This window comes from Phyllostomus hastatus, unplaced genomic scaffold (assembly GCF_019186645.2).
Source record: "Phyllostomus hastatus isolate PE091 unplaced genomic scaffold, TTU_PhHast_1.1 phas_scaffold_93, whole genome shotgun sequence".
In the NCBI taxonomy this organism is placed as follows: Eukaryota; Metazoa; Chordata; class Mammalia; order Chiroptera; family Phyllostomidae; genus Phyllostomus; species Phyllostomus hastatus.
In genome coordinates this window covers 43,263,593-43,532,737 of record NW_025334042.1, presented here as the reverse complement: position 1 = coordinate 43,532,737, position 269,145 = coordinate 43,263,593, and the positions used below count along the sequence as shown (strand labels likewise).

Here is a 269,145-nt window from a genome sequence, read left to right as displayed (position 1 = left end):
AGATTAGGAAGAGAAATTAACCAAATGTAACACATGTGTATGTTTGGGAACCCTGCATACATGACAGAGTCAGAGACTCTCCAAAAAAAATAGAAAAGGGAATTGAGGCATACAAGACATCCTGGGCCAGGGATGAGGTAACACACCCTTGGGGGTTTCAGAAGGTGATTGCAGGATGGTAAGAAGAACAGACATTTAACAAACACAAGCTTGCCCAGCCTTACAGATAGGTCAAAAGAAGTTATCTCTGATAATCACTTGCTATGGGCCAAGCCCCTGATTCAAGTTCTTCCAGAAGTTAAAGGAAGGGATGGGAGTTTCTCCTGAGCCTGAAGCTAAAATTGCTTTAAGTTCAAAGTAGCCTGCATACACAGAGGCTCATGTTGGGGCGGCTCATCCAAAACTGCATCAGCTTCTGTAACTACCATCTGTAATGTCCAGCGTTAGTTGAGTTGAGCTGCTATAAAAGACTGGTAACTTAAATGACAGAAATTTATTTCTCACAGTCTAGAAACGTGGAATTCCGAGATGAAATTCTAGCAAAGTAGGTTTCATCCTGATGCTGCCCCTCTTGGCTGGTCAGGGCCTGCCACTCTGCTGGGTGCTCACGCGCCCACGTGTTCGCACATTTGTAGAGATGAAGCAAACTTTCCTGGGTCTCTTCTGATGAAGACACTGATCCTATCACAGCAGGGCGCGCTCTTATAACCTCATTCACCCTTAACTACTTCTATAATGTTTTTATCTCCTTATGTAATCACATGAGAGGTCAGGTCTTCATCGTATAAATTTTGGAAGGACACAAACATTCAGTCCATAACACATACAAGAAAAATCACTAGGTAAGCAAGAAGCATGAAAAAGAATTACCAATAATAGTTGTTAGTGAACAAAAGTGGGCTTCGGCTCCTCACTGCCGCCAAAAGGCAAACACCAGGCAGATGCTGGTGAGAAAAGTAAAAAGGTTTTATTTGAATCTGAACAAACTGGGAGAAGATGAGAAGGTGGGGGAGGGGGTCCCTGTCTCAAAGGTTCACAAGACCCAGACAAAACACAGCCATTCTCAGCAAGACCAAAACAAAAAGCAGTGCCCAGAATTCCAGTTCCATTTTGAAGCACCATCCTTTGGAGCCAGATGTGGCTACAAAGTGGTCATGTGGGTGGCTTGGTTTGTTCCCACCTGCTCTCCAGCTTCCCGCCCCCTCCTGGAAGCTGCATGTGAAGCTGGTGCCACCATTGGCCATGTGGCTTCTAAGACCACAAAGTCCCATATTCCTGGGCCGGAGAACACACAAATGCATTGACAAATGCTCCACCAGGTTGACAAGAGATACAGAGACTGCCTCCTACAGACACGGGTCATGTGACCTTAGTGGTCACGTGGTCCATGGAGAGGACAGGCCAGAGCACCATCTGAGTGCAGGTCCTGAGCAGTGAATGATGAGCAACAGACAGATTTCTTTGTTCCCCTGGGTTTATATTAGTCTCAGATGTGGTACAGACCAGGTGCTTTCTCAGAATGACCAATCAATCTTCCTAAACTTTTGTGTGCCTTGGGTGGGTCCACCTCCCGCCCAATCCCTTCTTTCCCTTGGCTAGAATGACAGGCCTTTTTGGTCCAGCACCTCCCCCGCCATCGTTTTAGCTTCTACAGTGGGAGGGCCTTCCTCCCCATGCTCCCACCTCCAATCTGGTACTAGACATGGGTAGGAGGGCTTTTCTGCTATTATCCAATTATCTTGCTAGTGCTGCTTGTGCTCAGTGTAAGAACTTTTTCATGTGGTCATCTTGCTGGGGGCAGGGGGGCAGAGACGCGGGAAGCAAGTGCTGGGTTTCCTGGGCAAGAGGGCCTGCCCATGGAATTTGGCGCTGCTGCACTGTGGCCTGGCTGTTCGGCTGCTCGTGTCACCTGTCCCTTGCGTTCGCCACCCTCAGTCCACTCTCCATGGTCTGGAGAGGCTTTCTCTTGCTATCATAATGGAATAAAAGTTAATAGAAGTAAACCAACGGACACTGTAGACATTGAGGAAAGTAGACGAGGACTTAAGCATTGCTAGGACTGTGGTGCTAAAGCCAACAGAGTAAATTATAGACAAAAGTAGATAAAACTATAAAGTATTTATGTATTTTCATCTTTTTGAGTATTTCAACAGGTAAATAGAACCCATGAAAATGATTTTGTTTTTTAAAAATCAGAGCTATAGAATGTATTTCCTGAAATGAAGAGCATTTTCTGGGGTTCACAGAAGATGGGAAGACCAGCAGACAGGACAGGAAATTCAAAGATAGGCCATTACAGAATAGCCAACATGAACTGCAGAGAGAAAAAAATGAGAAGACCGAAAGAGCATGAGAAATACAGAACATGGTCAAAATAAAAAATATATTGTTCTTTTAAAAATAATTTAAAGTTAATACATACATCCTGGAGACAGTTGGGAAAGCTCGTTGAGAAAAATTGGTCCATCTCCAGCAGCAGCATCAATGAGAAAATGAATAAACGTTTTGGATTCTGCAGAGTTTTATCTCCCAGCTTAATGCTGCCAAGATGACTTGTACACTCTTCTCTGGTGGTTGTGAATAATATTTTAGCCAGCTTGCTCATGAAGGGTGCTGATGGGAAGGCAGGAAAGTACATTGCAAGCAGCTGTCATTCACATCAGACGCTGGGACCCACGGTGAGCCCTGCTGCGATCAGGCCTGCTGCTCCCCGCACATCAGTGCCACCCCAGGGCAGCCGGCACAAAGGGCTCGATTTTATAAGAGCTCAGTTCCAGTGCCTCACCTTTAGCTGCCTTGCAGGCAGTACCTTTTTCTGCATTTCACAGGTGCTTTGCCTTTATGCCTTTTTCCCCTTTAGCTTGATGGTACTGGCAAGAGACAATACTGCTGGAGCTTATTGAAAAGCAAGCACCAAAATTTACAATTTACTTTTTAATATGCACATTGCTCACAATGTCAGAGGTGGGAAAACAAATACATAAGCTATTCCTAGGTGTTTACCAAATACCTTGGAAGAAAGCAATTTCCGTTTACCTTTTACTACTTTTAATGTTTGTAAGTAAAGTGATCTTTTAACTAATGCAAGAACTGAGAAATCTTCAATTCTGACACAAAGAAGTGGTTGCCGCAGCCGGGGATGGCACGAGAATAACCTAATACCAGCAGAAGAATCTGGATTATGTAATGAATCTGGAACCAGGGAGCAAAGAGCTCCTTCTCCTAGCCAAGCTGCCACTGAGACGTTTACTCATTCTCCAACAGGAATAAATTGCAAAATAATGTCAAAAGATCTTGTGCAATATATGCAAATGTGTCATCATTCCTGAGTTCACAACATAAAAGTCGCTCTCAGATGACCTATTTTTGTCATAAAGTCTCAACTGAAAGAACCTCCTCAGAAGATGTAGACGAGGTAGAACCCACCAGTCATTTTGTTAAGATCTAAAAATCAAAGAAGCAGACCTCCTAGGTAAACTATTTTTTTAATTTGTTAAAAAAACATTTAAGAAAAACTGCCCATGTTGTTTGTGCAACATAGAGTCTGACGAGTGCACAGCAAGAGAGGACCGACCAGCTGGCTATTGGAGGCTTAAAGTGGCTGATCCTGGCTGGTGGAAGGGAAGGGGGATGAATACCTGACGAGCCCTTGCATTACAGCATGTGTTTCTTCTTACAGCATTGTGCAAAACCTGGGGACACAGTTGCCTAATATTAACTGCTTTTCCCCTCTGACCAGTGAACCTTTGTAAGGATTGGTGTTACAAGACAATGTGAAAACACGCAGACATTGAAGCCTGGGCAGGGAGAAGGGCTGGTTTCAAAAGAGAGAGGGACAGAGATGGTTTTCTTAAAGTTAAAATACAGAAGCAAGAATCCAGGACCCAGGGACAGCCTAAAGCAAAAGCTGCTAGAGCTGAGTACATCCTTTGGACAGTTGTTCATTTTAGGAATTCCACCCTCTTTTCCACGTCCTCCCAGATGCCGAAGGCCCCCATGCTGTCAGCTACAGTATATCTGAGTCTGTGTTTTCGGAGCAGAATGCTTGCGTGGTCCATCTCCATTTGTCTTCCGTCCCTCACTTATACCTCCATTAAATGTACCTGCCAGGTGTCTCAATTTCTTAGCTCCTGGCTCAGTGACACAACATTTTGATAAATTAATCCCCGCCAGTTGTTAATTGGGACAATGGTATCATGGATTAAATGAAAAGCAGCATTAGCTGACATCCAGGCTTGGCCACTGAATAGCTGTGTGTCTGGGCTATGGGCTGTAATGTCTGCAACATGAGGACCAAAATGCTTGTTTTATAAAATTCTTGTGAGATTGCAATAGATAAGGTATGATATAGATTTGTGAATGGTGATCAAAGTTTAATTATTTTGGGATGGGTTAGAGAAGCTGGAGCTAACATTTAAAATGGCCAGTAGTTTTCTATTTCTTGAAACATCCATGGGCAGATTCCTTCTGTTCTAGGAAGAAGGACTAGGGAGGCCCTTTGCATTATAAGAAACTAAGACACGATTTTAGGAAAAGAATAAAAAGAGAGGTGTTGTGTTTTGTTTTATTTTTTCCTGTCAAGGGTCCAAGGTTTAGTTACTGTCCTTAAGGAATATACAGGTTGTCTCCCTATAGCCCTCTTTGCTTCCATGAATTCAAAATAGAAGTAAACGGAGCCTGCAGGGGAACATGGCATTATCAACTAGACCACATTCCTTTCGAAGGGGGAAGTTATTGAACCTGACTGATAAATTTCGATGGCCTCATAGAGGCCATAAGCTACAAAAGCAATTAAGTATCATCAGAGTTTTGAGAGGAAATACCATAAGGGATGAGAAAGTCTGACCTGACTGCCTGGCCTCAAAACCAGCACCTCAGTTATGAGACAGGGGGGCTTCAGGCACACCATGTGCTACATTTCAATAGACTAGAAACAGAGCAAGAATTGAGATATCTCAAATGGTGAGGTCCGTGTTTCTAACCTTGGGGAGCTGGCCATAGGCTGTCAAAGCAGTGGCTGTAGGCAGGGTTCGTAAGAGCTGGCTTTACATGATCCAAAGTTCCATGTGCAGATTTTCAATGTAAACCAGAAGCCACTTTTTACCATGTAGCTCTTACAGACCATGGAGAAGTTGGTAATATTTCTCTATTTGGGTTCCTCTAGAAAGAGACTAGAGCAGCAGTCTTAGTTCAGTTAGGCGAATTCTCCATGCCCCGGATCATTTGCGTCAGGTAGCTGGTGCATGTAGTAGAAGCTGAATACCACTCACATGTTTGTACAGGTAAAAAAAAAACACTGGAGGGCGATGAGATTGCGGTGTTATCAGAAGAACTCTAGTTACCAGCTTAGGAAAAGCCCCCAAAGGGCAGCATTATCTTTAGACTGTATAGTGAACCATGGTCTGATTCTCGGGCCTCAGTTCTCGGAACTGACTGTGCTCAGTTGACTCACATTACTCAAACCCATAAGATGGTTGAAGTGCATGCATCAGGCTCTTAAATTTAAATGGTGCGCATCAATTTCTTGTGAACAGAAAGTGTGAGTGTCCCATTCAGGTCACTCTCTTTCTTGTATATCTGGTGAGCAAAATAGCATTCACCAGAATTCTAAATGATATAACATTGGCAGAGATATTTCACCTGGAGTAGACCATGGAAAAATTTTCATCTTTAGTTATGTTTTTATATTATTTTTCTTATTAAATTAAGAAGTGTGGACCAGTTGTGCATATGCAATGGGAGGGGTTTCTTTGTATATTTAACATGCGCCATGTACCCAGCTTCTCTGTCCTCCCCTTTACTCTCCTCTGTTCTCTTTCCCTAGGGAGGATACAATAAATTTGATCAGGCAGCTTGATATTACTACAATACAATTCTATACCCAGCTTGGAGCTAAAATACTTTTCAAACTCCTATCAACATCCAGTTACAGACAATGTATTATTGATTTCTTATCATGTCCATTATTTGTTATTGCAGATATTACTGGTTTAGCTTGCAGACGATGAATTTATTTCCCTTATGCCCAAGCTTTCCATGGGACACCTCAGTGCTGCTTGCCTGCCTAGGAGCCTTGCTAAGGTCACTGTACGACATAAAGGTTGGGATACCAGTTTTAGCATTGTTCCCTTTTTGTGGTATATTTATCAACTAAATATACTTTTATTAGGCAGAGACACTACTGACATAGATTGACTTATTTAAGAAAATACCTGCACACATTAAATAATCATTAAATCTATAGAATCGTGTTAGAGTTGTTCTGCAGATCAACTGCAGATCGACTGTTTAGAGTGCCCACACTCTCCCCGTGGTGGAGTCAGGGACACCCTGTCCAGAGCCTCAGCCTGGCTCGTTTCCTGCAGTCCATGGATCACTATGTGCCTGATCTCTCGTGTCGGAAAAGGAACAACAGGCCCCACATCACCAAACCAAGACTTAATACTTAACTTGACAACAGTTTCAGCCTCCCGAAGGAATGAAATCTTAAAGCAGCCCATCCAAACTTACCTGGACAGCACTAGTGAAGTAATCTGTGGGACAGACCCCTGCTCTCCTAGCAGGACGGTCCAGGGTCTCTGGGCCACATTGGAAAAAGAGTTGTCTTGGGCTACACATTAAATATGTCACAACATATAATCACACAAAAACATTTCATAATGTTTTAAGTAAAGTTACAATTTTGTGTTGGGCTGCACTCACAGCCATCCTGAGCTGCATGTGGTCCGCAGGCCGCAGGTTGGACACCCCTGCAAGGAAGGTGGCTTCGACACAACCAGGCTGCTAGTGTAGCTTCCTCATCCTGCTCCCTTCTGCCTATAAAAGTCTTCTACTTTGTACAGCTCCTTGGAGCCCCTTTCTGTTTGCTGAATGGCATGCTGTCCTAATCATGAGTCAGTGGATAAAGCAAATAAGATCTTTAAAATTTACTCAGTTGAACTTTTTAACACAAACTTTTAAGAAGCACTTTTGAAATTTGACTTTCATCATCATCCATTACTTTGAAACATTCTGTAGGAAATGACCTTTAGTCTAAGGAGATTAAGGTGTTTCTTTTCCATGAAGCTTTCACAGTGATGAGGAGGGAGGTTTCCCACCATCCCTTTCACAGCTGTGGTGTGGAAAGCTATTCAAGGTGGAAAATTCTCTAGCAATTTTGCTGGAATAAAAAGAGTTTGGGGTTTGGGTGCTCCCTGGAAGACATTGCCCTTTACTAATCTAAACCTTCACTTTATAGTGAAGTGACCTTATTAAGTTACTTATTAAGTTACGGAAGTATCCTCAGGCTTAGCCTATGTGGATAAAAACCATAACAAAATTTTACTATTAATATGTGGTGGCAATATACTTATGTTACTTTAGTTCAGGTTATGCCTTATCTGTGACTTTAATAATAAGGATTTATTAACAGCAAGAATAGAAAACAACTATTTAATTTTGAGTTTTCATTTCTGCATTAGATAAACTTCATAAAGTTTTTAACAGTTGTTTCTGCATTTTGATATAAAACAGCAGACTTCAAATATAAACTACAGATAAAATCAAATTAAAAATAATTTCCTATTTCTTTTAACTGTGGAGACTTTCTTGCTCCACAGAGAAGAAAAATCTCAGGATTGATGAACTGATACCCATGCTTGAATTAATATATACAGCCTAATTGGGAGGTGGTTGTGCATTGTTCTCATTACAAAGGTAAGGAATAAAAGTAAGTGATTCGCCTCGTGTACCTAGCACATCCGAGTGACAAAGCAGGGAAATGAGTTCTTATGAAGTTGTCACTGAGATATGTTACTTTTATTGTAGTGCAATAAGCTTCCAGGTGATTGATAACCTTAGACTAACAACCAAATTATCAACTTCAATTTGTCATTATGAGGAAAAGCAATAATCTCTAAGAGTCAGACAACACTTTAATGATACTGTAATTTCTTCCACTCTACAATTAGCTTCATTACAGAGGTAAAGAAGCAGAGGCCCAAGGAGTATCTTGTCTAAACATGCAAAGTTAATAATGTTAAAAGAGAGGGAGGAAAGAAACAATAGGCCAAAATGAAGTCACTTTTCCTAAGTCACATTACCAAACCAAAACTGAATAATTAGTGTAACTGCAGCCTTAGCCTCTCCCAGGGGTGGACTTTGAAACCTATCAGTGTGGAACCTGATCAGTACTAGTGAGGCAGATCTGCATGAAAAAAACATAAAACGAAAACAACAACAAAAGCAGCAAAAGCCCACCTGGCATTCTCTTCCCCCTAAAGATGACCTGACCTAAAAATAATCCTTTATTTTGTTGGCTGACAACCCCTGCCACACCCTTCAGCTTCTAAAACCCTTCCATTTTATACAACCCACTGGAGATTTTCCCTAGTTTTCAGACGGGAAGCTGCTGGGCTCCTGAATTGCTTAGTAAAGCTAATGAGACCTTCAAGTTCACTCAGCTGAATTTTGTTTAGTTGCATACCGCTTACTTATATTTTCTTAAATATGAAAAATGGATTTTGTTTTGTAAAATATGTATTTGACTATTCAATCTTTTAGTTCTAGGTTATCTTTATTATTTATTTACTTAACAAACTTTGTTGAGACCCTAATATACTCAGTGTTGTGCTAGATTCTGAGGCTCCTTCCGGGAGTAATTCAGACACAGGTCATTTCTCATGGATTTTATAGTATATCAGGGACAGACAGTTACTGAGCATGTTTTGATTGTTATAAAACACTAGTAACTGTGCAGAAACTTTCTTTAATATGCTCTTTTCTCCTTTCTTCCCTCTTGATTCAAACTGGCCTCTTCCAGTCTAACAGTATTATGACTCACCTGCCTCCCTCTTTCCTTACCGGTCAATTCCCTTAATCATGAAGCCCTTAGGACGTCAGATTCTGGCCACCATCACACAGTCTTAAGAACAAAGCCTCGAGTCTGTTGACCACAGAAACAGGGTTTTGGTCAAACTCAAGGTAACATCTAGGCTTCAATAGCGTTTCAGCTCCAGACCCGGAGAAGTGGAGCAAGACCACAGCCTTGCGCAGCCAAACAGAAACCCAGTCCAACCTCCCTTAGTCACCATGAGTAAGGAAGACTTTTCCCCTATGTAACCCATCCCCGAAAAGCCCTCAGGGAGCCAGGCCTTAGCACACAACTCGCCTGTGTCTCTGGACTTGGCACCATTTCCTTAAATAGGCCTTTACTTTCTTTGCTGCGAACCACTCTTCATGTGTGATTGGGATTCGATGCATGCAGGCAAATGAAGCCCTTTAGTTTGGTAACAACTTGGCACCCGTCATAGGGCCCTTTGCCTGTGGGTTCAGTGATCCCTGGACTGTGCCCTGCCACACAGAAGCAGAGGCTGATTAGCAGTCCATGACTGGTTGCGCCCCAGCCAATAGCATTTTTGGTTTTTTGCAGCATGAGATGTGAGGGGTTTTGGAAACGGTCTGGATTTGGAATCTTCTGGTTTGGAAGACTGAAGAGATCTTCTGGTGAGGTTTCATGGTGACAGCCCCCCGGAAATGAACCATTTCTGGCCTGGGGGAAACTCAGTGGGGATGAAAAGGGTGACCACTCCTTAGAAATCTTACTAAGTTTTAAGTTGATTTTGCTAGTCTCTCTGAAGTTGAAGAAACTCAGCAGGAAATAAGAGGTGGATGATTCCTTAATAACCTTGCTCGTTTGTTTGTCTCATAATTGAACACAGGTCCAGCTGCCTGCCACTACAAAAGCCAGCCTGGAGAGGCAGGTGCTGACGTAAAGAAAAGTGGTTTATTTTCAGGTGCCGACAACCTGAAAGATGGGGGACTCATGTCTCAAAGCCCATCGCCACATCTCAGTGGAGGCAGAGGTTTTTATAAGGAGGGAGAGGGGAGCAGAACAAAGAGATCAAGGGAGGGGGCTGAAAAGTTCTCTGCGTGCAGACCAGCACAGTCCATTCCAACAAGGCAAGTGATGGTCTGGTGTGCATCATCCTGGTTTAGTCATCCTGACTGTAGATCATCCTCACTCCACAGTCCAAGGTCAGCAAATCTTCCACAGCTGGAGTGCTTAAAAGCTGGTGTCTGTATCTTTTGAAGTTAGTTTCTAGGATTCTTATACAAACATACTGTTCATTGACAGGTTACATATTAGCCAGAGTCAGCACTTACAGAAACAACACCGAAATTGTGGGGTTGGTTACAACTTGCCACCATTACAATTTTCCACTGTTACGTCATGACTAGGGGACACTCAGAGAGAAAGCTTGTTTGCTAGTTTGTTTAAAACTCTATTTGTTATTTGTTGAGTCTGTGTCTCATTTTGTGGGGAGAGGGCTAATCCCGACTGCATTTTAGCATGCCTCGAAGGAGTGGGCAGCAGAAGCTCAACTGGCCTGACTCAAGGCCGCTGTTTGTCTCATCTCACCCGTCCTGAGCAGACCTTGTGTTCTCCCCTCTGCTGGCGTAATACTCAGGGTCTGAGGCAGAAGGGAAGATTTCGGCCACTCACGCCTCCCACCGCTTTGTCTGCTGTGTCTGACTTCTTGTCTGCCAAACTTTAGAAACATGTAACAGTTGCTGAACTGTTAAGTCTGGTAACTGTTTGCTATTTTTTTTGCTATTGTCTTTATTAAAAACTGTCTAATCCTAGGACTTATTTAACACTGCTCCAGCCAAAATAAGTAATGAATTTGATTGGTTTAGGCCTTAACCTAAATTGCATGGGTAATTGCACCTTCATAGCTCAATGTGGCCCTTTGGGCCATATTTTATAGACTTGGGGAACATTTACCTATAAATCCATGAAAAGAAAAGGAATGATTTTCCTGTGCAGAGTGGTGTGGCCACAGTATGCCTTGGATTCAGGAAAATAGTGGCCAGAGGATGGGTCTCTATACTACACTCCCATCTCACAGACGGAATTATTTTGTAGAAGAGAAGAGAAATGGGATGAGGTCCCCTATGTCCAGGTGTCTATTTACTACATCAGAAAAGACCTCTTCAAAGACAATATAAAATTCTGGTACAAAAGATGGGAAAACTGACTAAGCCTATTTACTCAGAAATCCCCTTAGCTGAAGAGGGTGATGCAAGGAAATTTAGCAAAGGTTCCCCTGCTCCTGGTGCCTGTCGCCCCACCCTCCCACAGGAATAACTAGATTCGTTGCAGCGCAGGTGTCGGGCCCTCCAGGAGGGGGCCCCAAGACCAGTGGTACAGGACTGGCCTCCCCTTCTCATATCTGAAGGAGCACCCAACTAGGTCAGGGAACTGCTCCAATCCAGACAGACAGTACCCTTTAAGACAGATGCCAGTGTGAGGGCTGGGTGCAAATGGCTAACCACCAGGAATGGTGCAGATATACACTCCTTTTTCCACTTCAGACCTCTGACCTGCAGAAGTGTCATATGGGCATATAGAGAGAACAGAAAGGACAGAAAGTCTCTTTGTTTCTATCTTCACCTCCCATAACTCAGCTGGGATAGATCCTCAGCAAATGCTGAATACTCTTCTGCTTGCCAAAGAATGGAGGATCATTTTAGAAAGAGCTAGAAAAGAGGCTAATGACCTACACAATGAGAACCATCAAAACCCCCAAAAGCTGAAGATTCCATGGCCATCCCCACAACTGACCCCAGCTGGAATGTTAAAGACTAGGATTTACTGAAACTTGAACATTATCAAGAGTGTATCCTTGCTGGGATAAGGAAGGGAGTACCTAAGCAAAAGAATTTCCATAAAGTTCAAATGCTCCAACAATGAACCAAGGAAAATCCATCCGAACTCTTGGGGAGGATTTTCGAGGGCTGCTATCAGTGCACTGACCTAGATCCCGACGCTTCCAAAAACTTGAAGGTCAGTAACATGACCTTTGTAACTCAGAGTACTTCAGATATTCGGAGGGAACGCCACATGGTTGACGGGGCTTATAGAATGCCCACATCGCAGCTCACAACTAGTAGAGATTGCTTTCATGGTCTTTAATAACCAGGCTTCCAAGAAGGAAAAGAGAAAATAGATAAAACTACACACCCAAATGCTGGCTATCACTCGGAAGCCAGGGGGACATGAAAAGACAACAGACAAGGCAAAGCACCACACCTCCCAACCCAAATGGTCCACCTTCAGAGGATAACTCAAATTAGGCCCCAATCAACATGCCTATTGCAAACAAAGGCATCATAAAATGAATCTCCTGCTCCTAAGTCAGGATCCGGGATACTCAAGATCTAGCCAGAATGCACTACCAATGCCCCAGATTACAGAGCGTAATCAAGAATGACGGTACCTGGGGGCTCCATTACAATCTAATGGCCCCTTCAACATCACACACACGGATCTCCATGCTAGCAGTAGGAAACAGATCAATTGACTTCTTAATCAACACAGCAGCCACTTACTCTGTGTTAAGTACCAGACTGACAAAACTGCGTCATGGAAAGATGTTAATAATGTGAATTTCAGGAAAACCTCAACAAAGCCATTCCTCCAAACTTTGGACTGTAAAATGGGAAAAACTTACCCGAGACACAGCTTTCTATGTGTCCGAATTCCCTATCTGCTCCTGGAACAAGACTTACTGGCCAAAATGAACACAAAAATAATCTCTGCCTCTGGCCAAATGGACATTAAAGTTCTTCTGGAAGAAGCCTGCACCCTACAGGTGACCCTATTCAACTCTGGCAACAAAACATCTCTACTGAAGTCCTAGATACAATCTTGAGGGCATTAACTTGTGAGGTATGGGCCCAAAGCAGGCCAGGACAGGCCAACACAGCTGCCCAGTGCAAATCCAGCTACAAGAGAAAAACATTAGTCCTCATTTGAAATCATGTTCTCTGAAAGAACAAGCAAAAAAAAAAAAAAAGGAATTCAGCCCTTGATAATTTCTGGAGATACCAGCTTATTCATCCCTGCCACTCTCTGCACAACACTCCCATTCTCCTGGTACAGCAGCCAGGTACTCCCCCTGGTTAGTCACAGATACAGTGTCTATCTTTCCACCCAGCTCTTGTGCCCGACAGTGTACTGAGAGACCCAGATACATTGAACATGAGGAAGGTGGTGGCTTCTGAAAAAACCAACTTATCAACTACAGGAGAATGCTGGTGATGCTCAGAGGACAGGGATTGAAATTGAGTATTTAGAAGTTCAGGAGAATGGGTAGACTCTGAAGCTGAAATCCAATGCAGAGGCCAAGAGGTACACCTGAGCCAGAATGCACATCAGAGTTGTCCAAGGCAGGAAAGGAAGGAGGAGCATGTTGTTGGGACCAAATTCTGCATAGGCAGGGTCAGAGTCCATAAACTACATTCAGTAGAAAAGGGTGAACGGTACCCAAAAGAGGGTCATTCACACAGGCTACGGTGACTCTCAAAAGGATAGTCGTGGCACAGAAGGTGACTGACTGACAGATGCTGCCTTAATGGGGTAATTCGAATCTTCCCCTGAGAGCCTTGTTGGGGCTGCCCATTGCAGTCTGAAAGAGGAGAGCATTTTCAATCTTTTCAGTCTCCTGACTGCAGCTAGTCAAATGAGAAACCTCTTGATAATTTCAGTGAAATAGAAAGGGGGAGAAATGGATCTTCATTTTTTTTTAGCAGAAAATCCTTCTAGGTAAAGACTTGCTTTTGTTGGGTGAATATTTTAATAATATGATTAGAAACACTCTCAAAAGGCAAGCTGAGTAACAATAGATTGTTGATAGACTGTTCTTTAGGAGAGTGGGTCTAGTTACCCTGAGCAGTTCTTTAAGCAAGGTAGAAACTGGATTTTTGGAGACACTAGTGAATAATATACAGACTTACAGAAAAAAAAATCTAGAAAGCAAGACTATTGGCTGGTATACCTATTGGTGGAAGAATCACTCCTGGAGAAAAAAGTCTAAAGGAGGTTATTATTAAGTTGTTTGCTATGAGGTAGGTGTGCAATGTAAGTTCACTCCTTTATTTTATCAGTTAAAATCTGCATTGCTTGTTAATGCTTCTGTGAAATGCCTTTGACTGTGGAGCATATGACCAAGACTGAGTCGTAATTAAAGTTGGTACAGGAAAAACTATAGGTTATCATATGGAAAGCCACATATGTGTTTCAATATTAAAAGTAGATGCCACTCATCACTACTATAACTTAATGTTTTCTTCATGTTGTCTTACTGAATTTAATCTTTACCCCAATGATACGTTTAGTACATAGTTATAGTTTTAATGCCTTGGCCTTGAATTGACATATATTATTATTTCTTCTCATCTTCCATTGGCAAAACTTTGTCCATGGTAAAACTAGAAATAAAAGGATCTGGGAAATGTAGTCTCTGGCTGGACAGCCTCTTCCCAGAACTACCTCTGTATCTTGAAAGACAGAACACACATACAAGAGCCAGCCAGCCATACTAGCCATATACATGTAAACCAGATAGATAGTATCCCCATTATACAGATGAAAAAAAATGCAGTTTATAGAAATTGGATAACTTCCTCAGTATCACACAACTAGAAGCAGCAGAAGCTGGTCCATGCTTAATGCATGTGATTTAATTTAAATATAAGGCAAAGATTATTTAAGTGAAATGAGTTAGATAAAATCAAGTTAAGCTGCAGCCCCAAGTAACAGAATTAAAAGACAGAAGTCCTTAAAGGGAATAAATAACCTTATTATATACTGATGAGAAATAAACTCCAAGCGCTGAAAGAAGAGAAAGAACAAACTAATACGATAAAATTTGTACATTTTAATATCTTTATGCACACACATACTCATGCATGCAGAGACTCTCTCTGGAAGGAGGATATGTAAGCTGCTGGTACCACCGTTTCTTCTGGGGAAGGGAACTGAAGGCTTTGAGAGGTACTTACCTCTCATCACCTACCCATTTATACCTTTAGCATATTTTATTTTGCACCTATTAAAATTTTTAAATTTAAGTAAAGCTACAAAAGGTGATCAGAAGCAACCTATTGAGAATTGGTGGTCTTTCTCCCAGTCGGAGAGAACTCCTTAGTGCTGACCTCCTGCCCACACTCTTGGCTGTTGTGTAGCTGCAAGTATGCTGTTCCTGACTCCCTTTGACTTGAGCTGCAGTGACTCCTGGCAGCCTGAGCAGACACTGACCCTGGTCCCATTGCCAATAAACAACTCTTTGGCATGGTTCTGCTTTTCTGGTTCCTGGCAATTGAACTGTCTAGGGGGACTAAGCACCAACCAAAACTCCTCAGACATACAGCTTGTGCCCAGATCCACCCTCTTGAGATTCAAAGTCTCGCCAGGATTTCTGGGTGACTGGCCGCGGTGCAGCGCACATGCAGAAAATCTGCAGAAGGGAACTGAGATGAATGACTGGCAAATTAGTAACTTGAGAACAAAGGATAATGATGTTGCAAATGTGAATTCCTACTATTAAGAATTTCAAAGAAAACAGGAATCGCTTTTTTCTGTTTATGTTTATCAGAGCAAATCATTAATGATTTTTATACCAGTTATCTAGTTAGGTCCGGCTTTACTATAGCCAGAACTGATTTTCACAAACATGAAAGCAGGTGCAAACAACTTAAAAATAGTCCTGAGTAGAAACAATTACTACTTTATGTGATCAAGAAGGCATATCTTTGTGCCAAAAAGCCCCTTTCCTACTTGGCAAAGCTCTTATTACCACTGCTCAGAAAGACAGTTGATACATTAGTTGAAATTTCTGGATTCCAATGTTTGAAATTGTTCACTAGAGTTTATAAAATGCTAAAAACTGTATTTTAGTTCAAAACTGCTTCACAGACAATAATTTTCATTCAAGAGATACATAACATTTTGTTCAAGTTCCTCTGTCTTTTGAGTTTTTCATTTTTTTTTTTTAGGGAGAGTCTGCAACTAAACAAATCTAATCCTAACCACTAAATCTCCCTTTAAAATTATATACACAATTGTTGTCCCCACCAGAAGTTAAAATAATTTGAACTACAAAGCAAAAACAAAATTTATAATTAAAAGCTTTTCAGAGCAAAGAGTATATTAGGATAAGTTGTAGTATATTTCTTAACTAGAATGTGATGCCCTGTTTGGAATGCAGATGGAGAAATATTAATTTGTCTTTTGATATATTTTCAAATTCTTCATGTTGTTTAGGGTATGGTACTGTGGGCAAACAAAAAAGGGGGTGCTATAATAAATCTAACTGAAAGTAACCTCACAGGGTGATCGGATCATACCTGGGCAGGTCATGCAGGGTAGTCATGCATCAGGGGTATAACTTCTTTAGTAAAAGGTTTATCTTTGCCTTAAAGAAACTTTGTTCATTGTTTCTGTGCATCTAGGTTAACACACCCTTGAAATTTCTCCTTTTCATACTTTGAAGCAGTAACCACTCTTGAGAAAGAACGTAATCTTGTTAACTATCTTATAGCCAATTCCCAGCTTGCGTTCTCCCACTCTCATGTAATCTTCCTTCTGTTCCTTCCTTAATTCCCAATGCATGATAGAAACTGCAAACTGTTATTCTGGGAAGAATTTTTCTCCTCCTGTTGTGATCTTGCTTCCAGGTTTATCCTATCTTTGGTTCAAATGAACTCTTACAAAAAGTTTCTGGCCAAGATGGAGGTATAGGTAGACATGCTTCACCTCCTTGCACGACCCTAAGAAGGATCATAACTAACCTCAAAACAAAAACAACCGGAACTGCCAGAAAATTGAATTGTATTGAAGCCTGATGACCAAGGATATAAAGAAGAAATATTCATCCAGTCAGATAGGAGGGGTGGAGCCAGGGAGCCAGGGTATATGCATAAGGGAAGAAATGAAGAGTGAAATGGAGATAGCCAACCTATCAGATGCAGAGTTCAAAACACTGGTGATAAGGATGCTCAGAGAACTCACTGAGTATGGAAAATGCACAAGGGAAGAAATGAAGGCTGCACTAAGTGAAATAAAGAAAAATCCACAGGGAACCAACAGTGAAGGGAAGGAAGCTAGAGTTCAAGTCAATAATTTGGAACATAAGGAAGAAATAGACAGTCAATCAGTACAGAATGAAGAAACAAGAATAAAAAAAAACGAGGAGAGAATAAGATTTTAGGACATCTCCAAACCTGCCAACATCTAAATCATAAGGATGCCAGAAGGAGAACAGGAAGAGCAAGTAATTGAAAACTTATTTGAAAAAAATAATGAAAGAAAATTTCCCTAATTTAGCAAAGGAAATAGACACAAGTCCAGGAGGCACAGAGAATCCCAAACATCTTGGACCAAAAAAGGACCACACCAAGGCGCATCATAATTAAAATGCTGAAGTTTAAAGATAAAAGAGAGAATTTTAAAAGCAGCAAGAGAGAAGGAGAGTTACCTACAAAGGAGTTCCCGTAAGACTATCAACTGATTTCTCAAAAGAAACTTTGCAGGCAAGAAGGGACTTTAAGAAGTATTCAAAGTGATGAAAAGCAAGGACCTACAACCCAAATTACTCTAACCAGCAAAGCTATCATTTAGAATGGAAGGGCAGATAAAATGCTTCCTAGACAAGGTAAAGCTAAAGGAGTTCATCATCACCAAGCCCAAATTATATGTAATGGGACTTACCTAAGAAAAAGAAGAAGATAAAAAATATGAACAATAAAGTGGCAACAAACTCACAACTAGCCACAACTGAATCTAAAAAAAAACAAAAACAAAAACTAAGCAAACAACTAGAACAGGAACAGAATCACTGAAATGGAGATCACATGGAGGGTAATTAGTGGGGATGGGGAGAATAGGGAAAAAGGTACAGGAATCAAGAAGCATAAATGGTAGCTACAAAATAAACAAGGGGAGGTTAAGAACTTACATGCACAACCCAAGGACATGGGGATTGCTGGAGGGAAGGGGGCTACCAGGTGGAGGGGTGCAAAGGAGAAAAATTGGGATAACTTTAAGAGCATAATCAATAAAATATACTTTAAAAAAGCTTCTGCAAGTTTGGATATTCTTATATCAACAGTACATATTACATATGTTCTTTCACTCATTTGTATTCACTCATGCCAGACAAACATTTTAAAGATCTTCCCTTTTATATGTATTTGAACAGTAGAAAATGTATACAATATGCTTATTCTACTTCTGCCTAGAAATGGATGTCTCAACTCAAATGTCAACTTTTTAAAACCAAATAAAAGAGTCAGCTATTATGTATGTTCAGTGTTTAGATATGAGAGTGAAAATGAATACTGGCTGCTTTCCTGATGGTTTTTTGTTTGTTTGGTTGATTTTTTTTTGTTTATTTGTTTTTATTTTCTTTTCATTTTTGCTTTTCTATTTAAAGTCTTCTTGCCCTACAAAACTTTAAAACTAAAACATGCTCCCTGGTGCTTTCCATTGGTTAGACTTTGTTACTGATCAAAGTAACAAAGCAACCTTGAATTTTAGTTTTAAAAGCAACCTACTTCTATTTAAAAGGTTGTTTCACGATATTTGCTTTTACCAATACTTTTAGTCTCACTATAAATTACAGTACACCCTGACATTGACTAATGTATTTATGTCTGTTGAGAAACAACATAAACGTTCGCAAAAGCAAACTTCGTCTCAGGTAGAGAAGGACCTCGAGGGCAACGCTGCCTTTTGCTCTTCAAAGGGATGAAATGCCGTTTTTTTGTATCATCTCTCTCTTCCATCCCTCCTACACTCAGCAGATTCCTCCTCCACCTTATCTCTGAGTATTGGCACTGCTTGGAGATGGGCCTCTCTTTTTTCTCTCTCTCTTCTGAAATGTTCTCAGGCAGTCCTACAACTTAAAGGCTATGTCAGTGCAGATGCTGCCTACATCTACACAACACTATGAGGACTGTGAAGTTGCCAGGCCCCAGAGGCTGAGAACAACACAATACTTTGCGAGGAGCTCCACACGGTAAAGGCTGAACTACCTGGGCAGTCGTGCTGGGGGACTGTAACACCAGGCATTAGCCCATCACCTGCCTTCAGAAGCTATAAAGGAAGGCGGCAGGTCTATGGGAGTTTGCAGCAGCCAAAATTACAGGTTTCTTTGGAGGAAACTGTCAGGGTGCAATAGATTTCTCTCTTGTTTTCCACTCAGCCATTAGGGTCTGGGACATTGCCCTGTCATTTTAAATCATTTGAGTGAGGATCTGTGACAACCATTTAGTGTTTAGCTAGAGAGCTTTTGAAACAAACAAGGACTAGTATAAGACCCCCCTGAAAGGCACATAAAGAACTCCAGAGATGGTGAGAAAAAGAGGGTGTGGTAGGGTGAGTTGCAAGTTGTTTTGTAGAATCAGGAGACTGACTACATTTAGAACTAACATGAGGGAAAGACTATAGGCTCCAAGAAGTCTGCAGTAACAGGAGAAGACTCCTTAGATGTCATGGCAAGATGAATGTGAGAGAAGATAGTTTATGAAAGCCACATTTGACTCCTAGAAAATGCACATTGGACTAAAGATGTATGCTTTCTAGGTGTCAAGTGGGGACTCACGGGCTGTCTTGAAACAGGTCCTCAGGAAGACTTTCTGCCACACGTGGGCTGACCTCTGTAGGAACTGACTCAGAGTACACCAGCTGTTCACTTTTGCCCCACCCAGAGAGCACTGAAGCCTCATTTCAATAATACCAGTTATGTCTCCTCTGTTCCCTGAGACCTTGGAATCCTTCAGAGGCCCAGAACAATCTATAAGTTACTGGAAGTGTTGAGGGCAGCCCCACTATGGGGCTCGGAGTCCAAATGTGGGACAGTTTGGGGAGAGCAGAGATATTAAATTGGACGAGTTATCTAGAACTTTAATAGTTTGAAAACTATAATGACTTTTTATGTTGCCTGACACTGGTCTGAAAAAAAAACTTGGTATTTTCCCATTCAGGTGGAGGGAAAGAACAATTCAACAGAAAGGAGTTAAGAAACACAGGCTGAAGAAAGTATAAAGCTGCTTTCTACTTTTATCCAGGTGGGTGCAGATCCTTCCAAATAATGGTTGCAGGTTTATGATATGCCCAGAGGCGAAAATGCCTGAGCTCTAGAATTCAATATGTAACTGAACACTCGATCCCTGCATTCAGAGGCTTGTGGGCCTCTCTCTCAGCAGGTCTGAAAACTGACTGTTGCGCCTCAGCACTGATCAGAGTCTCCCTCCAGCCTTCCCAGCCTCTTTACAAGGCTGTATCGCCCTCCTGCCCCTCACACCAGAACACCAAGAAGGATTCCCCTACTTCTGTCATGTCCATCTTATACATTAGCAAGTCTTGCTGATTCTGTCTGCAAAATACACAACAAATTCATTCGCATATGCCCATAACTATTGTTATAACTCTTGTCCGGGACATAATCAGATTTCACCCAGAACACATGAAAATATGGCCCTGCAGGGCCTCTCCACATCTTTGAGGGTCTTTTCTCAATCTTGAAACATAGCAGCCATGGTGATTGGTTATGTAACCATTGTATTAAGGTGTCTCAACTCCTATGGTCTAAACATAAAGCAGGTTTTGCTTCTCCCAATAGTTGCTGAGCCACTATTTCCTGCTAGGTAGCATCTTGTCGGGCACTATCTCAGCCTGATTCCCTATGTTTTCAGTCAGTTTTTAATCACGTCATCCCACTCAGCTTCTAAGACTCAGTCCTGTTCACTTGAATACTTTTACTGGGTTAGGCTGTTCTCCCCACCCCATGAGCCCTCTGAATGGAGGGCCTCCTGCTTTTCTTGACTCTTTCCTCTCTGGATCTGCACTAAGGAAAAGACAAGGGTGACAGAGTGCTTACCTCTATGACTACCTCTGCAGGGCCACAGCCATCTCCTTGTTTGCTCGGTACCTGATGTCCTAGCTCATGGTCCATGACCTGCAGGGGACAGGTGGTAGCCCTCTCCCAGACACTGGTGGCTCCTTGTCACATTCAGCCATGCCTGCAGGCTGACACCCTGCTGCAGCAGCCCCACACTGTACTGGTATGACAAACACAACTCTTGTTCCACACCCAGCCCCTGACAAACCTGCAATTTATCTTTTCTCCAAACCTCTAGGACCTCTACAGGAGGCTGTGAGGTCCAAAGTCCTCACGTCTCAGAAACTGGAAATGGTAGGGGGTGCAGAGGCTCTTGCATGCCCTTTTCTCTGATTTATTATACCCTTATTTCATAGCACAGGGCCAAACACTGGTGAAGCTCTCATTTAACCGCATCTGAATTGCCAGGCTCTCCTTGCACCTGTTTCCCCACGCCTACTATATCCTGATGCTAGTATAGGAAGGATGAAGACAGGAATACGGAGGTTGTGCAACATCCACATTATCAGGTTCCAAGAATCTCTGGAATCAGTTCTAATATGTTTTTCTAGGATTTATGTAAATTAATACCTTTTCAACTGAAGCCAGTTTAGTTATGTCCCTTAGAAACCAGAAAATAGTGACCTACTACATTTAATGTGCAGGGATCTAAATAAATGTAAACAGATGCCAGGATCAAGTATAAGAGCAAATGCAACAGGAGCGCTTCCTATTCTAATTTGTGGCTTTGTGGGTGCTGCACTCATTGTGTTTTTGCCTGCTTTGTTCTGTTTGTTTTGATAAATGTTTGAATAGTACAGTGCTACTAAGAGCAGGGTCCATGACAGGAAAAGTACCAACTTGGTGGTAAGTGTTTAGAACTGAGAGCAATTTGACAAGTAATCAGTGAACTCACCTTGCTTAAAAAGAAAGAGGCTTGCTTTGGTGTTTTCTTTATATTTCATTTTTATGGTAATTCTTTCTTCTTGTTTTTCCCCCCAAAAGTAGCAGTCTGTGGTGGTGAGGGAAAGAGGGGGGAGGGAGAGAGCTGAGGAGAGGAGCAGAGGGGAGGATGGGAGCAGGGAGGGAGGAAAAAGGAGAGGAAGAGAGGAAGGAAGAGAAACTTGTCTTCTTACAGAAATAGTTCAAGAATTATATATATGTATATATTATATATTCTCTGTAAACTGCCTGAAATTTATTATATAAAGTGGTGGATGGTAAAATAAGCACATAAATACTCAACTCTATAACTTTGATTCTTTTAGCTGATAATTTGTTCTCCCTCCCACTGATGTTCTCTTTCCCACACCATTCAACTCTGTGCACCTGCTCCTCTCCCCTCCCACCTGGCCAATTTACTCATCACCACACCACCAGCCACCACTGCTTTCTTCAGTTGTGCTGCTTGGAATGCAATTTAGACTTAAATGAACATATCTTATGGTTCCTAGGCTATGCTCTTGTGTCCCCAAATAGATTGTGATCCTCAATAAAATTTTCATGCACTATTGTTTGTGCCTAAATTTCTTTACAGTTTATAATAAAATTACATTCCCACTTTTTTACTTTGAGCACTTTACAGCTTATATAAGACTTCTTTCTTTTAAAAAATTGTTCTGAAAAATTAGCGAATCAGTTTGCATTAGAAAAAGCAAGCACTAAAAGAAACAAGGAATAAAATGTTTATATAATGGTGTTACACATTTTTCTAAGTGCAGTCTGTTGGAAACTCTCCTTCCAATTAAAAAATAAAGAGAAGTAAATTAAAATCAGTTGGGTTTATCTCAGTTTGATAGTAGTGGTCAATACGTACCAACAAGAAAATGCTTTGTTAAGGATGAACTAAAGGATTGCCTTTCCCTCAACCGCATTTGGCTTTGGGTAAATGTGTTTAGAGTTTTCTCATCCCCATGGAGAAAGTATGCTAATTTACCTGTCTACAAGATAATAAAACAAGACCCAGAAACATTTGGGTTCTTATATTTGGATTTCTCATCCACTTGGTTAAAGGTTTGGTTGAAATTACAGCATAGAAAATAGAGAATATATTTGAAGTTCTCTAAGTTCAGAACTTATTTTGTATTCTATTATTCAGTTAAGTGTTCAGAGATATGTTACAGTAAAACTGTAAATACTTAATACAGTTGAAAGATTCTAGAAATCAGGGAAGACAGAGACAGTAGTGCAAAAGGGAGGACAGGGGAAAGATAGACTGTGTGTGTGTGTGTGTGTGTGTGTGTGTGTGTGTGTGTGTGTCAGAAGAAGGAGGAAGAGGGAGAGGAATGGGAGTAGGAAAAGGAAGGCTACAGAGAGAGCTCACAATAATTTTTTTCAAAAGATTTTAAAAGGTTGAGACATTCTTTCTCTCTTCATCCTCTGATTTTATAATGTTTTTCATTTTCTCCCTTCCCCTTTCCCCCTTATCATTTATCACCTGAAAAAGCATTGCTGAAAGAAGAAACATGAGCAAGCTTTCCAACCTCATTGCTGCAGCCACAACACCCTAGGATTTCAGTAGCAAGTGACTGGACGCAGAAACTCCCTGTGATCTCCCATTCCCTCTCCTATGCTCACACTTTATCTCCTTGGAATCCTTCCTTTTCTTTTCCCTGTGCCCCACAACCTCTAAAAAAGGAGAAGAAAAAGAAAGAGGAAGAGGGGAAGAGGAGAGGAAGAAGAAAAGACACGTAAAAAGAAACTATAGTAAAGGTTATCATGAGGGGATTAACAAAATCAACGGCCTCTGAGTCAAATACTAGTGCCACAGAGAGCCCAGAACTGGCTGATGGGATATCCCTCTCATCTCCAGATCTCACCAAGCATTTCTAGATCACCTAATATAACAGACTCACAATGTTCTTTCCCTCTCTACCTTGTTGCATTTGATCTTCCATGGCCTCCACTCTGGGAGTTTGTAATTGAACTGGCAGGTGGTGGAAAGGGTGTAAGGACAATCAATCTTGTGCTTTATAGAAGCCTAGGCTTGTTAAAAATATTATTATGTGTTTCCAACTGTGTAGGAAAGAAGAAGTTTCTTTGTAAGAAGAAAGCAAGGATGAGAAGAAAGAGTCCAGTGTCTCCCCAGGGTGGAAAGAGGAACCTTTTCAAGCAAATGTATCTCCCCTTGAATTGTCATGAACATCACTCATGGTTAGGGATTCTTCCTGAACTTGTGTGCCAGATTTCTAACACCCACTCGTCTAGCCCTCCAGCTATTTAGAAGCTAAGGAAAGCTCTTTGATTTCAACTGTCTGATACCATTCCTAGTACAATTCCATTGAAATATTTCTACCTTGGTTCTCTGGGTACACTACAAAACTCAATGTGAAGTTGTGAGAGCAACCTCACATCTTAGCACCTGTGAACATATAGGTTCATGGCAGGCCCTTAGCATGTATTTCTCTCTAATTCTTTATTCTCCCTATTTAGTAGTGTGGGTGTGCATGCGTGTGTGTGTGTATGTGTGTGTGTATGTCTGATTGGGGGACAATTCCATTCATTTTTCTATAGCATTATCATTAACATTTTAAAACATTGTTCCTGTGTTACTGACCCCATTGTTCCAGGACTTTATTGCTTCCTCTGTCCCTGCTGGAGTAGAGCAACACAAAAACCTGGTCAGCAATTTCACTTGGTGGTCTGATAGACTCTCGGAAGTGCCTCGTCTGCAGCATAAGAACATAAATGCATGTTTACACCTATCTCTGGCACACATCCCTTCCATATCTGGTGGCCATTAATTTGGATTTAACTAGTTTCCTGTAAAAATAAATTGCATGGGGCCAAGGAAGAATATTATGTATTTGAATAACTTCCTCTGCCTGCCATAAACATTAAATTAATTTATATTCTAGTTATGGCCATAATAGCCCTTTGGATGATTCCACACACAAGCATCAACTGAAATTAGGTCCCCAGTTGTCACTGAGAAAATCAAAAGGATCTTAGTTTGAGGAGTAAACATGTGATTATAATGATTATGTGTGAACTGTGATTATATTCTTCAATAAATAAACCATGCTGGGATGTATCACTCTCTTCTGAGACTCAATCAATGAATTAATGTATATTGAACACCCACAAGTTTCCTGGAGCTGAACAAACAAGTTACTTCATCAGTCTGCAAAACATCTGATAGTGGACTGAGCTGCACAATGAACCCAGCTGAACACGGCCCCAGGCAGATCCATCAAGTAGGCAGAATTTATTTTCCCTGAGGATAGACTCTGCAGTGTGCATTCTAAGACAGTCTGCACTGGGAGTCTAAGATGGACTTTGTCCCCAGCTCTTGTCACCTGCTGGCTGCATAGTAATATCTGAGACACTTCACCTTCCTGAGGGTTAATTTTTTAATTATGCAGTGGAAAATCTTATGCACAGTTTCAAAGGGGAAAAAAGAAGTGAGAAATTACTTTGAAGATTGTTAAATACTCTACCCATAAAATACTTCTGTGCTTCATTTTTTTCTCAAGACTTCCCAAGGCATTCTTTTTTCTCTTGGAATCTATTTCCTCTCTTTCTTCTAAATCCTCTCGCCACAACCTCCATATTGCTAAATCAAAACAGTGGCCAGTTCTCAGCATCCTTAGCCGACCAGAAGCAACTGACACTACTCAGACTGCTCTATCGTCCTTGAAACACTTTCTTCTTTTGGCCTGCAGAACACACATTCTTGTTTCTCTCCCTAAATCACTGGGCGTATTTTCTCTGGCAGATTTTCTCCCTCGTTTTTATCCTTAGAGTGACCAAGGGCTTGAGTTCTAGGACCTTTTCCTATCTCAGTTAACAGCAACTCAGTATGTCCACTTGCACTAGATAAAATTCTAGTCGTCCTTGACTCCTCTGTCTTAGGCCCCATTGCCAGCTCTTCTGTCCCACACCCCACAGCCAACCCTGTAGGTACTGCCTTCAGAACCTGTCTACTGATAACCACGTCTGTTGTCATCACTCTGGGATAAGCCACCATCATCTCTTTCCTGAAGGTATTTCCCTAGCCTTCTAGCCTTTGACTCTGCACAGCTTCTCAGTAAGGCAGTCATTGCAATGCCCTTAAAACACACCTCAGATCATACCACTCCTCTGTCAAAGCTCTCCAGTGGCTCTTCTTCTAAGTAGGGTAAAATCTAAAACCCTCACAGTAAACTACAACATTTTATAGGGTCTGTTACACACACACACACACACACACACACACTTACTTTTGGGATACAGCAATACCAAAACATACAAGCATGTATGTCTTCAAGGAACAAACACTCTATTTTTAAAAAGTAATCACCAAACATATTAAGTGATAGGTGACATTTAAAAAAAATGAAACATGGAAGAGGAAGAGAGAATCAGAAGCAAGGTAGCGTGCATGTAGAAAGATTTAGGGAAAGTCTCACTGGGAAAGTGAAATTTGAGTAAGTACTTGAAATAGCTGAAGTGAGTCACGTCTATATTGGGAAATAGTATCCAAAGCAATGAGAACAATGCCTGGCAGAAAATAGGCAGACCATGAATTTCTAAATGAATGAACAGATAAATAAGTTTTGTTATTACTAAACCTACATATAAAATTAGCCCTTGGAAGGAGACAACTTGAGATGGTGAACACACAATACAATATACAGATGATGAATTATAGAATTATATACCTGAAACCTATATAATTTTATTAACCGATGTCACCCCAATATATTCAACAAAATAGAAAAGATAAGCCTAATAATTTCCAATTCTAGGGGAGAAAGTGCATTTCAAGAAAAGTGACTCCTATCAGAAACGATTCTACAGACTGGAAAGTCGATTTTGATCATTGGTGCCTATACTTATTCATTAAGCTGAACTCAGCTAGCATATCAGTTTGAAGTAGCTGGAGGACTCAGACAAAGGGAAAATTAATACATGTTTGTGAGTTCTTTTCCATGGCTCTCTGCTGGCAGCTCATGGAGAAGATTAAAGAGAAAAAATTGGAGCAAACTCTCCTGCTCAGTGGTGCAGGCATTCAGCAGGTGACTGGTTGCTTTGGGAATTAGGCACAAATCATCTGACACTTCTCTGGAATCTTCTCTCTGATGAGGCAAAACATCTAAGCCTCTGGGACTGATAGAAAACCCTTTCATTCCTGGCACAGGAAGAGATCCTTGCATTCTTAAGTAAATGTTTTAATATTATAATGCTTAAATAATGCAAAAGCTGTTTCTAGGAATCTTCAATGCCATTTTTATGTAAATTATTTTGATCTTTGGAGCTTCGTGGATAATTTCTTAATTTTGGCTTTAAACTTCCTCTTAAAGTAGCAAGAAATCAGACAAAGATTTGACAGAACCACCATAGAGGAGAGAGAATTGGGTCAGATTGTCCCTCACAGGAGTCCTCAGACAGAGCCACCCTCACTGATCCTTGACCTGACTTCCAGCCTCCAGCACCATGAGATGGCCAATTCCTCTTTAAGTTGTCCAGTGGGTGGAACTTTGTTACAACAGCCCTAGCAAACTGATATGTGGTCAGTAAACCTAGGAAAATGTGATCGAACAAGTACTTAGGAAAAGTAAAATAATAATGACCTATTTCTACACACCAGCTAGATCAGCAATAACACAATACCACCAATTAATGATGAGAATCAGAGCAATAGAACTGTCATCGATACTGCTGACAACCACTTTCAAACAGTACGGAAGTTGGTATCATCTAATTAAGGATCCAGCAATTGCACATTAAAGATTAATCCTTAATCCAACAATTCCACTCTTGGGTATATAACACAGGAATTAATCAGTACACATGATTTCTATGCAGCAAGATGTAAGCATAGGGATATGTAATAAGAAGCAAAATGAGAGCCCTGGCTGGTGTGGCTCAGTGGACTGAGTGCTGGCCTGCTAACCAAAGGGTCACTGGTTCGGTTCCCAGTCTAGGGCCCATGCCTGGGTTGTAGGCCTTGTCTCCAGTAGGGGGCATACAAGAGGCAACCATACATTGATGTTTCTCTCCTTCCCTCTCCTCTCTAAAAATAAATAAATAAACACATAAGCAAATAAAATTAAAAAGAAAAGAAACAAAATAAGAAACAAGAAGACATTGACAAAGTAAGCAAATAAATTGGGGTATATTCATACAATGGAACATCTTGCAACTATGGAAAAATATAAATTAAAGCTACATAAAAGAATATGGACTTCAAACACAATTTTGAAAATTGACTGGAACAGTTACCCAGGTGCTTGCTTCATAATTATTGATTAACTGGGTTTACAAATTATGTGTTTTTTTATTCAATTACATTTCACAATTAAAAAATCTTTTTTTTCATTTCAGGGGTTTCATTCAATAATTCACTCTTTGGTCAAAAATGAGTCACTTGCCCACCCCAAATTGAGTCTGAGAGGGTAAAACTACGATGACAACGGTGACAATGAGGGTCAGTTTGAGGAGAAGGAAGAAAACAGGTAGGGAGTGAGCAGTGTCTGGGGCTCACGTGCTAGTCAGCACTGCAAACACTGGAGTGCACTTACAGTTTTACAGGTGTGTGTAGCTTCCATACAAAAGTGTGAGTAGATGAAACACAACTATTTTATCTGGTGGTCAACAAAAACTGAAGGTTTCTCCCAAAACTTGAAGTAGAAATTTACTACACGGAGCTTACTGAGAATTAAAATGTCAGTGGTGGACTTGATTCATTTCTGAAGGATTTTCAGGACAACGTGTGCCTACCTTACAATGGACCCCTGGACACAGACAGAGACTGTCCCACTTTGTAGATGTAGCTTTCTCGCCACCTTGGCACGGCACTCCGGAGGATGGCTGCCCCTGAAGTGTTTTCTGGCTCTGGAATCTGGAGGATATAATGGGCTTATACTTTCCAGGATTTGTTATTGAGTTTTTATCCCTTTCCCACTCTTTTTCTAAGCCACAAAGATTTTTGGTAACTCACCTTCAGTGGGTTGTCAAGGCCAGCACTTACCCACAATCCTCTTCTCCCTGGTAGCATTCTGTCTAATGGTGGCGGCGGCATGAGAGTAGAGAGAGAAAGAAGGGAAGTCTATTAGATGGAGCTCCTTGGAAAACTTTGTTTTCTTGATACAAAGGGACCTTCTCTTTCTTTCATTTTTTACAAAATAAGTCCCTACATTCTACAACTACATAAGTCAAGGTTGCTGCTGTCATGAACTCACATCACTACAGTAGAGCTCCAGGGAGAGAGAATGATCCCTGGGTTATAGTTTCAGTTCTGCCCTTGGCCACCTATTTGACCTTGGGCAAGTCAATGTAGGAACTGCAAAATTTCTTCTGTGCAAACTAAGGCATTGGCTGATTGTGACCTCTGACAGTGTCTGATTCTTCCAGTCATGTTGGGCAAACAGACAACATGAAAATAAAAGCAGAAATGAGTTGAAAGTTAGAGGAATTCATTCGGCTGTCACCATATTCCACAAACAACTGCTAAGATGATGTCTGACGCAATTCTGATCAAAGGTTCCAACCTGCAGATCTTGATTCCAGTGTCTCATGTCGGGAACTTGATTTCAGACAGAGTTAGTTTTCTTGCCTTAGGATAAAGAGGAAGTTCCAGGTTGGTGTCAATGAAATGATGATAAAGGAGGGGTGACTGAGACACAAAAATTATGAAAAAGAAAAGTGACATAACCTCAGCACAAGAAAGAGGTTCTGAATTGCATCAGCATACCCTGGCCTCATATGTGATATGAGGGTATCATATAATAATTACAGAAAAGGAATTATGAACCTGAGGACTTAAATTCCCCTTGGAATTTAGGGGATTCATTACCTCGGTGGTGGGGAGACACTGGAGTGCAATCACATAAATTTAAATAGCTAGTCAATTTCAGAGGAAAAGATGAAGGTTTAGAAAGTTTGTATTTGCATGACAGTCAAAAGTGTGATCCTACAAAGGGCCCTCAGCAGCATCGAGGCTTAGTCCAGTGAACAGGGAGTCATTACAATGCCGTGTGTGTGGTCTGGGTCTCAAACTATTTGAAATACTTAAAAAAATTGAACTACTATATTTGTAAGTTTGATTTATTTTATTTTATAAGTTAATAAATGTTGTTAGATCTTGTTTGGGTATTTCAAATAAAAAATCTGTATACTTAAGCAATTAAACATTTGAGATAATCCAGCTGCATTAAAATTGTCATTGTAGTTTAGCATGTCCAAGGCAATCTGATTAAATATTTAATTATGTTAGATGTTTGAATAAGAATTTGAGCTGAAAGCACTCCCCCCCCAATTACTACATATTAAAAGCACAATAAGATCTATATGGCAAACAAAGTCTTCAGAAAATATCATGCTAAGTTTAATCAAAGAAATATTGAATAAACCCCAAGTATTAGATAGAATTTCTGTTCTTGCACAAAATCCCCTTCTGTATTACTCTAGTATATTTCTTCCTCTAGCTCAGGCTAACTCAGGCCAAAAGTGAATCCTGTACTAAGTAGATAGGCACAAATCTTCTAAACAAAGTCATTGCCGATGCCTGTATTTGTAGTGCCACCTAGTGTTAAAGAAGGATAATAACATTTTCATAAGTCAAGGGTGAGACAGGAAACCCATTTCAATGACGCTGTTATCAAATCTCTAAGTGCCTACTAAGTCTTGAAACTTTTGGAAATCATAAGGCTCTCCCCTGATGTTTCATGCAATTTTGTCTTTCCTATTTATATATTCTCATAGCACATTCATTCATATTGCTGAACGTAAATCTGTCTTTGGGCAGTTAGGAAAGTTTCTGTCTTCAAAAAGCTGGTGTTCTAATGGAATTCTTATTTCTGTCATTGTATGTATCACAGCTGGTTCATAATGGAATTGTTTATATATTTCTCTTCTACTCCCTGTGAGCTTTGATTCCTCCAAAGCACTAAATTACTAAAAGGTTTTAGAGTCCGTGTTCAAAATGCACATGGAATTAAATAGATGTGCAAAAAAGAATGTTAAGTGTAATTTATGAATCAATTAATGTGATAGTTTTAATGAGCTGCTTTTCTCTCAGGATTTTTGATCAACAATTATTCTGTTTGTCTATTCTATGCTGGAAATTACCCTGATGTACACTTTCTGACTAAATGAAAATATAAAGAATTTTTCTTTTGTACGAGAGTGATAGCATGCTTATAAAAGGGAATTTTAAAAATTATTTGTTATTAAGTCAACTTTTCCACTGTATGTTATGCCTTAACTTATCAAATGTAATATGTCATATGAGAAAAAGTGTTCAGATACTATGTTTATCAAACATCATCTCCTACCAACATTGTGTTCTACTTTTCAGAATGTGATTTGTGAATCTTGAACACATGTACAACTAATTAAAATAAGTTATAATGTTTTTTAAGGGCAATTAACACTGGATCACCTGGAGTAGAAATAGACAACAAAATCTTTTATTTGATCCTGGGAATACTGATATCATATCCTCCATTTGAAGGAATCTCACTTACCAGTCCTAAAAATATGAAAGATATCAACTAGATTGATAACAAAGGAGCTGGCCTATATAATTTTCATGTATTTGAAGCTCATGCAAGTATAAAATGTAAAAATACTTTATGGTGTTTTGGCTTCCAAACGATGTCTGCATCCTAAGCCCTGGAGTCTGAATGTGTTGTATTACACAGCAAAAGGGAATTAAGAGTATTTATCAACCAACCTTAATATAGGAAGAGTCTTCTGGATTAGCCAGGTGGGGCCAATGTAATCAAAGGTCCTCAGTAGTGAAAGAGAACCAGAGTTGTGGCAGCATGAGAAAGACTCAGAGTGACTTTGCTGGCTTTGAAGATGAAGGAAGAGGACTAAGAGCCCAGGAGTGAGGACAGCCTCAAAAAGCAAGAAAACACAAGGAAAACAAATTTTGTTAAGAGGCTTCAGAAAGGAATGCAGCCTTGCTGACACCTTGGTGTCTGTATTATTTTATGCCACTAGGTCTGTGGTAATTTGTTATATCAGTAGTGTGAAACTAGCACATACCTAGACCATCTCACCAAAGAATGATGTACACTTTCTTATATGCTGATGTTAGAATTTGACTGTGGAACCTTGGCCAAGATGGAGGTGTAGGTAGACACACTGTGCCTCCTAACACAACCAAAAGAAGGATAACAACACATTTAAAAACAAAAACCAACCAGAACTGACAGAAAATTGAACTGTATGGAAGTCTTGACAACCAAGGAGTTAAAGAAGAAACATTCATCCAGACTGGTAGCAAGGGCAGAGAGGACTCATGGAAACATGGCATCTGGAGGACCCGGACAGTCAAGGTGGCAGCTGGAGGAGTGGGTGGTCCTACATTTGCATGCAGATAAACCAGGAGGAGAAACTGGGGAGTGAGACAGACCAAGCAACCTCAGGTTCCAGTGCGGGAAAATAAAGCCTCAAAACCTCTGTCTGAAAATACCTGTGGGGGTTAAGGTGGCAGGAGAAACTCCCAGCCTCACAGGAGAGTTCGTTGGAGAGACCCATAGGGTCCTAGAATATATACAAACCCACCCTCCTGAGAATCAGCACCAGAAGGGCCCAAATGCTTGTGGATAGTGGAGGAAGTGACTGAAAGCTGGCAGAGAGCTGAGCAAGTGGTATTGTTCCCTCTTGGACTCCTCCCCAACATAGAGCCACAACACGGCAACATGGGTTGCCCCACCCTGGCAAATACCTAAGGCTCCACCCCTTGCTATGTAACAGGCATGCTGAGACAAAAAAAAAAAAAAGGTCCAAATGAAAGAACAGATCAAAGCTCCAGAAAAAAAATACAAGTAAGCAATGAAAACATAGCCAACCTATTCAATGTACCAGAAATGGTTGGGTATAGTTGCAAAATAGAGGAAAAAGTGAAGGCTATGAAGAGTGAAATAAAGGAAAATGCACAGGGACCCAACAGTGACAGGAAGGAAACTGGGACTCAAATCCATGATTTGGACCAGAAGGAAGAAATAAACATTCAACCAGAACAGAATGAAGAAACAAGAATTCAAAAAAATGAGGAGAGGCTTAGGAACCTCCAGGACAACTTCAAATGTTTCAACATCTGAATCATAGGGGTACCAGAAGGAGAAGAGGAAGAGCTATAAATTGAAAACTTATTTGAAAAAGCAGTGGAGAACTTCCCCAATCTGGCAAAGGGAATAGACTTCCAGGAAGTCCAGAGAGTCCCAAAGAAGTTGGACCCAAGTAGGAACACACCAAGACCCATCATAATTACATTAGCCAAGATTAAAGATAAGGAGAGAACCTTAAAAGCAGCAAGAGAAAAGGAGATAGCTACCTACAAAGGCGTTCCCATAAGAGTATCAGCTGATTTCTCAAAAGAAATCTTGCAGGCAAGAAGGGGCTGGAAAGAAGTATTCCAAGTTATGAAAGGCCAGGACCTACATGGAAGATTACTCTATTCAGTAAAGCTATCATTTAGAATGGAAGGGCAGATAAAGTGCTTCCCAGATAATGTCAAGTTAAAGGGGTTCATCATCACTCAGCTCTTATTATATGAAATGTTAAAGGGAATTATTTAAGAAAAAGAGGCAAAATTACAAACAGTTAAATGACAAGAAACTCAGAACTATCAATAACTGAACCTAAGAAAAACCAAAAAATTTAACTAAGCAAACAACTAGAACAGGAAGAGAATCACAGAAATGGAGATCACATGAAGGGTTATCAGTGAAGAAGAGGAGAAAGGAATAGGGGAAAAGGTACAGGGAATAAGAAGCCCAAATGGTAGGTAGAAAATAGACAAGAGAAGGTTAAGAATGGTATAGGAAATGGAGAAGCCAAAGAACTTATATGTATGACACATGGACATGAACCAACTGGGGGGAATATGAGTAGGAGGGTGTGTGCAGGGCAGAGAGGAATAAAGGGGGAATGGGACAACTGTAATAGCATAATCAATAAAATATATTTAAAAAAAGAATTAGACTGCAATAGTCGAGTAAGGAATCTAGGTATGGCTATCTAATTCAGACAACTGATAGCAATACCTGGAAGAGTTCCTTAATGGGAGATTCGGTGACATAAAAAGAATGATGTATTAAGAAAGATCAAACCCCCACTAAGAAAAAAAGAAAATTATATTTTTATATATGCATATATACACATGTATCTTAAGTCTCTTACTGCTACAAGCTTTGTTTCCTTTAAAGTGCTTCATTACTAAAAGGCTTTGCATAGAGTCAGTGTTCAAAAATGCATATGCAATTAAATAGGTGTGCAGAAAAGAATGTTGAGCATTATATATATATAGAGAGAGAGAGAGACAGAGAGAGACAGAGACAGAGACAGAAAGAAAGAGAGGTTTTGAAATAATGACATATATTATGAAATAAATTGTCCACTCCTGTTATCAAAAATGAATAAATATATTATGCAGCAGAGAAAAGGTCTCGGTTAGTTGTTTACCAATCTGTATTTGCCTTTTTCTTTGCTTTCTAAGTAATACTGAATCTCCTCCAGGTTTCCAGTGGTCCTCATCTGGTCTGTGTTGCAATGCCATTTTCATGTACCAGAAACTTCATCGCAATTCATGACAGATTCTCAGTATGTAAAATTTTAATTGCTCCCAGACCTTATCATCAGTAGCTTTATAGGGCTCTGCTTCCTCCAACAGGCTCCAGAGAATGTGAATCCCATGCGGTGCCTATGATCTCAGAATGACTTTGCTTTCATCTCTCTCGGTGAGTCACCTCTGTGCCGAGTCCTGCTCTTTGTGCTGAGTCCTGTTCCCATGCGCACCCATGACCATGCTGGGAGAGCCAAGTTAAATCCTTCGAGGTAATGTCAGGTCATGAGCAGAAGCTTCACTTCTGTTTTCACATAGTGGGGAGCTTTTTGATGTTCTCCCCCATGTGTGCAGGGTCTTGAGCTGCCCCTGTACATGCAAAGCCTCTTCCTGTGCTTCACCATGTGAAACACTTCCTTAGGCTATGGTCAACACATGAGACTAGATTATGATTAGATTAGATTAGATTAGATTAGATTAGATTAGATTAGATTAAGATGAGATGTGTGCAGTATTAATATGTGTGCTGTGGGTGGTGAAAGAAAGGCTTTCAGACTGGTCAGTGATCCTATGCATTCAGAGAAGTTGGACACTGAGTCCCTCGGTGCTGTTCGCCAACTCGTGAGCGGGAGCAGGTGTGGAGATTTAGTGACCTGTGCGGAGCTCTGACTTCCCCGGCAGGGGAAGAGTGATGATGGTCACACAGTCCATGTCCTTCTAAAAGAGTCCTGTGTGTTTGCCCTCACTGAGCTGAACACAGGTTACTCCTTCTCCTCTGCCTCCTTACCATCTTTTGTGCAATCAGTTTCTTTACTCTGGAGAAGTGACTCTCCATGTAATAATTTTGAAAGAGTAGGGCCTTGGATCCAAGATGGTGGAGTAGGTGGAAATTGCATCACTTTCTCCAAGGACCAAACCAGAATTACAACAAAATTACAGAGCCATTGACCTTAATAAACAACTGGAGACTAGCTAAACAGTGCTATTATCCAGGAGTAGCCACATGGAGACTGTTGAGATGGGCAGAGAAAAAGGGGCAGGCCTCACACTCATGTGCAGCAATTCAGAATCCAGAGGGGCATCTCAGCTGCACAGGTTCCTCCCTGAGGAGTGGGAAATCTCAGACGCATGCTGGGCACCCAGCCAGCAGCACCAGAGCCAGGGAGAGGAGGCCGCCTAATATATCTGGCTGTGAAAATCAGTGGGGATTCCCTTTGCCAGGGAGAGACAGGAGTATGCTGGAAACCTAGTGTCCTCTTAAAAGGCCAACACACCAGATCTCATTCATGGCCACTCACTGTGGTCTTTGGTAGAGGGAAAGGCAACTCAGAGCAGACTGAAGTCATATAGGAAGAGACTGGTTAGTGTGGCTTCTGGCAGAGGGCTGAAGAGGCAGCCACCATGCTCCCTGTGCTGTCTGTCTTCCACACCACCCAGAGGTGCCATCTTTCCTGGATGGAGCACTCCCCTGCATACACATCAGCTGGAGGGAAACACTAGCCCCACCCACCTGACTGCTTGTGGCCCTGCCCTGCTGAGCTCACGCCCTGCAGAGGAGTCAGCTGTCTGTGGCCAGCCTGGGCCCACAGAGCACACTTTCTTGGAGGGCTCTTGGGGAGGTCCAAGCAGACTCAGGGGGTGGCGGAGACACACAGGGACAGACTGAGTTGTGTGACTGTACAGCAAGGGCCATTTGCTACATACCTGATTGGTGGCACTTCCCCTACAGGAGATCCACTAGCTCCACCTTACTGACTTCCTATGACCCCCACCCCCAGACAAGCTCGCACCACTGGAGGAGTTGGCTGACTGTGGCCAGACTGGGCTTTGGTTCAGACTTTCTTGGAGGGCTCTTGAGGAGATCCAGGAAGACTCACAGGATAGCAGAGATGCACAGAAGGAGACTAAATTATGTGGCTCTAAAGGGAGGACCATTTTTCATTTGCACACCTGACCAGCATCACCATTCCTGTGCATAGCCCTCCGTTCACATGGCCAAATCCTGGCCTGTTTTAGCCTGATGAACTCTGCTGACCTTACCCCAATGACTCCTTGAGACCCCGTCCCACCACAAAGGTCCACAAGGCTCAGATGGGAAGTACTGGCCTTGGTATACACCAAGGCATTATCCGAATGGCCTCAGACCCAGAACTGGTGCTAAATTTGAATCTGTGTCGACCTGGTGAACAATACTCATCCTTACCTGGTTACTCGCTAAGAACCTGCCTCACACAACTCATATACTGCCAGAGAGCTTTAGCATCCTTCAGTGACTGAGACTTACAGGGAACTGGCAGGCAGAGCAGGGTCTTGAGATGCCTCAGGGCTGGGTGCTGGTGGAAGCCGATCTTGGTATGCAGCTTGGCCTCTCCCATGTGCCTCCAGACCCAGCAGAGACAGCCATGAATTGGGATCGCTTTGTAGCTCTAAACAGGCAGCACAGGGCTGGTGACAGGCACAGGCAGTGTCTGACATAGACCTGCACCAGAGCTCCTTCAAAGAGGTTACAGAACCAACACACCCAGCAGCAGCCTTTAGACCATATGAGAGCATGACCCAAACACGTCCATGAGCAGCTCACCCAACAGGAGACCTCGGCAGGCACCGGGCCCTGCTGGGACAAATTCTGCTTTGCGGGGTCAGTCCCTGCACAGCAGCCATGCACTGTGGTCGGGGTCAGTCCTCATAGTCAGCCCACACAAGGCACATTCCTAGAGAGGCAAGCTCAAGTTACCAGGGAGACTGTGCCTTTGAGTCTTATAGGCAACCTACTACATAAGGCCACCATCCCAAGACTGGGAGACATAACAGATCTACCTAATATCCATAAACAAATATAGGGAGGCAGCCACAGTGGAGAGACAAAGAAACATGTTCTCCCAAAAAGAACAGGAGAAATTTTCTCAAAAAAGCTAAATGGAATGGAGGCAAGCAATCCACCACATGCAGAGTTCAGAACAGGGGTTATCAGAATGCTCAAAAAACTTAGTGGAAGAATGGAGGAACTCAGCGAGAACCTCAATAGAGAGGTGGCGAGCATTAAAAAGGACATAGAGGAACCATACAAAAGGATCATTCAGAAATGAAGAACATAATATCAGAAATGAAAAATATAGTAGAAGGAAGAACAGCAGATTATATAAAACAGAGGACTGAATCAGTGATTTGGAAGATAAAGTGGCAGAAAATATTCAATCGGAACAGCAAAAAGAAAAAAAGAATTTGAGAAAATAAGGGTAGTTTAAGGTCCCTTGAACTGGACAAAATTAGCATAACAACATTTGCAGCATAGTGGTACCAGAAGGAAAAGAGAGAGAGCAAGGGGTTGAAAAACTGTTTGAAGAAATAATGACCAAGAACTTTCCTAACCTGCTGAACAAAAAGACACACAAGTCCAGGAAGCTCAGACACATCATAATTAAAGTGGCAAAGGTTAACTACAAAGAGAGAATCTTAAAAGCAGCCAGAGAAAGACTTAGTTATCTACAACAGACATCCTGTAAGACTGCCAGCTTAAGTGCTCAAAAATATTTTAGGCCAGAAAGGATTGTCATGAAATATTCAAAGTGATCAAAAGCAAGGACCTATAACCAGGACTACTCTATCCAGCAAAGCTATCATTTAAAATTAAAGGAGAAATAAAAAGCTTCCCACACAAGAAAAAGTTAAAGGAGTTCATCATCACTGTACCAGTATTACAAGAAACTGAAGGTCTGTGATGGTGAGTGATTTGTCCAAGGCCATAGCAATAGTAAATGGCAGAAAGAGGATTCAAATTTAGTTCATTTTGACTAAGAGGTCTTTTGATTTCTAATATTTCCTCCTGTGAAAATCAAACCAGCTGTAAGAGCGGCCCCTTCTCAGTCTGCACGAACATTTAGTCCTTAGGCTGGAACGCATGTGTTGGTTCTTCAAATCTTAGCCAGCCTGAAATTATGACACAATCTTGGTCTGGGTCAGCGTGAACTGAACTTGAAAGGGGTGTTGTGCAGTCTGGTTTCTAATCCAAACAGCTGAGAAGCAGGGACTGTACTTGCTTACTCAACCGTAAATCTGTGAACTCCACAACAGTCACCCTTCCATGTGGGAGCAGCAGATTTCTCCCCTATTTGTGGGGAAACCCAATCTGATGCAGTCAATGTATTTAATGTAGTCAAATTCCATCCTCGTTTCAGGGGAGTGTGTCTTGTCACCTGCAAATGCGTTTCCCTTTTGATCCTTTGGAACAGTTTTGCTTTGGGTTTTTTTTTTTTTTTTGGTATTTAAAAAATGACTCTCCAACATCTTCTCTATTTCCTTCCTGAAAGTCACATGATATTTTCTAGGACAGAGAAGTTGTATTTCTTCAGAGAAAGTTTTTTATCTTTCTAGTTTAAGCATTCTGCCTAACTTCCTCTATCAATTGGGCACTAGACAATATTTCTCAATTTCTAAAGTATAATATTTTTTTTCTGGTTTCTACTTCAATAGCTTAGTTCTCCACTAATTTATGTCAATTGTTTAGGCCATATTTAGTCACAGTTACTGAACATTAGAGACAAAGAGGAGCTTAGAAATCTTCTAGACGATCTCATTTAGTAGATGAGGAAGTATACTGGAAGGTTAACTGCCATGGCCCATATTAGAGAGTGAATAAGCGATATGAGTTGGAATACTGTGTTAAGAATGATTCCGGAGTCATGGTAGACATTGCTGAAGAGAGTGCCATGACTTAATAGAGTATCTTCCATGAACGTGATGCAGGGTGAGAGAAATACTTGCTGCATCCTCACTGCATCATGCTGTCTCCTACAGCAGTGCTTTCCAACCTTTTATGTGCTTGCAGATGACAAAATTTATGGTCTGATTCATTAGGCCTGGGGTGGGGCTTATGAGCCTGCCTTAATCTAGAGACCAGTGGGCAGCAAACTCCAGCCTGTTATTGTAAGTAATGTTTGGTTGAAACATAGTCTAGACCCATTTGTTTACGTATGATTGACAGCTGCTTTCAAGCTACAAGAGCACAGTGGAGTATCTGTGGCCAAGACCATATGGCCTGCATAGCCTTAAATATTTACTCTCTGGTCTTGAATAGAAAAGATTGCCAGTCTCTACTCTGCAGCATCGGCTGCCAGCCTCGGCTGCATGTTACCATCACCTAGGGAGCTTTTAAAAACTTGAATGCCCAAGCCACACTCCAGGCCAATTCATTCGGATTTCATAGGTAGTACCAGGCATCATTTAATGCCGGGGTCCAGCCTCGGCGGGTCTCCGGGTCCCCGAAGGTAGAATGGCTCAGGCAAAATGAGACACCAGGTGAGGTGCCAGAGGACAGCTAGGCTCTCTAGACCTGACTGATTCTCCGAGAAAAATCAATCTATTTTTATAGGGGAGGTTATACAACATTCAATGCATAATGTGATCAATCATTAAAACAGAAACGGTTACCACAGAAATAATTTCTAAAAATACAAAAAATTTTACAGATTAATTATGTTAAACAAAGAAATAACCAAAAAGTACAGGAAGTCCCACAGATCAACCATATTAAACAAAGAGTATTTTGACCAAGAGGGTCATTAATCAGTTAGCCAATGAAGCTATACAGGCACAAACTTTCAGGTGCCAATTAGTAACCAGGTATCTATTAAAATTCTAAAAATTGGTCTAAATTAAAAGGGTGCAAGGGGTGATTTGTAGATATATAAAAATCAACTATTATCCATTAAAATTAAATCTATCTCGATTAAATAACCTAATTTTTGCCTAGATTTTTTGATTTATACATCTTGGGGGGGGCATGTTTTGTGTTCATTTCTATGTATTGAGATTATTATTCTCAACTAAAACTCCTTGTTTCTATACACTCCTGTCCAGGGTATGGGGGGGGGGGTAGTGGCTCTAATAAATCTTAAGCTTTTGAGTGGTGACTCCCTAGACATTCCTAGCAATGGCCTCCTTCAGAGTTCTGGCAGTTGGTCTGCCCATAGTTTAATTTTGTCCTTAACTTCCCAGGTGAGGGAAACAGGCAGCATTAGTGTTGCTAGGGGTCTCTAGTTAGTGGTCAGCAAGTCATTTCACACAGAATCAGAGGCATCATGCAGATTTTTTTGTTATAAAGCACAGGTGTCCAAAAATCTCACCACCTGATGCTAATAGGGACAGGCATACGGGAAGAGATAGACAGGAGACCTGGCCACAGCCACCTCTGCTGTGCAGATGTGTCTCATCTGTCCAGACTGTGTCAAGGGTCGGTTGTTGGACGGCCTCCAACAATTAAAAAAAAATTATCTCTGAAAAATCTCTACAAAGTTAAAAAATATTGTTCCAGAACAAGGGTTCTCAAATATTGGTGAGCACAAGAATCACTCGACATGACTTAAAAATGCAGAGTCCAGGGCAACATGCTCAGAGAGTCGGGTCCAATAGGCCTGGCCTGGGGCCTAGGAATCTATATAAACACACCAGTGCTCCTGACACGGGGGCCCCAGCACCTCACTTCAGATATAACAAAGTGTACCTTGTAAATGTCATAAAACTTTCTTTCTCAAAAGTTCTGCATCAACTCAGGCACTTGAAGAATTATGAGTCACAAGAGTGAGTCATTATTACAAAGTACAACCAGTACCAACTGGACTTCATACCAGGAAAAATGACCTGGCACACACACACTAGCAGCCTGATTTTGCCTAACATTGGAATGTCGTTACTGTTATAAACTGTGGAAGAAAATGTCAACAAGTTTCCCCAGAACAATCCCCAATCTCTACAATTGCATTCAAGAGTTGGCTTTTCTATGTGTGGAAAAGAGACGTGAACAATTTGTAGTAAATAATTTGAATCACCTAGAAGGATTTTCATTCCTCTGACCGGGTTTTGGGTTGTTTTAACAATTAGCAGGATAAATAGCACATTTTCACTCAATCATAACATTTAAATATTAATAACAACCCAGTTTCTAGAATATCAACAGAATGAACAAATCCCTAATCAAATTACAACAAATATGTACCTGACCCACTGGATGTTCAGGGAACCTTGTCACTGCGCACTCTGCTTACTGACAGACACATCACATCAATTGTCCCTGTGCCCCCTTCCTTCCCTACATCAGCAGGGGAGCATGTGGCAGTGGCTTCCAGTGAAAGGTTCCTCCTGATTTTTGCACATTACTAGGACAATCCAGGAAATTAAAACAGCAGGGAGATTCCCATAAGCTTGGCTTTCGCATCTGCTGTGAGCCAAGACTGTATTCTAATCTATAGTAGGTTTTTCACAGTTTCACTGAAGAATCAAGATCTCATCGCTTATTTATCTTGTGTTTATCTCAAGTCTATTACAGGTTTGTTAGGATCCTGGTTAATATTTTGTTTTGAAATGTTTCCATTGAAAGTGCAACCAGACAAAGGGAAAAAATAGTGAAGAAACACACAGGCAAGAAACTGACTCTCTCCTTTTGTTTCCTAAGATTCAAAGAAAAGAATATACCTCACATGTTTCTGGGGGCTGGGGGGAGCCTTCTGGCAGCAAAATTTATTTGAGTATGTGGGTTGAGGACATAGTCTTGCACAGGTCAAACATATTTTTGGAAGGAGTAAAATCGTTTTTTTTTTTTTCAGGAGAGTTGCTGAGCCTTGAGGGGTGGATCTGGAAGGAAGTAGGCTAGTTTACCCTGCATTGCGGTGAAGAAAGATTCAAAAGCAAAAGCAGGCAATGCTTTTGCTGATGATCACTTGCTGTCCCCGACTCCCAGTTTTAGAATTCAGAAAATTAACAAATGTCATGTCTCGGTTGGCCACCAGGTGGCAGGATTTCAACACGTTCCTTCAGACTGAGGGCATCCTCTCCCCATCAGGGTTAATGCATGGTAGTAATTTCGGCCTGATTCTCGAGATTTCACACTCTCATAAATGAAATGCAAATATGGTGCAAGGACTTATATTTTGCAGTTTTAAAATATCAAGAGGCAACCATGCACATAATATAGTTGACATCCGCAAATGTAAAACTATGGAAAAGACTCCAGTTTTATTTGTTGTGTCTCTCTATTCTCTCTCTGGGGATGAGGTCTGGGGAAATACCTGGATGCTGCTCTCCTGTGCTAAGGCTTTCTTGGAAGGGACAAGTAATGTTTCTGTTATGGACACACCAATTTTGCAGCTTCACAGAAAAATGGGGCAGAAGGGGAAGCAGGCAAACTCTGATGGTAGCTCTAAAGGAGAGGGTTATGGGAGAGGGTAGAGTGTTTGCACTTGGGGAGAATGGCAGGTGGACAAAGAAGTGGGTGCAGCTTGAACAATGACACAGCTCTACCACATTCAGTCACTCAGCCATCTCATATTTACTACAAACTCTCTTCACTAGGCAGTGTGATGTTCCCTAGGAATGGCGAGCTCAACAAGACCCGGTTCTGCCCTTAAAGAGCTGGTCCACTAGACTGTGTGTAGCAAAGAAAAAGAAAATCTCCACATGACAACTAGAATAAAATAAGACAAAAGAAACTACAAAACAATCAGGAAAGAAACTGGCCAAATTGCAAGCAGGGGAAAATTAGAGAGGGCAGCAGGCATGCGTTAAGAACACGGAAGAAGCCCTGACTGGTGAAGCTCAGTGGATTGAGCACCAGCCTGCAAACCAAAGGGTCACTGGTTCGATTCCCAGTCAGGGCACATGCCTGGGTTGTGGGCCAGGTCCCTGGTGGGTGCGCATGAGAGGCAACCACACATTGGTGTTTCTCTCCGTCTCTTTCTCCTTTCCTTCCCCTCTGTCTAAAAATAAATAAATACAAGGTTTAAAAAACAAGGAAGAAAAGGAAACTATGAGATAAAATGAAGGGCTGGAAAATGGATTCACCCTGGGGAGGTGGGAGTTTAACATCTGCGAGCCAACTGGGAGACAGGGTGAGGAGACAGACATGGACACTGGACTGAAAAACAAAAACAAATCAGCGTAACCCCCACAACCACACCGCTGGGTTTTCAGTGACTCCAGGGCTGAGACCCTGATCAATCAGTTAAATCTTTGAAGCCCCAGTGCTCTCATCTGCGCAATGGAGCTGACAGTGAGGAACTTGGGAAGTAAGAATACAAAAGGTGGATACAAATGAGTGTGCCTGGCATACAGTTGCTCATTGTGGAACATCAGGTGCTTCACTACTCTGTCAAGTGCTTCAGAAAAACTAGCAGAAGATATAAAGAAAGTGAGAAACCTCCATGCTGGGCACCCAGAGCAGACATGTGTTCACCCCAGGCCCCCAGCGCTTCCTCAGGACTGGAGTAAGGGTGACAGCGATGACCCGGACTCAGCAACCCTGAGACAGGCAGGTGCATTTCATGGGAACAAGCTGTTCGTTTGCAACAGAATGTAAATACACGCTCTTTGGAGTATACAGGTAGATACAAAGGAATGCCGAGACAGAGAGCTCAAAATGTGAGCTCCCCTTATTCCATCACCTCGTCCTGTTCCAACAGCAAGCACGTGCTAGTCTGGGGTGTGGGTTCTCTGTGTGAGTTCTTGTACATGTATCTCCCCAAACATATGTACATGTAATTTACATACTGCTGTCTCCAAGGAAAGAATCTGTGTCTTTATCTTTCTAACCTGAAGCTAAGTACAGAGTTTTTAAACCATCTGCACATAGGAAATTCTACTATGTAATCTACTGTGAAGTAATCTACTACGAAGTCGGTTATTCCCATTTTATAGGTGATCACTCCAAAACACAGAAAAGTCAGTAAACTGCTCAAGGTGACACGGCCAATAAGTGTCATTGCCAAAATACAATGAGTCTGGCTCTAGAGTCAGTGCCATTAGTCACTAAACCATATAACATATGCAGACTTGGTTGTCGGGGACTCAAACTGGCTGTCACTGACAAAGGTACTAAACATCCTCACTCCCAGGAGAGCCCCTGCGGGTCCTGGCGAGGAGCTCTCTGTGCTGCTCTAATGAGCCAGCCGGGCCAAAAGGAGATCCATGGTGTCCATGAAGAACAGAGGGAGGCTAAATGGAGTATGTCAGACTGAGAAAGACAAGTACCACACGATTCCACCTATACATGGAATCTAAAAACCAAAATAAATGAACAAACAAAACAAAAAACCTGATAATTGCAGAGAACAAATTGATGGTTGCCAGATGAAAGGGCGGTTAGGGGGTGGGTGAGAAAGGTGAAGGGACTAGAAATAGAAATTGGTTGTTACAGAACAGTCACGGGGATGTAAAGTACAGCACAGGGAATATAGTCAATAACATTGTAATATACATGTATGGAGTCAGGTGGGTACCAGACTTATTGGGGGAAAACTTTGTAAGTTATATGTATGTCTAATCACTATGTTGCACACCTGAAATAAATATAATATTGTAGGTCAACTGTGATTTAATTTTTTTTAATTATAAAAGAAAACAAGATGGAGCAAAGCCTACTGAGGGAGGCATGGCATGGAGGGAAAAGTGAAAAAAAAAAAAGACGAAGAAGCAGCTAAAAGGAGAATGAATGAACGTGAGGATTGCTGCCCAGCGCCCGGCCCGGCTGAGAGAGCCTCCAAGGGGACCGTGCCAAACCCCAGCAGCTCCGAGACTGACGCCCAGAATAGCTGCAAGGAGGCACGCTGCCAACGAGTTACTTATTACGGCCAGAGCTGGGAACGCCTCATCAGAGGCATCCGGTTTGCGTTCATGAGATATGAGGTGGAAACATGCGGTCAACTGCAATGAATTGGCGTGCCCTGAAGTGGGCCAGCCATTGCCGGAAGTCAGGTCTCTTGCAGGCTGAAACCTAATCTTTCTCTGCCCAGAGGGCCTGCCACACATCTAATTGGTTCTGCACACTTTATCCCTCTATAGGAGACTCTCTGGTGTAGAAGGTATACTCCTTTCTGGGAATGGCTGAACAGAAATTCAGAGTGTAAGCTGGCAGGACCACATCTATGGAGCATGGAGGCTGGGTACCCATCGGACTAGGCCAGCGCCCTCCTCAGGGCGTGTTACAACACGGCTGATGCCATCTGAGGCCGTCAGGGAGGCTGGCACAGAAAACACGGTGCCAGGATGAAGAGGATCAGGATGACCCTGAGAATTCACGAGCTTTCTTTTCTGCCAGGAATTCCCGCAAATGATGTGTCGTCCTGTTACCAGCTGGCTTCAGGGGCTGTCGGGACTGTCACCTAGGGGTTATGTTGATGAGCTGTGGTTGTTTACTGTTGTCTTGAGTATTTTTCTCTCCTGGGTGAGATTGTGTGGTAGAGATTCTTGGTGTCCCTTCCAGAAACCCTTTACCAGGCCCAGGCGCCTATCTCCCAGTTTCTGTGACTGTTGATTTCTTGCCCAGAAGATTGCTCCCTCACCAGGAGATGCCGGGGACATTACACTGCTCCCCAAGGGACCTGTGACAGACTGCAGCGAGGTGACAACAGCGCAGTCTCCTTGCCTCTGGGCAGGGCCACTTTTAGGTTGTATCTACACACCAATATCCACGGCAAGATCAGTCTGGAGCTAAGATTCTCCTGAAACCGTGGTTCCCCCGCCCTATCTTGTTTCCCTCCCCACCTACAGGTTTTTCCTGAAAGCACCATCTGTAAGTCAGTAAGTCACCTGTACAACAATCCTTGCCTCAGGTTCTGCTTCTTGGGAACCCAGCCTAAAACAGCATGTAAGATCTTTGTCCACAAAGACCACACACTGTAAACATGACACTATAAATGATGTGCAATCCTTCTCACACCTTAGCTGGTCACAGGCCACCTGCATTTGTTTGCTATTTTCCTTTATTTGCACATTACTTATGCAACTATTCACCTAACAGCTGTTTTTAAATAGTTTTTAAACTAAATCTTGTGGTTAAAACACTAACCTTGCCCTTAGAAAATATTTCTGAAACCATGAGTTGAAGTGCTGGTTAAAATTGTAATACACAGGAAAATATGTAGTCATCTGAATATCATCCCATCAACCACCCTGTGTCGTACGCACACAGACTGCATCTTTAAAAACATGACAAAATGAACAGTGTGTTTCTGTCTGATTGGAAAGAAATAAATTCTGTTTTTGTTTCTTTATCATACTACTGCAGAGCTCTGCCCACATTGGATATGGAATAAATTCCTACTGATTTCTTTTTTTTAATTTTTATTTTTTATTGCTTATTCTATTGCATTTGTCTCGATTTCTTTTTTTTCCCCTTTTGCCCCCCCCACCCAGCCCACCCGTCTCACCCCCAGTCAATCCCCTCACCTTTTCCACTAAATAAATTTTCTCATTCTTAGCCTCTGATCTTGCCAATAGTCCTAAGGCAGATTTACATGATATGGAGTAGAAAGACGAAAAAATATCAATTTTTTTAAAAAGCAGAAATAATTTAAAAATCCTCTGCTGCTTACGTTCTATCTTTAATGTTTGGATTTTTCTGGGTTCCTCTGACAGCATGCTCCTGTCACACAGAGCCGTCTCCCATGGTGATGACAAAATCGTAGTTTGCATACACAGAGAGGAGAGCTTCCAGAAACTGGAAGCTCTCATTGCTAGGATGATTATCTGACCTCACGGAACTCAGATGCTTTTCTCAGGGGAGGACAGCACATCAGTGCCATCTGCTCAAGTGTCTGAGCAGCACCGTGCAAGCTTCTGAGAGCCCACAGCCTTTTCCTTGGAGCCGTGACAAGGCGGGTAGAAGGTGTGGCAGTGTCACGGTCCTCACAGAGGGCAGCCAATGTCAAGAACACCACCATCAAAGAGAGTCCTGAACCATGAAGGCATGTTTTTAATGCCTCTTTTGAGACACACAGAGCATTTTAATGTGGAAGGTGATGAGCCAATGGTTAACAAGACAGTTTGGGGTCAGAATTGTGCACCTCATCTCCAGCATAATGGTCCTTCTCTACCATTCAACCTTCACACATTCCTTCTGAAACAATCTAGCACCAAAGAGATGGAAGCCTGAGATCCATTATACCTTGAAAAGCTAGCTTTGTGCACTTGCAAAGATTGCCAAAATCATGCATGTTAAGCCTGATGGCACAAGTTTAAAATTAGAGAAGGAAGAAAAAGTAGCACCTATAGGTTCAAGGAAAGGGTGAAAAATAGGTAAAAGTGTTGCTGTCTATTTGAATCTTCAAATTCTTTCCAAAATAAAAACCCACTTAAAAATATCCTACTTGATGCTATTATCCATGAGTGCATGCTTCACTGAAAGACAAAGTCTGCTTGCAGCCAAACCTGAGCACCATCAATGTATCAATTTTATTATCTTTGGCTGTGGGTTTTCCTGGTGCAGGAAGGACATCATCTGGGTCATATCCTCATTCTTCATTTTGAAGTGGCGAGGAGTATTCTTTTATAAGGGTTTTATTTGTATTTTCCAGTAGTTACATAAGCTTCAAATGTTCAGTACGATCCCTGTATCTGTCCATTTCCAGATATGTCTTCAGTATTAAAGTTTCAATTCTAGGTAGAATTTTTCTCTTTCTTGCAGGCTCTTAATTGCTGCATTATTGGCTTGAGTGGCCTGTGTTGGCTGCCATCACTCAATAGCTATGGCCTTGGAATCTAATTCTCTCCTTTCTTGTAGCCCTCACATTAATCAGATAAGTGCCACACTCTCAAGCCAACCCAGCCTTCTCTGGGTTGTGGGATGTGGATTAAAATACCAAAGATTTCAATGATATATTTTAAGTTTTAATAAGAGGAAATGAAGCTTTACTAACAAGTCCTAAATGGGTAGATTCAGGTGTCGTGATTTACTCTGTATGTGAGACAGCATGTGCTGTGTGTGGTGACAGAGGCGTCCTGGTGAAGGGCAGAAGTTCTAAGTGCAGCGGAGGGGACAGTGATGACTTCATGCCATCCTGTAAAGAAGAATTTGACCTAGACATAATACCAATAATTCACAAGTAAATATAAAAAACTGGAAGACACTTCTGTTCCTAGTTTGAGCTCTTTTTCAAGCACATGAAGAGGTAGAAACCACCCTGGCTCGGTGGCTCAGTTGGTTGGAGCATTGTCTCATACACCAAAAGGTTGTGGGTAGGATCTCCATTCAGGGCACATACCATTCAGGGCACATACCTTTGCAGGTTCAATTCCCTGCATTGGGCACACGTGGGAAGCACCTAATCTAGGTGCCTGTCTCTCCCTCTCTCTCCCCTCCTCCTTCCCCTCTCTCTGAAATCAATAAACATGTCCTCAGGTGAGGATTTAAAAAAAACGAAGTAGAAACAAGGAGGGTGTAATCGGATATGACATGAGGGAATACAAAATAATTCAAAATTATTCAGGCTATTTGAGTCTCACATTAAGTGTGTTTTCTGCCTTGAAGTGTTAGCTAATGATAATGTGGAACCATCACAATTAGTAAGACATTTAGAATTTAAGCATCCAGAAAATGCAGGCAAACCTTTACCATTTTTTCCACTGATGTTTCAAGCCCCATGAAATCCAATTTGCTGACCTTTTCAGTGAGAACCTGTGACCCTGAGTAATATTCTATTCGTAAGAAACATTTCCCAAAATACACAGATTTAATCTGTTCCTTCAAGGTAGAAGTGAGATTGTGCATGAGTGAGAACCACCCTGCTTTGAACAAGAACCCCTCATCATGCAGGGCACTTTGGTGACTGCTATCAGCTCGTGTTCACATCACTCTGTGATTTTGTTGCCAGAAACGATCTATATGTGTCATCTCTGAAAACTTTCATGTCTGCACACTTAAATATGTGACCACAGATTTATATAAGCTGTTTCGAACACTTTCAAATAAATAGTTTTGATGGATTTTGAACCAATTTTTAAAATAGAAAAATGCAAAATATCTTCATTTATTTTTAAGAACAATGATTGGCATTGGGAAGATAGAAATATAGTAGCTGTATTTCAACAAAATGTTTTGTGTTGTTGATGGATGGAATGGGAAAGTCAGTGTGTCCTAATATAGTGAACCTGGAAAGCTATGTACTTCATATATGTATTTGAAGGCATCTTTTCCAAGATGCAACAGCCATTCAAATCTATTTTCAAAATCAAGTGAATTTAGGAACTTTTGCTTCTGCCCAAGATTAAATAATAGTAACCAAATTTACCCTCCATCCTGAACTTATTTTTTTAAAAATAGGTACAATAAATCAAACAATGGGCATAGCCTCAAGGGATCAGCAGAATGTCATCAACACATTCTTGTGAAGAAAATACCAATTCAGGGGGAAAAGATCCACATGAAATGACTAGAAAGAGCAGTGGTCTATGTTCACATTGGGTTGGAGTTAGCCCACAAAGTTCCCCAAAGCCCTCATAAGTTCCTAACTGGTAAGAACACTGGAACCATTTTTTGTTCTAATAGCCCTTCTGAAGTGGGGGGTAATTGAGACCATTTAACTCCCCTATGTGGCTGGTGCAGAAGATGGGTTCTGGGGGAACAACAGCAACAGCGAGGTATTGCAACCTGAATCAGGAAGTGATGCAAATCAGAGCTGTGCTTGGAGCACTGTGTCTTTATTAGGGAAATGGAGCAATCTTTGGCTCCCAGAATGCAGGTATTCTGAATAATGGAAATGCTTTTTCCATGCAGGGTTTTTACCCAATAACCATTTGTAGACTTGCAAAAAACCTTATTCATTGCTCTGATATTCTATCCAAAATCACATCCAACTGGGATATCTTTATGGTCTGGGAAATGCAGTAATGGACTCTTTCTGCAATCCACTGATGTTTCATGTATCCCTTCACCCAGAAACACCAAACAGTGGAATGGCCTGTCGAGTGCTCATTATGGCACCAGCCAGCCTCCTGCTCCATAGATCTTGTCATGCTGTCTAGTGGAATATGGTGCATGTCTTCAACCAACCCATAAATAATATATGGAACTGTTTTCACAAGTCCATCAGAGACAGAGGTTATGCGTAGTCTCAATAAGCAAGCTGTGCCTTCACCAAGATTAGCTGCTGGCCACTGCCCCACTGCTGAGTGCCCAGCTTGCGAAGCATGTGAGGTCAGAGTTGAACCCCTCCGTGGCGCTGTCATCCACACATGGCTATGCTATGTGGTGGCCGGCTTGATTACACTGGAACCCTTCCAACCCAGGGGTCAGGGTCAGTACTTTGTATTCTAGCACTGGTTTCTTTTTCTCTGATGCAAATATTCTCCATCATTTTTAACTATTATTTTCTCTTTGTATCATGTCCAGTATATTTTCTACTCTCTGAAGATGAGCATTTTTTACAATGCTGAGGTGATGCCGGAAGGGATGTGTTCGACTCCCTTTGGTGGAAAGGGTTGTCTTCTCACTAGAGACCAAGCTGGAAATTGAACCATTTCAGCTGTATGTTGTGTATTCTTCATGTCATGTCCTGTGCATTCTCATTCTCTAGCTCCCTAGCAGCAGAAGTTCAGGAATTATTTTATCCCATGTCTGTTATACAGTAGCTATAAAGGTAACTTGAAAAGAGCAGCAGGCAAAAATATTTTAAGAAAAAAACTAATGGATAAAGCTCTAAAATTAAGACCATTCTTAGCATTAATTAAAGTGGCAGTGATTGCACATTAATTTAATTATGAAATTCCCTCACTAAGGTTCAGTGTCACTTGGCCATCTCTTGTAACAAACAACCATTTACCGTGTCTGCATAGAATAGTTCGAGTGAATGTACACCAGATGCTAGCACACACAGTAGGAGATGCTTCACTGCAATATTGAAGGTAGTGTATTCTGTATTGTCCTGATGAATACCTTCTGCATTTTTAAATGGTAGTTGGGCATAGTCATGTGTGGGGTGAGTCACCTGTGATCACTTACTCTGCTTATAACTGCTACTAACTCTACTAATATGTTTTAGAACAATGAAGCAGGGAGGGACCACAACTGAAGAATACAGAGGGAGCTAGAGGCAGGCTTTACAGCAGGCTGCCAGCCTTGTTCCCATTCCCAGGGAGGAAAGAGAAGGATTTTGTACCGACAGCATGCATATGAGTGGCTGGTAGAGGTTCTGAAGTTAATGAAGCTTTAGCTCCAAGGCCCCTTCCGAAACTCTGGGGTAGATGCTATTAACATGTTGTCATAGTCATATAATCTTATAAAATTTGCAAAACTAAGATTTTCAGAGCAAATTAGTTACAACACCTATCTCTTTCTACTCTGACTTCCCCTCCTTCACAGTGCGCTCACCTTAGATGGCTTGGGGATAACCGCAGGCATTTTTGAGGTCTGCTAAGGGAATGTTGAGCTGCAGAGGCCTTTAGTTTAAGTTCAGGAGCATCTTTATGTAGGCCACAGTCACTTTTGTGAAATATAAAGTTATGGTCCGTGTAGGAATTTCTTCTAGGAATGCCCATGATGCCCACAGTCCTGATAATCCAGCAGCGTGACACAAATATGCAACACCAGAAAGAAATATTATAGACAATGTTCAGCACTAGAAGTCTGAGTCCATGTGGAATGTGAAAAATTCTTCCAATCATCAGACATTAAAATTGTAAGGAGAGAAATTTATCTTTAGTAATTTGTTAAAATGAACATTCTCTTGCCCTGGCTGGTGTAGCTCAGTGGATTGAGCTCGGGCTGCGAACCAAAGTGTTGCAGGTTCGATTCCCAATCAGGGTACATGCCTGGGTTGCAGGCCACGGTCCCCAGCAACCGCACATTGATGTTTCTCTCTCTCTCTCTCTATTTCTCCCTCCCTTCCCTCTCTAAAAATAAATAAATAAATACATAAAATCTTTAAAAAAATAAAAATAAAATGAACATTCTCTCCTATCAAAAATATTCTGCCCTGGCCAGTGTGGCTCAGTTGATTGGGTGTCATCCTGCAAACAGAAAGGCCGCCAGTTCAACTCTCAGTCAAGGCACATACCTGGGTGCAGGTTGTCCTTAGGTCAGTCCCTGGACGGAAATTTATACAATTATAAACAAATAATACTGCTCAATTTTTGTATTTTTAGGGCCCAAACAAAACCACACTCATAAATTGAATAGGTATGGGAAGTAAATGTTTTATGCATGCCAAAGATTAATAATAAAGATACATTTTGATTAGCTATGCTAAATTGTATTTCTATTCTTCAGCTGAAAATAATATTGTAATACAGTTTCAAACAAAGAAACACCAATGTTGTAGTAAAATTATAATAAAGATAATGATAGATTAAAGTATAGATTATTCTTCTGGATTTTTATGATGCATGTGGCAATTATTAACTTCAAATTTTGTAATTTATTGGGATGTTTTTTCTCATTCTAAATACATATTTACTTTCACACATAATTTTGTGTTTTCAGTTTTTTATTCTTTTTCTTTAGAAAGGTCCCTGACATCATATAAAGTTCGAGTACCTGGATCTACCCCTGAGCTCTGATGTTGTGTAGTGCCGGTTGACAGGGTCATTTCTTCCGCCAGTGACACACACTGCCAGGCCGTCACTTCATTAAGGGTCTCAGATGGTCACTCTGCTTACCACAGTTCTATTGTTAAGGTGACTTGGGAATTTGGTTTGAGTCACTTCTGGAGCATCAGAAATAGAATTGTTCAGATTCGAGCCTCCAGGACCCACAGTACTACTCAGCACCAGGATATGATACATCACCCAAAAATAAAATCGAGTTTATTTCAGCATCTTGACGGCAACAATAAAGACAGATTTTTAAATTTTCATTTATTTTTAAAGAGCACTTGGCTGGCTCACCCTGGTCTTTAAACTGCACATGCGCTTTCCGTCCTCAGCACTAATTTTCTGAAATCTTTTGTTAATTATTTAGTAACATTTCATATAAAATATGGAGATGCCAAAGTACTTTAAATTCTCTCTGATATGATTTGAGGGTAGATATAAATGAAGAACTCTTTCCCTTTGTGATGGAATAAATTATCATGCTCCGAGATTTAGAATATCAGAAAGGACAAGTGCCAATAAAAAATGCCCTAGAGTAAAAATGCGTGCTTGCTTGAATCAGAAATATAAGAGATGTTTTATTCCTATATGTTTTGTATGGATTTGGATGTGTGTTTGTGAAAGGAAGCCACCCGGAAATGTTTCTTGTTTTCTTACCATCCTTTTTCCTTTTGACCATGAGAGCTTTAATGAAGACAACTTCCTGGCTCTGTTATTTCGATACAGATGTCTCTAAATTCTCTCAGACAAATTTTTAATTGCTGTTAGTTTCTATTGAAATTCATAATCCTGAGGGAAAGCTAAACTCATTGAAGGATCTTTTTGGCTTATTGCAGAATACTAAGCAGCACAAATGTGTGATACTGACATGATTTATTAATATTGCATAGAAAGAAATTTATAATAAAGGACTGACAAATAATTAAATGTATTAGATATTATGCAGAAGAACATACATTTTCTAAGCTATTGCCACTCTAATATAATACTCTGAAACAATATTTTTTTTCAAAACATGGACGGAGGTAGCTTATTCACCTCTCAAAACTTCATAGTCACTGTTATACTTGTATTTTATCGTAACTGCTGAAGTGCAATTGGCCAGCTGAGATGAGGGCATTGTTCTTAGTAATGTGGAACTGGTTTGAGGGACTTTTTTCTATAAATGTTATTCTTATAAAATAATATACAGTCACACTTCAGCACTCGCTGGCTTCAGAACTCATCAAACCCTGTCCTCATCTCATTTTAGAGAAAAAATGTTTCAGCACCCGGCACTTGCTTGGGACTCGTTGCACTTGCTGGAACTTCTATGAGTCACGCACACCTTGTAAGGGAGCATATTTCATCATTTGGAACTGTTCGGTTTCAGTGCTCCTCACGGGTTCTGGAATAAACTAATGACAAATACCGAGGTACCACAGTATAACTAAGCTTTCAATATCTCTTTCAAAAATGTGTTGTGTTCCCACTTATATCTCTAATATTTCCATGAATTTAATAATTCATCCATTCATTTTAAAATGAATCTGTACTCTTACAAATATTATAAATTGGTGACCTTTATGTGTATTATTATTTTGTGTCAATTTTCTATATGCTATAAAACTCATGGATTCATTAAACATATTCTCCATGTAAATTCCTTTTCTGCAATATAGCAGCACAGAAGAATAAATGTGAATACTTCCTTGTGTATCCACTCTGTGTGTTACACTGCCCTCTTCAGAAATCTGTACTCCTGGCAGTTTTTCCTGTCCACTATACATATGCATATTTTTGTATGAGTGGAATTACATCATATTGCAGTCTGTCCATAAATCATCCAGCCATGTAACATGAAAAAGAGAGACATTTATTGGAGAAGTTACAAGTTTCAAGAACATTGTGCATAGGTCAATGACACCTCAGTCCCCTTCAAAGTAGGCACCTTGGGACCTCACACAGTTCTCCTAGTCGCCATCAGCGGCCCTGTCATATTTCCTGAATCTTATCAATGGTCTGAAATCTCTTCCCTTTCAAAGGTGATTTTAGTTTTGGGAAAAGCCAGAAGTTGCAGGTCACCAAATGGTTTGTAGGAGGGCTGAGTCACCTGGAAGATTTGATGTTTTGCAAAAAAACTCTGCACAAGATGTGATGTGTGAACAGATGCATTGTCATGATGAAGCCTCCAATCACCAGTTGCCCATTGCTGTGGCTTTCTGAATTATCTGAATAGTTTCTGTGGAGGAATGTTCAAGCTTAACACAAAATGTGATGCAGATTTACTGCTCTACTCGCTCAGTCATTTTGAATGCAATAGCCACGCAGTACACATGCTTGCTCAAAGGCCTTTACCACCCCCACTGACCAGTACAGTCATTGGCTAGTCAATGACTAGTACATCATTGTTCAGGCATGCACACTGCAGTTCACTCTTGCTGGTGCCAGATTACACTGATACCTCGCAAATAGTTAACACTGGCTGGACTTTTTTTGGACACACCTCAGATATTGTTCTGCAATTTGCTCTTCTCCTTAATGATATCCTGGAAATCTTTACATTTCAACATTTAAGAGTATGTTGTTCTTTTCAACAAATTTTGGTGGCAATATGAAAAATTCTACCAAGTATTTGCTCACTTCCCTGCATTAGAATGTAGCTTGCTTTCCCTATGGGTTGTTTTGTGGGGGGTCAAAACATATTTTTTTTCATCTTTCTAAATTTTTCTGTCTGGGCCAAAACTCAAGTTAACATGAGACCTATTAACAGGAGAAAGTGTCCAAAATTTATGATGGATGTGCCTGCGGGAGTGTCATAAGAATGTAAGACCCAAGGATGCACTCTGGGCAGTTGAGGCGTACATGTAATTTTTGAGCTAAGGAGAAAGATGAGGTTGTGGTTTGGGATTTCAAAGGGCAGAAAGATGATTCACATGCCAATGGAAAAGCAAACATTTGACAAGTGTTTGTTGGGCCATCTTTAATAATGGGACACAGAGAGGTCTTGAATGACTGGACTGGCTAGGATCTTCTCCATCAGGTACCAGTTTATATTATAACAATGGTTTCATTGTTGTCTGTGGTGATATCTTCCTTCCTGGCACAGGTCCTCCATCTAAATACCTTTTAGGCAGGTAAAGGGGGAGGGTCAAAAGTTCTTTCTGAGTCTTTAAAAATTACCAGGTTAAAATAGCCAATATACCCAAGAGGCATATATTCAGTGGGCAATACTGCTCACCTTCTCTTTCTATAGTCTACTCTTACAAGCAACACTGCTGAAACTGTTTCCATCCATCATCTAGAGATTCCTAGGATAGATTCATAGATGTAAATTGGCTGAGGCAAAGAGTATAAATAGTTGATATTTTGATTAATTCTTCCAAGTGATCCCCCAAATTTATACTACATCCAATAGTTTATGAGTGTTTTACACTTTTAGAAACACTGAATAATATTTAAATTAATGATATATATAATATATGTCCAATATATACATTGTAATTATCATTTCCTTGATTACCAAAGATGTTGACGATGTCATCATGCTTTGTTTCTTTTGTTTATGTGAGTTTTATCTTAGTATTTAGCAAATTAGAATTTAGAGGGAATTTTAAAATGTTGATTTGTGAATTCATTTAAATATAGTAAATTTATTACAAGTTAATGTAAATAACATGTTGAGACAAATGTAACAATTTTTTTTAAAATAGTGAAAAGTGTGGCATTGTTTTATATTTTTGCATATAATTTTTGTTTGGTTTAATATAAATTGCCTGAATTATTATTACTGCTTTTCATTTGATCTATTGAAATAACTTATTTTGGTTGAAATATATGAAGAAAATTCAGCCCCATACAGATAGGTACTTAGATAAGGAGGGATATTTCCTACCTTTTTTAGATAATCATAACATTTTTCTTTGATACTATACCAAAGCTTGACAAGCTAAGGTGTTTTAAAAGTGAGTTACAGTGTAGAAGCTGAAACCATATAACTGTACTTTCACATTCTATTACATTAACTATACTGACCTACCATGTATTTTTATTAATTTTTATCTGTGCATGATTTTGCAGTATTTTCCATTGGTTATTTAGAACATAGTGGTTCATTGTCATGTGGATCTTCCAAATAGGGAACATACCTTTATGTAATACCAAAAAGTCAGTATCTTATAATATTAACACTAATCTCACTAGAAGATCTTTAAATACTGAAAAGCTGTCCAGCTCACAGCTGTAAATACAAATTTCCACTATTTTGGGTGGTGTAGAACCTGAAAAACTTATTCTAGTCTTTCCTTATGTATGTTTTTATGGCAATAAAATTCATAGTGATATTCTTGTCTTATAACTAATATTGATGATTTTTGCCTCTTCAAGTATCTATTTTTATGAAAACCTAATTCTCTCTATTTTATTATACTAGTCTGTATTTGTCTATAGCTATTTTGATAGCATACTTTCTTAACTCTTATAGCCTCATAAATATTTTATAATATCTGATGAGAATTTTCCTCTTCTTTTTCTTCCTTCTACTTTTTCTTCTTTTTCTCCTTTTCCTTTTTTCTTCTTATTCTCCTTTCTCTTCTTTTCTTCAAGTAGTTTGCTAATATTTGGTTATATATCTCTCGATAAAAATTTAGATATAACTTTCAAGTTCCACAACAAAAACAATCCAAAAGAAGACAAAAGTAGAGAGATGACTAAGAAAAATTAATACATATGTCTCCAGACACTTGCCAATAAATTTCAAAGTATCTGCATTTATAAATCGTCAAACACTGAAATAACCAAAATGTCCATCAGCAACAGAGTAAATATACATATCAAAGTATATTCACAAAATGGAATTTACTAATAAACACTACAAAAGAATGAACTACTGTTACACACAACACAATAGGTGAAACTCAAATACAGTATTTGGAAAAAAAAGAACTGTTACTGATACAACAAAAACCAGATACAAAAAAACAGATACAAAAAAAACATGTACCTTATAATCTACTTACAGGATGACAGAAATCAAAATAGTGGTTGCTACTAAGAAGGCAGATGAGGTATTCAACTGCAAAGTAGCAAAGGGGAATTGACTAGGGTGTTAAAAATATTTATAATGATTAGAATGGTGGTTACATTAGTGTCAAATCCCATTAAATTATATCCTTAACATGTGAGCATTTTGTTGTTTGTACATTACTCATTAATAAAAAATGAATCCACTCTATATAAATTAATGAGTTCAGAAATATAATGAAAATTACAAATTATTTTGAACTTGGTAATATTACAATTTGTGAAGCACAACTAAATTAGAGGAAAATTTATAATGTAGAAAAAACACACTAGAAAATTAAAAGGCAGAAAATTAAATATTGCATCTAAGTTTTCAAACAAGTTAGTTGTTTTTTAAAACAAAATTTCAGCATCAAGAACTACACCTCATTTTTATTTTCAGTGTTTTTGTCTTTATTTAATCTCGGTCCATCACAAAGATTTGTTCTTTTATTAATATTTCAGAAAACCAACTTGCATCTTCAGTCACACTATTACTGTCTGACTTTTATGTATAACTTTAGGAACTTTTTGGTTTATGTTTGTTTTCTTATCTGTTGCTGCCTTCTTTCAACTTTCCTTGGTTTTAATTTTATTTTATGTTTGATAACCTTTAAAGTTACTCATTTATTTTTTAAGTGTGTGTATCACCCAAATTCAGACCAGCAAATTTCATGACATCAGTTATTTTCCACATTTGAGAGGGTAGATGGAACTTTCATGAATAATTCATGACAGTTTGACATGTAGTTATTGATCTCTCAGCATTCCTAAATATGTCTTTCTTATTGAGTGCAAGTGATGACATTAAAAACTTTTGTTTATGGGTTGGTCTGCAGTCTCTGTAGCAGAAATTCCCTGTATTAATAATTCCTAAACTCCACTGCAAGAAGCATGAGGCCTCTAACTACCTCTTAGCAGCTTTGAAGCTTTTTCAGAGCTTGGCATATGCTTGAGCTTTTCTGTAAGTAGACAAATGTTCTTTGCGTTGACGGGGATGTTTATGTTTATTTTCTGCTCCAGTTCCCTTTTGTGACTCATTAAACAGAAGGTAATTTCACTCTTTATGAAAATTGTGAATGGTTTTTGGATATTTTGTTCTTAAGAAATAAAAACGCAGATTGTTGAGTTGCTGCTGTTAATTGATATTATGTCACATGGTAATTTAGTGTCAACCTAATTTTTCTGTCATGCTAGAGTTCAAAGGGTACAAGGAAGATTAAGAAGGGACATACATTACCAAACCAAATGAATCGCTCTCACTGAATCGTTGTCAACATGCTCACTTAATTTGTGAAACCCTGGGAGTCTAGAAATTGTCTAGAAATAAATCTTCTGCAGCTCTTTTCTTAATGTTTACCTCACCTTGCTGTTATCATCTGAAAAATGACCATAAGTAACACTGAGGATTTATATTTAAGTAAATGAAAACAATAAGGACTCTTAATATCAAGGATGGGCCAGTGTATTTAGTTTAGAATTGAGAGGCCAATAGTAGTTGATATGAATCAGTGGAGACCTGCAAGAATTAGTATCTTCAAGAGTAAAGTGGTGAGATTCCCAGGGCATCCTTCAGATATTCAAGGTCATTGCCAAAGGACCCCATGGCTCCAATATTTAATTGGCTTCTTAAACTCAAAGTAACTCATTTAACTTTATAAAATCTTTGCATGTAGTAGTAGTGAGATTTTTTTAAAATCATTTTTTTCTAACAAAGTTGCTGAACATGAAATTTTACTAACATCACTATGGTTATAAAACAGAGTAGAGGCATGTGTATTTGATTTTTGCATATCTATTTCCAACCCTCTAAAAATACTTTTCACACTTGCTTACTGCTAAAAAGTCCAAGTGAGAGTTTTTGAAAACATGCAGAGTAGAAAAAGAGTAAAATTGACAATGTATATAGCCACAGGACCCTGCCAGGAATACTGGATACCTAGTGGACACCTGATAAATACTTTTTGAATAGAAGAACAAAGGACTGCATGAGAGATGTTGTCCACTGAAGGATTAGCTAATGATAAAATAAATGCTAAGTCAAAAAAGACTGAGAACACTATTGACAAAATGTTGAATAAAGCATCTATACATGTAGAAAGTTTTATTTAGATACCTATTATATGTACATATTGGACTGCTCCATTAAGTTAGATTATGACATTTACTTTATAAATTGATTATACTATCACATGCCTATCAAAGAGAAGCTTTCTATAGACTTATGTACAGGTGGTCAATTTGTCTTCATCCTGATGGAGGGGTGAAAGGAGGATTTTCTCTTTATCTGATTCTAGAGAGCCTATTGCTGTTTTCTGTGAAGCCAGAAGATGGAAATCAGACTAATTCTCAGTCCTTAGATTTTTTTCTCCTCTGTACATATATTCTTTCTTAGTGATTTCAGACAATTTTAATTTTAAATATTATTTTATGCACTGAAGATGCCTCATTGTATCACTCCAGTCCTTCCTGGAGTAATTTCATTTCCAGAGCAATTTGTTTAATTCCTAGTCAACAGCTCTACTTAAGTGTCCAATAAAATTTCAAAATGAATGTCTAAAACTGAGCTCTGATTTGCCCCTCAAAACCTGCACCACCTTAGTCCTCCTCTTTCCAAACCATGGCAAGGCCATCCTTTCTGTTCAGGCTAAAAGCCTGGGTGTCAGCTTGATTCCTCTCTGTTATTCATACTATCAAACTCCTATCAAGTTCATGAGCTAATCTTTTTTTCTCTCCTACAAAAGTCTGCTTAGATTCTCAGATTCCGGAACATTTCCACTTCACATTATTTCTCACCTGTTTTATTCAATAGCCTTCCAATAGTCTTCCAATCTTACTTCCAAGAGTATTTCCCAACATAGAAGTCAAGTGAATATCCAGGTTCTATAGCATCACTCCTCTGCTCAAGACTCTAAACTAGTTTCCTATCTCTTGAGTCAGAAGCCAAAGTCTTTACAATGATCTCTGTGTTCTTACATAATCTCCCAATATCCCCCACTCTCATCTCCACAAATGTCCCTTATATGTTCCATTCCAAACACACTGTCCTCCTTAATGTTCCTTAAATGTGTCGGGGATATCACTGCTTTTTAGGTTCTGTTAAATGTTCGTCTGGATTCTGAGCACTAGAACACAGTATGACACGTAATAAAGGCACAACAGAGATCTGTCAAAGAATTGAATCAATTGTAAATTAAGATCAACGTTAACTGAATTTGTTCTATCGAAAGGACTGATTTTTAAATTGTTCATATAGTACCAGAAAGTAAGAACATGTTCAAAGATCAATGAGGTGCTATAAAAATGACTCAAAAACAATATTGAAAAGGCTTATATAAACTAAATGGAAATAATTAAAACATCAAAAGGGATAATTGGTGCTATTAAGTGGATAAAATCTAGAAGACTTTTTGGTGTGAAGTTTTTAGATATAACACCAAAAGCACAATCCATGAAAGAAAACATTTGTAAGTTGAACTTTATAAAAATTAAAATATTCTACTTTGTAAAATGCACTGTGAAGGGAATGAAGAGACAAGCCACAGACCAGGGAAAAATAGTTGCAAAACATGTATCTTATAAAGGACTTGTTTCTAAAATATACAAAGAATTCTTAAAACTCAACAATAAGAAAGCAAATGACCCAATTTTAAAAGGGGCCAAAGATTTTAACAGACAGCTCACCGAAGAAGATACACAGAAAGCAATTAAGCATATGAAAATATGCTCAACATCTTATGTCACTAGAGAAGTGCAAATTAAAACATCACTAAGATGCCTCTACATACCGAGTAGAACGGCCAAAACACTAACACCACCAAACTCTGGCAAAGGGGTGGAGCAACGGGAGCTCTTATTCATTGCAGGTGGGAATGCATAATGTACCACCTCTTTGGAAGACAATTTGGCAGTTTCTCACAAAGTTAAAATACCTTCTAATCCAACATATCCCAATTGAACAAATACCTGTGGGTTTTCAACAAATACTGGGTTGAAAACTTACGTTCGCACGAAAACCCTCACATGAATTTTTAGAGCAGCTTCATTCCTCTGAGTGACTCTTAGACAAGGGCTGGGCTGGGTTCTGGGAGCTGAGGGGTGGGATTAGACTATGTCGGAATGGCAAGAAACTCAGGGAGACATGAGCTAAAATGTGTAGAAGTGAAGCAGCAATGGAGGAAAACCAAACAGACAAAAAAACTAGTGACAGTGTGAAGGGGATAAGCAAGTATAAGACAACTTGAAACCTCAACAGAACAAGTCGGTTCTAGGGGTGTGCAGTGCAGCTTGGAGAGTTTCTCTTGGTGCCAACATGTGGCTGCAGTGCTGTCTAGAGCAGGTTCTTGGGTGATAGGAAAATGTCAAGGATTCAGGCAAGGTCTGAAGATGTTCCTGTTTTCATGGATCTTGATTTTTTTCTGTATTCACTTGCTTCCTTTCCCAAGCAGGCTATCATTTTAATTCCACGTTGACTAGAACTTTTAATCCCTGAAACTCTTTTTTTTAATCCACCTTACTAAAAAATGTCCTGAGACCAGTTTTTCTACAGGATCCAATTCTGATCATGTCACTCCTCTGTTCAAAAGTTTACTAGCCCCAGTACCCTGACCTTGGCCTTGGATGATGAACTCCTGGTCTAAATATGCCTTTCCAATTTTCAGATCATGGTCCAAAGTGGATTGGCTGGTGTTCCCTTTTCCTTGCAAATGTCCAGGAATTGAGGCTCCTTCCATCTTATGTTTCTTCAGTTCTCTGGGTCCTTAGAGTCCTCCCTATTCAGGATGAGAAAAAGAGAGTGAGGATTACGTATGGAGGTTTTTATGGACCAAGCCTGGAAGTATCCATCACTTCTGCCACATTCCGTGGACTATGACTCAGACTTACCACAACACTTAACTGCCAGAGAAACTGGGAATTGGATTATAGTTAGTGTGCTGCCTGGAAGAAGAGACAGACATGGCTATGGTTGTGCTAAGGACTTTCTGCACATCCATCTCACTACCCTCCTTTAACTGTACTCTTATTTTAGGGCATCCCCTGGGCTTGCCAGCTTCCAGGATTTTTACATATGTAAATTCTCTCTTCCTTCCCTGAATGCTTTTAGCATGTTTCTCTCTTTGCTTCTACTTGCTATATTTTATCTTGTTTGTAGTTCTTTTAGTAAACCATCTTTCCTACTAGGTTGCAAGCTCCCAGAGGTAATGGTTGTATTTTATCTTAGCTGTGCTCAGCATGGCAAGAGTTGAAAAATATATGCTTGGTGAGTGACTTAATGAATAATCCATGTAAATCACTCAGCTAGAAGGAGACAAAAAGGAAGAGAGTTAAGGAATTTTATAAGCTTAATTTGGAGATTTATATCATAAGATAATATCATATCTTATACTGGGAGGGCCAGTTACTTAACTAGAAAGCAAAATTTGTCCTAAAATACTGTTATTGTTAAACACTCTTATGTTTCTATGTATATAAACATAAAGCAATATTGTCTTTTTAAAAATAAATTTCTCACAGGACTAAATGTTTTTGACCATACTTAATTCTCACCTGGATATCTTTGCTTTTTTTATTAAAAATACAGTAAAATTAGTCCTTTTTAGGGTAAAATTTGATGAGATTTGATAAGTCCGTAAATCACATGATGAACAATCAAATTCAGATTTAGAACATTTCCATCACTCTCATTATGGTCAAGCCTTCCCTCCCTTTCAGCCCTTGACAACCATGAATCTGCTTTTTTCTGTATAGTCGTGCCATTTCTGAAACAACACATAAATAGCATTGGATAGTGGGCTGCTTTTTGAGTCCGACTTCTCTTCACTTAGCATAATGTATTTGAGATTCATTCAAGTTGTTGCATGTATCAGTAGGTCATTTATTTTCATTCCTGAGTAACATTTTATTGGATGTACATACCGTGGCTTGTTTCTCCATTCAAAAAGTGAAGGATTACTAGTCCTACTTAAAAGTTTACTAATTTTAAGTAAAATTATCATCCTAATAAAAATTATTTCCTCTTTTGTGTTTCTCTCCTGGTCATTCATGAGTCTTAGATACTACACAAGGCGTCCCAGGATAATTTATGTGCAGATATTGGTACCTTCATTGCCCTTTAGTCCTTGTCTTCTAAAGAAAGTGGAAGTATGCTTGGGATAGAGTTTGATTTCCCACCTTGAACAATCAAACCAAAACACTGACATAAATATTTTTATTTTAATATTTGATAGTATAATTATCATTGACAATTATACTGGTTTTTTTCCTTGAACCAATACTTTCTGAGTACCTACTTCATCCCTGGAACTAACTGAAGTGCTCTGGAGAAAATGGCAAGCAAATACTTGACTTAATTCCTATGCTTGCAGAGTCTGAAATCTAATGAGTGAGACATTAATGAAATAAACAGTGATAAAAGTAAAATATCAATAATAAAAATACTAGATGGGTTTTGAAAACCTTAAACTATGGATTAGGGAGAGGGAGTAAAGTTGATCAGAGATTAGATTAAGAAGAGGAGAGGAGCGTTCTGGGCAGAGAGAATAGCACACATCTCAGAGTCAGGAGGAAACGTGGTATGCATGAGCTTTAGAAGCTTGGAGACCAAAAGAGATGGGAGATGCAGAAAAGGGAGAGATGACCTCATATGTACCATGCTGAGGATTTCATCACCATCCTAGAAGTGTTTGGAAGCTGTTGGGTGCATTTATGTAAGAGCCTGAGTGAATAGATTTGAGTTTCAATAACTAGTTCCAACTGGCTGCTGATGGAAATAGTTTTCTGTCATGCTTCAGGGTGAGGTAGAGGGAGCACAGAGGCTATAGGTGGACTTGCAATTAAGAAGGGATTGCAAATAGTTTAACAAAAAGTAATGGTAATTTTGAACTAGGATAAAGGTGGTAGGGATAGAGAGATGTGGACTGACATAAGAAATATTTCAGAGGCAAAATAATAGGAATTTGAAACAAATTGGATATGGTACCACTGGGGCAGGGAGGGGGAGGCATCAAGGATGACTCCTTGGTGTCTGGATTGTGCAGGTGATTTGGTGTCAGTATAATTTATGAAGCAAGAAATAACAGCAAAATTATCATGAGTTCAGGTTTAGACCTTTAAAGTTGGATCCATTTGAAACATTCAAATGCAGAGTCAAGTGTGCCACTCATTATGTGGATCTGCATGGGTTGAAAGAATGAGCAGTGAAGACTGTTGATATGAGCCCATGGATCATCTACAGGGGTGGAGATCAAAGGTATGACCATAGGCTACCTTGGCTAGGGCAGGATACAGAGGAAAACAGGAGTGTTTAGGATCAAGCCCTGCCAAGTGCAACATTCAATGACCAGGAAGGAGAAAGTGACCCAGCAAGGCAGATTTCAAAAGAATAGCCAGAGATTTTGAAGAAAACCCAGAGATGTGCAGAAAAGTCAGAGATGAGAGTCAGGAAGAAGGGAGCAGCCAACATAGCATATGCTCCCAAGAGATTCCTAGCGACCCTAGTGAGAGCAGTGCTGGTGAGACTATGTGGGTAGAAGCCAATCCAGAGGTCCGCAGAGGATGTCTGCAGTGAGGGGGAAGTGGAGACGGAGAATATGCACTACACTTTGGAAAACATCCCTGTGAAAGGACAGTGGTGTGGGTGAAAGGTGGGAGAAAGAAAAGGTAGCTGCTGAGGGCATGAATTATTTAGTAAAGATTTTATTTCCCTTAATTGTAAAGATATGGACCTTGTTAAAAAGCCAAGAAATGATGTGCATTAAAAGAGAGCAGTTAAAAATAAGAAGGCAGACAGAGCTGGAAGGAACAGGCTCTAGAAAGTAGGTAGCAGAATTAGCTTTAGATAGTTATTGGGGGGGGTGGTAAGGAGGGAGAGATCCTTGTTTTTATCAAGAAAAATAGGAACAGATTTGGGTGAGATTATGTTCACTGTCGGGGAAGATGAAAAAGTTGCTACTTGATGACCTCTATTTCCATGGTAAGGTGAAGCAAAGCACTGCAGGGGTGTGCAGTTCTGAGCTGAGTAGAAAAGGTTGGAAATGACCATTGTAGCATAAAACAGTTGGTTAACAGAGAATGGTTTTAGGCTTGACATACATTGATCCCTAAGTGGATTTCATTCAGATCATCCTATATACACACAAGTATGTTAAATGCTCACCCTTATAATTTCTCTGCATTGTAACCATACCAGACAAAACAGGTGAAATCTGTACATTCAATTCCCTCTTCCACATTGCTCCCCTTAGTGATATCTATGCTGTATAAGTGTATGTAGAAGTGCACAGCTTCCCAAGTATGCATTTTCTTTGTGTCCCTTCATCAGGAAGATGTTCTTCCCTAGAACACTGAAATTTCTCCTAGAACATTCATGTTTTCTTAAAAAATTTTCATCTGGGTTTTTCTGCTTAGACAGAAAATGACACCAATCTATCATTGGCACCCCTTACCCCTCCCCAAACTATAGACATCTTCACCTTTTCTCCCACAGAGCTGAGACTTTTGCCTTTGTAATTTTTAGCATGAACATTGATTTAGTGTGATTGATTTGAAGTAAAATTGTCGATGCAAAGTAATTGTGCCCATTCTTAAAATCCTAAGTTGTTAAAGCAGTGCATTTTCAAAGTATGTGATGAATATTCTCATAGTTTCTACAGTACCACCTAAAATCAACATGACTAATTTTTCCATAATTGTGTATTTGTAACCACTTTTTAAGTGACACACGTGTAGACTGTGTGTGTAAAAAATAATCGATAGTAAATGTTGCATTACATCTTTAGTATGAAAGGAAGTAGGAGGTAAGGGAGGGGAGGATCAGCAGGCACCATTTCCACTGAGTGAACAATATGCCTTCCTTTATGGACAAATTATGTACAGGTCCTAGTTATGTTTTTTTCTATGCTAAGGTGACTTCTCTCATGCAGGATATTAATGCTTCAAATTACAGTTAGTCAAGAAACCCAGATATGAACAAAAGCTGGGTGAGTAGATGATAACAACTAATTGTAAAGGCTCAGAAAAAATTATGATAAAAGTCCATTAGCCAATGCACCACCTATAAACAAAGTATGAAATAAAACTCTGTAACTTAAAGTTGTTTTAATGCCCTTAATTTTTAATTTTTAGGAAAATTAAAGGAAATCTTAACAACACACAGGAATCCTAGCATGTAACAGACTGAAAGAGGGAATGGTATCTAAAAATGACACTTGGCCTTCCTAATTTAGGATCGTTCATTCATTTCATGGCCTGTAGTTTGTATCCAATGAAAAATATCTGCTCAGGTTTTCTTATTCCTTTGAACAAATGATTTTGTCATAAAACTTATGCCCTGTCATATGCTGTTCTTATTTGATTTTCTTTAAATCTATGAAAGAGTCAAGTTTAAAAAATAGATCCCTCGATAGGCATTATTTAGGAAGAAAAAAGAGGCAATGGGTTGAATCTATGTAAAAGCAAAAATGACCTTCTGCAGTAAATTTCACTGTTTTTCAAGTGTGGCAAAAATAATATGTCTTGGCACTTGAAACATTCTATTTACCTGGGACCTGTCAGTCATTCTGATTTTGAAAGACACAGAATTTGTAGATTGTCAACACATCCTTTAGGCAAGAGCCCAATGTTCATCAACAGCAAAACTAAAGCAAATGCTCAAATAAATTGAAAGTCAAAAAGCTGCTTGGGCAACTCATTTTAAGAACATCTTACACATAATCTACAGTTCATATGTGATCATAATTGTACTCTGTGACATATAGATGACAAACTCCATGGCTATTACTGTGCTTTTCAAGTGGAATACAGTCTGGAGATCAATGGCTTGGGTTTTTCCTGCACTCCACATAAAGCAAACGATTTGTCACTGGGCAACCCCCATAAATACAACTCTCTAATAGCGAAACTGCTGACAGGCTTGTAGGCGATTTCAGCAGTGAGGCCGGGACTAAACATTCTGAGCTACATTAGAGGCAGTCCCCGGAGGACAGACTTCAGCCTCATTGGCAAGGGCACTGTAAGAGTTCCATTTGACTCCTCATTAAAACTCTTGTAGGGATTAAAGCTCCTGCTCTGTGGCTGCTATGGGTTCTCTTTCAATAGAAGAGGTAGTGTGAACCACATATGCGTAGATACATTTTAGATATTAGGAAAAGATTGTTATCCCTAGCAAAAATAAAGCCTCCTACAGATTAAAAAAATCTTCCAATCTCTGGATCATTAAAAATCTTATTATTTCCAATGGAAGTAGCTTTATTTCAATTTGTGAGAATTCATTTTTAATGCCCATATTAAGGCATGTAAAAGACACTACTTTTCTGCATTTATCTTTTCTCCAAAAGAGGCAGTATTACAAGGAAAATAGTTGGTGGTAACAAACTCAGCCTTTACCTAATAGTATTGTTGGGATAATGGAATCAGAACAAATATTTTGAAGCAATTGGTGAAGCATCCATTACTATTGCACTATATGCTGCCATTGGCCATGCTTGTTGACTCAGAGTCTTGAAAATAGCATAAGATTTACCATATTATGAAACTATTGCTTTGGAAAACCATCAGTAGTTCAAATAAACACACAGCACGCTCTGTGAACCCACATTGTTGATGATACATAATTCACATTCTTGTGGGAGTCTCTCCTAGGGAGATTCACAAGACTGTTGCTGTTTTAAGTGCAATAAAAGCAATCAAAACTATTTTACCCAGCAACAACTATTTACAATACTTTATTCTGGAGAGAAAATTTTCTGTGATAATGAAATAATCTACAGATTTGGCCATCTAATCACAGTGTTACTTGATGAAGCATTGATAATGCTAATTACTGAAGAATGCTTTACTGCTCACTGTTCACTGCTAATGTTTCCCCAAAGTGGTCTGTGTGTACACATGTACAAAGGTATCAAAAGGCTAAGCAAATCTTGATGGAAATGTTGAAGAAAAAAACAGAAAGAAAAATAGCAAAATGCCTATAAAATATGAATCACTGTGAAAGGTTTTTTTTTGCATTTACAAGATGAGTGGTAGCAAAGGACAGTCCTTGGAATTTACAAGAACTCCTGATTTCAAATGGCTCGTATATAATTGCGCTATATCCTCCTCAGTAATGTGGGATGGAGAGCATGCGAGTGTTTAAATGGGATAGGGAGAATGAAAGAGGGAAGGGTTATCCTCTCTACACACACACACACACACACACACACACCATGCACTGCATCACTACAGTCACAACCACCACGCCTGTCCAAGTGTTACTGGCCCTTTATGACCACTACTGAAAGCAGATGTAGGGTAGTTGAGAGGGGGCTGGAATCCGGTCCCTGACTTGCTCAAGAGGAGTCAGGGAAACCCCTGCAGAACTCCTGAGTCCGAGATTGTGGAAAGGGTTGGGGCGGAGCCTGGAAAGGGGCAGGCCGGCGATAAGGGGCAACGGGCGGACCCTGGTGGGAGGGCTGGGAGGCTGCTGTCACTTTATGAATCCGCAGCCCAAAGAACATTTCTGCTGCCTGAGAGTCTGGGCGGGCTGGGGCAGGGTCCCCGCCTCTCGCTCACCACGCGGACCCGCTTCTCTTCTGGCAGCAGTGGTGGCGGAGGCAGCAGAGCCTCGCCCACTCCAATCCCCACCCTCTCCATCCTTAGCTGTTAAAGAACAGCAGTGCCTGGCACATTCCTGGAGGACCCCGGTGCAAAACGGGAAAGGAATCAGCAGCAGGGGGATTGAAAAGGCAGCATGCGCCCTCCGGGACCAGCCTCTACGCCCTAGGTCTGAGGCTGCAGTCCCAGTTCGCCATTGTGAACCGCCCCCAAAGGAACTCGCCGGCGCCACCGTCCCTCCGGTCCCCATCTGTGCCGTGATGGGGCACCTGCCCACGAGGACGCCCAGCTGCGGCCGCCTACTGCCTCTGCTCTGGCTCTTTGTGCTGCTCAAGGTAAGGAGCTCTCCATCCCCACCCCGGCGGTCCTGCCTGCGCCCGCGCTCCAGCGCCCTCGCTCTGCCGACGGGGACCAGCGCGCCCCGGGACCAGAGGGCCCGGCCGCTGGAAGCTCTGGCGGCGCAGCCTAGTGCACGCTTTGTTGTGCTAGCGTGTGCGTGGTCCCAGCGGTCTTAAGGGGAAGTGATGGAAGAATAGCGAAGTTTGCTCCCTCCAGCTTTCACCCTTTGTGCTCTTTTACCGCCGCTGGTGTCCGTATCAGAAGTGGGCTTGTTGGATAATGCTTCCTCCGGAAAAATGAGGTCACTTTTCCTTCTGGTCGCTATGTACTGCACCCCAACACTGTTTAACCTTTCCGCTCTCCCTCAACCGAGTGTAAGCCTGCTTTGTGTTAATTTACCTTCTGCTGGAATTGTACACCGAGGGCTGAGCTCCCTGCTGCCAGGGGATTGCTCGGGGTGGGTCGTGAGCATCGTTTTCTTTGAGGAATGAGTGTCAGCTTGAGCTTGGAGAGGATTCCTCTCTCCCCAGGTCTTCGATCTCCAGCCGGAGAATACCCTTTACAAAGTCTCAGGACTTTTCCCCACGATATTTATGGGGGATGATACCTCTAAATTTCAATGGCAGAAAAAGCTGTATAATTTACTTTTTCGTCTCTTCTTTGGAATATCCTACTTCAGGGTTTTACTTTGAGGAAAAGGAAAGGGGCTTCTTTTTAAAAAATCCTAGTTTGACAACTATACTGTACATGAAAAATTTTAAAGAAATTTTAGCTAGATGTTTTCTTGGAAAGTGGTGTGAAGTTAAGGGGTAATTGCCTACCACTTGTGTCCTCAGTGGGTCTACTTTAGTTTTGTCGTGAGTCCTTCCTGTTGGTTCTCGGCAAAACAAACTCTGTGTCTACTGGTTACGGGGAGCTATTCTTTCAGCACCACAGACACAGCTTCCTTAGAAATGGATGAAACATTAATGGATGCAAATGTTTTCTTATCAAAGAGTCACTTCTTGCTCACATGCACCATTAATTATGAACGCTTGACAAGGAGATTGTGGAGCAGGACCAATGGATTGAGAACAGCATCAATTTTAAATAGTCCATATTTTCACTTATCTTAATGAAAAATAGGAAAATAGTTTCAGAGAGAAAGAACAACAGTGAATAAATAAAATTCCAAATTATATTTAATATGTTTATTCATGAATCCTAAGTTTAAATAATAATTTTATTCCAAATCTGGTTAATAGTAAGCTTGGTTACGTGCTTTCACTCTAGGAGGCTGCAGCTCCGTGCCACAATGTGTTCGACTTAAGTTTTGTATAAATTTTTCTATTTGTCAAATTCTATCATGACCTCTTGTATATGCAACACTTGTCATGTATCCAAAGTGACAAATGGAATCGCCACACATTTACCTAAGTAACAGCTAAGGTTTACATGTATGACATCTGATCCAAAGCCAACCTTTGGCACAACTGCAAGTTTTTATTTGAATTCTTTACAATGGCTGAGAATTCCAGAAAAGGTTTGGGAGTGGACATAGAATGCTGCAACTAAAATGTAAGAAAAAATGTGGCAAAAGTTCTAATTAAAACTTGATATTAGAATGAGAAAATAGTCAATGATGGCATAATGGTATTCTCAGTGACTGTAATAGAAGTTTACCTGGTCCCATATAATAGATGTGCTTCTGCACATTTGCAGATTGCTGTCAGTTCCAGTAAACTTCATCACATTGGAAACACATTGATGAAGCTTGTCATTGAAGTAAATATTGTAATGGGACAAATAATTTTGTAAAGCTTTACTCTTCATTTTATAAAAATGCAGTATTTTATGTCATCCAAAAGTAAATTATACCAGAGGAAGGATAACCCCTCTGCCAATCAGTCTTATATATACTGAAGACACACTGTGTGCCAGTCTTCCAAGTATTTCACATTTGCTATTTCATTTAACCGTATTTTGTTACAGTTGACAAGAGATGTTCCAAGTGGCAAACTGGGTGCGTAGGGTAAAGCATTTACATTTGGGGAAGAGTGCATCTTACCTGGTAAATTTGGTACACAGTATAATCTCTTTATAATTTGCAGAAACCTTTGCATTTAAGGTCATGAATGTGTTCAGTAAAATAGACCTAAGATGCAGTTAGTGACACGAACATGAAAAAAAAAAAACCATTATTAAATACCAAGTTGTCAATTGAATCTCAATGATAAGTCTAAAAAGGTCTGTGTGTGCTGAGTAAGAAACAAATCATTCCCCCCAAATCTCTGTGGTTCTCATATGTCAATAAATCTTTCACTACTCCATTTGAAACATCCTTCATATAAAAATGAAAATCTCTAAAAACCCTAGAGAAACTCAAGCATGAGGCTTGATTTATAGTTTTAGCTTTTTCACAAATTGAAAGCAAGCAGCTTGGTATATATGGTGGGGAAGCCTGGGATTTGAATCTGTGTGATTGGCTAGACCCAGTCTCACTGAGGTGTTCCAAACACACCTGGCCATGGATATCTCTATGAATCATTCTCTATCCATGGCTCAGTGATGGGCCCATTTAATCAGGCATCTCAGATTGTCTAAATAGTTCACTATACATTATGAGATGAATAGTTGCATGATTGGTGTTGCATAAGCACAATATTGGTCATAAATTTTTTAAATTTATTATTAATATTAAGGGTGTATATATATATATAAATAGTAAGCAAAAGTAGAACTCTGTTATCAAATATACTGGGAGCCTACCAATTTCAAAATCTTCTACCCACATATGAATGTAAATGGAGTATTTGTTTGGTGAGTCTCCCTCTTGTGCATCTTCCCATAATTCCCCTGGAAAACAATGTAGCTTCTGTCACTTATCTTATCTTTACTAAACCTCTCCCTGAAAATTGCTTCCTGTATCAGTTCACTGTATATCAGGATTTTGTCAACTAAAATGAAAACTGTAGACTATGACATTATAGGAATGTAAATTCTGCCTTCCCTGAAGTGATGCTCGTTAGTAGTCAATGGGAATGTTTCCCTAAACTTATAGGCTTGGCATGAATCCTTCTTCCTTTCTTAACCTCCTCTCTATATTTCCTTCCATTTCTGCTCTTATCTGACATAATCAAAGAACATCACATTTGAAAAGAAGGCCTTAATTATATTCTCTGAAAGAGGTTTATCTTTAATTCTATAAAACTCATGTGTTATGATGCTGGCCATAGTACTCTTATTCAGGAGAAATAGACACTTTCCAAGGTCAGTCTGCCTTTCTCCACTTCCTTATGTCCTCCTCTCTCCTTTTCTTTTTCTCCCTTACCCCTTCTCTCTCTCTCTCACACACACACACACATGCACACACATACCATGAACTTTCATGTTCCTCATTGAGGGCTCATCTTCTTTCTGGGGCAGCCTAGGCCATCCTCCTAGCCACAGAGTTTGCTCCTCTGTCACTGACCCCTTTGGTAACTGTTCTTGCCAACCTTTTAGAGAAACCCTTTCACATGTGACATCCCCAGTGAATTGGAAAATGTTCATTGGGATAGGTTTCTATAGGGGATTGGTGATAATACTTTCCTCTGTGCAAATGTTTGCTTTTGTTCTTTGTTATGCAAACGATTATTGTTTTATGAAAGAATGGAAAATTCACACTATACTTCTATTTCTTTGGGGCCCATAAAATATACATCTACATACATAGGTAATTACAAGCAATATATGAGTTGCACTTTATTTTAAGTGTAACATTATTTCTAGCACCTAATATCCAACTAAAGGTATTTAAACTTATAAGCATGTTGACTCCTGAGTCTTATAAATATAACTGAAATTTGAGTCTTGAGGGTGTGCAAAGGACCTTTGGTGTTAGGTACAGTTGGTGAACCCCATGTAAAACATTGTGATTGACAGCAGTATGGCAAAATAGAAGGCTTAGCAGAAACTAAACAGCAGTGACCACAGACATTTATTTTTATTTTCTTCCTAAGTTAATTTCTTTAGGTATGTACTTCCAAAAGGTATGTTGCCTTTTCAGAAGCATAGCTGCAATGCAATGATGAGCTTTACTGGAAAGCACTTAGTGTGTTTATTTAATTACTCCAAATATATTGTAAATATTTTTGAAATAAAGGAATGTTTATTGTAAATTTTGGTCTCCCACTGTGCTCAGTATATGTTTTGGGGATATAATAGAAGCTTAATGAACAAGATCCACATTTTTGGCATTATATAAGTAGTTTCTGACTACTATGTGTTAAATACCATAATAATGACTTGTGAACACATCTTTAAGAAAAACAAGAAAATTGTTGTTACAATGCAATTATTACACTAAAATATTAGCATCCCCTTCTATCAATAACTTATTAGCATCATAGATCAAAATGCTGATGTTATTTTTCTTCCAGAAAAGTAATACTCCTGATTTTTCATTTATTCATCAGGAGAGAGGAGGACAAGAGCCTTGTGTTCTGCCTCCAGCTTCATCCCACACCATGCACCCCCCTACTCATTTCTACCTGTACTATAGTACTTTCCATAGGCATTCTGGTCACCTAGTCATCTGAATGTATTGCTACCACCAACCAGAGGGTATTTGAAACAAGGTTGTAGAGATCTCTTGATTAAAATATTTTTCTTTTGCTCTTTGTTAAAACATTTATGTGAAATAGAGAAAAATGATATACACTTGGAAAAGTATTTCAGAAACAGAGAATCAGAATTGGAACTAGGACTCTGACTTTGAGAGTTGCATTACAAATTACAAACACACAGTAATTTCTGTAAAAAATAAATATAGTGAAAATTAGGGAACTGAATGAAAAACATTTGGTGAAAACAAATGTGTTGCTATTCTATTTATATGAAAATACATCAATTTCCCTATCAATACTCTTCATTTACTTGTTTTTTTTAACTCTTCCTAAATAGAAATGTTGTACAGTTCATTTTCCTAACAAAAACGTTCCTATGGTGAAGTAAGTTAAAATGAAATAAACCTGGTGATTTTGTAATTGTACCAGCAAATAAAAAGAATAAATGCAATGTACAACTTAGTGGTCCAGAATCAGAATGATTCTTTTAAAGTATTAACTCATTTAACCATTTTTTGTATAAGTGAGACTTTTCTTATTTTTCTCTTTCTGCCCTCCTACTTTTAAAAATATGTGTGAGAAAATATCATGAGTCTACCTTAATCCTGTTCCAACATTCTGATCCCCTTATTGACCTAATCAAGTGCAGTGGAATTTCTGTCCTTCACTGCCTTTGTCTTTAACCCATATCAGAGACCAACTCTGAGCCTGTGTCCTGGGCCAAATCATGATTCCCTCTTGGTTGCACCCATAGGAGCTTGTGACTGGCATATACAACACCAGCTGTTAGAGCATTGCAGAGAACCTTCAGTGCCCTTTGTACGTTTGGTCTTATCTGAGGTCTGGCTCCTAACTCTCTGTACCTTACTTTCTGAATCAGGATTCTACTTTAACTCTAACACCCCAGCTTTTGATCCCAGCTTTAATGTCTAATTAATCTCTCTCTGTTTTTTTAGTTTTCTTGAGCATCCTATAAACTTTCTTGGCTGATCCATCTTTCCCAAAGTCAGAATGGCCATATTGGGAAGCAACTTTTTTCTTAAATACTGTTTATCTTTTGGATCCAAGGAAATAATTTACTACAAATACCATTCAGTTAATCAAACATTTATTGTGCTTCTGTTGTGTCCCAGGAATTATATTAGATATAGGTATAAGAATGGAATAAGTTGAATCCCTAGAAATGGCATAGTGAGAAAATAAACAGAAAAACAAAATGGCATTAAAATGTGGTCATATTTATTGTGTTGTGTTAATTGAAGAAAATATGGGGTGCTAGAAGAAAGACACAACTATATTTCATGACTGAGGAAATGATTTCCAATAAGATGATGCTTGAGCTGAGTCTTGGAGAACATATGTGATGTGGGTTAGGTTAGAAAACTGCATGGGCAAGATTCAGTGCTGTGAAAACACGACAGTGTTTAGGAAAATACAAATGTATACAAACGGAAATAAAGCCACAGAAGCCAGCTCAGGGAGATTTCTACATGCTGTGCCAGAAAGTAGGGTCTTTATTCTTTAGGTGAAGAGGATTATTAAAGAACTTAATTAAGGCTTAATGGGTAAGATTTGCATTTTAGATGGATCCTTCGGCTGTAAGAAAGGCTGTCCCAAAGGTGGGAGCAGGCCTGGAAGCAGTTAAACAGCGAGGAGGTTATTGTAACGGTCCAATTAAGAGATGACAAATGTTGACAGCAGAGTGATGGGAAAAGGAAGTGAAGGAAGAGAGACAATGTTAAAAATAGGTTAATTGACAAGACTGATTAGATTGTCCAGGTGAGGAACACCTTTGCCTGGGATGTTTCAGTTTTCAACAGCACGTGTGCTAAATAGTGTCCATTTCCTTCCAGATAAGCTTTCCCCCTTCCCCACCCTGCTCAACACCAGGAAGCTTCCCTGTGGAGGCTGCTTCTTCAGCCTCTCTGGATCTTTGGTCTGTACTGTGTTTGACTAATAAGAGGCACAAACTGAAGATTACCAGTGGGAGAAAGAAAGTGGAACACTTACCCAGTACCCACCCTGGCTGGCCCCTATTAAGCAGTGGCTTCATTTCCTCTTCCAGTCTTGTTGTTCTGCTGCTCTTACAAGGAAAAGTTCTAGTCAAGTTCCAGGAACAACATCCTCCTCTTGTCCTTTTAGGGCAATACCATCTCACTGCTCTTTGCCCCTGGATTCTTTTCCATTCCTGCTCAGTATCATTATTCCTTCTCCACACTTTATTAGTAGTCTCTTGATTAAACTCTCTAGAATTCCCACTGAGTGCTGGGATCCCAAATGACAGTGGACATAATGAGTTTAGTGGTAGGCATCTTGAATTTGAAGTGTCTAACGGGTACTTGGATATGGTCAGACATCTAGGGGGGAGAATGGGCCTAGAGAAGTGAATGTCCCAGAAGAAGGCAAAGGAGAAAAGGGCAGTGAGCCAGGATGGGGCCTTGAGGAACAGCAACATTTAATATAGAACTGAAAAAGATGAAGAAGGTCAGCCAGAGAGGTCCAAGAGGAGAGCAGAACCAAAGAAACCCAGAGCCTAGGAAATTTCAAGTAGGAGGGATTGGCCAACAACATCGAATACAACAGAGAGGTCCTAAAAACTAAGGGCTGGAAGATATTGCTGGTTGGGAACTAAGCTGTAGGCTTTTGGTCTCTGTAGACCTTGAGAAGGGTGGCATGCTTCTGGGATTGAAAAGTAAGCTGGTTGCTTATTTAGTAAGAACATAGATGTCAGGTTGGAGAGATCTGATTTTAATCTCTGCTCTCAGCTACGCCATTTTCTCCGCATGTAGGGAGAGTTGTTTCTTCTGTCTTGGGGAACTTTGCTAGTTTGTTATGCATGTATCTCAGAGGATTCTTGTCAGGAATCCTCTGAGATAATAACCATAAAGCATTTTAAACAGTGCCCAGAATACATTAAACACTCAATAAATGTTACATACAAAATGGAGAAGAAATAGGACAGTAAAAATCACCAAAACAAAATCAATAAGTAAAATGATGAAAACGTATATAGACCAGAATCTTCCAAAATGTGCCCTATGGAACATTAGATACTTGCCATATTAGCAGGTGTTATTGGAAATAAACACTTTCTGTAATGACATTAATTGGGACAATAATCTGTTTAATTTTGTTTAAACTAGTGTCAATTCATTTATCATTATATTTGTACCAGGATTTCTCAGGTACAAGGATTTCTAAGGTACAAGGATCCTGGAGCAGGATTTAGTATGTTAATATGCATTATGTCTTCCAAAAGGGAACTACAGTATATGTATAACATTTACCAAGTTTGACTGCAGAATCTTTTTTAAAAGGATATTCATGGAAATAGTGAATATACTCTAATAAACAATATCTGTGCTTGTACACTAGATATTTTTTCTTTACCTCTCTTTTTAAAAATGAGAAATATAATCTTAATGATAAGGAAAACATAAAAGAGAAGTCAATTTTAACTTAAATTTCAGAATCAGAAGAATTTGCATGGAGGAGAGCAACCATTCCCAACTCTCTTATCAAGAAACTTTCTTGGAAGAAAAAAATATACATATTCTCCTTATTTTATAGATTGTGCTAACTCTGGATTTGATAATTGTACATCAAATTTTTTTTACTTTTTATTATTAAAGGGATGGACAATTTATTTTAACACTATTTTTTAATGTTATCTTAAATGTGACAGGAGTTCAATATATTTTGTTTGGTATATTCCATTGAATCATAAGACTATACTTTTGAAAAATCTAGTTGAAAACTTAAGCTGGTAGTTAGATTTTGTAATATTACTGCCAATTGGTTTTAAATGGTGATGTTACTAACAGCTGAGAGGTGGCTGGTCCACACTTGGACAACTGTTTGGTTGTTTGGTTCAGTTTTGAGGTGAATCATTTTCTGGTTGCAGCTCTCACACAGTACTTGTATCTCCATTTCATTTTAGGGGACGCTACATTGTGATGGTTCCTGCTTTCTTACATGTTAAGAACAATTACTTTGACAACAGACTTGACAGATTATAAAGATCAAATATGAAAAGGTTGATGTCTCTCTGTCTTGTCCACAATTTCCCATCATGCCACTTTAAGCTGTTTACACAAGCCCACGTTTTCTGCCTATTACCCTTTCTTCTCTTTCTTGGCCACAATGGACAGTTGGGTAGAAGGCGATCTCATTCTGCCTATTGGAGGTCCAATGATGAACCATGGTAAGGGGTTGAGAGCACAAGTGTGAGAAAAATGCATGGTCCATAGTAAGCATTCTGTTAATTGCAGATTTTACTCTAATCTCTGCTCAAAGGGCATTTCCTCAACATATCTTTATTGAACAGTTGATCTAAAATCATCCTTTTCACTCTAAAATCTTACTACTTTGTCCCAGGTGTATTTGCTTTAGGGAATGTACCACTCACTATGTGACATTATATTAGGTCTTCATTATTACTTAGCTTTTCCATTGGAATGCTTGTAGGTTCCATGAGAGCAAGGACTTGACCTGTTTTGTTCACTGCTCTATCTCCACTGCTGGAAGCCTGCCTGGCTCGTGCTAGATGCTCAGTTTGTTGAATATTTGTTGAATGAATAAATGGGGTGAGAGAGGTCAAACAGAAGGTATGGGACAAACCCAAGATAGAGGAAAGGCAGGATGTAAGCTTAAGAAATGGAGCTGATGCACACAGAGAGGACCCAGGAGGGAGAGTCTGTCGGGGAGACAATGCTGAGTAGGGCTTGGAGAGGGTGTACCATCAGAACGGGGAGATGAGCTGGCAATGCTATTTGGTTGATCGTATGGAAGGAGCAGAGGTTTTATTACAAGTGAAGATGAACTCTTAGACATCAAGATAAGGTTCCTCACACATTTTTCTTCTTGCTATTAATTAGGTCAGAGTAAACCACTGAGGGAAAATGTGAGCCCAAGTAATTTTTCTTGGCTTTACAATTTGAAAATATCAAAATGAAAAGAATTTTTAAATCAGTGAAAGACAAGTACCATATGACCTCACTTATAAGAGGAATCTAATGAACAAAATAAACTAACAAGAAAAACAGAACCAGAAGCATGGAAACAGGGAACAGACTGACAGTTGCCAGAGGAAAAGGGGAAGGGGGAAATGATGAAAAGAAGGGAAAGGGATTAGTCAAAGAACATGTATGAATGACCCACAGACATGGACAACAGTGTGGGGATGGACTGTGGGAGTGGGGGGTGGGTTGGGAGGAGGAGGGCAAAAGGGAAAATAATTGGGACAACTGTAATAGAATAAACAAGAATAAAAAAAGAAAATTTGAAATAAAACATAGAATTTTTAAAATAATTTTCTCTTCACTTTTCTCTCACTATGCATGTTGATAGACCCAGGTTGGCTCTATATTTCTAAAGATGTTTCTGGGAACTCACACAAATAATTGAAGCTAAGATGATCAATGATTATTTTTCTTCAATACTTAAACTTATGCTCTTTTTATTTCTGAAAATGATAATTTTAATTATTTTTAAAAAGCACATGGGTACTGCATAGAAGTTTTTAAAATGAATTTTAGAAAATGAATGTAGTTTTCTGTATAAAGTTCCAACAGTCGATTTTACATGAAAAATGGTAATTTAAATACTGTATAATAAATATTTTGTTTAAACATGGACAGTTAGTTAAATGGACTGATTCAATTAGTGTGGAATATAATTAAATGTTTGTAATATACACCAAAAAGCTGGATTGTCAAGATTTTCAAATGAATCAACAAAACAAACAAGCAAACAACATATAACCAAAGACATTGAAATTGGGAACAGGCTGAGAGCAAGCAGAAGGGAGAGGAGAGGGGATAATGGGGAAAAAGGGGAAGGGATTACAGGAACAAGTACAAAGGACACATGGACAATAACAAGTGGGTGGAAACAGGGGAGGGAGGTGGGGAGGGCTTGAGTGGGAGACAGGGGTGAGGGGAAAAGGCATAAAACTGTACTTGAACAACAATAAAAATCAAATGTATTTAGAAATAATAATAATAAATATATATTTTAATAAGCTTCATAAAAAAAGAGATTTTTAAATGGCTAAAAGAATATATGCTTAAAACAAATGCTATTACTTATAAAATTCAGTATTTCACTAGAGAATTGAAAGATATTATATTATTTTATGTTAATCTATATCCATAGTCTGATACTGTATTGGAAAAATGAGGAAGTTTGGTTCATTTTATTATGACATTAATTTTGTGTTTGTTGATAAATCAATATATATTCTAGAGCCAAAAATGGGGGGAAATTTTGATCAGATTATTTATACACTTACATATCTGGCTAAATAGAAGTTCTTTCTTCCATGAGTTTATGATGTGGAGAAGTGTATCTGGAAAGTGTAACAATAACATTAATAATCTATGATTAATGAATAATTTTTTCTTAAGTTTAATAATTTTTTAATATCAAATCAAAATTTCTGGAAATTTTTAAGAGCATATTTATATGTTTCTCTCTGAGTTGTTGCATAAGAATTAAATTAACTGTCATGCATAGTCTCTTAGATAAACCAGCAATTCCTATGTAAGTCAAGTTGGTGATTCATAAAATATACATTTTCATAATATTGCTGAGGGATTTCTACTTCACTTTGATCATGTGCTGAAAACTAAAGTGTAATAACAATGGGAGTGTTCTTGCCAAATACTGTAAAGTGTAAGCATATTTAAAATAAGTGCCAACACTGTTACCATAAGAAACACCTCATTACTTGGATGTACTTGCAATTCCTAGATTTTATCTAGAAAGAAAAATTGGTTTCTAAACTTTCTTAATGCTAAGCTGATTAATAAGGTGAGTAATAAAATGCCAAGGGAATTATATATTGTCTGTAATGTTTTATTCAACAGTGTGTCATTTGGTCCCCCTAATGCATTATAGAAGAAACCACGTTATTATGAAATGCACTGATATGACAGAGATATTCATATATAAATATAGCGATGCAATTTATTTTGCATCATCGTGGGGAATTTCCTTTATAATTTCCCCAAACTAAATTATACTTTTTCAATTAGTCTCTCAGAGATGACTATTGGCCTTACTCAAAATAGTTAGATACTTGGGATTTGTAATATGGAAATTTTGGTATTGTCAAAACAGTGCTAAAACGATGGCAAGGACTTAGAATTAAGTTCCATGGAGTTCAGCCTAATAGCTTAGCTAGTAAGCTGTTTCTTTTCAATTAGCTGAAATTGTTGAATCTGCTAAAAATCAGCCACTGTTTAGAAATGTTCCAGGTTGCTTCCTTTAATTTACTTTTTGTAAACAGTTGATCCTTGAACAACACAGGGACTGAAGCATTTACCCCCCACACAGTAAAAAATCCAAGTGTAATTTTTGACTCCCCAAGAACTTAACTACTAATATCCATCTGTTAAGCAGGAGCTTTACTGATAACATACATAATCAATTAACGCAGTTTGTATGTTATATGTACTGTATACTGGATTCTTATAATAAAGTAAAATAAACAAAAGAAAATGCTAAGAAACTATAAAGAAATTATATACAACTTATAGTATTTATTTTAAAAATAGGCTTATGAGTGGATCCACTCAGTTCAAACCCATGTTGTTGAAAGGTCAACTGTATTTGCAAGTAACACAGCTGTACCTTTAAAGTATCTTTTTCATCTGATTGCTGCAACATCTTTTAATTTTATTTTTTGAAGAGTAATTTGGAACCTAATGAGAATCTTTTTATTAAAATTCTTGTTGCTACACTGAGGTCTTCAATCAGCGTTTTTACCATGTGGCTTCTTGTGGTTCTGAAGTAGGGAGTTCTTAATTTGAAAATTTTAAGTCTGAATCAGACATGGATCATACAGAGGAATTTTGTGAAAATATGTTTAGAATTAGAAAACTTAATACATATTCACTATGGAAAATGTATAAAATACAACAGACAGATGAAGAAGAAAGTAGTACTTCCTATACACTCCATTCCAAAATAACTACCATCTGGGGATTCATCATTCCAAATTTTTTCCTATGTCTGTGTATCTGAGTGTGTATGTAAAAAGGAAAAGAAAGAATATCAAACTGTCTTACTATTTTAAGATGCTCTTTTACTCTATATTATGATAATTAAAAAGTATTTTATTTATTTATTTTTAGACAGAGGGGTAGTGGGGAGAGAAAGAGAGGGAGAGAAACATCAATGTGTGGTTGTCTCTCGGGTGTCCCCTACTGGGGACCTGGCCCACAGCCCAGACATGTGTCCTGATTGGGAATTGAACCTGTGACCCTTTGGTTTGCAGGCCCATGCTCAATCCATTGAGCCACACCAGCCAGAGCTATTATGATAATTTTTCAAGATGTGAACATTTTCAGTCTTCTGCAATGTAGGACATTAAGCCATAGGTCTGTGGGTAAATTGTGTCCAGTTTCCAATTGTATTTGCATCAGGAAGACATGGATGATCATAGATATTGATCATAATTGTGAAGTGTTGGGGATCATCATCTATATGAGCAACTTTCATTAATGTGACTATTAATTACATAGAACAACTTCAGATGCTATATTGACAGGTATTTATTTCCTATTTCTCTACAGTTAAACTTGATGCAAAAAGAAAAAATCCCTTAAGAAGTATTTCCAAGGCAAAAAAAATACAGGATTGAATTCTGGCTATACTCTTTGCTAGCTGTGTGACATTTGGCAGTGAACCGAAGGCACAAATTACAAATACAGTGGCCGTCCAGATCACCATTTCTCCAATGGTCAAGTCTACTGTCTTCTCCACCAACTGCTACCCTTTGAGAAAATCTTTTTTTTTCCATATAGTCTGTAAAGGGGATATCGTCCTCCTACTTGATCTCAATGCACTTAACAGAGTGGTCAGTCAAAGGATGTACTGTGACCCAAACTAAACCCCTATTGGGTCTGCGTCTCACTGACCACTGTCTTTCAGATTGGCATGGAGCTAAGCCAGACCTAGAGGAATCTGTCCTTGCAATTGTTTTCAAACTGGCAGCAGTGGGGAAAAGTCCTCTCCTCTCCAGTTGTGGCCCATGAGCTTGGAAGTTGTCCCCAACCATAAAGATGACTCACAAGAAAAAGCTTTTTTTCTAGCAGAAAAAGAAAAGGTAGTAACTGTAGAGACTTTTACATTGTGTAAAGGCTGTCCCATTTCTTAGACTGCAAAGAGTCACTTCACAGTTATCCAGAAAGACTACAAAACAGCAACCAATCAAATTCATCTTAATTCATCACATAGCTGAGCAGGCATATTAGTGATCCTTGGGACTTTTTAAGTAATCTGAATCAAGTTGATTACATGATTTATCAAACCAGCCAGGGCACTTCCAAGAGTGAAGAGGTCATTATGCCAGACAGTTATGGAGATGGAGAACAAGGTTCTCCATGGTTGCCAAGGACTCTAAGTGAGGAGGTATACATGGTTATAAACAGGTAGCATGAGGGAGCTTTGTGACAATGGGACAATTGTGTATCTTGATCTTGATGGTAGTTACATAAAGTGATACATGTGATATATATACACATATATACACACATATATATGGTATGTGTGTATACACACACACACAAATGAGCACATATATGACTAGTGAAATCTGAAGAAGTTCTAGGGACTGCACCAATGTCAATTTCATATTTTGGATATTTCCTGATTTTGCATATTTTCTTCTTTTGATATGCAGCATGTCAACATTAGGGGAGACAGGATGAAGAGCTCATGGGACCTCCCTACACCTCTCTTGGAAAGTTCCTATAAATTTATAACTACCTCAAAAATGTTTTAAAAAATTGTTTTTGAGGGCCTGAAACTCTGCTAAGTATTCTAAACTACTCATTGACAAGTAGAGCTTCTTTCTTGAGGACTGTCTCTAAAAGACAATAATTACTTTTGCAGAAAAAGTAAAGATATCTAAACAAATGTGGAAAATTTCAGGAAAGTACACAAGGACTTCAAAAAAGCACCATTAGCTGCAAACTCAAATGCATTATGAGAAAGGTTATATATTGAACAATAGTCTTATTAGATTTATCTACTGAGTTCTGGAAATGACTGAATGTTAAGGCATTATCATTTATAATTCCCATAACACCAATGGTAAAGACAACATTTTAATGACTCTTCAGAGAATCGGTTAAAAATGAAGTCATGGAAATTACCATTGTGGGAGGTAAGGACAAAATACTTTATTGATTGATTGATGAAATAATGTTATTATTTTAGCAATTATTAAGCAACATCTTGGAATAATATAAGTAAATTAGAGTAAAATATAAAGTTTAAAACAAGCTTAAGAGATGAGTAAAACAGGAAATACAAATGGAAAATATATGAAGGTGAATAGATGTTTAAATATTTCAACCAGTCAATCATCAAATATATATTAAACTGGACATGTAAGGAAGGCACTTTGAAAAACATCATAAACATGTAGCAAGTTAAAGGGCAATATATAACTTAATAATGTAATAAAAAGACTAAAGTAGTCATATATTAATGTGCAAATGAATGGAACAGACAACTATATTCAGCTAAGTGCTCTTGCATTCAGATAAGGGAAAGCACTTAGGCTGGAAAGATCACTGTTTTCACAAAGGAAGACAAATTTCAATCTGAATCTTGTCTGATAGAGTTCATATAGATAGACTAGGTTAAGAAAAACATGGCAGATTAGAGAAACTGAAGTTCTAAACTAAGAGCATGAGAACATGTCAGTCATATTCAGGGGGTTTGGGTAAAAAAGAGGATGGATTTGGGCCATGAGGAGGATGAGTGGTTGGATATGAGAGGGAAACAATTGTTTTGCCCAGCCAGGAGCTTCTGTTCAGAACCTTCTGTTCAACAGTGCTACAAAGGCAAACATTAAAATGAGTGTTAGCTTAGCTGTGGTGTGCAGGAAAAAATTATCATACCTCATTTTCTCTTTAATTGCTTTTATGATTCTGAATTTTCTGTTAAATGCAAATGCTTAATTCTAAGTATGTGTGCTCTGTCTTAATTAGATAAAATAATCCTCTGTTGCTTGGGTAGTTCAGTAAATTAGTCCCTAGATCTCAACTCCCCTGGATCATGTTGTTTATGCATGAATCTGTATGCACTCTTACAGATAAATGAAAAGTAAATGGATTTTTTTTCAGAGACAAGTTGTACCTGTCAGTAGATTTTCAAATTTGTATTCACTCCATGTGACCAAAAATTGCCATGTCTAATACAGTAATTATAATTCACATACATATGTCCCTATCCTTGTAAAATGTGTACTACAGATTTACACTTTATTTAGAACTACAAGTGAAAATTACATTTTGTTAGCCAAAAACTAAATGGAAGATCTAAACCTGTCTGTTATGTACATGAGCATCCTATGAACTCAGTAACTGAGGTCCTACAATAGTGCCCTATTTGTATATAAGGTATGTCCCGAAGGAAACAACCGACACTGTTATCTTAGGCATGAATTAGAATGTAATTCTTCCAAACTTCACTGCCTTACTGGAGATGACAGTGATGATACTGACGATCACTACCACTTAGTGAGTGGCTGCTGTTTATCAGGGGCTGTCCCAGGACTTTACATACAAGATCTTATTTTGTCCTTACACACTCCTGTATATTGTTATCACCATTTCAGTACGAGGGAAACACCCGAAGGAGTTCAGCATGAAACTTTGGTCTGTTTGAACATAGAACGTGTGCACACTATATGGTTCTGTTTCACGTGAAAATTCTGACATAGTTTTTATTTCTGCATTCCCTAACTCACAATATCGGCCCCTTCCTCTTCATCTGGAAATATCCTGAGACACAGGGCTGAGTCAGTTTCTAGTCCTTGGCAGGGGCTGCCATTTGGACAGAAATGGGCTGCAGGTTACTCCTGGGGTCAGTTGGCTCCTGCTCGTCCAAAACCTTTCTTGCAGTTTCTCCTTTCTGTCAATCAGTCTGTCAGTCACACAGTCCCAGACCAAAGCCTGCTGACTGTCAGAGGATTCCTATAAATTCACAAGTGTCAGGCTTATCCCTTTGTTTATCACCTTCTTCAGTTTAATGGATCTGGCACTTGGTTAGATAAATGCACAGAACTGAATGGAATGGAATGTGCTGACATGGAGAAGCTGTCAATTTTTGTATGTCCAGAGCTTTTTTAGTCAATGACAGGAGAATTTTTTGCCCTGGCTTTAGAAGCCTGCATGAGACTTCATGGCTTGCTCGCTTCATGTGACTTTTACACCTCAGGCATTCCTTTCCCTCCATGAAAGGTAGCACCTGGACAAAAAATAATTTTAACACTAATGTCTTCCTTTTGATTGCATTACATTTGCAAATTAAACAGATTAATGGTAGTGTTCTGTGTTACTGTCAGATCTTCAGTTTAATACTCTTATCTGACAAAATATAAATAGAAGACATAATTAATTACTCGTGACTTACATGTCAAGTTACATAAAAAATTACATCCCCAAGAGGCCCATTATTACACATCTGACTATTCTGTGAAATTAGTTTTGCTAAGAAAAAGCATACCTGAAGATAAGAGTTTTATTTATTTTCCTTTTTTAACTTAATTTATTGGAGTATTTGCAAAGGGATGTGAAAGAACATTAACTGTTTACACAATTTTAAAGAGCTTATTTAATTTGCCTGAGGGAATATTATTTTTCCTTTGTAAAAATTCTTCTGTTTGTTCATGAAATGCTAAACTAATGATGCTTCTGTAGAAAGAAGACCCCAGAATGTGACTGTTACCTCTTTAGAATGTGTCCTGCTGAGAAAGTTATTAGCCAACCACACTATACCATAACATCCCCTCCATAAATTGTCTCAACCTTGAGCTGGGAAGTATACTACCATGACTGAAAAAAAATGGAATAATTGTTCAGCCATGCCTTCTGTCTGATCTGTCTGGAGTTGACTGGAATGAAATGAGATCTCTTCTTTAACTGGAGAGCTCAGCATTTCACATTTAGCTATCAGTCTGTTTCATGATAATTTTTGAAGGAACAGACAGCTCATGAGTAAATGTGCTCTCCTATTATTAAAGGTGTACCACTTTTACAGATTTCTATCACTTTGAAGCAGAATGACAGCTGGGAAGAATTCCTGAATGAGTATATTTTCTAGGTTTTAAATGGATATTTTATAAAATGTAGTATATGCCTCAGGTTAAAGAAAACCACATACCTCATTTAAAAAAAAAAGATGTTAGAGTTATCAATGAAACAAGACAGCCTCAAGGAAGAAAAGACTACCTGTCCACAACCGCTTCATCACTTCGCCTCTTCGTGAAAATGAGAATCACAATCACTTCTACCTCATGGGCTTACTCTGCAGTGTGTGAGGCAACCTGTGAAAGTCTTCTGTAAGCTGTAAAGCACGATTTAAGTGCATGACATTATCTTATTAAAATGATTGCCTCCCCTGGTTTCATTTGCCTTGTAAACAAGTGGGTCCGTTCTCCACTCTTATGTGGACCTGTCCATGTGTTTAGTGTGTCACAAAGGATTGTAATGAACACTGCAGCCCCTTCACTACATTTCAGAAAAGTAGAGTTTGTCTTGCCCAAGTTAACTTTGGGTCACCTATAATCAGGGCTTGCTTATATGACTAGAATAGTTTAATATCTAATATTTATAAAATGTTTATATTTAATGGCAAAATATTTTCAGCTCAGCTTCACCTCTTATCTACCAATCAGAAAATTCCTAGAAAAATGATTTTCACCCAACTTCATAAATACACTGTCAAGCATTTTGTTTGTACAGTATTTATGTCTATGATCACTAATCATCTTTCATAAATCATGCCCAGCCATCATTCATTTTTTAATGAACATTTATTGAATAATTGTATGACAAATTCTGTGCTAATCATTCAGTTGTGTTGAGTTTCACTCATCTGTGGGTACAAATGTGTTCATATTTACAGTAATAACTAATATTAGAGCACTTGACCTCATCAGTACACATGAGGTGTTAGCCTTGTTCCCACACAGTGCCTGCTCAGGTATTTCTCAGACTGTCCAGTGGGACATTTGCTACAGAATCCCAGTTCTTCTGAGTGCCATGACCTCTGCCCCTCCAGGTCCTATATTCTCCTATTAGACACCCCCTCTCTGCACTAGGTGCTATGGCTGCCAACCCCAGTGGCTTCCCTGATGCCCTCAACATTTTCCTTTGACTTAATGTTTAAGACTTTCTTAATGGGGTCAAGACTGCATTTTGCTTTTTTGTCTTTCCCCTCAGAGCTTGTCAGCTCTGAGCCAATGGATTTCACTAATGCTTCAAGCATGTCTGAATTCCATTCAGACAGAAGCTGTGATCTCCCTCTTCCTCCCCCCATCCCATTAACAGTAGCACAAATTACTAAAATAGGAAGTAAATATGAAACCCAGGTTTTATGTATTGATAAAAGCAGGAAATAATAAGAAATATGTACTGTTTCAAAATTTATACTTTTGAACATTGTTAACACTAATCCCAGAGTTATGGGAACATGGGAAATAGGGCATACTGTGAATATAATGCTTGCTGACTGCATTATTTTCAGAATCATTGGTGAACATAATCCAAATGGTTCTAAAATGCAGTTCTTTGGAAATTTAAATTCAAAGAGCAGATTATCTTCAAGTAATAAAATGTATTTTTCAAACATGGCACCGACTAGAGCATGATTTGCCAAAGAAACATTTCTAAGTAGCCCAATTCTACTGGACCTCCTTCCACAGAAGTGTCATGAAACTTGGATATATGCACATAAATCTATGAAAATAATATCAATTTCTTCCTCCCAACTCAGTAACTTAAGATAAGTAAAATGCCTGTTAAAAGAGGCGAAAGCAAACATGGTATATATTATTGAAATGATTCCATATTATAAATTAAAACTTTTATATGTGGTCTTTCACATATCCTTAACCAAGTTTTCAAAATACTATATAAATAATGGGTTTTAAGTTCATAATTTCATGGCTCTTTTTATATGCTGATCTCAGCTCAGTATCAAGTCTCTCTTTTTCATGAACCATCTGGGAGATTTACAAGTTGCATCTCACCAGATGGCCTCACATACCAACCTCTCACCTCGCATGGTGCCGTACCTCCATGCTAAATCCTGGAATGCCTCGATACGATGTTCCTAGTTAGGAAGAATTCCACAGTGCCTGACAGGAATGACCAGTTAATCATTTCCCACTTTGTTTCCCAAAGCTGAAATTGGAATATATTTCTACTAGGTGCTAAACTGTTTTAGAGCATAAAGGAATTAGTCCATTCTAGCTGTGCACACCCACCGGCCTCCTATCATCCTATCTTTCTACAGTTTCTCTTCTTACTCCATCTTTTCTCTCTGCTAACTGGTCTATAATTTCATTATGTACACTTTATATAGAGAGAGTACTTTCTTCTTTCTCTCTTTTTTCTCATATAATCATTGGAATATATACATTTACACATCAGAAAATAACTATAAAAGAGCTACGCCTACCTCTATCTCATTGTCTTCAGGAAAGGACTCTTCTTTTCTTTAGGAATTTTACAAGTGTCAGGGATTACACTGTGGCAATAAAACGGGTGGATAAATAGCAGTCATACATTTTATCCACTGGTCAATGAGAAACTTTTACTTAAGAAAAAAAAAGAAAAGAAAATGACTACACAGGTTTGAGTTCAGTGTGGGAGATAATATCTTCCTGAATCTAATTATATCTTGATTATATCTTGATTATATCTTGTAATAAGAAATTTAATTGCCTGTATTAATTGTTTTATAGAATAACTACATATTTAAAAATGATTGGCTGTGAAGAGGCTCTTAAGTCCCTTCTGCCTTCCTTTCTCTTTACAAATGTTAAGGAGGCACAGAGAAGTCATGAAAGACAGCAATGTGGAAAGGGATCTTTTTACTTTTTTCAGCTTAGAGATCAAATCTGACCTGAATGCCTTCTCCTGTCCCTTTTACCTTCTTCCCCGCTCTGAATCCCTCTCTTAAGTTTTACAGTTTCTTCCAGCCACTTAGTGTGTAAGAACAAAGCATGAATCAGAAACTTTCACAAATATGATAGGCCTCCTTTCTCTGGCTTTGAGCATCCTTCTTTTAACATATTGGATTTTAGCTTCTGAATTTTTGCTTTCTTCTGTCCTTCTTGACTTTCAGGCTTTAGTGCCTCTGTAACCTCTGAGAAACACATGAACTGCCCATATCCCCAAACCACTGTTTTGAATACCAAGCCTAAGTACCTGCTACATATTTCTCCTCATTTAGCAGTAATTGACTAAATACTAATTACTAATTAGTAATTAGTATTACTAATTACTAATACTAATTACTAATTAGTGAGCACAGTCATAAATGTGCTACCACTATAAGAGCAAGATGTGTCACATTGAACTTTGCCTCCATGACCTTTAGTTCAAATCTCTTTACTTAAGTTTCCAAAATGCTATTTTATGTGCTCTTTTATTTCTCCCATTGCCTCCCCAACATGGATATGATAACAGTATACCTGCATCATTTTTCTGTGTGGAGGCTTACTTCTCAGTCTCTCAGATGTGAAGCCATAGGAAGTTGTCCACAGGTTGTCGGAGGCAGAAGGAGTTTGAGGGAATAACCTTCGCTAAACCCAATCCGATACTGATCACAGACAAGTTCAATGCTTCCCTGAGGTGTGGGTTTGTGGGCTAGAAGAACATCAGCCATCTTTCCCAAGAATTCTGCATGTTCTATTCTTTGCATTAAAAAAAGAAGTAAGACGATCAATGAAGGAGCAATCTCTTGATACAGAAAGAATAGATTAGTTCCATCATGGGGGTCGGGGAAGAGCCAGCTAATTTGGTTAGTCAAAGGATAGAGGAACTGAGCAAGATAAAACTCTGTCATCTCATTTTCTTGTTTAAAATACATATATGGCTTTCCATGGTTCTTTGGATAAAATCCATCCCAATTCATGGGCTTAAAGTTCTTCCCTGATACGGTTTTTAACTATTTCTCTAGTATCATTTTCTCTCCATTCTTCACATTTTGTGCTGTGGTTATTCTGAATGCTTCTCAGTTCCTCAAACTTGATACTCATTCTTACCACCCTGCAGTCATTTGTATGTGCTGGTCTCTGTGCCTGAAAAATTCCTTTCTCCCCTACACTCCCCATTTAATTTAATAATCATGTACTCATCCTCCAGGTCTCAGCTAAGATGACCCTTTATCCACAGATGCATTCCTGACCATCCTTCCTCCCAACCAGGAAGAAATGTGTAAGTTTTCTCCTTCTCCCTAGAACTCCTCCCCACTCTATCTTCATATGTCCATCTGGAAAATTCCTGTTTATTCCTCAAGACACAACTCAAAATTTTCTCTTCTTTGAAACATCCTAGCCTCACTCCGAGTATGGTAGACTCCCTCCTCCTTAGTGCATCACTGCAACTTAAAGATGTGTCTATTATTGGTTTAATTACACTGCAGTGGCAATGTTTATCCATATATTTGTATTCCAGACCAGTCCGTAATATTAGCCCTTTGAGAAAAGAGATTGTTTTAGAGTAAAATATGTCTTTATTATCTTTATATTCTAAAAGCTGTTCTTTCCTTATCTGTTCATCCTACAGACAATTACATTTTTAAATATTTTTAAAGATTTTATTTGTCTATTTTTAGACAAAGAGAAGGAGGAGAAGAACAAAGAAACATCAATGTGTGGTTGCCTCTCATGCACCCCCTACTGGGCACCTGGCCTACAACCCAGGCATGTGCCCTGACTTAGAATTGAACTGGCAACCCTTTGGTTCCCAGGCTGGCACTCAGTCCATTGTGCCACACCAGCCAGGGCAGATAATTGATTTTTAATTATCTGTCTCCTAGTCACTTTGTAAGCCATGCAAGGAAAGGAGCATGCTTTATCACCACTCTTTACCTACTACCTTTCACAAAATTTGGCACGTGTAGACATTCACATACTTTTAGAATAAATACATGAGTCCATGCTAACTTCACATAAATTATAAATCTTTTTGTAAGTAGTCATAAAAAAGACAGAGCAAGGGGCTCTTGATGGCTTTACATAATGTTTAGTACTAATAATGTTTATAATTTATGATGAGTCAGAGATTATAGATACTTTTTATCTATTTGGTTAAAATTTGTTTGCATGGTCACATGAAGAGCAAAGATCTAGAAAACATAATAATTAGGATTGTTATAAAAAGTTATAACAAGTAAATCAGATAAGAATATCAAAACATGCAATTGATCTATGGCCCTATAAATCACCTAATATACTCAAAAGACCTAAATACCTCAATGTTATCTGCATATATTTATTTTGTCATTCAGTAAGCACTATTTTTTTATTGTTGTTCAAGTACAGTTCTCTGCCTTTCCCCCCACCCCTCCCAACCACCCCAGCCCTCCCTTTATAATTGTTCCTATAAACCCTTCATCCTTTCCCGCCATTATCCCCTCCCCTCTCCCCTCTGGTAACTGTCAGCTTGTTCTCAATTTCAATGTCTTTGGTTATATTTTGCTTGCTTGTTCATTTTGTTGATTAGGTTCCAGTTAAAGGTGAGATCATAATGGTATTTGTCTTTCACCAGGTGGCTTGTTTCACTTAGCATAATGCTCCACAGTTCCATCCATGCTGTTGCAAAGGGTAGGAGCTCCTTCTTTCTTTCTGTTGCATAGAATTCCATTGTGTAAATGTACCATAGTTTTTTATCCATTCATTTTATCCATTCATTTACTAGGGGGCAGCAGCATAAAATGGAGCAAAAAATAGCCTCTTCAACAAGTGGTGTTGGGAGAGCTGGACAGCTACATGCAAAAAAAAAAAAAAAACCAACAAAACAAAACAAAAACAAGCGCTATTTATTAATTACCTAAAATATTCTAGGCACTTTTCATAAGCCAAATAATGGCCCCCCAAAGATGTCTACACTCTAACCTAAGAACCCATAAATATGTTATCTTACATGACAAAGGAGACTGTGCGGATGTTTTTAAGATTGAAGAGCTTACAATAGCAAGATTAACTCTGAATTTCCAGTTGGGTTCAATCTAATCATATGAGCCCATAAAACTGGAATAAGAAGGTAGAAGAGTACTAGCTCAGGATGCAGTGAGAGAGACTCTGCCATTGCTGGTTTTAGATGAAGAAAGAAGGCACAAGCCAAGGTATTCAGGCAGACTCTAGAATCTGAGAAAAGTCCTCAGCTGACAGCCAGAAAAAGATGCAAACTTTAACCCTACAGCTACAAAGAACTGAGTTCTGTGAACAACTTGAATAAGCAAAGAGATTTTCTCCTAAAGCCTCCAGAGAGGAAACACCACCAATTCCTTGATTTTAGCACAATGACATACATACCAGATTTCTGACCTAGAGAATTGCAAGGTAATAAATGTGTGTTATTTTAATTATTTTATGGCAGCAATGGAAAATTAATACAACACTTGGAATTAACTCTTGGGAAAGAACAATAATTAAGACATTAAGTCTTAATTACAGTCTGTTGTTCAAACATTTTTGAAGACCACAGAATAGTCTGGTCAGAAGAACAGATTTATGGATAAATAATACCAATATAGTGCAATTAAACCTATAATAGAAATATACACATTTTATACTTTAAAATTAAGGAAGGCGTCAACTCTATTTGGAGTGTGATTGGAGAAAGTTTTGGAGAAGAGATAATACTCAGATGGTAAGTGCTAGCGTTCCAATTGTATGTATGGATAAATGGAGAGTGCACCAGCAGATAAAATGTTGGGCTAAGAAGAAGTGCTGTTTCAGATGAGGTTAATAGATGGGTAAGTATACAATGACTTATTTATCATACAAAACATTTTTGGATGAATAATGTGGAAGGCTTTGCATTTTAGAAAGTTTATTCCAGTTAGCATATGTAGCATAGAGAATAGAGAAGAGGCAAGACTGTACATGGGGAGACTGCTACGCTATTGTTAGCAACAAAGGATGAGGTCTCTGCTTCATAATATCTACCATTTCCTAGACTTTGTTATAGTGTCAGCAATGATGTTAGCACTTTACGTATCTAACCTAATCTCATTCCTGTTCATCAGCTCTGTGAAGTAGATGTCATCTCTATTTCACAGATTAAGAAACCAAAGTTTAGACAGATGTGCCCTCCAAAAAGATGTGCTCACTCCCCAAGCAGGTAACAAAAATGGGACTTAAGCCCAGGTGTTAGTGGGATTAAAATCTGTACTCAAATCCATCTGCATGGGCAGAGCAGGGGACTAAAATAAGAGGGTAGAATGGAGAAAATTGAATAGGTAAAACCAATTGGGCTTCGACTGATTAGATGGGTAACAAGGAAAAGAGGGAAGTGAGGGCATTACAAGTTTTCTGACTTGAATCATTAGATTAAAGATGTCACTGTTAGGTAGAGAAGGAAGCCACAGTGGAAATTTTCTGGTTCAGGGCAGGGTGAGAGAAAAGCTACGTTTTGGACAAATTCAAAGTATGAATGGGACACCCAAGTAGAGATGCCCAGAAGCCAGTTAGGTGTGAAGCTGAAGTTTAGAACTAGGATATGGATTGAAGATGAGGATTTGGAGATCATCTACCTATAGGCAAATTTCCTTGACTAGGATATTTTATATAAAAATCTAGGAGAAATCTCCTCTTTCTAAGAAGTAATATACAAGTTTATTTTTAACTCTGATCTGAAAGAAATTCTCATCAGAGGTTAGAAGATACCTCAGCTTAAATCAGTGTGCTGAATTCCAGACTGGGGCTGCTGGCAGAATGGCAGATGACCAAAGGGCCCCAGATCCGCCCCAGGTGTCCTGCCAATGGGACCAGAGCCCTGTTCCCATGGAAGATGCTCTGCCATGAAGCTTTGTTGCATTGGAGCTATAACTCTGTAAGCCCTCAGTGAACATACTGACTTCCCACCTACCCCCAGTTACTGCATATCAGTCAGTTAGCAGATTGACAACTCAGCCAAGGGAACAGTGATGGCTGGTTTTGCAAAGAATTGTCCACTAGCTTGAGTTTGCTAGTGGAAAATGAGAGAAATTTGGGGCAAATACTGCTCCATGCTTCCTGATCAAAATATTTTAAAATGGAATAATTGCCATAAAAATTCTGGCTAAGAATTTCTTGCAATCGCCTGGTGACTTTATTAGAGGGAGAGGCAGCCACTAACTGCAAAAGACTACCTCTGTTATAGCAGACACACAAGAAGAGATTTTCACCATTGCAGAGCTATTTATACACAGCCAACTTCTGTCCTCAGTTCACATACACACACAACTCCCATTGATACCAATGGGAGCTCCAGGCATGTGGCTGCAAAGAGAACTTGGCCTGCTAAGCCACGAGGCTTGGCATTCTTTTGCTCACTCTGACAATTTCAGAACTAGATCCCTTAGCATAGAAGCTTGTAGAGAAGGATTCTTGATTCCCTTTCTCTTTTCTTCCTCCTTATTTTGGCTAGGAAATATGAAATAGAAACTTAAAAAAGGGTTCTTTGCATAGCATGAACTTTGTGAGGGGCTCGAAGAAACTGAGACCTTCCAAGTTTCTGGATTCAGAAACTTGGCAAAATAGTTTCATGTAAATGCTGTAGTGCCCAGGGGACGTGCTAACAATTTGACTTCACAACTACCCTGGAAATACAAACCAATTACTTTGAACCCATAAAATTCTCAGATTCAATGTTCAATTTGCTAATGACATATTTCAGTAAATATTTGACACCACCCATGGACATGTACCTTACACTCTTTCTCTTAGGAATTGTTCCTTCTCTAGTCTGGGCGATTCTCGTGCTGCTGCCAGCATGACTCCTGCCTCTGTTATGTGGTTCCATGTCAGGCTGCGCAGGTGGGGTGTCCAGCCCTTAGATACAAAAGGCGGTCCACAGGTGGCACCCAGACCAAGGAGAGAGAATCAGTGCATGCGATTTCAGAGATTGGAGGGCCTGGGGGAAATAGAGACGTCTTGAGATCAAGCAATGAAAATATACAAAACTTTTATCTCTTTAGGGACAGGTTTCTACCACTTAGAGAAAACTTGACAGCAAATCCTGAAGCCATAAGAAAGGAAAATAAAGATATTAAAGAAAAATATTGTTTGATGATATGATATTGTTTGATGATATGATTTAGGTAACTGGATCCACTCATGCCTTCCTGGGTTTCCCAAATGTGAAAGAAAAGAAATCCTTTTTATTCTTAAGCTGGCTTGAATTGAGTCACTATAACTGGCCACCTATAGAGATTTTTAAAAATCTATTTTTCCATCCCATGCAAATACACATATTCTACCAGTGCTATACATACTAAAACTTTTCTAATAAATAACTTCAGGGGAAACATGCCACCTACAAATTACCATGGATGATCTGTGTATTCTCTGAAAGAGAATACAAAGCATGCAGTGTCTCCACCTCTATTCTATAGGGAAAAGGAAGCCAGAAGGGGCCCCTCTTTGTGGATGTGCTTTGAGGAAGCATCGCATTGTCTTGCCTCTTGGCTCTCGCCCAGTGAGCACCCCGATGGGGTCTGAGCACAGCATGTAGCCCTGGCAATGGAGCTGGTAACAAGGAGAGTGTGTTACAGAGCTCATTCCATTGACCAGCTACCATCACCACATCAGTCCTCCCCGAATTATCTGAGTGCCCTTTTTAGAGAAAGGAACTATGCATGGTTGGTAGTCACTATTTTCTGAGATGAGAACACAACAGATGGAGGGCAGGGGATGGGAATTTCAGAATTGTGAAAACTCAGAAGGAATGGGAGTGTCTCCTGCCATTGTGAAGTTGTACTGCTCAGTCCGTCCAAAAGAGAGAGCGAGTGTGATTCAGCCTTCACACTCATGAAGTGGAAAAGGAGCTCACATAAACAGGTTTAGTTACTTCCGCCGAGCAAGCAATAAATCCACATTAATAGTTTCTCTCGGAGATAAATTTCATCAGCCACTCAGGAAATATATTGTTAGAAATAAATATCTATTATGTACTTCCTGAGGAATTTGATTGTTGAAGAAATTGTTTGTTTTCAGCATGGTCTGACTTCTGGCATCATTATCGGTATTTATATTTTCACATAAATAACTCATTTTACAGATAGTCACCTTAATGCCATCGAGTTGATTCTGACTCCTGGTGACTGTATGAACAATGCTCACAATGTCCCATCCTCCACAGCCCTGCTCAGCTCCTGTGGACGCATGCCTAAGGCTTATTTTACAGAGTCAGTCCATCTCATATTTGTCTTCCTCTTTTCCTTCTGCCTTGTTTTTCCCAGAATTATTGTCTTTTCCAAAGGACCCTGCCTTTCATGATGTGCCTAAAAATAGGACAGCTTCAATTCTGTGCTTCTATTCATATGCAGATTACAATACCCATTAGACCTAGAAGTTTCCCTTCCCACACACACACACACACACACACACACACACACACACAATCAATCTAAAAACTATTTTACTCATCTAAGAGAATCTCGGGCATTTGTTTGACTGTAGTAGAAACCAGAAAGCTCATTTTTCTTCCATGGACAAAGAGGGGCAGGATGGAGGGTGGCAGGTGGGGGTGGTGGGAGGGGAAAACTGGTGGCAGGAAAATGGAGACAAGTGTACTTGAACAACAGTAAAAAAGTGTGTATTTATTTATTATTGAGTAAGAAAAATAAGGGGACCATTTAAAGAGGACTTGTTATAATAAGCACTTTACATACATAGTCTTACTGACTATTCACAACAGTCCCACTTGGGGTCCTAAAACTGACACCCGTTTTGCAAACAATAAAAACAAGCCTCAGAGATAGGAAGTAACTGGGCAAAGGAGATGGACTCCAAAGCCCATTCTCATAACCACTGAGTACATTTCAGTATATTGTTGTCTGTTTTCATGGAAATTTGTAAAAGGATCACTAAGGACTAAAATTCTCTCAGCACAGCCATTTCACCTCTCTGCATATTTTCCCCAATACATTTTCCTTTAGTCTAAGTTAATCTTCTCAATTTAATTATTTTTAAAATTATCAGTAGTAAAGAAAAATTTAGGAGAGGGAGGGTGAAGGGAGAGAGAAAGGAAGAAAGAAGCACACAGATTAAAATGAATTTAGAAATGAAGGCATCTCTGACTCATGTTGGTGACATTTCTCTCTGGCCCCTTCCTTCACTGTCACCAGAGAGGGGACTTTATTAGGTTGGGTTGAGTATCTGTTTTCACTGCTTTACTCCCCACTCCCTCTTCCTGCAATGAGCTGAAGATAGTGACCAAAAAAGGACCTTTCTCACCATTAGTCACGGGTCCTTTTGTGTCTCATGTAATAAACTTTAACTATCCTCTTCCTCTTCCACTGATTTCAGGCAGATGACCCAGCTGCCAATCTCCCTTCTTTGCCCAGGAAGAGCCTGGTTCTTGCTGGACCATTTTAGTTCCCACTATCAAGAAAACACTTTCAGGGAAGGGTGGTTAGGAAGGTGTGTAAAAAAAAGTAAAAGAATTGAAAAATACAAATTGGTTGTTAGAGAACAGTCACAGAGATGTTAAGTACAGCATAGGGAATGCAGTTAATAATGCTGCAATCACTATGTGTGGTGCCAGATGGGTACTGGATTTACTCGTGATCCTTTGTAAGTTGTATAAATATCTAATACAGGTTTGTATGCCTGATTCTATTATAATATCATATGTTAACTGTCAATTTAAAAATTAAAGTATGGAATAAAAAGTAAATTAAAAGAATACAGAAAGCGCTTCCAGTGTGGGCATCTATTGCCCCGTGGGACTCTTCCTGAGAAGCAGCATGGCCTCAGGCACAGGACCAGGGACGGAGGAATGCATTTGTTATCTCCAACCTATTACAAACATAAAGCCAAATCATATTCTCATCTTTCTCCTCATCTGAAGTTTTTAAAAAAATGCTTGAAATCTTGTCCCAGGAGAGAGCCTTTTGGTCAGATCTTTTAAAGCTGATAATCATGTATCTCCGCTAAAAGTTACCAGATAGTTTACTGTATTTTAGACTGAAGCATTGGAATTAAAACTCTTTGTAAGAATAAACTGAGAATTGTCATGGCTATTTATAATAGGTAGAAGAAAAATAAGCAAAAAAGTATTTTTATTCATTTGAGGAGGTAGCTGGTATTTGCTAGCAAAGGAGAACTGCCGTGTAATTAACTGTGTCAAAATGTTTTCTTTGTTCACAGTTAATCTAACTGCAGCTGCTGGGAGGCAGAATGCATAAATATGACTGTGTACTTTTAATTACAGAAAATGACAGGCGTAAGTTGTGACTGGAGTCTTGCCTGACATTGTTATAGGCGAAAATGCAGCTCAGAGACTCTGAATTAATAAGTAGCCTTTTGGTTTTTGGTGTCAACATTTTATTGATGTTACTAACAACTGAAAATTAAAATTCAGAATTTTGAACAGCCAAAGAAAATGTAAATAAAATCAATGTAACATTTTTAGAGAAATCGTAATAATAACCACATAATAACCACATCGCACATAATAACCATCCTATACTGAACTTGACACGAAACGATATCTCATTCGTGTGTCTTTGCCTTAGAGAAAGAAATGCTGCACGTATGTGAATTTTCTAAAGACAGCTTGAAGAATTAAATTATTTCCCCTGACTTTCTTCTCCTTTCCATGCAAAGAAGTCACTCCTAATTTGAATTTTTATCCTAAGTGCTCTATTAATAATGAAGAAAAAATATTGCATATTTTTTATTTTTCTGTGTGATACTGCCCATAAATGGAAAGGTGAGTATCCTGGGCCCTGGATTTTGTTCCGATCTAAATGTTTATGCTGAGGAGGCAGGATTCACTAGAAATGAAGCAGTGCCTCATTCTTGAGACATTGTCTTCATCTTCTTCCCATTTCTTCAGCCCTTAATGATGTAGCAGAATTTCCCTAGGTTTTACATCAAACAAAATGTTTCATTTTCTTTGTAACCTGAGCATGGTACTTCAACCTCTCTGAAAATCAATTCATTCTTCTATAAGGATGAACTAGGATAATCCATGCTTAAAACGTAAATGTTGCGACTTCTTCAAAATGATATTTTTAATGTCTTTCCTCTGTAACTGTTTTAAAATCACCTTTTCTTTTATTCTTATATATCTTTTCTGTGCAGTGTTAGACCGGTAGGGGGTATGGTTTCAGTTAGAGAGGTTTCAGGAGTCACAGTCAAGGCTGTGGATAAGAGCTGTTTCCAGCTTTCTTGTTGCCTTCATTCCGCTGTTTATCCCCCTATACAGTCAGTGTGGGGGTGGCCGTCACCTTGGTGACAGCAGTTTTGTGCCATGCATGTGGTGTGAACACTGGCCTAGTGCAGAGCATAAACAGGTCGTGCTGTCTCGACAATTCACTATAAACAGACAGGCTATTGCCTTTGTTCTCTTAGCAGCTCTGCTGCTGAAGTACACTAATGATAGAACATGTTAGTGGAAGTTGTGCCTTTCCATCTCTAATTACTGAATGCCAATGCATTCTTAAAGCTATTGTCAATAGCTGATGGCTCTGGGTGAATGTTTCAGATTGTGCTCAAGGGAATTCTACTCATCCTGCCTTCACCCCTCTGAATGATATGTGCAGTAACTTGAGTGATTCATTTCAATACGCTGAATAGTTTAAACAAAATGGAAATGAACATTAAGAAAATATTTTCAAATCAGCAGGTGTTCATTGGGGACTGACACTGTATAAAGAGAAATGGAACCATTCTAGAAATTGTTTAGTTAAGACGATCTATCCATTCTCAAGTCTGATTTACCTGTTCTTAGGGAAGACAATTATTAAGCTTCATCCCTACCCTTACCTACTCCCCCATATCTGCAAACTTTCAGACAGGACTTCAGCCATGACCTGGCTTCCTTCCTGCTGTAGACTGTCAACTGGGCTCAGTCAGGTTGGGGGTTTAGAGAATCTCTAATTCAGTTTGCAAGTTGCATGAATGAAAGAAACTCAACACTAACCTCATTATTCAAGTTCTCACAGTAGTTGAAGCAAGGACAGAACCCATATCCAGGGTTCCCATCTGTTGCTCTAATATGCTTTCTGCATCGCTTTGTGGTCTGTATCTTTTACCTGTTAGTTCAGAATGTAGATGGAAATGGCTGGTGGCAGGTAGAAATACTAGGCCAACATGACAGTTTGTCACTTCCAGAACTTCTGCTTGGTTTTAATTACATCTGTTAAGGACTTATGTTCAGTTTACACGAATCTCCCAAAAGACCCCTGGCATTTTTATGTCACTTTCATTCATTTACTCCCTCCTGAGAGATATTGTGGAGTGAGATCAGAATGATCACGTGCAGTTTGCAGATTTGTGCACTCAAAGTTGAATGTGAGGTGCACCCAGAATTTGTTCTAATTCTGTAATATGAAACCTCAGATGAAACTGGGCTCTACTCCAAGGTAAGTTCGATACAAGTGAGATACAAAAACAGCATGTATTTTCCAGAATATCCAACCTGCTATTTCTGAAAGAAAGAGTGCATTACCTCAGAGACCACCAGAGGCCAACTGTATTTTAACAGATAGATTTGGTTGGGAGATAATTAACATTTATAGTAATATTGATTCTCATCCACATGTAAACATAGATCTTTCCATTTACTCAGGCATTCTTTCAGGCCCTTCATTATCATTTTATTAATTTTCAATGCCTTTGTTGAAAATTTATTTAGATTAATTCTCACACATCAATTTTGTTGACTTACCGGCACAGGGCTGATTTTATATGTTGACCCTGTGTCCTGCATCACTGCGAAACTCTCTTATTAGCACGAAGAGTTTGTCTTTCTACTTTGTAACCTCATCTTGTATAGCCTGCGGCACCACGGGCTATGCCCAGGTTTGCTTCCACACCCGCACTTTAAACGGTTTCTAGAATTCCCCAAGCATTTTTCTTACAGAGCCTTTGCTTTTCTTGTTTCTTGTGCTTCAAATGATTCATTCTTTTTTTGTTGATCTTTCTCCATTTAAAAATCAACATATTCAAAGGGGTTGCTCCTGACCAGACTATCTAAAGTGGGCCTTCTGTCTACATCACTTTTCTAAAATCACCAGCATCACGTGTATGTCCTTCATAAAATGTCTCACAGGCTGGGAGTATTTTTTTTATTTAGGTATTTACACTAAAATGTGAGTTTCGTCAGGGAAGGAACTTACTAGTGTAGCTCACTGTTGTCTCCTCTGCTCCTGAAATAGTGTCTGACAAATAGCAGGTGCTCAGAAGAGAGAAGACAGGAGGAGTGATCTGAGGCTAATGATGGAAGATCTGTGGTTATCACATAGAAGACACATTTTCACACCATATCGTAATGTGCTTTTATATCCCATTGTCCAAAGACACAGTAACATATAATAGATCATATATAACAATAATGAATCTCCATGACAAAGAAAAATTGCAAAACTTTCTGTTCTGTCTCAAAGTAGTATGCAGAAACAACCAAAAAGCAATGTTATTAGCCTACAGAATTTAAACAATTCATAATCTAATTACTCATATACATACATTTTAACTTACAACATATAGTTATAAGTTAAAAACATCTACTGGCACAAGAGAATATGTTATAAATATTTAGCAAATAGATCAGAAATCAGTTGCTTCAGGAACTCACAACAGTAAAAAAAGTGGGCCCTATTTGATCAAGGTGCATTTACAAAGTGTTCTGTTAGCGAACCTTGTATCTGCCATAGAAAAAGAAGTTACTCTAATCTGTCAAGTAGATGAACCAAATATCCAGCTGTGTATCTGGGTTTGTTGAAGAGTGCACATGACTGAATGAATGAGTTTTTAAAATTTGTTTTGTGGGTGTTTGGAAAATGTTTAAAAAATCCTTTACATTTACTCACCATGTAGATGCTAAGTTATGTTATACTATACAGCCATTAGTGTTCAACAGTAAATCAAACTTCTGTGTGGAAAATAACTCCTCCTTCATTATCCCCATACTTACATCACACTCTTCTGGAACAGCATAACCTATCAGCACAAACTATTCCATGGACCCATTTTGGGGGACATTTTTGTGTGTTACTCTTACTGGAACACACTGCTATTCCATCCTGTTCTCCAAGATTCTGATGCATCCCTGATTATCACTGAGGACTCCAGATTCACCAGAAACTGTGAAAGCCACCAGCATCTACTGAGTGAACAATAAAAAGTGAAATGTAGCCCTGATTGAACAGTAAATAAGGAACTGGGTGTTGAGTCCTTGTGCATCACTCCTGGCCCCCTGTATCAGAGCCAGATGCCAGGGTGTGTACAACAGTGTCATACTTATTTTACAAATGCAATATAACTTCAATATTAAATGTTCATCAACTCTTAAATGTTTCTAAATATATTTTCTAAATACTACATTTATTCTGAACATGGTAGACCTTTAGAGAGCAAAGAGTAAATGGGAAATATCTGCTATTTAAAGAGCATTTTCTCAAGTTAATGTATCATATTAACACATGCCTTTCTCCTATGATGCACTTTATAAAGCCTTATAGTTCACTAGAAAATGAATTGGAAACTAGGAATTATGTCTAGCAAAATGGGAAACAATACACCAAAAGGAATGACCTCCTAATGTAGAAGTGGCTTAAACTTTAATATAAATTCTAGTTCCAAAAATGAATTATGTTTAAACATGTTAATACCAGCTAAATATTATGTATTAATAAATTATATGAAACTTTAAAAAATGTTAATCTGAGGTATTTTGATCATAGACTAAAAATACAAAACTTTCTAATTCCAAATTAGAAAAGCTAAACTTATTTAACCAATTGTTTTCAGTTGAAACATTTTAAAACATTATATACTTTTATTATTGCTTCAGCATTTTAAAGTTAAGTATTCAAACTAAGCTTGGAATACCTTTCAACATGTGACTGGAATGTAACTCATGAGAAGGAAAAGCCTACAAATTCAGGATAGCAGGAATTTAATTTCTGTGCTTGAGTCTGTCTAGGGCGGAAAGCTGGCACTCTTAGTAAAATAAACTTCATTTCTTTATGGAATGAAGTTTGAAATTAGTATGGAATGAAAGTAAATATTTACAAGATTAATTCCTTGAGCTTCTTCAATATCTTACTTCTGTGACACTTTGAAACTATCTTCTCCAGGGACAAAAGAAAGTACAGTAATTACCTCTCCTCCACATGGTGTTTAATTATGGTCTATTTTTCGAAGAACAGCTGGGCGACACTGGCCGGGCTACAAGTTAAACACACCTCCTTCAACTTGCCTGGATTTCAAAGATAATGAGTACGTTGGGTGACAGAATCTGAATTCGAAAAGATTTTAATAGGCTGGCACTCTAGGCTGAAAATGAGATGAAAGGGATCCAGGGTAAATGCGAAAGCTTAGACTTGGGCCCAAGGAACCAACTGAGAAAATTCAGGGTAGAGAAGATACGACTTAATAGCAACAGAATAGCAGTGAATTTTTAAAAAACCCACAAAATTTAGAATATTTATTTGATAAGCAGTTAAATATGAGTCAGTGGTTTGATCTCATTAGCAAAAGACAAGAATGTGACTCATACCACATAAGCAAAAGCAATCATATTCAAGACCTAACTTAGGTTGAAACACAAAAAATAATTGCAAAGAACTTAAGGCTCTTTGCAAACAAATGTCATTACTCTTAATTTAAAATTTCTTCAAACAGAGATCAAGGAATCTGACTTACATAATGTTCATTTTACTAATTTGATTATAATTCCAAGAATCCTTCTTATGATAGAATTGGTAAACTCATAGATAGTTGGTAGTATCAGAATAGTTTGCATATTAAAATATTATTAGCATATGCATCATCCATACACAATTAAAATAAGGTTTAGCTAAAATGAGCTTATGTTGGAGAACTATCCATGCAACTTATGCCACACTTGTTAAATCTACATTACTTTTATAATTCTGGCAAACAATGAAAACTGATCATTGTACAATAGAGAGGGAAAAAGATAATCTAGCAAAAATCACAACGGAATCTGGGAATATGACCTATAAGACATTTTTCAGGCTTCACTCCAGAGCACAAGATCAAACATGATGATGCATGTGCCATGAGATGGAATAAACCTCTAGGCTTATACACCTTGGTGAATACTCGTTATTATAGAATTGGTACATTTCCCAGGTGGAAAAAGTGTTTTCTTGGCTTCCCTCTCTACAAATAAATCACTATTGTAAAAACTCCCAAAGGAATGTCAGGTGGGTTTTCTGGAAATATTTACCATAATTGATTTCTGTGGGTTCCTAAATGCTTTAGTCCAAAACCTCATTTATCATCTTTCTGTCTATTTCATTGTAATTGCGGAGTTTTCTATTACTATATCGTGACAGGTCAAAGCAGTGCTGTCACCCACAAGCTGTGTGAGGAGCAGAGAAGTGCATCCACATGCTGCCCTGCAAGCCAGGCTCCTGGCTGTAATTATGCTCACTGGGGAGTCATCCTTGTGTGACAAGGAAGGAGGTAGATATTTTCCAGGGCTTGTTAGGTTTTAACAATAATGCTGGATACCTGCCCCCAGACTTTCTCTGAATTTTTGCAGTGTCTGTACACATTTGGCTAAATAAAGAAAAGATTGAATGATTTTGTTCTGCAACAGAGTGGTACACATTGATGATGCTGAGCCCTAGGACCTTAGAACACACTCGAACCCTAGAATCATTGGTCCCACTAATTGGACAATATGAACATACTCTTTGGACAAAGTGATATACCAAATGTTGCTATTCTAATACCAATTCATTGCAGTTAGAGACTTCTGGCCTGGGAGCCGCCCCCCGCCCCCCCAAAAAACATTTTTAATGGGTTGATTGTTAAATCTCTTTACTTTTGCCTTTTCACTTATTCTTTATCCTATCTCCTTCTGAACTTGACTGTTTCTGAGTTGGGCCATTTGTTTCTATCTTTGCCAAGAATTCTCAATCTAATTTTGACAATATTACTTTTTTATAATGGACACATCCCCTTACCATTCAATGGTTTAAGGAACCCTCAATTCTGGATGCCCTGGTGTCTCTCCTTCTCCCAACCCCCATCCCCTCCAGCCAAACCTGGCCAATCCATATGATCATTCAACTTATGTAAGTGAGCTTCAAACAAAAGTATAGAAGAATTTGTTTTCAAAAGTAAGAAAAATTCAGACTTTTGAATCCCACTGTTTGAAATGTGTTTAGGTCCTTGGAATTCAAAAACATACTTACTGTCACATGGTTTTTCTTTTGCTTAAAGGGTGATATGGTTTTAAATTAACTGGAAAAGCAAGGTTTTCTCTTAGGTGAGTGGGAGTGCATGTAAGCTGTGTCCTATCTAAATAATACATTTACATGAAAGGGAAAGACAGTGGAAGGACAATTCATTGTGCTTAACTAGACACAACCCAAAATAGCTCCAAGTAGCTGAGCACATCTGTAGACGGTGAGATTCCCTTCACCCTCACCATCATCCTTATGAACCAAGCAAGTTCCAGTAGACGGGAGGCAACCACACCAGCTCTGCTTACTGCCTGGTACTCCCCATTCTCTCAAGCTTCCGTGGCTGCTACAATGGTGAGAAGCCCTGCCTATGGGAAATGGCAAGCACTGACCTTCTTACCAAAACCTGCTTTTGGCCACTGGGTGTGTCATATTGTGACTCCTGATTTGTGTCCTTTTGGCAAAGCAAAGGGAAAGCTGTCAGTACAGAGTGTGAGTTTGAGACAAAATTGAGAGAAGGGCAAGAAAAGAAACAGAGTTCCTAGGGTAAGAGTTAAGAGGAATGCTTTTGCTTTTAAATTTGTTACTAATTAAAATCATCTTTTAAAGGAGTTTGACTTTAAGAAATTCTTTAAATTATAAGCTATGGTAAAAGACATTTTGCTCACCAATTTCTCCTCAAAAATTTTTCTGTGTCAGGTAGTGCTGGTCTGTTAATGTTGGTGTATGTTCCTAATGAATCACTCATTCCCATGTGCTGAGAACGTTGTCTGCCTTTTTAGCATGTTGGGAAGCGATTGAGAACTTGAGATAGTTGATTAATATACACATGGGGCTTAAGGAGAATAATCTAGGAAGCTCTTCACCTTCTGCTGTATATAGCAGAAGACACTTGTAGAAGAGTATAACTTTCTCATTCCATGATTCCATTACTCATAAAAACTCTAAAGTCAGTCATGGAACCAATTAGGAAATTCTCACAGGTTATACAATCCAGCTCCTCCGGTGTGACCACAGCCACAATATGGCAGTGGCAACACAATTTGATAGTGTCTTGTTTATCTTAAGAGGTGAAGTAAAGAATAACTTCTCTAGAGAGAGAAAACTTAAGTCTGTTTAGGTTAGATAGCTTGCCCAAGATGACAGATGTATACATAGGGGCAAGATATGGTTAGCAAGAAAGAGGCAGGCAACGGAAAAAGAAAACCTCTCTAATTAAAACCAAAATGATTTGGTGGAATTCTATTTTTCTTTAGGAGGAAGAACAGTGCAATTATACAGATTTGAATGTAGCCAAAATCATAAAGCCAACTACTTGAAAGTATAATACCATGCATGAACTTGGCCTGCATTTATTAATAAACCGCTGGGGGAGGGGGGACATGAGAAGGGTCCACAGGACTCTCCCTTCTGGCTTGTGAACTGAACTCACCATTAAAGGTAAGCCAGATATTGATTTTGAGATATAATGATTTTGAGATATATATACTTAGTTTCCCTTTATAATTTAGCCTGAAAATGAATTGATTATCTTACCAGTACCAAGAATTTTCACAGGCAGTGCTGCGGAGGATTATTTTGTGCTGCCTTCAGAGGGAAACTTGTGCAGGTGGACCATCTATATTTGTCAGTTGATTAATTAGAGTTGGTTCTGAGCCAGTTAATGACATGACTGTCACAAGGGCAAATTGGAGTGTAAGTTTATAGGACAGGCAGTAATTAGTGTCTCCAGATGTTTTACATGGAATCTTGTTAAAACACATGGAAAAATTAAAGTAGAAGTTATTGCAGTACCTCTGAGAAGCTGTTGCCCCATTCTGCTCCATATTTAAAATGCTAAGTGAAGTGGGCTAAAGGGGCTTGACGGAAACAAGCATAAATGTGGAGTCGCATAGTTGAACATAGGCTTTGCTGCCTTGGACCACTACTGCTACTGTGGTCATGGCAACTTGTCCCATGAGAGACACAGGAGGAGAAAGTAATTGGGGTGGCTGAGATTGGCGTCCCAACTGAGGCTCCTGAGAACAAATCTTCTTCAGTGGTTCTATATTGTTTCATACTGAAGGATCCTTTGGAAAGGCAGATCTTAGAAATGATAGAAACTGAGAGAGTTCTAAAACTTCTCAATGTCTACTTTAAATCTATTCTCAATCTCAACAGTAATTTTCATATTTTTCCTCCCACAACTTTGCTGTTCCTCGAGTGTAACATATTATCAAACTATGTAGCTTTTCACTGAGGATAATTTTTATCTGTCAAACAAGGAAACAGGGAGGTGGAAATGATATAGGTAAAGTAGCATTTATTTAAAATATAATTATTAAGCACCTATTATGTACAAATCATTTTCTATAACATAGTGACTGACATTTAATCAGCACTCAAATAAATGTTGATTTTATTCTTTTTTTTACTACCAAGGACAAGTTTTCTCAGAGACAAAGATGGCAGAAAACAGAAAAAAATGATTATAAACAAATGTAGTATAAAGTTCTAAGAGAGAAATTCTTAGTCTGTGTTCCAGAGTAATCTTAAAGATTCAGACTCATGATCACATTTTTAAAAGTGTGTATTTTGGGGCTCTGACTGGTGTGGCTCAGTGAGTTCAGTGTCATCCCACAAACCAAAAGTTTGCTGGTTTGATTCCTATCAGAGCACATGCCTGGGTTGCGGGCCAGGCCCCCTGTTAGGGGTTTGTGGGAGGCAACTAATAGGTGTTTCTCTTACACATTGATGTTTCTCTTTATCTCTCTCTCTCCTTTACCCTCTCTATAAAAAAAATAAGTAAAATCCTTAAAAATGTGTATTTTTGTATTGAATAGAATATACTTAGGGGTGAGAGTCCACACTATTCACATTTTTTTCAAAGATTCTACCATTCCCCAAATGCAAAGAACAATTGATTGAAGAAAAGAAATGAGGATTACAAATAAGTTAGAAAAAATGCTGATTAGTATAGACATGTGTTAATAATTGCTTTGAAGATATTTAAGCTCATACATTTATTGCTTAGTTCTGAAATGGCACAGAAAATTTCTAAAGCAAGTGTAATATCCTCAGGGAGGACATTTTCCTCCTAAATAGAAATTGGGTCATTAAAATATTGGGAAGGGAGTCAGGTAAAAATAAGAGTCATTGAAGTAACTGGGACCTCCTGGGATGTCAGAGTGAGAACTTCTATAAATCTACTCCTCCACAGAGCAATGAAAACACAGAAATACTTATCTAAATAAACTTTTCCAGATATCTAGGAATTAACACAGGCTTGCAGTATTCTGAAGAATGTTTATTCAGGAAATACTACTAAACCTCAATAAGAACAGGATTTATTGTTTTTAAACTTAACGTACACCTATCCCCTACTCCTGGTTTCTCAAGGAGCCTTGAAAAACAACAGCCTTCAAGCCAGGGAGGAGGAGGCCAGGTTTAGACCTCCTCAAATAGTCTCATCCTGAGATCATTATCATTTAATTTGTCTCAAAGCTTCTTGGAGATGTCTTCTTCACAAGGCATTGATTGTCACTATTTGACTTGACCTTGAGTTCAAAAGCCCTGTTTCTGGGGCATTTGTTGAAAACAACTAGCAGAAATTGTCTAATATCACAGATGCTTGCATTACTATTTGGGTCAAGCAAGAGTTTGGACAACAATATAAAAGGGAGGTCTTTGAAAAGCTTTGATGTATTTCTGGGAATTCAGAAGGCTGCACATATGAGTGGGGCTGAGAGCGAGTTGAGGAAAGACCGAAGGGTATCCAATCTCTCATCTCCGGCTGAGGTCCTTTATAAACTGAAAGTGATGGAAAAGGCAGAATTACAAATCACCTAAGTGTTGCTTGAGTTTCCCAACACATAACTTTCCTTGGCAAAGAGTGGAAGACTTACTGGTTCAAGGCATTTAAGACAATCTCTGACCAATTATTTGCTGAGCACTTAGCTAAGAGACTGCATTGGTTGCCCACTATAGAGAATATAGTCTTGGCAGAATTCATCCCAGAAATTCACTAAACAACAACAATAAAAAGACAGAATACATGTACAACTTAATATATGCAACTTGATCCGTGTGTATGGATATATGTGTGCAAGTATTCTTTTGAACCCTATAAAGTTGCTAATTTACGTATCAAAAAGAGTCTCGTAGTCAATTTCATACGGTTAGTCCTATATCTTTATATTGGATTGAAGATATATTATATAATATAGGTCTTTATATAAAGGCAAAAAAAATCCTTTCACTTTAAGGATTCTTAGAGTTCTGTCTCATAGCAGTAGCCTAAATATCAATAGTAGTAACACTTTTTTTCAAGATGTGAAACCCACACTCAGGGTTGTGTAGCTTAGCTCTGCTCATGATAATGATGCTCAGTACTCACCTGGTTTTGACGTACACTTACTTTCCTATATCTCCCCATCTTCCTCCCTAATAGACAAGTCTCTAGACCTAAGGCTCTTAGTTCTCCAGAAATTGCTTGTATGAATAGCTATGACTTCCTTGCCATTTATTTTACACTGCCAGCTATTAGTAATATCTGTTATTAGATTCTGCTAAGGTGAGGATAGAAGACTGGCTTGAAATATCCATTAAAAAGCTTTTCTATTTCCAAATTTCATGGCCCATGAAAACTTATATAAGCCAAATCTTCTCAGAACTAAAATAACATGAGCAACATAAAGAAAAATCATTTCATGTGTACACACATATCAATAAAAACATCACTTTCATCATGCCACCCCACTGCTCAAGCACTTAGAAAAATCTTTATTGTTTACATGGTACAATCTCAATTCCTTTATCCAGTGTTCACATTCTTCTGAAACCTGCCTCCCGTCCTCACTTCTAATCTTACACCCGTCATTTAAACATTTAGCACATGGCCATCAGTTATGACCTCTAAAATTAATTTGATCCTTAGCCTCCTGCAGTAAAAGTTACTGCCCCCAGGGAAAAGTTCAAACTCCTTATGATGTATTGAAAACAGTGGGAGAGGTGCTATCCTTACGCCACAGAATTTCCAAATTCCCACACACGCACACTTGTTCCAGAACCCCATGCCTCTCCTCCTGCTGTTCCTGCCTCTGTAAGCTGTTCTCACCCACCTGGTGGCACCTGCCCCTCCTCTTCAAATGTCACTTCTTCATTGAAGACCTCCCTGTATCCTCAGCATAGGTTATGCCTTTTCCTATATGCTCCCTTCATACTTCATCTGTATCTCTGCCTTCTGCTCCCACTTGACCATAAGTTCACTCTTGGCAGGGGTCACGGGATCTGAGCATACTGGTCTCTGGAACATAACCTGGTACTGTATATCTGTGCTGAATGAATGAATGAGCTAACAAACACAGGAATAAAAGGCCAATAATGCAAAGTATTTAAATAAGGAAAATAGTGCTCGAACAGTAACATTTCACTGCATAAAAATAGAAAAAAATTAAACATTAATTTTCAAATTCCATAGCATGTCTCCCTGATGACACCAGTCTTATTTGAATGCTTCCTGTGTTATTATTATTTATTCCAGAATACAAGGGTTTTTCTGATTCTTCCAGGGTCTATAGCTGTACATCTATATTCTCCTATTCTCACAGTTCTATTTATGTGAGTTATGATACAGTAAGAAAAGCAGAAGAGATCCACTTACCTGAAAACAGTGCTCATTATAGAACAACCTCCAGCCAGGCCAATGCAGAGGGCCTCAGGGAATGCTAAAACAGAGAGTGATTTTTTTTTTCCTTGCAAGCACAGACTATTTTTTAACTGTAAAAAGCTATCAGCAGGTTTGTGCTTTTAGTGAAAATATGATTGTTTTTCATCACATGAGAAACAATATATGGATTACCCAAGAAATTTTCATTTTTTAAACAAATTCAAGGAAAAATTATGTGAATGCAAGAATAAACACTACACATAAGTATTATACACTTCTTTTGGTTAATATAGAAGAGATAACCATCCAACCACCCCCACTTATACTGTAAAATTCTGTGTTTTAATTAAGACATTGAGACTTTTCTTCCCACACTTTAAACTGCACAGAAATAAGATTTGAAAGACCTCTGGTAATATCCAGAGTTCTGCCATTAGCAAATGCAATAATAATAATAATAATAATAATAATAATAATCATGAAAAATCATGTAAAATGATAAAATACTAGTTTCTGGGCTGAATAGCTCTTTAACTGGAAAAATTAATGTTTAGTATTCAACATTAAGCAATTATTAATAAATACGTACTTTTAAGTAGGATAGGTAACAATGTGAATTTAATGTAAATTAAATGTAAATTTAGTGGGAATTTTACTATGTTATCTAAAATGCTCTATCTCATTACTTTCAGAAAGTTTAAAAAGAGCTATTATCAGTGAGCATATCCATAAAGTGTTAACAGCAAAGGCTCCCACTTTGGCTGCTACAATGCCAAGAGCAGCCCAAGTGACCCAGTAGTAATTGTCATTTTAAGTTAAAGTAAAACACAAGTAGTTCCACTCTGTCCTCTGGTAAGAAGTGTTTTTCTGAAACCAAGGCCTACTAATCCTGAAGAAGCTATGTCTGTGGAGATGCGAGCATAAATTCCACAAATGACTACCTAAGAAGGATGGTGAGATAAACCAATAGTACTGCCATCCCTTGGGTCTGAACCCCACCTATCCTAGCTACTGAAGACAGCACCACCTATTAGGCATCGATTTAGTGCATCTGCCACAGCCTAGAGGATGAAGAGTTTACATCTAAATTTGTGTCTTCACAAGGCTTCTAACTGACCATTCCATTATTCTGCTCCTGGGTGATGAGAAACATGGTAAGACAAGTAGGTTGTGTGTTTATGTGCCCATTCTTCATTTTCCTGTATCATAAAACTGGGATTACTTAGTGTGAGGAACCATGAAAATATGTATCAGATAATGTGCAAGACCCTAGGATGATGACGTTAGTAGTGGCCCTAGAGGCAGAGGAAGAAAATCCATAGGCAGAGAAGGTGTCAACTCATGAAAGGATAAATTTCTGCTCCCTCTAAGGAAACTGAGTCTGATAAAATCTATCTATCACCAAGTGGCTGACTGGTCTCCATGAAGGATAGTGTCACAATGTGGATTCAATATTATTCCCTCTTCTTGATAAGTTGGAAGTAGCTAGATAAACTTTAGAGAAAGGGAGTCCTGCAATTGAACTTGCATAGCTATATCTCTGCCACTGTGGCCACTTCATTGGTCCCATTCTACTAGCTCTGGGGTTGCCAAAGAAGAGGCTAGCTGACATCCACAGGACAAGCCTCCCTTTTTCTTAGCTCTTGGGTTGCTTCTTCTGAAGTAAATGCTCCCTGTGGGCATTAGCATGAGACACAGCAAATGCCCACATTGTGTCCACTTCCACAGAGTCAATCACATGCATCTTCCTAAGATTTCATTGTCTCTTCTCTTCTAATTGTTTTTCTTCTGAGTCCTGACCAACTAGCTAAACCATTCATTCTGCCCAGAAGCCCATAACTCAGACCACTTATACTTCCATAGAAACTGAACTTTTAAATATTATCTTTGAAGATTTCCTACCATCATCATGTCCTTTTGAGTTACCTCTAAGTGAGCCTAGAGTGTAACAATTATTCAGTAAAGCTAACATGAACAAATGACACCAACTTATCTAGAGCAGGCCTCAGGGGTGATTTTCTGTGATTCTCCTTTGCCATTTAGTTATAGGGACCCCATGATGCCATAGCTATGAGTTGCAGGAGCAGGATTTAGGTGTTATGAATTTATGCAATTTACTTGTATCATTGGGATCTTCTCAGGCCCAATCTCGAATGATACATTTATAATAAATCACTTCTCTTTTTGCCCAAGTTTATGACTTGGTGAATTAGATAATGTACAGCTCTATTCCAATAGTAAACTGGTGCTCCAAGATTGGGTATTAAGCTTCCACTAGGATCCAGTATCATACAGGAATTATGTTTTCCAAATGTTGGTACCAAAAGAATGGCCTTGCTCTAGTACTATAGGGGGTTTGTTGTGAGTTTTCTACTGAGGTCTGCCCTTTATTGGGATGCCTAGAATACTGGCCACTTCCTGCTAATAATGTCAAGTTACCATTTATGTCACCAATATTGTGAACCAACATGCTGTGTTGCAGAATATAAAAAACAACCAAGGTCTCTGCAGACTGTATGGTGACAGAGAGTGGATATTTAATGCAGCTCTGAGGCAAGACAATGCATGTATATTGTCTTTCCCCTGTAAGACTGATCTTGTTTTGATTTCTCTTACCCATGGAGACTGAGGAAAACATGTTCACCAGATCAATCACATATCATGCACAAGATGCTGATTTAATCTGTTGCCAAAAAGATACCACCTCCAACATGTGATAATTAGGTTTACCACTTGGTTAAGTTTTGAGAGTTCACTGTCATACACCATGATCCATCTGGTTTATTCAAGGACCAGAAATATTAATTAATTGGCATTATAAGGGGAATCTCCACTTTTGCAGTTTTAATGGTTGTGTTAATGTCTGAAATTCATTTTTGCATAAAGTTGAATGCCTAATTGCTATCTTTGCTGGAGATGATGAGGGTCTCTGCGGTTCCAAGGGCTTTTACATAGCCTCTTACCACACTGGCTGGTGCTCCCTAATCAGGTGGCCAATTTGAGGGCTCTTCCAACTACAGAGTGTAGCCACCCTAATTATACATTCAGGAGCCTGCAGAAGTAACTACAGGGTTTGCTGATGTCCATTTGAGATGGACTTGAACCCAACTCTACTTATCACCTGAAAAAACACCAAAGGAGTGGAACAAATCACATATAATAGAACAGATGAGAACTCTGGTAATACTAATATTTAAGAGGGAGACAGGGGGAAAACATGCAATAATAGAGACATGGAAAGACAGATTAAAAAGGAGAATAAAGTGAGAGCAAATTTCAAGAATCTAGGGAAGAAAATATTTTAAGGAGAGATAAGTGGTCGGCAATGTGAAATATCACTGAGTATAACAATGGAATGAAGAATGAAATGAGGTCAATAGATATAAAAACTAAGAAGACTATTTTACTTTGCTTGATCAATTGAAGCAGAAGAGGAGGGGCAGATGTCAGGTTGCAGGGGGTTGGGAAATATAAGGAAACTTAGGCAATGGGTTTAAACTATTTTAATAAGTTGGCTCTTGAAAAGACAAAGAGTAAAGGGATGATGGCTTGAAGGGGAGGAAGAAGCAGACCAAGGTGGTGACTGTTGTTTAGGATTGCGACAGCACAAATGAATTTTAGTCAGATGACATGGAGAAATTGAAGATGTAAGAGAATAAAAAAAGATTTGTCTTTCCCCTAAAAACCTTCATTCTTCCAATTCTAATATGCAATTCTAATAAAAATGTTTCCATAACCCCCTTTTAGAATTGAATTTTTAGTCTTTAATATTGGCTAATTTTATGACCAATATTTTAATTTTATTTTCTTTTTGCCTGTAGCTTTAGTGCAGTAAGATTTGCCAAACTATTAAATGTTAGACTGCAGCATGAGAGAAGAAAGGGAAATTTCTGCAATTATCTTGCCTAAATAGAAGCTTGTCCAAATTTGAATTACCAGTCCTTTTTTAGAGATAACAACCTATTTCATTTTATTGTCTCTCAATGTGTGACAGCACTGCAGAATTAAGGATCAAACACTTATGATGAAAGCTGTTGTATTGGAAAATGGGACATTCTGATGTGCCTGAAAAGATTGATTAAACAATGAACCAAAGCAAGTGTATGGTTGTTTCAAAGTAATCAGGCCTTTGGGACTACTTAAGGTTATAAACAGAAGTAGGTGTCTAATTCCTCATGAGTCCTTTCACCATTAAGAACACAGAACACCAATGTGTATGTAGGGCAGGTATACCATTTCTAGAAGGTCCCATATCCTATAGCAGTCCTTTATTTCTTTTTACAGGTAGGGTGCTTCTTCAGATGTGTTCTCATAGTAATGCATCTGAATATGTAGTGTGGGATGTACAAATGTGTATATGAATTTGTACAGAAGTATACAGGTTTTTATAAGTAAATGCACATATTTGGGTACATGCATTTGTATGTTTGCTGTGCAAATTAAAGTTTAAATATAGGTGCTGGACTTATTTTGAATCACACTTGTGTCTTCAACTGTGATTTTAAAAATTTCCTAAAAATATGGGAAAATAATTCACTTAGGCATATATGATTAATTTTGAGAAAAATACAGATATCCTTAGTAATAGCATAGCCTTAACTATCACTAAATAATTATATTTTTAATTGGAATTACTGGAAGGAAACTGCTTTGAGTCAGCATTCTTTATATAGCTAAGAACTAACTGTAAACATTTAGGTCCAAAATATGATGCTTAACATGATACGATAATAAGATGTTATTAGGAAAAAAATAAAAAGGAAACTCTTCATTGAATGAAGAATCCAGAAACAGAAATTTTTAGTGCCAGATCAGATATCTAGAGCCTCATTTCTATTGTTTTTATCTGACATGGGCTCACTCTTCAACATTGTGTGGACTTATATGATTCTGTGGAGGAAGAAAATAAAATGGAAATCAAGGAAGCATTTTTATTAGGTCATTTACTCCTTTTATCATAGCCCTTTCCTTTGAGCATTTACCATAAAACAGACTTAATCTTTTGCCTGCCCGTGAGAAGTCTAAAAAAGAAAATGGAGTTATAGGAGGACCACACACAATGTAGATACGACTCCACCAGGAAGTGGCTGAGTTTTATGACAGATATAATTAAGGCAACCTTGGAGAATTTCACCATTTTTGGATATCCAGGAGCTTGAAAAGCATAAGGTCTTGGATATTTTTTTCTTGGTTTATAAAGCATCACTGAGACCAAACCACATTTGTTCCCAATAGAAAGGTGCTATGACACACTGGAATAATATAATGTTTTAGTGATTGGCACATTACCAACATTTCTAACTCAAAGACTGCATTTCTTTTCATTAGATTTGCTCTTCTTAGCCACCAAGATTGAAGCAACTGATAATATTTATATCTCTAAGAACTGTATTTTATTTGTACAAAGGAACAGAAATAGGCTTTCATTAAGCAACAACTATATGCCAATAACTATGAAATATGTTTTCACATGTGTAGTTTACTCCCTGGAACAACACTAAGAGATTGTATCATTATCCCCATGCTATAGTAATACAACGAAGAAGTTAGGTTCTAAGCCAGATCTTTCTGATTTAAAGCCCATCTTGAGCTGACAGAGAGAATGAAGACTTACTTCAGTGAGATCGTTTTGAATTGGCCTTGGTTATCCAGTGTCCTCCAAAAGAGGCACACTTCAATGAACTTGGATTTCAGAAGCTCACTTCACCTCTAAATGAGAACATGAATATGTATAACTTTCAGTGCAGTCCATTGAGAAGGCCTAATGGCCCACAGGGGATAGGGTTTGTGGCTTTGGTCTTAGTTGATTTATCCATCAACCAACCTTTATTGAGCATCAATGTGCTATCTATTATTTTACAAGCTAGGAACAAAATAGAAAAAGTTCAAGCCCTCAAGGATCTTACATCCTATTGGTTTCTATGGGAGAAAAAAGGGGAGATGCAGGTGACATACAAGAAATGTCTGAATACTAATTGACTAATATAACCAAACACTTAGCTATTTGAGAACTTAAATTTGAGGTAGGTCTTGTGGAGGCTGAGAATAGGCATTGTAATAGCAATGAACTACCTCCCTTGACTCCAAACCCTACTTTTAGTTACCCTGAAGAATTAAGTAAAAGGAATAAACCCCAAATCAAAACCAATACCCACAAAACAGGTAGCATGGGAGCAAGGCAAGAATTAACTCCCAGTACAGCTCTGCTCCCATCTTTAATGTGAAGATAAATAAGAGAGGTAAGGAGAAATCTTAACTGACCACAATGGGACCAGTATACATGGATGGTGAGCACTTGAAGTACTAACCATATCATTAGTAGCACATTAAATAGACTGCTTATTGTATTGGTGAAATCAGTCATTCATGGAAGCACAGCATTGTTCAGATGTTCAGAAATAGTCTTTTAACAACCCCCTTTTTGGCATACTCTTGTAAAATCATCGTTCTAGGGCAGCCTGAAACTAAGTCTTCTTTCCATATGTAGTTTTACTTTCTCTTATTATTCTATCCTTTGATCCTCTGGGTACAGTGAGAAAAAAAAAAACTGACAAAGATGTGTTTCAATTCCAGGTCTGCTATTTATATACTAGCTACAGCTATATTTCTTCAGAAAAATAACTTTCTGAATCTTAGTTTCTTAGTTACTTCATCTGCTCTCTAAGAACAACATTATCTACCATAGAGAGTTGTGAGAATTAAATTAAATTTAAATTGCCTGTCACATAAGTAGGCATTTAGTAAATTTATTTAAATCCTTGTAATATCTGCTCTGCTTCAACACCACATGACTGTAATCCTTTATACAAACTTTATTTTAACCATATTTCCGATTGACAGTGGGTCTTCAATAAATATCTGTGGGTTGAATGTTCATATTTTATATTTCTAATATTTTCAATCTAATACGTTTAATGAAAGTAACTATGTACAACATTGTAGTTACTATGTTTTAGGCATATTAGGGTTTTCTTTTTTTCTTTAGAGTTTGGCTCAAACCAAGAAAAGCTTTCTAACCATTACAGGTGCCCCACAATGGAATAGTCTGGCTGGTTCAGAGGTAAGAACTGCATTTCCACAAATGCTAACAAAGAAGCATCCATCAGGAAAGTCACAGGGATTTCTAAATTAGTTGAAAATTGTCTCTTCTCACTCAATGATCTCATAATTCTAAATAGCACACAGTGCTTTATTTAGAAGCAAGTAAGAAAAAGGAAACTTTGCTTTCCCTTGCATGTTTTGCAGAGGCACTAAGCATTAGACAAATTATATAAATTCCTTTTATAGGTAATAATAATATTTAACAGTAATATAACCCTGCCAGGCACTATTCTGAGTTCTTTACATGCATTAACTCATTTAATCCTTACAAAAATTTTGTGAGTAGGTACTGTTTGCATTTCTGTTTCACACATGAGGAAACTGAGGCATAGAAAACTTAAGTAACTTGCTTAAGATCAAGTAAGTGACAGAGTTGGGACTCAAACCCAGGCAGTCCAGCTTGACATCCCACTAGTACACAGTACAAGGGCCTCACACAATGCAGTCCTGTTTCTCATAGATTCAGGGTTTGCCCCCTAAACTAGAAGTGCCACAAAGGCAGAGACCATGTCTGTTTGTATGCACCATTGAACCTAGGGTACCCGATAAGATGTCACCTCTACTCCCCTTAGGTAAACTGGGCACCTTGTATCATTACAGGCTTCTGTCATACTTTGTACATTAGTTGCTAATCAATGAATCATTTGAGTATTAATCTGGTCCCTATTTTTTATGTCTTTTAAAAGGTATATCATAGAAAAGTGTGCTGCTTAGCTTTTATACCAAGATTATTATTTGCTTGATTGGGGGTAAGGAGTGATTCAGAAGTGTTTGTTTATACTATACTTAGTACCAAAAGACCTTGAAGATGACATAACATGGCTGTATATAAAACATGGTAGGAGGATCTAATTTAGAAAGAAGTAATAACAAGAAACAAAACCAAGGGCAGAAACATACTATTCAAACAGGTTAATATAAATTCACATGCTGGTCTACACAGGCACTTCAAATGGGTCACACATTTGTCATAAGCTTTTTCATTGTCACAGGGAGAGGAAAATTGATCTGTTTCCATTTTTACCTGTCCTTAAAATTCAAAAAGAATATTTTTAAGGAGAAACAAACTTATTCATAGTATCAAACTAGGGAAAAAGATCTCTTCCCAAGATCTTCAGGAGAGAACCTGTTAAGGGAATGAACAATGTTTTCCACATTCTGTGTGTGCTCTCTCAGCATATTACACAGCCTGATAATATGAGGCTGAGGTACCAAAGCAGGTCTCGCTGGAGTGCAGGGAGCTGAGCAGCCTGCCGGTTCTCTCCCTGGACCCAGCCAGTCAGTGCTCATAGTCAGAAAGTTGAGGTAAACTGCTAAGCTCCAAGCCATTGTTTAATTCTGAGTTAGACTTATCAATAAGTTGAACCTCCCCAGAATGTTTTCTTCACAGCAGCATGGGTGTAATTGAATCCCTTCAAACCCCTTGTTTTCCTAGACAGGAGCCCACCATCCTTAGTAAAACCCACAAGGCCCTGCGTGATCCACCCCCCAGTGGTGTCACCCACCATATCTTGTAACGCCGTGCCTATTGCTCTAACCCCAGGGCTGAATCACAGTCACTTCCCCTTCCTGGAAGTGCCATTTCTATGTCAGTGGTTCTGCATGTGCCATCACATTTGCCTGGGACATGCTCTCCTTTCCCACTCTGCCACCCCTTACCTGGTTCATTCTGCTTATCAAAAGCCACACTCTCTCTCAGATGTTGCCTCTACTCTCCTTAGGTGAATCGGACACCTTGCAACATTACAGGCTGCTGTCATACTTTGTACATTTCTGATATGGAAGCTGTCAATATTTTAATTAGCTCACTCAATTTCTCCTTCATTTTTTCAACAGATATTTATAGGTCAGCATCAAGTGTGCCCTGGGTAGTTTTTTAGCTCTAAGAGAGAGCTATGAAGAAAGTGTTCAGAGATACCTACCCTCAGGTAATTCCCACTCTAGCAGTTGAAAGCTAAGAGCCTTCACTAAAATCAAGCACTATGTGGTTGGTGACTGTTTCTGTCTTGTTCACAGATGCATCCCTTGAACACAGTAAAATGTGCTGCACGTAGTTTGTATCAATTAGGAGAGCCTGGGTAATGACATGGAAACAAATGACCCTGAAATTTAGTGGCTCAAAGCAATACAGGTTTATTTTTGGATCATCCCGTGTGACTGAATCTCTTCCCATCTTCCAATCGCAGTCATTCAGGGACAGAACTCAGTAGAACAGCCATCATCTCAAATATTGCCAGGCATTATGCCAGAAAGAAAGAAAGAAAAAATGCTCTGGAGTTTTAACCATGAATTAAATGAATCCCCAGAGTCTTAACCAGGAGTTAAATATTCCAACTCAGAAGTATACAAAACACTTCCACTTACAACTTACTGGTCAAAATTAGTCACCTGGCTGTATCTACCTACCAGGAGCCAAAAAGAGGAACCATAATTTTTTGACACCTGTTACTACTGACAATGACAGTGACAACTTAATATTTGAGGAAATGATGATTGAATCACAATGAAGAGTAACTGTGACATGGATAATAGCTGTGTCTCTTCACCTGTGTGAATTTCTCTGTGAAGTATGTAGGGTGGGGCAGAAGTAAGTTTACAGTTGTCAGTATGCAAAACACATAGTTCATTCTTATATTAGTATTTATTAATTACTGTATTTCTTCTATATGAACAACTGTAAACCTACTTTGCTCCATCCTGCATGTGTTGGTGTGATGTGTGTAGTGGGTACAGTGTAGGCTAACAACAAAATGAGTTTTCATGGCTTTGGCTCACATCATCTACTCATGGCTTGATTAAATTCAACCAAGGATGACAGACTTGCTATGCACAAAAATAAAGTAGATATCCTGCAGGCAAATAACAGAATTCACTATATTAGAAGTTGATTCTTCAAATGAAGTATAGAATATTTCAAAGGTCAGATTCTATTAGGCTGGTTCAGTGTCTGCTCTTTCTGCATTATTTTGCAAATCAGACTTAGACGCATTCTGCGGTGGTGATTGAAAGGCAAGATCTATGGCATAGTTGTTCTTGCCAACAGTAGTTTTGTGTTTTTCCTGAACATTCAGTTTTCTATATTTAATTAAAAACAAATTAAAATGTGTTCGAGTATAAATTGTATCTTATTATTTCATTGGATCCTAACTTATGGATCATGCTCCTTAAACACAAGAATGGCCTAGCATTTTATTTCAACATGAAGTAGATGCAATTGTCAGGATTATTTTGGTCCAGACGAGGATTTGGTATTTGTTTGACTAAAGCCTGTCTTTCATTTAGGGCATGAAAGTAGCTTTGGGAACTTAAATTAAAAGGTTTAGCCAGAGTAATAAGAAAACTCAGTAGGAATTCCTTCTCAAGGGATGAGACTGTTGTGAAATGTGTTTGCCTCCACTTAGTGGGATTTCACCTACAGACTTGTGAGAAACCTGAGCCCCTTTCCGACGGAACTGTCCACAATACCACCGTGCCTCAGAGCAGTGCCACTTACCTGGGGTCTCTGAACATACTCTTGGGGCACTGGGAATTTTCTATGTAAATTTAGCAATTTACATAGAAATTTAAATGTCAAGTTCCTATTTGATAACAATTCAAATGCATGCAAATAAACACATACATTATATATAAATACTGACACTTCCTCTATGTCCAAATTTTTAAAAACGCTATTGTGGTAAGAACACAAAATGAGATCTCTCTTCTTCTAATACATTATTACTGACTATAGGTACAATGTTCTATAGCAGGTTTCTAGAGCTTATTCATCCCACTTAACTGAATCTTTATACCTATCGATGAATAATGTGCCATTTCACCCTCCTCACATCTCCTGGTGAACTATCATTTCCATCTTTGGTTTTATGAATCTCTTTTACATGTTTCATATAAGTGGAGCCACGTAGTACTTGTCTTTCTCTGTCTGGCTTATTTCACTTAGCATAATGTGCTCAACGTGTTTTTGCATATTGCAGCATTTCCTTCTTGTGGCTGAATAGTATTTCACATGAGTAATGGCACATTTTCTCTGTTTCTCTGTTCTCTGTTCATCTGTTGATAGACATTTCCTCTCTTGGCAAATGTGAATAGTGCTACAATGAACATGGGAGTGCTAATGTCTCTTAGAGATCTTAATGTCACTGTCGCCAAGCAAATAGTCAGTTACTCTAACTATTGATATACATGATGAAGGAAAATAGTTATGGGACAAGAAAATAGTGAATTCAAACCAACAAAACATAAATGATGAGCTAAGGATAGTTTCAAAATCACTAATAGATGATTACGTACTAAATACATACATCAAATGCAATGTAGTGTCAGCAAAGATTATTTGTCACATTGAATTAATGTTGACAATTCATATCACCAGCTTTCTAGTTTTATTTTTATCTGGACTGCTAAATTTTATACTGTAGTATATATGCACAATAAATGTTTGATTTCTTATTCAACTGAGAGTTTATATCTGTTTGACTTTACACTAAGAATAACATTCAGACAGACCCCTTACCATGATCTTTTAAGGCCCTGAATGACCTGTCCTCTTTCCATTGGCCCCCTCTCATCTTGTCACATTCCCATTGGCCCACTAGGCTGCAACTCCATGGGTATTTCTGACAGTTGTTAAAGCACACTTAGCCCTCTCTTAACTCAATGCTTTTGCACATCTGCCTAGAGACTTTTTCAGGCTTCAAACAAAGGCAGTTACTCTCATCTATCCAATTTTAGCCTACTATACTCTTTCTGATGGGCCCTCCCTCAACCCCCTATTTCCTCTACCATTATTTTCTATCAAAGTCTCCTATTCATTTCCTTCATGGTACTTCGCTAATTTACAACTATTTTATTTACCTAATTATTGCTTGATTACCTTAACCACCAAACACACACACAAACACCAAACACTTACACACACCAAACACTCACACACACACATATACTTCAGAATGTTAGGTCTCTGAGTACAGTAATCCCATATTGCTCTTCATTTTATCCCCATTTCTTAAAAGGGTACCTGGCACATACAATAAATTTTATTTGACTGAATAACGAAATGCATCTCTTACTAGTCTCTGGTACTATCTTTCTAAAAAAATGTGGCTTTAAATATTTTGTGATTTTTTTTGTTCCAAATACTTTGTCTTTATGACCTGAAAGTTGCCCATGTTTTTCAGGTGGATGATATTAATCATATTCCATAGGTAAATAATCTGAGACTGCCCTGGCTGGCGTAGCTCAGTGGATTGAGCACGAGCTGCGAACCAAAGTGTCGCAGGTTCGATTCCCAGCCAGGGTACATGCCTGGGTTGCAGGCCATAACCCCCAGCAACCACACATTGATGTTTCTCTCTCTCTCTCTCTCCTTCCCTTCCCTCTCTAAAAATAAATAAATAAATAAAATCTTTTAAAAAAATAAAATAATCTGAGACTAAGAGAAAAAATATACATGATTCAAATGTAAGATCTATCTAATTCAAAATCCTTATTCTTTGCATTCTACATGTCAGCTAACTTCTGTACATTTAGAGACGCAGTATGTCCCAATGTTTTGCAGCAGATGGTTGACTAAACATACATTTCTGTACATATATTTGAGGAAATAAATGTCTTATTGCTTTGTTGCCACATTCACATGAATGTATTATGAACGGCACTTCATAAAAGATGTAGGATCAACAACTCTAAATCTTAGAAAGGCTCTTTTGAAGTTTCTAATGCAAATTGTTGCTTTGCCTGCATCAAGACTGTGTGGCCCAACTGAAACACAGTTCTGAGCTTTCGGCCAACTTGTTACCCACCTCAGTGTGGGAAAAGTTGTATCTCATGCTAATCAGAAGCTCCAATTGATAATCCTATTTATCTTTGGTAAACTCAAATGAAAAAATGCATTATTTCCCTATTACCATAGATAGACAAAAATGTCTAATAAAACAGAATCCATGAGAAAACAAAAAAATGAATGGCATTATTTTGGGTGAAAAAAATTGGTAAACTATTATCCAATATTATCTTTATTCAAATTTGATTATACAACACTTAAAAAAAGGATTCTAAAAGGTGACTGTTTCTCAATTTTAGTTTATTGAAAGTCAATTCATTATCACCATTCTAAATAATATATTCCCAACCACAAGCTTTTTTTGTACTAGAAGATGAGTTAATAATGAACTGCTCTGTTGCATCAAGATTGATGGAGCTTTACAGTCCTGCCAGTGGAGCTGAACCGAAGAAGCAAGGCATGAGTGGCAGTGAAAAACATGGGGAAAGGATGTGACTAGGAGACTGACAATTGTAGGATCAAGTCAAGTTCCACATATTTCTGTGCAGTTGCTAAAGGAAACTTCATTTCAGACTAAGATGTTAAAGTCAATTAACTTAATTTTTATTGTATAATTTAATTATTTTATTTTCAACTCTTGTACAGTTGAGTTGTCCCTTGCCTACCATACCATAACAAATTAGCAATGGTGTTGGGACCAGAATTCAGGGGTCCATTACACTATGCTTGTAACCATACCTCACTATTCATAACTCAGAGGATGGTTTGATTTGCAATTATCACAATTACATACACAATTAATCTTCTGGCCACTGGGTATGCAGTCATTGCACATGAATGTTGTTAAAATAAATTGCACAACACACATCAAGGCTACATGCAGAGAAATGGTTTGTATAAGCCCAGAAGAGATACAGAGAGCTAGGAAACTTCAAATAAACTTTGTGTTTCTGAAATAGCCAAATCAACCTTGAACACAGAAACTTCATGATAAGAGCACGCTTTGATCACATCATTTTTTTATAGTTTTACATCTAATGTCCACCTTGAAATGCTGTCATTTAAAAAAGCAATTTAGATGCTTGTTTTTAAACTTTCTTTGGAAGTATAGCCCCTTTGGTAACTTTCTGATTAGGCTGTTTTATATGCACTTTTTCTTTACTGAACCTCCTTGGTTAAAACAAAGGTAATAATGACATGGCCTTGGATCAAGTTTACTTATGACTCTCTCCTCAAGGGTTTGAAAGCAGGTCACAGTGACAAATAAATACTATCAATTTGAAGTGTACTAATGTAATCATGCTTGTAGTAGAGAGTGCACAAAATGCCACATAAATGATGAGGCTGAGAAAGGATCATTATAATAGTTTGTTCACTTTCTGACTCTCAGTTTGCAAGAATAATAACTTTAAAAAGCATATTATGAGAACAATTTTGCATCAACATGAAGTGAAATAGTACAATATTTTGCTTTCTGTTTTTTTCTAGTCACTAAAGTGGTATGCATTTAGAGATTATGAGTATATAATACTATCCTGCTTGAAATAGAAGCTAAAACATGATGTGAAAAGTCAGTGGCTTAGGTGCATAAAGTAGTTTACAGCCACTATTCTTTGCACTATTTAATTCAGTCACAATTTGAGTAATTTCTAGGAGCTTTGTCATAAGAATAAGAATGCCACTGTTCCTCTACATTTGCCTTAAGATAAGCTTCATCTCTCAGTTAATGGTAAAATTATATTCTGACCTCCTGCATAGTGCTTTTTTTGGACTCAGCATTATTTAGAAAAATCTTATGACAGATGTTAGTCTAGACCCTAGTATGGCTTCTATTCGTAATTCAGTGTATTACAAATCTCATGGAAACTCACTTTGTATATAATTTTCTTTTGCCAATTCAGCATTGATTGAATCCCTGGAATTTAGTACAGCGTCTAATGCAAAAACACTCCAAATAATAGTCTCGGGGAAATCCTGGGTTCTGTGAAAGAAACAGAAAAAGCAGGAGATGTATGTCTTCCCTTCAGGTAGCAGAATTTCCAAAAGAATGAGAGGAAAATAAAAACTAAAAAGGAAAATCATATGCATAACCATTCCTTCAAAATTTTCTTTGATCTTTGTGTGAGAGACTTGAAACAATCTATTTATTCATCAGGCTCATTCATTTTGCCCTCCTTGCAATTTCAAAGTTGACTGCTCTTACCAGATAAGGACAGTAAGTGATGAGAGAGAGCAGGTGCTGATGGGATGGGAAGAGGCATTTGACAAAAAAAAATGAATTTAATCTTTTTAAAACCCAGGACTCTAGCTCATGATTATTTTCTTGAGTATTCTGTTTTATCATGATTGAATTTTAGTCTCTAAGATTGAGATATTATTTTTCCCAAGAAAGAATACATATGTTATATTAACCACATAAATATTTCCCTTCTTTGGATATGCCTAGATAGTTCTCTATGTGGGGGGATTTTTAATGATGTTAGTGATTATGGGTTTCTGCTAGGATCATTGCTATTTTTTTTCATTATCCCAGATTAGAAAAAGAGAGATAAAGTTGGTCATTTTTGCTTTAAATACTATAGAAGTCTGTATTATCAAGTATCTCTCCTCAAATAAGATCATTGACATCAAATGTTTGATAAAATGGCAAAGTACTAGAGAGTGGGTAAGTCACGTGAGGTTTCATTCTTTCTTTATGTCATCTTGAGGAAGTGTTTTAATCTTGAAGGAAGTCAAATTTTCTATAGAGATTTTTTCCACAAATATTATCTCTGAGGTGTGAAAATGAAGGCAAATGCAACTTACTTTCCACTTTAAAAGTAATGAAGCATACTAATTTCTATTAGCCCCAGTTTTTTACCTATAAAATGGCAATACTAATATCAATCTCCCTTGGCAGTTAAGAGCATTAGATACTTATAAAGAACTCAGTTTGGCACATAAGTATCCAATAAATGATACTTTCTCTTATTATTAATGTCCTACCTTCTGGTCCCCTTTAGAAAATCATTCCTGAAAAAAATCCTTTGTGATTCTTATGTACTCTGAACACTTGTCTGTATTTGTCATGTGTTTTTTGACATATGCTTCTTTTTACTTATGTTTTTCTTTTCATATGTTTATCTAGATTATAAACCTCAATAGATAAATAATGCCACCTTGACCTTCAGGACCTACCTCAAGGAGTGCCCTGCTGCTAGTAGACTCAATAAAAGTTGAGGGCAATCTGATTATGTTTTTACTTTCTTACTTTTGTGATTAAATAATAATTATACATTAACCTCCTAGAATTATTATTTTAAAAATAATACTTTATAATAATTAACTTAGGTGAATCTAAATCAAACCCACATTAGAATCTATTGGGAAAAAAAGGATCTGGTGGAAGTCAGCCAAAAAAATATCACAGCTGTGTCAAAACACTGTAGCTGATTTCCAAGCCTGGCGGTGTCTCTCACCGCCAGTCTCCCTTCCCTGAGATGGTCCAGGTTTGAGAGGCCTGACAGCGAAGGACTTGGAGGGATTGCCAATTTACATAGACCCATGCTGTGTAGGTCACTTCTGCTGAGAAACACAGGTTCACGCAGTTTTCCCTGGCACTTACAATTAGGAAACAGCATCAGCCAAGAGGCTATTTGCTTTTGTTCATCAGTGCAACATCAGTACTTCTTATAAGTAGTAGACAAAAATGTCAAAGTAACGTTTATTATAGTGACAACCAGGGGAAGCATCCTTGCCTCAGCTTCCAAGAAGCCGTTTCTCTCTCTTCGCAGAGCAGGGACCGCTAGGTTCAAAAGCTTAGGAAAGTGTAGTAAGAGAGAGGCCGGTGGTAATGATGCCTGTCTGTTCCAGGTACACTAGAGTTACTAGTTAAAGGATAATGACAGAAAGAAGGTCAAAGGAGATTTACAATATAAGAGAAGGAAATATATGCATGCATGAAAATGACACAATTTGACATAAAAGAATCAAATCAATAAACACAACTAGTGAACACACATAAGGAAAACAGTTCCCTGAATACAAGATCTTTGGCCTTTGTTATAAGACCAAATGTTAATTAGAACTGTTACAAAAACTCCATGATCATTTTTTTCCTCACAGGTGCATAATTATATCAATTGAATTTTTATTGAGTCTATTACCATTGTCAATCAGTGTGTCAAGGGAAAGAAAAAATATGCAAAAATGGATGGTTCTGAATTTGAAACAGGTTTCTCTCATTCATTTTCCTAATGTGTAGCCATGGAAAATTACTCTGAGACTCAGTATCCTAGTGTGCAATAAGAGAGTTTTTTTTCTTACTGACGGCTGAGAGCACTTTTAAACAAATGTGCAGTGTTTGACATTCAATATGGTGGCTTCTGTTGTGTTGTGTTTGTACAGAAGTTTGGGACTTAAAGGATGATCATCAAAGCTAGCATTTTGATTACAATTTGAGGGGCAGCAAATAGTATCTGCTGGGGTCGTGAGCTGGGTTAGTGCTCTGAGGGAAAACTAGAGAGCTGAAAAAACTCTAAAGGAGATCTGTTCTGGGGGATTGTGAGACAGAGGAATCCAGAAAGCAGAAGGAAGGAAGAACACCCAGATATTGGGTACATTGAGTTCAGAGGCCTTCCTGATGGGATAACACGGGGTTGAGGGCGGGGTTGCTGGTTTCAGAAGTGGGCTGGGGCCAGGGTGGGTGGTGTGGTGGGGATGGTTGGGGCATGGTTTTGCGGCCAAGGGGGTGGGACTGTGTGCCCTTGTGATTAGGCTGAGTTTCTCAGCCACCAGAGCACCATCCTCTTTTGGAAGACATTTTACATCAGGTATAGCAGAGAACTTGGCCTTTTTCTAACATTTACTTTACCAGGAATCAGACAGCCTCTGAAGTGCAAGGACCACCTTCTTTCAGGATGAAGCCTTGAGGGGTGGAGTATTCCCAAGCCCCAGGGCCCAGTCCTCCCAGCCCCACCCTGTTTGCCCTCCAGTTTGAGGTATGCCTTGTGTCTCCCAAGAACAATGGCACGTGGATTCTGAGTAGGCTGGGGGAAAGTTTTTAATTATACATTTAAATTTTGAAAGAAATAGCAATGGTATATGTTAGAGATGAAATATATTAGTATCCAAAGACTTGCTTTGAACAAGAGCTAAGCAGCTACGTTAGGTCTTAGGAGCTGAAGGGGAAGGGTAATGCTAATGTTTTAGAAATAATCATCAAGGTTCATAAACAAGGTTGCATTATGAGAGATTTTTTTAAGGTAATTAGGCTTGCTTAGTTTCATTTCTAATGTAAACATCAGGTATCAGTATTCATTAACTAAACTGAGATAATATTATCAACATAATAACAATATGAATTATTTTTATGTGCCATTTACTTTCCATAAATATTCTATGTATTTTCATAACCCAAACATACAAAAGTGATTATGTGTAAATCACTCCTTTGTGATTTGTATGGATACGTATCTTTAGATCCTTTTTACAAAGGGGGAAGAGACTGAGAATGGAAGAAGCAAAATACATGCTAGAAAAACAAAGTAGAGTTCAGTATTATCCTATATATTTTATGTAAATTAAGTTATATATACTTCTGATAAAAATGGATTTCAGTAATATTTTCCAGTTATAAATGCAAAGATAAATTTAGCTTATCCTATATTAATAGTTATAGTCTAGAAACAAGGTTCAAATATGCTTGTCATCATCAGTCAATAGAAAGTCCTGCCAATGATAAAACTATTATTGCATCTTAACAGAAATGAAAGTATTGTGATGGAGAACACTATAGTCAAGGGCCTGAAATTTAAGATCACTCATGATAAGGACACCATAGGTTCCTTATTAAAGAAGTGATTTATTATTGACTTCTATATCTCATATTTGACAATAAAATTAGGAAGATAGTAGTTTAAAGCTTGGCACATAGAAATTATGTGTCTCTGACAGCTAATTTTCTAAGCTGAGATCAGGATGCTATATAATTAACTTCCTAAAGGAATTACATGAACGATTATGCAGTATTTGGAAATGAGAAAATGTTAACTCACTAAGTTAAAGTCTGAGGAAGTAAACTGCTATGAGAAATATGAAATTGATTATTATAAAAGTGATATTTAAACTGTATCTTAATGAATGCCTTTAGATCATTCTATAATTAAAAGGAAAAAAGATGTTCATTCAGAATATATCTTTACCACCAGTGTCAATTAAAGCAATTATTTAGGTTTTTAACCCCACCTCCTCCTAATTGGTATATTCAGATAATTATATATGGTTAAGATTAATCATTTGCCTAATTTTTTGGATATTTTCTTCCATTGTTTATGCATAAAATGTGGGCTGTGTTTGAAATAGAGATGTATGCAGGTCTTTTCCCTAGTGACCAAAACAAATCTACTTCCCTTGCCCTTCCTAGGCATATGTTTTACTCTTGGAGAGGTAGCAGGAAAAGTGTGAATGTCTATGCAGAAGCTGAAAGCAAAGTAATGAGGTTCTAGGATCTCAATGTAATCAACAGTGACTGTATTGATACTGTTCTAAAACAATTCATAGCATTCCCACATCTGAACATGACACTTTAGCGTATTCAAACCTAACCTAAGATCTTGGAGGACACATTTAATATTTAAGATGGGGAGTCTAAAGGACTGTACTAAAATCTACTATGATGTTTAAATTAGGCAATCAGAATACAATCTACCTGGAAAGTGATTTCATATTATTCCATTTTTAAAAGACCTTAATCCTCATCTAAGAAATAGAAGATCAAAAATTGTGAACAGTAAAATGATAACGAACTCACAACTATCAACAACTGAACCTGAAAAACTAAAACTAGAACTAAACCCACAACTAGAACAGGAACAGAATCACAGAAATGGAGATTGCATCAAGGGTTATCAGTGGGGAGGGGGAGGGAGGAGAATGGGCGAAAGGGCACAGGGAACAAGAAGCAGAATTGGTAGGCACAAAATAGACAGGGGGAGGTTAAGAATAGTATGGGAAATGGAGAAACCAAAGAACTTACATGCATAACCCATGGACACAAACTAAGGAGTGGGAGGAAATGCTGGACGGTGGAGGGTGCAGGGAGAAGGGGCATAAAGGGGGGGAAACTGGGACAACTGTAAGAGCATAATCAGTAAAATATTTCAAAAAATCCTCAGATAGGCTATGGTTTACTACAAAGACACAAAATATTATTTTGGGTAATTTTACTTCATTTAACATACCCCTACCAAATTTGTGGGAAAATAAGTTATATTGTTCAAGTAGTATTCTTTAGTCAATATAAAATCAATATAAATAATTATCACTGAAGAAGAAAAAAGGAACCCATCCAGCCCTGAGAGGGGCATGTTGGATGTTCTGCCAATATTTACTACCATCTTTATTGTTTTCCCTTTCAGAGCCTTATTCAGACCCACCTGTCAGCAAAATTGCAAAGTCTTTGGGGTCACTCACACATGGTTGAAGCCATGAATCTTTAATATGAAATTTCAGATTTTCTGGTGAGAATAGCATTTGAAAAGTGCTTTACAATATTTTAAAGCACAAAGCATTAGTATTTCTTGCCCTAGGGGATACTCTTCATTTTGAAAACCAATCTTTAGAAATCAGATTTTTTCAGTATTTTCTAGGTCCTTAAATAATGTACAATGTCAGCTACAACATTTTGTACATATTTCAAGACAAATAGGACTTTTTTTATTAACAGTTCTATAACCTGGCTGTTTAAATGTTATAAAATGAAATGTTTCACTGTGAGAAAGGGTGTCATAGGGTCATTGGATAAGTCACCAAGAATGTGTTCCTATTTCTTAAAACATTAGTTTAGCTGCTGCTACTTGGAAATAAAGAAACTTTTAATTAACATTCCTGTGACTTATATTTTTTTGTCATCCTATTTATAACTGGTTGAGTCATTATAAGAAAATGACAGTAAACAAACCTAAGTAATTATTTTGGATAATGTTTTATTATGTACCTCCTTATAAATGAATATTTGATGATTTTTACATTCTCTTGAAAGATTTTTGCTTTCAAATGCTAGCTATTAATTACTGGAAATAGTATTACATTTTATAAAATACCTCTAGTACTTATAGAAATCAGGCCAGTAAATTGATGTCCTTGATACAATTAATGATTGGGTGTGATTTTTATAATGGATGACTATATGCTTTGAATAAAAATGCACTAGTAGATTCTTAAATCTCACTCTTTTTGAGATTTATAATGCTAATGAAATAAGCCAGGTGGTGAAAGACATTTAACATATGATCTCACCTTTAACAGCAACCTAATCAACAAAACGAGATTTAAAAAATTTTATTTTAAATGATTATTTTAGGTGGCAGAAATATTTCATTTGAGCAAAAGGTTCCACAGCTAAATGAACAAAATTTAAAACAACTGACTTAGGAACAAGTAACATGTTAAAAATTGAAGTATAAGCATCAACATGCTAAATAAATATTTCTATTTAATAAATAAAAGTCTAAATTCCAAAATAATTAGAATGGAAACAGTCGATCTTTACCCCACCTGCTTTTGTACAGGTATTTTATTTAGTTCACTTTTTGTTAAACTTATCTAATCATAAGGATCTCCGTGATCCCTTGATAAAATACTGGTACCCAGAAGTAATATTACACTTTGTGATATGCATTTCAGAAATATTGATCTCCTGTTTGCATTATAGGTAGACACCTCTACCTTAAATTCCATATGAGTAAGATTTAAGGATATTGTTAAAATGCAAATTTAGATTCATTTATCATAATGACACCAATGTGGCTTGCTCTTCTGCAGGCCACGGGGTAGCAAAGCATTCCGGAGTGTGCGCAGGGTCCCTCACATAGCAGGTTTTCCGTAGATGTTTATTGCTCAGTCAAAATAGCTAGGCACGTGGGCAGAAAGCATTGCCTTTCCTTTCCCTTTTGTTCTCCTTTGCCCTAATTCTGTACTGCATAGAAATCATTTTATTTTACCCTGATAAATTGAGCACTTATGTTTGTTCTGTTGGAGGTATGCCATTTCTGTTGAGTATCCTGAATCATAATGGTCTGTCCAATTCATGCTCTTGACAGTGTTTATTTTAAATTTTAATTTATTTAGCTGCTTCAATTATAATTATAAATTACCTTACAGGATGATTTCTCTTCCTCGGGATTACTTTGGCCAGAAACTCCATTATCTGAATACCTGTAGGAGAAACAAAGTAGCAACTCACATTTTATTTTAAAAAGCACACACAGAAAAATAGAAAATGGATGTGATTATTTTTTCTTGGAAAGGGAATTTAGTCATTAAAACATTCATTTAGAAAAGTACCATGCTGAATGTGTACTTGCTTTTGTAGGCTAAATGGGCCTAAATTTACCCAATTATTTTTTAAGCCTATAATGTTACTTTGAGGGTGTAAGGCCAATACTGCCCACTAATTTCTTCAAGAGTAAGCTCAAAAGCTAGCTCCACCAAGATGGTGCGAAAACTAAAAAGCATTATGGGCATGAAACATTTTAATAAGAAAAATGGTGAAGAGCTGTCTTAGCTAAGACAGAGACAGCAGCTCTGTGCACTTCACAAGAAAACACTTAGATTTCCTCAGCTTTTTGGAAAATCCATAAATAACCTAAATTGTTTTCTTTTCTGACACATCTGGCTGCCCCAAAACAAAATGCCCTAAATGTCCTCTTAGCATTCTCTCAGGTAGTCAAAAGCTTTCTCAAGAAAAAATAAGCAAAATTCACTGTTTCACATTGTCCATAGTTTTTTCTTCTCTCTTTCTCCACTTTCTCTCATATAAATCAGAGGTTTTATTGGATGAAATGAATTTATTATACACTCTACTGATTATATAAGTCAAGTGATATGCTAAAAATTAACTATATGTCCATTATTCTCTGAAAAAAAAAGAACTGTGTTTAGTTTGAAGGCTGTCTAATTATAATTATGATACCCAGCCTCAAATATTAAAAGGCTGTTGTGAAGATAAAACATCTCCTTTTCACCACAGAAAACCAAAATTATATCAACAGGTAACAATCAAAAGAAGAAAAATCTTTGCCATGACAAAGAGTTTTTGTATAGTCAGAATCCCAGTAAAGTTTCCTATTTAAATTCAGATTGTATAACTCAGGCCTGAGACAAATAATACTTCTCATATATTTTAATCTGTAATTTATTTGTCTGCCAGTCCCATAGCAGTGGCCCCGTTGAGGCCAGGGACCATCATTCACATTTGTATCTCCTGTGCATATGCAGTGTCTACCTCATACTCATTGAACAAATTTGATTGAGCAGTACTTTCAGGCACACACTTAAGACTGAAACATTTCCCAGTACAATGTCCTTGTCATGATGTAGAACGAGCAAATGAATCATGAGTCTCAAGGTTACTGAACATTCCCCACACGCCATGATTCATGGTCATCTAAATAATGACTCCTTTCTGTTAATCCAATTTCCCAAGATTTTTACTCATAGCCCTCTGCTAGGATATGACTACCTTCTTTATATCCTGAAAGTGGTCTTATCACTTCCTCTTTTTTGGAATTAGTATATTTTTATCTGTGACTATGGAGTTTTGCAGATTTTTCTCAGAAGTTATGAACAATAACACTTGAGGACTTCTGGTCAAGGTGGAGATATAGGTAGATACACTGTGCCTCCTCATACAACCAAAAGAAGGATAACAACAAATTTAAAAACAACAAAAAAAACCAGAACTGACAGAAAATCAAACTGTATGGAAGTCTGACAACCAAGGAGTTAAAGTAGACATATTCATCCAGACTGGTAGGAGGGGCGGAGTCAGGCAGCTGGGCAGAGAGAACTCACAGCAAGGTGGTGGCTGGTGGACTAGGCTTGCAGACTGGGTGGTCCCACAGTCACATGCAGATAAACCAGGAGGAACAACTGGGAAGCCAGACAGACCACACAACCCAGGGCCCCAGCTTGAAGAAATAAAGCCTCAAACCTCTGATTGAAAACACCTATGGGGGTTGAGGTGGCAGAACAAACTCCCAGACTCATAGGAGAGTTTGTTAGAGAGACCTTCAGGGTCCTAGAACTTACACAAACCCACCCACCTGGGAATCAGCACCAGAAGGGCCCAATTTTCTTGTGGGTAGCTGGGGAAGTGACTGAAAGCCAGTGGAGAGCTGAGCAAGTGCCATTGTTCCTTCTCAGGCGCCTCCCCCACAGACAGCACAACGACGCAGTGAAGTGGGTTGCCCTGCCCTGGTGAATACCTAAGGCTCTGCCCCTTACTAGATAGCAGGTGCTCTGAGACCAAAAAAAAAAAAAGACCCAAATGAAAGACCAGATCAAGGTTCCAGAAAAAATACAACTAAGCAATGAAGACATAGCCAACCTATCAGATGCACAGTTCAAAACACTGGTAATCAGGATGCTCACAGAAATGGTTGAGTATGGTCACAAAATAGAGGGAAAAGTGCTATGAAAAGTGAAATAAAGGAAAATGTAAAGGGAACCAACAGTGACAGGAAGGAAACTGGGACTCATATCAAAGGTTTGGACCAGAAGGAAGAAATGAACATTCAACCAGAACAAAATTAAGAAACAAGAATGAGGAGAGGCTTAGGAACCTCCAGGGCAAGATTAAACCTTCCAACATCTGAATCATAGGGGTGCTAGAAGGAGAAGAGGAAGAGCAAGAAATGGAAAACTTATTTGAAAAAATAATGAAGGAGAACTTCACCAACCTGGCAAAGGAAATAGACATCCAGGAAGTTCAGGAAGCTCACAGAGTCCCAAAAAAGCTGGACCCAAGGAAGCACGCACCAAGGAACATCATAATTACATTAGCCAAGATTAAAGATTAGGAGGGAACCTTAAAAGCAGCAAGAGAAAAGGAGATAGATACCTACAAAAGAGTTCCCATAAGACTATCAACTGATTTCTCAAAAGAAATATTGCAGGAAAGAAGGGGCTGGAAAGAAGTATTCCAAGTCATGAGAGGCAAAGACCTACATCCAAGATCACTCTATCCAGCAAAGCTATCATTTAGAATGGAAGGGCAGATAAAGTGCTTCCCTGATCAGGTCAAGTTAAAGGAATTCATCACCACCAAGCCCTTATTATATGAAATGTTAAAGGGACTTACCTAAGAAAGAGAAGATTATCAAAAATATGAACAGTAAAGTGACAATGAACTCAGAACTATCAACAACCAAGCCTAAAAACAAAAATGAAAACAAAAACAAACGAAGCCAACAACTAGAACAGGAACAGAGTCACAGAAATGGAGATCATGTGGAGGGTTATCTGTGGGGTGGGGGGTGGGGAGAATGGAGGAAAAAGTACAGGGAATAAGTAGCATAAATGGTAGGTACAAAATAGACAGGGGGAGGTTAAGAACAGTATAAGAGATGGAGAAGCTAAAGAACTTACACATATGACCCATGGACATGAACTAAGGGGATGGGGATGTGGGTGGGAGGGGATGTTCAGGGCAGAGGGGAATAAAGGAGGGAAGTGGGAAAACTGTAATAGCATAATCAATAAAATACATTTTATAAAAACAGTAACACTTGAGCTTCCTGACATTCTCTTCATTATCTTTGTGAATTTGCTTTTGTGGCAGTGGTTGGCCAGAGACAAGTGGTAACACAAAATCAACATTCCATATGAGCAGATGTGGAACAGTGGCTGGAAATAGAAATTTTACATTAAGTCCCTATCTATATGCACTTATACTGATTGGATATAATTGTAAGATATTTATTTTTATTCCCCTTAGTCCTATCTGTGCCTTCCTGAGAGCCACAGGAATCTAGAGTGGCATGCTCTGTGGAACTAGCTGAACAACACTCTGGGAAAGGTCAGGGCTTTATTCCTACATGGTCCAACCAAATGCAGAGCTACCCAGCACAAAGGTAAAAGAACTCAGTAATACCTGAGCACATATAAGAAAGATATTGGGAAAGAAGTGAGTGAATTCTCTCTGTTTACTTATAAGTTTTTAATAAATCTGAATACAGTAATCTTGAACACAACAGTTAGATAGAGGATCTTTAATTCATGTCTTCATGAAAACAGCCAAAAAATATATTGAGAATGACTGAACCCAATTTGCTGTTGTGATGTATGCAATGAAATACAAACAGCACAAATACCAAGCCTCACTACTCAGTGTGACCCACAGTCCAGCACCATTGGAATCACATGGAAGCTTGTTAAAAATATAGAAACTAGTCATGTCCCAGACTTGCTAAATTAGAATCAAATTCTTAACAAGGGTCCCAGGGGATGTGTAGGCACATTATAGGTGAGAAGCTACTCTACCAAGCACATAGTACGTATTGATCAGACTCCCACTCCTTTTCACAAAGGAACTGATACCGTCTTAACCAGTGTAAATAAAGGAATATAATTGGAAGACAGGGACATTGGTTTGTCCTACATTCTCCTTTGTGTCTGTGCTATCCCCAAAGTCTACTCTAAACTGATGTTTCAGGGCCTTTCACACTTAGACTTTCCTTAAGTAGGCAGTCAAATCACAGCCTTTGTGAACTGAGTCTATATTTGGTGGCTCTCAACCAGGTAGAAGTATAGACTAGAGCAGTGCAACGCAAAGTGAGTGCAAAAAGGCTGGCTACCCATCTTCAAATTGTTTCTTACTAGTCTGCAGCAAGATAAGGACCTTGACAGAATGTGCATGATGGCATAAGGAGCTTGTGCCAGAATGTAAATTACTTATGTCGTGAGGCACTCTTAATTTTAGCTGCTATTTTTTTCTTAGTAAGACTTTCTCAATGAAGGCAGCAGTGTGTTGATTTTCATTCACCCTCAAACTCACAGAACTCCTCGTGGACAAGAACTTTGAGTACTGCAGGCAAAGAGATTACATACAAAGGGCCTCTCTACTTGCTGTAATGTGAACATGCTTAACCATTCCAAGCTCTTCATGTGATAGCATTAATCAATTACTAATATAGAGTCACTTCTCTGTAAACTCTATAACACCCATTGTGTTCACTGTTAGATTCCTAGAACCTAGCACAGAGATGGGCTTCAATGAATGTCTGTTGAATGAATGAACTGCCTGGTCCAACTCCTATTATTATTGTTTTCTTTCTTCTGGCTTGGGTCATGAGCTTCCTGAGGTAGAGATATGCTTGGTCATGCTCAAAGGATCTTCAGCAGAAGTGAGTTTAGGGACCAGTCACACTATACACATATAAAAGTATTAAATATTGTCATAAAAGTAGAAAAATTGTGATACTTTGAAAGCTTCAGGAGTAAGACCTTGTGTGGCAGATGACTCATTTTTCTACAATGTAAAATTTAGAGCATTACTAATACATATTAAACCAGGCTTTCAAGCTAGCTTAAGAAGATCAAAATAGATGCAATTTTGAAAGAACAAAGGTGAGCTTGAATCATAGAATGAATAAGCACAGATTAGCTATAATTTTTAGCAGATATCCATGCACTTCTTGAGAAAAGACTGCTTTCCCTTCATTCATGCCAAGAAGTTCATTTATCACTTAAAGATGCTTCAGTAGTGATTCTTAAGAAGGGGACTAAGTGATGTGGTCTAATTTTTCTACTCAGAGTTTTGGAGAGAAGTCATTGTGGTTGTAAAGCCATCTGTTAAAAATAGCATCCATAAACTTTTGGGAAAGAGTACATACCAGAGGATGAAGCCATTCCAATTGCTTCCCTTCTTTTTTCAAAATACCTGGAGATAAATATCATTATGCTTAAGAAATGCAGCCAAACATTTAACTGAAGCCAGAGAAAAATCATTTTTCTAACAGTGCAGGTGAATATCAACCGATCTAAGCCACAGAACAGAGTGGTGACTTCAAAGTTTGACTCATGGGAATATTTTTCTAATGAATAGATTGTTTAACCTATGGTAGAAAATTACTTGGTACATCATATTTATATAATATCCTTTGAGATCATATCATCTAAACAGCATTGTGTTCATGAGAGAGGAAGGGTACAAGCAAAAAAGAAAAGTAATGTGCTTTGTTTTGTTTGTGTGTTCAGAGAAAACAGAAATAATACATTATTGAGCACAATTTATTAAGATTAATAAATTGCACATTCAAAGCATCCATTGAATAAGTCAATTGAATCAGTTACTCATTGGATATTGCCCCCTCTGCTGCACACTCTTCAGGGCTCTTTAGTCGATTCTTTAAAATTTAAGTCTGATATTGTCAACTTCCTGCTTACATCCTGACTCATAATTTTTGGAACATTTTTCAACTTTTGGACCAAGCCCCAGGTGTTTACCATATCCTGAGAACCTCCAGATCCCAGTTATGCCACTGTCCAACCTTGCTGGACATTGGTACCAGCTACCTCCAGCCTCATCCTCCTCCCCTGCAGCCACGAGGGTCTGAATCACCATGTCTCTGTGCATCTGGTCAGGATTCTCCCCCTCTCTGCAATGGGATCACATCCTTTTTAACCTGGGAGACGGCCTTTCCTTTATAGAAACTTGGCTCGGGCATCATTCCCTTCTTTCCCATTTTATCATGTTTCCTGATCTATCCACACCATCACGGAAAGAATCCCAAAACTTAAGCCCTCATATTTTACAGAGATTAAGTGAAATACTGTATGGCAAGTATTTAGTATAATACCCCAAAATAGTAAGTGACTATCGTTCTATATAGTGTGTTATAATTACCCTATACTGAGAGATACTATAACATGGTGGTTAAATGACTGAATTGTAGAGTCAGATTCTACTACTCACTAGTTCAGTAAACTTAGGTAATTTATTGGACTACTTGGTCAGTTTCCTTGCCTGCAGAATGGATACAATAACAATTCCTACCTCACAAGGTAGTTGTGAGAGTTGAATGAATTTGTACAGGAAAGTGCTTAACCTGCCACATGGTAAGTACTCAATAAATGTTACTAATATAATAGAGCCAATAATGTATTGATTACCCAGTTTTAGCAGTTATCAAAAATTTTCCATGATTATCTCACTTCACTATCCCTCTTGTGTCTAGGTATTTTTACTAGAATAGTTTAAAGCAAATGAGAAACAGCATATCAGTTCACCTATAAACACTCTTCTGAAAATGTTGAGTTCCTTGATACATTTTTCCACAATACACTTTTCACCCCTATCCTACATCATCGTATCTATGATATTTTATTGAACTTATTTATATCCCTGTCTTTCCTTCTAGGCTCTGAATGTTTGAAAGCAGTGGTTCTATTTGATTCTTCTTAGCTGCTAGCCCACTGGCCAGAACATAGTCGTTCACTATACTAAAGTTTTTTTTCTTTTAAAGAGAGAGAAAGAAGGAAGAAAAGAATCTCACCTAACAAAGTAATACAGTCAACATTAAAAGACACAATATAGCACAGTTCATGCCTGAATGGCAGTAGGGTGCCAAATACTGCAGCCCTGCAGAGGTGACTCAGAGACCTAGGAATAGTGAGATTTAATTTGCCGACAGGGTGTTATTTCATTGTCTAGGCTAGGTAGGGAGGAAGAAAGCAAAAATTAAAATGTCATTCTATACCACAGAGGTGTCAGAGTGTTTATTTTGAATCTGTATCTCTTCTCCACTCCCAATAAATTATGATATTATTTACTGAAGGATTCCTGTGGTTAATGCCTTGTGATATCTAGTGTGAAGCAGAAGAGTGTGCAAAGTTCAAACATCAGAATGCCAAGGGTCAGAATCTAGCTTGGCCATCACCCATTTTGTGACCTGAAGAAGTCACTCCCTGTGCTTTCTGAAGTTCTTTTGCTTTTAAAGTGGAACAGTATTAGCATCTACCTCATGGTGTTATTGAGAGTAGGTGACATGATTAGGACCATAGCTGCCAGACGGTAGGACATTTTTGAAATTATTATCTACTTACAACAGAACAATGAAATAAATATGAAGCTTTCCATTTAAGAAAAATAAGAATAGTTTTATTTAATATACTTCCTGTGCCACAAAGTTGCTAAACAAAGCTTTGCAGCAATTCCAAAATAATTTACCCAGGAAGTAGAATTTGAATATTGCCAAACTGAGGACTTCAGAAGGTTTTGGGTTGTAATTCATTCTCACCTCTGTCAAAGGTGATTACAATGGGGGAAAAAGATATTATTAACTCATGAAATGGGTTTACTTTCTTCTTTCACTTTTTTGAACTGATTGTTTTTCAGGGCAGTTGTGGTCTTTTTAAAAACTTATACATCACATGTTATTTGTTTTTCTCTGACTGGCCTATTTCACTTAGCATAATGTTCTCCAGGTCCATCCATTCTGTCGAGAAGGGTAAAATTTTGTTCTTTCTTTTGGCTGAGTAGTAGTCCAATTTGTAAATGTCCCATAGTTCTTTTATCCATTCATTCATATGTGGAATCTTTTGAACAAACTGAACTAACAAACAAAATAAAGACAGACTCATAGATGGAGAGCAGGCTTGACAGTTCGTGGAGGGCTAGTGGGTGGAGCGATCGAACAAAAAAGAAAAAGAGTTCATGGACATGGACAACGGTGTGGGGACTGATGGGGACAAGGGATATAGAGGGGATCAATGGTAACAGAAAAATGCAATTAAAAATTTTTAAGTAAATAAGTAGTAATAATAAAAATTTAGGATATCTACAACATAAATATTAAGGTGACGGCTCAGTGCAGAGATGGCTTTATAATAAATAAAATAGGGGGAAAGCTTGAAAAGTAATGATAACAATTACTTTATTTATAACTGAGTGCCTACTGTGTGGCAAATGTTTTAGATATTAGGTTGAACCAAATAATGCCACCAATGTTTGCAGTTTGACACGAGAAAATAGCTGTGTAATAAAGTTTAATCTAAATATATTTTTTTCCATTCGTCCATTAATAGTGTTCTCATTTTCTTCAAGAAGGAAACCAGGGCTTAGAGAGGTTATGGGTGACGTAGACCACAGGGCTACAAAGTGACAGCCTGGGGACACGGGCCCACGCTTGGGGGCCCATCTCATTAGTGGCTTAGTCCAACATTTCTTGCATCAATACAACAACATGTATGAAATGTTTGCTATAGTCAGAGACTGGGCAATCAGACAGTAAATATTTAAAAGAAGGTAGATGCTTGGTGGCTGATTAAAGGCAGCACAAAGCATGTTTCAGCAGCTAAGGGCTAACGATGGGAGAGCCGCCTCGTGGAAAACCGACAGAGCACTTCTCCTCCGTGTAAGGAGATAATTACCATCTCTCAGTTTCCGTATATCCCGTCGCACATTCTTTCTTCTAAAAATCGTGATCATATTGATATGCAAGTAGCATTTCTTACCTATCTGTTTAACTTATCAAGGGGAGGTGAGAAAGAGAAAATATTACACATTCAGGGAGAAAATCATTTTAGAACAGTTGAAGCAAAAACCAGGTGGAAGGCAGGCTCTCCTGCTGGGAAGTGCTGTCGGTTGGGAGTGGGGAGAGCAGTCTCCGACCAACTTCTCTAACTGCTGCGACACTCGGGTGAATCCCTTGCCTGTGCTGGGCCTCCAGGTCCTCTTGTAGAAAATAAGATGGCTAAACCAGATACTCTTCGAGGTTTCACAGAGTGTTGGGAGATTCTTTTGTTGTTGTTTCTTTAGAAAATGAGTTTTGGGTTTCTTTTAAATTCACAGTTGACATTCAATATTATTTTATATTGGTTTCAGGTGCGCAGTGCAGTGGTTAGATGTTTATATAATTTACAAAGTGATCCCACAATAGTTTTTACAATTAAATGATTTTGTAAAACTAGACCATTAGTTATCTTTTAAATTTGTGCTTTGTGAAGTGTTAAGATGAAAGAAATAAAACAGAAAAACATGAATTAGCTTGTAGTCAGAAATCTTTTTCACTTCTAATTGTCATTTTTTCTTGTGGTAGTGTAAACTGAGGTGGGTTTTAGTTAAACCAATAATTAGACCAGCCTCAGAAAAGAATAGCTGGAAATTACTAAATACTTTTAAATACTTTTGAAAAATTAGATACTATTCACCATTCTATAAACCCAATTTCAGTACTTGCTTAAGCCTTACAATAAATGCAAACATTCAGATGCTTTTGGACTCATAATTTGGGGGACCTAGAAGGTTTTTCTGTTGGTTTTCCACGTGTGCAATGACATCTCTGCCTGTTTAATTTTAGAGTTGCTTCTTTGTTGTCAACGTCACTCTGAAAAAGGTGAGTAACAGGATAATCATAGGTTCTCTCACATCCATTGCTTCTGCCCATCAGTATCCTAATTACTTCTTTAACCCACTCCGATGGCCCGGGGTCAGGGCCATGAATGCCGATGATGAGAGATGATGTCAGGGAGAGAACTCACTGTAGTTCCATCGTGTCTTTCTGTTTTTGCTTTTCTTCCAGCTGAGAATTTAAGGGCACAAGTTAGAGAAGAGTCCAATCATCCAAAGAATTCATTAGCCTTTTAAAATTTGACAGGCTAATGGGACATGCAAGCTATGAGGAGATGCGCCTCTGACTTGCTGGACAGATTTCCAATTGTCAGCATTTTCCTGACACTTTAAGTTGTAACTAAATGTTCTCAAATAAATATTGCAAGAATGTAGCATATGTATTATCTTTCCTGGGAAATATATTCCTATTTATATAGAGCACATTCTATTTTAAACCTTGTATTTATAGAACATCAACATTCACACATTTCACAAGGTAGTTTTTTTCTCAAGGCTTTTCCACTAGAGTATGAAGATGGAAATTTAAAAAATGACATTGATTGGTGATGAAAACAGCCTTTCCTTTAACATTTAATATTCTATGTTATATAACTACTATGTTTTAAGTCGGAATAGATCTGTTAAAGACAGTGAAATCAACTTGTAAGTATTCATGAAAATAAAAAGGAAGTATTTTAAATAAATATTTATTCACCATTTACAAAAACTTATTAACTCTACTGTGTGCTGGTCCAAACAAAATAAGTTCAGGGAAATAAAATTGCCTTGGTCCCTAAGGAGCGTACAGTCTTTTGGAGACATGTACACAGAATGATAAAACAGGTCAGAAGATGGTGGTAAACCCACAGTTATTACTTAAACAAAAAATAATGGGTGCATAAAAGAGGGAATTTTATCTCGTCTGAGAAGCTAAGGAAGATATCCCAAAAGAGAAATGATTTGAGCTGAGTTTATAAGAGACAGAAAATATTCCCAGATGAAGAAACAAAAGGAGAGCATTGCAGCCAGAAGAAACATCAACAGATGTTAAGGAGGTGTGTAGAGTGTTTAGGAAATAGTTGTAGACTATTCAGGGATTGGTTGCCAGACCAAGGTAGCTCAAGTGCAATGGTGAAGGTAAGCGGGAGCCCACTGGTGATGATCATTCCACGCAGATGTTCGTCACCCCACAGCTCACCCAGTCTCGTCTGCGAGGATGGATAGCGGTCTTCCTCCTTGAGGCATCAAGTATTTCCTTCCTAAAGCTGCAGTTATTTCACTGCTGTTTAAGTTTGTGTTTCCCAATAACTAGAGACCATAGTAAGATTGCATTAACCACTATTTCTTTCATTGATTTGAATTAATAAATGTATTCTAAAATAGATTTGCATGTATACATGTGTCTTTATAAGACACAGAAACAATTTCAGTGTTAAATTTGTTCATTGTTTCACAAATACTATTTTGTTCTAATTACTGTAAATTTATATCGTTGATGCCAATAAATGATAATGTCATTGTTTTTCAAAACATTCGTCACTTTTCTCCTCCAAAGAAATACAGGGTCTGGCAGAAGCAACGCCATTGAGCATGGTTGGTAGGGTACATGAATGTCTCACACAAGATGGACAACAATTTGAAAATTTCACCTATGTTGTGCTTGAATGTAATATTGTTATGTTAGAATTACATGCCTATGATTTTATAATAAAAGATTTGGTGTAGATTACCAGCTCATAAAACAGGGGGTGTTATTTGTGCCAGACCCTGTATATAGAATCAGCTTCTTAAGTTCTATAAAGTACTTTTTTAGGGGGTACATTTTGACTGGCAATACAATGTACTTATAAATTAATTTAAAGAAAACTGATAACAAGAAAATGATTATCTTTTTTATACTGTAATATAGTGTATCTTTCCATTTACTAAAGTTTTTCTAATACCTCATTCCATTTTTAATTTTCTTCTTAAATGTTTTACACAATATTTGCCAGGCTCATTTCTAATTTTTTTATTACTTTTCACCTTTAATGAAATCTCAAATTCCATTAAAATTTCTAATTGGATCCTGCTGATATATAGAAAACCTATTAATGTTTGCATGTCTTTCTTGTATATAATTTCTGTGTTCAATTCTCATATTAGTTTTGTCATTTTTTAATTAGTTAACTTGGAATTTTTCCTAGACAGTCATACCCAAGGAAATTGTTAGCTTTATCACTTTTTTGCAATATTTATACTTTTTAATTATACTGTCTCATTTTGTATGTATGTGTATATAATGAAAACTAATGGTGATAATATTTTAATTTTCTAGTTCCTGGTTTTAATTGAAGTGCTTCCAATGTTTCATCATTTAGAATGGTCTTGAACAGAAGTTTGATTTTTATTGTACAGCAATTAATTTCACCCACAAATTTACATGACATTTTGGCTAGTGCAGGCGTGCAGGTCTCCAACCCTTTGTCTGAACTTTCTAGCATCTTTCCAAACAGAGTCTCCTGTGGTTCAGAGGAGAAGTCTGATGCCAGTCTGGGAGGCATTCCATTGAGGTGACTTATTAGTGTTCTCTATTCTTTTCCTTTTTAGTTTCTAGAATTGTCTTTATCTTTGGACTGCAAATATTTCCTCTAGTTGTATAAAGAAAAAGGACTCATGGACATGGGCAACAGTGTGGTGATTGCTGGGGAGGGGGGCTATAAGGGGACTAAATAGTAATGGAAAAATGCAATAAGGATTAAATTAAAAATGAAATAAAATAAAGTGTTAAAAATAATAAATGTATGTAGATTTGGAATTATGGTAGCTAGACAAAAATATCAAACACCAGTTAAATTTAAATTCAGGAAGACAAGGAATTAAAACTGTCTTAAAAATATGTATTTTTGTTTGCAAATCTAACAATCTTTGTGGGTGATTTATCATTGTAATTGTAGTTATTATTACAATTATTACTGTTGGCACCTAGTGAGTTTTTTTAAACTAAATTTCTTTTTCAGCTCACAGAAATATTTTTTTTATTTCTTTAATGCTTTCTAGTAGGTCAAAAAACTGGTTCTTAAAATCATTGCATTTATTGAAAATAGTACTATCTTTAAGCCCTGACAAACTCTTCTTAATTTGGTTGTGCATCTTAGGTTCTAAAATGCTTACATGATAGGATAGCAGAAAAATGGTGGGTTTTTCCTTCTTTATTCTCTCTGTCTTTGTTTTCTGGAAAGACAGACATTGGAAATTCTGAGTCTGTCTTGCATTTCTCATAAATTTTCTATTAAATTTATATTTTTTGTCTTTTATGGCTTATGTTTGGGAACTGTCTTAACCAAGTCAATTTATTATTTAGACCTTTTATGAAAATTTTAAATTTTACCTATCAAGGTTTTAATCTCCAAGAATTTTTCTTGATCTCAGCTTATTCCTTTTTCCCTCACAGCATTTTGTTCTTGTTCTATGACTTTTTAAGTTATTTTCCATTGTTGCATTTTGGGGGTTCCTCTAGGAGCAGTTCTGTTTGATCAGCTTTTTCCTTTTACATGAAGGTCTTGGTTTCCCTCTAATTCTGGTGACTCTTGGTTATCCATTCTTATTTATACACATTCAAGTTTATAAATAAGGGGTTGTGTTTATTGATATAGGTAACTAGGGTGAGAGTCTGTTTTTGCAATAAGCTTTTCCCCTGAATAGGAGAGGGAAACATGGGGTCACTAGGAACAATTTTGGGGCCTAACTTGCATCTTTTTACTTGCTATCCTTAGGATATGACCCATCTGTTAAAGGTTCAAAATGAAGCTTCAACTATCACTTTACATTCTAAGCAACAAAATACAGGAAGGAAATAGGGAAAGATAATGGGTACACACTGCTTGTATTTTAAGGAAATTTATCAATGCATAAAAAACAATACATCTGCTTATATACCAAAGAATGAAATTCAGTGACATGTCACACCATGCCACAAAGAAAACTGGGAAATATAGTCCTTCCTCCAAGTTCTGAGTGGAGAGAAACTATTCCAAGAAAGGACTGGAGTGGAAAACTCACTCAGAGAAAAGAGCATATTGTATAAATCTGAAGGAGGGAAGGAGAATATTTCAGTTAAAAAAACAAAAGAAGATCTGTATGGCTGGGATAGAGAAAGCAAGAGGGTAAGTGGACAGATATGAAGCTGGAAGGACTGTCGAGGTTGAAATCAAGTGGGAACTAAGGCAGGTCACATGAAGTTACTTCTGACTTTACTCTTAGTGCAATAGGGATCCACTAAAGAGTTTCAGGAAAAAAAAAACTTGACCCACTTTATAAATTGAAAAGATTTCCTGAATACAATGTAGAGAACATCTAGAAGTGTATAAAAAGAGAATACTCTAGAAATCCAGGAAAAAGAAAAAAGAAGCAAATGTGAGCAGAATCAAGGGACATTTGGAAGAGAAGAGCAATAGGGCTTGATAACACAGGTGTGAAAAGAGAATGTGAGGGTGAAAGAGGAGTGGAAGGTGATTGTCATGTTTCCAGATTGTACAAAGCATGGATGGCAGGCCATTTTCTGAAACACGGGATACCAAATAAAGAGTAGATTTAGGGGTAAAGTGTTGATTTTTAGTTTTGTTTTTCTTTCATTTATTTTTTTGAGTTTGAAATGTCTTTCAGACATTCAGGTGAGTTTCGGGAGGCAGTTAAATATGCAGGTCTGGAGCTCAGAGGGGCAGCTACCAGGGCTGGAGAAATGCATTCCAGAGTGTTTGGCACACAGAGAGTTGGTAACTAAAACAAAGTCCTAGATGACATTACCTACAGGGACAATAGAGGGGGGATGAGAATCTTAGTATTAAATACAAAAAACAGGTGGAAGGAGGATGGCAGGGGTAGGCTCAGGAGGCTGAGGGGTGGCTGGGCTGGTAGAGGCCAAGTCAGGAGTTCGCAGTGTGATGGAAACCAAGGGGAAGCCCTCGAGAGCACTAAACAGACTCAGATCCTACAAAGAAGTCAAGGAAGACCAGAGCAAAAGGTTAAAATTTCAGACTACAAAAGGGTTCTGCAATGTGACTACAAGGATGAGGTGTGACAAACACCTCTTCAAATCAGCGGTGTGTGTATGTGTGTGCTGTGCCTTAATGTTCGGTCCACTCTGATGGTAAATTCTCAAATGATCCTGTTAAACATTTAGCTTTGCTGAGGGTAGTGTTTCCATAGAATATCTGGAAATGGTAAAGTCATTCGTTTCTTAAAACTGTACTCAATATTTGGATGTTGTCTTCAGTGAACAACATGCTTAATCAATTCATGAGCTTCCAGTCATTCAGGGCAGAGAACAGCTGCAGTTTCCTGCCGTAGGGCAAGGTGCACAGAGTGTTTACCCCAGGGGCACCTGGTGGGCTCTTGACTGAAAACAGTGGGTTTCCCTCAGAGACATTGCCTAGACTGTTGGGCATGGCCACAGCAATGCTGGAGTCTAAAACTGGTATTGCGGCCCACTAACACTTTGCCTTTCATCTCCTGGAGAATGGAGCTGTGTTTGAAGGAGGGGTGCAGTGACAGTCACCCCATCCTCTCAGAAGGGGTTCATTACTTCCCTCACACTGAAAGAATTTGCCATCAAAATTGTAGCTTTTGGAAAGCTGCACCAATTAATTATCTCTCTGCACTCAAAACATCATGAAGTATTTAATGTTTCTCCCACTGCAATTTTTTAAAGATTTTACAGTAAGAAGCCACGTCAGGTGACCTGCTTTGGTAATTCAAACAGTTTAGTCTCAGGGGTGTACATCCTGTGTCCCATAAGCCGCATGCAGCCCAGGATGGCTGTGAATGCAGCCCAACAAAAAAATCATAAATTTACTTAAAACATTATAAGATTTGTGTGTGTGATTACATGTCACAATGTATTTAATGTGCAGCCCAAGACAACTCTTCTTCCAGTGTGGCCCAGAGGTGCCAAAAGGGTGGACACCCCTGGTGGACAAACAACCTAACTGACAAACTAAGAGATACTGACAGTTATTTTAAGAAGCAAGTATAATTTTAATGCTTCTAATAATTGTTATAGTTCAATGAAATAGGTTTTCTATGGGTGCAACTATGAAAGCAAATAAAAACACAATAAGAAACTCATGGTTTTTCCATATTGCTACAAACACATAATTTTCGAAGAATTTATTTTTCTTATATTTGGCTTCTTAGTTTAGAAAAATATTAATATTAGAAAAACTTTGCACAGGATTTTGAAATCCTAACCAAAAGGATCAGATATTATTTGAATAACTGTTTACTAGCCTTGCTTAGTCATGTCTTTGAAACCTGCTTCTCAGCCTGGAGGAGATGCTTGGTCTCTCCCCACATCTGCGCTGCAGATTCCCACGTGGCCGTCTGAGCTAACATTCTGTCGCCCCTCAAGCATCTCCAGTTTGTTTACATTAATGTGCATTGTGATCTTCAGCTCAGAAACTTCCTTTTTTTCTTTTTTTCAAAACTAAATTATCACGTATGTCAAGTTTCAAAAATTTTCCAAAAGTCCCTGTCCATTTGCTAAATATATGCTTGGTCTCAATCACAGTGCAGCCGCCGAATTCTGTGCGGGTGCCTGTACCGCAGGTCCGTCTTCTTACCCAGTGTGCACAAGCGCTGCTTATTGGCATTGAACAGTCCAGCAAAATGTCCCTCACAGAATCATTTCCTTTACTGCTTTTATAAATCCTATCAAATATGAGTACAGCTGCTAGGCCACTTTCAACAATTTAAAAAGTATTGCTTTACGATGTAAAAACAAATGGAGATCCAGATGAAATACCTTATATTCAAATGCATTAAATTCTCATTTCACATCATATTTCAAAATACATGTAGATCTTTATTCAGAATTTTGGGTTTGACTCACAAGCAAAAAAGTAACACCAAAGTTAAATTAATTTTGATGGCATGTAACATATAAATAAAGTAAGGAAACTGAGGGCAAGTAAGTGCTTTACTTTCTTTCAGGGAGAATGGTAATGTAGCAAAGATCAATATTCCCTGGAGAACATGAGAAAACCTAATGCTTCTGCCAAGGTGCTGCAAATCCATCTGAGCATCAGGCATTTCCCACAGACATGTAAAAAGTGTGGCTCACACACATGTGCATGGGTATCTTCCCCAACTTTTGTAGGTGCTATTATGATTAATAAAACACACTTAATTTATAGCAATATTTTGACAAGCTGACAAAATTGGGTTGATCTCTCTTAACAATTTCTAAAATCTCAACCAGGTGAATGTCAGAAAATTCTTTGAAATTTACAAGGGCAATTGAATGTGTGCACAGATACAGTTAAAGGGGTGCTCAGTGTTATCACTAACTATTGCAGTGAAAGTGTGGGACAACCTAAATAACAAAAATGAGAGGTTGATTAAATAAATTCTGTGTATCTATAATTTTGTCCTTTTACACTACAGAAAGTACAGACACTGTTGGTCAATTTCAAAAGAATAGGAGTTTTGCAAAGAAGCATCAGCAGCTGTGCTGTAGGACAGGAGCCCTGGCTCTCATCCTCTCCCCTCAAGAGTCTCTCTTTGTGTATGGCTCCTGAAGATACAGGGCTCCTAGTTTCTAACTTAACTTCCATAATAAGCAGAGACACTTTGTTTGGCTTTTCCAGTCACTGCAACACATGGAGTATCTCCTATAACCATAGGAATAACCATAACATGTAGACAGGAAGCTGATATGGGGTAAAGGACCTTGCCAATTTGAAAAGATAAGAGTAATTCTAACAATAAAAAATATGACATATCTTTCAAAAGCATGTGAAATACACCATTCAAATAATGACTCATAATAGAAAATAATATGAGTCATGGTTTTATACAATTTGGGATAGTTTTTTCAAAATGCAGTTTTCATCTATCTTGAAAACTACAGCAAGGACAACCTATAAGAATTTTTCATGTAACTGAACTGATGTGATATATGGGTGACAAGTCTCACTTGGTTAGTACTGCTGTCATTCTTTCAAAAAGAACTTATTTATTAATGTCAATCCCAATGCAACTTCACACTGCATGGGATGTAAATCTGTTGTTCTTTTGGCATTTTGGCTAAGGTTGACTGTTTCTTAGTAAATGAATTAGCATCTATTTTTCTTCTTGGCAATCCCTCCATAAAATGCCTCTTTACCTCTATCAATTGTTCTTTTACCAATAGTCCCCACTTATATTCTGTCACTTTGTTTTCTCTCTCCTCATTCAGAATTTTTTAGAAAGATTGGTCTGGAGTAACTGGGTATCCAAGGTTAGAAGAGATAGCCATGCCCCACTGAGAAATGATTGTTCAGCACCATGGATAGCACTAATGCTCCCCCATATTTTAGTTGCCATATCCTTAAAAGCATTCCTATCAGCCAACCATTGGTTCAGACTCTGATTTCTGGGCCTTAGAGTTCTAATCATATTAGCTAGATTGGTTTCTCTTTTGAACTATCTGCTCTAAAGGAACAACCCCTACTGCCCCCCACCCCAATCCATATGGACTAATGCTTTCATCAAAAATAAATGTATGAAAAATCAAATTAAGTTAAAGCAAGCATATAAAATACAGGCCCCAATTTGTTTATGATTACCGCATGACAGCAGACATAGCATACTGTGACAAATTGTTATAAATGACTTCAATGCTTCCCTTAATTGACGTGTTTACTTCATCACATATGATTAATAAATAGTTTTCAGACTGGCATTCTTCCATAGACCACTTTGGGAGTGGTCATAATTGAAAGGCATAGGACTGCTTATCTTATTGTGGGCTCTGTCAGGGGTAAACACTCTAAAGTTTCAAGTTCACAAAAGTAGAATTTTAAATTAATATAAGCAGAGAATATTTACTTATGTGCAGAGATCTTTCTTTCCATATATTAACTCATAAAAGCAAACAAGTATGATAGTTAGAAAGAAGTATGACCCCATTGTTATTTAAAAACTGTAACATGATCAAAGAATCAAGAAGTACAACAATGGTTATTTCTGGGTGATGGGTTTATGAGGGATATTTTTCCTCTGTTTTTAATATTTTCTTATACCCTAATTTTTGTACTGTGATTATGTATTTCTTTTGTTAAAATATTAGTGTTTGTGGAAATAGATTATTATTGCTAAACTGATCATTTATTCAATATTTTTATATTTTAATTCAAGGCCTATCTCTGTATCTCTATGTTTTGATAAGTAGCTAGATTGCAACCCCCATAAATAATGTACACAGCCTTAGAACATGACAAAGTTTGGGTACAAAGCAAGTATTTATTGTATAGAAAGGGAAGAGCTGACATTATTTGCTTTTTATTTTCAAAGCATTCAGCTCTAAAGATGACTTTTTTTAAATACCCACAGTTTCCTCTAGCTTAAGCTAACATTACATGGAGTTATATCTAAGTAATATATTCTCTTTCCTCTTTTTAACTAGCAATAAATTGCATGCCCATAACACATAGATAATCATTACTTTTCTCTATTTTGCAAACCATGCATTTGTATCTTCATTTAGAGAAACAAACATGCTTCACTAAACAAACCAGCTTGAACTGACATGAACAATTCTGCAAACCTCTGCTTGGTTTTGGGTCCTAATTTATCTGTATTAATCAATGCTTATCTCCCTAGGGCAAGCCTTTCATATGTCTGGGACAAAACTCAGCCAAATGTCAAAGTAAGAAGGACAGAAACAGCTCAACTGAAACATAGCAGCCAAATCCAATTTGGATAAATTTATTTCTTCTCAGACAGAAGGCATTTATGGAATTGATATCTGTAAAGTAGAATTTGTAGCATATTAATAAAAAGTACTAAATGCAGAAGTTTTTTTTAAAGCAAAGTACTTACTACTCTAATGCCTCTTTACTACGAATGGTATTTAGAACAATGCCTATAGCAGTGCACTTCCTCAGTAGATTGTTCTAGTGTTCTTTTATTTAAAAACAGACAAACAATCCCAAACTTTTCCTTTAAGGTTTTGGGTTTGTATTTAAAATTGCATTTTATGTTGAGGTTAAATTTTTACTAATACACACGTACCTTTGTAAGTAAAATCTCCTGGTCAGGGTGAAGGGAATTAGTAGAAGTAGCAGAATCAGAAAAATACACATTTCAAAACCATTTAGTCACTTGTCCTGCTCACCAAAGAGCTGGGGGGAAAAGAGGCACTCAAAGCTGCTGAAACAGCTAAAATAATGGGAGAATCAGTCCTTTCTCTTTTTCTTCCCTGGGGTCCAAATGCAAAGTAGGAAAAGACTCATCTCATTGCACTGTGATGTTTAAGGAAAGCACTCCCCTGTGCAAGCAAGCTTGGAAACAGCAGTCCAAGTCCAAGTTGCCCTTTCCCTTTTCGTTTTCTTATCAGCATATGACAAAAACAAAACAAAATAAAAAACAGAAAGTAACACCTGCAAGGGCCCTACATTACTCATGCTTGGGATAATTACCACACTTCACTGGCAACCCCGTTCCTGGCATGTCAGCCACGCAGTGAGGGGCCCAGCCTCCAGCACCTCCTTTCATAGCCGCTTCTTCACCCTGCATTCAGCGTGTGAGTCACCATGCCCCCAGCAGGGTTGCCTGGAACGAGAGAAGGCTTTAGAGACCCAGCCCTATGGATTGAAGGTTGGTTCTTAGCACACAAGTGCACTAAGATAACAACAAATGGCCAGGCATTTCTCTTTGTGAATGGACAGCAGGAAAGAAAGGGTGGGGGTGGGCATGTAGAAAGTATAGATGCTATATAAGAATGAATATTCAGTTCCAAAATTGAATTAATCCAAAAATATCACAGCGGGATCTCACTGCTTAATCCCAGCTGATTGGCTGAGAATAAAAAGGCAAAGCTATCTAAGTGAAAAGCAAGATAATGTAAGTTCAGCAGGAATTTGCCACCTTAGCTTTAAATGCCATTGCATTTATGATTAACTGCCTTACCACCAACCTTCACTAATCTCACTTGATCTCCATCAGGAACAACCAAGAAATGGAGACAAAGAAGCTTTGGATGAGCAAAAAGCAGCTCTGACACAAAATTAGCCCTAGGAATAAGAAAGCACATCTGATGAAGGAATTACTAAGCTTACTAAGACAACTAATGAATTCTTGTGGAAATCCTGATGGATGCATTTAAAAGTTGACTTTGGACTTTGCCACAAACCCATGTCCTGTAATTATCATTTTCCACACCAAAAAAAAAAAGGCTCTTGAAAGCAAAGTTTTTGAGCACTAAATTTGCCAGCTACCTAAGCAGGGTGTGTCTTATTGTCTTCAAACAAAAAGGACAATTATAGAACAAACAATATTGGCTGGCTGGTTCTTTTGAAACTAATGGTTCAATATCTTACATCAGGTTCATTTATTTCAAAAGGATTGTCATTTATAAGAGAGAAATTGTGAATTTTATGGCAGTCTTCTCAGGAAATACTTATTTTATTTCAAAGTGTAATTCCAGTTGAGCTGGCTCACAGAAACCGTGGAAGATTGCTTCCAGTGTCACTGAGGCTCAAGAATGATTTCAGTTTTCAAAAATTCCAAATTGTGTTTACTTGTGGTGACTATAGCAGAGTCTCAAATCTGCAGCAATATTACAGAAATGCAGAACTACTCTGAAATGTGTGAAGTATGTCTCATTTCTTGAGCTGTAAGATATTGAAATGCTAAACATTACATTCATATGCGCTGCCTCAGATTAGCACAACCCAATATAACTTGGTTACAACATGTGTTAAAAAGGATTTTTTTTCTAATACTAGGCACTTTTTCCTTATGGAATCCTATTTAAAAGACTCCATCTGTGGTTATGGGTTTGTCTGTTCTATACTGCCCCAGCTAACAAGAAGCACTGATTGCGAAGGAAGGGTGGGAAGGATGGAGAACCTGCATTTACCTGCCTACCTTTGTAGGTAGCCTTGTGCAGTGGGTTCTCATCAAACACTTGTTGAATGGTTTCCTAGGAACAATTTCCTAATTCTTAGCATGTTATTCAAGACTCTTCTTCATTTCCCCCAATCTAACCTTTTGCCTTGTCTCGTATTTCTTCTCATGTGCCCTGTGCTATCACTGAAGAAAACATGAACTTATGTGAACAGGTCATATACCTCGTACTGTCTGCCTCTAACAAACTTTCCTTACTATGTTCACCAATCCAAAGAATCAGAGAAAATTACTTTCTAGATCCCTTCTAATTTTAAATTTAATGATTATGATTCAAGAAAATACCACTTCGTATATGAAACATTCTTTGGTCCCTCCAGCTGAATAGAATCTCTCTGTTTACTTCCCTTCTCTTATTGTTAATGCCAGGTTACATATATGGGTCCACGCTTTATGTTCCCTGCTGCATTTTTTCATATTATTCCTTTTTTCCAAATTGAGTAAATAACAATAGAACATTTTTGGCAGCACACTTTTTCTGTGCCTAAGCAAACATGTATTGGTGATTTAGGAAAACCCATCGCTTGTTATGATAGAGATTGTATTTCATAAAGACAACCATTGTTACAGTCTGAATCATGCTGCACAAAATAGCCACTAAGTAAAAATCTTATGAATTTAGGGGGGGAAAATCTAAGCACATATTCTTCTTACATGAACTACTTATATGGCAAGAGCTTATCATCTCTAAATCAGTCCAAATACAAATTAAGCAATCTTCTAGCATGCATGTATAATAATAATTGCTCTTCCACATGACCTGCTGCATTTTCAAGTTCTCTCTGAGCAATGTTGTATTGTTTTTTACCTTGTGTCTCCTACAACCTCATGGCAGTTCCCTTGCATTCAAAAAATTCCCTCTGATTATTGAATTTCAGTATGACTAAGCAACACCCTTGACAATGCAGGACTTGAATACTGTAGCTTCCTTACCAGTTTTTCCTCTTTTGGGTACTGGAAACCCTGGGTCTGAAGTAGCTCGGGGAAAGGGCTCCTTCCCAGTCCTGACTCAGATCCTGCTCCGCTTTGTCTCCTTGGCCCTTTTTCCTACACTGGCTCTAATGATGTAACTGCCTTACAGAAACCTGGCTGTAACACCGAGCATGCAAATTTTAAGTCTTTCTGTCAATAATTGTCCAATGAAGTTTCAGTTTTTAAAGTCCGAGCTTTCTGCCTCTGCTACAGAGCTTATCAACTCTACTGCTGCTCTTTCTAAATCTAAATATGATTTGCAAACCATACATCCCCAGAAATGTACAGGTGCAACCCTCTTTTCTGACTCTTTAATACACCATTTCCACATGAAAACAATCACATTTAATGGCCTGATGTGCAAGTGACTTCACAAGTTATCCAAACCTGGAATGAGAAGAATAATATTTAGACCCAAGGCTTGAAACAGTCACACACACACAATCTTCAAACACACGTTCCTCTAGTTCTTTTGAACACTGACCATGTGACAGACAATTTCCATGCATAGTATTTTATTGCCTTCTCTGAATAATCCTAAACATAAAGTTAAAAAAACTGAAGTGTAAAATATAAAGTGAAATATAAAACTAAGGCTAAAAATGGTTAATGGGTTAACATAGGCATAAAGCTGGTGACAGGATTTAAACACAGTTACATAACTCAGAGTCCAGTGCTCCTGGGGTAACACCTAGGCTGTCAGGGAGATTTATCAACTGTGGCAGCAGAAGACAAGTGTCTTCCCATGTTCACTGAAAGCCTCTGAGTCTCACATAGGTGCTGTTGCTCCAGTGAGGGAAGCCATCCTCTTCCGAAGATGGCTTCACATGGGCTGATTGGAAAATGATCTTGCTCCCGTGGTCATCTGTTTTCACACGACACATGTCTCCCAGTTCATGGGACTGACTTGCTCAGGCTCAGCTCAGCCTCCATTCTCAGGGCCTTGCTGATCATTCATGCCTGCAACCTGTGAGTAAAAACTGAAAGGTAAGACCTTGCTGCTCAAAGGGTGTTCTGTGGGCCAGCGGTATTACCGTCAAACAGTGGATCTTAGAAATGCAGGATCTTGCATCCCATCCCAGACCACTTGAACCCATATGCTATTTAAGTTTAAAAAGCCCTAATTTAAAGCACTGTAAGCATTTAAGATACCTCTCTTACAATAGAATAACTTCTAGGATGTTTGTAACTAAATGCAGTGAAAAAACTCAGCTTATTTGTTGTTGTTTTTAATGTCTTCATTCCTAAGGCATTCTTCATTGCCTCTTGGGAAGCAGCTCTGGCCATTCATTTGAGTGTCAAATTTGCCTTGTACGTCTACAGCATGCACAGAAAGCCCACCTCAGTAATCTCTATTTTTTATGCCAGAAAGGGAAACAATTGATTTGGCAGGTTTTGGAAGGGCAAAACGTTGTCATGGAAATACCCCTGGAGTGCATTCAAGAAGACCTGGATTTAATGTCTTCCCCTAACCAGCCAGACACCCTTAGGTAGACACCTTCCCACCACTGGGCCTTGGATTTCCTCATCTGTATTAAGAAGTTTGGATAACATAATCTCCAAGGCTCCTTCCCACTCTGAGCACTTATTTCGAGTTCTACTAAGGATTCTACTTCCTTAATGATCTCTCGTTGTCCCCCTTATCTCTGTCTCCAGTGGGAAGTCCAAATAAGTCCTGCTTCACTTACTGCGTTGGCTTTCTAATTGATCACCTGCTTCACTTTGCTCTCCCCCAGTCAGGGCTCCATACTACCACTCACTCTTTTGTTCTCAAAAGGGAATCTAATCATGGCCATCATGCTAGGACACTGCAGCTGCCCCAAGGTCATGCCCAATCACTTGGACATGACCTTCCAGGCCCTTCTTGGTCTTGCAGGATCTGTGCCATCCTCTGTCCCTGAACACACTGTGGCTCCCTGTCTCTCTTGCCTGAAACATCCCCCAGATTTCAGTCTCTTTGCCAGCTGAGTCCGGCTAACTTTTCAAGCATCAACTCCACCATCAATGTAAAGTATTCTCGCTACCAGAGTACTTTGCGCTTCTTGTCATACTATTTGATGCTTCTCAGTGTCATTGCTCATTCAGAATTGATCTTCCTAAGAGCTGAAACCAGTCTCCCTTGCTCACAATCATGCTCTTGTAGCTGACACCAAGTAAGCATTACAAATTGTGGTTCGCCGCTCTATAAAATATAGGATTGTCTAACCACTATGCTGTGTACCTAACCACTATGCTGTATTTGTTAATACAAAATTACATTCAATGTAAAGTGCGATTGAAAAAACTTTTAATAAAAAATAAATAAAATAAAAAACAAAAACCAAATTGTTATTTTAATTACTCCTATCTGAATTCCTACTCTTCTGGCTTATAGTTGTTTATAAAGTTATAATAATAAACTCCAAATATTTATTAAGGATTATGCATAATTAATCTAAAGTACCAGGAAGAACAAACCCTGGAATACATCAGGCATTTACTATGTGCTAGCTATTAGTGTTGCTATTACTCTTTTCTTTAATTACAGCAGTTAGAATGAGCTTAATTATAATTACCTGTGAACAAACCATCTTGTTCTCACTTTGAACACTGAAAGGAACGCACAAAGAAGTAGACACATTAACCTACCAATCGGGTATCGGGTTAACAGTGTTTCTTATTCCAATGAAACAGAGAGTCAAATTGTTATATACTAAACATATATCATTAATCATATTTATTATAAAGTATAGAGCAATAGATTCAGAAAATATTGTATTGAATTACCATGAAGTATTATGAAATTCTTCCAGTAAATGTCCCATGATTTGTTTCCTCGAAGCTTAAGCTAATGGAAAAGGCTTGGGAGAAATTGTCATTTTGAAGAAAACAGATCCTGGATACTTATTACCTAAAAGGAAATCTGGCATGCATCTCTTAATAGTCTTAGAAATTACTCATAGGTTGAGCTTTTATTAATTCATAGCTCTTCAAAGTTATGAATTGAAAGAGGTCCTGAAGTTCAGTCTCCCACCTATTGTTTGAGCCTCCACAGCACACGCTTAGCCAAGTGGATGAAAGGCCCCTGCAAGGGCAGTTAGATGATTAAATCTCTATTAGTTCCCATAGTAACATGTGATTTATTAATGGTTTATCTATGAGTCTTTAAGGTGTATCCTCTGCAAATCAGAAACTAATTATAATATAATCATAGGAGAAAAAAGGAAGGTGGGTTGTGGATAAGGAAACAATTGAGATACTCAAAATTTAACCTCATTTTCTTCTCTGTCAGGTATTAAATAACAACAGGCAGAGTCATAAGCAACAGGGATACAAAATGCCAGTCTTATTCTGTCATGTTTTATTGTTCACTATAACTCTTATTCCCAATTCATGAATTTTCTCCGTTAACTTCCATTCATTCTTTCTTTACAGTTCCTTTAGTTGTTCCTCTTCATGCGATTTCTTCTCTCTACCCACTCACCTCCTTGCCACTCCCTAATATCTCTCTTTCTCTGGCCAAGTATTCTTTTATTTTGATAATACAGTGATATGACTTTACCGTAACCATCCAGGAACTGAGCTATAATAATAAATACTCTGACACATAAGAATAGGCTTGACACACAGTAAAAATGTGTAGTTAAAGGCTCAATTAATGTAACATAGTTGGGTGGTCAGGTGGATGGATGGATATATGGGTATACCTTTATAAATATTTATAGAGTTCCAAAAACAAAGTATTATGTTGGACTCGCAGGAATGTCCAACCCACTTATTCATTTCAGCCCATCTCTATGTGTTCAGCTCTGCACCAAGAATTATGAGGCTAACTAAATACAGTGAAAGTCGTCATTCCTCATTCATGGCAAATCTCTAAGCAGGGGTGTCCAACCCATGACCCATGGGCCACCTGTGGGCCAGGATGGCTATGAATGTCTCCCATCACAAAATCATAGATTTACTTAAAACCTTTTGCTTTGTTCCTCAGTTTTCAATAGTATCTGCGTATTTAATGTGTGGCTCGAGGCAACTCTTCTTCCAGTGTGGCCCAGAGATGGCAAAAGGTTGGACACCCCGGTAGAGTCTATGACAGATAATAAATGAGATCTCCTTGTCTATCCTTAGGAAGTTAAAATCTACCAGGAAATCTATATACAAAACTGACCAAATATAGCACAAAGAAGACTACGAGAAGCAATGCAAAAAGAGGGGAAAAAAGAGATAAATAAGGGAGAAAGGTAATCCTAGTTGGGGAGGAGGAGATAGGAAAAGAGTAGTCAGCAAATGGAAAATTAATATTGATTTTAAGTGCTGTAATTCAGGGCATTGAAGATAGGGAGGCATGTTTCAGAACTTAAAGCACATTGACATCATTTCTACAAAATCATATGGATACCACACTCAGTTACTGGCAAAAGTACTGCATGCTGTGACTTAATTAAATCTTTACTATCAATTGAATAAAAACTTTCTAAATAAAGATAATTGAATGTAAACAGTGTAGATTGTTGAAAACTGACATAAGGCACTGGTGTCAGCCCACCAAGAACAGCTGCTGCCATTATAAAAAGAAACTTTAAAATAGTAGACAAAGGTGTGGAAAGTGATTTAAACACTTCTGTAAAGAATCCTATGAAAAGTTTTCATCATTGCAGTTAGATTCTGTATCAGCAGGCTTTTCTAAGGGTAAAATCCACTTTCTAATGGTAAAATACAAAGATTTCTATTTTTCACCTTTTAAAACATCTTGTACAGGGCAATAGGCAAACATTTAGTGATGAAATGCCAATTAACAATAAGGGTAGTATGTCAAGTAAAGTAATGATACTTCCTTACCCGATACCACAGCCTGATTTATAGAAATGCCATCCTTTCCCAAAGAATGGGATCCTTTCACTTGGTGCAGTAAATTGCATTCTGTCTTTTTACAGCTGTTCCCAAAGACAAAAACATTTTTGAGCTTCATTTACAAAACATAAATATCAGATTGTTGTTCTGGCCTTCTTGTGATTCAAAATGGCATCAGTGCTGGCTGAATATATTACTGATGCTGTGAAAAGTCAGAAATGGTGATGATTTAAAGTTAATATTGTCAAATGAAGATGAATATGTAAAATGTTAACTTCAAATGGTTTCAGTGGATGTTATAAATACTTGATGTGAGGAAGGCAGGATCTTGGTAAGAGTGAAGAGCCATTTAAAGTTATTGCCCCCCTTACGTGACGAACAGTCTGCCTGTTACTAGGTTTGTATGATCCTGTGTGCAGTGATGCATCCTGGGAGAGATTTAGCTAGAGGGCAGTGGGATTACAGGAGACTGATTCTCTCTGGGGTGTCCATAAATGTGTCCCAAAGAAGGTGGCCTTTGATGGAGATGCAGTGACAGATATAGAATGGATATTTGAAACTGGGGAGGGCATATTCCAGGCAGAAGGAATACGTAAACAGGACCACATAGAAGAAGAACACTGGAGTCTGTGTGGTGGACAGTTTGACTAGTTGTGGGGTTCCTGCAGTTCATGACAGAGAAGTAGTGGCAGGGGGATGGTTATTGGGGAAAGATGGAGGAAAATTTTGAGTGTCAAAGACCCTCCTATTTCTCTAAATCTGGTTTTTATTTGACAATACATAATAACATCAGTGATTTTTTCCCTCCCAGAATTATGCTTTCATTGGGCACTTAGAATGCACCCAGTGGTGCTAGGTAGTTTACAGACAATATCCAGTGCAGTCATCACAAAACTGTAGTGAAAGTGTGTTAAACCCATTTAACAGATGAGAAAACTATCTCAGAGAAACTGTATAACTTGCCTATGTTCAACAACTGAATAAGCAAAAAAAAAAATTTACCCTGAATTTTATGCTTTTTATTCTTTAAAATCCAGTTTTCATACTTTTATTGTTTTACCAAGGTCCTGTAATCTCAATTCTGTTACTCTTCATAACTCAGTATTTTGAAGAAGGGAGAAATAAGAGGATTAGACTAGCTTAGAAATCATTTTAATAAGGATCAGAAACAATATTTCCAATTGAATTATATCTCTAACTAGTTCAGGTAACAACAAATCTGAGCCGTGTTCCTGAAGGGTACATACTGAAAAACTGCATGATTACTATTTCAGGGATTTGTTATGATGTGGAGGGTTTGCATACAAGTGAAAACTGAAATTTCCTTTATTGTCTATTAGGCTTTTTATGATATTCAGAAGCTTTGCAAGGTCTCTCACAACAGCTTCCTTAGCCAGATTATTAAGTGTAATTTCCACTTTTTTAAACATCAAAATTAGGCTCAGTATGTGCAAGGCCTAAAATAAGGCATGTATCCTACTTTTTTTTTCATTTTAATCTCATAATAGCCTTGTAAGGTAGGCATTCTTTTCCCATTTTCTATGTGAGGAAACTAAGGTCCATAGAGGGTTCTAGGTGGCAGTCTGTATGTGATGGAGCCGATATTCACATGCAGCTCTCTTTGCTTTAAGTCACTATGTCTCCCTGTACACCTTGATGTCCTGTAACTTCCCATGTAATGAAGATGACGGATCTTAAAGTGACATTCATGTAACAAAGTAATGATACACACCCCCCTTACTCCTGTCCTGTTCATATATCCGCTCACCTGCCGTCTTTTCTATATATGTTGGTGGTGCTGATAATGATGACGATAAGTGTGTATGTACAAAATCAACACCACAACCAAGCAAATCTCAAGTCGCTAAATTTATAAGACTTACCTGGTCCTAGCCACCGTCATTTCTGTCCTAGAATACTCCAATCACACCTACTTCTGCCTTTCCTTACCAACTAGCTCTTGATCTTCCTGCCCCCTTGAGACTTAAATAAAATTGGCTTTAAATCCCTTTCCATCTCTCCTGGAAGTTCAAATGTTCTTGGGATTCTTGTCTATTTGGGAGACGTTTTCACTCTCACAATTTCCTTTTCCCTCAGGCTCCAAATTCCACAAATAGCTTCTGTGCCCTAACACATGCATGTGAAACTCAGCCCCTCCAGCAAATCACAAGTGTTGCAGTCACACGGAACATTTGTGAGCATAGCAGACATTTGTGAAGGTTGGGATTTGGGGAGCAGAAATGTGTTTACTCCTGAAAATGCACTTCAAATGGCACATTAGCCATTTCCAGTTTTACATGTCCTTGGACCGTCTCACCATCTGGGTATTTCCCCTAGCTGACTGCCCCTTCTGTATCCCAGCATCACACCATCTTGCTGGTTCTTCTCTCCATGTGTTTTCTAGCCCCTTCCCTCTTACCTCTTCCCCTTACTCTCCAGAATAAGGCATTTTTTCTCTGAAGTTTGAATACTAATTTGGCTGGGTTATTTTTTTTTTTTGCCTAGATCCCTCTGCTCACACTGTCAGTGTTTATGTCTATTCCAAGCGATTCATTATCATCTTTTTTTATTACAACTTCTCCCCAATAGGAGTTTGGGAGCCAACTGTTAGCATAATAATTTTTTCTTCTATTACAGAATGTAAATCTTATCATTTCACTCCCCTGCTTAATAACCCATAAGTGGCCTCCCACAGGTGACAGCCTCAGTTTTTAGCAATAAACCCCAATGTTTTTAGAACGACCTACAAAGCATCTCATGATCTCATCTCTATTATTGACCATTCTGATATTATTTTGGTTTCTCAAATGCATTGTGCATTCTCCAGCCTCCAGATCTTCACATGCACCGTTCTTTATAGATCCTGTCCTTCCTCTAATCCATCACCAAGCCTGTACTTACCTGTATACAGACTCTTCCTTCCTGTAGGTTAGATCCTCCCATTAGGCTTCTACTACCATCACACACTTCTTAACAATGCTTTTCCTCTCATAATGGCTTTATTATTTAAAATGGTGCATTTTCTGTCTTTACTAGTAGAGTACAAACACCACTGGGACAGGGACCACATTTTTTTCCTGAGCCATCATATCCTTAGCACCAGGTGTACAATAAGCACTGAGTTCTTAAGAACTGCTTGAAGGTAAACATGGAGCAAAGCATGTATGTAATGTATTGCCCTTCACCTCCCTTAATGTCTGGGCTTTGATTCATCCGACATGGGGAGATCAGCCTCCCAAAATCCCAGCAATGGTGGCAGACACCAGAATCTATTCGCTTTAAGGCTCTGACAGTGGTGGTGTTGATGATGTGAATGACTCAACGAGGAGGGGAGTTAAAGCACAGTGCTTACAAAAGGTCGCCAGGGACATACCTCACTATGTTGTGAGCCACATGTTTGGTAAGTAGGCTGCACTCTCTGTTAGCTGTCATCAGCATTTAATTAACCGCTGTCACAGTGGGAGAGACACTCCATGCCTGTGGTGAGATTTGACTGAACTCATCCATCCTACAATGAACAGTTAGCACCATCATCTTTCACAGTAGCTTTCGGCAAGTCCGACAGCTGCATTGTCACAAGTGTCTTTCTGAGGTAAAACCATTTTAAAACTCTGCATACAGAAAAGGCTAGAAAAGAGGATGGAGAGTTTTAAAATTTGGGCAAACTTGTGTTTGTCAGTGCTCCATTTTATGAAAATAACAGTTGTTCCACAGGCAGAATTAACCTGTCAGGAAACCTTATTTTTCATAACACATTAAGCCAGAAAAAGGTTGTTTATTTTTAGAATTTGCCAGATCATTAAACTGTGGAGAACAAATGTATTTTGTGGCATTCTAGGTGGTGGACCCACTTCCTCTCAAGTCAATCATCACTGGGGAGCAGTCACAGGCTCCCAGATTTCTCAGCACAGTAGGTCCTAGACGCTGTTCCTATGGCAACCTTTAGTCAAACAGCCCAACTCAGGCGGTGAGACATAGGCCTAACAGAAAAAGAAATGCTGCCTTCTCTTGTTTATAATGCCACAAAAAAGGTAATACTGATGTTGAATAAATACAAATTCAGAATGGTTATTGAACAATATATAGACCATAGAATTAGTGGCCTAAAAAGATACAACTTCTAAAACGTATATCGCCCAAGGAAATTCATTGAGAAACTATAGACCATAAATTTTGTAGCAACAATTAGCTATTGTTTTTGGAGGACTTATAGATAGCAGGTGTTGGCTAGGAAATATACACATATAACCTTCTTTGTTCCCCCCACAAAAACCTTATCGCATTAGGTTTTAGTATTTCCACAATTTATCTCAAGCAACTGAGGCTCAAGAAATTACAATGACAGACTGTCCCTTACTTGGGATTTGAACCCAGGTTCAGCTATCTCCCAAATTGTTGTGTGTTTTTCATTGGCCAGTGTAGCTTTATCTTGTTGTAATTGTACTTTTAATGATGCTTTTAGATAATGCAGTTATCCTCCTATTTTCTAACTATTCTATCATTCAATCCTCTTACATTTGACTGCTTTTCACATTTACATGACCTGCCTGACATTGGAGTTTGGACCCCTTTACCCAAAGAGAGGCATCAGAAATGAGTGCTCTGCCCTGGCTGGCGTAGCTCAGTGGATTGAGCGCGGGCTGTGAACCAAAGCATCGTAGATTTGATTCCTAGCCAGGGCACATGTCTGGGTTGCAGGCCATGGCCCCCAGCAACCACACATTGATGTTTCTCTCTCTCTCTTTCTCCCTCCCTTCCCTCTCTAAAAATAAATAAATAAATCTTAAAAAAAAAAAAAGAAATGAGTGCTCTGCATTATGAAGAGGTAAAGACAGGGTTGAATGTATCTGAGTGAGTCAAACATGAAAGGCAGAGCTGGCGTGAATGTGGACTCAGGCAAGGAGAGAGAACTGACATACTCTACCTGAAAAGATACATTTAGGCTACATATAAAGCAGTCTGGTATTACACAACAGATTATAAATGTATTTATTTAGCAAGGGCCTGGTGTCTGAAGTTCAGAGCAGTTCCTGGCAGCACATAATAAGCACTATGTAAGTTAATGGTCTTTATTGTGTTACCATCATCGTCCTTATTATCATCATTGCTATTATTGATCAGGCACAATTCTAGGAAGGACAAAGGCACATTAGGCCTGTCTTTCTCTTTACTCCCAAATAGAATGCATCCCCAGTGTCCTGCAAAGTTCCTGACACACAGCTATTGCTTAAAACATATCGGAAGAATAATTGCATGAATAATGGAAGATTAAGGAAGCCATTCCTAGCCTTTGAGATCAACATTCAAATTCTGCTCTGACAATTTTTGAAAGAAAGCTGTAAATAATTCTTAGAAAGTGTCAGGGGAAGCCCTGCTCTGGCAGGGCAGCTCTGTGACTTGGATCTTCCTGAACAGAATGAAAAGAATGATTATCTTGTTGAAAAGGTTTCCTGGGAGCCAGACAGGAGGTGAAGGGGATGAATTACACAACGTCTGCAGAGGCACATGGCTATACGTAAGTGCTATGTAAGCACCAGACATCGTCAATGTTATGGTTCAGGAGCATTGAGCATCCCATTACTTCTGATGTGGTAAGCTCAGCACAGCAGAATTTTCTAAGTGTTCCGTCCAAAATGCCCTCTAATACGTCTAACCATTGATCGGGATGCCAACTGGAGCACTGATGATGTCCTAGAGGCGCGCCACATGGGCAGATTTGGTGTAGCCAGCGCTTGCTCAAATTCTCATCCTGTCTTACCTGAGCTGTGGCAAAAGACTCCTTACTGTCTACTGGCCTTCCATGGGCCCAGTCTGCCAATTCCTAACTAATAAGGGTCCATCTATATTCCGAACTATATCGGTCTTTCTAAACTGATCTATCTAATCATGTCACTCTTCTGTGTTGAAACATTCATAATTCCTTTTGGCCTAAACAATATCCAAACTCCTTAACTAGGCCCTGCTTGGACGGGGCTATCTCTCCTGAGCACCCTCCCGCTATCCAGCCAGTCCTGTGGACCATGGTCTCTCTTCCCCCTTCTCCAGATGACTTTTCTGACTGTAGTTCCCTGGGAAACTCCCAAGCATCTTTCAAGCATTACTTCCACTCTGAAGCCTTCCTTCACACTTACTGCAGAAACACAATTAATTGCTTCTTTCTCTTTATGTCTACATCGCTGAAAAATTCTCTTCTACAGACCAGAACATTTGGCTGCAAATTCTGGAAGTCCAGCTTTAAAAACTTAAACCATCAACAGAGATTCATTCGTTCACCCATGTCCCCATGTGGCGCAGTGCCTGGGCCTTAGGATGATTGAGACCAGGACTTCTCCCCCAAACAGCTGTCTTCATGGGGCAGAAATTACAGACACTGACTTGTCCAGCTTTGCATCCATACATACTTGAAACTAGAGGAGAAAGCTCCCTCCCACTCATTCCAGTCATAAAATTTCAGAGGAAGCATTCTAGTTGGTGGGCACGGTCCACATGTACATCCCTGTCACTCTCTTCTTGGAGAGGGGACTGGGGACAATAGTTCACGCAGACTGAGTCAGGGTGCCTCCAGCTCTGACCTGGGAGTGGGGTGTCATAATTAGCACCCCCATGAGGACCCCTTGTTGGCTTTAGAGTGGGAAAGAAGCAGTACTCCTAAAGAAGAGGGTATAATCTTAGAAGGGATTCCAGACAGGTAGACAAAACAGGTATCACCCGGACAGTTTTCAAAGCCCAGAGCTAATAACCCTCAAGTTGTGTTGTGATGATGCATTTGAACGTGCCTTTCTTACCAGAGCCTGAGCTCCCTGAGTCCAAGAACCCTACCTGCCGTACTGTCTGCCTGCCCTGTCCTCCCACCCGCTGTCAACCCCCAGAGGGGCACCTCATGCCACGTTGACACTTAGCTAATGTTTGTTTGTTGTGAATTAACGAATGGATAGCTCTCCAATGTTGTGTGAATAAAATATCCAGGGAACATAATTATAGAATTTTATAGTGTTTTGAAGTTAGTTAAATGAAAGTCTATAGAACCCTTATAATTAAAAGTTCATTGAGTGATTTGAGATTTAACTAAAACACAATAACCTTTGAAATAGAACCAATAAGTGTTGAGTTCATACTGTTATCATTTTTATAAAAGCCACTTAATCTTTATAAAAATCCCATGAGTCCTAGGAATTCCCAGTATTTCATAAATTAAGAAGGTGAAGTTAAGAGGTCCTTGGGCTTCCACACACTCTCACTCGTTATATGCTCCAGAAAAGGAATGGAGACTCGGGCTTGCTGATACCACGTTGTTGCTGTGCTCTTAAGCAAATTGTTTAACCTCTCTGAGTGAAATGAGGAGAGTAACACTTATTTCTGAAGATTGGTCCAGATTAAGGAATCAATAGATAATAGTCGTTACATTTGTTGAGTTGTTGGAGGACTTCCCAGGATTTCTGACTGTGTGTATCTCTGCATGGATCTGTGGCCAGTCCTCTTCCTTGTCCCACACCCTGGGGACTCATCCCGCACTTTTCTCCTCTTTAGTGCTGCTCGCTCTGGCTCAGGATGTTCTGTAGCCACCAGGGTGTTCTACAGAACAGCCACGGCCAGTCCTGGAGTGATCGTGGAGGCTCCTGGGCTCCTCCCCCCTCGCTGCCGCCAAGCACCCAGCCCCCTTTCACTGCCCCAAGCAGCCTACCCCTAGCACAGGAATCGTACCAACAACCATAAGGACCCGTGGATCCCAGACCTTGTTCTGCATCAGTTTGCATCACTGTTCTCTCAAGTGTGAAATAAGGGCAGTGGACCGGAGAAATTTCTATATTAAAGTTTGTTATGCAAAGGAAATTTTAGTGAAAATATTTTCACTGCAGAGTCAAGCCATATTATTGCTCCATCTCGGAAAAAAAACCTATTAAATATTTTGCTATTCACCAAACATATCAGTGTTGCTCTTGCCTAAGCTTGTCAGATCCATTGCTATTACTTTTATCTCTTCCTTCTTTCTCCACTTCTCAGCAGAGGTTACAATTTTCTCCCGAACAGAGGTTCTAGCAAAAGCAGAAGCAAAGAGGACAGAGAAGAAATCGCATGCTGACATTTCTTTCAGGCTCACTGCCTAGATCTCACCTGACCTATTGCTTTGTTCTCATTAGTCCCACAGACTGAACCTGATCAGCCCACCCTGATTTATTTTTGGCAACCTGGGAGCACATAACCAGTGTTTATTTTCATGGCAGATACAACCATCCCCAAAGATGTCCTTAGATATTTTGAAAGATTAACTCTTTTCTCTGGAAGGTTCACTCTCTATGAAGCATCATGACACAACAGAGTACATTTCTTAAACAATTCACAAAATTGAATTGATTCTTTTCATCATCATAAAACTTTCAGATATTGGCTGTTAAAACATAGAGTGAAAAATTCTTAATAAATATGAATGTGATGTTTATAAACTTACTGTTTTCTGAGTTAGTGAATCAGCTCCTATAGTAAATATCATAAATAATGAGTAAAATCCAGAATTCAATGCTATTGCTTATTCAGAATGTGGTTCAACCTCACAGTTTCACCAGGGCCACTGGCAATAGAGTCACACACCACTTAACATGATGAGAATAGTTCAGAGAAACAAGCATCATTAGGCAATTTTGTTGCTGTTCTAACATCATGCAGGGCCCTCATCCGGTCCTTGGTGGTCTAGCCGACGACACACCTAGGCTGTATGGTCTAGCCAATGACACAGGTAGGCTGTGTGGTCTAGCAGATGGCCCCTGGGCTGCAAGCCTGCGCAGCATGCTCCTGTACAAAACAATAGGAGACTGAATCGAGCACAGTGTAGGAGGTTGCTGCTGGCATTACACAGCACACTGTTTAACAGCAAACTTTTTTATACATAGAAAGATTCTACCCTAAAGTAATGATAAAATGTATAGTATGATAAACAGAAAAATTAGTAACATAGTTGCTTATTATCATGACCAAGTATTATGTGCTATACTTTTATACAACTGGCAGTGCGGTAGTAGGTCTGTGTATACAGCATCACCACAAACACATGAGTAATGCGTTGCAAAATACAATGTTACAAAGGCTATGACATCATGATTACCGTCCACACTAGGCTATAGGAGTTTTTCAGTTACATTGTAATCTCATGGGACCACCATCACACGTGTGGTCCACTGTCAAACAGAACATCATCATGTAATGCATAACTATATAGAATGGGTCACACTTCATGTTTGGTCCCAAAGTACTCTTGGTTTGCAATGTGGCCAGGAACCTCCCAGGTGTAATGGGAAACTAGCAGATGCCAGGCATTGGTCCTGGAGCTGGATATGCAGGTAGAGATAAGATTCAGTCTCTGTCCTTAGAGGACTTAGGGTCTAGTGTGCTTAAAATAGCATGAACACAATTAAGCCCATTAAATGTTAACTGTTCAGGTGAGATAGTCTTTAAAAGTCCCAGGACCTGTAAAAACTAGATTTCTAAAAAATAAATTGAGAAGAAAAAATATTCCTACATTTTAGATCTGTGTAGTTTCTTGTAGGGTAGGAATAGGTATTGTATGCTTGAATTGTCTGCTGACAACATGTGTGGACTCGGGGACACGGACAACAGAGTGATGATTACAGAGGGAGAGGGGTTCAAGGGGGATAAATGGTAATAGAAAAAAAAATACAATGAAAATAATAATAAAATTTTAAAAGAGAAAGTAATAATACCATCACATGCAGTCATTTGCGTATTAACTGAGAGGGCTGTGTTTATAGACTGCCCGGTTTACCTTCTGGGTTCCTGTGAGTCCGTAACAAGTTCCAGCAGTTTTTTTGTCCCAGTTTCATAGAAGAGAAGTCTGAGGTTCAGAGTCATGAAACCCCTTGTCCAGGCTCCTGCACACCCAGGAGATAAATTAAAAACAAAGCAGAAAATGGTACAAAGTATATGAGTCTGGCATGAGACCAAAGAGCAGAAGGACTGATTCTGCCTGTAGAGCCGGAGAAAAAATTAGGAAGAAGTATTTAAACCAACTACACAAATGCTTTTGTCAATACTGTCCATAAACATTTACTTGGACACTAGAGGCAAAGTTTCCAGTCTGCTAACTGTCGACTTCCCCATATACGCTGTGGATCCTCAGTCTGGTCCCTTCTTCAAAGACCATCTTAGCTTCGGTTATTAAGAGCTGGCTAACCATTAATGAGGAGGATTATCACAGGTTTTTTCAGTGCTGGCTTTTATTTTTTCAGAGCTGACAAGTGAGAAGTGAGGGAGGAAGTGACTGCCTTCAAACAGTCTTCTAGAATTCTTTCAGGACTACCACAGCATCTCTCCCTCCAAAGTGAAACAGGGAGCTTCTTCAAACCATATAGCTTCTCTAGCGGAGCTGAAAACAAGGGCTTCTCTGGAAGTTGAATGCCAAGATGATTTTCATCCATTCATTATTTGCTCATTTCCATGATGGTTATTTTGTGTTTATTACATGACATGACCCATGAACTTGAAGCACCTTTTCAATGCAGAAGAATCCTCAAAGTAAAACCCCAAGAAAATTGTGAGACATAAGAGATTAAATCTCTCTTTCTGCCTTACCTTGTATATGGTGTAACTCTATTTTAAAAAGCAATGCTTACCACATTAGTTTTGGAAAAATTCCTTCAGTATAAACTTTATTGCCAATGATCTGAATTTGACCTCCATTTCCGTGTTTTCTCTTTTCTTAAACAGAATGCTACAACATTCCATGTAACTGTTCAAGATGATAATAGCATCGTTGTCTCTTTAGAAGCTTCAGATGTCATGAGTCCATCATCTGTGTATGTTGTGAAGATAACTGGTGAATCAAAAAATTACTTCTTCGAATTTGAGCAATTCAACAGCACTTTGCCTCCTCCTGTTATCTTTAAGGCCAATTATCATGGCCTTTACTACATAATCACTCTGGTGGTGGTAAATGGACATGTGGTTACCAAGCCATCCAGATCAATCACTGTGTTAACAAGTAAGCATCATGTGTAATATTGTCCTTTGTGTTTAGTATTTGCGTGTATTCTTATGAAATCCCAATTAAAGGGAAATCAGCCCAGGATGGCAAGATTAAGTGAAGTCAAGTAACATAGATTTTCCTTGAAATCAAGTCAGATACATTCAAAGTTCTGTTTTATATTAATATAGTTTCTTGCTGAAATTTAATAACATTTTACTGTTGCATTATGCTTAAAATGTTTAAAACTAAAAGAAAGCAAACCTGAATGAGGTATTTTAAGACTGACTGACAATTTTAGATTCATGATTGGACCATGCAATTTTCTATTACTTAATAGTACGATCATAATTCAGTTATTTTTGCCATAACACATATTCTCATATTAAGAAATTTGGTTTTTGAAACATGAATTTATACTCATGTTTAGCCTTCTCAAATTCTGTTTTACATTCCCAGCTGAGATGAAAAAAAAGTCAGGATTTATCAGCGCTATTCCCTACCACATCCTCATAATAGCCTTGGCATCCAGCATCCAAGAAAAAAATACCAAAAAAAAAAGTCATTGGCATTTAACCTTCAGTAGTCCATGTCTTAAAGAGTTAATGCTGCCCTGGCTGGCGTAACTCAGTGGATTGAGTGCAGGCTGCGAACCAAAGTGTCACAGGTTCAATTCCCAGTCAGGGCACATGCCTGGGTTGCAGGCCATAACCCCCAGCAACTGCACATTGGTGTTTCTCTCTCTCTCTCTCTCTCTCTCTCTCTCTCTCTCTCTCTCTCTCTCTCTCTCTCTCTCTCCCTCCCCTCCCTCTCTAAAAATAAATAAAAATAAAATTTAAAAAAAAGTTAATGCTGATATTAGCAATTTTTTAGGATTGGTTTTAACTATGATGTTCACTTTACTCTGACTCTACTACCTAATCTCAAAGTAAGATGTAATTCTACTGTATGTGTTGAGGTGTGGAAGAAAAACTGTTATCTATGACATGATAGAGTTAATCACTGGAGCAATTTAATGGCTCAACAAAGTTCTTTTTACTCATTGTTCTTCATTGCGAATTTTTCAGCAGCTGCAGTTTTTATAATGCCAACTATATGTGATCATTCTATCAACTATTTTTTTAAAAAGGATGTATTTTCTGTTGGAGTAAAGGAGAAAAACACCAGGAAGCAAGAACTCAGAATCAAGCCAGAGGACATATTTTTTAACACGTCTATAAAAAATTAATTGAAATTTCCCTTGGCAGAGTCCCAAGATCTTTATTGAGTCCTAAAAATTGGGAAAGGCACAGACCCAAGACCTTCAATGTTTATAGATATAATGAACAAATGCAGGGACCTAGTTGAATCAAAGGAAGAACTTGCCTGGTAAAATACTGTCTTAAAAGAGTTCCATAAAAGGTAAATTGAGAGTTAATAGATCCAGGCAGCAGATCTAGGTATACAATACCTATGACGCAATTCCTTGAAATCAGAAGCTTTGCCTTACTCATTTTCACAATTTCATAAACATCTAACATAAGCCTTATGCTTACTCGGTGACCAATAAATATTAATTCAATTTAGTTAAGCAAATAATAGGAGAAAGAGCCAGGCGGAAAAAGGCGAAACGCAAAACAGAATAAAACTGTAGTGACTTGCTGACTCAACATTCACTAGCATGCCCTCAGCCGCTCTTGATTAGACAAAGCTAGAATTAGCTAGTGGCTCATGAAGAAATTTGATACGTATTTGATTAGAAGATTTCTGGAATATCTCATTGAAATTTTAGCACGTGCAGTGAGTTCTATTTAAAATATTTTCTATTTTCCTTTATCATTTCATCTTTGACACATGGGCTTGGCAGTGCGTTGCTGAAAGACCAAAAGTGTGGTGACTTTGCAGAGATCTTTTTATTGATTCTTAAGTAAATGCTATTGTGGTCAGAGAACGTATTTTATATGATTTCAGTTACTTGAAAATTATTGAAATTTGTTTTATGGCCCCAAATATTGTGTATATTGTTGTATATTCTGCAAGTACTTGTTGAGCAAAATATTAATAAACATCAGTTAGGTCAAATTGACTATTCAACTCTTCCACACCCTCACTGTTTTTCTGTGTGCTAGTTCTACCAATGCTTGATAGAGGAGTGAAAAAGCTTCCACCTATGTCTGTGGATTTGTCTATCTCTCCTTTTACTTAGTTTATACTTCACGTATTTTGAAGCTCTGTTGTGATGTTGTAGGTGCAAAAACTTTTAAGATTACAGTCTTCTCGCTGAGCTGAACTTTTTATCCTATGCAACGTCCCTCTTTATCTCAAGTAATATGCCACGTGTTGAAGTCTATTTTGTCTGACTTTACTTAGACTTCAGTTTTCTTTTATGTTGCCATGATACCATGGCAACTTGTTCTGCCTTTTTACTTTCAATCTACTTATGTCTTCGTGGGTTTCTTGTGGACTGCATAGAGTTGGATCTTGCTTTATTCCAATCTGCAAAATCTCTGCTCCTTAACTGAGGCATTTAGACCAGCATTATCCAATAAAAATAGAATGTTAATCACATATGTAATATTACATTTTCTGGTAGAAAAATTTAAAAACTTTTCAAGAAGGTGAAATTAATTTTAATGACACAGTTTATTTAATTCGTTGCATTCAAAATATTATTTTAATATATAATAATATAAAAATAAAATAACACTTTTTTTACTTTTAACATAGATTAATTAAAGGTGAGTAAAATTAAGAATTTCCTTTCTCAGTTACACTAGCCTCATTTTGAGTGCTCAATGCCTTCTGTGGCCAGTGGCTACCAATTTTGATAGTGGAAGTTTAGTGCATTTATACTTAGTGAAATTATTTCTATTGTTAAATGTAAATCTACAGTGTCACCAAACCTTTCGTGTGGAAGGTCGAGTCGGACTAGCCATTAGTTGACCTGTTTTAAGGTATTAGTCATCTTTAGCTCATCACAGACTCGACATTCCTCAGCGGCATCGATCGCAGCAGGGTGCTAGGTAGCTCACAGAGCTGCGGTTTCAGCCTCAGGGCTCAGCAAGTCCTCAACCCCTGCCCCGCCGATGGGCTCCGTGCTGCTGCCCCGCCCCTAACAATGGAGTACTGCCGCTTTTTAAACTGGTGCCAAGATTTTGGTGGGGATGAGGGAGGTTCTTGGTTCTCCTGATCCAGCCTCAGGTCTAGGCAGACCCTGTGATCCGAGTGAGGCATTCTTAGCATTCTTCCTCCTCCTGTAAATGGACACATCCGCGGAAGGTCTTGAGCTCGTTTCCTGCCTCTTCCCGGGTAGTAGCAGAACGCTGTACCAGTGCGTCAGGAATGGGGCCAGGCATTTCTGCCCCTGTCCTGGGAACTGACCTCATATACTTCTACCTGTCCCTCAGACGTGGCTTACTTTTGCCTGAGAAATGGGAGGGAGCATTTTTTCTGCCTCTGTCCAATACCTTAAAGCTTCTGTTTCGCATGAAGAAAGGTCCTGGGAATTAAGTAAAGTTTCTCCCTGATTTCTTGGTGACACCATTTATGACCTGCATGCTCGTGGCCCAGAGGGTGGCCCTCTTGCCCTCAGTATTCCCCTTAGTGCCTGATGAAGGCCCATGAAAGGAGCGGGAGAGAGCCGGTGGACTCTCAGTCATTCTAAACCTGCGCTGTCTTAGAACTTTTGGAGATGGGAATGTTCCGTATCTGCATTATCTATTACAGTAACCACTAATGTTTATTTTTATTTTTTATTTTTTAATTGTTGTTCAATTACAGTTGTCCCCATTTTCCCCCATTACTCTTTCTTGCCCTACCCATCCCCCACCTTCTACATTCAGTCCCCACCCCCATGTTGTTTGTGTCCATGGGTCCTTTATACATGTTCCTTGACCTGACCTTTGTTTCATTTAATTTTGATTGATTTATCCAGATATGTAATTTAAATAGCCACAGGAACTAGTAACTAACTTATTGGACAGAGTAGTTCTAAACTGTCATTTAGAACATATCCACCCTTGTGAACGCATTAAAATCTTAGTTGTTTTCTTCTGTCCGTCTTTGTGTCCCCTCTTCCTACCACCCCTGCTAAAGGCAAAACAGTGTTTCCCTTGTGTCCTCAGAGGAGCTTGTCACTCTTTGGAATTTACTTCATTTGGTTGCCTTGCTATCTCACCTTTCTGATAGATGCCAGAAAAGTTATGATCTCCTGAGTTATTTGGCTTTTTCTTCTTATTGTTGGGTACTGGGAAGTGAGACTGACTTGCCACTTTCTACATCCTAAGCGGAAGAGGAAATTGGCCTAAATTTCTAAAAAGTAAAAACGAATGTGGTTTGTTGTCTCTCCTCTTCTACCCCATTTTTACAGGCTCAATTACATCATCTCAGATTTCGAAAGGGATAATAGGTTGGGAATATAAACACTGTATCAATGCACAAATATTTCTGTGACATTGGGCATGAGGTAACACTTGGGGCTCAGCTTTCTCTTCATAAAAAGGGAGATTTAAAACATATTAAGATTATTTTCGAGCTCTAAAGTGATCATTATTTGTTCATTAATGATGGAATTTTGCCATCTGTATTTTTCTAATGAAAAGGTTTCTCTAAAAGTTTAGGAGACATCTTTAGTATCTGCTCACAGAGTTGCCACACTGCTCTGGAGGATGAAAGGGTACCTTCTCTTGATGAAATAAGCAATGACAAACCAGTTGGCCCGGGGCACTCCTTTGATATTTCTCCATAGTTGTTCTGAGACTGGCCCTCTGGGAGAAAGCTGAGAAACTGGGCAAAGAATAAATTTAAGACAAACACATTGGCCAGTTCAAAAGAATTTCATAGCCCTTAGGCTCTGACATCTGATTAATATGTAAATGGTTGAGAACTTTTCGTCTATTGTGTGCGCTTCAGAGAGAAGAAGTGGTTTCTTAACAGGTGAAATAACACAGGAAAACAATTGCTTAGAACTTGGGGAAATACTATTGACACACAACTGTCTCCTCTGTTAGTAGTCCTGGGTGTAGCGTCTGCAAACATCGCAGGATACATGGAGACACTCCACAAATAAAATATTCTACACAAATGTATCTATGATAAATAAAAGTAATTCATAAACGTCTATCTTATTTATTGCTTACATTCTCTATGCCATGTCCCAGGTGCCAGAGAAATAAAGATCAATAAAAATACTCACACTCAAAGTGGTATAATAATGTGGAAAAGACAGATAAATAAGCCATTTCAAGAAACAATAAATGCTATTTGAGAATGATGTAAGAGAGAGTGCTTAGTGTTGCTAGGGGACATTGGGAAGACATCACAGAGAAAAAAACAATCATTGAAAAATTAATGAAAATGTGACAAATTAATGTAAAAAGTAGAGTGTTACAATCAGCATAAAAGGGAACCATGAGTGCAAAGAATGGAGGCGTGCAACAGCATGACATGCTTATGAACTGCAAGGAGTTAAGATTTCAAGCTTTGTGGTTCCAGAAAATAACAGGAAAGGTGGCTAGAAAAGTTGGGAAGAACCTAGGATACTTTACAGAAGAGTTAAGACCTTAATCTATAAGGCATAAGGAATGATGTCAGATCTTATACAAAGAAATGACATAATTTGATGTGAAGGAGGAATTTTATTCCAGCCATAAAGCTGCACACCACAGGCTCCTCCGTCCTGCATTGGAACGGACAAATGAGCAAGCAGGTATTTTGAGAAGTGGTTCAAAGCATGAACTTGAGAGCCAGAGAAATCTGGAGACTGTAACGTATCCTTAGGCAGATTATTACTTTCTCTAAATCTTATTTTTCTCATCTATAATCTATTTCAGGGGTTAGGAACCATTTTCTGTAAAGGCCTGGATAGCAAATATTTTATATCTAGTGGGTCGTCCAGTCTGTGTTGCCACGATCCACCCTGCTGCCACAGCTCAGACGCAGCCACAGGTGCTCACAAACAGACAAGCACACCGTTCTAAACACTGAAGACACCAAAATTTGAAGTTCACATAGTTTTCATGTGTCATGAAATATTATTGCTCTGTGAATTTTTGTCACCCCTTTGAAAATGTAAAAACCATTCTTAGCTCACAAGTCACACAAAAGCAAGTCAGTGGCAGGCCAGGTTTGGCTCGCGGGCTCTATTTTGCTGAGTTGGTAGAGGGTGCTATAAAATAATGTAAATATTTTTGTAATGTAAAAAATTAAAATAAAATCCTTGACACAGTGTGTAGTGCCTACAATAAGTTCAATAAATCGAAGCAATTCCGATGGCACTAAATAGAAAATACTGATGGGGTTGGGAACAAAAGAATTGAACAGAGCAGGCGGGGAAAAGTCAGTGAGGTGGAAGTGAGTGGTTTAAGATTGATTCTGACAAAAGTGAGAGTATCAGGTAGTCTCTAGGCTTAGAAGTTTCAAGCAGAAACAAATAAGAACAATTAAGGTGAAGTTAGAGGAAGGAAGAATAATTTAGAAAGCTGGTGAGGTATCCCAGGAAAGAAAGGAAGACTTGAACTAAGGTAGTGGTTGTGAAGGTAACCACCCCCCGAACAACCTCCAGCCCGCTTGGGCTGAGTGGCTGCGGCTGGCAGCTCACATCAGTGGTGTCCTCAGGCCTCTAATTGTCACCTAAACCCAAGGCAGAAGCTCTGGCCTGGGGCCCAGGATAAGTCCCTTTTCTCTGCTGGGGCCATCAGAGGTGAGGGCCTAAACCCAGGTTCCTCTCCCTCAAGGGGACTATGGCAGAAGAGGCACATTCGTAGATTGGTTACATCTCAGGCGAAGGCTACTGATCACCAACGCAAGAGCTTCTTTAGCTTTAGTCCGTCAGAACAGAGTGATCTCAGAAAGAAGTACTGCTGAGCAATGGCTAACAAGTATAGAGGGTTGCCGCTGCTTTCTTCAAACAGCATCTTCTTCATATTTGCTTTTGTTTCTTCATCTCTTGTCTGAGGTAGTCACATCCAGAACTTTTAAAAACCTCCTAGTCATGATCGATTATGAATAGTTCAAAGGTGATTAAAGAACATAAAATAACCTTCAACTTGAACATCAGCTTCCATTATGTGGGACAACTAATGAAGAAAAATCATCATATTAAATGTCATTTAAAAAATCTTATTAAAAGAAAAATGGAAATTTCATGTTAAGATTTCTAGTAAAAACTAATGCAGTTAATTCCTGCTTTGTCATACCCTCTTTATCTAAAAACAAAGCAAAAAAGAAAATCAGAAGCACATTGCTAAGTTCAAGAACATGAGAATTGTTTCTGTGAACCAGAAACAAAGAGAAACCCTAAGTGGGGAAGTGGATTGAAACATATGTGAATGTGGACGTAGGAAACACATATCTAATATTATTATCAAGGACCAGGCTTAACTCCCTGAGACTCCAGAAATGGATTTGTGGTGGTCCCTATATCAACCACAATATCCAGCACCCCGAGCAACGTTATGTGCACTGGTTGTAGATTTGGGGTTCTGGTGAGGTACAAAGAGGCAATGGCTAAACTGCCCCAAAACAGCAAAAAATAGGAAGATGAGTATACATAAAATTAACCTAGGGTTAGCATTTCAAAACACAGGAAAAAATCTATGCTAAAACAAAGATAGACATCAAAACAACAACTTTAACATTTCAAATTATATTTTATATAACTACAAAAAAATTACAATATGTTGTGTATGTTATGATGTTCAAAGTGATAAATGTATGAATTGCATCTAAGAAAGATCAAGAAATAAGAAGCAAACATTAGTAGAAATAAAATAAAAATACATAGAATAAACATAAATTAAAATTTTTAGAAATTAAAAATGTAATCAGTTAAATATTTTAATTGGTGAAATTAGGTAAAATTAATTAATTAATTATGTTTAAAATTAACTAATTGATCTTGGTTAACAAAATAAGTAGAAATTAAAAATAAAATTTTCTGAATATCAAAAATAATGAAGTTAACTAATTGAAAAACTTCAATAAATGGGATAAATTCTATGCTGATAACAGTTAAATAGAGTTAGTAGATTGAAAGACAATACTGTGCACTTACCCCACAATTTAGTACAGTGTGACAGTTCACAAGTGCGGAGATGAGCAAGGCCCTAACTAAAGACATTTAAAAGTTCAAGAAGAAGAGAAGGGAGGGAATGATGGACACAATATTTAAAGAGATAATCTTGAGAATTCTAAGACTTGAGCAATGACATGAATCCATAGCTTAGCAAAGCATTCTAAGCACCAAGCAGGAGAATTCAAAAATAAAACCAAAACTAAATATATAATGGTAAAATGCAGATTATCAAGGATGCAAAAAATAAAAAACTTACAAGGTACCAAAAGGGGAAAAAAAGCATAATATCTACAAAGGAATAACTATTAGGCCGATGGAAGTCATTTCTCTTCCACAATGACTGGTGCAGGAAGACAATGGAGCATCTTCAAAGTACTCAGGGGAAAACTCTTCACCTAGAGTTCCATACCTAGCTAAACTACCTTTAGAATAATTATAAAATTAAAAAATTTTCTAGTATACAAAGCTTAGGAGAATTTAACACCTACATATTAACTTAAGTAACTATTAATTGATGTGTTTCAGTAAGAAAGGTGAATCCAGAAAGAAGGCACAGGACACAATAAAAGAATGACAATAGGAATGTGGTGTATGACAAAGCTTGCATAACAGATTAGCAGGAGAATATGGGAAAAGAACCCACAAAATGGGCAAAACAATCAAACAGCTCTAAGAAAAGGAAAACTGAGTGACCAATAAATATGTAAAAAGATAACCTCCTTCATAAACAGAAAATTAAATCCAAGACAAAACTTCACACATCTCAGTACTCTGAGCAGCAAATATTAAAAAGGCTGATACAAGCAAATGCTAGAAAAGAATATGGAGAAAAAGGAACCATCCTATAATGTTGATAGATATGTAAATTGATATAAAGTTATAATACATTTTGATAGCATCTCATACAGTTGAAAATGTGCATACTCTCCTATCCATAATTTCCAATCTAAGGAAACATGTCCCAAAATGTTTATTACAGCATTATTTGCAAAAATGAATGATTCAAAACAACCTAACAAAAGAATAATAGATAAATTGTACAGTTTTTATAGACACTTGCATCAAAATGGACAAATCTCAAAAGTAATGTTAGTTGATAATATTCAGCTGCAGAATGAAACATATAACATGATACCATTCACATAATATTTTGAAACATGAAATAATAACATCCTATGTGTAAACTGGACACATACAAATATGAAAGTAAAAAACATACAGGGGAAAATAAACACCAACTTCAGAGCAACAATTTATCGCTGGTCAGGGTGAGAAGCACCTGGGATCTGGGCTAATAATATGGGCGAGTTTAAACTATGTTTGTAAAGCTTGATATCTGAAAACACAGAGAGATCTGAGGACAAAAGAAGTAATAAACAAATAAATGTAAAAAGGATTTATAGTTTCTAACATCTCCATTTCTCTGTCCAGCCTGACTTCTAAAGCAAAAAATGAGAGGATGGCTGGCAAAGAAAGGCTAATGAATTAAATCAAGATTTAATCGTGTTGGATGGCTGAGAGGAGGAGGAGTGGTGGAGGGGAATGGAGACAACCGTAATTGAATAACAATAAAAAAAAGATGAAAAAAGATTTAATCTTGTGCTCATTGCAAAGCACACAGTAACAACAGCTCTGGTATATGGCGCATCATTAATTTAATAATAATAATAATAACGAAAATAACTGGAGAGATACAGTAAAATATCTTTAGGGAATGCATTTGAGTTCTGTAGAAAACAGTAATTCTTGGCTTGAATATGGCTCAGTAATGCCTGGGCTTGGATGACAGAATGTGGAGCTGACCTGGGTCACTAAAGCTGAAGCTGAGGGAAATATAAGAAGCAAACATGTAAGTGGGCATTTAAAAAATTCCCTTAGTTTAAAATTTAAGTAGTGTGCAGCCGCAAAACAAATCACAAAATAAAGTGTCTATGTGTAATCCTCATGTATCCCTTGAATTTCGAAGTTTGAGTGTAGCTTTGATGTGCGGACCTCATCTCTCAGGGCATGAAAGATTGAGTAGAGCCCTAAGTTCTCTGCTCAGCAGACAGAGCCCCCGTGAGGGTGAGAAACACGACTGCAGCTGCAGCGATGGAGAGCTGCTGCTGTGCCGAGGCCCCTGCTGTTAGCTTTCATTTTGTTTCCCTTAGATCCACAGCCAATGGCTAGGTTTGGTAGACTCCCTGAGTTGGTAATTAGACTGGGTGGAAAAATCTTCAGATGGTTCAAAACTTCTTTGGTATTAATCACAGAGAGAGAGTGTTCAGAGGGAGGGCGTTTGTTTATTTTTTTCATTCATTTATGTGACACGTAAGTGAATTCACTCTGTTAAACTGTTACCTTTAGGAAGAAGAGCAAGGATGCAGGCAGAGATAATGGTAGAGACACTTTAACACAGAGTATATATAGAGCACAGTCTGCAGAGACATGACCACAACATACGTGGCAATCTAGAGGCCTCCCTAATTCTTACAGATGTCGGCTCGTATTTACAAAAACTCCAGGGAAAATCATAGCTTTAACATGTAACGCCAGTCCTTCCTGGATCTTTTCAATTAAAAGCAAAAGCAAAAATAGGTTAAGATCCTGAGGAACAAAAGGAAAGTTATTTAGCTACATACTCAGATGAAGTAGCTACTCAATAATTTGTGGGATGACCTAAGTCATATTTTGGTTTCCTACATCATTTAAGATAAAATTTTAAAAGTGTAGCATTTAAACTAAGGATATTGCTTTCATTTAGTCTATTGATGATGTCCAAATATCCTCTCTATTCTAAAATTTCAATCAAAGTATTTTTTCTTTTATAATACAATGGTTAACTGCAACCCAAATTAGTTTAAACCTTTTCTTGAATAAAGTAAATGTAAGTAAAATGTATCCAATAATTCCATCAGAAGCACCGGGGTGGGGAGACCTCTCTCATTTTACAAGGCTTTTGCTGAACAGTGGGATGTGAAGCAAATACAGACATACATCAATCACAGTTTTTAAAAAGGAGTATTTAAAAAGGTTTGGAATTAATTAACAACTCAAGCAAAATAGAAATAAACATTTTTAAAACTTCCAATGAAAGAGTAGTTTGACAAACACCATAAACTCTCATTCTCACAAAATAGGAGAGTTTGTAATCTTATACTCAAAATAGAAAAATAAGTGTTAAGTTAACCCAAAGAAATAAATCTTCAAATAAACATTTATACTTGATCAGAGCAAAAACATAGTTTCTGTTACTGGTCTGTTTTTCTTATTGAATTTTATTGACTTGGGGAGAAGAAAAGTGAACTAGGAATCTGGAGGCACAGATTCTTGCCACATATTGTCCTTGCTGAGTTACCTCTGACAAGTAATTTGAAGTCTCTGAGTTATCATGGTTTTATGTTCTGTTTGCTTTTCCTAGATTCAGGGTTGTTGCCAAAGGCAAGTGGAAAAAAATGAACATTAAAGTTATTTGAAAGGCAGAAAACTCCACATCAAGTATACTTTGTTAATTACAGCTAAGGAGAACCCTCAGCTCATGAGCACTGAAGAATTTGGTGCTCACAGATGATAAAAATATGTGTGAAGTCTTCACAGGGGCTATCTTTGGTACTTCCAAGTGTGGATAATGGCCTCTCTCCCTTTTGCTCCATTTCTTCTTTCTTCATTTACTCTTTTTTTCTGCAGAACCTCTACCTGTAACCAGTGTTTCAATATATGACTATAAGCCTTCTCCCGAAACAGGAGTCCTGTTTGAAATTCATTATCCAGAAAAATACAATGTTTTCACGAGAGTAAACATAAGCTATTGGGAAGGTAAAGACTTCCGGACAATGTTATATAAAGGTAAGAGGCAGAGGAAGATCAAATAAATGATGACTAATTATGACTTTTTACATGATTTTTACTAAATGGTCTGTTCTCTTGTTCTAAAGAGATGTTATAAATTCACTATTTCACCACAAATAAACCATTAAAAATAATCATTGATTCACGACAATCTGGTTGTGAGGCATCTTAGAATGTTTGCTTCATTAGTTTAGAGTCATGTGCCATGCGTAATCTTTAGAAATACTCGAATTATTGTCACTTGCATGTTATTCTTGCCAAAGGTAACACATCTGGTACAGAAAATGAATTCACAGTTTCCTCCTGGGTGTGTTAGAAGGGCACTTCTAGAACTGGGAATCTAGACAGATGTCTCTCACAAATTTTTTCTTGGATATGGTCCAAGATGATTATCTGTATGATAAGTTAAATGCATTAATATACAAAAACTAGTTTTACTGTTTTTACTGGCTTGATACAGAATCTGTGGGGAGAAGAGAGAAAGACAAGAGCCCAGGGGAATTAATAATTTCAATAGAACCAAGACAAATTCTCCGAGTAGACTGCTCTGGGCTGGAGTGTGGGAGTGAAGGATGGAGAGGGAAGGAAGAGAAGGAATTCAGCTTCACTGGGAGTGAGTTGAGGTGGGGGAAGTTGGTTACTCTCAGGACACCAGACCACACAGTTCTCTGCAGGGCTCTGGATGATGGTATCAGAGTTGCCTGGTTGCAACAGGAAACGTGTTGGTGAGGTGGAGAGTGCACGCTGAAACGCAGAGGGCACACTGGCCAGAAAAACACCACTTTGACTTGCTGCTTTTACAAATTCTTTTCTTCCATAGATGTTTTCCTTTTTTTAATGAGACACTGTTTGAGACATGTACAGTGCATTTTACAGTTTTTTAATACTTTAAAACATGTAAACAAAAATAAATGTAAATTCCACAAATTATTATATTCTTTATTTTCAATGAAAAGAGATGATCACACATAAGTACAAATGATTGAAAAGCAATCACTGGAACTTTTGCTGAGTTAAAAGGCATGAGTTTAAAAATAAGTGAATGTGTTTTTTTAAATTAATTTTTAAAATTATTTTTGGCTTTTAACTGCATAAGAGATACTTTTTATTTCTTTTTATTCCTTTCTCTCACTTCTTGCTAATTTGCATTGGATTTCTACTTGTAAAATAGAGTAGGTTTTATGAGTGAGCCTACAGAAAACATTTCTTGTAAAATTATTTTTTTCTAAGTCATAAAGTAGCAAAATACCTTGGGTTTTTATTTTAAACTAAATAGCTAACATAAGCCAAATTTTCACAATTTCTATATATGTTTCTCCACTTAATACACCAGATGTTCCTGTAATCAAAATTTAACTCCAATTATATCCAATTCTTATTTTTAAAAAAGCCTTTCAGGACTGAGTCTAAAAATCCAAATTTTTGTCTCTACCTTTATTGCCAAATATTTATTGCTCTCTATGCCAGAAGTTGAAGGACATATTATTTACTGATATTGAATCAGATTGGTTAGAACTTCCTAAAAGAATGTGTCATTTAGAAGACCAATATTTTAACAAAACTCATTTTTCTCTTCTCAGATTTCTTTAAGGGAAAAACAGTATTTAATCACTGGCTGCCAGGAATATGTTATAGTAATATTACCTTTCAGCTGGTATCAGAGGCAACTTTTAATAAAAGTACTCTTGTGGAGTACAGTGGTGTCAATCATGAACCCAAGCAACACAGAACCGGTAAGTGTTCTAAAAAATTAAATTTAGTGAAAAAATTTAAATGATATGTTATTGTATGTATACTTTTTATCATTCTAAGAAAAATTCTGCTCCAGAGCTAAGAAAGAAAATAAATGTAATTTTTTTAATAATCTGAAGTAAATTTTCTATTAGTGTAAAGGGAACCTGGTAAAATATTCAGTAAGGAAAATCTAAAATGTGTCAATGTTATCACAGATTTATACTCTTTGGATAAAAAGAACATAATCTTATGAAAAGTTAGAATTAAATAACTAGATCCAGCAGACATCAATTCTTCTATATGTCCATCTAGCAGAAAAAGAGATTGAAGATGTTTGAGTACAGATTTTTAGATTGTTAAAGGAAAATTTGGGGATTCAGATGTATCCAAAACTTATAATGCTTAATTCTAGTAGTACAACTAATATGAAACACTATTATAAAATGGATGGATGGATGGATGGATGGATAGAAGAACAGATAGGTAAAACAAATATATACCTACTAAATATCCATTACTCATACCAATGTAAATGTCGAATATAATTAGACAGTATAATCACCTGTGCTTAATGTGCCTAAACACTTAATAGGAAAGTTCAAGAGACCATTCATATGAACGCTGGGAATGGCTTATGTGAGATCCTTCCAGAGACCCTTCCAATCTGAAATCCTAAGTGTCAGGATTCTCATTAATAAGGCCAAGGCAAAAAAAACTATGTAATTCACCTCATGTCAACATCTAAGATTCTGTTTGTATTTTTCATTATTCAATTCAAGTAAAGAAACACTAATTGAGAACCTTTTACCTGGGAGTTGCTCTAAGTACTGGGAGGAAGACAAACTGGCGAGAAAGTTTCTCTGTCCTCAAAAATGGTAGATGTTCTGTACAAATGGCAAAAATAAAAGACAGACTGCGATACATGTTATAAAAGAGGTATAAAGTTATAGAACAACCCAAAGAAAGAAGAGATTATTTTTTTCTGAGGAGCTCATGGAAGAGGTGATATTTGAATTGCTACTTGAAGAATAGGTGGAAAATATTGCAGGTAAAGACTGTGCAATGTGCCTTTATAATTTTCTGCCTCTAGAGAAGTATGCTTCGATAATCCATAAACTAATTTTGGGCTCATATGTTTCACTTTCAAGAGGTGAGGAGTAAAGTCATATTTCCAACTTGTGTGGTAATGATTCAAAAGGCAACTCATACACGCACCCACCTAAGTGCAGCTATGGCACAAGGAGTATTTTTGCCTTGATAGCTATAAGTACACTATATGTAGTTGCTTTTTTTTTGTAAGAAAGATCCAGTTACAGAGATTCAGATTTTTGAAAAGGGAGATTATAACTGAAAAATATTGATGTAAGTCCGTGTCTTGAAAGTGGTTAAATTACCGTTTGGACAAGCACGGCATCACAAGCCGACATGGATGACTGAGGTGCACGCCACACAGGAAATTGTAGAGGTGTGTGTGCTGGAATCATAAAGTAGAACAGAAAAATACAGAAGGCAAACTAAACTCAATTTTGCTAACTTGCTTGTGGATCTGACTCATTAATAGATTAAGCATTCACTATAATAGAGTTTGAAAGGTACTTGAAAATAAAAATTCTTTCTCTTACAGCCCCTTACCCACCTCGAAATATCTCAGTTCGTATTATAAACTTGAACAAAAACAACTGGGAAGAAGAGAGTGGCAGTTTCCCAGAGGAATCATTCATGAGGTCAGAAGAAACAATGGCAAAAGACAAACTGTTCCATTTTACAGATGAAACTCCAGATATTCCCTCGGGCAACATTTCTTCTGGTTGGCCTGATTTTAACAGCAGTGATTACGAAACGACATCCCAGCCACGTTGGTGGGACGGTGTGTCTGCAACTCCTGAAAATGAAGATGAACTTGTCAGTGCACTTCCCCTGGCATACGAAAATAACAATACTCTCCGAGACACCGAGAAGTCACCATCAGGCCCTTTCTCATTTTCCCCTGTGCAAATGATATTGAGCTGGTTACCGCCCAAGCCGCCCACTGCCTTTGATGGGTTCCATATCCACATAGAAAGAGAAGGTAAAGCAACATGGGACATCAGAGGAAATGAGAAATGATACAAAGGAAAGGGAATTGAAACATTTTTGAACTTAAGTTTAGGAAGAGAGACTGATGCGGGACAGTTAATAGCTAAAGAAAAATAATAAAGGGAAGAATTTAAGTTTCCAATGTGAACTGAGACTAGGAAACAAAATGAACCAATTAGATCAGAATTGGCAGGTTTGGTTCTTAAGTTGCAAGTACTGGCAACTGGGAACATTTCACTGCCCAACATTTTATGGACCCCAGGCTACTGAGGAAAGATTTTGATCTGTAGGTCTAACCACCATCACAAATTACAAAATATTCTGGAGAAATTTTGTGTTTTCAAAAATTTTTGAAGGATACAACTAAAGAATCTTTCTGACAAAATGGCTACTTTATCAAGAGAACCAAGCCTGTGTCCTGCTTACCCAGCTCTCCTAATTTCCCCTGGGGTGTGCTCCTGGGGGAGCACACCGCGCATATTCTCCCGAGGAGCTGGTGATAAAACAGAAAACGCACAGCAACCAGCGTTTCCACTGCAGCGACTATATTATATATCGTATCCACTTAGCCAGCTTCTGAGAGTCGTTCTTTATCTTTTAGCCTACTAATTCATAAGCAAAGCCTTGGCATTCAATACATTGGAGTCATGAATAATATCTAACTTGTTGTTTGATAGATTTTTATAGTTGTTTGTTCTTTGTCTTGTTTTTACAATACCATACTTCATTTTATGCTTTCCAGTCTAGTAGTTTGGGTGGTAAAGATTGTCAAGTTGTCAAAATTTGAACCTAAAATGACAGGTCATTTCCAGTGTAGGGCATTAGAATCATGTAGTTTCACATTTGACATATTGTTCACTTCTAATTTATTTAGTAGAATGAGATACAAACATCTGTGGATTCCTCTATGCTACAGGATAGAGCAGTAAACCACACCCACATATTGTATAAAATTAAAATCCTTTCCATTTCCAATTATGTGAATCAAAAGTCTTAACATTTGCCTGGAATTACTTGTATTTAAAAAAAATTTCCCTTAATCTGGTTTTTATTTTTCTGTTCCTCAATATACTTTATGGAAAATAGGGTCTTGTAACTCAGGATTTTTTTTAATGCTCATTTCCATGAAGGTTCAACATGCTTTTATCTGACTTTACTGTATTCTGTTGGAGGTGATTCTAATCACCAACTGTTGAAGGCTATTAAAATCAAATGGAATAATAAGGAACAGGAGTGGACTTTGAAGCAATATAAAAATTATTTTTACTTTTAAAAGTTCTGGAAAAAAGCAGATAAAAATATTACAAGTGTGAGAAAATATGTCCAGAGGAATTATTTCTAACTAGAAGTAAATCAATATATTTTAAGGCATTTCTGGATATTCTTTGTTACCACAAAGAACTCTTAGGATATTTGTTGCTGGTTATTTTTTATTACTTATATCCAGATGAGTCAATTATTGCTATCTTCTGACATTCTACCTCTATTTTGTGCATGTAATTTAGTCAGGTAACTGTATGTAATAATACACAATATGTTCACCCTCATTTTATTGATTTATATACCATATTTTAGTTTAGTCATTTAAAAGTATTATGAAATCAATTTGAACCCTCGATCATCTTTTATTTATAGTGCCTTTAGTTAGAGATATCATTGTATTTAACAAAAAGAAAGAGACAATAAAAAATACTTTTGTATTAACTGACTTGTCTATAGTCAAGGCTTTTCCAGGTATCAATTTACATATCTTCTCTTTTCATGTATGATTCAGAAAACTTTACTGAACATTTGACAGTGGCTGAAGAAGCACATGAATTTGTTACCGAACTGAAGGAGCCTGGGAAATATAAGTTATCTGTGACAACTTTTAGTTCCTCAGGATCTTGTGAAACTCGAAAGAGTCATTCAGCAAAATCACTCAGTTTTTACATCAGTAAGTATCAACCAGGCCATGTTGCACTTACAGGGGAGCTGGAACAATGGAATGGGTGGGACTAATGATGCCCAGGCGTGAATTACTCATCAAACCTTAGAGACACTGAGAATTCTTCAAGGTCAGGAGAATCCCAAATCCATGCCACTTTGAGAGCAGAAGAAATATATGTATGTTTCATAGTCAATAACCTACGCATTTAACTTAAGGATTTTTTTATTATTGTAATAATTGCACAGTTTTTAAGCTGACCTTTCACACTAGCTACACAAACTCTCAAATGACATGAACATGCAGTCTCGGAAATATGATTTGTGTTTAAGGTCGTAAAGAAACGTAATATTGTTGGGCTGTGTGAAAAGTCTCATTAAGGTATTGAGCTTATAGAGCTCAAATGAAAGACAAATGGAGTTTAGTAAGACCTAGATGGTCACCATAAAATTGCTACAAAAAGAAAAAGCCAGAGCATCCTAAAAGGCCCAATGTCAAGTCTTGGGGTGGCATCTACTGATCCCATAAAGAGGAATAGCAGAATAGTAAGTAGCCTGTAAATGCTCTACAAACAGAGCATGTCTGTAATGCTTTTAGCTAACCTAAGTACATTTACCAACAGTTCAAAGGCTAAAAATCAGTTATGTAGCTCATCAGGATTACAAGGTGCCTCTGGTAAGCAGGAAGAAGACACAGAAACAAATAGATAAAAAATTGTTCTCCAAAGTGGATGACCACCATACACTTTATCACTATCTGCAAAGGCAAAACACCGCACTGTCCATCCAATAATCCTCAAAAAGGTGGGCAGGACAAGGAGAACGAGGACAGCGGGAAGAGACTGATTTATTTAGCAGCTTGACAATGTTGGAAATGTCCCATGTAACATTTCTTAAATTTAATCTTTATTGTAGTTTTGCCATTACCATTTAGTCCATTTACAGCCCTCTCTCCCCAGCAATCACAGTATGGTTGTCCAGGTCCATGAGCCCTATAACCTTTTTTCTTAAGAAACCAAAAGACGTTGCCGCTGGTAGAAGGCCTGAAAGAGCCATTAGACACGCAGAAAGAATAGTCACGATTGCCTTTAACATCTTCCAATTATGGGAGATCTTTAGCGTGAGATCACTTGAAAATAAGAACAAAGGTTACTATTCAGTTCTTCCCATGAGGCTAAAATTGTTTCATTAACCAAAAGATTTCCTTGCTGCTCCTAGAGATCCCCCTCAAGTGTTAATGGCTTCCAGGAAAACTCCCTCAGCTACTCTGGCCACGCTGGCTCTTCCCGTCTCTGAGCTTCTACTGTTTCATAGCACACGACACAAAACACAGAGCTTCTGTGTGTGTGGTATTTTTCTAGATTTATTTTATTTGTGTACATCTGCTTTTAGCCTGAGGTTATACTATTTGCATATTTATTAATTCTGCTGTACCTTCAACAAATATTTATTCAACCACTGCATGGGTTTTGGAAACAGACTGCATGTGAATTCCAGCTCACTCTCCTGCATTAGTTACCTCATCTGAGAGTAAGATTAATACCAGTACTGATCTTACAGGTTTGTTATGGAAATTGAGGGATTCACTATACAGACACATATAGACTTAAAACACAGCCTAGTATATAATGACTGCTATACCTCTTTGCCATCATCATCATCATCATCATCATCGTTGTTATTTCCCTTGCCCCAGTTACGGTGAGCCAAAGACTGCTGTCTCCAGCACGGGCCCCAGCACTTGCTCCTTTTCCTGTCCTGGCTTCCAGCCTGGGAATACAGCTTTCTATTAAGGAACAGAGAAATGTCTCCTAAGCAAATAGAAGGAAGTTTCACATTGGCATGTTTCTGCAGATAATAATCACCGTGACAATTCTGGAGCCCTTCCTATGTGCCGGGCACTGTGCTCATAAACCCTTTAGAAACCTAAGGGAACAAAACTAATGCAGTCACTGCTATGGCGATATTTTATCATGAGAAACCTACCGTGTCTTCAAATTATCACGCAGGTTTTTGCCAGCTTCTTTAATTAAGCCAGCCTGTTGCCCATTTCTTCTCTCCTAGAGTCACACCCTGCCTCTTCCATCCTGCTGTTGCCAAATTTGAATTGTTTTCAATCAACTGCAGTAGAAGATAGTTTGAATCTCAAAGTAATTATTTCTAGAGACCAAAGATCCTAGTAGCAAGGAAATTATAAACCCTGATGAGGTATCACTCTGTGATGCCCGCTCTTTGTTAAAAGAGAAGTCAGTCTGTCTGGTGAAGAGTTTTCCAGAGTAACTCAGGTGCACATGACCATGGAAGCGGAGCGTCTGTCTCTCAGTGGAGCTGCTGCACGGCTGCTGTCCTTGGGGTCAATGATGAGTGAGGCCGCGGAAGGCGGCGGCTGGGCAGAGGATGTAAAGGCCTGCCAGTCTAGCTGCCAATCCTATTTTGAGTATCTTTGTTAGGGCAAAGGAAAACCACAAGATTTTTAAAACCGAATCTTTTATCTGAACCGTCTCAGCGCAAACCTCCCTTGTGCTCTCCTTTGAAACGCTCAGGTCCTTCAGGAGAGTGGATTGAAGAACTCACTGAGAAGCCGCAGCACGTGAGTGTCCACGTTTTAAGCTCAACCACAGCCTTGATGTCCTGGACATCCTCCCAAGAGAACTACAACGGCACCATCGTGTCCGTGGTGTCACTCACCTGCCAGAAACAGAAGGAGAGCCAGAGGCTGGAAAAACAGTATTGCACGCAGGTAAAGGAGCCGCCCGCTGTCGCTCGCTCACCCTCCCACTGCAGGAAGCGAGGCCTCGGGAGCCAGGAGAGGAGTGTGCGTGGCTGCCTGCCGGGCTGCGGTCACCCTCCTTTTCCCTCTTCCGTTGGCCATCTTCCTTTCGCTTTTGTTTTTCTTTCAAGAGAATTGACTGAGCACCAAAATGTGCCAGGTGGTAGGATAGATATTGGGGATCTGGGTCATTTTCATTCACCCCGCTCTTGCAGAGCGTATGACCTAGTGAGAGCACTGGATGAGTGAACATATCATCACTGCAGAGTAATTATATAGGGCCTAGGATAAATGTAATGACCAAGAGGCCATGTGAAGGAAGGAAGTGGGCGAGGGGAGGCATGGATGGGGGCAAGAGGGTTCAGGGACTGGTGAGAAAATTTTCCCCCAGGAGAGGAGACAACCGTGCAGAAGGTTTGGGGGAGTTTTTGGTTGTTTTATTTTTTTTTCATTCTTTTTCTTGTTATTTTAACTGTAAAAGTAAGGTAGGCTCACTAAAAAATACTTCAAAAATTAGAAATATATAAGGTAAAAAACTCAATAATCACAACTGAGAAGAGTTTGGAAGGATGACCAGGAGTTAGCGAGCACGGAGAGGGAGGGGGCGGGGGAGTGAGTCAGTGTGAGAACCCACAGTTGTGGGAGTGAGGCCAGAACGCAGGCGGAGGCCAGTCATGGGTCCTGGGTGAAACCAAGCGGCCTGGGCCTGAGAGCGGGCCTCACCCGCCTGTGCCCTGACTCCCCACCCGAAGCCTGCATGGAGCCCAGTCCTATTTCCTTATTTTGTTTTATTATCTATTACATTTTATTATTTCATTAGATCAAATTTACTGTTTCTTGGTGTCCTTACAAACACAGTATTTACCTCCCTAAAGGCAAAAAAAAATTCATGTCGAGTACACTGGAAATATAATAATTAAAAGAGATGTTTGCTATATAAAAGCTATTTAAAATGTTTTCATTTACAACACACAAAAAAACAGGCATTTAGTACAATTAAAAGAGGAAGGATTTGTAAACTGATAAGATGAATTCAGGGTCTGTGGCCCTTGGAGCACTAGAAAGCCTTGGAGTGCTGAGATAAGCCCCTACTTAAAATGAGGCCACCCCTTGACTTGAATTAAATTAAGGAGTAAATATGCTGAACCAATTAATCATAGAAATCACAGCTCACTGTGCAGCTTATAAGCTTCCTTCCGTGAGCATACCACAGATGATTGACTCTCTGCATTGATAGAAAAATGTGTTTCTTTTACAAACATGTTCTAGTACTTGGCTGCTCCAAGGGACATTTCTTCCTTGCCCCAGATAATGTACAAGTTATGTATCTTTTACATGGAAATAAAAGGCTAAAGGTACAGAGAGATAGTGTACATTATAAATGAGCCAGGAAAGGCTGATCCAAGCGTACCTTGATACTACCTTTTTGAAGTGCAAACATGACATAGTTAAAGATTACAGGAAGGGAGACAGCTATTTTAGGTCGAGAGTGGGAACTAAAAACCAGTGTGCTAGGTGTTATCTCAATTACCACAAGAATGTTTTGAAGATTGTGGTATTATCACACCACCACCATCCATTGCCTCCCTACACACATGTACACACACACTTTCAGGTGAAGAAACATCAGTTTAAAACGTCTCAAAAACTGGCCCACAGTCGTGTGGCCATTAGCCAGAAGAATCCAGGAGGTGTTCTCGCCAGGATTGGTCTGACTGATCTGGGTGATTTCTAAAGCAATCATTGTCCAGAAAGAAAATAATAATAATAATATGTCTTTAGTTTTATATTCAGTGGTACTGTGATTACATTGAACAGAAAATTCAAAATACAGCTGAAAACTAAGTGTGATTCTAAAGCCAGGCACATTAACAATTACTATAATGCTTCACTATTTCGTAGTTTCCTTCTCCCTATTTTGCCTCCACCATTAACTGTACCACAGGGTCTTTGCTTTATTTCTCACCCAGATCACCCATGAGGTTCACTGCTGGTGCCCTTCCTCCTCCTCCAAGTCCATGGATATCTGGGGTAGATGGAGCCTGTGAGAGGTGTTAGGAATAAAACAAATTTGACTTGAACCTTAAGTTCATTAAGCTTAAACATCTGGCCTTCCACATAGGTACACTGTATCCATTAATTTTAATCTGTCCTCATCATGTGTATGTTCTTCATATGTGGCATGTTTATTCCTAAAATAGTGCTGAGACTTTTCAAAATTATGACACAGGTAAGCTGTCAACAATATGCTGTTTTCCCTTGATTCATGCGCCTTTGCAGCAATTTTATAATCTTATGTATTCTCAGGGTCAAAAGTTGAGTAATAAGAGTCAACATTTTTATATTCTAGCTTAAACATCCTTACAAGTCTCTGTGAGATAGATAATAGTATTATCTATAGTTTATCAATGAGGAAGTCAAGGTAAGAGTTATTTTAAAAATTATAAATTATCAAGTAAATTCCCATCTTTATGAAAGTAGGGTCAAGGTTTGATCTCAGGAAGTCTGAATAGAAATCCTGTGTTCTCTCCAAGCAAGACTGTGTTGAAATTAGAACCACTACAGGTTAAACTAGTACACTCTTACAATCATTCCTATCTATGCACAGCAACATTCAACTTGAATGGCTACATTTTATCTATTTTCTCTGTTTCTCTATATGGTATTTGTTACATAACCAAAGTTTTTTTTTAACCAGTAAGGAAGAGCTCATCCAATGAGAAATGTTCTCAACAGCAATGTTTTATGGGGCCATGGTGGCCTTGTAAACTGTGTTCTGCTTCGTCTCCATGCTAAGCCTGGAGTGTAGACTAGAGGTCACAGGCTAGGCTTCTAGACCTCCCACTGAATCTCAATATGTGACCTTGACCATTCTCTGGCTTTACTTTGTTGATCTACTAAATGAGAAATTTGGACTAGGTAATTTCTGAAGTCATTTCCATCTCCATAATTAGATGTTATGTGCTTCTCAGTGACAAGGGACTAAGGGCATTCCTGCACTGATCTTTGTAATGTAATCAGCTGACACTACAATTTAGGGTATCAGACTATCCTTACGGTATTGCTGATTTGATTACAGTTAGAGGCTGATGTGTCTCTTGTGGATGTAGTTACAATTGACATTGATGGGTATAAAGCAGTTCCCGGGGCTTATTAAATCCAGCCATAGAATTGAAATCTTCTGGGCCCTCTTCACTGTTCACACAAACTATAAATCATCCTGATTTTGGAATCTGACCTTCCCTGGCCTGAGAAAAGGATTCTGGATTTCAAAGGCATCTGTGGTTTCACAAAAAAATCTCTGAATACAATGTTAGCCTCTGTGTCACGTTCTAAAACCCCAGCTCTGAAGAAATCTCACTGGGTGTTTGCTTTAAAGGTGAACTCAAGCAAATCCATTATTGAAAATCTGGTTCCTGGTGCCCAGTACCAAGTTGTGATGTACCTAAGAAAAGGCCCTTTGATTGGACCACCTTCAGACCCCGTGACATTTGCCATTGGTAAGTTGCCAGCTATAATAATAACAACTTTATTCAAGTGTTGTTTGGACAGGTGCAATGTCCAAGCTCAAGTTATTATTGTCATATGTGGGAGGGCCATTCTTGTTCACCCTATGTCCTACCTTCAGAGTAAGAAACTATTACAATTATATAGCTGATAGACAGTTCCAGCACTGACCACTGGTGGAGGGCAGCGGATCAGGGGCAAATATGTTTAGTTTTCAATGATTATATCAGAAGAGCAAACACTTCAGTTATTAAAAAGAAGTTTGAAGCCATTGCTAAGATATTAAACATTTCTTCTTGGGTTTCTTTTCTTCACTCCCCCTCCCCCTTCTTCTTAGTTCCAACCGGAATAAAGGATTTAATGCTCTACCCCTTGGGCCCTACAGCAGTGGTTTTGAGCTGGACCAGACCTTATTTAGGAGTGTTCAGAAAATACGTGGTTGAAATGTTTTACTTCAATCCTGCAACAATGACATCAGAATGGACAACCTACTATGAAATAGCAGCGACTGTCTCCTTAACTGCATCAGTGGTAATCTCTCCTTAACCGTCTGGCACACTTTCCTGTGTGAATAGACATGCCTGTTTCTCCAAGTGTCAGAAAAAGGCTTCTGTAAATATACACAAGCAGCTTGCTACTATCAAGGTTTCTTCATTGTTTTTGTTGTTAGGATTGTTTTCAGGTTTTGTTTGTTTGTTTGTTGTTTGTTTGTTTGGTTTGAAGAAGAGAGAGAATTGTGTGAAACTAGCTTTCACCCATAACTGAGTTTGTTTGTTAGTCCACATTTTAGTAGAGCTATCAAGCGCTTATTGTTTGTTGCTGCTCCAAGGGAGAAAAACACAAGAGTTTACCTTTCATCATTTAGTGATTGGCTGACATTGCTTCACTGTAATGATGACAGTTCTTGACATCTGCAAATCAATTAAATACCTGTAATGTCACGCCATTAGGGAGCAGGTAAAGACTGCTCTTTCTAAAACTTGAATAATTTGTACAGTGCAGATTACCCATTGGTCATACACAATTGCCCTGTACCCAGCGGACAGCTCTGGTAATCGCCACCCATCAAGGGCGTGTCCTTATGGTCCAAGCTGGGAGGACACAGAGTTGTTAAAGGTCGTTTGGCGTAGAAATAGGGAGATGTGTGCATACAATCACTTGCAAATAAGTATTATTTCACTTCTGTAACATAACTTAGGAAAGTGCAAAATAAAACCAATATTGGAAATAGCTGACTCTATACCTTTGAATCACTTCTGAAAATTACATTACATTTTTGTATAACATTTTATTTACACCTCACCTACTTCCAAAAAAGGGTGTTTTTTCATGGAAAATTTGGTGTGTACAACAAGGCACAGAAAAGAAAGACAAAAATTAGTTATTGATTCTTTCCATGGCCTGGTAAAAATAACTCTATTCCAAAAATATGATATTCCCCCTTTGACTTTTGTGTCCTTGCTGTTTTTAGAGGATAGCTAACCTGTTACCCGCATGGTACTACAACTTCCGAGTGACCATGGTGACCTGGGGAGACCCGGAACTGAGCTGTTGTGACGGTTCCACCATAAGCTTCATAACAGGTGAGTGGTGCGCGGGAAATGGTTTCTGAGAACACTCTTTTGTGGTGGTTCCGAAGGGGCGCCCGTCCAGACAGTGTTAGTCACTCACTCAGGATTGACCCAGCTCCAGTTTCATGGAATATAACATGCTTAAGTCCAAACATCCATTGTTTGTTCAAATGATAGCCTTTAAAAATTAAAACATTATTCTTATCCTGAGCTACTGCCCTTGATTTATTTTTATTCTGAGTCCCTGACCTTGAGTTACATGCCTCTGTTGGAAATTGATGAGACTAGAGATGTCGCAGGCAAAGCTTTTAGTTTCACACTGCATTCAATTGACTTCACCCATTTGATGATTATATTTGCTAGAGTGCCTCCACTTCTTTATTAATTAAGCCATTTCTAAAGTCACAGGCTGACTGCAGTATTGTCCTCCACAGGAGTTAAAACAAGCTTCAGAGCCGGGTAGACCCGGGTTTGAATCATGGCTCTGCCGCATACCATGTATAACCTTGAGCACGTTAACTTTTCTAAGCCTCAAGTTTTTTTATGTGAAAAATAGGGATAATAAATTATCCATTCTCTGTTATTATCTATTATTGCCTCAATTAAATAAGCTGCTTACCAAAATACAAAGTTTAAGGAAATTTTTAAAAATGTTCATGTTAGATCTTGGAGCCTTAAATTATGTAGTTCATCATCACGTAGCAGAGATGGCAGAGGTGATTAGAGGTAACAATGAAAATGGGAAATCCATCAAAGGGACATTAACCCTGGTTGTTTGAATTAATATTTTTCAAGAACTTTGGGTTGGACTATAAGGCTATAATTAGAGTTGTACTGAAAAAAGATAAAAAGTATTTTAGATGAAGAATAATTTTGGCAAAGTGTTTCTCTTAATGCACATCTAGCTTTGTTCTGTTGAAATTTATAAATTAAAATATAAAGGAAAAAATCATGTGTGAATTCTTACACAATTAACTTGTATAGTTCATCACTTTTCCTGACTAGCCAATGTCTAGCACTCCTTCTTTGCTCAAAAAAAAAGAAGAAACACCAATTATTTAACAAGCTTTGTGCTACACTTTTGACTGTGTTAATAATTACATATTTTTATAATTAAACATCATTGTATCACTAAATTATAAGTTTAACTTTATTGGGCTTAACTCCCTGAGATATTCGTTTCTTCTCAGACAGCAGTGTCTGGAAAAAGCCCAGACGTCCCCTCGGAACACTTGATTGAGCAGACCTGGCTCGCCAATTTCTAACATGAGAACTGTGAGCAAATTATCTTACTGATCCTAGACTTCTATTTTCTCATTGGTAAAACTCAAAGTATTAGCTGACAACTGGCTAACAGGGCCAGTTGGAAATGGAGCACTTGCTATTCATTATGGGATTTGGAGTCCTGGACACAGGTGGTCTGGGTGTGCCTTTCAAAGCTGGGAACCCACTGAGATTGGACAAAGATCATTATATAACAGTTGAAGTTGACAACGCAAGTCTGGATACTGGATATGTAACACTGTGGTTATTCAACAAGCTACTTGCCTAAGTGAGCAGTCTATTATCTTCAATAAATTGTTTTTCGGTAATTTCTTATCTTTTCCTGGAACAAACTACTAAGTCATGCTCACATTGCGGTCCACAGTCTTATCTAAGCATATTGATATAGGTGGTCTCTATTCTCACATTTATAATATGGACATAATATCCCATAAGATACTGTGCAAGTTAAATTATGTAGTTTAAATCATTAGTAATACATAATGGTAGCTGATTTGTTTTTACACTTATTTTTACAACTAGTTAACCTTTTAGCTTTTTTTGTCTTTCTTCTGTCATTTCAATTTTAAAGCAAATAAAGATCTCATACTTCACTTTCCTGTGCTTTTATTTGTGATCCAAATTGCCAAAATGTGCGGTATAAAAGGAGAGAGGAACAAAATATTTGAGTAAGGTGTGATTTATTAGACATCAAGTCTACTGTCATTGTTAGGCAACTTACTGTGTCTGCAAGTCATGTTCACAATTATGCTGGGCTCCCAGGTAATGTTTAATAAACAAAGAGTGACATCTTGTGGTCCTTCAGCACCATGCTGCATTTTAGAGTAACCATGAAGTACAAAAATCGGAGTGGAGATATATACTTCTGGGTCTGCAATTTTAAATATGTTTCTTGTTCTCACTAGAATTAGAACACGAGAAAATATCCTTTGAAGAAACATAAGTGTGGGTAGATGTATATGATGAAGTATATAGGAATATGTTAAGAGGCTATGAAGAAGCCAGGGTTATTATCCTTTATTAGAATATTCTGAAGTGTGATATGGGTTTGTGTTACTTGTTAAGGCACATTGCTGATATTTCAAGATTTTATTGTCAAACATATAGAAATGCTACTGTTATTTCACATCAAACAGAAATGTGTTTTTACTCTCTCACAAATCTTGTCAGTGAATAATTCTTTCAAAGCATCTTTAGTTATGTATGTTTTGAGTATTAGAAACATTTTAAAGAAAATAATTCATTATGATTTGTAAAAATTCTCCTCCAGATATTTTAGTTGGCTTTACGCTGCATCATGGATAAAAATATAAAATAAATTAATAAACTCAGTGTTAGAGAAAATTTAACTTTGCAGCATGATAAAAATACCATCTTTTCCTTCCCTTATTCTTGCTTCAGCAGCGTTTATTAAGAGCCTACCTTCTGCAAAGCACTTCAGCTGAGACACTGCTAATGATGTTGCCTTGTATTTTATGCAAATAATATTTATTTTTTGTCCCTCTGCTCATGGATCCTGCCACCCTTTATTCCAATACACACCTTCAATGCACTCAATGAAAAAGACATTGTTATAGAATCCCAGAGTTTCCACTACTTCTTTGAAAATAAGTTCACCAGTGCTTCATAATGAATTTATTGATGCATAAGCATACCCAAACAAGTGAACATTTTAGGAATTTTGTAACTGCAAAATTTTTATAACAGACCTTGGTATACTTGGGTTCAGATAGTGCTGCCTTGAGTCAGAGCCGTACAGGTGAGGGCCCATGAAATTCTGCACGATGTACGTTCACTGCGGTCCTCAGAGTCCCGAGGGTGTCCACGACCATCATGTGGTGTGAATTTTAATTCTTTAACCTTGTATGGGGTTTCACGCTCTATTGATAAGTACATTAATTCTAGTAGTCTCTTACACTCAAGTTTCTTGTTTCCCCCCTGTAGCCCCAGTGGCTCCAGAAATCACTTCTGTGGAATATTTCAACAGCCTATTATACATAAGCTGGACATACGGGGATGACACAACTGACCTCTCCCACTCCAGAATGCTGCACTGGATGGTCGTTGCTGAAGGGAAGAAGAAAATTAAAAAGAGCGTATGTTCCTTTGAATCCCTTTATTGGGCATGTGGACACTGGCTTGCATAAACTATGGAAAACCGTTCAGCAAAGTTTATTGAAATATTAAACAAACATTTGTATGCCAGTTGGCATTATATAGGCTCTAAAGATAGGCTAGTGGGCCAAAATTAAGTTTTCTTTTTTATAGAGCCTACTTTTTAATCTCCATTAGCTGAAATAATTATAACTATTGATTTCACTTATATTTAAAGTTATGATTTGAGCTTTTTCTTCAGAATGCCAAACATTTTCAAGAAAACCATGGTTAGTAAATCTCAATATTTTCTTCATCTATCCCCAAACACCTAAATATTTGGGTACGTTAGGAATAGTGATTTCTTTTCTCCTATATTAACTTTGTTGACATTGTATTAGGACAGTACAGACTAAATGACTGTAATAAATCAAAGCAAAACAAAAAAGATAATAGCTCAAAGAAAATCAAAGTTTGTGTCTCTCTTATGCTAGCGCAGGGCTACCAGGGCACCTCTTCTGTAAGGGTCACCCAGCCATCCAGGTCCTCTCTCCTTTGTTGCTCCTGGGGCCACTCTATGTAGTTCTCATCTGCAGAGGTGAACTTTCATTAGCATCACCTTCATATACCAGCCCTCAAAAGGGTAAGGAGAGGACGCTAAAGCCCAGCACTTATAGGATGTGAATGAAACTACAATTTATATTTAGTGACCGAGTGACTTCTACTTACAATTCATTGGTCAGAATTGAGTCACCTGGTTTCTTGTAGCTACAGGGGAGGCTGGGAAATACAGTCTTTAGTTAAGAAGCCAAGTATCATGATTAAAACAAAAAAGAAGCCAAGTGTCTAGACATGATTAAGTTTCTTCTGAGTGTCTCAGCTGGGGTTGAGAAATATACGTATCAGGAGCAACACAGCAATTGTCTTTTCTAAAATTTTCCATGAGTTATGAAGAAAAATATCAGAGGGATATATTTTCCAAACAAGGGAATTAATTGCAAACATGCTTTGATATGTACTATGTATGTTTAGAGCTACTTTGCATTTGGCTCAGATGAGGAATGCATATCATTTTTAGAGGAAATAACATATTATAAGGATGTAATCAATTGTAGATTGCATCACAGAACAGAGAGACCATGTCTGTGATAGCCCTGAAGTTGTTTAGAATGGTTTTACAGTTCAAGTTTATTAGAAGGTTAAACCCTCAGTTTTCATGATTTTATAGGTAACACGCAATGTCATGACTGCAATTCTCAGCCTGCCCCCAGGAGATATCTACAATCTCTCGGTAACTGCTTGCACAGAAAGAGGAAGCAATACCTCCACCCTCCACCTTGTCAAGCTAGGTAAGATGAGTGCATGCATGGCGGTGGGGGAGGGGGGGGCAGTGGAAATAACCATGCTGGGGGAACTACCTTTTGCATTTCTCAGTTTAGCATGGTCTTCTCAACTCAAAGACAACCAAAAAACAGCTCACTCTCTTTTGTAAGTGCAAAATAATTGTTTATGTTACCAAAAGGGTGTGTTCATCTTAGTATAAGTTGCTGCGAATGCAGTGATTACTGTATTGGAAGACAGGAGTGTTCGTCATTCATGGTAAGGTTAGAGGAACTAAGGAGTCTCGGGACTTCAGAGATGGAGGGACCTTAGAGATTATCTAGTGCAGTGTTCTCAACCCTAGCAGAAGCCGTTCCCTGTTCATGTAACTGTTATGTAAGGCTCCCTTTAATATCTTTGGTTAAAATTCATAAGTAAAGCAACCCATGTAATAATTTTTAAAAACTTGATATAATGTCCTAACTCTAATATATCAAGATAAAATAAAATAATTTATAATAAAAGAATATGGATACTACATGTATATGTTCATAGGCAACTCTTCTAAAAATCATATGGAATTGCCTGATGACTACACATTATTATATGAATAAGTTTGAGTTTACATAAAGTAGAAGGATCAGTAGTTCTTCTATATAAGAAGTATAAAAGTAAGTGAAGAAATGAACAAGTTCATATTGACTAGTTATAAATAACTGAGCAAGCATAAGTACAGGTAGACTCTAGAATTAAAAACAAAAGTTAAGTAATAAGAGACTAGATGTATTTTTATATAATAAAAGAAAGGGGGACAGAACCTAAATTAAAGTTGAGATAACATGCCAAAAAATAATAAGATGTGGATGAGGGAAAATTAGGAAAGTATGATAGTCTTGAAAATGAGCCAGAACTTACTGTGTAGTATAGTGTCAAAGTAATTATTATTTTATGAGACACAACTAAGATATGATACTATGTAACAAAAACACAGCTTCTACATTCAACAATCTACCATGTGTTGAGATAAACATTTATTTTCTGATAGTTACTTCAGAGATGCTAATCCTAGAATCAGCAGCAGGCAAAAGAGAATGGAGTGGCAAAAATTGTTTGGTAGACCTCATGGGGCAATATTGGTTTAAAAGTACCAACCCCCCAAATAAATGCATTCCAATTTAAAGTGTAATTTTCACAGTGCAGATCTTATTTTGTGTGCTTACAATTAAAATATACAGAGGGGCAATAAAATATTCTCAAAACACTTAATACAGCTTAGTGACAGCACTGTTTCAGATGTCGGCTCATTTATCCTCTGTGTCTGAGTGTCTTCATAAGGGTCTCTAATCGCCACTGTTGCTGCACGTGTTCCTATGTGCAGCTCTAAGTAGAGAGCGATCTAGGGTGTTATATTAGCAGCTTAAATACCATGAGTAGTATGGTTGACGGTGAGGTACCTTTAGAAAACTCTCAGAACATTCCAAACAAAATAAAACATACCATTTTCTTAGTTTACCCAATAGTTTCAGTTCTCTATAATTCATTGCACTGTCTTCATTTTTTTGTCTCATATTTGCTATGCAGAAACTAAATTCTTGTATTGGAAACCCTTTAAAATTAAATAGTAGTTGGAAATACATGACATTTGGGGCAAAAAGTAAATAAGTAATGTTTTAAAATAGCATCTTAATTCCATGTATATATCCTTTATACTGACAGTTTTCTTCTAAGTTAATTAACTTCTTGAAAAAAATTCCAATATCATTGCATGGTAAAGTACTTGTGATTATATTTATAGTGGATTAATTCTGATGTAACGTTAGACAGTCACGAGGTACATCGGATGTGGGACAATTTTTTTTTGTTTGGAACTTTCTTGATTATTGCAGGACATGTAGCATTTGTGTCCTGCTCACAGAAGTCAAGTTAACTTCTCTGGGGACTATTAAAATCATTTCTGCATGTTTCAAAATGCCCTCAAGGGGGCGGTACTGCTTCTGTTGAGAATCGCTGGTAATTTGGGGCACTGCTGGCAATCTGCTCTTCTCAGGCAGTCTATACTGGAATTTTAGGGATGTGGAGATCGTCAGCTTCCAACATTGCATGATCTTTCTATTAAGAAAAAATAACAAGGTTGGGGGTTGGAGATGGGAAGGAGGTGGAGAGGGATGGGGGGCGGGCTGAGGTGGGAGTAAAGGGCAGAAAACTGTAATGGAACAACAATTAAAATGAAAATAAATAATTTTTTAAAAGAAAAAAATAGCTTGTCTATTAATTCTAACCATTGTAATTTTTGTCCATATATGAATATCAGTTTAAAACTCATTTCTGGATAAGTAGAACTATTTAAAGATTGTGCTCACATTCCTTCTTTCTGCCTTTCTTTTCCAAAGCTTTTCCACTATGATAAAGTGATCTCAGGTCCTAGCTTCCGTAACCAACTCATTTGATCTGTTAGTCCCAGCTAATTAATGTGCAAGTTCAAAGGTGATCTTAAAAAAATGGCATTCAAGGAGCCCATCATGTGCTTCACTGTCATTGTTATCTGACGTTATGGATGATCTATCAAGTGAGTGTGGGTTAAAGTCACAAACTGGTACAATACCATTCACACTCCATAGCAGCCTGAGTAAAAACCATGATAATTTCCCAGGCAGAGGGAATAGGCAGAGGCCAGACTACTGTGTACAGGATTTGTAAGGCATACAGTTGAGATTTTATTTTGAGTGCAATTTGAAGCCATTTAGAGAATTTAAAATAAATAATCTAACTTGTATTTAAAGTAATCCCTCTGGTTGTTCAAGTGAGATAGAATGGTTGGGTCAATAATGAAGGTAGGGAGACCAATTAAGGAACTATTTGTCCTTAGCTTCAAAAACAGCATTCTAAATCAAATAAGTGCCATGGGAAATTATGGTTACTTTGAGTAAAGTGATAGCAATGGAGATGGAGAAAAGTGGACAGAATTCAAGAGCTATTTTGGAGGCTGTGTTCATTGGGCTTTCTGAATAAGTGAAAATAGGAAATGAGAGAAAGGGAAATTAAGAATGACTCACAGGCTCTTGACCAGCTAGGGTAGATAGTGGTACAATCTGTTGAGAGTGAAAAGACTGGAAAAACCAGAGAAGATGTAAATTTGGGATAAGGTGAGAATCAAGGCTTCTTCATTTTCTATAAAAATATTGAGAAAACATCCGAGTGCTGTTGTTAAAGAGATTATTGCTATAAGTATCTGGAGATTGGGAGAGAATTTTAGCCTAGAAATATAAATTTAGGGGTGTCTGGATAAGATCACCAAGTAGGAAGTAGCAAGAAGAAGGGAAGAGAAGGCCTGAGTCTAGACTAGAAGAACCACCTTGGCATTTAGAATCTGAGCAAAGGAGAAGCCAGCGAGAGAAAATGGATAGAAACAACTAATGGGGTCACAGAAAACCAAAAGACAGAAAATGTGCACACCACCATTGTCAAACTTGTCTTACCCTATCACAGATGTGTTCAGGCAGGTTCGACATAAGGAATTAGATGACTTTAGTGTTGGGAGAAATTTGTAATTTAGTGCAATGTCTTCACTTGAGCAAGCTGGAACCTTGAGAAATTTGACCCGCTGCTGAGCCTGCATCTAGAAACATTGATTCAGTACTTTCTATCCATCTGTTGGTTATATTTTCCTGGAGTTGGGTGTGTGTTTTTAATAAGAACTTCTGTTTCCTATTAACACATCTAACCACACCCACTTGTGTGACTTTTTGTTTCTGTTCTAGAATTTAGATATTAATGACACCAGTGGTGCCGGCTTAACTTTCTGTCTCAGCCACGAAAGATTTTATATCAATTAAAAATCTTTATAACATAATTTGACTATGAAAAATAGAAGAAACAAAATTCTTTCAAATGTTAGGAATTTGGATGATATTAGAATCTGTTTTTCATAATATTCAAGTAGAGTACAAATAATTACACACATTTGGATGCAATGTAACTTCTAACTATATACAAGTCCAGGCATTACATCGTATTGTTCTTCAGGGTCTCACTCTCGGTTGAGAAAATTTGTTTATTCTTATGCTGAAGTCATTGAGTTTATAATTTTTGAAATAGTTGCCTGGGTATATGCAGTCCTTATTTTTGGTAAGAGGGAAGTTAAGTGTCATGAGTCATGGCATACCAAAGTTCCTCTCCCTATCTACCCATACTTTTCTTAAATGGTCTCCTACCAAGTGACTAACTTGTTATCCTCCTTACCCTCACCAAAAGAGGGAAAATGGAGTTAATGAAATAAGAATGTGACATGAATAAATCGTGTCAATGGAACATGAAGAGACGGAAAAAAAGAAGAATGAATGGAGGGGAAGAAGGAAGAAAGTTAGAAAAGAAAGTGTGAGATATATATATATATCCCATCAGTTAAAAGAAAATAAAATAACTAAGGTAGTATACTTTTAAAAAATTAATTAATTCTGTCAGTCAACAGATACTCATTTAGCCTTCTCTATGTGCTATGCACTAACCTATGTGTAGAGACTACAGAAATGAACACACTGACAAAAGTGCCTGCCCCTATTCTAGTGGAGAAAAGGGGATGATAGACTAATTATAGGATGTCTAATAATGATGCATTTATAAAAAGTGAAGCAAAAAAGAGGAAGTGTTATGGAGGGCAGGGTGCAGTTTTGTAGGAGTAGGAATAGGGTAAGCTTCACTGTAAAGATGATATTTCGATCAAAACCTGAGGGAGGAAGTGAGCCAAATCAATAACAGGGAGGGAACCACTGGTGCAAAGCTCCAGAAACAGCCGTGTGCCTGGCAAGTTCAAAGAAAACTCAGGAAGGCAGTGTGACTGACATGGAGTACACAAGAAGAATAGTAAAGAAAAAGGCCAGAGGCAACAACAGAGCAGATAATGAAGGGTCATTGAAAAGACACTCTACTCCGAGTAAATGACACTCCATCAGATGGTTCAAGCCAGAAAAGTCACAACACAGGGTCCCTTTGGTGAGAGTAGGCTATTCCATGGTGAGGGGAAAGGCAGACAGACAAGATGACCATACACCCCCTTTGTCTCAAACATCAGTTTGCATCTGTGATGGATCAGTTACAAAGCAGTCATCCTTCTTAGCAGTCCTTTTGTTCCCCAAAAGTATTTTAATTTGGACACTTTTGATAAATTACATGGTCATCTTAAAGTTAGGAGACTCTTGCATCTATTCAGAGAAGAGATTATTCTTGCCTGGATCAAGATGGTAGTCATGAGGGTGATGAAAATTTTATTTTGAAATTGGAGCTGAGAAAATCTGCTGATAAATTTAGATGCTGTCCAGAATGAATGAAAGAAGTCTAGGGAGATGCCAAGATCTGGGACCTGAGCGATTGGAAAGACAGAGGTGCTATTTATTGAGTTGGTAAATATTATGGCAGAGGTAGGTTTGGGGGAATGAACAGAAGTTCAGGTTTGAATGTGTTGTCATTTGAAGGTGTCAATTAAACATCAAAGGACAAACTCTGGGTAGGCAGTGGGAGCTCGGAGACTTTAGGATTAAAAGTACAAATTTGAGGGTAGTCAGAAAATCGACTCCATGAGGTTACGGAGGAATGAGTAAAGAAAAAAGAATGCTGTCCATGGACTAAGCCCAGAAGCACTCTAACCTCAAAAAGCCGAAGTGGTGAGCAGGAATCAGCAAAAAGAAAAAAAGGGGGGAAACCTAAGAAGGAGTGGCTAGTGAAAAACAAAGAAGAACAGAAAAATGTTAGGTGCTAAGAGCCAAGCAGAAGAATGCTGTTCAAGGACTAAGCCCAGAGGCAGGCACTCCAACTTTAAGAAGTCAAAGTGGTGAGCAGGAATGGTGGGGGGGCCTAAGAAGGAGGGCAGTGAACTACAGAGAGGAACAGAAAAATGTTATGTGCTAAGAGCCAAGCAGAGAAAGTGCTTCAGTGGGTAGACAGTGATCAACTTGTCCACCCTGCAAGGTCAGGATGAGAAATGAGAACTAATCATTGATCTATGCAACGAAGAAGTCACTGGTGATTTGGGGAGGAGGCATTTAGGCAGAGTGCTGGGAGGAAAATACAATGACAAGGATTTCAAGACTGAAGCCAGCTGGAGTAACAAAACTTGTGAAGAGTGTTATTATAAAGAGAAGAGAAGGATCTAAAGGAGAAGATCCAAGAGTATTTATTTGTTAGGTTGGGTTTTGTTTGTTTTTTTCTTTTTTTTCCCCTTAAATAGGTGGAAACAGTTTTTCCATGAGCTAATCAGAATGACTCGACAGAGCAGAAAATGGATGATATAGAATAGTTACAGGTGAGACTTGTTAGAGTGATGTCCTTGACTGGGCCAGAGGAGACAGCCCATGGTGCCTGTGGAGGAGGCAGTCTTAGACTGTAGTAAGATGGTGAAGGAGAGAATCTATGGGCACTAATGGGGTAGGTGAGGAGGGTGGGAGTGATGATAGGAGTGTGTGGAAGGCTTTTCTATTGATTCCTTATACATGCATGCATGTTCTTCAGGTTTGCAGAGGATCATTACTGGGCTACTCGTCCTGTAGAGACCCGGATGGCCAGCAGCCCCATGCAGGCAGTGTTTTCTGGGTTAGACTGCCAGGCATGTCACATTCCACGGCTCCATTCCTGTACCTGTGGCTAACTGATACCTCATCTTAATATGCTTGTATATTGCTCCCATTTGCCACTGCGGTCTGTCAGTTTCACTGCAATGTGCCAGCTGCCCACAATCATGCCACACAACTTTGGCACTTCCTTTAAAGTACTTCTCCTGTCCGTCATAAAGTGACTTGTGTGTTTTGCAAGTTTCTTTGGAATGTATTGGAAGAATCTGCATGATGGACTCTTAAGGCTGGGATTGTGATGTTTTGCACTAATTTATATACATAATGCAAGTACCCACTCCAGGTAAGTTGGTCTTCTGGAACTTTTTCAAGGAGGCTTCATCATCCCCAGTTGACATGGAAATGAGTGGAAAATGCCCGTATTTTGTGGGGAGGAAGCCAGTGTAGGAGGGACCCTGAACTAGGGTACAGAGGCCTGGTCCCAGTTGTCACTCTCACAGATAAGCTGTGTTACCTTAGAAAAGTGGCTCGGGCCCTCTGGATCCCACTTGCCTCACCTATAAAACGAGAGTCTGGACTAACTGGTCTTTCATGTTCCTTCACGTTTTAGAGTTTAATTCATACATAAGTAAAGGCAGCAAGGTAATGATCCTTAACAGCAGTGATCTTGTTCTAAGAACTGTGCAATATGTAACTCCTAGCTAACAGAAATGGTAAGTAAAAGTAAATATTCCTGGAGCCAAAAAAGGGAACTTGGACATTTTGTTTTGAAACTAAGTTAAATGAGACCATTCTCTGAAAAATTCTACCAATCTTTAGAACCTTCTAAAGGTTTAGAACCTACATAACCTGGTAAAACCATAAACATATCCAGTTATTCACAGAGGGGATATTACATTTGCTATCATTGAGCCATAAAGCCTTTATTTAAAATGCAATGGAAAGACAGATATTTCTAATTCCTGAAGACAGTTTGTTTATGAATAGGGCCTAATTATAATTTAATGCTAAATATTTGCCTGTATTTTTTTTTAAAGTTCTCAATGTTGTTTTTAAATGGTCTAATTACTTGTTAAATGTATCTAGGGAGAGAATCTCTCAAAGTCAGTAAGATACTAGGCCTAATAAACTGTAGTTCTAACCAAAGTTTCTTGCTCTTTAATATAATTTTCCTCTTAATTTTATTGCATATCAATGTTAACTCATCCTCAATAATTTTTCTACATCTCTTTTTTCTTTTAAATAGTGCTTTCTTTTGCAGATGTTTTGACCAAGTTGAATGTAACTGATGCAGTTTACACTGCTGAAGTCACAGCTGCTTTTTGGCCAAGTTTATACAGCTTAATCTGCTTAGGGTGGAACTGCCTGAGTTGAAGAAAATAAAAATAAACTTTAAAGACATGTAACATAGATGTTAAAGACCATCCTTTGTACACTATGACCCTAGCAAATTGCTGTCAGTGAAACTGAGGATTTATTAAAGATAGATTTTGCCACAATCATTTTTTACAATGGCTTTCTATCGCATTCCCTGTATCGCCAATGCCACACATTTGTAAAATGACTCACCGAGTTTAGAGGTATGAAATGTGAGCAGCGTGAACCTAGTTGGCCCTCATGGGTAGAAGGCTGACCTCATTAACATCATTCTACCAGCAGCTAAACTAATGGGTCACATTAAAATAAGGAACAATGTAATAGCTGTCAGAGAAAGATAGATTTTAGGCAATAAATACATTCTACTCTGCTCCAAGGCTAAATATTACACCTGGCTCCCTTTGGAATTCCTTAGGAAATAGGAGATTTGCCGCCAGAGCGGAGAATGAGAGTCAGACACTAGCTTGTACTTCATCCAAGGTCACCTTCGCTCCCCAGAGCGCCTGAACAACAGCTTGAGCCTCTCCTAATCCAATCTAAATTAAACAGTAAAGATAGCTTTTCAGCTTCCCAGTCTGCCCATGCTCTGTGAATGGTGCTGGGTTTCCTTATAAAACGAGGTTGAACTGCCAACTCATAGAGGAGAGGCACTGAGGGGGAGAGAAAACAGGGGCAGGGAGAGGGCCCGGTCATTGATTGCAACACCAGCAACGTGAGAAAGCTTTTCAAGAGTGCTTCAAAGCAAACAGCCCTGTCTCCATGCCCTGTTTTATAACAATAGTCTATCTATTTTACAAAGTTCTCACATCAAATATCACAGACTCTGAAATTATTTTAACCAAAAGAAAATCTGACATTGTGGAGCAGGGCAATTTTGAAGACGTTAAGCTCTAAAATGTGATATAAAGATAGAAAGTGATCCTCAAAAGATGTTCTATAACCAATATCTACATGATTCTTTATATTATATAAAGCGTTTTATATACATTATCTTAAAGCTCATCTATTCTTTATAATATAAACAAGGTATTCCTATCCCTCCCTTCTATAAGCTAAATTATATCTAATATTTTGAATAATAAGAGACTGCATTAGTTTGCTTGCTAGTGCTATCATAATAAAATATGACAGATTGGGTGGCTAACCAATAGAAAGTTATTTTCTCATGGATCTGGAAGCTAAAGATCTATGATCAGTGTGTTGGCAAGTTTGGTTTTTCCTGAGGCCTCAGCTGGGCTTGCAAACAGCCTCTTTCTAGTTGTGTCCTCACATGGCTGTTTCTCTACACATTCATATTTGGGTCTCTATGCCCACATTTCCTAGAAGGACACCAGTCATGTTGGATTAGAGCACGCCCTGACAGCCTCATCTTAACTTCGTCACCTCTGGAAAGGCTCGTCTTCTAAGTACCATCACATTTTGAAGTGTTGGGTATGAGGGCTTCAACATACGAATTTTGTGGAAACACAATTTTGAAAGACAGAAACCAATAAAAAGGTTCTAGGTTCTTGTGTGTAATTGTATTTCCTATCATATGAAATTAATAATATTTATAATAAGCAACGTTTAGCCATTACTTAGATGCACAGTCTTAGCCAGATCAAAAGAACGCCTTACTCCAGTTTTCAAGACATATTTCTGGACTCTGCCACTGAAACCTGATGATTTTTATAAACACGATCACAATAAAAAGGCAAACAAAATCAAAATTCAACCCCAGTGTGTCTGGTCTTGACGCTTGAATCCTAACACTTCTGGTTAATGAATCTTGACCTATGTTTTAAATCTGTAATAGAGAATATATATTGAGTTTCTACAGGTGGCTGGTTCAAGGTGAAGACAATATAATGTTTTTCTAACACATCGCTCATGTTCTTAAATAATCTAGTAGGATACAGTAGAATCAGAACTTCACTCACATAGATTAAGTAGGAAAGAATGAATGGCAATAGAAGGTCAGAGATGGGATGGATCATCAAGAGAGAGTCATCAGGTAAGGCTTCAAGAAGGAGTTAAGACTTCATTGTGCCCTTGGGATGGTCAGAATAGAAGAAAGTTTACAATGAGGGGAAATACACAAATTAATACAGAATACAGCCTGTGTGACGGTCAGTGAGAAGACTGGCTTTCCTGGGAACAGCGTGTCTGTGGAGGACGGGTGGTGGTTAAGCCAGAGGGGTAACATGTGGCCAATGGAAATAGTATCTTTTTAAACTTGGCCTATGCGGATTTGACACAACAGATACCGATTACAAAAGATCAGTGATTTTCAACCAGAGAGCCACAAGAATTTTTAAAATAGACAGTACATGACTCTTTAGTCAGGGTCACTGACCTCTTTTCCCTTAGATTGTCAAATACAAAAATGACAACCGCCAACCTAACAATAGCCATCCAGTGTGTGAATAAATCAAAATTACACCTACTTTTTTGTCAAGTTGGCAAAAAATATATTTTTGGGTGTGCTGAAAATTTTTAGTAATTAGCTTATGTATGCCATGAGGTGGAAAAGGTTGAAAGTCACTATGATCGTGGCAGAGATGAGATTTAACATGAGCAAAGTGTGTTTCAAAGTGACCTGAGCCATCATTGAGAAACGAAGAAGCAGAGTAGAGGCAGCGAAAAGGAGTGAGGGACTACTGTCGTGACCGATAAGTGTGATGACAAAGCCTGCGACATCATGAAAAGAACAGACAAAAGGAAAAGATGACAAGAATTATCAAAAGACATGCTATCCTGGTCTGAGAAGCAAGGGGAGAGCCACAACACTGCTGGCTTACATGATTGGAAGAGTGATGGTCCTCCTGAGGGAACCAGGAGGAACTGGAAGTCAGAATTGATCTGTGGGAAGGCAAGGACTCCAGGTCTATTTTGTCCACGTGGAGTTTGAGGTAATAGTGAGGTATTTGAGTGAGCACAGGTGATAAATGATTGGAAATACATGTGTAAAAAGGTCAGACCCGGAGATCCAAATTTCAGCAATGTTCATATCAGATAACTAAACTGTTTTATCTACTCATCAGAAAAAAAAAATAGATATGTCCCAGGGTTTATAATCATTGTCCAAGAGACATACTCTTCAGTGGTGTGTATTTTTTTTTAGATTTTATTTATTTATTTTTAGAGAGGGAAGGGAAGGAGAGAGAGAGAGAGAGAGAGAGAGAGAGAAAGAAACATCAATATGCTTGTTGTTGTTGCTGGGGGCCATGGCCTGCAACCTAGGCAGCATGTGCCCTGACTGGGAATCAAAGTCTTAGCTAGCAGAATTCCTGACTGGGAATCTGACTGGGTTTGGTCTCAAGCCAGCAAGTTCAGTGATTCAGTTACGTAACTAAAAATGAGTAAGAAGGGGTGGGGCAGCATGGCTTGCGTGACTAATGAGTAAATATACTGATCAAGATAAAATGCCTAAAAGCTTAAGACAAAGAAATCAGTTCTGTAACATTTTATCAATTATCCAGTCCCTTTCCATTAATCTTTTTCTTTTTAAAAAATATTTCAGTTACAGTTTACGTTCAATATTATTTTGTTTCAGGTATACAGCGCTGTGGCTAGACAATCATACGCCATACCAAGTGTTCCCCCTGATATTTCCAGCACCCACCTGGCACCATACCAGGACACTTATTAGGATACGAATGACTATATTTCCTGCACTGTACTTTATATCCTCACGACTATTTTGTAACTACCGATCTGTGCTTCTCAGTCCCTTCCCATTTTCCCCAACCCCTCTCGCCTCTGACAACCATCAGTCTGTCCGCTGTATCTGTGAGTCTGGTTTTGTTCCATCCATCACTTCCTTTAAACAAGAAATCATATCATCTATTTAGCTTTGCCCCTTTTAATTTTGACTATATTTTCAGGAAGTCATTCCTAACTAAATTTGTGTAAATAGTCTCCAGAGAAAGGAAGACAGATTGCTGGCTGAGCACCAGACTGCCTCTCTCCCTTAGCAGGGAGCACATCACTTTCCTTTTTCTCAGCCTCTTAAGTACAGATTTATGTTTCTCACCCAGAAAGTTCTGGATTATCAGGGCAATGCCAACTCCAGTGTAGATGCATACAAACTATTAATAGATTATGTGTATAATAAATCTGAAGCAGAAAACAGAAGTGTTCTAAAAAAGAGAAGTATAAAATAGAAGAGGAGGAAAGACGCAGTTAGATGATGATCTTTGTGAAAGAACCTGTTTCAAAAGAAACAGAAAATCTGTGTGGCGGTCTGAAGTACCTAATTTTGAATTTGTTTGGCTATTTTATCCTACTGATTAATAAAGAAGAAAGAAGATGTTATATTGACTTAAATTTTTAAAACATTTTCTTTGCTCAGAACCAGCTCCTCCAAAATCACTCTTTGCAGTGAACAAAACCCAGACTTCGGTGACTTTGCTGTGGGTGGAAGAGGGAGTAGCTGATTTCTTTGAAGTCTTCTGCCAACAGATGGGCTCTAGCCAGGAGACGAAGCTCCAGGTACTGTAGATACTGGTTTTCTTTTACTGAGTTAATTTTCATTAAGGCTAATTGAGCAAAACAACAATCTTTAATGTCTCTGAACTATAGAAATGAAAACTGTTCATTTATGCTTTTGTGTTTCAATGATAGAAATTACCAAATATGTTTAGAAGAAGCCGAAAATATATTATGAGAACCAACTTGCTAAACTGCCAAGTTTATTTTCATCTTTGTATTTATCTTTCATCCATAAACCTGAGCCACGGTGGTTCACACTGAAGAATTAAAGTGGTTAATTTTTTCCTGTTGGACACTGAGTTAATTGAGGGGATGAAGACACTGCCATATACAACATAATTTGACAAATACGAACTGGTTGCCAGTTTTGTGAGAGTCACTCTATGGAACACCATTGGTAGAATTAATATTTATCTTCACAAACTTTTTTCACACAGTTGCTGATATTGCATTAGTCTAGAAATCATTAAAGTAAACCAAGTGCCACAGGAGAGGTTCATATTACTGAGAGAACTTAAAGGAAGCATCTGTGTCTAGTTAGTAAGGAGGACGATGTCATTGGGGAGATGAAGGCTGAGAGAGGCGACTGTTCTGCTTCAGAATCGCAGATTGCAGAGGTGATGGCACTGCCCGCCAGGTCCAAACCAGTGGGAGGGAGCTGCACCAGCAGCTGTCAGGGTCACAAAGCCACAAGAGAAAAAATATTTTACAGTCAGACATAGAAGGGAAAGGGCGCATTTGTGAGGGTTATTAACACCCAGTGTAGAGACGAGTACCATAAAACATGAATAACTGATGCTTTTTAAATAATAAAGTTCCTGAGATTGAGAAGATTAAAGGATTTCTGGAAGTACAAATCTTTTCTTACTGAATGTTAAGATAATTTGCTTTATTCCTTTCCCTTTTTTAATATTCCCTTCTACTACCTTATCTCTTTTTGATCTGTACTGAACAGCTGAATCCTTTCTCAATGCTGAGAATCCTTGTTGAAAATAACTGCTCTGCCAGTGGTAGATTTTTTTCCCTGCAACTGCAAAGAAAATGATGGCGGCTACTGACTGTAACAGAGTCTTGTTAGCAAAAGCCTTTCCTTAGAAGCATTCCTTTGCAGGCCAAGGAGAGACGGGAGTGGGAAGTGAGTGCTGGTGCCTTCCGTGCATCTAGGCAGTGGTGCTTCAGAGCCTTGTTTTGAAAGAATGTTTGCTTACTCCCCTTTTTATCTTGTACAGCAGTACTTGTCACTAGCCTGACCACGGGCTCACTGCGTTAACAACCTGTTCTACATATAATGGTTAATATGAAGTGTTTTTGATGATGCAAAGTCACTGTGCCTTTGGTGGATGCCATTTAAAAACCAAGAACGCAGACAAAAATGGTAATGTCCTCGATATACAAAGAACTACTACTATAAAAAAAAGATGAAGACCAACAACTCAAAACAAGTATTTTATATGAAATAAATACAAAAGGCTCTTAAACATATGAAAAGATGAATGGCATGCAACATGAAATTACAGTGCGATATAAACCCACTGATAAGACTAGAAGAGTTCAGAGACTTGGCCGCTGTGCTGTGTTAGAAGTAGTATCGGGAAAAAGCATCCTCAAACATGGACAGCGGATAACTTGGAAGTGTCTACGAAGGACACTTCTTCAATAGCTTTCAAAATTAAAAACACACAACTTCTGGCCCAGCAATTGAACTGCTAGGAATGTGAACACACACACACAACACCATGTGTTTGCAGACACCTACATATGTCCCCATAATTGTGGTATTATATTCACTGTGATGTTGTTTATAACTCTTTCTTTGCTGCTTTCCTTTTCCATCTTTTAAATGTTTTACTCTGTCCCTATGTTACCAACTCAACTACAGAAAACTTAAAAATCAAAATGAGAGATTACATGACATTCATTTTCTTGTTTGCATCTCCAGGAACCGATTTCTGTTTCTTCTCATGTGGTGACCATCTCCAGCCTTCTCCCGGCCACCGCCTACAACTGCAGCGTCACCAGCGTCAGCCACGACAGCCCCAGCGTCCCCGCATTCATAGCTGTCTCAACAATGGGTAACCACATGCCTTGGAAGGGCCTGGTGCTTCTCAAACTCACATCTTTCCAAATTGTTCCCATCTTTTCTTTTAAAATAGATATAATCTACCCTTTTAATGGAACCCGTATATGTTCTGTTGAAAAATTCCAAGCTTTGAGGTCCAGGAGTGCTTAACTTCACTCCCTGTGTGGTTTAGGGGGAGATGTTCATTATCTCCAAACCTTGGTTTTTTCATCTGTGAAACTAGAAGTATAATTTGTACCTTACTGAGTTGTTTTGAGGCTTAGAAATAAAGTGCATAAAATCTTGGCACATGCTGTCTAAAAGCTACTTGTTACCAATTTCATCATCCTCTTCATTAGTAGCCATAGTGCCCTAATTAACTCTGGTTGATCTATTTCAGACTTGGCCCTTAGCTATCACATAATGGCAAGCCTCAATTATTGAACCAAAGCAGCAAAGTTTCTAATCAAGCAGAAACTATGAGTGGGGAAATTTAAAAATAGTGAAAGGTCTAGAATAATGTGGTTTTTAATTCTTTTTCTGAGTTATATGTTTTATTCCCCCGTGTTAGAGTCCAACTCTACAATCTCAGATCTCCTACGAAACTGTCTGTAATAAAACCACACTTACCATCACATAACCCTTCACTGGGTGTGTTTTCCTTTCTGTAACATTTGTCATATGTTTAGCCACTGTATCCAATAATGAATAGCATGGACTTTTTTTGTTTGTTTGTTTGTTTAGGCTTTTTTTTTTCAGAAGAAAGGACAGCAATAGATCTAAACATCTTTTCATACTCTACTTAGTATAATAGAGTATGAAATAGATGTTCATTAGTTCTTAGTATAATAGAAATAATGTTCATTATTTCTTGTCATCTCTGTAGCAAGCCAGTGAAGTGGTTGATATTATTAAACTTACTTACAAATGAAGAAAATGAGGCCCAAAGAGACCGATAAAATAGCCTCCTCAAATGGCAGTTAGTAGTCACGTGAACTTGAACAAGCTCTTCTGACCACAAGTCTGATGTTTTTTCTGCTCAAGTACTCTGCCCATGAACTGGGGCCTCATTGTCCCAAGTGGGAAGTGGCGATACCCAGAGACTTAAGGATTATGTATGCCAGCCAGTTCCATGATTTTATGAACAGAACAGAGGATGTTATCACTCTCCTCTTCTCCTCTGGTCCACTGTTAAGAGTTTTATAACACAGTTGACCTATAATCCCACCGTTAATATTCTGCTCTTCCACAAAGTGTGAAGAACTAAGCAATGTGTAAGTGCCATGGTAGACCAATTATCACATGAAGTATATGAGAGGGACACAGCCCCTGTTCTTAAAGGCCCTACAATTTATTAATATGTTTAATTTCTTGAGTTGTACAGATGGAAACCTCTCAACATATGGTTACAGATTATCAGTGCCTGCTCCTAGTGATGTGTTAAGTGCTGTAGCAGATGGTAGCTTGCTAATGCCTTTTTTATATACATTATTAGTTGTGAGTGAAACAGACAGTTGTGCTTTCTGACTCATGGGCATAAAAGAAAAACTTGCAAGCTTCTGAAAATGTAAAAAAATGAGAATACATGATAATGACTTCTAGATTTTTTTGTTATCAAATGGATTTAAACCATGTCACAGGAATTATTCATACTTAATCATTTCCCTTTATAAGAACATCCAGAATGTAGGCCTTAAATATTTTTATCAGTCTCATAACTTAGAGTTGAGCAGGAAGAGGACATTGTCAGCTTGGAGAAGCATCAGTGTTGCCGTTGTTGTCATCATGAGTCCATTGCTCTTAAAATCAGATGGATACCAATGAATGGTTCTGTTAATTTCCATGCTATGGAAGCTGTGATTAAAGTGTATGGCTGATCCATTCAGTTACAGAGATGAATCCCAACGTGGTAGTCATCTCAGTGCTGGCCATTCTCAGCACACTGCTGATCGGACTGCTGCTCGTCACCCTGATCATCCTCAGGAAAAAGCACCTGCAGATGGCTAGGTAAGTTGGATTTGGTTAATCTTACCCATAGCCTTTAAAATATTCTGTTTATCATACATGTATGTTTTTGCAGACCAAAATTTTACAGCAGTAAGTGTCCACCTCTATTTCATGTTTTCTAAGAAGACTTTTCGTATTATTTTAGAAAGCACTGCCATTGAATGGTAAAGCAAAAGATTACTGGTTTACACAAAGTGAGACCTTTTAGCTGTGGATCTTGTAATTTTAAGTATCCCATACATTATATTTCAATAATTCCAAAGTTGTTTTAGAGATAAAACCAATATGTACTGAATATAATTAATAAAAGAAGTTAATATATATAGAGATCACAAGAAAGAAAAAATTCCCTCTCCTTATTTCTTTTTTTTAAAGATTTTATTTATTTATTTTAGAGAGATGGGGAAGGGAGGAAAATAGAGAGGGAGTGAAACTTCAGTGTGTGGTTGCCTCTCGCACACCCCATACTGGGAATATGGCCTGCAACCCAGGCAGGTGCCCTGACTGGGAATCAAATCGATGATGCTTTGGTTCACACACCTGCGCTCAATCCACCCTCTCCTTATTTCTTATGAGAAAGTATTTGTAGAGTTTATGATTAAGTCTATAAAGATTTCTCTATCATTTTTCTTCATGTTATTCAGAGTGGCAGGCAGTTTCATCATTATTGCTATTAAAAAGGCCTTTTGATTTATAGTTTTGAGGATATTCTATTCTTTTGACCACTGATGCATTTCTTATTGGAGTACATTGTCAAGAACCTTCTATGGTTCCCTACATTATAAAAACAATGATCAATTCTCCAAAAAAAAAAAAAAAGAAACCTGTTACTTAGCTGAGTACTACTGGGTTTAGGAAATTTGATTCAAGTGTATATTTGTCCAATGTTAGCTTGCTGGCTTGTCATCAATCAGCATCCTTCTCCTTTGTCAAAGTTCAGTCAGCAACCTTTTCGTGCATAAATTTACCCATCCAATAACTATTATAAGATGTTCTGTGTGGCATAGTCAAAGAAAAATCAGACATCCAAACTGTCCACTCAGAACCTCACTGGAGAGATGTACATAAATAAACATATTTAAAGGCACAAACTGACTTGTGCCAGGAAGGAAATAAAAATGGGATAACATGAAAGTAAAGAGAAGAGATTAGTTAAGAACATTAAAGTCAAGCTCCTGAGTGCTGGCATTGGAATGGATCTTGGAAGGATAGGGAGGGCAGTGCTACAGCACTGCAGCTAGAATGTGAAGTTCTGAACTCATACTGCTTGTGGTCAAACCCTGATTTACAGCCTGTGTGTCCTGTGTATTCCACTGAAACTTCACTCACTGCTCTAACAAATATCAGAGGACACCTGTTGTGTGTCGGGCTCCTCCAGGTGCTTGGAACATGACAGTATACAAAATGGACCAAAACTTCTGCCTCCATGCAGCTTGTATTCTAATGGAAAAGATAGACAATAAATAATAAAGATAAACAGTAGGAGATTATATGGTATGTTAGCAGACTATAATGGAAACATAACAAAGCCAGGTAAGAGAGATTGGCAGTGCCTGTGTGGGGAATGTGGGGAGATGAACTCTGGGAGGGAGGAAGGTCTCACTGAAAAGGCGACACTTGAGAAAAGACTTGAACATGAGGGAGCTGGCCACGTGGCATCTGGGGAAAGAGTGTACCCAGGAGAGGGCACAATCAAGGCACAAGCCCCGAAGAGATAGGAGCATGACTAGCAGGTTCACAGAATAGCTGGAAGTTAGAGTGGCTAATGCAGAGGAAATGAACAAGGGAGTGGCAGCAGATGGTGTCCGATCATACAGGGTTTCCTGCCCCATGGTAAGGACTTTGGCTTTAACTCTAAGTAAATGGGCAGCCATTGCAGAGTTTGCGCAGAAGATTAAAATATCTGACTTACATTTCAACATTTTTGTTCTCACTTTTATGTAAAACAAGCTATAATGAGACAAGGACCAAGGCAGGCATATGAACTGGGGGAGCCACGACAGTAATCCAGTCAAGACACAGATGGCAGTGGTTTGGTCCAGAGGTGCAGCAATGGCAGGCAGGGAAAAATGATCAGGTTCCAGATATATTTTGAAAATAGAGGAAACAGGATTTGCTAACAAGGTGTGTGTTGAATGGATAAGAATGAGAGTCAAGGATGACCCCAAGGTTTTCAGCCCTAGCGACACAAAAGATGGAATTGCCATGCACTAAAATGGGATTGCAGATGAAAGGGTTTCAGAGTTGGGGGAACATCAGCACTTTAGTTTGGGATCTGACCGATATGGTGCGGTTGGTTGGGCATCATCCTGTAAAGCAAAAGGTCGCTGATTTGATTCCAGGTCAGGGCACATGCCTGGGTTGCAGGTTTGGGGTCAGGGTGGGTATGAGACGCAAGCAATTGATATTTTTCTCTGACTGAGAACAATGTTTCTCTCTCTCTCTTTCTCCCTCCCTTCCCCGTCTCTAAAATAAATAAATAAATAAATACATACATACATAAATAAATAAATAAAGTTATTAAAAAACAGAAATCATATGTTAAAAAAGACTTTAGTTTTGGAAATATTCTGTTTGGGATGACTCCAAGTGCGGGTGTGGAGAGGCAGTTGAACATAAAAATCTGGTGTTCAGGAGAGAAGTCTGGATTGAAGACATGAATTTGGGAGTTCTTAGCATATAAGTGATCTTAAAGCTGTAGACAGTATGAAACCCAGGACGTGCAAATTACAGAACACAGCCCTAGATTAATCTACTATTAAGATTTTCTTGGAAGAAAAATGGTAGCATCAAGAGACTGACAAGAGACCTCTGGTGGAATGGAAGGAGAATGAAGAGTGAGGTGGCCTGGAGGCCAGGGAAAGAACATATATCAAAAGGTGATAATGACGCCTACGTCAGTGGATAGTGAGGAGCAATCATGCAGTAATGCCATGACATAATACTCAACTCATAGGGAGTGTGCAATCAATGTTAACCCGTAATAGTAACAGTGAAGGGGGCGGTGATGCAGCAGTGGAAGAAGTGGTATTTATGAGCATGTTATTGCAGGTGCATCCTCAATGCTGCTTACAGCGAAATATTTTGGAGGAGTGGTTCTGCTTCAGTCAGCGGGTTGTTAGGGCACAGATTTGTGATACCTCGTGCCATGATGCCCAGCAGTCTGATGAAGCCTGTGGTCCTCTTCCAAGGACAGTGCTTTCTTTTTAAGTGCATAAAATAAAATATGCAGGATTGACACAAATGATTAGGTTAAAGTATGGTCATCATAATATTTAAAAGAACAAATGTGATGCATGCTTTTTTTATTAATACATTAGATCACGATATTTAGTAGGTGTCTAGTAATTCTCCTTTTTCACCAGAGTGATAAATGTAAAGAATACCTGCAGCGAGTCTTTTACAGAAAAGCATCTGCAATATCTATTGTTAGCAAATCTCACAAGTACTGATGATATTGTGACTTGTTACCTACTTTATTAATTAAAGGAAGTGCTAAATTTCAGTGAGAGATAAGGAAAATGAAGATGCACTTTTTCCTCACATGTGTTCATAAAGCCCTAAATTCTATCCTTGGACCCCAGTTTAAGAACCCTTGAACTGGAAGGTAAAGATTATCCTTCTAATTTAAGTATAAATAAATTCCTGTATATTATAGAAAATTGACATAGGAAAATTAATTGCAGATATGTCATTTAAGATACAATAGGATATAATAATATATTTGTGTATTTTTCAAAAAAAGAAAAGTATTCTCAGACCATCTAATAAGAACAGGAAGGTAACATTTTGCCAATGTCAACATCGCTGCTTCAACTCTGAGTAAGTCCATCAGTTTCATGTAGAAGGAAGATGAGGTGTGTGAGCCCCAGTGAGCTATGTTATTTATGCATGATACTAAGCAAAAAAGATGGTGAAGACATGAGAATATGTTTACCTTTTAACTCCAATTCCAGAAAAAATGTTAACCATATTTTCTGCTGACAGATTAATAAGCAATTTTCTGGGTAAGAGGCTCTGCACAGCCTCTTCCTCCTCATCTCAAGTGATGAATGCTACAGGCGTCCCACCTGGAGGGAAAATTTTGGCAGAAGAAAACAATACAGCTCGATCCATCACCATTATAGAGAGGAAATCAGTACACTATACAAAATAAAACCCCATCAAGAATATTCCCTAAAAAAATCCCTTCATTTTCTTAGGATAGTTGCCATAACTTACTTTGTAAAACATATTAAATCCCAAACAGTCAAAGATTTATTTAAGATCCTGAGTGCCCTTTGGAAAGCAGTGTGAACTGAAACCTTTTGGCCTCAAATTATTTGCTACGGAGACGTGCAACCTTGTGAAAAACTGTTTTGTTTTATCTTTCTATTTTGCATTTTATGCAATAGAAAAACCCATAGAACTTATTTTAGCTTTAAAAAAATGTCGTGGTAAGCGGGTAAAGCCTCCTATGTCAAGGTGAAAGAGTGCTTCTCCATCAAGCAGTAACCTTGATTTTGCGATTCCTTTCACACAGGGAGTGTGGCGCAGGAACTTTTGTCAATTTTGCATCCTTGGAGAGGGATGGAAAGCTCCCGTACAACTGGTGAGTGTTCTTTCGGAACGAGCCTCTAGACAACCTAGGTAGGCTGTGTGTCCTGCAAACTTTATTTTAGCCTTTGGGGGAGAAATGGTTTTGTCTGATTATCCTTTCAAAATGTCTTTGACAGGGAATTTCAAAGGTTAGATCTTCACAGAGTATATTGGTATATGCTAGTTGAATGCAATTATGAAATAGCAAAAATGTCAAGTCTGCCCTGTACTTACTGTACTAAACACAGGACTAAATCATCAGTTCTGCAAGTAGCCCATGACCATGAACAAGGAGGGCTTAAATGCAGGAACCACCCTGAACATGGGGTGGCTGAAGGCAGAACGAGGTACCTCGTGGACACAGCACGAGACAGAACAGAGTCTCTACTTAACACTCACATTCCAGTGCCTGGGGACATGAGCCACCCCTTCTGTTCATAAATCCAGTAGGATTACACAGCCCAGGGCCCTCAGCTCTTACACTTACAGGTGAATAAATATCAAAGCCAGGAAAGTCCCATGAGAAAACATGGCATCATTTTTTTCTTTATTCTTGGATATTAAGGACGTGGAGGGAGGAGGTACTTTGAGAATTCAGAAAGCATTGTCAGGAGACTAAATTGGTTGGCATTATACTCAACAGTCATACGTGAGAATTAACTGCATTGCAGTCAATAGCCAACGAGACTGCTAATTAAGTAACCATTTCCTAGGAAGCCGGCACTGCTACATGATCTAGTTTACTTTGGTGATCTTTTTTTCTGTTTTTACTAATGCCCCAAAATGGTTAATCTTAAAGAAATAGGTATCTGACATGGGACATTTTACTCTACAGAATCAATGAGGGAAGGGCGGACTTTACTGAAAATATGAATTCTACTTCCCTGAGTTGGCACCTATGTACTTGATGCCCACTCTAGTTGAAAGTGGACTTGAAATTGGATTCTTTTGTGCTGTTTTTAGATTTTAGCCTGAATGGAATTTTGCTATTCAGATACCACTAATCCAACTGTGAAGAGAGATGAACCCATAAACCCTTGGCGGTGAAAAGTTAGGAAACGTTTCTAGGTCTGCTTAAATGTATCAGCACTGTTTTCAAGAGTAAGAGACTAATTCATTGACATGTTTGTCACCTGGCCCACCCTTAAAGAAGTCCCAGTCTCAGAGCAGTGATGAGCGGTCCATGAAGGAAATGATTCATTTACACTTGTGGCTTGGGAGAGCCATGTATGGCCTACACACCCAGCCACAACTTATAGAATATGGGGCGCCCATCAGGGAGAACTGAGGCAGCAGAGGATTCACTTCAGGACCTTCCCATAAAACCAAGAAAATTCTCATGCAACGCTTGGCAGACAGATTTGCCAGCACCAGCAGTTTCTGGCGAACTGAGAATAGATATCTCAGTGGAGCTTTGTGATAGCTAAAGTGACAAAGTGACAGCATTTCCCTCCAATTCTCAGAATAACTGTAGATGCAGCCATAGGATACTTTAAAATCTGCATTAATGAATATTCTATTATACAAGTGATTTGAATGTCTGAAATTGGTTTCGAACCATGCATTTTAAACCAACAGTCTGAATTAGAACTAAAGTGAAACTACATCATGGGCTCCCACTCAGCTGAGTATGGGTTCAGATTACAGACTAGGCAACGGATGATCTGCTTTTCTTGAATGAATGATACCTGAGTGGCATGCCATCCCTCCGCGTTAAGGGTTATTTTTTAGAAATGATGTATAAGTTAAAATAAAAACAATATAGAGAGAAAGTTACAGTAGTGCACCAGAAGTGCAGCTTTATAAGAACGTGTTCCGAAAGCTCAGGGTCTGCACCAGGATCGGCTTATGTGAAGTCACCCTTTATATTTCCTCCCACAAGCTGCTGTTAGCTATCGAATGATGTTACACAGGCTCCTTAAAATAGGCCTAAGCACTGCAAGGGTGATATCCAAGAATAAGCCTCAAGATAACTAATGAGGCATTTAAGCACCTCATTTACCTGAATGCTAAATGTAATCACCTCATGGCAGACTAATTAGCACAAAATAAGTTGAAAAAATGTATCTGATTACAATAAAAGGCTGCGTGTGAATAAAACTGATTTTGACATTATAACACTTCAGCCCTCAGATTTAAATTTCACAGAATGGAATGATATTTAATCATAATTAAGGTGCTTATTTTACTTGATTCCAGTAAGTAATGTACTGCTGTCTGTTCACAATTTATATTACTAACTCTTGCCACTTCTTCATCTTTACATCTGTTATCTATTAATGCTCACAGGCGTAGGAGTATATTTGCTTTCTTAACCCTGCTACCTTCATGTCTTTGGACTGATTATCTTTTGGCATTTTATATTAATCCTTGGTAAGTGATTTTTTTTTTTACTGATTACCTAACACAGTCTTTAAAACTTAGCTCTCAGGAAATAAGCAAAACAGAAAAACTCTTTTGTGTGATGGCAGCATCTAAAATTATTAATTATACATTGAAATGAATTAAAGCTCTTAGGGGTACCAAGATGCTAACAATGTTTTCCAATTGAATTTTCTCCTGGTGATGTTCTTGGTGTGCTTTCCTTGCATTTATTATGAGCTATTTGTTTCTTCTTGAGTCCGTCCGTTGGCTCTCATCTTTATAAATTTTGCTTTCCATTTTCCTTACCATCTCCATCCATTTCAGAGTTCCATATTGCCAAGAGGAAAGGAATATATTAAGGTCAAGAAACCCAAGGTATTATACCCTGTATTTGGGGCCTCCAAAACTTTTTAATACGAATGCTAACTCTTTAATGAATATGGAGCCACTGAACATATTCAAGCCTCCGTGAGTAATTATCCTATATTGCTGTCCCCACAACTGTGCCGAGGGTATTTTCACCCCTTTTTAGAGAGGTGGAAATAGAGGCTTAGGAAATTAACTGTCTTGACATCACACTACATAGACTAGTCGGCTTCCAAACCCAGGTGTCTCTGAGTCTATTCTTTCCTGTGTAAAGAGTGGCCTCCTTTAAATACTTGTTTTCTTGACTTTTAAATTATTTTGATAATCAAGTCTTGAAGAATATCAGAATATCTTTATCAGTTTTACAAAATAATAATATTAATCATAATCATCTTGAATTCTGAGACTAAAGTGTCTTTTCAGTTTTAAAAAATGATAGTATTAATCCTAATCATTTTGAATTCTGAGACTAAATAGTCTAGAAGTACTATTTCTTTCCCTGTACCATAAAAAAGGTAGTGTGTTCCCAGAGAATTGACAAAAATTATCATCTTTAAACTATGTACAAACAGATGGATCTAGAAATGTGAACAACTTGAGAAGGACTCAGAAAAAAGAAAATTTAAAAAGTGCATGGACTGAGAAAAAAATGGCCTGTGTTTGAAGCAGAAGAAGGAAAAATGGAAAGCAACCTGGAGAGTTATTTATCCAAAAGGACAATTGATCAAATGTTCTCCAGCTCCTCTGAGGACAAAATAAATACAGCTGGAAAAGTTTATGGCTCTAAGTATCAGTGGAAGAAATATGCAAAAGGGACTTCCTCAAATGCAGATTGTTAATGCCAGAATTTGTATTTTCTTTAAAAAGAGAGAGAGAAAACAAGAGAGAGTTCAGACAAACTTTTGAGAGGTGGCAGACACCGGTGCGTAAGTCATGAGGTCAGAGGACGCGCCAGACGGTGAGGACCGTCCTCCGCCACCCTGTCTGTTTTCAGTGCAGTTTTCAGCAAGGACTTCTTCACCAGAGTCAACACAGTACTTTTAAGTATTTGACATCCGATAGTTCTCAGGTGTGAAAAGTGCACACAAATTCCATCTTGTCCTTCAAAATATAAGTTTACTTTTAACTCAACATCTAATCATCCTCAAGTATTCCACCTATCACTGGAATACTTGTAATAAATACCCTCAAGGTACTCTTCACAGATTTCAATTGAACTAAAAGAGAGGAAAATGCATATAATATTATATTCATTCCCCTACTTAATTCTCAGATTTTTCTCATTTTCCACCAGTCATTTTAAGCTTCTATCAGGTGGGCCTATGCTTATTTGCATGTCTTCTTTAACAGGTCTCTTCAACAAACATGAGACCAAATTTCAGCAATCCCTTCAAGGTCCACTATTTACAGCACTCATCAAATAACAGGAGGCCCACATTAGGGGCCAAAACCCTGCAGTACAGTTCAGAGGAACTGTCCTGAAATTCTAAAGGGCTATGTCTAGGTGAGAAGGGAAGGCAAAATATAGAGTCCCATGCTTTCTATCACTTTCAGTAAACTGCACACATATCGACCCGTGAAAACATACTGGAAAAATGTTGTAGTCTCTGTTTTCAGCCCTAAACCCGTGCCAGGCCAACATAAAAGAAGTAAAATTTATGGTCCCTGCTCCTAGCCTAGCTCAGTCCTCAGCAAGCAGCCCCAGTTTGCTACCTTTCGTCTACTGACTCACCCATCTCCTCCAGCTCACTCACTGCCCAGGTCCCCTGAACTGTCATCTTCACGAAAAGATATGTTCCCCTTGATTTTCTAAGATCCTCCCAGCATCTCTAGTGATTCGTGTGGCAATCCATTCTGTTTCTCCCAGTGTCACTCGAATCTCTTCCCAAGATTGCAGAGGAACCCGGGCAGAACACCAGTGCTCCGCTGGCTGAGTCTCCAGATTGCTTTCTGCCAGGATTTCTGGCTTTAATGATCTCAGATTGTTTCTCCTATTCAAGGCTTCAATGTCATCACTCTCCTTTCTCTTACTACCATATTCACCCTCATGCTGTCCTCAAATATGCTCCTGCCTATTCCAAATCGTCAACAGTTGACACTGTAAGCATGAAGCAACCTTGAGTTTAAAATGCTCAGCTTTACTCATGGTTATTGCGTGTCTATTCAGAGAATGCTATAGCCCTAAAGACTTTTCTTTAAGATTTGGGGATGGTCTCCATTTAGCTCATGAGAAAGTAAGTAGTGCTCACGAAATTAGGGATGACTAGAATTTGGGGGGCTGTTGTTGGTTTTGTTTTTAACTCTCATAACTCCCATGTCTCTGTCATTGCTTTATATCCTTCTCTGCACTGAATTCCAGTCTGAATTCCAATCTGGGTGGCTCTCTAAGACTGTCATACCATGAAGAACTTACAAAGAATGCACCTTACCTTTTTTAATTCATTAGGGTTTTGAACCTTCCATAATATAAATGAAAGGGAAAAACATAGGATGATCCTATGTGCATGTATAATGTATAATGGACGATCATTATTTATCAGCTATTCAGAAAATCTATTGCAATGATAAGATTTTACTCTAAACATCACCCAAAATGTTCACTGTAATGTGCACACACACCCCTTAGCTTTTTTTCACAGCCTGCTAACATTAATATTGTTAGCAAAGCCTTAAATCACATGTTTAAAAGTGAATTTCCCTGGATTTTAGTCTTATAATTAACACAGCAATTAAAAATGTTGGGAAAAACTATATCAGTATTGCTGTGGTGTCTCATAATTCAGTCTTGTCATGTCCCCTAGCCATAGGATACCTATAGGAACTCAACAGAATCCAGGCATAACAATGAAGGTTGTATGGGAATCATGAAGACATACACTTAAGGATGATAAGAGTATGACAGGAAGTCACACACAACCAGTGGTCACATTTCGTATCGGCTTAAAGTCCATTCAACCGGTGGATGAGATCCCAAGGAAAACGGGTGTGCCCGCCCTGCAGATCCGATTCCCGCACAGCCGTGGAGTAGTAGCAGCTCCACGCTCCAGCACTGCATTGATTCAGTGTCGCCCTCCCACATACACTTGTTTCTTCCCAGTTTCCCTTCAAGTCTGTTTGGGTAGGAAAGGTTTCTTCCTTTTTTTTTAATTCACTAAAAATACATATTTTATTCACATAAAATACGTTGGCAGCCTTCTGACTTTGCCAGAACTGTCATCTCTGTGAACATTCTGCTTTCATAAAGGAGTTCAGTAATTGGTTCCTGCTACAAGAAGGAACTGTGGGATCCCTGAACTTCACTATTGCAAGGGCTGAGGACAAGATTATTCAAGAGGTATTTCTTTAGATTCCCAAATGCTTATAGGACACAGCTCTGTTCTATTACAGCAGGGCTTTGTGAGGGGGTGAGGGAAAGGCAAAGTAAAAATTGGAATATTTATTCCCTTTAAATCTCAAGTATGGAAGACAAAGGGGGGGTGAAGGAGAAACAATAGGACAGGACCTATTAAATGGATTGTCTTCATTCATAATTGGGAAGAAATAAAAACTGCTTGAAACCAGAAACACTCCTTGCCTTCTGGATACTTCACTGCATTTTCTGTCCTGCTTTACTTTCTCTCCATCCACAAGCATTTCCCCGGTGGGACCTCAGGAAGCCCAAGTCCAGTATTAGATTTTTAACTAAATCATTAAGTAAAATGGTCAGGGTGCCACAGCAAAGATGTTTCTTTCAATTCAATTAAATAAGCATTTACTAACCACCCATCATGCATTCCATGAACTGTGCTCAGCTCTGCGGGGAGGGGCAGTCTAGCAGTCAGACAGACTGACAGGTTGACATGACCGTGAGAAAACCTTAATGGGCAGAGCACTGTGAAAGCCCAGAGGAAGTGGTGCTTTATTCTGCTGAAGGCTTGCTGGGAATGCAGGTGTCCACATGCTCAGGATTCTCATTACAAATAAATATTTTGGCCCAGGAGAGCACTCAAATCACACCTGGTTATGTGCTGCAGATTCTTTATTTTCTGAAGGTGTGGGTGCTTCCATCCATTTGTAAAGACCTTTGAAAATTATTCATAAAAAAGTATTCACAATCACTTGCAATATTTATTATTTATATAAGACATTAAAATACAATAATGAAGTGTGTCAGCAGATTGTATTTTAGCATTAAGTTAGTTACCTTACTTGTTGGTTAAAAACTGTTACCCTCCCTGGCTGGCATAGCTCAGTGGATTGAGTGCAGGCTGTGAACCAAAGTGTCACAAGTTCGATTCCCAGACAGGGTACATGCCTGGGTTGCAGGCCATGACCCCCAGCAACCACACATTGATGTTTCTCTCTCTCTCTCTCTCTCTCTATCTCCCTCCCTTCCCTCTCTAAAAATAAATAAGTAAAATCTTTTAAAAAAACCCCGTTACCCTAAATATCCCTTTAGAAATATAATTAGCTGACACATACTTTAGTATCACATGTAGTTGAGCTTAGAAACTAGTAATGAATTAAGAACAAACAGGTAATAGTTTCAATTTTACAAATATCTTAAATGCTGGTTTAAAATTGAGTATGAATGTGCCATTGTAGAATTACAGAAGACACAGGCAACAATGATAGCACATGCCCAGAGAATATGTCCAGAGAAGCAATTTCAGTCTTTAATTAAGAGACCAGCATACACCCTCCCTGCAAGATTTCTCGCTTTTATTCCCTGATTCTACACTTCTTACCTCAGAACTAGGAGCACTGAGACAGTTAATACTTATATATATATATATATTTACAAAATACTTCAGCAACTTAATCACCAGTAGCAAGGAATTATATATTTCCAGAATTCTGTTTTTGACAAATATTAAATATAAAATGTAGGTATATTCCTGCAATCTAGTAGAGTTTTAAAAAATGAATCTGAAATTATCAATTTGTTCTCATTTAGAGAAAAGTAATTAAACAAACCTGAGATATGTTTAATGAAAATGAAATAATATTGAGGTCCCTGATGTAATTATTTAAAACATTTCAAGTTTAATCATGTCAATCAATTTTTTTGTCCAGATAAATTTGTCTTTTTTTTAATTTTCAGGAGTAAAAATGGTTTAAAGAAGAGAAAACTGACTAAGTAAGTGTTTTTATTATGGAGATATAACTGATAGTTAACATCGTGTAAGTTTAAGGTTCACAATACATTGACCTGGTACATTTATATGCTGCATTGTGGTTCCCACCACTGTGTTAGCTGACACCTCAGTCGTGACACAGACTGTCACAGTCCACTTGTGGTGAGCACACGTAAGGACCAGTCTCTCAGCAGCTTGGATGTATATAATACAGTAAGATTTTCTCACTACTGTATTTTAAAATGTTTTATTTTAAAATGGTCTTCATAATGATAACTTTACAAGTTGAAGAGATTGCTTATTCAAATAGAAGAGATGCTTAAAGAAGAGGCGAGGGGCATTGGAGGTCGTCCTCCCAGGCATGTGTCCTCACTCTGGCTCAAATAAACTCTTACAAAATTTTATTTAAAAGAGAAAGGAAGAAGCAAATGCATATTAAAATAGCTGAGCTATTATGTGTCGGTGTGTTTACACGTCGGGACAGCCGTGACTGCTAAGAAAGTGTGTCACAGAAACCACATCAGGGATAAAAAAATATCATTGTATGAAATCTGAGAAAGAATGGGTTGTTAGGAATTATAAAAGTCTTTCAGAAGAAAGTTTGTTCCTCTAATTCTACCAAAAAGTTAATTTTTGGCCACATCAAAATTGTCCGAAAACTTTTGCCATTTTGTATTTTAAAGTTCTGCGCTTATTTCAGGGAAAGGCTTTTACTATGTCTGAAGCTATAATAAATGCTTTGAGAGATGCTGCCTCAGGAAATCTTTATAATACATAGAAAAAGAAAATTGCTCTTGTTGGCCTGTGGTTTCCCTTATCTACTGAACTATTAAGTTGTAAGAATTAAGATTCTGATGGGTGAAAATTAACCATCAGTTGATTTTAAAAGCCTAATTAGATTGTCACCTCCAGGCCTTCAGCTAATCTGTGCATATAAAGAGGGGAAAGTCCCTACAAATAGAGTTCATCCCTGATACTTGCCTAGGGTACAATGTTAGGGAATTAATATGAGGTGCTCAGGGGTTCCAGCCAGATTATATGGCATCCATGTCAATGGGAGAAAGTCAGGGACTACATAACACAAAAGAAAAGTTGATGCAAAAATATTTTTGTTTAGCCTTGAGTGACATAATATGGTGGCACATATAAGTAACAGAATTATTTTTTCCTAAATCTGTTTCAAATCAGCGTGCCTTCCATTGGCATATATCAAGTGATGTAAGGGAGACAAGAGCAGCCCAAAGAGAGAAGAGGTACTGGCACCTGGAAGGAATGATTTGACAGGAAGAAAAACACTCTGTTGCCCAAATTATTGGTTGGGTCAAGTAGGGTAGAGAGATACAGACTAGATCAGCTAGAGGACAGGATCTCGGGACCAAAAGGGGAGACTCTGTGAGAGCTTGTCTCTCCCAAGACACAGGCAGAGAGGAGAAAGGGAAGCAGGATGTGGACAGAAGTTTGGGCAGAGTTTAGGAGTGAAGGAACTGCCCACAAACCAAAACATTGCATCAAACCAGCTTCCTCCTTCCCTCTTCTCATTTTGCCTCTAATCCTATCTCCTTCTCTAAAAGTCACAAGTTGAGGGGCTTTCCTCCCCCTCCCTCACCTTTCCATTCACTTTCTTTTTACCTGTGCTCTTTCATTCCAGTGCCCCCACCACCATGAGCCTTGGGCCCCCTCTGCCCATGTCCACTCATCTTCGTCCCACCACTTCTTTCCTTCACCTTGTCTTTCCCCCTTTCCCTCTGAATCTTTCCCTTCATGTGTTCGTTTTCTCCTCCTTACTCTCCTTCCTCTCCTTGATGTTCATATTTCTATTTCCTTGAGGTTCTTCCTCTGTTTCTCTTTTCCCTCTTTTTTCTGCATTTGCTTTTTCTAACCCATAAACATTTTCTCTGGCTTGCCATCTCTATTGACCCTCCCATGTTTAGCCACTTTTGGGGAAGGAGGGAAAGTTTGAAGGGGGAAAGCTTTTAACCGAGAACCATGCTCCCTGGCTAGCATCCCGGGTGCTACGGCACGGCAGCCATGTGACCATGGACTACTCGCCTGATTCTCATAGTCTTGACTCTCTTCTGGAGCATGGGGCAATGTTGGCCATGTCGACCTCAACCACCAATAGAGCAGGGTAACATATGCAAATATTTTAGATCTACAGTGTTGTATGCATGTAAGTCATTAATGTTATTAAGAAAAAGCTTTAAAGTTTAAATGTATTTTCTGGAAGGCATAATGCCCTTTAACATCTACTGAAATCTTAAAATAACTGAACTGTCAGATTAGCGGCTCAACAACTTTAAACAAGTAACTACTAGGTACTGTGTATTTGCTACGAGGACAGAAGGCCACATGTCGATGACATGAGCTGAGCAGCATGGAACAAAACTGAAAAGAAGGTCAGCTGTGTGGACCCAGATGTGTAGAGAGGCTTGGGTTAGGTGACAGAGTACAGCATGCCGCAGAAGTGTAGGGAGCAGGTTGGTGCTGGTAGATTCTAGAAAAGGTAAGCAGCTACATAAAACTACAGGAAATAAAACGTAACCCTTATTTAAAAAAAAAATAAGAAAAGAGGTAAGAACTTTTCTACAGGTGCAGAAACATATGCTCGGGTGTCTATTTGATTGCACCTCTGAACCTGCACGTCTCTGTGTGGGTGTGTGAGCCTCTGGGCGGGACACCCTCGGAGGGAGACCCCGGGAGCAATCTGCTTATACCATGTGCTCCACCCACAGTCCTGCTGCGGTTCTGGGGAGACAGTGTAGCTAGTGGCACAATTCCTTGTTTGTAAAGCTTGTTTACACTTAAAAGTCCTATAATATACTGTGTGTGACCTTGCGAGATGGTATGAGAGTATACTTTGTAGATGAGAATGCTGAGTCTCGGAAGAGTTAGGTACATTCTACAAGATCACACAGTATAAAGTAAAACCGTGACTCAAACAGCTCTTTAGAGTCTAATCCTTTGTTCTTTCCCATAAACCAGAGTTTTCTAGAAACAGCACACATACATGTGTGAGTGTGCGCATACATAATAGTTTACTGCTAGAATAAGAGCCAGTTGAAGATCTAGAGGTTTTTCCTATTTCAAGGAAGTTTAATATAGTGGTTCGCTTTTTTAATTACAATATATTAGGGCCTGGTAACTTTAAACAAAAAAAAATTGAGTGCTAAACTTTGAGAAGCAAAACTTCTATTTTCTCTGAGAAAATTGTTCATATTTGAGAAGTACAGTGTTAATCGAAACCTATCAATGGGATTTTTGAAACATACGTTTTTTTGTGTTTGATACAGCCCGGTTCAGCTGGATGACTTTGATGCCTACCTCAGGGACATGGCCAAAGACTCTGACTACAAATTCTCTCTTCAGTTTGAGGTGAGTGCATGAAGCAGATCCAGCCCTCTGTGGCAGCTGAGACAGGACAGGAGAAGCAGCAAGTGTGTGCCAGGGTCATTTCCTGGCTCCCTGGGCAGCATGTGGGAGCAGGCTGCATGCTGAGCAGGGTGGGCTCAGGGGTGTCTAATCTGCTGGTTCAAAGACAGGATGCCCACCCCTAATTGTGGAACTAGGTCTGGGCATGGGGGGAAGAAATAAAGGAAACGAGATGCAGGTAGTGGGGTTGACAGACATGGTTCGCGGAGAAGCCACCATGGGAAGTCACAGTGACTGAGACTGCAGGGGAAAGCAAGCTGACAATTGGGATCTGAAACAGAATTTCACCTTCAGGGGATTTCTAGTGTTTCTCATGCCACTTTGACCACAGCACATGGTGGATGACATGGACCCACTTGTCCTCTGGGCATATAAGAACCTATAGTGGGGTTCTTAGGCCTTAGGCCTATAGCCCTAAATATTCTAATTAATATTTCTTTGTGATTTTTCTAGAAGAAATTGGGGAAAGAGAGTTACATGTAGTTTGTGTAGAAGAAAAAAATGGTACACACCTTTTTCTGAAGCACACGTGTTTGTTTGGGTCCCAGACTGTGTGCCAGAGTGGATGGGAATGTGGAAGCCTGGGTCTCAGCCGTGTGGGGACTATCACTGGTCCTTAAGTTTCCTTCCCACATACTGCACAGCACGTAAGACAGTCTGGAGGGCGCACAGCCTTTAGGTCACTGCAGTATGGCCCGTGACTCAGGGAAACCAGAGAAAGGAGAAGGTAAATTGACTTTTCCAAATACTGCAGATTTTTTTAAAGCATCAACAGTGCTTTTTCCTGTGAAATACCAGGTTGTAGAAGGTAACTTTCTACTCATGATACATATTTACTCCTTCATTCTCCCATCAGCCAAGGACAGCTTTGGTCTGCAAGAAGTAGCAGGAGTCCTGGTGTGAACGTTCTAATGGGGAAGTTAAAGGTGCAAAGAGCCCCATGTGTTATCAGAGGCAAAGCCCCTCATGGCCGCCAGTGTCATGAGCAATCCCTCACAGAGCCTGACCCAGGTAGCCACTGCACGCAGGTGCCCAGGAAACTGTAGATGCTGCACCAAATGCTGTATCTCAAAGAGCAGCAATTTGATTTGAATTGGAGATCTGTGGTGAGGATGGCATTTCACAAAAGTGTGTCAATGAAAGAGAAGATTTTTATAAGTAAACAGAAGCCAACACTCAGGAAAAACAAATATCCAGATAATTCTGATAATGGGGATGAAAATTATGATATAGGTACATTTTCAACCTCATTGAAGCCACAGCCTCTTAATTTCTGCAAGAATATATGATTTTGGTGACATGGCTAAATCACTGCTTTTGCTGGGAGGTGTAACCATTACTGTGTGTCTGAACTGCCTCATTATACAATAATTCAGAATCATGTTTTGGTAAAAAGAAAAGATGCTTTGAGTTGTCAGTGACAGAAACACAATTCAAACTAGTTTAGGCCACAGAGGAAGGAGGTTCGTTCAAAGGATACTGCTGTGTCACACAATCAAAGGGAAGGATGAGCCACTACACCAGGAGGAGGGCAGGAAGCAGCCCCATCACGAGAAAGACAGGGAGGAGGTGCCACACCCTTGAAGAGACCTTCTCTTTTTATTTCTCATTTCTGCTTCTCTCTCTTGTCTTAGCTTCACTTCACTATAAACCAGCCTCTGTCTCAGTGGAAAACACAACCACCAACAACCCCTGTATCAGAGCCTACAGTTTCCATGGTTTCCAAAGGGAACTACTGCCTCTCTTTCTTGGTTATAGTTTGAAAAATAACAGGGGAGGATTCCAACTGGCTGGCCTGGGCTGTAATGTCCACTTAAACTAACCACAGGTGCTGGGGTCAGGGGGGCAATGGGCCGGGGGGCAGAACCACAGCTCTTACTGGAAGCAGGAGGCTAAATCAAAGGGGAGCATTATTTTCAAAGTGAAGGCATCGGATAAGCAAACCACAGGGGATTAGAGCCTAGATGCAGATGCTTCAAAAATGTGAAGAAGTGGAATCGTAAATTGTATGTGCTAAATGCTCAGTTTATAATGTGCTCAGGGATTTTATACATTTAATGTTAAAATAAGCACATCTAGGCTTATTTCATAGCATTTATAAAGGAGGTAGGAATGTACTAAGCTGGGAATTCAAACACCTGGGTTCTTGCTACCATCTTGCCACTAATTAATATTGAAAAAAATCAAATTTTTCATCACCTCAGTTTCTGCATCTATAAAATGGTAGGTTGCACTGAATCAGTGGTCCCAGTGGGTTCTGGGATGCGTGGGAGTGGTTTTTGGTTGTTGTGATGGCTTGGGAGTAAGCTGCTAGTGGTATTTAGTGGGGAGAAGGACAGGGATGTTAAATGTTCTTCAGTAAGTGGGACAGTCCCCCATAACAAAGAATTGCCCCAAGGCAGTATGCTCCACTGAGAACACTGGACTGAATGAAGGGCGAGGATACTTCCAAGCTTTATAACTCATGTGTATTAGTCAGGATTCTCCAGAGAAACAGAATCAATAAGACATAGGTAGTAGATAGGTAGGTAGGTAGGTAGATGATAGATAGATAGATAGATAGATAGATAGATAGATGATATAATAGGATTTAGAGAAAGCAAGATGGAGAGATTTATTTTAAGGGATTGGCTCACATGACTGCCAGAGCTGGCAGGTCTGAAATTCACAGGACAGACTGGGGATCCAGTCTGGGAAGAGGTGACCTTGTCACTCAAGTCTGCAACCTGGAAGCAGAATTCCTTCCTCCTCAGGGGACTTCAGTCTCTCCTCTTGAGACCTTCAAATGACTGGATGAGGCCCACCCCCATTCTGGAAAGTGATCTGTTTTCTGGGAGTCTACTAGTTTAAATGTTAATCAGGTCTAAAAAAATTACTTACTCACAACATTTAGACTTGATGTCTGAACAGGCAACTTGTCACTATAGCCTACACAAGTTGACCCACAAAATGAACCACCACATCATAATTTGAAGAAGCGTTTAGTATTTTTATTTATTATGAGGCTTTTAAAATATATCTTTGTTCTTAGAACACTACTGGTCATGTCTATAACTTATTTGGTGCCAAGTCCTGATATATTGTGTCTTTACTATGGTGAGAAAATGCAAATTACTCTCCAGAAGTCTGCTTTATTTAAATCACGAGCTCAGATCATTTGCTTTGGACACACATGTGCTCAAGCAGTGACCCACTGGTCTGGCTCACTTCCTTTTTCATTTGAAAGCCTTCCAGATATTGCCAGTTCCCAGCCCTGCCCACCCTTCAGGTTCGGTGCCAGGGGGTCCTCATCAATTTTGAAAGCGGCATTGTGCTCCCCTACCTGGTTTCAGGGTGCGTGTCAGAACTTCCTCACAGCAGCCCTCAAACTTTCCTGAAATTGATCATTGACGCTTAAGAGGGAAAGAAAAGGTTCCTTTCTGTAATGGGAACCCAAGAGAGTGTTAAAATGGCTCAGTCAGCTGGTCAAGCTAAATCCAATAGCTGAACGGGTTATTTGTTCTGTTTATATTAATGCTGGAGAGTTGCGTTCATTTTGACTCTGACACTGAAAGCTCACACTCATATTGAGAAATTTCATCATTTATAAGCATAATGCAAATTGAAACTAATGCCTGTATTTACATATATTACCAATACATTTATAAGTTGTTCATGAAGCTGTACAAGCAGCTAATTTGCATTCACTGAATAAATTTCTCTTTCACCCTCCATCTGAGTTTGAATCACTAAAAAGACTGATTATTCTTCTAACAAGAATATACATCTTTTCTTAAGGAGGTTGGAGACCCAGGGATTAGATTCAATTCTGCACTTCTTATGTCTCATTTGGAAAAGGTTTTGAAGAGCCAGACTTTAGAGCTTGAAATTTGCGAGCTCATGAGACATACTACATATCACTCATTCTGCCATTGTTTTCTGTGGTTTGTGTTTGATCGAGATGCTTGTGAAAGCCTTCACCATCTTTGTTCAGAACTGTGTCTGCAAAGATAAAAAACAAAACTACATTGCTTTCCACACAGTCTACAAGAGATGCCCTCTGATTTTTGGGAGTAGCTGCCATTTGTACCATTTTTACTTGTGTTTCAGTCCAGTTCACTGCCTGCCATCCTGTTGAAAAAAGTCACCTTGAACCCTCCCCAGCAGTATTCACACTGGAGGTTTAACATTGATCTCAGACCTGAGTTTTCTTTCCTCTCATTTCTAATTCCCTAGGTTTGGTCTCTGTTTCCAAATGCCTGTACCAGTAATTTGTCCAGTGACCAGAGTGCTGTCCCTAAATCCCATCCTAGAGCCCAGGGCTCTGGTAGCTACTGCTAGACGCTCCTGAGGTTGACTTTCTTCTTGGCCATGTTCCATCACCTGCCCAAGATCCCCATCACTGCTGCACTCCCGTTTTTCCTTTATAGAACCTTATTCAGAAAGAGGGTCAATTGCAGATGTAATTAGTTAAGAGGAGGTTGTTCTAAAGTAGGTCGGGTGTCCTTATGAAAAGGCAGATACAAAGACAAATGGGGAGACTGCTGTGTAATGACAAAGCAGAGACTGGAGAGGTGTGGCTGCAAGTGAAGGAATACCAGAGGTTGCCAACAAACCACCAGAGGCCAGGAAGAGGCGCAGAAAAATTCCCGTGCAGGTTACAAAGGGCATATGTCTCTGCTGACTCCTTGATGTTGGGCTTCTAGCCTCAAGAACTGTGAGGCAATAAATTTCTACTGTTTTAGGCCACCCTACTTTGTTAAGGAAAAACTAATACAGAACCTCACTAAATACCTTGTTCTAAATCCTTTCTCCTCCCTTTGTATTTACCTGAAGCATAACTGGACTTTGCCCTATTCCCTTGCACATCAGAGAGCTCTCCTTTCCTCTCCTCCACGCCCCCACAAGCATAGGGAGAAGAGGTCATGTGAGCACATAGTGAGATGGTGGCCACCTACAAGTCAAGGAAAACCTCAGAATGAAACCTAACTTGCCAGCACCTTGTTCTTGGACGTCCCAACCCCCAGAACTGTGAGATATAAATTTCTGTCTCTTAAGTCACCTCAGCTGCAGTATTTTGTTATGGTAGCCCTAGCAGACTAATACAGTGCCTGTATTTCTGCTTTGCTTTTCAAGACTTGCATGCTTCAAACACAGCCACACAAGGTAGTATTCCATTGGGCTTTGGTGACTGTATTAGTTTCCCAGGGCCGCCCTAACAAATTACCACAATTTGGGTGACCTTAAACAACAGAAATTTATTTTGTCACAATTCTAAAGCCCAGAATTCCAAAATTGAAGTGTTATCAGGGTCATCCTCCTTCTGAAGGCTGTCAGGGAGGATCTCCCAGCTCTGGTGGCCCCAGGCCCTCCTTGGCTTGCCGCTGCCTAACTCACATCGGTGCCTCCACCTTTATATGGGCTTCCCCTCCCCACCCCCCTTTTAGAAGAACACTTGCCATTAGATTTAGGACCCACCTGGATAATAAAAAATGGTATCATTTCATGATTCTGAACTTGATTACATCTGCAAAAACCCTTTTTCCAAATAAGGCCACATTCAGAGGTTCTGGAGGATAAGCTATATTTTGGGGGAAATCACCATTCATATGGATGACTACATGGCCTAGGAAAAAAACCCACAGTGAGAAATCATATTAGAGACAAAACTGGCAAGAGAAAATCCAAAAATGATTTATGTTGGTTTCAGACCATGCCCTCATACTTGGACTTTCTGAAGATTTAAGCCTCTGGAGATTCCATATGGTTAGAAAGAAAGTTACTGCAAGGCTACTGAACTGGAAACTTTGTGTTCGATTTTCCACTTAGTGACAGGCCAAATTACAAAAGATTGCAAAGCACTTGGGTGTACGTGCGGTTCCTGCTTTGCTGCAATTCAGCTTTGGCAATTTACATGTGCAGCATTCAGCCAATTAAACCTCTCTAGTCAACTTAGGGCGTTTACAGCAGGGAGGCAACACAATTAAAGTTCTATCAGCTAGTCAGCTTCCATATGTGCTCCAGCTCTCTGCCGCAATCTGTTTCCACCATTCTCTGGTATCTGAGGCCCTTTCCTGGGGCTTATCAGTCTGTCTTCAAAGCAGAGGACTTGGGGGGAGAGTTGTCAGTCTGTTAGTACAAATGGCAAAGGAGAGAGAATTATGGAGAGTCAGGCAAAGCAAAACAGACACATTTCACAACCATTATCAACAGCACTGCATTAATATTTGTTGAGTTTAATCATTTCATTAGTCACTATGCACCAGTAAGGTGTGGAGAAATTATCAGTCTTCTCTTACAAGTAATTAAACTGATATTAACGAGAGTTGAACTACCTTTCAAAGGCCCTACCATTTGTAAGCAGTACACCAAAATAAGCCAGATGTTTTGACAAGCTATCAGTAAAGGCACTCTCTAAAGGAAGTAGATTTCCAAAATTCTTTAAACCACAGAAACATCATCATTTAAATAAACTTATAGTTGCCAAAAGGAAATAACCTAACACTGATGTAGCTGAAGTTGCTAAAACTATTTCATTTGTTATAAGAACAATATAGTCAGCCTTTGCAGGCCCTTTAAAATGGAAAACCAGTAAGAAAGTAACAGTCACGAGGTCGTGTTTAAAGGCATTTGGCAAAGAAGAGTTTTGCTTAAGATGGAAAACTTCTAATTTTAGTGAATTGGGGATCAAAGTTAGCATAGTTTTCCTTTACAATGGCTCTGATTTAGGCCAAAAATCTTAAGATTTTGTGAGCTAGAAATTCAAACTGACACAGAAGCAAAGGCATGGAGAAATCTGGACAATTTCGGTCAGTTCATCCCCACTGACTGCAGGCTTATCCCCCAACACCATTAACCACACGCACTAAACTACCCAGGGGCTTTTTAGGTGGAAGCCACAAAGGTTTCAAGAGCCAGATCTCCGAAGCACATGCTTTTCAACCAGCATTGGAATCAAGACACAAAGGGCATGAAAGAGATATCACAGTTCAATCTCACAAAACATTGTCAAACGTCTCCAACTTCCTTTGAAAATCTTTCAAAGATGTGAAAACTCATCCCCCTGAGAAGTGTTCCTCCAGCTTACGATTCGTTGGAGTATAGTTGGTAGGAATGATGACGAATAAAACTCGTTGCAAAATTAACCTCCTATCCAAGTAAATAAAATGTACAAGTGGCTGCTCTACTGCCTCAACAGTCTTATAGGAAAATGCGTTGCTACTGTGTGGAAATAATCCCATTTTTAGACGCTTCGTTATATTTTCCTCAAGTGTGTTGAGCAGTGTAAGTAGATCTGCTGCATTGATTGCGCCCCGTACAAGTGCGGGGAGCCCCGAGCACGCAGAGAGCGCAGCGTGAATGGCGCCCCCAGGGAAATCCGGCAGCCTGACCACACACCCTTGTTCCCTCTGAGACACACAACAAAGCAGCTTAGAAATCTGCTTTTCCGGTAGCATAACCTTTTGAGGAATGATGGTTATCCATTTGTAGAAAAATTGCTCTTTTAATGCACCTTCTGATAATAGGATTTGTGGAAGTACTGATACACACAGGCCTTTATTTGGATGTTCTTATTTTCACTGAAGGTTTTGCTTACTCACTACTGATTCATCCTTATTTTTGAGGTTTCTTTACTATATATTTAGTGACTGTCCATCCTACATCTTGTTGCATGGAAAATACTCCTACATTGTCTCTCACTCTCTCTTTTACTGTTTTCTCTATGGCTCATTGCCTGAAAGAGGCATATCAACATTTCCTCATAGAATAGGAAACATTTATGCCATTGCATAAATTTCAGTTACTCTGTACCTTCAAAAATCTGAAATGGATTTCTTTGCAAGTTTGTTTTCAAATTGTTCACACCTTGAGTGTTATGCATATAATCCTTACCTTCTCCAAATGATCACTAGGCTATCCAAGGTATTTATGTATTGTATTAGACAGCTATTACTGCAATAATGCTACATAAGAAACACCAAAATCTCAGTGACCTACAACAGCATTTATTTTTCTCACTGGCAGGCCTGTGGGACAGCAGGGACAGTTCTGCTTCAGGCCATAGGTCACGGTCAGGGCTGTTTCACGTGTCTCCTCTTGTAGGGACTAGCAGCTACTTTCACGGCAGATGGCAGGAGCACAAGAGGGCAAACCAGACAAAACAGGCACATTGAAAGCTTCTTTTTGGATATGAGTTCTACACAAGTTCATTGGCCAAAGCAAGTAGACAACAGTGGGGTGGAGAAGTACGCTCTACCCCAAAAAGGAGCTACCACAACATCCTATGATGAAGGGGATGTGATGATTCTGTTATAGGCTGGGGGTGAGTAAAGAATGGTGCAGGGTGAGCAATAATCCAATCCACACTGTGTATGGAAATCTCAAATGTTTTCTCTGTCACTTACAGGAGTTGAAATTGATTGGGCTGGATATTCCGCACTTTGCTGCAGACCTTCCACTGAACCGATGTAAAAATCGTTACACAAACATCCTACCATGTAAGATTGTCAATAGTGCTGATCCTGCTTATGTCTTTCAAAGGTTGAAGGGTGATTACTGCAAATTAATCAGTTTCTCAAGTCTCTGGCCAGACCCAGGTGTGGTCTGGATGCTTGAGGCCACCTCTGATCGAATGCATGCTCTGATGTCGTTAGATCCTATCATATGTAAGAAGATGTAATTATTATGCTTTTGAATGAACTCCATCTTAACAGGAAAAACTGATGAACCCTTCGGTAATCAAAGTGTCTGAACCAAATAGGAATAACATAAATTTGCCGTCAGTTCATTGACAATGGAAGGTGGCAAATGGAAATGGAGTTCAATGTGTTAAAATGCCTCTTCTTCCTCACTTCTGGCAACTTCTGGTGTTGCTCAGCATTTTTAAATAAAAGCAACATTCAAAGAAAAGTAATATAAAGTACTAATAAGACAATGAAAATATATCCCTACATAGACTTAACTTTCCTCTCTGCTGTACTCTAGGGGGAGCTGAGAAAGAATGGAAAAGTGGAAAGAGGGAGGGTGAAAAAGCTCTAGAAAGAGAACTGTTTAACTTAATAAGGTTTCTTGATAATAGTAGGCAGTATTATCATCGTAACACCTTACATCTGCTCACATTTCAGAATTTACTTTGCCCATGTGAAGTCCATTCACGAAAGACCCACGCAACTTCATCCTCTCTTCTAGGTTTCCCAAGACAGTGAATTCTTAGCTGTCCCCATGTGAAGTGGAAGTTATCACCTTCCATACGATCTACCAAAATTTCAGTTTCTCTAACTATTCTGCATAATCTCCCCCAAAACATAGACCTAATTCTTCCAAGGACAGGAGAGCTGGTGGGAGAAAATAATGATTGAGAGATATTTATGTATTTGTCTCAACAAGAAACTAAGATTGAGATGTGGCTAAAATATCAAGCTAAGATAAATATTATCTATTCTATCACTATTTTGACTTGATATTGGGAAGAGAGGATCTAGCCAGCAGTTCCCAACCTTTTTGGCACCAGGGACTGGTTTCAGGGAAGACAATTTTTCCACAGATGGGTGGATGGTTTGGGGATGATTCAAGTGCATTACATTCAAGCTCACCTCCTGCTGTGCCGCCTAGTTCCTAACAGGCCTGACCGGTACTGGTCTGCAGCCCGGAGGCTGGGAACCCCTGATCTAAACAATTCTTCCTTCCACAGTGATTTTTAATACCTTCTTTCTTGTTATTCTTCATAGATGACTTTAGCCGAGTAAGATTAATATCCATGAATGAAGAGGAAGGAGCAGATTACATCAATGCCAACTACATTCCTGTAAGTAAATGATAATAATAATAATAATAAAATTTGAAAAATCAAGTATTCAAATTCCAGCCCAGGCAGAGGAAAACCATAAGGGATACAGGAGTATGTCAAACAGTTAAAAAGAAAGCCACTCTCCTAAAGAACATCCCCCATTATTCATTCCAGAATAAACAATAGGAAAACAGAAGCTCAGAGAGTAGTCTGTATTTCCTTGTAAAGTACTAGTGAAGAGGAAAGTAGATCATTAAGTTAAAGATCATTGTTCCTGTGTTTAAATATTTTTAGCAGCCAGACTCAAAAGGCTCTTCCTGAACACCTGTGTTTCAAAAATGTCTATAAAGATAGCAGTTGTCATCACAAAAAAAAGTGTGGGTGTGATTTCATAGGCCTCCCAAGAATCGTGCTTCAGCACATGGACCTGTACGGCCAGCTACTCTGGTGGCCTCGCCCGTGAAAACAGGAGGACATGTCACAGGGGTGTGTGGCCCCTTGTCAGGTTTATCCCAGTACCTTTGCAGTGTTTTCTCATCTGTGCAGAACAACATTTGATGTAAACAGCCGCTCCCCGGGTGACAGCTGTATCACTTACCTTTCAGGGGTACAACTCATCTCAGGAGTATATTGCCACACAGGGGCCACTGCCTGAAACCAGAAACGACTTTTGGAAGATGGTCCTCCAACAGAAGTCTCAGATTATTGTCATGCTCACTCAGTGTAATGAGAAAAGGAGGGTAAGTGCCTCCCGGGTGGGGGGGGAGCTGTCCCCCCTTAGCCGCAAACCCGCACCAGCCACCGCCATGAATTGAGTGCTTACCGTGCACCAGAAACTGTTCTCACTTCATATTTGACCTGGCAGTAACCATTTACAGTGCTTCAGGCACAAGTACTTTTGCTTTCTCTAAGTGCAAACAGACTTCGTCTCCTCCCCAGCACATGTGTTTGCAAACGTGCTGTTCCCACCTCAGGTGAAGTGTGACCATTACTGGCCGTTCTCGGAAGAACCCATAGCCTACGGAGACATCACAGTGGAGATGATCTCGGAGGACGAGCAGGATGACTGGGCCTGTAGACACTTCCGGATCAGCTATGTAAGTCAGGAAGCTCAAGTTCGGGTGTTGTCCCTATGCTGAGGGAACCCCCCAGGTGAGAGGAGACCAACCTGCTATTGTACAAGATCATGAGCTCTTCAGGCTTTGCAACCTGCTTGTTTCCAGAGAAAAAGCCCACCTTTAATGCATCAAGAATGGTGTGGATGAATTGGCTGGCCAGGAGGGCCTGAGGAGACAGAGGGGAGGTGGCCCAGTTTCGACTCAGATTATCCCAGGGCGACAGAAGACTCAGGGAGTCATTGCTCGCCAGGCCTGACCGACGAGGGCCATGTTCTCCTTACTTATACTAACCGTGTCTCAGTATGATTAGGCTATGCAAGGCTCACACAAAATGTCTTTGATCCTTACCCCAGGATATGTTTATAGATTTTACAGAGAGGAAGGAAGAAAGGGAGGGAGAGAGAGAAAGAACAGTCATCTGCCTCTGATTGTACAGCCCTAACTGGGGATCAAACCCACAACCTGGGGATGTGCCCTGACCAGGAATCGAACCTGCAACCTTATGATTTAACAGACAACATTCCAACCAACTGATCAACCCGGCCAAGGCGAGGCAAACTTAACTTTTAAATTAAATGCTCAAACTATGATCTAATAGTTTGGGCTTTGTTTTGTTTGACTGTTTTCCTTATTTTGTTCTGGCTTTTGTTTATTATCATTTCAAAGGGACTTCAAGGCATTACCAATCATAGTGTCATGTCTCTTTTGAAATGCTAATGATTTCTGATTGTTAGGATGTCAGAGAGTCTATCTCTCCTATCAGGCCCGCCACCTCTCTGAGGACAAGCTTGGCTCGCACTCAGAATGTTCGTGTGCCCGGCCAGGCACAGACACCACCCACAGCTGCCCTGCTGTGGTCTTCACGTGGAGCAGCCCAGGAAATAGGAGGGGACTTCTGCTAGTTCCCTCCACTTGAACGTACTCGTGGCTGAGAAGGAACTGTAACAGGAAAGTCCTCTTTAAACAGTTGCTGCTTAGAAACAACCCTTCCTAACAGCCGGGGACCAAATTGACTGCTGTCGGTTTTGTAAAGCCCATGAGCTAAGAATGAGTTTTATATTTTTAAGTGTTTGAAAAAAATCAAAAGAATGGTATTTCACACGAAATACGATATGGAAATTGTATCATTCAAATGTCAATGTCCATAGATAACATTTTATTGCAACACAGACACACGTGTGTTTACATGTTGACTGTGACGGCTTTCACACCATGTGGAGCTGGAGTAGTTGCAACAGAGACTGTAGGACCTGCGAACCCTAACATATTTATTATCTGCCCTGCACACAAAATGTTTGCTTAAGCTTAGTATAGACAATGGAACCAAAGATTTTCCATTATCAGTGCAATATAAGCATTCATTAATTAGTATTCAATTTATTGATACTTACAAGCAACAAATCACTTCTTAACCACTGGCAGTTAACTCAGTTTTGGCCACACTGAGAATTCAGGCAAACCCCCATATGCCTCTGACAGCCTGTGCGTCATGGTGCTCCACTTCTTTGAAATGCTCATCTTCTCCTCTTCCCCAAGCACATTCCTACTCAGTTTCAACTTCAATATCATCTCCTTTGTTAACCTTCCCAAGTCTCAGGAGACCTTTATCTCCTTCCTCTTCTGCTCTAGTCTCATAGGTATTCTTCCATCACAGCACACCATAGATTATTACAATTCTCTGGCTTCATGTCTGCTTCCCTCGGAGAGTGTTGGAAACAAGTACCCTGTTTTAATGATACTTGAAATCCCAATGCTTAGCCACTTAGCAAATACTTGTGGCATGAATAAAGCAGTGAATAGATGAATGATTTCAAAAATAATAAAGTACTTGGAAAGCGTCAATAGATTTCCATCAAAAATATTTGACAATCTGAAAGCAATTTGAACTCTTGGTGACTTCAGCAGGAAAGTCATTGGAAACAGACAAATATAGAACTAATCTATCCCTAGGTTTGCATCTTGGAGAAAACATTTCAGAGCACAAAATAGGGTACATCCCATTGATGGGAAAAAATCGTGTAGATCATTGCATGGTGAATACTGTGCTTCTTGTCCTTGGTCTTAAATGATGACCTTTCAAGGACAAGCACATGAAGGGCTCAAAACACAGGAATAAAATGTTGAATGATTTTATTGAATCTGATAAGGTGTTTATACAGTACTTACAAGCATTAGGTGCCAGAGTGCCCCCTTTTGGCCATAAACAGACATAACCTAAATTTTAACCTCCCTAGGTGAAGGTTAAACTGCCAAAGAACCTTGTGCTGTGCTATTGAACATGTTTCTGTTTGTTTCATTTTTTGTTTATACCCTTCTTTATTCCCTCCATATTGATATGTGGAGACTTTTCAACTATAACAAGGTAAATTTACATAACTGAAGAAATCAGGGTAAGATGAACTTTGTAAAGTCTAAATAAGATGTAACCAGAAGGAGGAAAATGACCATAACAAAATTGGTCATTTTCCACTACTTGAAACTTTGAATGAACTGAGTGAGAACTGGAGGCCCCCCTTTCCCCCGCTCAAAAAAAAAAACCAACCCGCAATAAGGCCTTTGTTTCCTTGACGTGTATGTGCCTTGCTCTTCAGCTGACAGGGATCACCCTGATGTGGAGTCCTCCATCTTGCAGCTACAGACGGATTTCAGCATTTCCTGTTTTTGAAGCATCTGGAATATGTTAGCTGGATAAGTTTTCAGATGAACTTCATATATACATATATATATATATATTCATATCCTACATTGTTCAAATCTTTGTGCTAAGTCTGCCATCAGCATTTGGAAAGAATGAGCATTTTTGTGAACTTTTCTGGGCAACCAAAAAATATCCAGTGATTGTGTACCCTTAACTCCTCATGCTGCTTGCTGAGTAACTGAGTCAGTCCTTCTGCACCCTTTATGATGCTTGGGTTCTTTTCTTGCTGTACTCACTGCAGACAGCAGTGACGGTAGCCAGCACCGTTACAGACTTCAGGCTCTGGGTGTCTAAGAAAGAGCCCACGGCAAGGGAGGGACTGGTACAGCTGGGGATGGATGGCCTTGGGTGCCGAGGGGACCGGGGGTCTAGTTGAAGTGCTAACATTTATATTTATATGAATCTTATTATAAATTTGTTAATACAATTCACTTATGCATTTCATTATATATGCATAAGTTTTACTCCACCCAAGACCACTGACTCTTTAGAATTAATTTCTGTTTTATACCTGAACCTAAACTTTGACTCCAAAGTCATAGCCAGGCCACACTCTTCTACATTATTGTACACTATTTCAGCCACAGAATGGATTCTAGGCTCCCCTCCTGATGGAGGGGAGATGAATGAGACCTTTGTGAGGCCTGGGTTTGGAACAGTGCTAACAAGTGCAGAATAAATCTTCATGCCCACGAATTAGCAGGGACTATAAAGAGTAAACCTTGAGGGATCCACATTCTAACTGATGTTAACTCAGTGCCAAGGGAACAATACATGGGCTGGCAAAAGTAGGTTAACAGTTGTTTGGGTGGAAAAAGACATGCAGGTTATGATTCTTACAATAGCCTTACTAACTCAAAAGAGTATCACAATGGCACAGTAAAACTATGTTTGCTCACCCCTGTATAGCTGGTGGATGGGTTTGCATGAATAGGATAAATACACAGAACATACCCACCTGCTATGATTCCCGGGACCAACCACGTAACTGCCCGAGCTGGGTCCAGTGAGGGGCAGTCACGAGGCAGTAGTGGTAACGATAATAACAGCTAACAGGTACCGACCGTCCTTCACAAACATGAGCACACTCCGTCTCCACCACAACCCCTGTCACAGGTCACGCTACCCTACAACATCTGGAAAGACCCTTTTAGACATGAGAAAATTGGTGTTGAGTTTGCCTTCGGTTAAGCCATCTAGTATCAGACCCCAAGACAGAAATCGTTTAATGGGTGATTTTTTTTTTTTGAAAGTCTAATCTCAGGGAAATTCTGTGAAGGAGCAAGGAAAGCAGGATAGGACAAGACAAAGAAGCAGCCAAGTCTAATGTCAGCTGGGTCCCAGGGAGAGTGCCAGGGCACAAGTGGCACTCTTGTGCTGTGGAGTTAGTTGTCCCACCCTGCCATAATGGGGCCGGCTTCTTGTACCCCAGTACCAGTCACTGGTCACTGTGGAATGCCCTGAGCAGGAGAACACAGCCTCTTCAGCATTTTCCAGCAAGGTGGCTCCCCTCAGTGGGGACGACTCTGAGAAGGGCGCAGCTCTGTGCCACTGATGTCAGCTGGGAGCGGGGACCCACAGGGCACCAACAGCACTTTCCGCCAAGTTAATTCACTGGGCAAAGCTGATAAAATTACTAAACAGCAAAAGCTGCGCTGCAAACCATAATCTGCTTAAGTCACGGATTAGCCCATTTATCCTCCTATTCGAAGCTTTATACAGGTAGTATTTTTTTCAGGTCTGTTTTGTGCCAGACACAGTGTTCAGAGCCGGCAAGGGACGTATGTGTATAGGCCAGGAGTGGAAGGTGGCTTTACCTTCTTATGCCGTTAGCGTGTGGGCTGCCGTGGAGGCCCGGGTCAGTTCTGCACTGGACTGAGAGATTAACGCTCGCTTTGGCTTTCTCCTCTAAAGGCTGACGAGATGCAGGATGTGATGCATTTTAACTACACCGCGTGGCCTGATCACGGAGTGCCCACAGCAAACGCTGCGGAAAGCATCCTGCAGTTTGTCCACGTGGTCCGACAGCAGGCAACAAAGAGCAAAGGTCCCATGGTCGTGCACTGCAGGTAACGTCATCAAACGCATTTTCCGTTAAGCACAACAGGTTTTGTTGTACAAAGAAAAGAGCCCAACAGTCCATAAACTCCTGATCAGATTGAATTAACAATAAAAGTGTTTGTGATTTTTTAAAAAAATTTGTGTTTAACTGAGGTCTTACTAGATATATTCTTTACTGATAGTATGTCCGCCTTATATCCTATAGCCTCTAAGATATATTTATTATTCCCCTTTCCAGATGAAAAAAAAAAAACTGAGGAGTAGAGAGGTTCAGAGGTTCATCCAAGTTCATGCATGGACTCTAACATGGACAAGTTAGGGTTCAAATCCAGGCACACTGGTCTCCACAGCCATGCCTTTAAGCATTGTGTGATACTACCCTATCCTAGCAAGGACACTGAGTGGTTTATAACATGTTCAAATACAAGGCCAAATTAAAAATGGCTAACCACAGCCCAAAATAATATAAACAGACACAAAAGCCAGGTGAGGGAAAGGAGAAATGAGAAATGAGACCATTCAGCTCAGTGAGATACATGTAGTTGCTATGATTGCTTTTCAATGTTGCCTTTAAAGTGCCAGATAGTTAAAGGAAAGGGAGTATTATGACCTATTGCATTACCAAAGAATCAAGGACCATGCTAATTCCTTATGGGAAGGGTTATCGTCAAATTTAAGTTTCTTTTCTACCAAGTGAACAAAGCTCCACCAAAAGCCATTGGTGTGACATATTGTGGTAACATTTTTATGCAATCTCTGAAGAGCAGGGGATACAATGCGCTCCCAATGTGTATCAGAGATAGAAGTGTGATGAAGACATTAGGGCAGGCGGGGGCCGCTGTGTCAACCTAAGCAAGCAGAACTACAGTCCTGGATCTAGCTAGCACTGTGGCCACCGTGAACTAGAATGAGTGTGTGTGTGTGTGTGTGTGTGTGTGTGAGAGAGAGAGAGAGAGAGAGTGAAAGAAAGTGTCTCCCTGGAAAGAAGAAAAAATGCTTCCTAAGCTATCAAGTTCCTGATCAGGGCGGGTATCCTTGTTGGCCCACCGTAGGTATTCCCAGATTAGAAACTGTGCTTCACCCAGTGGAATTATCTAGTCTCACAATGGTTCCTTACAAGAGCCAAAAATAAAGTTGCTCAACCACATGGTCCAGCTCATGCTTCCTTTCACTGCAGGGAGCAGTACAGTTCTGGATGTGACTTTACAGGTGTCCACCCAGGGGAGGAGACCATTCTACCTGAGAAGACACCTTCTAGGAGGGAAGGGTAGTCCAGCACAAAAAGCAAACAGGGGCTCTGAACGATGGGCTTTTACTGTTGGATTTCTCCTCCAGCAAATTCTGCATAGAAATTAGTTTTGACTTCCTCTTTCCTCACATTTCATCATAATTCTAACCACACAGCCTGGAGAAGAGAAGAGCTGACTAACACGTGAACCGGGAATGGCTATCGGTCGGCGCGGATCACTTCGCTTCCCCGTAACCTCTCTGAGCGCTAGGGCTCAGCGGCTGTCATTGATGGGGTCCAGATGCTAAATCTGATTTTGAGACAGCTGCCTAAAACATTACTGAAGCAGGTCTAGGACTCACCAGAAGGGAAGATGTGCTATAAGGAAGGTGTGGAACGGTGAGCTCAACCTAGGGTTGAAGCCACACAAATTGGTATGGCCCCAGGGCGGGAGCTAAGGTGGGAGCATCTCACCTGGACTTCTGAGCTGCCCGTGAGGGCTTAGCTCCGAGGCCACTCAGAAGACTAGGGTCGTTTATGTAGGGGAGAGATGTGTGGCCGACCTCTGTTTCCAGCAGTGGGGAAGCACTGCGTGAGTAACACGCTATCTGAACTCTTGCAGCGCTGGCGTCGGCCGGACGGGGACATTCATTGCCCTGGACAGGCTCTTGCAGCACATTCGGGAACATGAGTTTGTGGACATCTTAGGGCTGGTGTCGGAAATGAGGTCATACCGGATGTCCATGGTACAGACAGAGGTAGGAATGCAATCAATATGCATCTTTAAATTTGCCCTTGACTGAAAACTTCCCATCATTCCATATCCTATTTCAAAACAATCATCTCAAATTTTTTTCTGCATCTGCGATCCTGTTTTTTATTGCTCACATTCTTCAAGGTATTGAAGAATAGACACTGACTTCTACAAATCCATTCAGTGTACCGTGCTTGAACTTTTCTTGCTGCCATGTGCCCTTAGTAATTCAGAGTATGTGGCTATATCTGTAATGCAATAGAACCTCTTTGAACCGACCGAGAGTTCAGGACAGCCAATTTGGGAAAATGCCACCCCATGGAGACTGTGGAGCTGATGTGATTTAATTTATATTAGAAATGTTAGATTTGATTCAAAAGTGTGGCATTAGTTTGTCCGCCATGTGACTCTCTGTCCCAGTTCACTTTGGATCATGATCTTGGGTTGGACTTGTGTTTTCTGTCCCCGTCATGATTGTAAGGACTTCCAGCCCCCAACCTGCTAGCACTTCCAGTTCCCTCGAAATGGATCCATTTAGCATTGTAATGACATGACAGCATCCCTGGAAACACCCATCCCTCCTCCCCCTCTTCACCCAAGCCACCTCCTCCCTTGAAGCTCGGAAAGCGCTCAGGCTGGACTGGCAGCCTGGGTGCCCGCAGACAGCATGCAGCGCCTCAGAGCCACGGTGGGTGTGCACAGTGTGGGCCTCAGCACCCACGCACAATAGTGTAATCCTAGTCACCCAGCCATACCCACAGCTTCTCAGCTTCAGGCGCACAGCAGTCCCTGTTTTGAAGGCACTCGTGTGAGAGGAGCAGAGAAGAACACTCTCTGGCCAGGTGCCTCTTCTAAGGTTCTGAGGGATTCAGCCCTGCCTCGGTCTTCCTCCTGCTTTTCACAGGAAGCAGCACTAGATGTCAGTGTAACTCAGAAGCCTGCAGCAACGGCTGTGGTCTCCAGACCTCCCGGGTTTCTCCTTTCAACTTTTCTCTCCGGGGCCACCCCCCCCACCCCCGCCCCCACTCCCATCTGAGCAAGGCTTGGCAGAGCCGTTCCAGCGCGTTTATTTCTGAGCCAAAGCAGGATCACACCACCTCGGAAAAGCAACCCGTTCCCATCCAGGTGTCTCACGCACGATTAGGAAGCAAGTTGTGTGTTTGTGTCCTCACTTCCTTAGCCACTTGCCTGACAGTCTTGTAATTGACTGCCGTGGGGACACGAACCGCACCTCATTTAAAAGGCCCTGGTTTCCCCGAGAAGCCCACTACCTGATGATTAGACAGTGCTTTATGAACCGGTCCATCTTTTTGGCTTTCACATCCATAAATTTATATCCTAATATGTGATTAAAATTCCCCATTATGTATATTAATCCCCATGCTTCAAAGGGCCGCTCCTTATTTCAAGTATTTTGGCTTTGATAAATCGTCTGCCACATTGACTTAATTTATACCTTTTATAACTTTATAGAGTTTGATTATAGCCTGTTTGCTTTTGACTCTCCAGTACGGAGTCTTAATCCGTTTTTAAATAGTGCGTTCCCACGGCAGCCCCTCCATCCTGCTCAGCCCGGATCTAGCCTCCGGCGCAGTGATCACACGGAACTGGCGCAGCCACCGTGCGTCTTTCTGCAAAGCCGAGAAAATGTTGTTTCCCTCCCAACTTTCTTGCCCCAGACTTTGGTTGTTTGGCTCCTTCGGGTGTTTGGCAGCATTTCAGGTTGACATCTCTAGGGAAACGGCCTTGGTTCAGCATGATATCCCTCCCCTGGACACTCGTGGGAAAATTCAAAGTCAGCAAGAGAGCTGAGGTCCCCACGGGTTACTTATTTTTCCCTGTGTCACTCTTCACTTCCCTCGGGACGCTGCAGTGGGTCTTCTCTAGTTCCAGTTACTTATGTCTGGTACAGCTCATCCATGCACCTCTGTTCTTCCTCCTTGCTACGCTCTTTGTGATTCAACCTGTACTTTGGATGTTAGGATTTTCCTAGCATCCTGCTTGAGCGCACTCACAGCCCAGGCCTGCTGCCTCCTACTTCACTGATGTTTGTAAGGAAAGAGCAGAGTGAATCGTTCTTTTCTTCGGCTTTCTCACCCTAGTGTACCCCTTCGACACTAACGATGCTCCAGAGGCAAGAGTGATCCTCCAGCTGATTTCTGACTCTGTGTATGTGAAATGTATCAACCGCCTGTGTATTGTGTACCGGGTCTCTTCCTATGAGGGCTTCTGATTTTCCTGTCTCCTCTTGACTTCCCCTCACCTGGATTCCACCCCCCAAATCCCTTCTAAAATAGCAGAAATAGTTGAGTACTTTCAGTCCTCTGGCAAAAACAGAAGGCACATAGCACCACTAGGAGGGAGTGCCTCCTGTAAAAAATAAATAAAAACAGTGGAAGTAACTGATTACACTGGTTATGTCCTCAGAGGCCTGTGTTGGTCGTCGCAGCCTGTGGCATGGGCTGTGTTTAATGTGCCCTCTTCCCCTTTCTCACCTCACTAGCCCCCTCTCCCCCCACCGCTCTGCCACCCTGTTACCCGGGCTGCCACTCCACCCTCTCCACAGGGGCAGCCAAGGGTAAGGAAAGTGGGGTGGTCTGACCAGACCCCACGAGAAGGCCTGGGTCCCAGCCTGGCCACTGAGCAACTCACCTTGCCTCTCAAAGCCCCATTCCTCACCTGTAAACTGTGAATGACAGCGTTCATGAATTGCTGTGAAGTGCGCATTATGTGAAATGACAACATCTAGTTAAGTGCTTTGGAACCAAAGTGCTACGTGTGGCTGGCATTCGCCTCTCCGGAGGCTCTCTGCAGGCTCTCTGCTATTTTTATCAAATGCCCTGTTTGATTTTCCTCTAATAGGCTTTCCCTGGAGGTCAGTTAGGGCTTTGCTTCCAGTAGCCTCATCCTCCTGATGGGCAGCTTAGGTTTCTCAGGAACTCTCAGGACCCTGTCCATAAACAGTCTTTATTTACTTATTCTGTAATCTGGCTACAATTTTTTTCTTTTTGAGACAAAGTTTGACCACAGTTCTGGGTTGAGAAGCCAGGTGGTCTCTGGCTTCATCTATACCCAGGACCAACACAACACGGAAACAGTGGTGTGATGGGTGGTAGGAGAAGGGGTAGCTTGGTTCCTGATGTGCTGCTGTCACAAAATGAGGGCATACATTTTCTCCAGATCTTGTTGAAAAATACAGGTGAGGCTGAGGAAGCAGCCCAGTGAGGTTCAAAGATTAACCTTATTCTTTGTATAAAGTTGTCATACAAAAATGCTCCTTAAGATCCTGTGGACATTTTTATCCTGCTTCCTACTTCAAGGCTATTTCTGATGGCATTACTTACAGAGAAAAAGGAGAAGGCAACTACTCTCAATATTTCGGCATTTTTCACCCCAGCCTTCCTTCAGATATGACTTCCACACAATTATGCTCATGTCCACATGCTAAGTTTAAATTCTAATGTTTCACTTAACACTTTGCTATGGGTATTACCTCAAATTGCCCAAAATTACATAAATTCCATTTTAAAGATTGACTGTTTCAATATAGATATACCATTGATTACTTAAACCATTCTCCTTTTTATAGGATATTAAATTGGATTCTTTTCCACCTTTTCACTATTATCTGTGCTCACAACACCATTTCATTAGCACTTTATTTATTATACTGCCACCAGCAATAGTTAAAAATGACTGTTTCCACAAACTTGGGTCATCGCGGTTACTTTTTCCCCTTAGCTTTGTTCACTATCTAGTGAAAAAAAAATTGTTTTCATTTACATTTTTCATTACTTGGCCATTTTTTGCATGTTTTAATATTTCTTCAGTTTCCTTCAAAAAACACTTAATAGGCATTAGAAATAAAAAAAAGGCATAGTCCATGCCTTCCATGGATACTTGGTTTAGTGGCTAATGCATTTTATTTGTATATTTGTCAGCTTAAGTGTGTGTGTTACTGTTTTGGATGAATATTAGGCAAAAATAAAGGTATAAACATTGTCATAATTTATAAAATATTTTCCTTCCCAGTTTCTACTTTGCTATTTATTCTTTTCACTTTTTAAAATATATACAGCAGGTTAAAATTATTTGTAATTTATTCCATTGCTTTGATGTTTAGAAAGTCCTTTCTTTGTGTAATTAGAGAGAAATTAACTTATATTTTCTTTAATATTTTATGGCTTAATTTATTAAACTTCCTGGAATTTATTTTGGTATATTATGAAGACTTTTTTTTTAATTTTATTATTTATTTTTAGAGAGGGAAGGGAGGGAGGGGGAGAGAGAGAGGGAGAGAGGGAGAGGGAGAGGGAGAGAGGGAGAGAAACATCAATGTGTGGTTGCTGGGGGTTATGGCCTGCAACCCAGGAATGTACCCTGGCTGGGAATCGAACCTGGGACACTTTGGTTCCCAGCCCGCGCTCAATCCACTGAGCTACGCCAGCCAGGAAAGACTTTTTTTTAATAGCCCACAATTTATAGATCAAATGTTCATTGTCTTTAACATTAATAATGGTCTAAGCTCTATGATTATTCAAAATATATTTACAGTTGATTCTCTTGGGTTTTCTAGTAGTAAAACTGTTTCCTAAATTATGAAAATCGGCTCCTTTGGCATCAGATCATATTTAATGCTGTCATAGCATCCATGTATCATCTTTGCGTGTGTTTGTACAAAAAGCCTTTGCGTGTCCTTGTCTTCTGCTCCAGGAGCAGTACATTTTTATCCATCAGTGTGTGCAGCTGATATGGATGAAGAAGAAGCAGCAGTTCTGCATCAGTGACGTCATCTACGAGAACGTCAGCAAGTCCTAGTTTAGAGTCCTGCGCAGTAAGTGGGGAAGAGCTTGTCATGGCAGAGGGTGTGAGGGGACACAACACAGGGCAGCAGCTGCCACCTGTGCTGGCTCGGGCCCACAGAGGGGGTCGCAGGGCGGTGGGCACAGGGGGAGACAAACACCGCAGCAGATCTCACAGCTTCGGTGCGCCTTGGTTGACGGGCTCTACGAAGAGGCTTCAGCCCCTCGTGATGATGTGACCTCCTTTCCTTCCACCGTGAACCTTAAATTCTTCTCACTTTGGCTCTGTGCCTGGAACATCAGGATAGTATCACCCACCCTGTTTATCTAGACATTTTGTGCAAAATTGTATTGATTATGAAGGTTCAAAAGGGATTACAAAGAAGACATGAGCTGGAGTAAATACCCTAAAGAAGAAAATATTGACAGTAGTTCAGGATGGCAGTCTAGAAATGCTCTGATCTTATCCATTATAAGCATTTCCTTGAGAACTTCATGAATGCATTAGTAACATATTCAATGTCATGTGCTTCAATTTTGACAGGAGATGAGATTTTAGAGGTGTATATAGTGATCTTGGCTGAAGTAAAAAGTAATTCGCCTATTCAACTCAGTCAGCAGAGTGTGGGATGTCTGAACATACTGATGGGGCAGGACCACTGACAGGGTGGGGAGAAGACAGGGGTGCATTGTGGGAGAAATAGGGAAGCAGCAGCCTGTGGACCAGTGGGTGGCGGGACAGGACTAGCATCATACCTTTCCATCCCTCAAGCAAGTGAGGCAGGGAGCACAAAGAGGCGGGAAGGCAAAAGAAGAAGGAAAGACAAGTTTTCGGGTAAAGACATTCAGATCCACAGAAAGCAGGAATTATGCACAGGTAGGTGCACAGATAAACTACATCCACCTGGGCTGGGGGGCGAGTGTAATGAGAGCTAGTGGTGGAGTCCGAGGAAGTTGCTGTACTTCCAGCTGCCAGGCTGCCGATGTGCGGCTTTGCCCCCGCAGCCTGCTTACCATTTCTCTCTCTCATTCACAGGACAGGACACGGTGTGCACCCATCCTCCCTTGCTTCCAGAGTTTGGGAGGGGGCCTGCTAGCCATTTCACCGAAAGGAGCCCCTGCTTTGTAATATGTAGCCAAGGAGATCATCTATCTCGTAGAAGCACTGGGAAAACAGCCTTAAAGAGACCTACAGTGTCTTTTGGACTCTTTCACGTCTGGACATTTAACAATGGACCAAATTCAACTGAACACCGATAGGTCCAGATGCTCTGCAAAGGGTGGAGAACACAGCCTCTTCTGAAGAGTTTCATTGGCCCTTTGCTGGTTGGGCTGAATTTTTTTTGTTGTTGTTTCTAAGTGCAATAGTTTTTGTATTGTGTGATTTTATCAGGAAGTGGAATTCTTTTCTGCCCATATGACTGATTGAACCCACAGCCCAGGAAGGAATAGGCATTGTTAGTCTAAAATTATACCTCACTGTTAATAAGAGGCATGGCCACATACAGAGAAGTGGTAACTGTGCTTCGAGAAAGCTGAACCAGCGACACCTGCCCCCACCCCCCGCCCACATTAAGCTGCTGGGTCAGGAGCGGGGAGGGTGGAAGTGGGAAGAGAGAGGAGTTCTGCCCCGTGATCAGCCGCCTTTCCTTCCCAAATACGAAAAGCTGCAATTCAGCTTCAAAGTAGCGTAGAAAAAAAACTATTTAAGTCTTAATTGTTCTAGTTCCTGATGGTTTTCTTCCGCATTAACAGTTAAGTGTTTCTTCTGTGGCCCTTTTAGACTAATGTCACAGTCCGGGTTCCTTCCCAGCAAACCAGACCTGACTCAGAGGAGTCCAAAGCCCTCCTCTTCCGCCCCCGCTGCTGTCCGAGTGACCCTGGTGCCTACACGTGGCATCCCGTTCTCTGCTGACCTGCATACTCGGAAAGCTGTTTCTGTGGGAGCTATACAGGATGTGAAAACGCACTTTCTTTCCCCCAAACAGCTGGGAAATTTTGGACCGAGGGCAATGAACTGCAGCATGCTAGGACAATGACTTCGCTTCCATTTTTTTTTGTATATTGTCAAGCGTCATTATGAATTTCGACAGAGATTTCTTTGTTTTTTTTTAAATTTCTCAGTTGTCAGTTTTATTTTAACCACTGTAACTAGTAACACTTTATCCCATTCTTTAGATTTTGTATGATTACAGTACATGATTGTGGATTTGACATGAATGCTGTCAAAACGGACATGGATGGCATCGTGAAGCCTGTTACTTTGTGTCCCTTCCTGAGAAATAAGGGGTGACAGTGTGGATCTACGAAGGAAAACATTCTGAGAGGAGAGCAAACACAAGCTGGCCGCCTCGCCACGGCAGCGTGGCTGTCGTGAGCCTTCCCAAGTGGGCTTCAGGAGGCCTTGCTCCTCTCCGCATTTCGGACCACCGCCCCTCACCCTGGCATCCCTCCATTCCCGATCATCTTCATGAAGCCATGCACGCAGGATCAGATTAACATTTTATCAGTGACCTTAGCACTGGTGAAGGATGCCAACTGAACAGCTCTGCACCCTGCGGTCTCTTGTCACTGAGAATACCTGGCCACAGCAGGCCCTGGCACAGTTCTCAGCAAGTGCTGGCCAGCGAGGCCAAGGCTCGCCTTGCAGCGGGAGGGCAGGGGGCCACGGCCTGCCGGGGAACAGCCTGGGCTCCTCGGGTTTGTCAGTTCCACTCGCCTCCCTTCCTCCCCTTCTCGCCCCACTGCCGCCACCTCCTCTTCCCACCCCTACCCTTTACTTCCCTTCTTGAACATGTTGGTAACATAATTACTCCATTCTCAGGTACACACACCGCTCAAGAAAGGTGGCAAACAGATGTGCGACGTTCTTAGATTTTCACACAGGGACAAGTAGGAAGGGAAGCTGGCCACCCTGGCGAGCTAACTGGATGCGTGGCTGTGTTGGAATACCTTTCCAATTTCCGCAGACGGGAACGTTACTTCCCCTGAAACTTAAAGCACTTCATAAATATTTCACGTTGTTCTTGAGTGCCCCTTCACGGTAGGGATCAAATAGTACCAGATCAATTTTCCCAAAAGAGAAGACGAAGCGGCCAGACTTCAGACTGACTCTGAGCTTAGGCTGCAGGAAGGTCACACTGAGGCACTTCCCCGGGCCACCCCGTCAGGGCCTCACCCCTCATCTGGGTCACTGTTCCTGCACTGGGACACGGTGCTCCTCGGTTGCTGAGCTTACTGCTGGGAAAAGCATCAACTTGTCATAAGACATGGGTTTTGATCTTGACAGATGACTTTGGAAATTCATCTCTCCCGAGTCTCAGTCAATAAACTTTTGAAAAACCTAATAACAGCTCCATATTTTGAGGGTGTAAAGAGCATCAGATATGATAATTTCCCCAAAGGTGCTTTGTATCTTATTCTCTCGTGGACACTAAAGCCACTCTTACCAGCTTAATTTCCTCCGCAGGACTTAGTTGTAAATAGAGGGGAGCCTGCCAGGGCCTTTGTATTATCATTAGTTTTTAAAATCATCTCAGCAGTGTTTTTCACTGCTGCAAAGGCATTAGAACATGTACTTCATAATAGTCTACATGGTGCAGAGCCAATTTCTGAAGTTAACTGAAAAACTACCATCAGGGTCTGGATTATAAATTTAATAGTTAACACCAATATATCCATCACTGCAGATTATATAAGTTTATTTAACTTAAAAAAAAGGGGATAGAAGACAGCATTTTTTTTTTCGGATAATGTTCTAATTCTGGGTTTACAGTTGGCCACTACAAAGTCAGCACTGCCTGACTTTGCCTCAACTCTCCTAGATTTAAAATTAAAATAGATTTTTTTAGATCTCTTATAAAACCTATTTAATCTTTTATAAAATTTTAAATCAGATTTTTCTAAAAGCTGCCCCTGCCCCTCACAAGGTGTGCCTCTCCCCAGGCAGGCTGCGGTGTCGGTTTGTGGAGTGGGGGCTGGAGGCTTTGGCTCTGAAGTTTTTGCAGACCATATGATAGCTGCTTGCGAGAGGGCTGGACCTTAGCCAGGGAGTTAAAGTTACTGAATCCAATCTCTAAGAGCCAAAATCCTCCCTGCTTTCTAGCAAGGAGGCCTTCCTCTCCACCTCGGGAAATGTCTGATGTAATGTGCTTCAAATTAGCTGGCTCGTTTCCTAGCTCGCAGATCACTAGTCTGGCACCTGGCACAGGCTCAGAGTCCGGAGGCCACACCCGGGACTGAACACAACATCTACTTTGGCCAACGGGGTTATAAAGCAGCAAAAGTACAACACGTGTGAAAACCAAGAATGTCTACCCCCGGTGTCTTAGCAGCCCCGTTTGGATGCGCTCGAAGGAAACTTAAGCCAGGACATCTCTGATGCCTGGCCTTCCAGAATCAATTTTACCTGATGCTCATCACAAGGCCTGGTCCTGCAGAGTCACTCAGTTACAGATGGGGTATAATGTTTAGCTCAGGGAGTCGTATTATAAGTGAGACATTAACAAACAGAAGGTTGTCCGGGACAGGGTCACTAGAACCATCAGGGGTGTTGAAGACAAGGGGTCATAGTGACAGCATCTGGGAAAAGTGGGGGTGTTGAGTCTGGAGTAAAGGAATTCACTCATTCATTCAGTCACTTATTGTACAAATATTTATTGACCATGCTGAATCTGTCCATCCATCCATCCATCAATCAATGAAAGAATTCTTCACTACATGCAGTACAGGAGGCACTATACAAGTAAACATGATGCTATGTGCTGATTTTTAAAAATATGTTATGGAATCAGAGTTGCATTGCTGTTTTTGAAAGGACCAAAAAAATCTTAAGTCTTTTCCAAGACCTGGTACCTCTTTCTAGAGGAGATAGCCCAAGCTAGCCTGGCCTCCTGCTCCAAACAGGGCCCTCCTCAAACACATGCCCGGCAGACGGCTAATTCTTTTCTACTGAACAGTTCCAGTGTGTGGCCTTGCCACCGCACAGGCAGCCCATCCCTTCATTTGTCAGAGCGCATTGCTGTTTGGCCAGCGAAGGACCTCGCTACCACCGAGGATGTCTGTGTCCGTGCCTCTCGTGGATACGGCTGGAAGCCCACATCCACTTCCCCATTTGGGTGATGGGGCGGCTGTTCTGAGCACACCACCGCCCAGGGCATGACACTCAGTCATTATGTACAAGCTGCCCAGAGCTTTAAACAGAGCCTGGTTCTTCTTGTAGCCATTACACTCGACTCCCAGGGGAGTAATGGTGTTTTTTTTTTTCCTAATGTGATAAGCTCTTTATATGCCTATTTTCTTAATTTCTTAAGAACACCCACACAACAGGTGAAGAAGTGGAGAAGCAGTTGGGTTAGGTAAATTATAACCACCACTAGGTAGCCTAACACAGCTCTGTCCGGCCACCACCACCCCCAAACAACCAAACAACCCTTTTTCCCCACCACTTCATGCTGCTTCTCATTTATATTTATCATTGGTAAACTAAAATACAGTAGAATTAATAGCTTCATTTTAGGTAATGAGTTTATTGTAGAAGGTAACTTGTCATTGTGGGAAATATTACATTTCTAACCCTGTAAGAAAACAATTTTACTTAACACCCCCTTGTCAGGGACTGTAGGAGGGGCTGGGGAGTGAGGATGGATGAGACAGGTTTGGGGGTAACATTCTGGTGGGGAAACCAGAAGTGAAACAAAGGGCAACAAGGTGTCACAGGTGCTGTTACAGAAGCACAGAAAGCATCCAATGTGGGCCCGAGAGAAGCACAGGGGACTTTGTTCTGAAAGGTCCAGGCAAGACTGTTGTGCTACATCAAAGTGTCACGGATGGTGGAGCCACACTAGGTACCGCTAACAGTGAGCACCTGTTCCGGCCTTCGGCAAACATTCCTCCAACACCAGCCGCCGCCCTCCGGGAGCCCACGTGGGCAGCTGCACTGTCTGCCCTGCCCTCTGACGGTCTTTTTCCTGCTGACTCCAAAGTACAAACGTCTTTCCAGGTTCCACAGATGCTCATGTGTTTCTCAGCAGAAGCCGCTGGATCTACCGTCACTGCAAATGTCACAGCACACATTGGGGCCACGCTTCCCAGCCCCTTGCAGTCACTTCTGGCTAAAGTAGGGTAGGCAGCAGTGACGCCGTGCCCTGGCCCCCGCTCAGCACCCATGAGCAACCTTTTATTTGCCTTCCCCCCTCTCACCCCCAGCAGAGACCATGGGGCCTAAAAGGTCCCCAAGTCACCACCTGGGGGAGGAACCCTGCCTTCACGGGCCCTGATGCAATCAAGTGACAGATTTCTATCGTGTTGACTCGCAGATTCTGGTGTTGTCACCCATGGCAGTCAAACTCCCTTAACTCATACAGTCACAAAAGGACACCTTTACGACTGTGTTCGGCCCCAACTACAGTGGGCGTTTTTCAGGGCAGTGGTGTGTGACTATCTAACAACATTCCCAGACAACAGGTTAAAGGTGACACCGCCTGAGCAAGGCTGCCCCACAGTGCAGGCAAGGACTCCAGAAAAGGCCACGCAACAAGGGGGGTCCTTTGAATAAATAAACGTTTCTATTAAAATATATGCATTCTTCCCCAGAAGTGGATTTCCTCTAAGTCAGAGTTCTCCTCTTTTTTTCTTGTCCCTCCCCAAGCCCCACAACAAGACCACTGCTTAAGCAACTTGCTAAAATTGTTTAGCCTTATGCAAGGTCCTTGGCTCTGACTCAGAGTCCTGGATTCCTGTGAACAATAGGCCCCACAGTGGTTTAGCATCAGTTAGAGCCCGAACGTGCAGGAGGCCAAGGGGCTTGGCATGTGGATGACGCTGAGCAAGCCAGGCCTTTGGCTTGTGTGCCATGGTGAGTTCCAGGGCAGACAGAGGAGTTCAAAGCCAGCTGACACAAAATAGTTTTGTGCAGCTTTAAGAGCACCACAAAGTCCAAAGGACTGTTTCAACTAGGAAGAAACAGTTACAGAAACTAGGAAGAAACAACTGCAACCATTACTGCCTCTACAAATACAAAACAGAACCATCTTGGAACAGTTCCTTCATGTTCAAAACCAAACCAGATCACACTCTCCCCTAACCAGTGAACTTGGGCAGCAATACCACACAGGGCCCAGTGGGGGAGCCGAGCAGAGCAGTTTAGGATAAGGGACTGGGTGGAGAAAGATTTGAGCTGAGATTGTACCTGACTGTGACTCGGTTGTCTCATCTGTGAAATGGACTCAGTGATGGTAGCTTCCCTATAGGGCTTCAGGAAGATAAAAGAGATAATGTGTCTGGGCCTAAAAACAATACATGAAGTAACCTTAGCATATTATATTACATGGCTCCTCGGTACAAGCAAACCTCCCACAGTCTCCGAGGGCCATCTTGGAATACTTGAAGAAATTTCCTAAGAGCACTTGAAGCTGGGCCCTGAGCTGGACCTACTCGGTTTCCCCAGGGTGACCCCTGGAACGCTGTCCCCTCATACACACAGTCTTAGACCTCACAATAGAAAGGGGGTACAGCCTGGGACCCAGTGTGGACTCTGGAGTCCCAGGCAAGTGGTGCCGAAGCAGGAGCCGAGCCTCTAAATCGGAGTCCCGGGCTGCCTGGGCTGCCTGGGCCTGGCTTTCTGCTTGGACTCTCTGTTATCAAGTGCACCAGTGATGTGCCTGTTTGTGTCCCTCACGCATAGCCCAGGCCGGAGGGTTTCCCAGGCAAGCTATGCCAGGGCCTGTTTCCGATTCAGTGAAAATATCTGCAATTGTGCAGGCAGTCTGTGCAAATTCGCTGCACTGAAACCGTCTGACACTCGGGCTACTTGTTCTAAGACAAAGAGCTAACATGCACAAATGATAACACATAAGTCTGCCTACATGGGGCTAAGAATAGAGGCCTGGTGTGAGCAGGCACCCCTTGTGAACACCATAATCCCTCTCTGAGACAGTTTTCTTGTTTATAAGTGGGAATAAGAAGCGCTTCCTCTGCAGGGTTGCACTAGGGATGAAATGTAAAGCCCTCGACATGGTGCCTGGTGGTTTGGGGACATAGGGGACGCCCTTGAAGAGTACAGACTTTTGAATCGCAGACGTTGTGCTCTGACTCTTGGTAGCAGTGGTCCCTAGAGAAGTCAACTACTATCTTTGAGCCTAAGTCTTCCTACAAAAGAATAAAGAAAGGAGTATCTACCTTGTGGAGTTGCGGTAAAACACAAAACTGGGTGGGGGAAGCACCAGCTGAAGGTCAGGCAGTCAGCACGAAGAGATGATGTACAATTCCCTGCCTCTCTCAGCATGGTTAGACCACCCAGCCCTCCCATTCGTTGCAGTGCTAAGACCACTCCGGGGTGAGTGCGCCCACGTGATCCAGGGTCCCCCATGAACGGACACTGGGCCAAGGCGTGCTCCCTAGAATAGGGGCAGCAATGCTCCGTGCTAAGTGCAGCCAAACTTGGAGTCAGCAACTCGGTCAGGGAGGCCTCTTCTGCAGACACGTCTGACGGGGGTTTGGGAAAGTGAGTCTGGCAAATGCTAAAAGAACTGGGAAGCATCCAAGTAATTTCAGATCGCTATTTTAATTTGCATTTTGTAAATCCATGGTGCTGTCACCAAAGCATGAAATAAGAATAGTCATTTCCTCATTTTTTTCTATTGGTGCAAGACAAAGCAAAATGAATTATCCAAATGTCTAAATTCTTCCTTTAAGATTGGTTGTAGAGAAGAGGCAGTACACTTCCCTGTGCCATTGTCCTAACATGAAATGTGTTTTCCCTCACTGGCTGCAGGGCAGTGGATTGCTACAAGTTAATATTCTAGAATGTCTCCCCTGGCAAAGGGCTGTATTTTGTAAGCGGGACGACAGAGCGTGGCCATTGTCTGAGCCTGTGGCCCAACAGATCTGCCACTTTCACTCATTCACTAGCACAAGTCAAACGGATCCTTTTGCCACACGAATTCTTGGAGCGGAAGACCCTGCCATTCTCATGTGGACTGAATAAGCCATACCACGGGTTAACCCACAGTGAAGGCGTGCCCATTCCTGGGTCTGGCCTATCCCATGCAAGATTAGGACGAGGATCAGCTCATTTCTGCTCCGATTTATTGGTATTTTATATAATTTTTACTTCAAAGAATTGACGTGGAACTCTGAGATGACGTGCAGAGGTAACTTTCCTATCGAAACAAACAGTTCTTTGAAGACATGGTCAGCCATCTGTTGAAACTCCCCCGAGACGTGGATGACTGTTGAGACCAAGAACTCGACTTTCCGGTCTACTTGTTGCCATGAACCACCAGCTCCCAATCCACCTTCACAGTCTCCTGCAAGGGCCTTCCTGGAGAAGGCGGCCTGTGGGGCCCCAGCCAGTGGTCTCGAACGAGGCTCCCCACCTCCTCTCCACAGCTTCACGAGACAAACTCTCATTTGACCTAATTTAGACAGTGGGGCACTATATCAAATTTCACATTTAAAAAACACTTTCTGCTTAAATTTTTTAATACACTGACCTATGAGAGCTGAGATTTGTAAAATACATAAAAGTTCAAGAGAAATGAGTCTAACTTCAGTTGTTCCACTTAGTCTATGATTTTGTATAAGCGACTTAACTTGTGTCTGAGTTTCAATTTCTTTGTCTGGAGAAGTGGGGATACTTCTGAAACATGGCAGCACATATGAGTTCAGTCCTTGCTTCCCTTTCTTTAAGAATAGATGGAAGGGCAGAACGTCTTGGTGTATATAACCAGCTAAGAGTAAGAAACGTTAGAATAAGATAAGCTATGAAAGACCTATAGATATTAATTCCTCACTACACGTGTGTGTGAGTGTATGTGTGATTCCTCATTTTTCCATTATCTGAGACTGTGTTCACTTGCAGGCACAGGAATGACTGAAGTTGGAGAATTATGTCCCACTCCACAGCCAGGTTTGAGGCACAAGACCGCCTGCCCGAGGGCTACCTGGGGCAGCCCCGAGAAGCAGCAGAAATCGGGCCACGTGCCTGGGACCACAGTCAGGAAGGAAAGGGCCCTGGGACTGGCCTGGACCAGGACCATCTGGGCCTGGCAGGAGCCCTGGTTCGTTGCCCACCTCATCCTAGCACCAAATAAAGGTGATGTGCCCAAGGCTCTTCAGGCAGCTACTAAAATAGCCTAACTGATACAGAAATTCAGATTCAGTAAGTACCTCAGTTCCCTCAGAGCACCTCATAGCCATATTGTACCCCAAAGGAGTTTAGAGTCTAATTGTGTAGTTCTTAGTAATTCCTTTTATCTTGTCTACATATTACTAGCTTTTCATTTTATAACCTTTCTTTCACAAATGTGATGAGATAAACCTGAACATTTGGGTGTCAGAAGATGGAGAACTGTGATTTTTCCCACCAAAACAAGTGAGCACTTCCCATGAAGCTGAGCTCAAGGCAACTGGCTACTTCAGCATTCCTTGTGCTCAACTCGGAGAGGGTGAAGGAGCAGAGCCCAGGACCGAGGCTGTGAGTGAAGTGCGAGGGAGCAGGTCTCGGAGAGGCTGCAGAAACGGGGGATTAAGTAACCACCCAGATGATGGAAAGATAGTGGATGGGGAAAAAGATGTAAGAACAGATGGAAATTCCTGTCTTGGACCCAGAACCGTTACTTGCCCTTCGGGAAAAGCTGAACATCACCAAGATAAAACCACAGCCTCTGAGAAATCAGCAGTGCTGGTTTCAGGTTGGAATTTTGTCTTAGGAGATCACTAAGACTAGCCGTAGGGAAAAATCAGGCAAGATGCACAGTTCTTTCAATTGTATGTTGTCTGAGGGCAGAGGATAGATCTAGAATTCTCTTTAATATCCAGTTCTTAAAGCAGACAGTTACTAAATGTTTACTGAGTGAAAGTTGTCTTCTCCTACTTAGAAACCACCAGTCTTTACATAAACCCCTTTGTTGAGTCTGTACAACTTTCTAGTGATACTCCTTACGTAAGCCTCCTTACTAAGCAGTGAGAGAAACAGGCAGACCCAACCTGAGGAGATCTCCGCCCAACCCCCAGTGCAGCCTCTACAAATTTTAGAAAACAAGTGAGTCTCAGATTTTCCTAGAGAGAAGCACAAAAGGAAAAGTTTTACGTAATTAGAGTGTGTTTTGCAATAGCTTCCCATGACCCAGTGCTTCTTTAGGTATAGTGGAGGGAGATATACAATTCACCGCTCACCTTTTAAAACCAACACAAGACTACAATCCTTGGGATAAGGAAACTCAACAGCTCTTTGCTTGGGGACAATTTCCCAACTGCAGTGAAGCAACTGGATCCAAGCACAGCAAGTTAGTCCTGCTGAACTGAGGCGGCAAGCATCAGGGTCAGGGCACTGGAAGTGGCTGGAATTTTCAGAGAAGGGCACCAGAGTGGAGGCAGCTGTGCAGGGGGCGGCTGCAGAAACCCGTAAGTGAATCCACCCAGTTCACACACAGAGCAATGCTTCTCAGAGAGCGGCTGCTGCATACAAGGGCTGTGGTAGGGACGTCAGCGATCCAGCCCAGCAAAAGTGAAGAGACCTGTTTTATACTTT

General features: G+C 39.2%; 1 protein-coding gene across 2 annotated transcripts; it reads left to right on the top strand.

Moving 5' to 3' along the window:
- Positions 1-69,125: 69,125 nt before the first annotated feature.
- PTPRO (protein tyrosine phosphatase receptor type O) lies at positions 69,126-260,949 on the top strand. Of its 2 annotated transcripts, XM_045830113.1 has the most exons (27): positions 69,126-69,521; positions 172,437-172,710; positions 184,412-184,570; positions 186,154-186,306; positions 187,932-188,375; positions 190,158-190,319; positions 192,853-193,049; positions 196,459-196,579; positions 196,924-197,117; positions 198,058-198,169; positions 201,386-201,537; positions 202,764-202,884; positions 215,126-215,265; positions 217,205-217,337; positions 219,211-219,331; positions 223,854-223,922; positions 226,199-226,282; positions 231,723-231,758; positions 235,047-235,128; positions 243,572-243,662; positions 244,893-244,969; positions 245,557-245,691; positions 245,926-246,048; positions 250,682-250,836; positions 252,679-252,814; positions 257,524-257,644; positions 258,649-260,949. In XM_045830113.1, the coding sequence occupies exons 1-26, from the start codon at positions 69,447-69,449 to the stop codon at positions 257,626-257,628; spliced, it is 3,651 nt and encodes a 1,216-aa protein (XP_045686069.1). In that variant the 5' UTR covers positions 69,126-69,446; the 3' UTR covers positions 257,629-257,644; positions 258,649-260,949. The 2 variants fall into 2 exon arrangements, with proteins under 2 accessions (XP_045686069.1, XP_045686070.1); XM_045830114.1 differs by lacking the exon at positions 226,199-226,282.
- Positions 260,950-269,145: the final 8,196 nt, after the last annotated feature.

Excerpts from the sequence above, each read along its gene's own strand:
- PTPRO (XM_045830113.1), top strand. The coding sequence starts at position 69,447 with ATGGGGCACCTGCCCACGAGGACGCCCAGCTGCGGCCGCCTACTGCCT. Across the intron at positions 223,923-226,198 it reads GGAAAGCTCCCGTACAACTG|GCGTAGGAGTATATTTGCTT; the intron begins GTGAGTGTTCTT and ends TAATGCTCACAG. Across the intron at positions 243,663-244,892 it reads TTACACAAACATCCTACCAT|ATGACTTTAGCCGAGTAAGA; the intron begins GTAAGATTGTCA and ends TATTCTTCATAG.